The 268,060-nt window shown below is 42.5% G+C and overlaps 9 protein-coding genes and 2 long non-coding RNA genes across 20 annotated transcripts; 6 read left to right on the top strand and 5 right to left on the bottom strand.

Annotated features, from left to right (window-relative positions):
* Positions 1-1,405: 1,405 nt before the first annotated feature.
* LOC134207621 (zinc carboxypeptidase) lies at positions 1,406-3,315 on the bottom strand. Of its 2 annotated transcripts, XM_062683351.1 has the most exons (4): positions 3,004-3,315; positions 2,824-2,894; positions 2,507-2,727; positions 1,406-2,447 (listed from the first exon to the last, which is right to left on the bottom strand). In XM_062683351.1, the coding sequence occupies exons 2-4, from the start codon at positions 2,831-2,833 to the stop codon at positions 1,458-1,460; spliced, it is 1,221 nt and encodes a 406-aa protein (XP_062539335.1). In that variant the 5' UTR covers positions 2,834-2,894; positions 3,004-3,315; the 3' UTR covers positions 1,406-1,457. The 2 variants fall into 2 exon arrangements, with proteins under 2 accessions (XP_062539335.1, XP_062539334.1); XM_062683350.1 differs by having other exon boundaries at positions 2,824-3,315.
* A 142-nt stretch (positions 3,316-3,457) lies between these two features.
* Positions 3,458-15,148, top strand: LOC134207620 (zinc carboxypeptidase-like). 2 transcript variants are annotated; one of them, XM_062683348.1, is made up of 3 exons: positions 3,458-3,544; positions 3,602-3,994; positions 14,005-15,148. In XM_062683348.1, exons 2-3 carry the CDS (start codon positions 3,665-3,667, stop codon positions 15,022-15,024), a joined length of 1,350 nt encoding a protein of 449 aa, XP_062539332.1. In that variant the 5' UTR covers positions 3,458-3,544; positions 3,602-3,664; the 3' UTR covers positions 15,025-15,148. The 2 variants fall into 2 exon arrangements, with proteins under 2 accessions (XP_062539332.1, XP_062539331.1); XM_062683347.1 differs by having other exon boundaries at positions 3,518-3,994.
* Positions 15,149-26,469: 11,321 nt separating this feature from the next.
* LOC134214409 (uncharacterized) lies at positions 26,470-28,241 on the top strand. Of its 3 annotated transcripts, none has more exons than XR_009979781.1 (5): positions 26,479-26,713; positions 26,787-27,142; positions 27,261-27,504; positions 27,605-27,631; positions 27,842-28,241. It is a non-coding gene; the product is annotated as an uncharacterized LOC134214409 (long non-coding RNA). The 3 variants fall into 3 exon arrangements; XR_009979779.1 differs by having other exon boundaries at positions 27,596-27,631; XR_009979775.1 differs by having other exon boundaries at positions 26,470-26,713; positions 27,261-27,631.
* A 7,959-nt stretch (positions 28,242-36,200) lies between these two features.
* On the bottom strand, positions 36,201-37,912 carry LOC134207343 (facilitated trehalose transporter Tret1-2 homolog). The gene is made up of 2 exons (XM_062683065.1): positions 37,331-37,912; positions 36,201-37,272 (listed from the first exon to the last, which is right to left on the bottom strand). The coding sequence occupies exons 1-2, from the start codon at positions 37,910-37,912 to the stop codon at positions 36,421-36,423; spliced, it is 1,434 nt and encodes a 477-aa protein (XP_062539049.1). The 3' UTR covers positions 36,201-36,420.
* A 3,281-nt stretch (positions 37,913-41,193) lies between these two features.
* Positions 41,194-47,257, bottom strand: LOC134214402 (uncharacterized). The gene is made up of 2 exons (XR_009979773.1): positions 47,057-47,257; positions 41,194-41,717 (listed from the first exon to the last, which is right to left on the bottom strand). It is a non-coding gene; the product is annotated as an uncharacterized LOC134214402 (long non-coding RNA).
* A 4,288-nt stretch (positions 47,258-51,545) lies between these two features.
* Positions 51,546-158,233, bottom strand: LOC134207619 (facilitated trehalose transporter Tret1). Of its 4 annotated transcripts, XM_062683345.1 has the most exons (4): positions 157,641-158,232; positions 123,827-123,856; positions 52,861-53,478; positions 51,546-52,794 (listed from the first exon to the last, which is right to left on the bottom strand). In XM_062683345.1, exons 3-4 carry the CDS (start codon positions 53,464-53,466, stop codon positions 51,943-51,945), a joined length of 1,458 nt encoding a protein of 485 aa, XP_062539329.1. In that variant the 5' UTR covers positions 53,467-53,478; positions 123,827-123,856; positions 157,641-158,232; the 3' UTR covers positions 51,546-51,942. The 4 variants fall into 4 exon arrangements, with proteins under 4 accessions (XP_062539329.1, XP_062539330.1, XP_062539328.1 ...); XM_062683346.1 differs by lacking the exon at positions 123,827-123,856 and having other exon boundaries at positions 157,641-158,233; XM_062683344.1 differs by lacking the exons at positions 123,827-123,856; positions 157,641-158,232 and adding an exon at positions 78,384-78,543.
* LOC134207342 (uncharacterized) lies at positions 137,122-140,299 on the top strand. Its single transcript, XM_062683063.1, has 3 exons — positions 137,122-138,113; positions 138,251-139,140; positions 140,100-140,299. The coding sequence occupies exons 1-3, from the start codon at positions 137,122-137,124 to the stop codon at positions 140,297-140,299; spliced, it is 2,082 nt and encodes a 693-aa protein (XP_062539047.1).
* LOC134207341 (uncharacterized) lies at positions 158,181-166,887 on the top strand. Its single transcript, XM_062683062.1, has 4 exons — positions 158,181-158,313; positions 166,190-166,341; positions 166,407-166,572; positions 166,649-166,887. Exons 1-4 carry the CDS (start codon positions 158,181-158,183, stop codon positions 166,885-166,887), a joined length of 690 nt encoding a protein of 229 aa, XP_062539046.1.
* A 7,212-nt stretch (positions 166,888-174,099) lies between these two features.
* LOC134214373 (ER membrane protein complex subunit 8/9 homolog) lies at positions 174,100-175,059 on the top strand. 2 transcript variants are annotated; one of them, XM_062693768.1, is made up of 3 exons: positions 174,100-174,214; positions 174,272-174,630; positions 174,695-175,059. In XM_062693768.1, the coding sequence occupies exons 2-3, from the start codon at positions 174,292-174,294 to the stop codon at positions 174,950-174,952; spliced, it is 597 nt and encodes a 198-aa protein (XP_062549752.1). In that variant the 5' UTR covers positions 174,100-174,214; positions 174,272-174,291; the 3' UTR covers positions 174,953-175,059. The 2 variants fall into 2 exon arrangements, with proteins under 2 accessions (XP_062549752.1, XP_062549749.1); XM_062693765.1 differs by lacking the exon at positions 174,100-174,214 and having other exon boundaries at positions 174,221-174,630.
* Positions 175,060-184,398: 9,339 nt separating this feature from the next.
* On the bottom strand, positions 184,399-205,633 carry LOC134214355 (uncharacterized). 2 transcript variants are annotated; one of them, XM_062693756.1, is made up of 4 exons: positions 205,037-205,152; positions 195,598-196,361; positions 186,673-187,032; positions 184,399-186,610 (listed from the first exon to the last, which is right to left on the bottom strand). In XM_062693756.1, exons 2-4 carry the CDS (start codon positions 195,616-195,618, stop codon positions 184,880-184,882), a joined length of 2,112 nt encoding a protein of 703 aa, XP_062549740.1. In that variant the 5' UTR covers positions 195,619-196,361; positions 205,037-205,152; the 3' UTR covers positions 184,399-184,879. The 2 variants fall into 2 exon arrangements, with proteins under 2 accessions (XP_062549740.1, XP_062549735.1); XM_062693751.1 differs by lacking the exon at positions 195,598-196,361 and having other exon boundaries at positions 205,037-205,633.
* A 10,892-nt stretch (positions 205,634-216,525) lies between these two features.
* Positions 216,526-225,143, top strand: LOC134207617 (uncharacterized protein F54F2.9). The gene is made up of 4 exons (XM_062683341.1): positions 216,526-216,906; positions 216,968-217,288; positions 223,749-223,975; positions 224,037-225,143. The coding sequence occupies exons 1-4, from the start codon at positions 216,751-216,753 to the stop codon at positions 224,986-224,988; spliced, it is 1,656 nt and encodes a 551-aa protein (XP_062539325.1). The 5' UTR covers positions 216,526-216,750; the 3' UTR covers positions 224,989-225,143.
* Positions 225,144-268,060: the final 42,917 nt, after the last annotated feature.

Genomic DNA, 268,060 nt, shown 5'->3' with positions numbered 1-268,060 from the left:
ATCGATGTACTTCGACAGGCGTTTGCTTGAAATAGTTTACGTTCATTCAAAACAAGATCAATTTATGTCTTATGATCACATAGATTATTTTGGACATATATCTCACTTAGGACATTATGTTCGTAGACATATTTCCTGACATTCCAGGATATGTACTCCAGAACAGTTTGGACGTAGGACATCCGAAAAGTATTTCAACGATTTTTTCAGTTATATCAGAACGCCAGATAACAATGTAATCCAGCGTCCTGAAGTAATAAAGTGCAAACAAACCCGCACCTTGTCACTTTTATTCCGATAAGGTCGAAGTCGATGAAGAGAATCCTCTCTTGTTAGTTACGGCCCTATTACCGAGTGCTTGGAATATTACAAATCAATATTTGGCCAAAATAACTCAAGTTATTTTATTTTAAAGCTAAATCTCCAAAAAAATATTTAATTTTTTTGTTGATGAAAACGAAATAATTTTGTTGAAATCAGGACGATAAAATCGAGTTGACAAAATCGGAACGTGATGAAATCGGAACATAACTGTATCGATATTTGTATCGAGATTCTAACCAATCAGTAATTATAATGATATGGAATGCTAATATCATCTTCAAACTTAGACGTACATGTTCATGATAGAATTAGAGCGAAAGTAAAATTGATAGTTCCGTTAGGATGCGGCAGGCATGAAGAATGAAAGCTTCCTCACTGATATTCTTCCTCCCCTTCATGGGAGCTTGGCAGAAGGAAGGTCGTGTGATATGTGCCGTCACAAATATCGCCCTCCGCTCGCTTTCAAAATCGACTTCTATAAAACATTCTTCACCTGCCGTACCTGGAACTATCATTATACTTTCGCCTCTAATAATTATACATCTAAGTTTGGAAGATATATTACATTTCCATAACATTAAATCGTTTAACTACAAGATAACACACAAAATCATTAATTTAGTATCGAGTAATTATAGCAAAGTAGCTGCTCAATGCTCTATAGTCCCGATTATATGGAATGAATGCAAAACTGCCTAAACCATTTTTCTTGTCAGCTGCGAACGCATTAGATCAATCTAAATAGCATTCAATAAAAAGAGTGTCTCTGTAGATACAACTTGCGATAAAATCGGTTAAGCCTATGACATCAAAGTCATGTGAGTTTTAGAGATTTGAAAAATGTCCCTACAGACATACGAATACACACATACACACACACAAGCATCACCTCGACTCATCGAACTGTGTCGAATGGTATAAGAAACTTGAGTATTAGATGTTGCTGTAAAAAGTTCGTTTTCAGAGTGAAATCCTTTCGGAAAAATCATTTCGAAGTACCGATTTGTTTTTTTTTAAATTAATCGTAAACGCAAAAAAAATATATCAGAAAATTGATTAATTTTTGGCGAGACAAAGTATGTCGAGACAACTAGTAGATGTATATTTATATCAAATAATAAACAATTCACAAATCAATCATAATATCCCAATCGATCGGCTTCCTCCACAATGGCGACGAATGCAGCCAAGGTTTCCTCGCCCACCGGCGTTATCTGCTCCGCCGGCAGTATGAACATGTCCGTCGAGTCCGGAGGCCCTCGCAACTCGAACGTCAGAGAAATCGGAATCTTTGCCTCCTGATATGCCCAGTCAATGCTTCCTCCGCTCGAAGGATATATCGTCTCGTACTTGCTCCCACCCTGGAACTGGGTCCCATGAACGGCTGTTAGCGCGGCAATTGCTTTATCCGTAATAGACTGCAGGTGCTCATAGTTGCTAACCTTCTCGGGCGTATGCCCGAACGGGAACATCAGTAGCTGCGAGTACGAGTGCAGTGCGATGTAGGTCCGGATGCGTTCCTTCTGTGCGTTGTTCAGAATGAAATCAGCCAGCGCCTTAGCTTCCGGTTCGGAGAAGACATTCGCTCCGGAGAAGTCGTAGCTGCACGGGTCCTCACTGGAACCGATCCCACCCCAGTTGCTGGCAAAGTTCCGATTCAAATCTACGCCGCGGCAAATGCCGTACGGTTGGCGATTCTTGCGCCAAAGGCGATCACCCTCGAAGGAGAATTTGTAGCCATCCGGGTTGACAGTTGGGAAGAAGAACCAATCGTATTTAGTGGCGAGTTCGGCAATTTTAGGATCACTTGAGGTGATGAGCTGGTTGAGGATGAAGGTGGCAGTTGCTGGAGATATCCATTCGCGGGCGTGGATTCCACCTTCAACAAAGATGGATTTGTTATCCGGTTGCCGGGAAAGTTTCACTCCTTTAATTGGACGTCCCTCGTAGCTATTTCCTAAAGAGATGACGGTTATGAAGGAGTGCTTCTCAGCGAGGTCATCCATCCACGCATAAATTGTTTCCAGGTGGAAATAGTTATTCCAGTCGAACTCAGAGGGTGCTGCTGTAGTGGGTTTGACATTTTTCGCTTCGGCATCGATTCTGCTTTGAACGTTGTATTCCTACAAGAAAATTCAATTTAAATTGCTATTTTCATTGGGAACATTCCATAGACGCTTACCAACACTCGCCCCTTAACCAGAAACCGATCCAGGAAATCGTCAAAGTCGGCAATCTTGTTGGCAGCGACCATGATGGTCAGCTGTTGCCCCGGCTGTCGAGCATGGCCGTAGAATGTGCAACTATCGCTTTTGGCTTCCAGGTCTTGGAATAGTTGCACGTGCCGGTCAGTTTCCAGTTGGACGCGATACAACCGGTAGTGGTCGTAGCGGGCACGGTTCTCTATTTCGGCGACATCGGAAGAAGCGTTGATGTTCGAAGGAAGAATAAGTAAAATGATTCCAATTTGAATAAATTGAAGGTACGATGTTTGCCTACCGGTCGCCATGCTAAAACTGATTCGGGTCCGTTCCTCTCCTGAATAGTTGGATGATAGACGGTGAAGTTATCTATCGACGAGTTATCAATTTCAATGCAAATGGAAGTGGTCAGTTGGGATTTTCTTATCTTTTGAGCTTACTGCTTACTGTAGGTTGGTTGGCACTAATAATAACTTACTGAATGATATGCAGGTATTCAAATCTCTTGCGTTTTGAATGAGGTTATTATCTTCCGAACAAGATTGTCTGATTTTACATTTTTCACCACTACAGATTTAGGCATGTTCATCCAAATGTAAACAGTGCAGCTGAATTTATGATACAGTAACGGTAAAAAATATGGACCTTCTACCCATTTTTGAAGTTATTGTCATTATTTGTCATGGCACTTTATTTAACTTTATGAAAGGCGAAAACTGTTTGAAAATTTCATTTGAAGCATTCAACCATAATTCTTTTTTGCTAAAACTAATCGATGTGCTGCTCATACGAAATAAATCAACTTCGTGATCCCTTGCACTTAGTAATTTTATGAATTTTTACCACCGTCATTCGTTATTAAATCCTGCTGACAGCCAAATACAGCCGATTCCAATTTATCTCACGCACACTATCAAATTCTTGTATACACGACGCTCTTATCAAATAAACTTGACAGCTGATTCGTTCATTCCACTACAACTTCATCAAAACGTACTAAAATTATCTTCCCGCCGTCGGTAAACATAATTTCGTTTATCATCTCAGCTGTGTATTCTTCAATTCACTATCCTCAGTATCAATTTTGCTTCGTGAAGAACTGGTTGTGCTGCTGCCGGCTTCCGATTCCGCACCAAAATATGAGATTACTTAATCGACTGCTCCTGCTCGTCCCGGTAGCCATCACTACCCTGCTCTTTGCCGCAGATTGTGATGGCTGTGCTGCTGCTGCCTCTTCCTCCGCCCCATCCAACAAGGCCCGCTACGACTTCTTCCGCATCTACCGGGTGCTGCTGGAAACCGAAGAGCAGGTTCAGCTGATGCAACAGCTGGAGAACCGCAGCGATAGTTACACCTTCATGGGCCACGCACGGCACACCAACCAGAATCTGACGATTATGGTCGCGCCGCAGAAGATCGCCGAGATGACCGACCTGATGGAGCGGTTCGATATTCAGGGTTCGGTTTTGGTAAGTGGATTCTGTTGTGAAGAGATAAGATTTCGTTAAAGTGTGCAGTATCCCAATCAATCAATGATCAATATTATATTGAACATCCAATTGATTCCTCTTTTTGCTGATCTGGGTTGCTCGTTTGGAGTATTAATGCTGTACTTCTTCATTAAAGATATTTTTCATCAACCGTTTCGATCTCTCGAGCATAACATGTAATAATATTTAGCTTTTGCCAATTCTGTTTAAAATCAAGTTACTAGATGCATTAAGTGTCATCATGAGACAAAAAATGTAAAGAGAAAACTCAATTTCTATAAATCTGTTTTGAATTACTTAGCAAAAAGGTGGCAATTGCAAGCAGAACATATATTATATTGTTTCATCAAATGTAAAAGCTCGTGCTGGATGAAAAAGAGGTTCCATTTTAGAAGTGATACACTTCAAAAAATTCTAAATTAAGGAAAGGTTATTAAAATCTATATCTATATATATTATGTACATGCAAAAAATATTCCTGTCTGTCTGATCCTTATAGACACGGAAACTACTGAATTGATCGGCCGGAATTTGTATGCAGAAGGTTTTGGGGGCCGGAGAAGGTTCTTAAGATGATTTGAGACCCCTCCTCGCTTTGTAAAGGGGGGCTCCCATATAAATGAACCACATTTTTTTTTCAAAACTCGAGAATTAAATCAGAGGAAAAATCAGTTTTAAGCGAAATTAAGTTCGTCGGGTCTGCTAGTGGTGAATAAAATCAATACATCCTTAATCAAAATAGGAATGTGCCACCACCGTCTGCCTCATCACGCCATAATGCCTCACGTCGGTTCAATTTTGAAGGCCTCCACATTATTCAATTCCGAGACACCGTTGTGGATTGTGACTATCGAATACACAATCGGTTTAGATTCATGTTTATAACAATTGTGCTTGAAGCTGTGCATCTCAAAAGCTTATATTTGGGTCTGTTCACAAATTACGTAACGCAAAAATCCGAGTTTTTGACCCCTCCCTCCCCCTCGTAACAAAAAGTAACATTTTTGGTACCCCCTCTCCCCCCTCATATAACGCGTAACTGTGAAAATATTAAAGGAAAGTTTTTTTCCTTATGAAATACTACGCGAGTTTTGGTATTTTTTAACACTGCTAGAATAGGAACGGCACATGTTAAAAAAAACAAGGATATCAAGAATGCAGCTAGTAGAAACGAAAATAAAATTTGCGTCCATGACCATTCAAATAGTTTAGCGGGACTGTTATGTCGAGAAATACAATATTTGCTTGGTGTTTTTACGCACATCAGTCCTCGCATCAGTCCCGCTATATGCATGATTTCGTTAATGACTAATACGCTGTCTTTTAGAATTAAAAAAATGCACCAAGTAGCCTGCTCTGAGATAAAAAGTATAAAACTACAAAGACTAACATGGGACAATAATGGGTAGAATGGTAGCGAAGAGGATGGGTTGATGCGTATTTGTTGTCTTGATCAAGACATGTCAGCAATTACTTCAGTCAGTGATTAAAAAAACATTTAAAATAATTTTTTACTTGCGTTATGCGTAACGTTTGGTAGTATCCCTCCCCTCCCCAACCTTTTAGTGTAACAAAGAATAACGAAAGTTGGACCTTCCCCTCCCCCCAAAAGCGTTACGTAATTTGTGAACAGACCCTTTCAACATATGACGGAAACCGTCGAACGAAAGGATCATATTTTCTACAAATGAAGTTAAGGACATAGTTGGAAGAGTACCAAGATGGCAGTCAATATGGCACCGGACCTTCCACGGATCAACCCCACACCTCCCGCACTCCTCTCCCACCAACATTCGAATGCATCGAACAGCATCGAACAAAAGTTTAATGTTCAGATTACTAACCTGTTCACAGTATATTTATGTACTTCCCGTGATAACTAACATGTTTCTTCAAAGATTCCTATTCATTTCGGCTCGATATATGGCATAAGCCAGCAGTTTCGTGCCAATTTAACAGCCGTCCGCGGTTTGGTGGGTTTATCACTGCACTCCACTTCTTTTCAAAGGGCATTGAAAAAATCAATTTTTTACACACTTCTCCGCACACGAGCAGCTCGAAATGTTGATGGAAGGCAAATTAAACTTCACTTTTTGGATTAAGTCACTTGTTTGAAGCGAAAACTTAATATAAACTGCAATTTTTGCCCGAAGAAAACGATTGACAACTGATCGCGGAGCGAATGTAAACACCGGTACGGATAGCAGCAAACTAAAAAACAGAGTGGTTCAAAACTGCTTTTGCTCCGCCACGCTCAGTCGATTATGTTTCATATTTTGGGTGTCATTCGCTGGTTTCGGTCGGTTTGAATAGGGGCTTACCGTGCACAGGTCTTTTCAGGTTTGTATGGCAGTTGATATGGCGAGGTTGAATTTTACATTATTCTGATTGTGGCGCTCCGTCATTGGGCGCTGGCGAGGGGAAGACCATATGACTGGATGAAATTCAAGAGCTTTAACTCCTTAGACAATGCATATTGAATGGACGTTCCAATAGTTGGGAGTCGATTTAAATCGAGGTTGCAAATCTTTAGCATAATAATAAAGCCCCAAATACAATGTCGGCGGAACGGAAACGGCAAATTTGACAGTTAGCTCATATATTCTCTGTTAAGTTTGCCGTTTCCGTTCCGCTGACATTGTGTTTGTGTAATTCAACAAAATAGCCACATTTTTTCTGTGATATCTATCGCACCAGGAGCAGATACTTCATACAAAAAGTGTGACATGGGGGTGAGCGGAGTATAAAATGCTATTTCAACGGATCTTTCCTAAGGTGCGTTCAGTGAAGTCTCTGGAATGTTGCTTTCAGCTATGTGTTTTCTCTTTTCGCCAGCGTTTGGAGGGGAAGCGCTGTAGCCAGTGTAATGAAAGATTTAGTTTCCCGTCATAGTTTTCATACAAACTTGAACCGGCTTGTTCTCAATCAGATTTTGTTCAAATCGGCTCTTGGAGGACACTCGGAACATGGGACGGAATAAAGTGAGCGTGGTGGAGCTGGGTCGTTTTTTGAACCACCCTACTAACATTCTTTGTTTTTTCATAAATACGACACCAATACTACTACAGTAAATGACAGTTTGTATTGTACCAATACTTTCAAAGCTTTGTTTTGGTACTCAACCCACCTTCACCTTAAGGGTCTGTCTCAATTGGATAATTAAACTGAAATTAAACTTAAAAGTGACATTTCCATAATTATCAAATAACCCTGCTCGCAGAGCAAGATTACTTTTGACAGATATCGAATCATTTTCCATCGATGTCCTATTGGAATTGCTGGGTAGCACCAGCCATTCTTATAACGGGGTGATTTTTTAATTTTCGAACTGTCACTTTTAAGTTTAATTCTCCAAATGAGACAGACCCTAAATATTCAGTTTGCAATAATTTGGCAAAACGCTTTCGTGTATCAATTTCGAAAAGATAAAAAAGGGTAAGCAAGACCATACTGATGGTGTCTGGGTTCGATTCCCGGTCCGGTCTAGGAAACTTTCGAGTTGGAATTATTTCGACTTCCCTGGGCATAAAAGTAACACCGTGTTAGCCTCTTGATGTACGAATGCAATAACAGTAACTTGGCTTAGAAACCTCTCCGTTAATAGCTGCAGACGTGCTTAGAGAATACTAAGCAGCAAGGCGGCAATGACTCAGTGAGGGATGTAATGCCAATAAGAAAGAGAAAAAAGTTCCAAATGCTGTGCAGAGTTCGTTCCAAATCTAATGGAAGATTTGTCCCCAACCTTGTGAAGGATTTGTTAGGAATCCTGAGAAGCAGCGGTTCTCAACCTGGGGTACCCTGGGGGTACCTTGGCTGGTTTCGGGGGTATCTATGGCAATAATGCGTAATGGTGGATGTTGTATGATAATAGCAACAAAAAAAAAAATGATTTTAGGAGCTTTTTTTCCAATAAGACGTACAGTAGTTGAACTAAACTGGTGAGATAGGCAAAATTTTGACAAAATTCAAATTAGCATAATTTCGCTCATAATACTCCGATTTCGATAAAACTTAACCATCAGACGCAAAAATTCTGCCCTTATTCAATTTCTTAGTTTAATCTGCGGACATTGGAGATGTTCTTTTTCGACTATGATTCCAGTTTTATTAAAATCGGATAATTATTGGTAATATAATAAAACTCGTAGTAAAATTTCTGGACTCGAGAGGAACGTCCGGATGAATTTACGGAAGAACTTCCGGAGAAATTCATAAAGGGAATTCCGAAGGAACTTCCGATCAAAATCTTGGAGGATCATTTGGAGGAATTCTTGAGCTTCCGAAAGAATTCCTTGAGAAATTTTCGTAGGAATTCCTGGGGAAACTAATGGAAGAATACATGGAGGAACTTCCGGAAGATATCTCTGAGCAACTTCTAAGGAATTCCCGAAGAAACTTTCGGAAAAATTCTGGAGTTACTTCCCGAAGAATTGCTGGAAGAATCTCTAGAGGAATTGCTGAAGGAACTTCCCGGAGGAACTTCCCGGAGGAACTTCCCGGAGGAACTTCCCGGAGGAACTTCCGGAGGAACTTCCCGGAGGAACTTCCGGAGGAACTTCCCGGAGGAACTTCTGGAGGAACTTCTGGAGGAACTTCCCGGAGGAACTTCCGGAGGAACTTCCCGGAGGAACTTCCGGAGGAACTTCCGGAGGAACTTCCGGAGGAACTTCCGGGAGGAACTTCCGGAGGAACTTCCCGGAGGAACTTCCGGAGGAACTTCCGGAGAAACTTCCGGAGGAACTTCCCGGACGAACTTCCCGGAGGAACTTCCCGGAGGAACTTCCCGGAGGAACTTCCCGGAGGAACTTCCCGGAGGAACTTCCCGGAGGAACTTCCCGGAGGAACTTCCCGGAGGAACTTCCCGGAGGAACTTCCGGAGGAACTTCCCGGAGGAACTTCCGGAGGAACTTCCCGGAGGAACTTCCGGAGGAACTTCCGGAGGAACTTCCCGGAGGAACTTCCGGAGGAACTTCCCGGAGGAACTTCCGGAGGAACTTCCCGGAGGAACTTCCGGAGGAACTTTCCGGAGGAACTTCCGGAGGAACTTCCCGGAGGAACTTCCGGAGGAACTTCCCGGAGGAACTTCCGGAGGAACTTCCCGGAGGAACTTCCGGAGGAACTTCCCGGAGGAACTTCCGGAGGAACTTCCCGGAGGAACTTCCCGGAGGAACTTCCGGAGGAACTTCCCGGAGGAACTTCCCGGAGGAACTTCCGGAGGAACTTCCGGAGGAACTTCCCGGGAGGAACGAAGAGGAACCTCCCGGAGGAACTGCCGGAGGAACTTCCGGAGGAACTTCCGGAGGAACTTCCGGAGGAACTTCCGGAGGAACTTCCGGAGGAACTTCCGGAGGAACTTCCGGAGGAACTTCCGGAGGAACTTCCGCAGGAACTTCCGGAGGAACTTCCGGAGGAACTTCCTGGAGGAACTTCCGGAGGAACTTCCGGAGGAACTTCCGGAGGAACTTCCCGGAGGAACTTCCCGGAGGAACTTCCGGAGGAACTTCCGGCGGAACTTCCCGGAGGAACTTCCGGAGGAACTTCCGGAGGAACTTCCGGAGGAACCTCCCGGAGGAACTTCCGGAGGAACTTCCCGGAGGAACTTCCGGAGGAACTTCCCGGAGGAACTTCCGGAGGAACTTCCGGAGGAACTTCCGGAGGAACTTCCCGGAGGAACTTCCGGAGGAACTTCCGGAGGAACTTCCGGAGGAACTTCCGGAGGAACTTCCGGAGGAACTTCCGGAGGAACTTCCGGAGGAATTCCCGGAGGAACTTTGGAGGAAATTCCGGAGGAATTCCCGGAGGAACTCCCGGAGGAACTTCCGGAGGAATTCCCGGAGGAACTTCCGGAGGAACTTCCCGGAGGAACTTCCGGAGGAACTTCCCGGAGGAACTTCCGGAGGAACTTCCGGAGGAACTTCCCAGAGGAACTTCCGGAGGAACTTCCGGAGGAACTTCCGGAGGAACTTCCGGAGGAACTTCCGGAGGAACTTCCGGAGGAACTTCCGGAGGAACTTCCGGAGGAACTTCCGGAGGAACTTCCCGGAGGAACTTCCGGAGGAACTTCCGGAGGAACTTCCGGAGGAACTTCCCGGAGGAACTTCCGGAGGAACTTCCCGGAGGAACTTCCGGAGGAACTTCCCGGAGGAACTTCCGGAGGAACTTCCGGAGGAACTTCCGAGGGAACTTCCGGAGGAACTCCCGGAGGAACTTCCGGAGGAACTTCCGGAGGAACTTCCGGAGGAACTTCCGGAGGAACTTCCGGAGGAACTTCCGGAGGAACTTCCGGAGGAACTTCCGGAGGAACTTCCGGAGGAACTTCCGGAGGAACTTCCGGAGGAACTTCCCGGAGGAACTTCCGGAGGAACTTCCCGGAGGAACTTCCGGAGGAACTTCCCGGAGGAACTTCCGGAGGAACTTCCCGGAGGAACTTCCGGAGGAACTTCCCGGAGGAACTTCCGGAGGAACTTCCTGGAGGAACTTCCGGAGGAACTTCCTGGAGGAACTTCCGGAGGAACTTCCGGGGGAACCTCCGGAGCAACTTCCGGAGGAACTTCCGGAGGAACTTCGGAGGAACTTCCGGAGGAACTTCAGGAGGAACTTCGGAGGAACTTCGGAGGAACTTCGGAGGAACTTCCGGAGGAACTTCCGGAGGAACTTCGGAGGAACTTCGGAGGAACTTCCGGAGGAACTTCCGGAGGAACTTCCCGGAGGAACTTCCGGAGGAACTTCCCGGAGGAACTTCCGGAGGAACTTCCGGAGGAACTTCCGGAGGAACTTCCCGGAGGAACTTCCGGAGGAATTCCCGGAGGAACTTCCGGAGGAATTCCCGGAGGAACTTCCGGAGGAATTCCTGGAGGAACTTCCGGAGGAATTCCCGGAGGAACTTCCGGAGGAATTCCCGGAGGAACTTCCGGAGGAATTCCCGGAGGAACTTCCGGAGGAATTCCCGGAGGAACTTCCGGAGGAATTCCCGGAGGAACTTCCGGAGGAATTCCCGGAGGAACTTCCGGAGGAATTCCCGGAGGAACTTCCGGAGGAACTTCCGGAGGAACTTCCGGAGGAATTCCCGGAGGAACTTCCGGAGGAATTCCCGGAGGAACTTCCGGAGGAATTCTCGGAGGAACTTCCGGAGGAATTCCCGGAGGAACTTCCGGAGGAATTCCCGGAGGAACTTCCGGAGGAATTCCCGGAGGAACTTCCGGAGGAATTCCCGGAGGAACTTCCGGAGGAATCCCGGAGGAACTTCCGGAGGAATCCCGGAGGAACTTCCGGAGGAATTCCGGAGGAACTTCCGGAGGAATTCCGGAGGAACTTCCTGAGGAATTCCCGGAGGAACTTCCGGAGGAACTTCCGGAGGAACTTCGGAGGAATTCCCGGAGGAACTTCGGAGGAATTCGGAGGAACTTCCGGAGGAATTCCCGGAGGAACTTCCGGAGGAATTCCCGGAGGAACTTCCGGAGGAATTCCGGAGGAACTTCCGGAGGAATTCCGGAGGAACTTCGGAGGAATTCCCGGAGGAACTTCCGGAGGAATTCGGAGGAACTTCGGAGGAATTCCCGGAGGAACTTCGGAGGAATTCCCGGAGGAACTTCCGGAGGAATTCGGAGGAACTTCCGGAGGAATTCCGGAGGAACTTCGGAGGAATTCCCGGAGGAACTTCCGGAGGAATTCCGGAGGAACTTCCGGAGGAATTCCGGAGGAATTTCCGGAGGAATTCCTGGAGGAATTTTCGGAGGGATTCTTGGAGGATTTTTCGGAAGAATTTCGGAGGAATTTCGGAGGAATTCCCGGAGGAACTTCCGGAGGAATTCCCGGAGGAACTTCCGGAGGAATTCCCGGAGGAACTTCCGGAGGAATTCCCGGAGGAACTTCCGGAGGAATTCCCGGAGGAACTTCCGGAGGAATTCCCGGAGGAACTTCCGGAGGAATTCCTGGAGGAACTTCCGGAGGAATTCCTGGAGGAACTTCCGGAGGAATTGCCGGAGGAACTTCCGGAGGAATTCCCGGAGGAACTTCCGGAGGAATTCCCGGAGGAACTTCCTGAGGAATTCCCGGAGGAACTTCCGGAGGAACTTCCGGAGGAATTTCCGGAGGAACCCTGAGGAAGAATTGCTATAATCCTGTGAAGGAATCGTTCCATGTCCTTCAAAGTAATTAATCAATATTCTATAACAAAATTGTTCCAAATCCTTTGAACGATTTGTTCCCAATTCAGTGAAGGGCTTTGTTCCAAATCCTGTTAAGGATTTGTTTCAAATCCTGTGGAGGAATTGTTTCAAGTCCTGTAGAAGATTTGATTCGAACACTGTGAAGGATTTGTTCCAAGTCTAGTGGTGGATTTGTAGCAAATCCTGTGGAGGAAATTTTTCAAATCCTTTTGAGGATTTGTTTCAAATCCTGTGGAGGATTTGTTCGGAATATTTTCAAGGATTTGTGCCAAATCATGTGAAGAATTTCTTCCAAAGCGTGTGAATGATTTGTTCCAAATCTTGTGAAGAATTTGTTCAAAATCTTTTGAACAATTTGTTCCCAATCCTGTGAATTGTCTTGTTCCAAATCTTGTGGAGGATTCGTCTCAAATCTTCTGAAGGATTTTTTCTAATCCTGTGAAAGGTTTTATTTTTTTATGAGAAGGATTTATTTCAAATCCTAAGGAGGATTTGTTCCAAATCCTGGGAGGATTAAATTAATTAATTTGTAACAGATTTGTTCCAAATCCTGTGGAGGATTTGTTCTCAATCTTGTCAAGGATTTCTTCAGGATTTGGAAGATTGTGAATGATTTGTTGCAAGTCATGTGAAGGATTTACTTCACATCTTCTGAAGGATTAGTTCCAAATCCTGTGAAAGGTTTTGTTCCAAACCCTGTGAAAGATTTGTTTCAAATCCTGTGAAGAAATTGATTTATATTCAGTGAGCAATTAGCTCCAAATCCGGTGGAGCATTTGTTTCATATCCTAGGAAAAATTTGCTCCAAAGTCCTGTGTAGAATTTGTTCTGTTCTGTGAAGGATTTATTCCAAATCCTGTGAAGGATTGGTTCCAAGTCCTGTGCAGGATTGATTCAAAATTTTCTTTAAAATTGAAGGAATTGTTCCAAATACTGTTGAAGATTTGTTCCAAATCCTGTTAAGAATTGGTTCCCTATCCTGTTAAGGATTTGTTCCCAATCTTGTAAAGCATTTGTTCCAAATCCTGTTAAGGTTTTTTTTCCAAATTCTGTTAAGGGTTTGTTCCAAATCCTGTAAAAGATGTGTTCTAAATCCTTTGAAGGATTTGTTTCCAATCTTTATTTTTTTTAAATGGCATTCCATTTTAGCCTTCCATATAGGAAGGCTTATTTGCCGTAAAGCGTTACGGAGCCGGATATTCTCAATCCTGTGAAGGACTTGTTCCAAGTCCTGTGAAGGATTTGTTCCAAATCCTGTGGAGAATTTGTTCCAAATTTTGTGAAAGATTTGTTCCCAATCCTGTGAAGGATTTTTTTCCAAATACTGTGAAGGATTTGTTTCAAATAGTGTGAAGGATTTGTTCCAAATCCTGTGATGAATTTGGGTGATCATAACATGTGAAGGATTCGTTCCAAATCTTGTACAGGATTCGTTCCAGATCCTTTCAACGAAGGGTTCCTAATCCTGTGAAGGATTTGTACCAAATCCTGTGAAGAATTTGTTTCAAATGTAGTGAATGATTTGTTTCAAATCTTGTAAAGGATTTGTTCCGAGTCCTGTGAAGGTTTTGTTTCAAATCAAAAAATAAACACAATTGGGGAAAATTAAAGATGAGTTAATACTATTCCATTTTATTCTATTGATGCTTTACAGCTTTTTTATTTTGACCACAACAGTAAGACCGTCTTCAGTGTTTCGTACTGGACTCGACTTGACATATACAATTTATGCGAATACGATCACAAACCAGTTAATTTTTATACATAGCAAGATATGTATATGTATTTCTTTCACGAAAACCAATTATTTTTTTCTTGCAGTTGTACAACATCCAGGAACTGATCGACAAGGAAGACTTCACCATCAAACCGAGGGGAACAGACCCGAAACAGCTCGACTGGCAACACTACTTCCACCTGGAAACCATCCATAAATGGCTCGACTTGCAAGTGTCCAACTTTCCATCCATCCTCCAATCGGTTCCGCTTCAGGCAAGCTACGAGCGCAACCTAATCAAGGGAGTGAAATTGTCCAAAAAATCCGGCAACACTGCCGTTTTCGTGGAGTGCGGAATACACGCCCGCGAATGGATCTCCCCCGCCGTGTGCACCTACATTCTGAATCAACTGCTCACGTCCACCGTGCCGGACGTGCAGGACCTGGCGGAGAACTTCGATTGGTTCTTTTTCCCGGTTGTGAACCCCGACGGTTATAAGTACACCTTTGAAGCGGATCGCCTCTGGCGCAAAAATCGCAAACCGTACGGACTGTGCCGCGGGGTGGATCTCAATCGGAATTTCGAAAGCGACTGGAACGGCATCGGAGCCAGTTCGGATCCGTGTGCGTACGACTTTGCCGGAGCTTCCGCTGCCAGTGAGGCGGAAACGCAAGTTTTGCAGAAGTTTCTCAAGGAGAATGCGGAATCCAGCAGGATTAAGACGTACTTTTCGATGCACTCGTTTTCGCAGCTGATCATGTTCCCGTACGGCTATACGACCGATAAGGCGCAAAACTATGACGATCTACAGACGATCGGTGAACGGGGCTCGGAGGCGATTCGTCGCACACACGGAAAGGAGTACGTGTCGGGGGCGATGATCGAGACCATCTATCCATCGTCCGGGGACTCGGTGGATTGGGCTTTCAGCGAGTGCAACGTTCCGGTGGCGTTTACGTTCGAGTTGAGAGGACCTCCGGATAGTACGAATATGTTTATTCTGCCGGCGGAGGAGATCCTACCAACTGGGGAGGAAACGTTGGCCGCTTATGTGGCCATGCTCAAGACTGCTCGCCAATTGGGGTACTATGGAGCTGCAGAAGGGCAAAAAGGTGAATTGTAGATGGAAACCGATTACCCATTGGTATATTTTACCTTCTAGTTCCTATGAAATGAACTGCTAGTTATGTTAATTGAGTAATAAATAAATTACCATCAAATTCAATTGATTTGTCAATGTCAATAGTCTACTAAAAAGTAAAATACGGCAAATTTTTACCACCATTCTTTGCACACTAGCACCGCGCTGCGGGGGCATAACTACATACTTCAAAATGACCAGTACAAAGTTTTACACAACTTTGCGAACGTCTGCTCTCTGTGTTGATATATCAGTCTTTTCTTCATGAATTTTCGATTTACTTGCACCATTCGGTAAACGGAGAGTCAAAGCTTCAATTCAAATATATTGATTTTAAATTGTTAACCGATGATTATGGCTTACGATGATTATAGCTTACAGTTTAGCAATTGGTTTAGGGAAACGAACTAATCTCTTTCAAGCATCGCAAGTACATGCATCAAATTATTGCAACTTAAAAGCCTGGTTTCAATCCTCAGTTTAATCGAGGTTTCATGAAGAACGGAAAAGGCTGCTGTTAGTGTTTAAAAAGCCGTATCATTTAGAGTAAACTACTATTTTTTACAAATTAAAAAGAGTTGGGATGAGAGGAATTTCCTTTTCGTTTTTTCGGCATCAAATCAATTAGAAATTCCGTTGACTATTTCCTCATATTTTTTTCTGGGATCCCTCCATAAATTCTCAAGAAATTCTTCAAAATATTCCAGTAGATCGTTCTGGGAGTTTCTCCATGAAATTCCACTAATAGTTCTCTCGCGAATTCATTCGTGGATTATTTTCATGTATTTGTATGAATTTTGTTACATAATAAGCCAATTATGCCCATACAACGGGAACTGAAATTGATTCATTGCTCTGCTCTCCGGATATATTGGGGTGACTTGAGGCAAAAAGACGTACTCCTCAAAATCGCGATTAACGTTTACGTACCTGATCCCCAATTTCATGGAAATCTAAATTTTCAAAATGTTGGATCTCAGCTGCCTTTCATCGGAGTTTGGTTCTGTTTTCATCAATCAATCACAAAATTCATATAGTGTTTGTAGCATTGGTCATCATTTTGGAAATGGACATGGTTCCGGACTTCGGAGATATTGATGGGAGTACTGGAGTAACCAGTACTGGAGGAGCGGATCGATTCGTCCGATGACAAAAGACCGCCAGCTAAGGGTTGCGTACAGGGATGCCAGAGAATATTTTCAAATGTCTTCACAGTCGTTTAAATATGTCTTCAAATGCCTTCAATATAAAAATTATGATTATTAGCGAGAAATTTCAAAATCCAATAGGTTTGTAAATTCAATCATGTCCTTGTTGTATAGATGTGGAATAATGTTTATTTTTTTAAACATTCAAATTGATAGAATTCAAGATAATATTCTATAAAATTTTCACGATATAGTGTATAAGGTACACCGGGGCAAGTTGAAATGCGGGGTAAGTTGAAACAGAAGCTGTAATTTAGAAAGGAAATGACCGAATGTTCTGATAATTTTTTTCAACAAACTACTCGCCTAAACGCATCTTCTGACTGCCATTCCCGAAAGATTGCAGCTTTCAAAAGCAATCCCTGCCATTGTTTATTTTTCGCCCTTTGCAAAATCCAAACCAACTATTTGACGTGCCAATGAAACAGGTCTCAAAACGATGTTTGGAAGAGCTTTTCATCAAATTTTCACGGGAGGTAATCATTCAATGTTGAATAAGCATAATGATTATGAAAAATCAATGAAAGACCCGTTTTAATTTTTGTATTTTGGTTGTTTGATATTGCTCTGCATGTTCAACTCATCGGGGCAAATAGAAATGCATGGTGCGGGGCAAGTTGAAACAACGATTCAAAACGTCACCCTCGCAATTAAATGTATTTTTTTTCCCAAAATTCAACATGGTCCGTAAATACATTCGAAAAACATAAATTTGTAAAAACATGCATACTTCTGAACATAAATTTAATTAATTTCCACCCATTCTGTCATGAATGCAACCTTCCTACAATCTCCACTAGAATGAAAAGGGGTAAGTTTAAACTGCAGTTTTGAGATTCTTAATCTTCTGAGCACTGACTCTCAGAAAATAAAACATAGAGTATGTAAACATTTCGTTAACTCCACCTTTCACTTCCCCAGCTGCATATTTCTCCAATCGAAGAGTTTATGAGAGATATGATAGCTGGAATTAATGTGCATTTATGAAGAAGCCACAACAGAAATCATCAACTGCGCAATATACAAGTGAACCAAATAATGAAGCATCCTGAATAGTAATCCGAGTGGTCACCAGTAGGAGAAAATCAATTTGATAAATTTTCAGCGTAGTGCGTTCTCCAGAATTTGGTCTCTGAAAATACGCTTGTGACTTTGTTGTACCTTATTGTACCTTGTTGCCCTTATTTGCATAAGAGTCCCATGTCACTTTCGCCGACTTGAGTAATAATAGTTGAATTTATCAAACTTGTTTTACATGGAGAAATACAAAAAAAAATCTAATAAATTGACAAAAAATTGGTATCTTTCCAAAAAATTGACATAATATTCTTTATCCGTATTTATTGCTGTGGGACAATTAAATGGACCATATTTAAGTTTTTTTTGTAAAAGAGTACTTATCAAAATCTGGAAACTGATTTTTATGCGAGTAAATATCAAGATGAGACAACAAAAGTGGGATTTGTTTTCAAATTTCTAGAACAAAGCCTACTATTCTATCAGTTTTTCTTAAACACGAGACAATTTTAAGCTAATTTCTGAAAGAAAATCAATATCGTTAAAAACTTACATGGGACTCTTATGCGAATCCTGGCAGTATTATAGTCCCCTTTAGAACCTCGTGCTTATTGAGTCTCACTGACTACAAACATTTTGTTATTAATATGGAAAAATTAGCTTACGTCTGAATATAACGCAGTGTTTCAACTTGCCCCGATTCGTGGGGCAAGTTGAAACGATGCATATAAAAAAATAATCAAAATATAAAAAATATTCATTAAAAAGTTTGTTAAGGTTGTTTATTTTTTATGTATGATATTTGGACCGAACTGGCAAACACCGCAAACGGATTCAAAAAATATCAAAGGGTAGATTTTTAACAGCACTTCGAACTTTGAAAAAACCGTATCAACTTGCCCCGGTGTACCTTAACGAGTTTCCCCTGGATTTTATACTGAGTCTGGGTCAAATTCCACCGGATTTTTTAACTGAAGTTCCATGTGGAATTCTTCCAAATTTATTTTTAAAGAATACCCTGTAAGGTTTCAAAATTTACCGTGAAATACTTGAAAAACATCCAGATGAAATTTCCCGAAGAATTCCTGTTGGAACACCCAAAGGATTTACTGGAGAAACTTCTGGAGAAATTTCCGAAGGAACTTCCGGAGGAATTGCTGGAGGATTTTCAGAAGGAATTCTTGGAGAAATTTAAGAAGGAATTCCTATAGGAACTTCGTGATAAATTCCGGAGGGATTTTTTGGAGAAATTTCTGAACGATATTCCTAAGGAATTACTGAATGAATATCCGATGGAATTCCTGAAGAATTTCTAAAGAAACTTCTGGAGGAGTTCTTGGAAGTAGTTCTGGATAAATTCTTGGAGGAGCTTCTTGAGATATAGCTGCAGAAACTTCCGAAAGAAACCCTGGAGGCAATACCAGAGAAATTCCGTAGTATACATCTGGAGACATTCTTGGAGAATCTTTCGGCAACACTCTTGGAGAATCTTCCAGACGAATTCCTGGAGAAACTTCTATTTAACACAAAAACAGTTTCAATTTCTTGTCGACATTCGTAAGAATTTTCTATGAGAATTAATTGAGGCATATTTCTTGTGGAAATACAAAAGGGATTGTTCTGTGGGAGCTCAGTAAAACTTGTGGAAATTAAGAAGAATTTCCCGTTTAATATTTGGAGTATTTCCTTTATTTATTTTCAACGGAAATTATTATAAATTTCCACGATAATTTTAACTGAATTTTTAATTTCAATTCTCTTAAATTTAGAAAAAATATTCGTCATCGGAAATTCTCCTTATAAAATTCACGAAATCTTCTTTTAAATTTTCACTGAGAAGTCTTTCAAAAATCCACGGAAAATTCAAAGAGTTTCCCGGCGGATATTTAGAGGAATGTGGAATGATGGTATGCATATGCCATTCAGAATGAATTTAGAAAAAAAAACTGGTTCTAGTTCAAAGGTTGAATATATTAAATCTAGTCTAGAAAAATTTAGACTATGTTTGCCGCAAATTAGATAGGTCATTGCGATCCGAAATGTAAATAAAATACCCTTTAAAGACGCCGCCCAGAAAAATACAAACGAATGCTACCATCGGGATTTTTTTCACCAGCACACACCACCAGCATTCAAAGTTAAGTGTGTATGAGGTCTTAAGGTCACTCCTGACAGAATCCAAGTTTCAAAGTGCTCGCGTTTTCGGGGGCACACCACTCGATACGGAGGCGGTGGACAACTGTAATTTTTGTTGATTCAGCTTTGCTGCGTCGCAGCATGCGTGAAAAATAAAAATGACAGTTTTGCGTTGCTTCCGTATCGAGTGGTGTGCCCCCGAAAACGCGAGCCCTTTGAAATTTAGATTCTGTCAGGAGTGACCTTAAATGCGTTGCAGTTAACAACCAGCTAGTATGAATGTATTTTATGTTTGAGATTCTAAACTCGAGACAAAGACTATTATAACTTTTGTAATATTTATGTACCTAGTTTACATAGAGGTCGCAGAATTTATAAGCTAATAAGTAATGAAATTGTTTTTTTATTCGCCGGCTTATTAATCGTCTTCAAGTTTCTTCAAATAAGTAGATAAGTCTTCAAATATTTTGAAAAGTCTTCAAAATGTCTTCACGAAATAAATGTCTTCACAGAGATTCAAATGTCTTCAAATTGAAGACATGTCTTCAAATCTGGCATCTCTGGTTGCGTACTTAGCCGGTAGTGCAGCCAGGAACTAATAACCGGGATCCGACACTCGCGAAGAACCGATATAAAATTCATGCAACCCCAGATGAGCTCACGAGTAAGCATATGCGGTATTTCGAAAAATTTCGTTTCAGGTGGTTCGAAACGAAATTCCGCGGAATTTCGCGGCATTTAAGCATGGCGAAATCTGATCTCTTCATTTCGTTTCGTTTCGTAAAATTACAAAAATTTCGCTAGAAAAAACCAGTTTCTAACGAAATTTAACGGTATTTCGCGGAATTTCGAAACAAATTTAAACTTAAACTATACTTTTTATTATCAAAAATTTTGGCTGCGCCGCTGAACTAAACCATGAAACTATTTTCAAAACTTTGGTTATACAATTTTTTCTATTAACGCTCACTTCTTCTTCTTCAATGGTTCTACATCCCAACTGGAACATGATCTGCTTTTCAATTCAGTTATTAATTGAAAACTTTTCTATGTCCACCATTGCATGAGTAGGTATCTTGTTTTTTTTTTTTCTTCCTAAGCAATGAAGGGGGAATCTGCTCAACAAACATCCTGGATTGTCCAGGAAGTGCGGGGTTAGGGGCCACCTCCAACAGCAAACGAGGGAGGCAGGACTGCATCCCCGACCCGCTAAACCGTTTCCATTGCCGCCAAGCCCATCGTCCCTTCGGTACAACCAGAAAGTAATGCTTCAAAGGGGGGCCAGTGCACAACGCACCCTCTAGGTTGGCTGCATGTACTTGCAGCACCAAACAGCATGACTCGCTTTTTTAGAAGAAGACTATGTTATCATGCAAGCGCATTGCCGGCTTTCCAGGTGGCCTTCAGAAAGATGATGCCGCGTGCACCCCAAATTGACTTTTCTGCGATATGGTCACTTCGTCAACACACAGAGGGACTTGCCGACGTGGTGCCTACGCCTGCCTCAGCCTTGACGAGGACCCCTTTCCGTCCTCGGGCTCGGAACCCGCCCGGTTGACCGACACCGCGAAAGTGACGATACCATGTTGTTCTTCACGCGGCCACTTGTTCGATTAAAGGATCTAGTTCGACCACAGGGCCGGTATGACCCATGAAGCCGACTCTGAGCCCTTGGACCACCTCTTATTTGCGCCTAAACTAGCCATTCCTCGAGTCCACGCGCCACCTCCTGTATAGCTCCGAGACGATTTGGACAATAGCCGATAAAATGGCGTTCCAGCCAACTTCATCTTTACACAAATTCCGGACTAGGTTGTCCATCTACCCTTAGTGGAACTGTCCCACGCACGGTGCCATTCGACCATTGAGGCCAACCAGACAGTCCTACGGATGCCTCTCGTGCCGCGCATTTATAAACACTCTATGTCTTCATCGATAACGATGTCAATAGGCATCATACCGGTGATGACGCAAAGTGCATCGTGCGACACGGTACGGTACGCGCTCGCAAATCTTAGGCACATGAGCCTATACGTACTTTGTAACTTCGTTCTGTAACAGTTAATACGCAGGGCCGTGCCCCAAGCTGGCCCCGCATACCATACCATAGTATGGACAGAGCGACACTAGCCAGAAGCTTGCGCTTGCTGGCATAAACCGCAGAGCTATTGGACATCATCCGGGACAATGCCGCTATAGCTGTGGAGGCACGCTTGCAGGCGTAATTACCGTGGCTACCAAAGGTGAGCTTATCGTCGATCATTATCCCCAAGAGTTTGATGGAGCGTTCAGAGCTGACCACGCAGTTGCCTGCCCTGATCACCGCTCGTTGCTCCGACTTCCGGTTGTTAACAATAACCACCTCAGTCTTGTGGTGAGCCAGTTCTAACTTCCTGGAACTCATCCACTCCTCTTGGTCTATATGCCGATGGATCCCCCGGTGGTTTTTCCGCTTTTGGCAATAGGACCAAGCTCTGCCTTTTCCATGCTGCAGGGAAGACTCCCTCGTCCAGGAATCTCTGCATGACAAATCTGAACATCTCGGGAGCCTCAGCAATGGCCGCTTTGATGGCCGGGTTCGGAATACCATCGGGTCCTGGCGCCTTACCTACACTAAGGGACTGTTCAATCCCCGTAGGTTCCGCCACAGTTGCTCTTCCGTCGTCGGCCACCCTGACCCCTGGCAGCTCCACAAAGTTAGGCCAGGGACTTGGGTCATGACGTGAGAAAAGCATCTCTGGAGAAAAGCATCTCTGGAGACCGCTCTGTAGGGGCCATCGCCCCACGTTTGACACAGGCCCTCGAAGCAGGTTTTTTGCTTGATCTTATCTCAGTCTTCAGAGCGGCTCTAGCAGCCAAGAACACCACCCGTCGTTCAACACGCTCCTCTTCTGTGCGTGCTCGCTGCATCCGCCCCGTGCCCGTAGGTAGGCGCGGCGCAGGTCCGCAATTGCTTGAGTCCACCAGTAAGCCGGTGGCCTCCCATTCCTAGGTGGACTTTCCTAGGCATGGTGGCATCGCATGCACGCAAGAGTACTGTTACCAGCTGCTCGCCGCTCAGACCGAGAGTATTGTGCTCGCGGCGGAGCGCTTTTTGAACACCTCGTTGTCGAAGTACGATGTCTTCCACATACGAGGCCTAGGCCTCGCCCCTTCCCGTCCGCTGAATGCTGGTCGTATAGTAGATACTGTAGCGAACCGCCAGGTGGTCGCTGTGAGTGTAGCTATCATCGAATGTATCTTGTGTGGCAAGACATCTTCGACCAGACCGAGAATCAAGCTCGCCATCTCCGGATTGGCAATCCTACGGGAATGAGGCGATTTATCACAGACTACTTCTTCTCTTAGTATAACTCTATTTATCGCAAAACAGTTATTTGACTTTGAAAAGTGAAATCGGAATTCCGTACATAATATAAAACCAATTTGATAAAAATTCCGCGGAAAAATAATAAAATTTCGTTTCGTTTCGAAAAATTTCGAATTAAATGGATCATGATTTCGTATCGTTTCGAAGACTCGAAAGTAAATCTATATTTCGTTTCGTTTCGTTTCGAATCAACATAGATATTTTAAATTTCGTTTCGTTTCGTTTCGTTAGGAAAAAGTGTGTTATCGCATACCCTTACTCACGAGACCAGCACCGCCAGAGCCGCTAGTGTATTTTTTGTTTTTTTATATTTTTTTTCGGTAAATTTATTTGAAAGTGTTTTGGTAAGTGTAGACTTATTTGCTTTGAGTTTTGACAGAACTCTAAACTCAACCAGAAATACGTTTTATTTACGTTTTCCTCTGTTTTCCGTCCATTAAAAACATTCCGATAAAGACTTAGTAATTTTTTTTGCCTTCAAATTGTGTGGCAGTTTGTTTAGTGGATTTTAAATAGCAAGAATGTGCAGACAGTTGCTGCGCATTTCAACACGAGAAAGCGTGTTGCGGCGGATGAGTTCAGTGTGATTACTCGGAACAAGAATGCCATCGCTGATGAATTGGGTTCGTCAAAGTTGATGTAAAGACCATCCAAAATTAGTTTGTTTTCTTTTTTGAAGATGGGAACCAGCGAGCGATGCGTGCGAACCCCGATCATGCAAGTCTCCACACCAGCAATGAAGCAAGGCAAGCATCGTCGTCAGCAAACTAATTTTAGACGAAATCCAAAGAAAGCTGAGCAGGAGCGCACGACTAGCCAAGTACAAGACATCCCTTAATCCTTGGACCACCTTGAGAAGGTTCGCTAAGAGGACAATTTTAGGCCACCGGTAACCCCGAGTCCGATCACCACTGCCCGTAAATTGAGAGTGTTTGAACGATTCAAAGTGGATGTTCCAGTGAGCCCTCGAAAGCTACTCGCCTCACCAACCAAAAACTTACATCGCACTCCATTGCTGCCTACACTACCGTAATATGTAATAAATTAGCGTAATGATTACAAATACATATTTTAAGATCACATCAAAACGAACTTTTGTTGGGAGGCCCGAAGATCCATATTGTTACACATCAATCGACTCAGCTCGACAAATCAATTGATTGGTTTATTGCCTAATTGGTTGCTAAGTTGCTTGATTGATTGATTGGTATGGTAGCTCGCGTGAATGGTTGGTTACTTAATTGGTTGACTAGTTGCTTAATTTGTTAGTTGGTTAGTTGGTTAGATTAGTTGCTTAAATGATTGATTGGTTATTTGATTCGTTGTTTTGTTGGTTGCTTGAATGGTTGATTAGTTGGTTGGTTGATTAATAGCTTGCTTGATTGGTTGGTTGCTGGATTAGTTGATTGATTGATGGTTGGTTGATTGGTTGCTTTACTGGTTGATTGATTGGTTGTGGTTATTCAGTTGATAGGTTGGTCGGCTGGTTAATTGATAAGTTGTTTTGTTGATTGCTTGGTTGATTGGTTAAATAGTTGGTTGCTCGATTGCTTGGTTGATTATTTGGTTGGTTTCTACTTGATTTGTTAGTTGGTAGTATGGTTGATTGGTTGTTTGCTTGACAGGTTGATTGATTGGTTAGTCGGCTGGTTAGTTGATTAGTTGTTTTGTTGGTTGGTTGCTTGACTGGTTGAGTGATTGGTTGCTTGATTGGTTGGTCGGCTGATTATTTGATAAACTGTTTTGTTGGTTGCGTGATTAGTTGATTGGTTGAATAATTGCTTGGTTCATTGGTAGATTTCTTAATTGGTTGGTTGATTGATTGGTTAATTATTTGGTTGACTGTTTGATTGGTTGCTACTTGATTTATTAGTTGGTTGAATGGTTGATTGGTTATTTGCATGATTATTGGTTGGTTGTCAATGGAACCAACCAATCAGGTTGTTTGGCTGATTGTTTGCTTGACTGGTTGATTGATTGGTTGCTTGATTGGTTGGTCGGCTGGTTAGTTCATATGTTGTTTTGTTGGTTGCTTGATTGGTTGATTAGTTGGTTGGTTGCTTGATTATTTGTTGGTTGCTTGATTGGTTGGCCGCTTGGTTAGTTGATGTTGTTTTGATTGGTTGCTTCAATGGTTGCTTGGTTGGTTGCTTGATTGTTTGGTTGATTGGTAGCTTGCTTGAATGGATGATTGCTGGATTAGTTGGTTGGTAGCTTAATTGGTTGGTTATTCGGTTGAATGGTTGCCTTATGGAACGTACACACAGTCAAGCAGTTTGACCAACATTGACTCCACCTCTCGTTTATTCAAACATCCATCAAGTTTTACCAACAGCGGCACGAACAATCAATTTATTCGACCAACAATATCACACACGAACGACCGAAGCGCCAACTTGAGCACCAACCATCAAAAATATATGGGAGTTTGTGCAACTTCACTATAAATGCTCAAACATGTTCGGCGAACCTTGACTCTACCCCCGAGAACTCAAACCAAAATCAAACCGTTTTAATTTTTTCCAACCGAGCTGCCAACTGTCAAATGGTTGTTCGAACAACTTCACACACGTTCAAACAAATCAGCAACCGAAGCGTTTTCTTGAGGGCGGAGTCAATGTTCGTCAAACTGCTTGACTGGTGTGTACGTTGCATTACTGGTTGATTGAATGGTTGGTCGGCTGATTAGTTGATTAGTTCGGGACCGCTTTGCGATTTGGGCGTAACTTATTTTGTAAACAAACATTGTTTTGTGGATTCCGTAGAATGCAAGCGTGTTTCTCCAAAACTAATTCCCTTACCTGCTAGAAGAAAGCCTATTCTGTCGGATACATACCGTGGTTTTCTAAGAAAATGCTTGCTGTAGCTGTTTGTTTACAAAATATGTTACGCCCAAATCGCAAATCAGTCCCGAGTTGTTTTGTTGATTGCTGCTTTATTTGTTAGTTGGTAGAACTGTTGATTGGTTGATTAGTTGGATGCCCGGATAAAAATTTACAGTAACTTGTTTGGTATATCCCATTGAAATATGATGAATTATATGGTAAACAATACCATCTATTGTACATTTAATGTAAATTTTTGACGAACGAAAAATCCCTTTATTGCACATACACTATAATAACAATAAATTTTAATGTAACTAGTACAATCTATTATGTTTATATTGTTCTGTATTGTGCAACATTTGTCTCTGGTTATTTATCACTGGTTAATATTTTCTTCTATCATTATTGATGAAATAATGTTTAAAGATATTGCGCTTTTTGCACTTTATAAGAGTTTTGCGAGATTTTTTTTCTCAGTCATCTTTTTCGCACACTCAATACACTCGAAAAAGTTTGATTTTCCGTGTATAATATTTATGTGTGAGTGTTCAATCTGAAAACAAATAGACGTCAAATCATGGCGGGAATCGATTTAGTGTACACGCTTACATGTGACTAACGAGTAATGGGTTATAATTGGGTAAATTTCAGTAACAAAAATCGATCAACCCGAAATGAGAGTGAGTGTGAGAAAAAGAAGCGGGCAAATCACAATCTACACATAACTCTTCAAATTGGTGAAATCGGCAATAAAAAGAAGACGATTTTTAGAACATTGGTCTATGATAAAACAACAAATAAAAACAATATACTTTCAATTGAATTTATTGTTAATTTTTTTCCTACATTTTAAATATACCATGAATATTAATATGTTTATTGTTAATTTTCTATTTAATTAAAAATATTTGAAAATTGTTTATACAAACTTTTGAATTTTTTTAAATTTGAGTTTTGCGTGGTTTCTATTGAGAGTGTGTGCTGGCGCTTAACTGACAGTCCACTTTGTTTATGAATCACACAAACAAGTTTTGGAAGCTGAAAGTGGTTCGGAAGAACTCGGTTGTGGCCAAGCAGTGAAGCAGCGGTCATGTGAAACTATGGCCATGATGGTGAGTGTATTTATATTATTTTTAGTGTTGCTCAATAAACACTCGTAATGATTTTGGTGCATTGCATTTTTAGGCAAAAACGTTATCGTTCCTTTTGCTCCCCACCAAGAATGGACTTACTTACTTGATGGGCTACAGCTCTTCTATAAACCTACGCCGAATGGAGTATCCTTCTCTACTGGACTCGATCATGGGCCAATCGCTTCCAGTCGCCCTGAACATTGAGTGCCCTCAGGTCCTCTTGAACCACAAAAAGCCATAGTGTACACGGCCTTCCACGAAGCCTGCGGCCTCTTTCGGGTTCTCTAATAAATATTATCTTCGCTTGACGTTCTTCCGGCATATGAACAACGTGACCAAAAATGGACTACAGAAATTACGCCGAGCCATCGGATTACGGAAGCCGCGCCACAATACGGACTGTTCCAGGTATTAGGAGCCCCGCACAATGGACACGTTTGCGTATGTTTTGACAGTTTTTCCATGGAACATTGTCAAAACGTATCCATTGTGCTTGACTTTTTAGTTTTTTCTTGTTTCCTTTCAGTTAAGGCTCTCCCATATCTAATTGGTCATCACGATGGCGACAACTAGCCGCCGCGATTCTATCGCTGGGTCGCTGTTCCATTTACGCTACGATACCAACGGCGGCGGCATAATCGCGGTCGTCAACCAAACTTTTGCTATTGCGCTGTGCTATGAACTGTCGTTGGCCTGTTCCATCATGTACCTATATTCAACTGAAGACTCCAAGGGACATCCGCCCATTCGAACGGACTATATTTGCTACGGTGAGATAAGATTTTTGACTTTAAATATTTTGTTTCTCATACATCCATATTGCATGACCCTCTTGTCCCGAATAATCGGTATTTGCCCAAGTTCTTCCAGAGCATTCGGTGAGAAGCTGACAATGAAGTAAGTTGCTTGTCACGTTTGAAAGTGATAAATCTAGACCAACATTTGAAAAGGGCGTAAAAGCCAAATTTTATTCCTTCTGATTCGTTGTATACATATATAGCTTTATATGTGGACAAAGAATCAGAAGGAATCAATTTTGGCGGTTACGCCCTTTTCAAATGTTGGTCTAGAAATAGTATTTTCATTTCCACTTCAACTCTCAAACAGGAATTGACGATGGTAGATGTTCAACTTCGTTTTCGACAAAGATGATTCAAGCAATGGAAATATACCTGTGTGCGTAAATGGAATCCATCCCACAATCTACAAATTAGTACGCAGACTTCAAAACGACCATTTTTGTGCAGAAAATCGTTTAAGATTTTACAGTAAAATGTCTTCACTGTCATAAGACGATTTTGAACAATTCCTTTTAATTCCACCACTTTATAATTTTTATAGAAAAGTATTTTGACTTTAACTGTAAAGCCGTCTAGTGTCTCGTACTTGACTCGTTATTTGTGTGCTAATTTCAACTAAATATTAATCTGTTTTTTTTTTCAATTTTCAAATTTATTTTATTTCATTATAATTTATATTATATCAAAATAAAATTTTAAAAAATAAACTGAAACGGGGTATCTAAATACTCAAAATCATCATATTACATGAAACGGAAAAAAAAACCTAAGGTTTTCTCTGTTGTTAACATAAGCTTATACAAAATTTCACTTATTGTAGTAGGTATTGAAATTTAATAATTAATTTAGAATATAAAATTATCACTTGATAAATAAAATGTTGTCACTTGGAATAAGATGAGTTAGTACTATTCCATTCAATGCCACAACTTTGTTACTCTGCAGATAATTATTCCGACCTTAATGTTAATGTTGGAATAGATATCTGCAAAGGAATAAAGTAGTGAAATTGAATGGTATAGTATTAACTAGTCTTATAGAATGTTATTATAAATGCTAACGTATTTTTATTGTGATACAATAAATAAAAGAAACAAAAAACATAAGAAATACAATACTTTTATTGTTACGGCCGTAAAACTGATCCCATAGAAGAACATTAAAAACTATTGTTTTGGTCTGAATTTTGTATGGAAAATTTTCGAAAATTTTATTGTAATGATACATAACAACCCCTATTTTCAATTGTAAAAATCCCATTTACCATACATTAAATGGTGCTAAACCATAACTTCTAATGTGATTTCATTGTCAAAATTAAATTATAATTAATGGTCGCTCTTATGCAAACAATGGTGATGTAACAATAGATTTAATGAAATTTTTATGATATTTTTTATTCGGGTGGTTGCTTAATTTTTAGTTGGTTGCTTGTTTGGTTGATTAGTTGGTTGGTTGATAGGTAGCTTGCTTGATTGATTGGTTGGTTATTTAGTTGATTGGTTGCTTGACTGGTTTATTGATTGGTTTCTTGATTGGTTGATCGGCTGGATAGTTGTTATGTTGCTTTGTTGGTTGCTTGATTGATTGGTAGCTTGCTTGATTAGTTGATTGGTTGGTTATTAGGTTGATTGGTTGATTAGTTGCTTGGTTATTTGGTTGGTAGGTTTGCTTGACTGATTGATTAATTGGTTGCTTGATTAGTTGGTCGACTGGATAGTTGAGCAGTTGTTTTGTTGGTTGCTTTATTGGTTGATTGGTTTTTTGTTTGCATGATTATTGGTTGGTTGCTTGATTTGTTAGTTGATAGAATGGTTAATTGGTTGGTTGATTGATTGGTTGATTATTTGGATGATTGGTTGGTTGGTTGCTGCTTGATTTGTTAGTTGGTAGAACGTTTGATTGGTTAATTGCTTGATAATTGGTTTGTTGCTAAATTGGTTGGTTGGTTGCTTGATTGGTTGGTTATTTAGTTGAATGGTTGCTTGACTGGTTGATTGATTAGTTGGTCGGCGTGTTAGTTGATTGGTTGGTTGCTTGAATGGCTGATTGGTTGGTTGCTTGATTGGTAGCTTGCTGGAATGGTTGATTAGTTGGTTATTTAGTTGAATGGTTGCTTCATTAGTTGGTTGGTTGCTTGATTAGTTGATTAGTTGATTGGTTGCTTGATGGGTTGATTAGTTGGATGGTTGCTTGATTGCTTGGTTGATTGGTAGCTTGCTTGAATGGTAGGTTATTTGGTTGATTGGTTGCTTGACTGGTTGATTGATTGGTTACTTGATTTGTTGGTCGGCTGGTTAGTTGATTAGTTGTTTTGTTGGTTGCTTGAATGGCTGATTGCTTGATTAGTTGGTTGTTTGTGCTTGATTATTGGTTGGTTGTTTGATTGATTAATTAGTTGGTTGATTGATTGGTAGCTTGCTTGATTGGTTGGTTGCTGGACTGGTTGGTTATTTAGTTGATGAGTTGCTTGACTGGCTGGTTAGTTGTTTTGTTGATTGCTTGAATGGCTGATTGGTTGGTTGATTGTTAGCTTGCTTGAATGATTAGTCGTTTGATTGGTTAGTTAATTGGTTGATTGATTTGTTAGTTGGTAGCATGATTGGTTGCTTAATTGGTTAGGTATTTGATTGATTGGTAACTTGCTTGAATGATTGATTGCTGGGTTAGTTGGTTGGTTGGTTGCTTAACTGGTTGGTTATTTGGTTGATCTGTTGGTTGGTTGATAACAATACTTGAATGGTTGATTGATTGCTTGGTTGATTGGTAGCTTGCTTGAGTGGTTGGTTATTTGGTTGCTTGATTGATTGGTCGGCTGGTTAGTTGATTAGTTTTGTTGGTTGCATCAATAACAATTTGGCGTTAGCTGAGCGTCCGTTTCACTCACCAGGGATGTGCATGACCCTTGAAGTTACGCGTCAATATAATGTGATCATTAATGATATAAATTATCAATGAAGTCATCGTCTCGACCATACATATAGCTATTTCTCCTCCAGATCTTAGCTCTGGTGTTTCAGACCCTGCCATGGTACTGCATCGGTTTCGTGCCTCTTCTGGGTCCGGTAGTTGCGTAGTTCTACAGTAATATGTTGAGGGACCCGAATTTGTTTGAACATCGTCGTAGAGTAATTCCTGTTTCGATGAAGAAAGTTTTCATGATGCTACTTTCGTTTAAATGGCGTTGTTCCAGAAGGACAGCTCTAGTACGACCAGAAAATTCAAATGGTTGCTGACGTTTATGACGACACCAATATGATAGTACTATGATAGTACCTATAGGACGCAGAATAAGCACAAAAAGCGATTCGACGGGTACAAGAAAGCGCGGTGTGCAGCGAATAAGGTGGATCCATCATATTACGTAGGACTCCTCCGTGGACAGCTTGATTTGTTGGAAACATGCAGCTATACATCAAGCGGAATGGATACAGCTTTTGCCACAATCAAGCGGCAGTTTTTTCCCCAGCAAATGGCCTGCGTTAGAGGACAGATAAATTGACAAGCAGGCCAAGTCTTAGTTGGAATGTAGCCATAGAAGAAAATAAAGATGAAATCATAGCCGTTCTGTGCCTTTGTTCGCAGTCTTGAAGAACCCTGCGGATGCGCCTATGCACTGCTTGTTTGGACCCCCGTCATCGATCCTGTCGAATCATCCCTGGAAAGAGGATAATCATTATTTTTTCAACAATCTGGATAATTGTAAACAGAACAAACCCGCATAGGCATGATTGTGTTGAAAGCCCATATTCGAGTCATGATCAATCGGGTTCTCCGAGGAGTTATTTCCCCACTTGGCCATACATGGTACAATAACATTTCAATAATAACAATAATTATAATTATTAATAACTAATTGAATTAAAATTACTTTCACGGCATTCAAGCAAAAGAAAAAGTACTTTTTCTGAATAAGGCTATCTGACGTTTAATCATCTTTCTCTTGCACGCGCACGGAAAGGATAGGATTTGTTTTCATACGGAAACGCTTCGGAAGCGTTTCCGTATGAAAACAAACCCTATCCCGTCCGTGCGCGTGGAAGAGAAAGATGATAAACGTCAGATAGCCTTATTGTTGACATGATCTCATAAAAACAAAAATAGCGATGCTGTTAGTTGTACACGGAGAGATAAATATGCGAAAAACAGATGATAACTGACAGCGTTGTATAGTGTCTTTTCATTTGTATACCTAGAATTCTACACACCGATGGAGACTTCAAGCGCAACACGAAAAAAACCGAGTGTCGGGTCCCGGTTATTAGTTTCTGGTGCAGCCTGGGAACTGTTGCCCTTCTGACATCAACTAGAGTGAGAAGGTACAGCGTCTGCGTCTACCCAGCGGTTGACGCGTCAGTTACACCGCGTTATACCCAAGATGAATACACTACTAGGTGCTCCAATCTGCCAAGTTTATGGAAAAGAAGAAGGCGGACGTGAAAAATTCATTTTCAGTGCAAAATGAAAACAAACCGGCTGGATCTCCCATATCAAAGTCCAAGATAACTGAATCGTGAATTTGGCAGATTGGAACACCTAGTGGTGTATTCATCTTGGTTATACCTAAGGTGGCAGCACCACCAGCCAGCGTGATGTAGGTAACGCGACCCACTGAAGCCTCTCAATTACCACCAAAAATGGAGACAGAAGAAAAAAGAGAACGTTATTTTTGGCAACCGATCTGTTAACAAAATAACTACTATGATTGGAAACTCGGTACCTGGAATGTCAGGACCCTAAATGTACCTGGACGAGTGAGCCTTCTGGCCCGTGAACTGCAGAAGGTTGGAGTGAACGTGGCCGCTATTCAAGGAGTCCGATGGCCTAGATCCTAGTGCCCAAAGCATGACGTGAAAATTGTTATCGGAGACGCCAACGCTCAGGTCGGTAGAGAGGACTTTTCCGTCCCATAATCGGTAGGGAGAGCCTTCACTCCGCTACCAATGACAACGGCCTACGGCTAGTAAATTTTGCTGCTGCCAGAGGGATTGCCATCAGTAGCACCTACTTTGCACGAAAGAACATCCGAAAGCACACCTGGAGACACCCAAATGGTGAAACTTGCAACCAGATAGACCATGTTCTGGTGGATGGGCGCCATTTCTCGGATGTTATCGATGTGCGGACATTCAGAGGTCCGAACATTGACTCTGATCACTATCTCGTTGTCAGTAAAATTCGATCACGGTTGTCAACTGTATCGAACGAAAGATCACAGCGAACGATGCGTTACAATATCCAGCGATTGTCGGCGGAAGGAGTATCGGCTGAGTACCGCCAGAAGCTCGACGAACGGATAAGTGCAATCAACGTTAGCGACAACATCAACGATCTATGGGAGTCGATCCATGGAGCGGTGAGCACAACAGCACGAGAAGTGGTAGGCACTGCACACAGGCGACCCAGGACGGGTTGGTTCGATGTGGAGTGTCAGAGAGTGATAGACGAGAAGAACGTTGCCTGAAGCCGGATGTTGGTGTCGGGTACCCGATAGAATAGAGATCGCTACAAGGAAGCAAGAGCAGCCGAAAAACGAACCCACCACAGGAAGAAAAAAGAGTACGAAGCAGTGTTGGTAAAATCACTCATAAATCTCAAACAACGAGCGCTCCCGTGCGAATGAAATCATCTGCGATTTTAAAGGAATGCATCACGCTTGAATTTTTCATGCTAAAACGCATCATTTCACTCATTTGCCAAAAAATCATTTTGGCTTAAAAACGCATTTGAAATCAATTTGGGGGAAATTTATTGCCTATACATAAAAGAGTGTTTAATGTTTTATGCGACAAACGTCATTTCACTGTTTTTAACGAAGGAGAACAAAAGAAAACCTGCGATGATTCAAATGGATGATTCAACTCATCCATGAGTTTTTAGGTGCTGAGTTGGGTGCGTTTCAACTCACGCTTGATTTGAATCATCCATGAGTTTTGAGATTTTGAGTTTTTACCAACACTGGTACGAAGAACAAGTTATTAGTGAGGCGCAGGAAAAAATGGAGCAGAACGATATGCGGAGGTTTTATGAGTCTGTCAATGGCGTGCGGAGAAAGACAGCGCCATCTCCCGTCATGTGCAACGACCAACAAGGGAATTTGGTGACAGATAAAACTGAAGTGGCTGCCAGGTGGAAGCAACACTTCGAGACTTTGTTGAATGGAGGAAGTGACGGTGCATCGGTGAACAGAATAAATATTAGCGACGATGGACAAGCTGTGGAGTCACCTACACTAGATGAGGTGAAAAAGCTGTTAAAGAGCTGAAAAACAATAAGGCTGCGGGGAAGGACCAGCTCCCGGCTGAACTTCTCAAACATGGCAGTGAGCAGCTTTATGAAGTTCTGCACCATATTATGTCGAAAATATGGGAAGACGAGGAAATGCCTGCTATCTGGTTGGACGGCCTCATTTGCCCTCTCTTTTAGAAGGGCACAGACTGGAGTGCGCCAATTACCGAGGAATAACCCTCCTTAATTCGGCGTACAAAATTATGTCCGGTATTCTGTTCAACCGATTGAGACCGCTTGAAGAGTCCTTCGTCGGCGAATACCAAGCAGGTTTTCGTGAGGGCCGATCAACGACGAATCAAATGTTTTCCCTGAGACAAATCCTTGATAAATTCCGGGAGTACAACTTGCAGACACATCATCTGTTTATTGATTTCAAGGCGGCGTACGATTCAGTGAAACGGAATGAATTATGGCAAATTATGCTTGAACATGGTTTTCCGGCGAAACTGATACGGCTGATTCGTATAACGTTGGACGGATCGAAATCAAGTGTAAGGGTTGCGGATGAAATATCGACGTCATTTGTTACCTTAGATGGATTAAAGCAGGGTGATGCACTCTCGAACCTACTGTTCAATATAGCGCTCGAGGGAGCTATAAGGAGAGCTGGTGTGCAAAGAAGCGGTACCATTATCACAAAATCGCATATGCTTCTGGGATTTGCGGACGATATCGATATTATCGGAATTGATCGCCGTGCCGTGGAAGAGGCTTTTGCGCCTTTTAAGAGGGAGAAAGCGAGAATTGGACTCACGATCAATACCAGCAAAACGAAGTACATGGTCGCTGGCAATCAACGTGGGTTCATTAGTGGTGGTGGTAGCGGAATGGTGCTGGATGGTGACAAATTTGAAGTGATGGAAGAATTTGTGTACCTTGGAACATTAGTGACGTGTGATAATGATGTTACCCGCGAGGTGAAAAGGCGTATTGCAGCTGCAAATAGGGCTTATTACGGACTTCGTAACCAGCTTAAGTCCCGTAGTCTGCAAACGAAAACAAAACTCGCGCTGTATACTACTCTGATTCTTCCGGTGGCTTTATACGGCCATGAGACATGGACGTTAAAGGAGGCTGATCGGAGAGCTCTCGGAGTGTTTGAGCGTAAGGTGCTGCGGACAATACTCGGCGGTAAACAGGGGAACGGTATCTGGCGGCGTCGCATGTATCACGAATTGTACCAGGTGTATAAAGGGCTGGATATTATTAAGCTTATACAACACGGCAGACTACGGTGGGCTGGTCACGTTGTTCGTATGCCGGAAGAACGTCAAGCGAAGATAATATTTAGTAGAGAACCCGGAAGAGGCCACAGGCTTCGTGAAAGGCCGCGTACACGATGGCTTTTTGCAGTTGAAGAGGACCTGAGGGCGCTCAATGTTCAGGGCGACTGGAAGCGATTGGCCCAGGATCGAGTCCAGTGGAGTAGGATACTCCATTCGACGTAGGTTCATCGAAGAGCTGTAGCCTATCAAGGAAGAGTTTGAGACTTTGAGTAACGTAACTTGGGAGGTGGCAAAGCTGGGGAAAGCACTTGGTGCAAAGCATTATTTTAAGTTTCAGCCAGCAACCCTTCGAGTGATCCTTGAGGAGAAAAGTCGAGTATTAGTCGGGTAAAACAGCTCGACCGGTGGTCTTCCCTATCCCGGAAGTGGCGCTTAAGCCACCGGACACTCCTCACGGAATCCAAGTTTCAAAGTGCTCGCGTTTTCGGAGGCACACCACTCGATACAGAGGCGGCGCACAACTGTCATTTTTGTTGATTTAGCTTTGCTGCGTCGCATTGAACATCAGTAGGCCATGACTTACAACACGTTTGAATATCAATCGGTTTTTCCTGTGGTTAGTTACGGACGTATTATTTTGTACCCGACAATTATTTGACGTACTCAGCTGATCCCTTTCCGATGGCATGAGGCAACACAATTTCTGCGATGTGTTACACGAGAGGGAAGGACTACAGTTCGTCTGCTGATGACTAAATCTATACTAACGCCTTTGTTATAATAAAAGGCAGTCGATACCAAAACTAGAGTTGTAGTCAGCCCTGCCTTCGGAACATTTGGACGAATCAATCGCAAAGTGAATTCAAATTCCAGCAAAAACCCTTTCTTCATTTAGAGAAACATAAATATTCATATGTTCAAAATCCTGTTACCACCGTCTGTCAAAAACATGATCGTAGATAAGAAATAACTTCCATATGAAATAAAATCATTGTAGTCGCCTTTCACACGTTTTATGAAGAATAACATGACATTGGCTTTCTTACAATTGTAAATAAGACTCATATTTCCTATCCTAAAATGTATCTACCTTATAGAGCTGTTTCATAACATCGTGATGGTTAATAATTAGCAGTAGGGTGAAGGCGTTTTCATCTTCTCGGCATAGTCTCGAGAACCAGTAAAAGATACACTTTTTTCCAACCTCATCCGTACCAAATCGCAAGCTCAGGAGAAACGTTCTGCTATAGTGGAGTTCTAGCAAATGAACGTTGCTTTCGTTGGTTTTAGCTTCTACGACGATGAACGGAAATATCAGCCCTAGATTTTTTTTTGTTGTATTTAGTTTGCAATAATAACAATCGCCAATTCAACGGGATTCTGTTTTCCTGTTTTCCTCCGAACCTGCCTTGTTATAGTCGCGAATTGGTTGAACCTTTCCATCTGATAACATCCGCTGAACTTCGACCAGCGAAATGTTCTTCGTTTCAGGCACTATGAAGAATACAAAGACTGTTCCAACCAGCGAAATACCCGAGAACAGCCAAAAAGCTCCGGCGATCCCAAGAGCATCGCGAAGATTGGGGAAAACCTTTGTTACAAGGAAAGCAAACAGCCAGCTGAACGCGCCACCGAGCGGTCCAACGTAAGCCTTTACGTTGTTGGCAAACAGCTCTCCGATCATTAGCCACGGGATTGGACCAAAGCCGATGGAAAATGTGGCAATAAAAAGGCACAATGCGAACACTGGAAGCCAGCCCAGGCTCTCCACCTGACTGGGATCGGCTTCCTTCAGCTGGAAGTATACGGCAAGGAGTATCGTGGAGACGGCCATGAAGAAGTCGGAGATCAGCAGCAAAATACGACGGCCGACTTTATCGACGATGACCGTGGCCAGAAGAGTGGCAACCACTTGGATCACTCCAACAATAATGGTCGCTGCGGTGGATTCCAGACCAGTGTTGGCATCCTCAAAGATGGTTGTTGTGTAGAAAATGACAGCATTGACGCCGGACATCTGATGGAAAAACACCAAACCCAGGGAGACGACCAATGCGCGAATAGTGGCCCGCTGCTGGAAACACTGAAAAAATGTGATCTTTTCCGCTCGTAGTTTGGCGTCCTCTGCTTGTAGCTCTTCGATCTCGGCCCGTTCATCGTAGTGGTTCCCACGTAGCCACTTGAGGGACTTGGAAGCATCATCAATGCGATTTTTCTCAATCTGAAAGAAAGGTTTTGGAATGAGTTTTTGGTGGTACAAATAGTAATCTAGACATTACAAAGAATTGAGGACTCTCCGGCATGAAGAAGAAAACAAGTCCGAATAGAATCGGAATCACAGAGCAGATGATACTCAGCTGCTGAACGGTCACTGTGGCACCGACCACGTATCCGAATAGGATACCAACTGTGATGAACAACTGGAAGAACATTCCAAGTGCACCTCGAATCGACACTTCGGATATTTCAGCCGTATAAGTTGGACCCGAAATACAGAATGCGCCACCTCCGAGACCGAGCAAAAAACGTCCTATCATCAGCATCGCCACATTGCTTGCAAAGATGATCAACAGCCAGCCAAGCAGCAGCGGTAGCACCAACAGCAGCATGGCCCACCTACGACCGATCGATTTCATCAGAATTCCGATCGGGAAGCACATCAGCGATGCTCCCAGATTGGCCATTGACCCGATCCAGGAGAATTCCTCCACGCTTATGGGAAATCCATACTCCTGATTCTGCACCAAAGGAATTTCCGCCGGTGAACTCCAGCCAAGAAATGTTCCCGCCGCCAAGGCACCGCCGGACGCAGCCAGTGCAGCCACATACTGCGGTACCTTACGAGGCTTATTGTTCACCATCTGTTTGCTGGTTGATTTATCAAGATGAAATAGAAATGCACTAAATAAGCGATTTACGACCAGAAATTCAAACCAGACTGTTACCTAATTCAAACAGCGATTGCTTAATCGATGGCGAATGGTTATTGCCACAAGCCTGATGCCTCCAAGGGAGTGAAAATATGCGAAAAACTCAATATTATCGATAAGATAGTGGGGGCCATGTTGTTGAACAATTGAACTTGAGAGACGAACGTCCAGAATCCGATATGCATTATCACACCGGCTTCGATAACTGTGAAACGGACTGATGGATAATGATGTTCCTGAAATTGGGGCTATCAATAATGATGCCCTCCTTTTTTATTTTATCGTTCATCAAATGTTTGCTGAAAGGCCATCATCTCATTAGAAAAAAAAATTAAACTACCGAGTAGTGGTATTGCCTTTCTCGCATTTAGCAAAGACACATTTTTTTCCAGTTTGGTTCGCCATTTTCTTTATAACTTTTGAACGCAATAACCGATCGAATGCAACTTGTTGCGAGAAAATTATTATTACTTTATGAAATGTTGTTTTTCACACACGCACACACATACTCTCACACGCATGGACGGACAGACATTTGCTCAGTTCACCAAGCTGAGTCGATTTGTACATAACACTATGGGTCTACGAGCCTTCTATAAAAATTTCGCTTTCGAAGTGAAATGATAGCCTTTCGGTATAACTTTGTTGTAGGAGAAAGCCAAAAAGCTGGGGAGCTGGAAATCCATGGCAAAATGATTTCACTGTAATTCCGTTTTATTAATCAATTTGTTTACTTTTTGCCTTTTCGAATGTGCGAGAAAGACATCAACACCACCAGGTGGATTGGTCAGAGCTTCATTGCTCCAGAACAGTAAACCACTCGGCCATACTTCATACTCCATGCTCCATTTTCGGCTCAACGCTGTGGAACGTTACGTACAACGGAGTTCTAAAACTGAAGTTGCCCAAAGGCGTGAAGACCTTCGGATTCGCGAATGTCGAAAACTGGATGAATGGAGTCAAGCTGCAGCTTGCTCATCACTAAACAGAAGTGATGCTCGTTAGCAACTGCCGAAACGTCCAAAGGATGCATTTTACCATCGAAGGGCACGACGTACCGTCGGTATGGACTCTATGACGTCTGGGAGTGCTATAGAGTAGATGGTGCAGGGACCAGCAAATAAGCGTCAGTTCGGAGGAAAATCCAGCGCAGCGAGAAGTGTTTGGCCTCGGGTCGTAGGGGCTTATGATTCTAACTGAAGTCTTCTACCAACCGGAGTCGTCGGACCAACCTCGGCACTCATTGAAAAGCTTCTGGGCCTCTAAAAGGAGGCTTCCGGGCCTCTTGAAAGGAAGCTTCCGGGCTTCTTGAAAGGAGGCTTCCGGGCCTCTTGAATGAAGGCTTCCGGGCCTATTGAAAGGAGGCTTCCGGGCCTCTTGAAAGGAGGCTTCCGGGCCTCTTGAGAGGAGGATTTCGGGCCTCTTGAAAGGAGGCTTCCGGGCCTCTTGAAAGGAGGCTTCCGGGCCTCTTGAAAGGAGGCTTCCGGGCCTCTTGAAAGGAGGCTTCCGGGCCTCTTGAAAGGAGGCTTCCGGGCCTCTTGAAAGGAGGCTTCCGGGCCTCTTGAAAGGAGGCTTCCGGGCCTCTTGAAAGGAGGCTTCCGGGCCTCTTGAAAGGAGGCTTCCTGCCCTCTTGAAAGGAGGCTTCCGGGCCTCTTGAAAGGAGGCTTCCGGGCCTCTTGAAGGAGGCTTCCGGGCCTCTTGAAGGAGGCTTCCGGGCCTCTTGAAAGGAGGCTTCCGGGCCTCTTGAAAGGAGGCTTCCGGGCCTCTTGAAAGGAAGCTTCCGGGCCTCTTGAAAGGAAGCTTCCGGGCCTCTTGAAAGGAGGCTTCCGGGCCTCTTGAAAGGAGGCTTCCGGGCCTCTTGAAAGGAGGCTTCCGGGCCTCTTGAAAGGAGGCTTCCGGGCCTCTTGAAAGGAGGCTTCCGGGCCTCTTGAAAGGAGGCTTCCGGGCCTCTTGAAAGGAGGCTTCCGGGCCTCTTGAAAGGAGGCTTCCGGGCCTCTTGAAAGGAGGCTTCCGGGCCTCTTGAAAGGAGGCTTCCGGGCCTCTTGAAAGGAGGCTTCCGGGCCTCTTGAAAGGAGGCTTCCGGGCCTCTTGAAAGGAGGCTTCCGGGCCTCTTGAAAGGAGGCTTCCGGCCTCTTGAAAGGAGGCTTCCGGGCCTCTTGAAAGGAGGCTTCCGGGCCTCTTGAAAGGAGGCTTCCGGGCCTCTTGAAAGGAGGCTTCCGGGCCTCTTGAAAGGAGGCTTCCGGGCCTCTTGAAAGGAGGCTTCCGAGCCTCTTGAAAGGAGGCTTCCGAGCCTCTTGAAAGGAGGCTTCCAAGCCTCTTGAAAGGAGGCTTCCGAGCCTCTTGAAAGGAGGCTTCCGAGCCTCTTGAAAGGAGGCTTCCGAGCCTCTTGAAAGGAGGCTTCCAGGCCTCTTAAATGGAGGCTTCCGAGGCTCTTGAAAGGAGGCTCGCGAGCCTCTTGAAAGGAGGCTTCCGGGCCTCTTGAAAGGAGGCTTCCGAGCCTCTTGAAAGGAGGCTTCCGAGCCTCTTGAAAGGAGGCTTCCGAGCCTCTTGAAAGGAGGCTTCCGAGCCTCTTGAAAGGAGGCTTCCGAGCCTCTTGAAAGGAGGCTTCCGAGCCTCTTGAAAGGAGGCTTCCAAGGAGGAGGCTTATGAGACACTTAGAAGGAGTCATCCAAGCTTCGTGCAGCGAAGCTACTGAGCTTTTCAGAAAAAGGCCTTCATGCCAAACCATGATCATATGTATAAATGTTACTATTTTAACTATTTAAAACTGTTTCGCAATTGTACGGTGACATCAATCGATTACAGATAAAAATAGCTTTCTTTCGATATATTGATCTCACTCCTGTGTCATGAAATACAGCCTTTACGAGCTTTTTGAAATTGTGCCACTACTGGTGGGGGGAACTTAGCGCAAATTCAGGACATTTTTAAATCGCTCCATTTTACTACTTAAACAATATGCACGAAAGTTCAAATGAACTTTATCACTTTCAGTATACCTAAATATGCCATTCATACTGTTCAAGGTTCATTTCCAGCCAATGAGGTGGTAATTTCGACTGATTCCAAAATGATTCAAACCATGATACGCTTTTAACTAGTTCAAACCATGATTGGATACCCTATGAGGTTCAGCAAGGAGTTTGAGTTGTTTCCAATGCTTAGAAAAATGGGTTTTCGGATTAAACCTTGACTATTAATTAATACACAGCTTTCGATTTACATTTAAGAGCAATAGAACATTTGTATTCCAACTTGATTCGTAATAAAATGTACACTGATAGCAAGAGCAATTTATTTCATTTTGTATTCCCATTTGCATAAAATGCAGTGCAATTGTTTACACGAAATCCACCCATTTTCACCTCCACCCTTTTCAAAACAAGTTTCTTTACCCTTGAAGAATTCCAAATAGTCGCAATCCTCCTCGCCGTTTCTCTCGTGAATTTGATATTCATGGTTGGGATTGCCGATCGCGTTCACCACCAGTCCACAGCAGAAACACTTCGCCTCTTTGGAAGAACCGGTACTGAAGAAACCTTCCAACGCCAGCAGCCGTATTTCCCGTGGATCCCACTGGGTGTTCTCGAATGATTTTAGCCGCAACGGGAAGCTTTCGTACTCCGGAAAGCGTGAGGCACACCGTTTCGGGGTTTTAGTGTTTTCCTTGAAAGGCAGTGCGTACGATCTGGTACTCAATTCGGACCCCATCTTACCGTTAGATGATTGTGGCTTGCTGTCAGCAGTTGGAGTTATATTTCGATGGGTTGGTTCAAGTGATCGCGTTTTGTGAGTATAGGTGAGTTAAGCAACGGAAAAACGAACAGTGGGTAATGTCTGTGACATAACCGCTAAGTGGACGTAGGACTTGACTTGACCATGCCTTTAAGATACATAATATGTCCAAATTTCTCACATCAACTATTTTGGATAAATAATCGGCGTTGCATACCATTCCTTGGCAAAATCTTCTCATCAAACAGACACAGAAATCAAATCTACCTCAGCTTAGCTTAGCTTAGCTTTGACTGACTACACATATCTATGGTTTTTACTCCGTGATTGACCAGAATCAGTAAACTGCACAAAGAATCAACTGTATGATTGACTGGGATTGTTCAAGCATTCTCAGTGTGCAAGATTCAGTGACTCTAAAATTCAAATGATCAATAACGGCGCCGGCCACGTCCTTGTAGTCAGTTAGGAAGAAGGAAGGAATATTAGTAGGTAGTTTTGCTATTTGAAGACCGTGTTTACCTCTGCGTCTCCACAAAAATCACAGCAAGGATTATCAGTTAATTGGAAGGCATCGTTGGATCTGCATTCACACTGATAAGCGATACAACCGTGCCATTCTTTATACACAGTGATTTTACCTAGCCATGAATCGGGCGTGAAAAGTAGTACAAACTAACTACCGGCCTACCGGGCGCGCAATACAGAACACAATATTTCGGCCGATCGCGCGATCGTTCGATCTGTCCGAAACAAGAGAAATCTTGCACTGAACTGATTTTTATTACCGCCCGCGCAATGCAGAACACAATATTTCGGCCGATCGCGCCATCGTTCTGCTGTACGAAACAAGAGAAATCTCGCACTGAACTCACAGAAATCAAATCTACCTCGAACAAAAATCATCAAAAAAAATTCAGGAAGTATCTGTCCGGTCACGAAATATTAGCCTCGACAGTGGCAACCTTCCCACTGAAGGACTGCCTGAAATAAACCACAAGTTGGCTCAGCAGGGGATGTAGACTGTATCTCAGCCCTTCCACTGAAGAGCCTTCTAATCCGTGCGATAGCGACTGAAGGAGAACATTATTTTTAACTCTTAGAGCCTTGAAAAAGGCTGTTTGCTTCGGCTAAGTGCAAAACGAGCAATGGGTAATGTTTTCAACATAACCGCGAGTAGACGTAGGACTTGTATAAATGTAACGTATTAACATTTAACTTCTATCTTTTGGATCTATGGAGTTTTAAAATAGGTATTGACATTGGAAACGACAACTTCCATGCTAAGTAGAATTATTAGCAATTTGTTTAATCAAAACTTCTGGAAATAAAACTAATAATTAAACACATAATTAGAATTGCTTTGTTACTAACTATTAATCCCTTGTTTACTCAAGCAAATGTAGGACATTTATAGATTTTTTTTTGATGATACATCAAGTGATACATAGTATTTGAAGTTTAAAAATTACATTTATAAAATTTTCAGACTTGGGCGTAATGTGCTATTTTAGGTAAACTGTCCCGTTTTCCAAACAAAGAAATACAGCACCAATTTCGTGCTTCTTTTTGTTAACTTGCGTGCTTACTGCTGAAAAAATCACAACAATAAGAAACAAGTCAAGGAGCATTAACCCTACTAAAATAGAGGAGGTACTGTTAATATGTCAACGAAAAATTATTTAATGTTTTGATTCCAAACTCCGAGTCGACGACGTACGTCAAGTTTAATAATACAATTTCTCTAAAAATGAAAAACAAAGAATAAGATAAAGTTTATTTTAATATTCTTCTGGAAATTATTTTTTGCGGACTTTTTTAAAACATTTACATGTAATACAGCGAAATTTTCTAATCTAAAATGGATATTCCCGCTATTGCTGAATGGGCATTTTTAATTGTTATTGCCTTTTGCAAATAATTGAAAGTAATTATTTTAATCAAATTTTTATTTTCATCAGTGTAGTTGATTTGTTTTGCTGGGGAATTAGAACCATGTTTTAATGTACGTGTCGTTTAGTACCAAGCACAACTTAACATATTGTCAGTCATATGACATGACTCGTACCCATCCCGTGATCATGGGGATTATAAGAACAATCACCTGGATGAGCAGACCAAATTTCTCTAATTTTATTTTTCTTCATCCACCACCGCTGCCCTCGCTGCCTAAGCCATCATCGGCCTCTAGCCGTGAACTCCATCGCAACCGACACCACTGCATCCGACCATCATCAAGCACAGAATGACAAAAAAATGCGCCCACTTCTTTCATGCATATTCGCACACCCACCGGCAGTTCTACCGCTGGTAACTGCATGATGCCGCTATGTAGGTAAACACAGCGAACGAACGAACGAAACGAAAAATGCGCGAGCAAAAAGCACGTCAGTACGCGCTGCTGTCACAAATTGTAATGACTCGCACACGGCATGCACTGTTTCTTTTATACACAGAAAATCTTCCGGTACACTCGAAGGCCCGTGACATACCGCATTCTGATGTCCGTGTTAGGAATGCACGGGATTGGTAACATATGAAATTTTTACTAGCTTTGACAAGAATTGAAATTTTCAACAGCTTATCGTTAGTAATCTTAAGTTTCAATGAAATATGCAAAATGGTGGAAAGTGTCCGAGTCGATTGATATAAAAATCTTAAAAATCCATCGAAAGATAAAGGCGCTAGTAACATTCAAAATCTTCCCTTCCAGCGTAACGCTCTCGATTTCCAAAAATCTTAATGACACCCAGTATAGTAAAGAAAGACGTAAGTCCTACGTCAAAAAGTAAGAAAACGATCTTTTCAAATAACCGCGAATTTCTAGTGATGGTATAAAAAAGACTGAATGCTCTGCGAGCGAATGCACTTTTCTTTTATACTACTTAATTTTGAATCTTCTCTGCTTCCCAATTGGTGGGCCAATCAGCTTGTGTCTTGTATCCCGCTTCTTTGTCAGCCAAAGCGTCATCATCATCAACGCGTTTGAGGAGGGCTTCTTCTTTTTTACGCTTGTTGCTCGCTGCTGGCGTCTATTTCCTAACGGGACTTTTCGCTTGATACAGGCCAATAAGCCGGGCAAGCGAGCTTAGAATTGCAGTTTAGGTGGGAAGTACGTGTTCTTTTCTGAGACAACATTGTTAGTAGTAGAAGGAAGGAAACACCCGGACATGGGATTTCGGGTGATAAGATTTAGAATTGGTAACATGGGACGATCATTCAGTCACGTTCGCTTTGTGTGCGGTCAGTATCAAACAATGTTTTTCTACATATTTTTTTATTAATGCCAAAAAATCCAACATTTTAAGAAAAATCGATTGATAGTTTATTAATGTTTGAGCTGTTATCGGTGGTTTTTTATCCAAATAAGATTATGTGAAAGATTTGAACATCTTATGAATCTTTAAAGGCATGGTCAAGCGAAGTCTTTCGTCCACTTCGCGGTTAAATCAGAAAAATTATCTACTGTTAGTTTTAACGCTATTTATGAAAATCACGCATAAAATTTTATCTCTAGAATATTGGATTTGGCACCCAAGTACAATTTCAGGGTTGTTACGACTAAGCGGATTTCGCGATTTTCGCGGATTTTGCGGTTTTCGCGGATTTACATAACGATTTTAGGACTTTGTGCGGATTTAGTTTTAGGAGTATTTAAACAAATGAAATTCTATATCTCTCGGGTACTTATTCAAAAGGACGTATGTGATTTTGTAAACAAAGATTCAAACGTCGATTTGTCCAATCTGATGGCACTCCCAAGCAAACCAATTCCACCAACAGGTAGCCGAAGGCTTCCCCTACCTCTCTGTGGTGATGGTTTGCGTGGGAGTGCTATCAGATTGGACAAATCGACGTTTGAATCTTTGTTTACAAAATCACATACGTCCTTTTGAATAAGTACCCGAGATCTTTAACGTAGAACGTTTATTTGAAAATTAGTTTTATGTCTATCTAGATGGGCTTTATTCTCGTTAGCAAATGTTTTCGAGAACAAAATTAACGTTTGTAGTTACTTACTAACATCAATTTTCGGATATTAACAAACCCTGTTTGAATTCCATGGTTACACTCTTGAGCATTGATTAAACAAATGTTATGAGGAGATGGGCGCCACTTGTTGTCATTTTTAAACCATTCTGAAGCATGGCGCATTCAAAACATGTCTGTTGAAGGACATGAACACCCGTCTTTTAAGTGCTTCCGCAGAAATTGTTTTTGATGTTGACTTTGAAAAAAAAAATTGTCCCAGTGACAACGGCCGGAAGAGTTTTTGAAGAGATTCCCGAGAAATTCCCGCAAGAATTCACGTTGCGATTTCTTTCGAAGTTTATTTAGCTATGATCACAAGAATTTCTGTGAAAAATCCTGAAAATTTAACAACAGATTTTTCGGAAGTTTTTCAGCAGGAAGTCACCAACCAATTTCTGTTAGAATTTCCCAAGCGATTTCTGTTGGAATTAATTAGGGGTGTCCACATACAGTTTCCGAAAATTTCCTGCATGTTGTTTTTGAGGAATTCACAAAAAAATATGAAAAAATGAAATTCCGCAGAAACCTTCACCTACCTATTGATGGTGTTGGTTTGCGTGGGAGAGCTATAAGATTCGTCAAATCGTCGTTTGAATCTATGTTTACAAAAGCAGATAAGTCGTTTTGAAAATTTTGTCTTGACTTGATCAGTGTTGTCATTGAGAGTCTATGGTCACACCGCCGAGCCGCGCTCACTGTTGGCTTCTCCTTTGTGCGGCCTTGACAATGACGGACCGAAAATATCGATGATGCTGACGATTCTTCCTTGCTCTTGATAAAGCTGAAGTTTGCGATTGCGTAGCTGAGACGATGGAGCAACACTTCAAAGTTCTGACGATGCGGTTGCTTTGCCTGTTCTTGTCAGATCTCAGGGTCAGATTGAGAGGAAAAAATCATGCTGCGCTTTTTATGCCTTCCTGACCTAGCGAGAGCTCATTCGCTGACGTCTACACCAATCAGAGCGTGGCAATGGAATGATGCAAGAATGATGCGGTACTCATATTTATAGGTTCTCGTGAATTCAATATTTTGCTTTGAAAACAGTTTTTTGCCTATTGAAACAATTTTTCGGATATTATCAAGCATGAATATGAAAGGCATACTTGAAAGCTGTTGATTGAGTGGTTAACTGCAGAAAACTGTTCAATAGGGCAAAAGCTATTAACGTTTGAAATCTTTCAACACAGCGTAACGCGGTCGATTTAAAAAATTTGAAATGACACCCGGTATAGTAAAGAGAGACGTAAGTCCTACGTCAAAAATCACATACATATCTGTTGTAGCCAAATCCAATCAACTTTTACTTACCAAGTAAATTATGGCCAAGAAATCGGAAGATGAGCGGAAGTAATAATGTTTCATCAGCATCAAAAAGACAAAGTCTTAGTGCTGCATGAGTTATTATTCGGATTATTTAGTCAATTCCAAGGAATTGCCAGAACTTTGCCAAATTTTGAACACAACAAAGCTAAGAACTTCGAACTAAAAGCTTGAAGTTAACCATGCAGATTCACCCAATGCTCAAGTATGGATTATGTCCGTGTATTCATATGGGGGACTTTCTTAGCCGCGCGGCTACGAAGCAAGACCATGCTGAAGGTGGCTGGGTTCGATACCCGGTCTGGTACAAGGAATGGAAAATTGGTTGGGGTTGGAAAATTTCTCAACTTCCCTGGGCATAAAAGTATCATCGTGTTGGCCACATGATGTACCAATGGAAAAATGATAACTCGGCTTAGGAACCTCGCAGTTGATAGCTGTGGATGTGCTGAATGAACACTGCGAGGCGGCAATGTCCCAGTGGGGATGCGATGTCAATAAGAAGAAGATTTACATAAATGTGTTTATCGATTTTTTTTTTGGCGCGAGTTTAAACAGGCGATGGCAGAACTGAACGTTGACTAATAAATTCATTTGTGAAAGAAAGCAAATTTCAAATCTTGAGCTTCAAACTTCAGAAATTTAAAAACACAAAAATCAACAGAATTGAGATTACATTGAATGTACCCGTAATGCTGGGTAGATACCTCTTCGTGGTGTGTTACGGGGTAAGTTCTACCATGGTCACATTGCCAGCTACAGGCACATCCTGACCCAACGAATACCTTCCCAATATCCATCTCCGTGATACTTATTCCTTCTCTCCCTAGTAACGGTACAGACAAGCGTGGCCAGGAATAGTAATTCTAATGCTTTTGTCATTTTTGTCACAGATTGAAATTAAGGATTACACCCACCTTGATTTCTGATAGCAATCTGAACAGAGATTTCAAAGGAAACATGAGTATCACTAGTTTCCAGTCCACGAAATATACCGGAGCAATGCCATGCTTGCGTGTTTTTATATATTCGTAATATATTAATTTTCCATATTTTATTATACTTATTTTTCATATTTCATTATATTTATTTTTCATATTTTTACATTTTCTTTTTTTTAATTTCTATGTTTTTATAATTTCATATTTTACATTCTATTATTTTTGTGTCTTAAAATTTTCATATTATTATGTTATAGTATTATCATAGTTTCATATTTCTTTAAATTTAACATTTCACTTTCAAATTTGATATTTTATGTTTTATATTTTTGTATTTTCATATTTATATAATTTCATGTTATTACACCTTCATATTATAATATTTTTATATTATCATATTTTCCTTACTCTTATATTTTATTCTATTTTTATACTAATGTGTATATTATTATGCCTTTTTTTATGCTTTCACATTTTTTATACTTGTATATGTTCATATTTTTATACTTTTGTATTTTCATATATTTGTATTTTTTTTCATATCATATTTTCATATTGTAGTTTGAAATATTTAATTTTCATATTTTAATTTTTTTGCCTTTCTTATATTTTCATACGTTCATGTTGTTATAATTTAATTAGCATATTTACATATTTCTATATTTTTATTATATTATTTTTTATACTTTCATATTTCCATCTTCTATATTTTTGTGTTTTAATAATTTTATATTATCTTATTTTCAGATCTTTATTTTGTCATATTCTCAAAATTTAATACTTTAATATCACATTTTATATTTTAACATTTGCAATATTATCATATTCTCATGTTTTTATGTACTCATATTTTTGTATCTTCATTTTTTATTTTCATGTTATCATATTTTTTAAATTTTCATATAGCAATTTTTATTCTATTATTACACTATATTTTTATGTTTCTTATTTTCATATTAAAAAAATCATATTTTTATGCTTTTATATATTTATATTATTGTATTATGTACCTTCATACTGATTTAACATTTTCATAGCCCACTACAAAACATCCCAGGAAGGAAAGCTTCACAACCTGCCATGTAACCTTTACGTAGACGACTTCCTGGCACATAAACTGCTATCTGTTAAATAACATTCTAAATAATAAATAAATTCTTTACAATTTCCAGCTTCTACAAGAGATGTACATCCCGAATCAACTTCGGCTCCTAGTTGACGTTGTACTCTACAAATATATATAAAATTTGATATAATTTCTTATCATAATGTTATTCATTTCACTACATATTCATTTATATACAATTACCAAAATAAGAACTTAAAAGAACGCGGTGCGTATGGTACGGTATGTCCACGCATCCTTCAACCCCTGTAGATTCGTGATATGTATCATGTTGAAGTGACTACTTGAACACGATACATCTCGAAGAATCATCTCTGCGGCAAACACAACGCAGTGGGCCTGGCCGCTTTGAAGTTTATGTCATACCACTGGTATGCTGTGAGCCTCAATATTGACAAGAAAAATTATTGGGCGTCATCTAACTCAATAGTTTTCCAGGATGCTTTCTTTGTACTGGCTGCGTTTGTGTTCGATTAGATTAGATTAGATTAGATTAGAATTGAGATTACATTGAATGAATCACATCATGTTGAACAATCTATTGTATTGGTGCGTATTTTCAGTTTTGCCATCGCCTGTAAGTAAATTGCGCCACTGGAGCTACATACTTCTTGTAGCCGTATCCATTTCACGTGAATATGCTGCTGATAACATATTGCAATCCACGCTAATCTAACTTCAATGCCGGCACCCAAAGTATTTCCCAGGAAAGAGCCATATATTTACCTTCTAGTGCGTCCTAATTCGTCGTTTATGGCTTCGAAGGATTCGATTGTTTGTTCAGTATCAGTTCCTCGCGGAGTTGAAATTTTATGTTCTGTCGTTTGAATTCGTTTCTATCAGTGGCACAGTTTCTATCAGAGCAGCGTGACGATCCATACAAAAATTTTGGGGTTTGTTACAAAAAGCTTGACGAAGGAGGGTGTTGAAAAAAGCCCATTTTTGCGTGACGTACTTCATAGATCTCCCCCTAGATTGAATATCCGTTGACCGTTAATAATTTTCTTTCACAGTGAATGTAGGACCAACAACCAAGCTGTTTTAAATTTATTCTAAAACCATTCAAAGTTTCTATACGAATGTGATGAAGACATTCTACTAACAGTGTAACATTCGCAATCGAATCTGCTATGTGTTGCATCTTCTAAGCTAAAGCTAAGCTAAAGCTAAGCTAAAGCTAAGCTAAAGCTAAGCTAAAGCTAAGCTAAAGCTAAGCTAAAGCTAAGCTAAAGCTAAGCTAAAGCTAAGCTAAAGCTAAGCTAAAGCTAAGCTAAAGCTAAGCTAAAGCTAAGCTAAAGCTGTTAAAGCTGCTAAAGCTAAGCTAAAGGGGCTAAGCTAAAGCTGCTGGCTAAGCTAAAGCTGCTAAGCTGAGGTGGGGCTAAGCTAAAGCTAAGCTAAAGCTAAGCTAGCTGAGCTGGGCTAGTTGGGCAGAGCTGTGGGCTCAGCTGAGCCCTGGGGGAGCCCGAGGCTGAACAGCTGGGGGGCTGAACAGCCTGGCTGGGGTCAGGAACAGCCCAGGGGTGGGTGAACAGCCTGGGGTGGGGCTGGGGTCAGGTGGGGGCTGGAGCTGGGGCTGAGGCTGGGGCAGCCTGGGGCTGGGAACAGCCCGGGTGGGAGCCTGGGGCTGGAGCTGGGGCTGGGGTAGCTGGGTGGGAGGTGGAACAGGCTGCTGGAGTCAGCCTGGGGGCTGAGTGGGGTGGGCTGGAGCTGGGAACAGCCTGGAACAGGGGTGCCTGAGGTGGGGCAGGTGGGGCTGCCTGGGGTGGGCCTGGAGCTCAGCTGGGCTCAGCTGAGGTGGTGGGGTAAAGCTGCTGGTGGAACAGCTGGGCTAAGCTAAGAAGCTAAGCTCAGCTGCTAAAGCTAAGCTAAAGCTAAGCTAAAGCTAAGCTAAAGCTAAGTGGGTAAAGCTAAGCTAAAGCTAAGCTTAAGCTAAAGCTAAGCTAAAGCTAAGCTAAAGCTAAGCTAAAGCTAAGCTAAAGCTAAGCTAAAGCTAAGCTAAAGCTAAGCTAAAGCTAAGCTAAAGCTAAGCTAAAGCTAAGCTAAAGCTAAGCTAAAGCTAAGCTAAAGCTAAGCGAAAGCTAAGCTAAAGCTAGGCCAAATGCTTCGTTCGGTAAATTCGACATTTAAAAATCACAACAATGTTGCTGTTACTGCATATTTTCATCACTAGGGGCCATCCACAAAGTACGTCACGCCTCTAGGGAGGGAGGTGGGGGGTGGGGTTTGGTTGTGGTTCAGAGCAGCGTGACGATCCATACAAAAAATTTAGTGGTTTGTTACAAAAAGCTTGACGAAGGAGGGTGTTGAAAAAAGCCCATTTTTGCGTGACGTACTTCATAGATCTCCCCCTAGATTGAATATCCGTTGACCGTTAATAATTTTCTTTCACAGTGAATGTAGGACCAACAACCAAGCTGTTTTAAATTTATTCTAAAACCATTCAAAGTTTCTATACGAATGTGATGAAGACATTTTACTAACAGTGTAACATTCGCAATCGAATCTACTATGTGTTGCATTTTCTACGTACTCTAATCTGATATGTTGCCGGTACTCATGTCTCTCATGAGTACTTCCGAACTCTTTCACTTCACTTATATACCATTTTTCACTACAGATAAATTACTATCGTTACATTTAAAAAAAATCGATAAAGCATATCGGCAAGCAAGGCCTTTCGCCATCGACAGATGAGGCAATGCTCTTCATTACTTTTGGCTTAGCAATATCTAGTAGAGTTGGCCTCTCGAGGAAGATTATTTACAAAATAACAAACAGCAGTGGAACATCGTAGGAGACCTCACTTCTCAATGGGATGCAGTTTTCTCGTCTTCCTCCATGCCCTGATTGCTGTGCCCGCTGGACCGCCGAACCTTTTCGCCTGATAGCATCCGTTGGATCTCCGCCAGCGAGATACCCTTCGTTTCCGGCACCAGGAAGAACACAAACACTGTACCGAGGAGCGACAGGCCCGAGAAAAGCCAGAATACGCCGGCAATTCCAAGCGCATCCCGTAGATTGGTGAAAACTTTCGTCACAAGGAACGAAAGCAACCAGTTGAATGCTCCGGCCAGTGGGCTGACGTAAGCCTTCACATTATTGGCGAACAGTTCACCGATCATGAGCCACGCGATCGGACCAAAACCGATGGAGAACATGGCAATGAAAAGACATACCGCCAACACCGGGAGCCAGCCAATGTTTTCCACCTGCGATGCGTCATCTTCCTTGAGTTGGAAGTACACGGCGAGGAGAATAGTGGAAACGGCCATGAAAAAGTCGGAAATCAGTAGCAAAATCCGACGACCAGCTTTATCGACAATGAAAGTTGCCAGCAGGGTGGCTACCACTTGGATAACACCGACGATAATCGTAGCTGCAGTCGCTTCCAGTCCGGTGTTCGCATCATTGAAGATGGTTGTTGTGTAGAAGATGACAGCGTTGATTCCCGACACCTGCTGGAAGAACATCAGGCCGAGAGCGATGATCAACGCCCGCACTGTGGCCCGCTGCTGGAAACTCTGGACAAAGGTAATCTTTTCCTCCCGCATTTTGGCGTCGTCCGCCTTCAACTCTTCGATTTCGGCCCGTTCATCATAGCGACTTCCACGGAGCCACTTAAGCGACTTAGACGTGTCGTCATCACGATTCTTTTCGATCTGAGAAAAATTAAAAAAATCGTATGAAAGGGGAATCTAATCGGAAGAAATATTAATCCAACTTACAAAGTAGTGAGGACTTTCGGGCATGAAGAAGAAGATCAACCCAAAAGCAATCGGAATAACACCGCAGATGATGCTGAGCACCTGAACGCTAACACCGGCACCGACTGCATACACGAACAGAATACCAATCGTTACGAGTAGCTGGAAAAACGTTCCCAATGTGCCACGAATCGACGCCTGTGCTATCTCAGCGGTGTACGTCGGCCCCGCAATGCAGAAAGCGCCACCTCCAACACCGAGGAAGAACCGTCCCGCAATTAGCATCCCTACGTTGTTTGCGAAAATGATCAGCAACCATCCGAGCAGCAGCGGTAGAACCATCGTCAACATGGCCCACTTCCGGCCAATCATCTTCATCATTATTCCGATCGGGAAACACATCAGCGCAGCACCCAAATTGGCAGTCGATCCGATCCAGGAGAACTCCTCCGCACTGATCGGGAAGCCGTACTCCTGCTGCTGCACCAGCGGGTATTCAGCCGGCGATGTCCACCCGAGGAAGGTACCGGCCGCCAGAGCACCACCGGAGGCCGCCAGCCCGGCGACGTACTGTGGCAGCTTCCGGCCGGACTCCCCGGCCACGTTGTTCACCACGAAGCTGCTCATCGTTTCGCGGGTCTGGAATGGGAACAAAAGTTAAGCGGATTAGTAAAATGAGCAGTTCGAAATAAGAGTGCAGTGCGTTGGAATCGTACACCATACTGTCGCGATCCGGAGGCCTCCGACGGGGCCGGGATTGCTGGAATAAGCGGAGTGCGCTCACTTTCGGTATCCGCCATTTGCGATATGGTGGCTTACTATTCAACGATCGGATTTAAAATCCGAGTTTGAATCATGTGTAACAAGCACCGAGTGTGAAAAATCGAACGCGATGGTACTAATCACAGCGATTAGCGCCACGGCTCGTTGGACGGAGAAATTGGCTTTAAGTGCACTGTTAATGAATAATGATGTATGAAATTTGTATAAATTGTCTAAAATTTCATTCTTTGATAATAATATCAACGATCAAGTGCAAATGTGATAAATAAAATTCCACTGGTTTGATTCGACCGACTCCGATGAGTTGCGAATTCTTTGTGTTGTTTATTTTATTATGGTGAACCCAGTTGGGGTATGTTTTTGTTTTTATTTGAATTAGTCACCCCCTCTAGTGTTGGTGTTTGTACCCCTTAATTCATATAAATAGAACTTATACGCTTGCATTTGGATGTTATCATGTATCTATGTGTACATGACGAAAATGAACAAGCAAAATTGGAATATATTCATTCATTCATGCCGGCTGTCATAGCTTTAGTACATTTTAGTACACATAATGGCATCACTGGCAAAGTGCATTTGGCGCATTTTATCAGACAATGAGAAGCATGTGTCTGGAACGATACGTAGGGAAATGAGGGCGGGTTCCACGGCCAACAACCAAATGCAAGTATTTTTTCTTAGCTATCTGATAAAAGGTGAACCGGAAATGGCTTTTTATGAGATAGTGGATCGTAGTGTTCCATGAATTCTTAAAAAAAAAACGAAAGCCAACTTGTATACGCGTGATGTTTTACGAGAGTTCGTATTATAATAAATATTCCATTTCGTGAAATGACTTAAGAAAATAGAAAACAGGTCTAAAGAATGTACGTCAGTGATTGTGGTGTGCTCTGTGGAAAATGTCTGTGATGATTCTTGCTATGGAGACGCCTCACGTGAAATCAGGAGTCGCAGGCACAACAAGGATTGATCGTGAAGTACAGATCCATAGCTCCTCCCACCAGCTAAAAGTGTGCAGGGAAGCTCGGATGGACGAATTTGGTGAAATTATTTCGATATGGTTTTACCACTATTTCAGTGAGCTCGTGAGAAATTATCACGCCAGTTTCGATGACCCTCGTTTGGCAACGGAACACAACTTTACTGTACGGCAAATCCTTGAAAAATGCCGATAGATAGTGTGCAAAAATGTATAAAGATTTCTAGCGAACATCCCAGTTCACCAAGCACATTCATTCCTGTCATTATCATATCGTAAACCTGCCGCAATAATCTTGCTCCTGCCTTCATAGTCATTCCAGCACTGAGCCTAGAGCCCAAATTGTACTTACTGATAACAGCAATTCTTGTCCTGATGTTTTATTGTAAATATCACCATGAATGTACTATTTTATTGTTTTATTGTTGTGATGCACAGTTTACTTGTCGAGTATAAGTTGGCTCTCAACGATGGTTTTGCGACATTTTTGCTGAAACTTGGCTTAAAGCCCCCTACATGCGGAACTGTAAAACGAGACTAAATCATACTTCAATCGATGGATATTCAACATCGCCGAAAAGGTCCGTCTGATCTGGATTATGTGCCAGCCGAACTGCTATTGGAAAAAGCATCTCTTGATCCCGGTTTTCTGGGTGGACCATTCTCAATGCTAGAATTATCTATGTCTTATCTTTCATCGGAAAACTCTGCTCCGGGATGCGATATGATTATAATCAATCTTCTCAAAAAACTCCCAGATATCGTAAAAAGACGATTACTTGACTCCAGACCGTATATTGCACAGCACGAAGTGCGGTTCTGTTTTCTCGTTGCCGAAAAAAGATTTTAATACTACCCGAAGCTATTTCAATTTCAACAGTGCTTCTCAGCGCTATTTGTATCTAATGATCTCGTTACGATCTTTGCTTGGACCCGTGCCTTCGTTTTACGTTAGACCCGTTTGAGGAAGTAAATTTCCGACAAGCAGTGGCAAGAATCCCGTTCTGTGAGAAAATCTAGATATAGAGTTAAACACAGTGGTTTGAATTAGGGAACAAATATATTACGTGTGTAATGAACGGAGGTTAAAACAAGAATGAGAATAGTTAGTTTGTCTGGGTACACAATTTTTCTCTTTTGTTGATCCATCCAAAGGATCGGGTTACTAGGGTAGTTTCTTAGCATTGACAGGGTAGCATTTGATTACTACGATCTTCAACACCCCCTCTTAATCGGCTAATCCTATAGACCTGTGCAGGGGTTCATCGAATTCACTCACCCGATGGATTTTGACATTTGAGCGAACAAAAGTTCATTTTGCGTTCATTGCGACCCGCTCAAACGTCATAATTTCTTGGGGGAGTTCATTTTGCGTTAGTCTATAAGCGACCTTAGTTCACGCCGACAACTTCACGAAATCGACTTGCTTCCAAGGGTTTTGTAAAGATGTCAGCCAGCTGTTCTCTTGTTCCAATAGGTTCATCGTTGAATGTTCCGGCTAACACGTGGTCCCGCAGAAAACGGTGCCTTATAACAATATGTTTTGCACGTTTGCACTCTGTGTTTTTGGCCATAGCAATGCATCCGTGGTTATCTTTATAAATCAGGAACGGTTTATTAGTGTGCATGTCTCCTAAATCTTCCTGTGATCCTGTCAACCGAAATCCTTCAGATGCCGCGGTGCTAAGAGCTACGTATTCCGCTTCACTGAATGACATTGGCACAGTTTGCTGTTTTCGACTTGCCCAAGAGACTGTATTTCCGTATACCTTGAACAGATATCCACTAACAGATTTCCGATCAGTCGTATCAGAACCCCAATCAGCGTCTGCATAGCCAATCAGTACTGGAGAGTTGAGTTCTTGCGATCGGTTTATTTTCAGTTTCATTGTCTTGGTACCATTAAGATACCGAACTATTTTCTTCAAGCTTTGCCAGTGAGTGTCATACGGATGTTGTTTATATTTACCCATGTGTCCAACAGCATAACAAATGTCAGGCCTTACGCATAGTATGGGGTACATCATACTGCCTAACAGTTAGAGTGGTCTAACCGGTAGTACCGAAACCGGTAATACCGGTATTACCGGCCGATTTTGGGTACCGAAAATACCGGTATTAGAGACGGAAAATACCGGTATTTTCGGTACTTCAAATTTTGCTGACAGTATAAAAAATATCGAATAACGTTCACCTACTTATATCAGCTCAACTGCCTGTAATCGAAAATCTGTCCCATATAAACGGGAAATACAGCATATATTGGAAGAAATATTCGGTTACAAGCAGTAAAGACATCTCGAGCAAAAAATACAACAATTAAATGCGCGCATGAGTAACTTTGCCCAAGTAAGCATCATTGACGACGTTTACGCTACAACAAAAATCGATCAACATCGTCATTAATCATACTTGTTGTTGTTGCTTCATTCTCTTAGCCATCTGTCAAACTGTGAATTATTTTTTCTTCAATAAACATTGTTGATATCGTCGAGAATTTTCCCGCAATGTATGTGCTGTTCAAGCTGTTGTGGAACTACTGCTCTGTGAGTTCTGCACTCTATATGAAGTCGACGAAGTGTTCCAATTTACGTTGGAACAATTATCAAATTAAGCCACAGAAATTTCCGCCACTATTTCGATACTTTTAAGAAATGAATCCAAGAGAGACAATCCAAATGCGCCGATCTTTTTGGTTTTTTGAATAATTCTGCCGTGAAGCAATTTTCTTGAAGCGTCTAATTATTCCTGATGCGATCGTTGAAACTGAGACAACGACCATACCTAATGATTGGTACGGAGAAGATGCCTCTATGGATATTTTTCTGGTTTATCGGTTAAAGAACAACTTGTAAAGAGACTGTAGCAGAGCAAAACACTTGCATTGCAGGTGGAAAATACTTTGACGCCAGGATCCTTGCATACAATCAATAAGGAATTCTCCTACTATGAATCGGAAGGGATTAAGAGCAAGTCACTGATTCTCGACGGTCTTGGAACCATTCGTCCTACTTCGGTTGAACCAGAGAGGGCATTTTCAGTAGTTGGCAATATTGCTAACAAAATCCAACGCGGATTGGGAGATGAGTCGCTCAATATGTACTTAGGTTTCGCATTGGCCAGCTCAACATGCAATAATTTTAACATTAGAAGTTTGTCAACAAATATTGTTTTTCATCCAAAAGTTCAAATCAAAAGTTTTTCTTTTACTACCTGAAATTTTTCACAAAAACCGCTCTTCTACCGGTATTACCGGTATTGACTCCATCAAATACCGAACACCGGTATTTGACAAAAATGGCCAATACCGACCACCCTACTAACAGTTCACGATAGGGTTCTTGAGTTTCTTTTTTAATTTCTCCCATAACTAAGCCTTTTTCCATGGGTATCTTCATTGGATTACAAGTTTCCATTCCGTAGGTTTTCAAAAGTTTTTCAATTGCAGTTTCCATTGTGAGTATCATAGTTCCAACGGCTTGGTCGTAGCAAATTCGCATTCCAAGAAAATGTCGTATTTTGCCACAGTCGGACATCTCAAATTTCGTTGACAATAGTTGCTTCAATTGGTCTATCATTTCTATCCTGTCTCCCATTACGAGCAGATCGTCCACGTAGACTATCACGTACAGGATTCCATCACGAGTTACTCTGATGTACAAACAATAATCGTGCTTGGAGCGGACGAGTTTGTTATTTACCAGTAAATCATTCAACTTTTCATTCCAACATCTTGGGCTTTGTCTGAGTCCATATAACAATTTTTTCAGTTTGCATATTGTGGATCTTTTCAAAATTTTCCATTTTGCGGATTCCGCAAAGTACTTCCGCAACTGTCAAAGTTCTACCGCAAGCCTGCAAATCTTCAAAACACTGAAACAAAAAACTGGTATGGGGTCATTCAACAATGATGTCACAGGTTTTAGGGGGGGAGGGGGTCTAAGATTTTGTGACACTGCATATACTAGGTATACAAAAAAGCGTGACAGAGGGGGGAGGGGGGGTCTGGAAATCTCAAAAAGTAGTGGACGTCATATTTGAATCGTCCCTATTTGGCGTTGTCATCGTAGAGTGCCATGCCAAGCAGCAGAGAAAAAGTATGAAGTGACAGCTGCGGTAGTTTGAATATTCAACCGGAAAGAGGAAAGTTTTCTCTGGAACAGCAATACAACGTCCTTCAGTACTTGAACACCTTTTGGAACAGCCATATATGCTTCTTCCTTCAAATCGCCATACAGAAAAGCAGTCTTGACGTCGAGTTGGTGGATATGGAATTTCTTTTGAACTGCTACTGTCAGTAGTGTCCTTATCGTACTCAGCTTTGCTACTGGAGCGTATGTTTCCCCATAGTCGACGCCAGCTTTGTTGAAAACCTTTTAATACTAGACGAGCTTTGTGACGGATTGGGTTACCATTGTTGGGAATTGTGACTGGCTCGATTTACCACATATTGATAGCAGCGTATTAGTTACGACAGCTTCAATGCTGTAAATATATTTTCCATTAATTCATACAATATATGCATTATTTTACCTATATTTCTTACATGCTAGTTTGAAATCGACGTCAAAGACACATAACGAATCCTTTCCAACTGATTGTGAATCACTTCTACCTTTGTTGATTCTTCTTCATAACCAGAGCGTTAATGAATGAAGCTTCCAATGAATGATTAAATTTGTTATGATTAAATCATTCAACTCTATGATTAAAGATTATGATTAATGATTTATTCATTTTTGACAATGATTAATGATTATGATTAATGATTAAATTAATTTTCGACAATGATTAACGACTATGATTCATGAATAAAACGTTTGAAGTATGATTAACGATTACCGATTGTGATTAAATGTTGGCAGAATATGTGTATGATTAATGATTAACGATCCATATGATTAATGATTAACGATTATGAATAATCAAATTAAATGATTTGCATAGTGATCAATAATCAAGTAACCATTCTACCAAATTATGTTATTAGAGGTATCAAAATTGTATGATTATGATTAAAAATTAATGAATAAAAGCGTATAAATATAATAAAAGATTAAAATTGATGATTAATGAAGAAACTCAAAACAATCATGAATATGATTAGTGATTAATGATTAAATGCAAAAATCTATGATTAACGATTAGTGAATAATGATTGAATCGTATTTTCTGTATGATTATGATTAAAGAATAATGATTAAATAACCCATTATTCATTAATCATGATTAAAATAAATCTATGATTAATCACTAATGCTCTGTTCATAACAATGTCGCCAGTTTCACCATGATACTCGTTAAACCTTCGTAACATCCTCCCACCCGTGAAACTAGTGACATTAGAGATTGTAGCCCTTTCTACCAAAAATTTACTTTTCTACGTAGTGCTTCTGCTAGACTGACAAAGTCAATAATGTGCTGGTTTACACACGACCACCGGGATCGAAAGTAAAAACATTAGTTTTGCGACATATATGATCTACACTTCCTACTTTGTAAACTGCTACACATCTTTGAACATCAACCCAATCGTCTACTCTTACATTCAATAGGCAACATTTTGCATAATCATTATTTTTATTCCTGCCCTGGCATTCACTGCTCCACATCTCAGCGTTATTTTTGTTCCAAATCACATCTATCGAAATGCACTTTGTTTCTTCTACCTGTTTCTCTGCCACACCGTAATTGGGTCTTTTCACTCTTTGTATCAGCGTGAGGCTCGACTCTCTGCCATATTCCATAATTAATTGTTCTTCACCCAATACAATCCGTTCTTTCTCAATGTATTCACTCCGTTCAAGGAAAGGCAATATTTTGAGAGTATATAATTTACGACTATCTTCAACACTGGAAATATCATTCGAAAACTGTGGTGAAAGTGTTGTTCGAAGAGATGCGGAATGAATATTCGAGTCTACTGTAATTGAACGCACAGAGGGGCAGGCAAACTGTGATTGGGCATTTCCATGACACGAATCAGATTCTGCTGCTGATTTTTCACGATCATCTTTCCCACTGTATAGGTTTAGCACTGCTTTCTTTCTGGCACTGAATTCTAGTTCAAGTTTCTTTACAGCTTCCGTGTAGTCATTTTCAATTTTAGCCGCCTTTTGTTCGAACTCTTCGAGTCTCTGTTTGATGCTATCCAAGTAGTCGTCGACATAGTGGTTTTCAACGATGGCCACCGCCGCCGCCGGGAACTGTCCCGCGAACTCCTTCGCGTTCAGGTTTTTTACGAACTGCGCCGAACACGGTGAACTTGTTGACCCAAAGGTCGCCACGTCCATTACATACACAGTTGGCTTCTCTGACGTATCGTTCCGGAATAGGAATCTTTGTGCTCGCTTCACAGCTTCCTCGATCTCCCTATCTTCGACCCGAGTTCCCCGGATCGGGAAGACCCTTCTCCGTACGCAGCAACTTCGCTAGCATCTTTTACTATATTTGATAGGAAGTTTGATAGCGATCGCAATGTCACCGTTTTGCTTTTCCGGCGATACCGTACCCATTCCAGCTGGGTTCCTGCCGGGAGCTTCTCTGTCAGCTCTTGGATGAGCATTGGATTTACCAAATGGGTTGTTAGCCCGGTAGCTTCCAGGTGATCAGCAAGCTGTTGAACAACTATCCCAAAGCTAATGAAGCTTGCCAACCGATCCGCCTTCGGTGGCGCTGCGTTGCGGACTTTCGACAACAGCATAATGAGAAGTCGCTCTGGCCTGCCATACAACATGCGCAGTGTCTCGATGATCTTGGAGACCGATTTTGGTAGAAGCAACCTGCTCCTGACCGCTTCCAGCGCCTCTCCTTTCAGGCACCGTCCTGATCATCGAACACGCTCGGATGAATTCATCAGTTTGTGCACCGTCGAATTATTAGCAGTAATCGTTTCGTCCAGCAAATCCGAATAAGACACAACCAACGGGGCTTCATGTTCTTCTTTCGTTTCGACCATAAACGGAAAATTGTTTTCATCGAAATTGACATCTCGCGCTAGAAACAATTGTTGAGTTCTCATGTTCCATAGCCTGTATCCATTAGGAGCGTAGCCAACCATAACCGATAGTTGACTCTTCGGTTCAAGTTTTTTTTTGCTGTTGACTTGGAATGGGCTGCGAAATGGTGAGTTGACATCCGGGAAGGGGCGCCTAACATAGCTCTGGTCCTCACAAGTTCCAATACTCACGCTTCCACGGGTCTTCCGATGACAATTGACCGCCAGCTAAGGGTTGCGTACTTAGCTGGTAGTGCAGCCTGGGCACTGTTGTCCTTCTGACATCAGCTAGAGTGAGAGGGTGCGTACTGTGGGGTCTGCCTAGGATGTGGTGGGGTTCGACAGTGGGCTCTGTTGAACTTCTATAAAAGCTGCATGTGTCCCCAAGCAGGCCCTATCAAAGCGACCGTGTGCCGCTCAAAGCGCACTAGCCTAGTCCTGGTGTTGGGTGGGACTTTAAACAAATTTGACCCGACTGATCGAGCGTCTGTCCACCAAGGAGGTGCGGCTCCAACAGCGTCTGTTCTGGCATCCAGCGGCTGAGTATGAAATGCCCGGAAGCTATACCTAAGATGGCAGCCCCATCCCGGTGGATAGGGAACCTTGGGCCAACAACCTACTGTTCCCGAAACATCAATTTGTTCGAGAATCCGATAATGAAAGAATACGGACTGATTTTACGGCGACGACTCTTAGCGCGAAACAACGGACACGAATAGGAACATGGAACGTTTTAACCCTAGCCCAGCAGGGTAAATTGGCACAACTTGCCAATGAGGCACGCCGCATGAAGCTTGAGATCCTGGGACTGAGTGAAGTCCGTTGGCCAAACTTTGGAGAACACAGAACGCCGTCGGGACAAGTTCTGCTATACTCTGGTTTACGAGGTGAACACGCTCCCCGGCATCGCGGAGTTGGCTTCCTACTAAGCGCTCAGGCACACTCTGCGCTTATGAAGTAGGAACCTATAAGTGTAAGGATAATCGTTGCCAGATTTAGAACACGGGTCCGAAACCTTACTATAATCCAATGTTATGCGCCAACCGATGCTGCCGATCTGCAAGACAAAGAGAACTTCTACAGTCAACTCAATGCCGTCGTAGATAGAATTCCGAAGGGTGATATCAAGATCTGTTTGGGCGACTTCAATGCGAAGATCGGATCCGACAACTCGAACCATGAGCGCATTATGGGACGCCATGGTCTCGGAGAAATGAGCGAAAACGGAGAGCTGTTCGCAGAATTTTGTGGTAATAACGACATGGTGATCGGGGGATCGCTCTTCCCTCATCGACCGGTTCACAAGGTCACGTGGGTCTCCCGTGACGGCTTTACAGAAAATCAAATCGACCACATCTGCATCGGCCGAAAATGGAAACGGAGCCTTCTTGATGTACGGAATAAACGTAGTGCCGATATTGCGTCTGATCATCACCTCCTCATCGGCGAAATACGCCTGCGCATTGCGCGGATTCGTCGGCAGGAGGAAAGAGTTGGACGACGATTCAACACACGCCGACTGGAAGATGCCACGGTGAAACGGTCCTTCGTTGAAGAACTGGAGACGCGTGCTGCAGATATTCCGGAAGGTGGCAGCGTGGAAGACCAATGGACCGCCATCAAGAATGCCTTCATCGCCACCAGCGAGAACAATCTGGGCGAAATGCGCACCCAGAGAGAACAATGGATCACCGATGAGACCTGGAGGAAGATAGAGGATCGAAGGGAAGCCAAAGCCGCGATAGAGCGATCAAAACCAGAGGAGCCAAAGTCTTAGCCCGTCAACGATACTCGGCTCTTGAAAAGGAAGTAAAACGCTCATGTCGACGGGACAAGCGAGCGTGGGCAGACTCTCTGGCCGACGAAGGAGAGAGAGCCGCCGCAACCGGGGACATTCGCCTCCTCTACGATATCTCACGAAGCTTAAGCGGGGCGAAGATGAATGCAACGATGCCTGTGAAAGACGCGAATGATCAGTTATTGACCGACCCAACTGACCAGCTGAAACGCTGGTTCGAGCACTTCGAACAACTTTTTCAAGTGCCAGCCAGGCCATCACCACCTCGGCATGATCTGCCTAGGATCCGACGTATAACACGCGTCAATACCGAAGCTCCATCACTGCTAGAGATTCAAACAGCCATCCAAAGCATGAAATCGAATAAAGCCCCAGGGGTCGACCGCATATCAGCCGAGATGCTCAAAGCTGACCCCATGACATCTGCTCAACTACTGCATCGTTTATTTCATAATATCTGGGACACCGCAACTTTCCCGGTCGACTGGATGCAAGGTATCTTAGTAAAGGTGCCCAAAAAGGGTGACCTGACTGTATGCGATAACTGGCGAGGCATTATGTTGCTGTGTACCGTTCTCAAAGTTCTGTGCAAAATTATCCTAGCTCGGATTCAGGAGAAGATCGATGCGACTCTCCGGCGGCAGCAAACCGGATTCCGTGCCGGAAGATCCTGTGTGGACCATATTGTCACGCTCCGCATCATTTTGGAGCAGGTCAACGAATTCCAAGAGTCCCTTTACTTGGTATTCATTGACTACGAAAAAGCTTTCGACCGTCTCAATCACGAGAATATGTGGGGCGCCCTGAGACGCAAGGGGGTTCCTGAGAAAATCATCGGCCTCATCGAAGCACAGTACGAGGCCTTTTCGTGTAGAGTGCTGCACAATGGGGTCCTGTCCGACCCTATCCGGGTCGTAGCTGGTGTGAGGCAAGGATGTATTCTATCACCGTTACTGTTCCTCATCGTAATCGATGAGATTCTGGTAGATGACTCCTTCCAGTTTCACAGTAGCCGGGCAACCAGTGGAGAATGTTGAAAGCTTCCAATATCTTGGTAGCCAAATGGCGTCAGACGGCGGTACCAAGATCGACATAGGCGCACGGATCAAGAAAGCAAGGGCTGCCTTTGCGAGTTTAAGAAATATCTGGAAAAACAGGCAGATAAGTGAACGCACCAAAATACGAATTTTCAACTCTAACGTGAAATCTGTGCTGTTATACGCTAGCGAAACATGGTGTGTATCAGTGGAGAACACTCAACGGCTGCAGGTGTTCATTAACAGATGCCTGCGGTATATAATTCGGGCCTGGTGGCCTCACAACTGGATCTCAAACAACGAGCTCCATCGTCGTTGTCACCAGAGGCCGATAACAACAGAAATTCGGGATCGGAAGTGGGGCTGGGTCGGCCACACTCTACGTAGGCGGAAACGAAATCTGTAAGCAAGCATTATACTGGAACCCAGCGGGACATCGCAGCAGAGGCAGACCCAGAGGCTCATGGCGGAGAAGCCTCAATAAAGAAATAAAAGAAGTCGACCGAAATCTAACCTGGCAACAGGTTAAAGCGATAGCCGGGCATCGCTCAGGATGGAGATCTTTCAAGTCGGCTCTTTGCACCACCGGAGGTGTACAGGATCCATAAGTAAGTTGACTTGGAATCCACACGTACGCTTTACAGCCAAAAACTCGTAGCTTCATTAAGTCCGGCTTCACTTTCTTCCACATTTCTATCGGGGTTTTGCATTCAGGAACAGCATTAGTCGGACTACGGTTCATCAAATAGACTCCTGCTAAAGCTACTTCATTCCACATACGGCTTGGCGTTTTTGATTCTAACAGCATCACACGTATTTTTTTCAACTAACGTTCGGTTGAACCTCTCAAAAACCCCATTTTGTTGAGGTGTGTACGCTACTGTAGTTTCTATCTGGATACCTTTTTCTGCGTAGAATTGAGCTTGCACCTTGGAGTAGTATTCTCTACCTTGGTCAGTTGTTAACTTCGAAATTCTGCTCCCTGACTCAGCTGTTACCGTTGCTTCGTAAATTCGAAATTTATCGAACACTTCGGACTTCCGCTTCATCGTGAAGATCACAGCAAAGTGTGTATAATCGTCAACGAAAGACACAAAATATCTTGAACCGTCTCAAGCCATTGGCGAAATCGGCCCACATACAATGCACACGCTCAAGCGGTGTTGAAGATCTCACTCGTGTGCCGTTGATTAGGGATCCAGTGCCTTCCGAGAACACAGGTATCACAAAATTCTAGGTTTCCAGGCTTCACGATCATACCAGTCGCAATCCTTGATAGTTTAGCAAGGTTCTGCATTCAAAGGTGGCCTAACCGTCAATGCCACAAAGATGTGTTTTCTTCAGCTTTGCAATGATTTGCAACTGCATGCGGTAAGTAAACATCCAACTCATAAAATCTCCTCGCATTTGGGCATACTCCAATCATTTCAGCCGTCTTTGCTCCGAACGTTATTCTCACGCCCGCCTTGGCTTTTTTACAGATATTAGATTTGCTCGTAAATTCGGGACATATAGGACGATATCAATGTTATATGTGACACCTTGATGGTTGGTACCTACGATTTTGCCTTTATGCCAAGCAGTAAGCGATTGGTCGTCCTTTGCAACACTGTTGATTGTTGGTTGCTTCAACTTTTCCAGGGAGACAAAACAGCCTTTATGATTCACTAGATGATCGCTAGCACCAGAGTCAAGCTTAAACGTCACTTTCTTTCGATCGCTGCTATCAGTTTCCGTTCCACCCACAGATTTACCACCGCTGGCTACATTCTCCACCGCATTGAGTTTGGTTCTGCAATCCTTCGCCTTGTGTCCTTTCTTGTGGCACCGATTACACTTTCCTTTCGTACTGTTGCTTATCGTTCCATGACTTTGATTTACTTCCAACAAACGCTGTCTGCGATCCACGTCGCCTCGTAATCGCCGGATTGGAAGCGAACACCATCTTTGCAGGGTTGCTATCCGGCGTTCATGCAACATGCCCTGCCCATCGTACACTTTAGCTACTTTCTGGATACTGGGTTCGCCGTAGAGCTGGGCGAGCTCGTGGTTCATTCTTCGTCGCCACACACCGTCTTCTTGCACACCGCCAAAGATGGTCCTAAGCACCCGTCTCTCGAATACTACGAGTGTTTGCAAGTCCTCCTCGAGCATGTGTCCATGTGTCATGTCCGTAGAGGATTATCGGTCTTATCAGCGTCTTGTACATGCCACATTTGGTGCAGTGGTGAATCTTTTTTGACCGCAGTCCTGGAGCCCGTAGTAAGCTTCCACAGTTGATGGGTAGTAGACTTCCACAGTTGATGCGCCTTCGTATTTCACGACTAACATTGTTATCAACCGTTAGCAAGGATCTAAGGTAGACGATGCTCCACCACCTCGAAGGTATCCTCGTCTATCGTAACACTGCTTCCCAGGAGGGCCGTGTCGCGCTCGGTTCCGTCCACAAGCATGTATTTTGTTTTTAACGCATTCACCACCAGTCCAAATTTTGTTGCTTCACGTTTCAGGCGGGTGTACAGTTCTGCCACCTTTGCCTTTCTTGTAGATGGGGCATATAATCCCATCCTTCCACTCCTCCGGTAGCTGTTCAGTTTCCCAGATTCAGTTTGTGCAGGCAAGTGGCTAGCTTTTCCGGGCCCATCTTGATGAGCTCAGCTCCGATACCATCCTTACTAGCTGCTTTATTGGTCTTTAGCCGTTGGATGGCATCCTTTTAACTTCCCCCCTAGGTGAGGGCTGGTTGGCTTCTATCGTCCGCTAAACTGACGTGGTCATCTCCTCCGCTGTCTTGACTTTCACTGCCTGTACTCTCAGCGCCATTCAAATGTTCCTCGTAGTGCTAATTCCACCTTTCGATCATCACACGTCCCAGTAAAGATGCTCCCATCCTTATCCCGGCACATTTCGGCTCGCGGTACGAAGCCTTTGCGGGATACGTTGAGCTTCTGGTAGAACTTGCGTGTTTCTTGAGAACGGCACAGCTGTTCCATCTCCTCGCACTCCGCTTCTTCCAGGCGGCGTTTCTTCTCCTGAAAAAGGCCGGTCTGCTGTCTCCGCTTCCGTTTGTAACGTTCCACGTTCTGCCGGGTACCTTGCTGCAGCGCGACCACTCGCGTTGCGTCCCTCTCCTCTAGAATCTGTTTGCACTCCTCGTCGAACCAATCGTTCCGTCGACTTCGTCCCATGTACCCGACGTTGTTCTCCGCTGCGTCGTTAATGGCTGCTTTAACTGTATTCCAGCAGTCCTCAAGAGGGGCCCCATCGAGCTCACCCTCTTCCGGCAACGCTGCCTCAAGATGCTGCGCGTATGCAGTGGCGACATCAGGTTGCTTCAGTCGCTCTAGCTCGTACCGTGGCGATCGTCGGTACCGAACATTGTTGATGACGGATAGTTTTGGGCGCAGTTTAACCTTCACCAGATAGTAGTCAGAGTCGATGTTAGCGCCACGATATGTCCTAACGTCGATAATGTCGGAGAAGTGCCGCCCATCAATCAGAACGTGGTCGATTTGTGAACGTGATGAACTCCAGGTGTACCGATACGGGAGGCTGTGTTGGAAGTAGGTGCTGCGAATGGCCATATTCTTGGAGGCGGCGAAATCAATTAGTATGCCGTTTTCGTTCGTCAGCCAGTGAGCGCTGAACTTCCCAATACTCGGTATAAACTCCTCCTCCTAGCCAACCTGAGCGTTCAAATCTCCTATGATGATTTTGACGTCGTGGCTTGGGCAGCTGTCGTACTCACGTTCCAGCTGCGCGTAACCTGCCCTGCCGTAACCTAAACGACTTCGAATTGGCGGATGACGTTGCACTACTCGCGCAACGGCGCTCTGATATGCAGAGTAAGCTCAACGACCTTGCTGATCGCTCCTCCTCAGCAGGTTTAGTCATCAACGTCAACAAAACCAAATCGTTGGATGTAAACACGGTGACTCCTTCCAGTTTCACAGTAGCCGGGCAACCAGTGGAGAATGTTGAAAGCTTCCAATATCTTGGTAGCCAAATGGCGTCAGACGGCGGTACCAAGATCGACATAGGCGCACGGATCAAGAAAGCAAGGGCTGCCTTTGCGAGTTTAAGAAATATCTGGAAAAACAGGCAGATAAGTGAACGCACCAAAATACGAATTTTCAACTCTAACGTGAAATCTGTGCTGTTATACGCTAGCGAAACATGGTGTGTATCAGTGGAGAACACTCAACGGCTGCAGGTGTTCATTAACAGATGCCTGCGGTATATAATTCGGGCCTGGTGGCCTCACAACTGGATCTCAAACAACGAGCTCCATCGTCGTTGTCACCAGAGGCCGATAGCAACAGAAATTCGGGATCGGAAGTGGGGCTGGGTCGGCCACACTCTACGTAGGGGCGGAAACGAAATCTGTAAGCAAGCATTAGACTGGAACCCAGCGGGACATCGCAGCAGAGGCAGACCCAGAGGCTCATGGCGGAGAAGCCTCAATAAAGAAATAAAAGAAGTCGACCGAAATCTAACCTGGCAACAGGTCAAAGCGATAGCCGGGCATCGCTCAGGATGGAGATCTTTCAAGTCGGCCCTTTGCACCACCGGAGGTGTACAGGATCCATAAGTAAAGTAAAGTAAGTAACCTGCCCATCCTCTCGTTGATCGGCCACCACCCGATCACACGCCTTTGCATAATGCCCATCACTATGAAAGCTGTTTCCAGCTCGTGTGTGTTGCCGCATTTCTGGTAGATGGTATGATTGCCTCTAAACGTTCGCATCATTGATCCCTTCCAACAAACCTCCTGCAGCGCTATGATGCCGAATCCACGGTCCTTGAGCACATCGGCGAGTATGCCTGTGCTCCCGATGAAGTTGAGAGTTTTGCAGTTCCACGAACCGAGTTTCCAGTCGCTAGTCCCTTTTCGTCGCAGTGGTCTTCGCCAATGGTTCCGGTCCGTACTCTCTTGCTGATTGTTCGTTGCGTATGTTCTTTTAAAGGCTGGCTTGCAGGGCCTGACACCAAACCCCCCTAAATTTCCGGAGGACCATGATGCACAGTTTCACTTAGAGTCCCTCGCTGGCACTCGGACGATGATCAGCCGCCCCTAACATGGAGAACAGACGCTGTTGTGAGCCGTTCCTGACATGGAGAACAGACGCTCAGTAAGATTTGTACCTCCGGAGAGGAGCAAACCCCCCCTCCCTGAAAGCATACGACCATAGCTCCCACCGATCTTCCCTAAGGTTGCTCGTATCCCGGTCAGCACCGTGGGGAGGTAGGGATAGGGGTTGCTGGGTAAGAAGCTAAGGACCGCGAGATGGGGTCTATTTTATTCCTTCAGGTACGGGAAGTACCACTGGTACGCTTCACCAAGCATTTGCCGTGCCAAAATGAGAATCTATGACAAAAGGATGAAAAGACAAAACATCGGAAGGGACAGAAGGTCGAAAGGACAAAAGGTCGAAAGGCACAGTAGGTTGAAAGAGACAAAATATCGAAAGGGTCAAAAGATCGAAAGAGACAAAAGGTTGGAAAGGACAAAAGATCGATTAAGAACAAGTTTATAACAAGTTGGGTGTATTCCAAAGGAATTTGTGAAATGCATTTGACTTCAAGCAAAAATAAAACACTCATCTCATCAATCAAAGTTGAAGAATGAACCATTTTCAAAGAAGGAGTAATTACTAAGAAACAATAATATGAATATCTAGATAGTATTGTTAGAGATAAAAAAGATTGTTGATTTGGGAAATGAATAAAACTTGTATTGCACGAGACAGAGTTGTCCTATCATACAATTGGCAGAAAAAATGCTTTTTATTTTTTACTATTTTTAACAAATTAATAAAATTCATTCAATAAGTGTAAATAATAGATGAATATCTAGGCTTCCTAAATGTCACTTCGATCTGTCAAAATAGTACACGCTGCATCCACGCGGGCACGCGCATTGAAAATACCCCGGCGTGTAATACATGCCGGTGTATTTGATGTGCGGCGTGCGTAGTTTTGACAGATTGAAGTGACATTTAGAAAACACAAACATCCATCTATTAGTTGTACTCACTAAATGAATGTTATTCAATAGTTAAAAATAGTTTTTGCTAACTTGTAGGGCAACTCTGGTGCGAGATCGATTCTTTCCGTTTCAGTTTCTTGTCTATTTTGAACTTTCCTCCCTTTCGACCTTTTGTCCCGTTCGACGTTATGTCCCTAACCCCCAAAATGAGGAAATATTTATTTGGTAAATTGAAATTGACTATTTTAGAATTATCTTTTCAAGTTTTCTGGAGGTGGGAGGTTTATTTACGCTAATGGGCATAACATTATGTGAAAGTGTGGCATTTTATAATGTACACAGGATCGAGACAAGTTCTTTAGATATATAGAAACAGCACAAATATAAAGCAATTATTGGCTTAGCCATCCAAAATGTTTGGAATAATTTTCTTCTTCTTTTACCTTTACGTGCCTATAGTATCCAAGATTGTAATTTTTCCAAGAAACTCACGAAAAAATGATTTTGTTCATGGAAAATCTATGAATGGTGAATCTTAATGCAAGTATATGTTATATTTGAGATTTCTAGGACTCAGCAGTTGGTTCCAGGTACATGGCGGCTTGATATCGGTTCCGATAGGGACCTAAAGTGGACACTTCCTAAATGGATATATTGGAGCCGTTTGAATGCCCCAATGTCTGGATTTCACTCATGAAAGCAAAATGAGCTCATACTTTTAAGTGTGGGTGATCAACCCAATGAGGACATTTACAGCATTGAACATATTGGTGCCGTTCGAGGGCTTAACATTCAGGATTTTCCTCGAATAAGCGATTGGAAGTCATGCCGAGTACTTCCAAGTGAGTTTGGTCACCTTCGAGTGACCAACTATGAGCCGGTTCCGATGGTAGCCCAATGAGGACATTTACGGAAGGCCTTTTGTGGCTTTAGAGGAATTTCACATGAGTTTAAAAATAAATTTCCGGAGAGCTGGAGAGAGGTAACTTGTGTAAAGTTTTCGAAGTGCAGGAGTTCACGGAGAAATTTTAAGAGTAACTGCTAGTGAAATTTCAGAATTTGAGAGAAATTTCTGAAGGAATTTTGGAAGATTTCTTAGAAGATTTTTCGGAGGAATACCTGAAAAAAAAATTCTGAGCAAGTCTTGGAGGTACTTTCTGAGAAATTCCTGGAACAATTTACGGAGCAATTCCTGGAAAAATTCTGGGAGGTTTTGATGGAGCGTTTACTGCAAGAATTTCCGAAGGAAATCATTGGAGGCATTTCCAAAGGAATCGCTGAAAGAATTTCCGGAGGAACTTTTGGAAGAACATGCAGAGGAGCTGCCGGAGGAATTCCTGGAGGAAGTCGTCGGAACGGCATCAATATGTATAATTAATAATAAGCAACAGACGATACGAATTATAAGTTGTTTGCAATATTAATTCTGTACAAAAAATGTTGCAAAATTGGATCGTGAAGATCAAAATTGGATCATATCAAAACTGTCATAAAATCGGGTGAATATAAAATCAGGGGCAGACAAAATTTGAACATGTTAAAAATTTCTGTGGTTTTTTGACATCTCAGAAAGAAAAAACAAATGATTTGAAGTAAATTTGACCAAACAGGTGCAAAGAATGGCTATTTGATCACATGGAAAAACTCACTGTCCGGGCCCTGGGATACATTAGATACATTATATATCTAACAAATCATGATTGCTATTTGAAATATGACTAATGTTGACCATCTTGACATAATCAAAATGCATTCGATTGGTTTTAATATTGTTGATTTAAACCTTCTAAAATAAGGCGAAACATGATTTTTTTTACATTTTTGTTCAATTTCAAATTTTGTAAAAAGTTTACGACTTGAGGATCTGACATTGGATGCAGGTAAAGGACTTTTCAATATCTTTCTTTCGAACTATGTAAGATGATGGAGGGATCTCTGCAAGTGCCGTTTTTAAAAGTGTCCAGTATTGGGAGGTGTCCGGCGCTGGGGATCTCGCCCTACATATTCATTTATGGCATGATGCTATGGTAATTTCTTCGCAAAGAATTAAAAATAATCTTATCCGAAGCAAATAATTAATCACAAGCCTAAATACGTCCATTTTTTAAATAATAGAAACCAAAAATTGTGAAACATTTAAAATACAAATGTTTCAAAATATGAACACAAGGGGCCCCACACAAACTCCGACATGTTGTACAACTTCCAAGTTTGTGCGACCAATTAAGTTTGTATAACCGTCTGACGAACAGTTGGTACAACCAAAACTCCAACAAACGTAATATTTAGTCATTTTCTTTCTATATATGCTGATATGTTTGGTGCTTTTTCACGAATACTGAATTGGATGAGTTGAATTGGAATTGAACTGGGTTGGAGTGCAATTAGATTGGAGTTGAATTGGAATGGGGTTAGAATTAGATTGGTTGTGGATTGAATTGCATTTTATTGGAACGTGAATGGCATGTTATTGGAATTTTAGTGATGATGGATTGAAATGCGATTGATATTTGTTAAGAGTTGAAATTGTATTTGGAAGTGGATTTGAATTGTATTGGAATCGGATTAGCACAGTCCATACAGGAAGTCCTCCGGATGCTCATCCCGGAATTTCTCCGGAAGTTTTCCAGAAGTTTCTCCTTCGAAAGATTATTTTGGAATTCCTTCAGATGTTCCTTCTAGAATTTGTCCAGAAGTTCCTCCCAAAATTTATTCGGAAGTTTCTCCCTGAATTCCTCCAAAAAATCCTCACGTTATTGATCTGGAAGTTCTTCCAGAAAATAGAATAGGATTGTTCCAAGATCAAGTTCCTCCAAGAATTCCTCCAACAGTTTTTGCCGGAATTCCTCCAGGAAGCTCTTCCCGAAATTACACCGGAAGTTCCTCCAAGAATTGCTCCGGAAGCTCCACCCGGAATTCAACCGGAAGTTCCTCCTGGAATTCCTCCCGGAATTCCAACTGAAGTTTCTCCCGAAATTTCTCCGGAAGTTCCTCCCGAAATTTCTCCGGAAGTTCCTCCCAAAATTCCTACGGAAGTTCCTCCCGAAATTTCTCCGGAAGTTCCTTCCGCAATTCCACCGGTAGTTCCTCCCGAAATTCTTCCGGAAGTTCCTTCCGCAATTCCACTGGTAGTTCCTCCCGGAATTTCTCCAAAGTTCCAAGTTCAAGTTCCTCCCAGAATTCCTCCAAAAGTTCTTCCCGGAATTCCTCCGAAAGTTCTTCTAAAAGTTCCTCTAAAAGTTCCTCCCGGAATTCCTCTGGAATTTTCTCCCAGAATTCCTCTGGAAGTTTCTCCCGGAATTCCTCCAGATGTTCCTCCCGGAGTTCCTCCGGAAATTCATCCGGAAATTCCTCAAGGAAATCTTCTGGAAGTTCCTCCGGAAGATCCATTACGGCCCTCCTTAGCCGTGCGGTAAGACGCGCGGCTACAAAGCAAGACCATGCTGAGGGTGGCTTGGTTCGATTCCCGGTGCCGGTCTAGGCAATTTTCGGATTGGAAATTGACTCGACTTCCCTGGGCATAAAAGTATCATCGTGCTAGCCTCATGATATACGAATGCAAAAATGGTAACCTGGCTTAGAAACCTCGCAGTTAATAACTGTGGAAGTGCTTAATGATCACTAAGCTGCGAGGCGGCTCTGTCCCAGTGGGGGATGTAATGTCAATAAGAAGAAGAAGATCAATTACGAGTTTCTCCGGAAGTTCCTCCCCGAATTCCGAAGTTCCTCTTCGAAATTCGAAGTTCTTCAAGGAATTCCGAAGTTCCTCCCGGAATTCCTCCGGAAGTTCCTCCATGAATTCCTGAGAAAGTTCATCCCGGTATTCCTCAGGAAGTTCCTTCAGATGTTTCTCCCGAAATTCCTCCGGATGTTCCTCCCAGAGTTCCTCCGTAAATTCCTCACAGAGTTCCCCCAGGAAATCCCCTGGAAGTTCCTCCAGGAATTTCTCAGAAGATTCCTCCAGGAAATTCTCAGAGGATTCCTCCCGGAATTCTGAAATTCCTCCAGGAATTCCGAAGTTCCCCCGGAATTTATCAAGAAATTCCTCAAGGAATTCCTCAGGATGTTTTTTTCTGGATTTCCTCAGGGATTCTTCCGCAAGCATATCTAGCAATTCTTCCGTAAGTTCCTCCAGGAATACCTCCGGAAATTTCTCCCGGAGTTCCTCCAGAAATTCCTTCCAGCAGATTCTCCGGAAGTTCCTCCAGAAACTCCTTCAGAAGTTGCTCCAGGTATTCTTCCGCAATTTCCTTCAGGAATTTCTCCGGAAGTTCCTCCAGGAATTCCCTCGTAAATTATTCCGTTCTTCCTTCCGGAATTTCCCCAGAAGTTGCTCCAGAAATTCCACAGAAAATTCCTTCAGGAATTCCTCTGGAAGTTATCCAAGGATTTCCTCCGGAAAATCCCCAAAGAATTTCTACGGAAGTTCCTACAGGAATTCCTCCTGAAGCTCCTCCAGGAATTTCTCCGGAAATCGCCGAAAATTCCAAAAAAATCTCCAGATAGTTCCAGATAGTGGAGGTATTTTCAAATGAAGTTCATATGGAAATTTTCATAAAATCTCTGACTCTGAAATTCTCGAAGAAAATGTACATTCTATAAATAATTAAATTGTCAGGCGGTTTTAGAACTAAATATGTTTGACCGAGCATATGCTGTATAACAAGGGGCCTAGTGGCCAAGCGGCGTGGTCAATTTTCATACGGCGGCGGCGCAAGAAAATCATCGGCGGCGGCGCACATCTCTAATATTATCTTCTTGTTATTCTATTATTATTATTTTTATTATTATCGCATATTATCTTATTTTCTGTTTTATCGCAAAAATCACTTTCTGCTCCTGGATATTCCAGCAGAAGAATTGAAAGCAACAGTGTTGTACAACAACACCACAGACAATGCAACTTGCTTGTACAACATTCGACTCCGCCCTCCACAAGTCGGAGCAAAATCAAACAGTTTTGATTTCTTTACAACTTTACAACTTTACAACTTTGAAACCGTCCATCCGACAGTCGTACAACTTGCCCACAGACGATCCGACTTTACTCCGACTCAACCAAACTTCCTAGGGGCGGAGCCAAAGTTGTACAACACATCGGAGCGTGTGTGGGGCCCCTAACTCACAGCATCTTCAAAAATATTGACAACTAGCTAAAAATACCCAGCTTTGCCGAGGTTGCAAATGTCACATACTGGACTATTTGCAGCAACGCACTTTAGAATAATTTTCTTGCTGTTGTTTTGTTTTCACCACCCGCTGTCTAAAAATCGTATTCTATTAATTTTTTAACATTCCCCATTAAATGCACCAACTTTTTGTATATACAAACCTTGCGGATCCCAAAATGAATCGATTAGGCAGAAAATCTTGTGAATCGGTCAACCTGCTCGCGAGTTAAATCGTCAGGAAGGATATCTCAACTCAGTGACGTAGCCACAGGGGGGGGGGGTTGCTGGTTGGACATAAAACCCCCCCAGAGGCAAAATTATTAGAATTTTGAACCTTTCGAAACTAAAAAATGTTCAGAAACACCCCCCCCCCCCAAACAAATTTTTTGGCTACGCCACTGTCTCAACTCATTTTTAATTAAATAGATTTAGTTAACACTATTTAGGAAGCCTATTCTGACTACAAGCTTTATTAGGATAATGCTATGGTAAAGAGTATCTTGATGTTGATGTCGTTGTTTAACATTATAGCAAGTTAAAGTTCTCGTAAGCTATACAGACTATAAGCATCATAATGATCATCATTCGCTTTTTGGAAAATCAAGAATGTTTAAATGTATGTAGAAAGCATTTTTACAAACTACATCCTATTTTAATTATTTTTTCGGTCTTCTTTACTATCATTGGGTAATAGTAAAAGAGTATTATATTAATTGTAAAATGCAAATTTCATGAACAATCAAGTTGCTTCGCCTTTTCTTTAGAGAATACATATTCCTGTGCCAAAGAAGCGTGAAGAAAATCTTCAATCTATATTTGTCGATAAACTTGATATTCTATTGAGACTTCACTAGCTACGAATCTACATTTTTTTAATATTCATGGAAGAATACGTGACAGCAGAATGGAACTGCTATCGACTATAACTGCATGGTTATAACTTTATAGCTAATTTTTAATACAATACAATGGGATTCTTAGTTAATTGATAAAGACCTTTGAAATAGCTGACGTCATTAACCCTTTCGTTTCCATTTTTTTAAAGGTTCCAATAGAATACAAACTAGACTTTGGATTCACGGGTTTGAGCATTAATGGAGTGCAACTAGTTATAACTAGAAATACTAGAATAAGAGATCGGCGAAGACGCCATCTTGTTGCCAATCGTACCGTCAAAAGCGGTTCCATATCGACTTGTTCACTTTTTGCTACCATAAGAAGCAAGCAAAAAGTTCAAGTGCTGCCAGTATAATTTAAACGATTTCATGCATTTTCATACGTTGCCATTTCGTCAGTTTTTCACTCCGCTGGTCTCTGGTTATAGGGTTACTAGTTATAACTAAACAATTTGATGAGTCGAGTGAAGTACGAGACATTGAAGACGGCCTTACTGTTGCGGTTGAAATACATATCCGTAAAGTTCCTATCAAGTGGCGTAATTAAATAGTATAGTACTAACTTGACTTATGACAAGTGAATTTGACGTGAATTATTTTAATTTTAACATAAAAGTGGCTACATCCATCATCGATTAACACCGTTGACTGCTTCCCGTACAACCTCCTACCAAATAAAGACTTCTATGCCGTTATTCCAAAACCAATCTCGGTAGGCCGTTCGTTGCACTTATTTTTCACTTTCCCTTTTTCCAGCCGACTAGGCGACCGTTGCATTGCATTTTGCACTCATAGTGCAATGCAATTCATGTTCAATGTTCAAGCGTCATTGTCCACATTATGTTACTCAACCGACCGGTACTGGCAAATGTTAACATAGGCACAGGTAATCCAAACCATTTGTATCGACTCCGTGGTTGGCGCAGTTGAATGGCCGAACAATCGTCCAGCTGCGGCTGACTTACGTACGATTCGCGCGGGAGATTGATTATGTTCGGCTCGTCGCTGGGTTGGACGGGAGCTTGTTTTCCCGGAATGGGCAGTTGCATCGCTGCATGAGAGCACAACAAACAGATTGCACTTCGGTGTGATGCATTTGGTTGTTTGTTTTCACCAATCAATTAAAGAAAATTACTTCCCCTCAAAGTACACACTCATTACCAGCACAAATCAAGACAAAATTTTCAAAACGACTTATCTGCTTTTGTAAACAAAGATTCAAACGACGATTTGACGAATCTGATAGCTCTCCCACGCAAACCAACACCATCAATAGGTAGGTGAAGGATTCCGCTACCTGTTGATGGTGTTGGTTTGCGTGGGAGAGTTATCAGATTCGTCAAATCGTCGTTTAAATCTTTGTTTACAAAAGCAGATAAGTCGTTTTGAAAATTTTGTCTTGAAATCACACTGTGTCACATAATAAATGGAAAAACGATAAAGAACTTATTAAGTGCCGTATTACCATAGCCTGAAGCTATTCCGTTAAATGTAATTATTTTTAATATTGACAGATACACGAAATTCAACCTCGACTATTCGGTCGGTCAAATTAGAATTTCGTGCCATACTTTAAAATATTGAGAAATGTCTTTTCCAGATATAATCATCACTGCCATATTTCTGATTGTTGTTCTTCGCAGAGGCACAGAAATTATCACTCTTTTATGAACTTCTATCTTTATCGGTTGGTTCACCACTGTACCTCAGTCCACACGCACGTGCCTTTCCCCAATAAAATGATACATCAGTTTTGCATTCATTTGCGTGACAATCTGCTCTGTTTCAATTTACGCGAATTAACTCACGAACATCCAGCGCACTTCACATGAATCCGTCCGAACTAAAATAATTGGTGGAAAGTTTTCCAACCCATCCATCGCAGACCTACCCTTTTCCAGAAGGACTTCACCATATTGGACCAATTACACAAAAACAAATGCCGACCAACCGAATAAACAAATAGACGATACGACGGACAACGGACGGAACGATCTTCACCGCAGCGTGGTTACCCGAGGACTGAAGCCCGCCAGCGGTCGCGAAATCAGAGCTGGACGGACGGACGAGCGATCTATACCTTATACCTATCTATTGCCGAGCGGCTTGGGAGAAACCGGGCCGTCCGCAGAAAATTGTTTACATGCGGGCTTTGTCGGACGTGACGAAGCGGCGGCAGCAATGGGGGAGTACCTACTCCACTGGGAAATGTTTCTTTTTGGCAGTGTTTCCCAATGAACCTCAGGCGAGAATCTTTCTGAAATGATTTATTGTCTACCCTTACCCACATATATAGAGGTGGAGGACATTCCTCACGATTCACATCTTCTTAGCGAAGGATAAAGCAACAAATGAGAAACAGCGGCTGATTTCCAAGTCATTATGACCCTAAAAGAAAAAAAAGTGTACAAAAGGGCACGATGCACTGAAGTGAGCACTGTCTTCAGCAAAATTGCTTAAAATTAGCTCCCCTATCAGAGAAAAATATCAGACATTGGCCATTAAGGCTTTACTTATACGGTGGAGTTCGGATATAAAAAGGATTAGATCCACTATTCTTAACTTTGAGACTTGAGATCTACAGCGGCGAAAGAAGCTTTTTCCGGCGCTCGAAGGTTTTCAATGTGTTGAACCATGTGCATTACATCTCGTGGAAGGTTAACTGTCAGCTTTTTTTTGTTGAATATCTTGGCTGTGCATATGCACAGCACATGTTTCGAAATGGACAAATTGATATGAAATTTGCGAAAAAGAATCCACATGTCTTGGAGGGAGTCAAACCCTCAACCTCCTACTCTCTAGATAGGCGTGATAACCCCTACACAACAAGACCACTTAAAGGTCACGTTTGCGGAAAAGCCATCAGAATGCGAGTACCAACCTCCGACGCGGTTAGCTCTTTTTTGCAAATTGAATATCTTTCGGATGCTTGATTTGTCCAATTGACCTTCAAGTGGTCTTGTTGTGTAGGGGTTATCACGCCTATCTAGAGAGTAGGAGGTTGAGGGTTTGACTCCCTCCAAGACCGTGGATTCTTTTTCGCAAATTTCATATCAATTTGTCCATTCGAAACATGTGCTGTGCATATGCACAGCCAAGATATTTAACAAAACAATGGTTTTCGTACAGCCGAGTTGCCGAATAATATGCAATTAATTGTAATCATCAGCGTTAGATAGATTTGATATATTCTGGATTATCCAAACCGTTGCGTTCATGAGCTCAGGACTTGACATACCACACAAATAGAACGCATGCATAATAAAATTGATTTTCTGTTACGCGATGCTTATGTGCACAAATTTCATCGCAGTCGCGAAAATGCTTTTTATGTACAAAAGTGGAGGCCTTATGTGCATTTCTTATCCGACGCTGCATGGTAGTGCATGCGATGTGCACGATTTTCCAGCGAGTTATTTTGATCTTCATTGCGATGTAGTTTGTGATAACAAACTATGTTTGACAGATAGTCCAATTTCGTTTCAGTTTGTTTGTAGGAATATGCGAAGCAAACAGGTAAAGCTGAATCTCGTAAAATAGCCTACTATGCCGGGAAGCTTATGAACAAACTGATAAGCTTTGCACTACAATGCGATTTTAATGAGATTTGTATTGCCAAATGATTTCGTGCATTCTTAAGGTAGCCTCATCAAAATCCAGGTCCCATTTAAAATACACGGGGATCAAAATCCGGCGTAAAATTTTCCCGAGGTATAAGGCAGCCTTTATGATTGTCTGGGGTCAACAGCTACTTCAAGAGCTTTTTTTCGTTACTCAATATGTTGATACGAATGACTAAAGTATTCTACATATTATTTTTTGGTATTATTGATTGGTATAGTTTACATCTTAAGGTAGCCTCACACCTCGGGAATTTGGTCCGAGGATTTTCCCCATGTATTTCTACATATGCGATGTTTTCGGGATTTAGGCACGGAAAATCAATTTCCCGGCCCCATTTATAATGCTCGAGGACCAAAATCCGGCGGAAAATTTTCCCGAGGTGTAAGGTAGCCTTTACCGACAGTATGGAAGTCGGATAACAAAATCGTTCATAAAGATCTGTTGTAAATTAGTTTTCTTGCCCACAGATACATCTATTCTACAAACATTCTATCCCGGGCAACACAATCCGGACCGATTTGATTGCAGCCACTCAAATGTGATTAATTTCGGTTGTATATGGGTTACAGAAATCTTTGTGCAACATGTGTGCTGCTCTGGAATGTAATTGAAACAGTGACCCATTCTAACCCTCGATGACGGTACTCAAAGTTTCGATACGTGTACAACTGTATCCACAGATATTGAATGATAGTTTTTGGACATTCTGGCTCATTCAAACTGTCCTTTAATTTAGGGCTTGGGATCTATAGCTGCTTTCTTTCTTCTCCTTCTTCCTTTTTCCTTCCTCTTTTTTCCTTCTTACCTTTTCCTTGTTCCTTCTTTCTTCCTCCTTCATCCTTGTTCTTTCTTCCTTTGTCTTTATCCCACTTCCGTCTTCCTTTTTCCTTCTTCCTTATTCATTCTTCCTTCCTCCCCCATCCTCTTCCTTCTACATCCTTTATCTTCCTTCTTCCTTCTTCATTCTCCCTTCTCCTTCTTGCTTCTTCCTTTTTTCCTTCTTCTCTTCCCTTATCACTTTTCCTTTCTTCCTTCTTTTATCATTTTTTTCTTTCTTCTTTCTTTCTTCTCCCTTTTTTCCTCCTTCTTTGTTCGCCCTTCTTCCTTCTTCGTGTTTTCGTCCTTACTTTTTAATTTTGTCTTTCGCGTATACTAAGTATACGTAAAGTCTATAGGATCACGAACTTTTGATAGACGGCTTGGAGACCCATAGGGTTGTATACTATTTCGCCGAAAAACATAACGCGGATTTTTTTTTCGCGGTACAACATTCCGCGGAATGTACCAAATCTCCGAAACACATTTTGCGGAATGCACCTTTTTGACGTAGGACTTACGTTTCTCTTTACTATACCGGGTGTCATTTCAAAATATTTAAATCGACCGCGTTACGCTGTGTTGAAAGATTTTAAACGTTAATAGCGTTCGTCTCAGTGGACGAATTTCTGCGGTAAGCCCCTCAATCGACAGATTTCAAGTATGCCTTCCATGTCCATGCTTGATAAGACCCGAAAAACTTGTTTCAATAGGCATGAAACTGTTTTCAATGAAAAACATTGCGATCCAGGGAACCTATAAATATGGGTACCGCATAATTCTTGCATCATTCCATTACCACGTTCTGATTGGTGCAGACACCAGCGAATGAGCAGCCGCTGGGTCTGCCGAGAAGCCATAAAATAGCGCAACGCGATTTTTTCCTTTCATTCTGACCGGGACAAGCGAAGCAACCGCATCATCGATTGAACAGCACTCACACCTTATAGCAGGGAATGAAGTCTGCATCGAACGCTTTTTCGGCTCGACACTATCGAAGCGACCATCATCAGCCGAAACCTAGCCAGTACAGCAGCAGTCCACCCTACAGACCCGACAAAGCAGCAATGCTGAGCAGATACCGGCAGCAGCAGCAGAGTCGAGCCGAGACCGGCCGGCATCGGTACTGAGCCGAGACAGGCTGAAGAAAAGCCACATGATGCAGCATGTACATATGTCCAAAAAACAAACGGTTCTTCAGAGAGCCAATAATAGAGATCAATATCAATGCTTTCAATACCCTTCGGGATAGAAATTGTACTTGGGTGCCAAATCCAATATTCTAGAGATAAAATTTTATGCGTGATTTTCATAAATAGCGTCAAAACTAACAGTGGATAATTTTTCTGATTTAACCGCGAAGTGGACGAAGAACTTCGCTTGACCATGCCTTTAAAGATTCATAAGATGTTCAAATCTCTCACATAATCTTATTTGGATAAAAAAAACACCGATAACAGCTCAAACATTAATAAACTATCAATCGATTTTTTATCAAATGTTGGATTTTTTGGCATTGATAAAAAAATATGTGGATAAACATTGTTTGATACTGACCGCACACAAAGCGAACGTGACTGAATGATCGTCCCATGTTACCAATTCTAAATCTTATCACCCGAAATCCCATGTCCGGGTGTTTCCTTCCATCTACTACTAACAATGTTGTCTCAGAAAAGAACACGTACTTCCCAACTGAACTGCAATTCTAAGCTCGCTTGCCCGGCTTATTGGCCTGTATCTGGCGAAAAGTCCCGTTAGGAAATAGACGCCAGCAGCGAGCAACAAGCGTAAAAAAGAAGAAGCCCTTCTCGAACGCGTTGATGATGATGACGCTTTGGCTGACAAAGAAGCGGGATACAAGACACTAGCTGATTGGCTCACCAATTGGGAAGCAGAGAAGATTCAAAATAAGGTATAAAAGAAAAGTGCATTCGCTCGCAGAGCATTCAGTCTTTTTTATATCATCACTAGAAATTCGCGGTTATATGAAAAGATCGTTTTCTTACTTTTTGCACTTAGCCGAAGATAACAGCCTTTTTCAAGGCTCTAAGAGTTAAAAATAATGTTCTCCTTCAGTCGCTATCGCACGGATTAGAAGGCTCTTCAGTGGAAGGGCTGAGATACAGTCTACATCCCCTGCTGAGCCAACTTGTGGTTTATTTCAGGCAGTCCTTCAGTGGGAAGGTTGCCACTGTCGAGGCTAATATTTCGTGACCGGACAGATACTTCCTGAATTTTTTTGATGATTCTTGTTCGAGGTAGATTTGATTTCTGTGTCGGTTTGATGAAAAGATTTTGCCAAGGAATGATACGCAACGCCGATTATTTATCCAAAATAGTTTATGTGAGAAATTTGGACATATTACGTATCTTAAAGGCATGGTCAAGTCAAGTCCTACGTCCACTTAGCGGTTATGTCACAGACATTACCCACTGTTCGTTTTTTCCGAAAGACATTTCGCGGAATGTACCTTTTCACCGAAAGTCATATCGCTGAATGCCATTTAGCGGAATTCAGTTAGAATAATAATTATTGAAATATTTACCGATGTTTGCTTAATTACATGCAATCCGGGCTAAACTCTTTTGGATTGTGATTTATAGCAATGAAAGAAGGTAATAATTTCTTTGAATGGCCGCATGCGATCGTTATACCGCAAAGTCAGGGAACAATGCCTTTTTGAAATGGACACGTTTGCTCGGTATTAAGAAAAGAAAGAAGGTAGTCCGTGGTAGTCCCTTCTATGAATTAACGCGTCTGTCCGGTAAAAAGCAAAAGGAAAAGATAATGTCTACTTTGAATGAATGAGTCTGACCGGTATAAGACGAAAGGAGTTGATAATGTCTTCTTTAAAAGAACGCGTCTGCCCGGTATAAGGCGAAGGGAGGAGTAACGCCTTCTTTAAATGGATGCATCTGCCCGGTATAAGGCGAAAGGAGTTGATAATGCCTTCTTTAAAAGAACGCGTCTGCCCGGTATAAGGTGAAGGGAAGGTAATGCTGTCTTTAAATTGATGCGTCTGCCCGGCATAATATGAAAGAAGGGTAATGCGTCTGCCAAGTAGAAGGTGAAAGGGGAAGATAAAACGTTTTTTTAAAATAACTCGTCTGCTCTACATAAGGCAAAGGCGAGGTAACGCCTTCTTCACATGGATGCATCTGCCCGGTATAAGGCGAAAGGAGTTGATAATGCCTTCTTTAAAAGAACGCGTCTGCCCGGTTTAAGGCGACGGGAGGGGTAACGCCTTCTTTAAATGGATGTAGGCGAAGGGAGCCTTCTTTAAAAGAACGCGTCTGCCTGGTTTAAGGCAAAGGGAGAGGTAACGCCTTCTTTAAATGGATGGATCTGCCCGGTATAAGGCGAAAGGAGTTGATAATGCCTTCTTTACAAGAACGCGTCTGCCCGGTATAAGGTGAAGGAAAGGTAATGCTGTCTCTAAATTGATGCATCTGCCCGGCATAATGCGAAAGAAGGGGTAGTGCCTTCTTCAAATGGAAGCGTCTGCCCAGTAGAAGGTGAAAGGGGGAGATAAAACGTTCTTTAAAATAACGCGTCTGCTCTACATAAGGCGAAGGGAGGGGTAATATCTTATTTGAATGCGTCTGCCTGGTATAAAGCGAAGGAAGGGGTAGTGCATTCTTTAAATAATTGCTCTGTCCGGTACAAATCAAGGGGAGGATATAATTCCATGTTCAAATGAATACGTTTTCGGTATAAGGCGAAAGGAAGAAATAAAGGATTATTCATAAAAACGCCTATTCGTAACAAAGTAAAGAGAGGAGTCCGTCTGCCAGATATAATGAAGGATTTGTAATGGGAAATTGAAAATGTTCTGGGAGGCCTTCTTTAGCCGTGCGGGAAGATGCGCGGCTGCCATGCAAGACACAGCATAGACTAGGTGGCTGGGATCAACTTCTGGGTTCAACGGTCTAGGAAATATATCGGTAAAAAAAACTTGTCGACTTTTTTTAGGCATAAAAGTCTCAACGTCTTAATCTCGTGTTTTACGAATGCAAAAAAAAGGTAACTAGGCTTAGAATCCTCCTAGGTAATAATTGTTGAAGTGCTGAATGAACACTATGCTATTATTATTAATATTCCGCGAAATGGTACAATCCGCCGAATGTCGTACCGCGAAAAGTTACAAACCGCCAAATGTTATTCCGCGAAATGTTCAACCGCGAAAATGAATTCCGCGAAATAGTTTTCGGTGAAATGTTATACAATCGACCCATAGTGTTATACCAATATACCAATTGACTCAGCTCGACGAATAGAGGTGATATCTGCATGTGTGTATGTATGTATGTATGTATGTGTGTGTAAAACACACTTTTTTGTGCTTAGCCTTATCGGATTTGCTTGCAACAGGTTGCATTCGACGCGGAATCCTTTTTAATTTTTCGCTATTTCAGCCATTGTGTTCCTGAACTATTTAAAAAAAGAAAATTTCCCCCCTTTTTCCAAAGGGTCACCTTTTGGAAAAAAAATCCAAATGGAAATTTTGTATTTTTTTCGTGGAACATTTTCATTTCTTTATGGAAAATTCTTCTTTTATAATTGCTATTTTTGCTTTTAAAAGTGCTTATTTATTTTTGTTTTGTGGAAAATTCCTAATTGTTTATGGAAATTTTGTTTTATTTGTGGAAATTTTATATTTATTTATTGCTCATACCCTGATTTCTTTATTGGCAATTTCCTAATTGTTTATGGAAAATTTCTAATTTTTAATGGGAATTTTATTTTGCTGCCTCTCGTCTCTCTTCTCACTTCTTTCATTTCACTTTTCACGTCTCACTACTCACTTCTTACTTCTTACTTCTCACTCCTCGAACTCAAAAGCAGTTTTGAAGACCCAAAATACCAAAACCATCCTACGCTTTCTGTTGATCTTCCAGGAGATGTAATGAATAAGGTTCAATACATTTTGAAACTTTGAGTGGCGAAAAAAGGCAGCTCAAGTCTTAAACATAAAGGTTATTATGATGACCCAATATATCAAATACCATGGCTTGGATGAATGAAGATGGGAACAGATGCTTCAGTACCAAAAATTCTCACGAAGAAGGCAGCTTCATGGGAAAAAAAGCGCATTCCATGTGGCACTGTCGAATAAAGCGAAATTGAGAAGTATGACGCCTCACTTATCACTCCTCATTTATCACTTCTCGATAGCTAGATGTCTCACTACTCACTTTGCGCCTCTCACCTTTTACAGCGTGAAGTGATAATTAAGGATTACAGAAGAGACGTCTCACTTCTCACTCCTCATTTATCACTTCTCGCTGTTAAAAGTGAAAAGCGCAAAGTGAGTAGTGAGACGTTTCACTACTCACTTCGCGCTCCTTTTTTTACAGTGAGAAGTGAGAAATGAGGATTGAGAAGTAAGACGTTTCACTTCTCACTCCCCATTTATCACTTCTCGCTGTAAAAAGTTAGGAGCGCGAAGTGAGTAGTGAGATGTCTCACTAGTGTTGACCCGATTTTGTCACTCCCCGATTTTGTCTACCACCGATTATCAATCCCCGATTTTATCACTTTTTTGACCCGATTTTGCCACCACAAAAAAATTGTCATTCTTTTTATTTTCGTAAATAATACCACAAACACCATTGATTTTCTTGATTGAAATAACTTTTACCGCCTGTAGTATATTACGAACAACTTCTGAGTACCTGGGAAATATTCTGTAAGCAATTTCGACAAGAAATAAAGGGTACATTCCAAGCTTTTGGCCTTTCGAAGGCATTAAATGATTCATATTTGTGGACCCTTTCGGCCTAATGACCCTTTCGGCCAAATTACCCTTTCGGCCAAACGACCGTTTCGACCAAATAACCCTTTCGGCCAAACGACCCTTTCGGCCAAATGACCTATTCGGCCGAACGAGCCTTTCGGCCGAATAACCCATTCGGCCAAATGACTTTCGGCCTAATGGTCAATTCGGCCAAATGGTATATTCGGCCAATCAACTTTCGATCTAGTGGCATTCGGCCAAATGGCTTTCGGTCGAATGGGTTACGGCCAAATGACTCTTCCTCGAACAAAACAATTCGAAAGCAAAATTAAACACACGCTAAAGAAGAGAATATTTAACTCTTTTGCCCCAGACTTTGCCTTTTCTGATACCTATTGGAATGAATCTGTAAAAAGATATCTATAATGCAGGCGACCATTTGTCCCTTCGACCTTTTGTCCTTTTGACCTTTTGTCCCTAACTCTATGGCTGAGAATGACTTTTTGCTGAACAGGTAATTTGGCTGATAAAGTCGTTTGTTTCTCTAATGGTGGTTAGGTAGAAATGGTTTCCATGAAAAGTAAGAAAAGAGAAATGAGAAGTGAGAATTGGGGTGTGAGAAGTAAAAAGGGAGACGCCTCACTTCTCACTCCTAGCTCTTTGTTTCTCCCTTTTCACCGCGAAAAGTGAGAAGTGGTAAATGAGATGTGCGAAATGATAAATCAGAAGTGATGAGTGGTAAGTGAGTAGTCTTACTTCTCACTGTAAAAGGTGAATGATGCGAAACAGGAAGTGAAACGTCTTACTATTTCCTTGGCACTTATCACTTTTTACAGGGAGAAGTTAAGAAGTGAAGAGAGAGAAATAAGGCGCCTCACTTATCACATCTTACTCCTTATTTGTCACTTCTCAATGTTCACTGTGAAAATTGAGGAGAGCGGTAAGAGAAGTCAGACACCTTACGTTTCACTCATCGTTTCTCATTTCTTAATGCGAAAAGTGAGCAGTGCGATATGAGAAGTGAGAATTAAAAGGCAGGAAACAGCAAATTAAAAAAAATCCCCAAGAGATGAGCCAGCCTAGGGCTGCAAATCTCTCTAATAAAGATCATTTTTTATATCTTTTTTTTATATATCTCACTTCTCACCACTTATTTATCTCTTCTCATTCCTCACTTCTCACTTTTCACACTGGCCTTTTCTGCCAAACGATCATTTGGAACAAACTGCGATTTCGGAAAAATGATCTATTCGGCTGAACGATTTTTTTTTTCGATCAAATGACCTGTTCAGAAACACGACATGTTCGGTCAAATGGCTCAACGATCGTTTCTGTCGAACGGAATTTTCGGCCCAATAACCTTTTCGACCAAATAATCTTTCCGGCCAAATAACCTATTCGGCCAAATGATCTTTTTGGCAATTACTTATTAAGCCAAATACTTAAAAATAAATGATCTATTCATCCCAATGATCTACTCGGCCATAAGACACGTTCGGTCAAATGGCTTTCAGCCAGCTGGGTTTCGGCCAAACGACCCTTCCCTAAAAAAGTTCCCCTACTGGCTGTGGATCTCCGACGGCAATGAACCGTTAGAAAATGGGATTCGTGTCCGTGCGGTTAGCTGCGTCAGCCGTCGACATGCATGAGCTTTGGAGTGTGGGTTCGATCCCCACCCTGGTAATGAGAAAACTATTCGTAAAGCAGAAAATTTGGGTGTGTGTTGTATAAATGTACTGTTTGTTGTCTAACGCTTGATATTAAATGTTCAGTCTGTGCGACCTGTGGATGAAGACAGTGATTCTTCTAGATTCTTCAATTCAACGCGTATTTAGTTATTACATATAAACATTCACATTCAGTCATTAAAAAAAGCAAAAACATTTTGAAACAATCTCACTAAATTAGTTCATATCCGAAGACCAGACAATTCACGCTTGAGAAGAATATCTGTCGTGCAATTCCAGGAACATCAAACGCAAAGTGCTGATGCCTCAGCACCCCCGCTGCCGGAATTACGAGCGCTTGAAAGGATCTCGTACCCGGAGGACCGGAAACGGATCTCGATGTACAACATCTGTTCCTCAGATACTCATGATTTCTTTAATACTGTACATGTACAATTGTGATGTTTGTTTGACTTTTCAAGATTTCAGACACTTATGAACAGTTTTTTTGTTTTTCCGGTTCACTTCTACACTCCACAAATAAAAATTCATTCTACGTGGTCACGATAGACGGTAGGGAAAAATAAAATAAAATAAAATTTTATGAAAAGATTTAGTTTTTTGTTTTTGTTTTTATATTTGTTTTCAATTCTCAAAAATCCGAGTTGAAAAAATAAATGTTTCGTAGGATTGCCAGTCCGGAGATAGCGAGTACGATTCTCAGTCCGGTCTAGGATGTTTTCGGGTGGGAAACATTCTCGACTTCCTGGACATAGTGTATCCATTGTACTTGCCACACAAGATACATACCTATGCAATGGTGGGCATAGAAAAGTTTTGAAACAATAACTGACGAAATGCTAATAGAATACTAAGTTGAAAGGCAGGTCAAGTTTTAATTGTAATGTAGAGGCATTGAAGAAGAAGAAAAAGAAGACATACAAAAAATGCGATTCTGGATTTTTGGGAAAATAATGTTAATGTTAAAACTTCCATCGACTAGATCTTCGACCAATTTCTCAAATGTTTGATATGGTCATCCCATTTTTGCTTTTAAAAATCATTATAAAACCCGAATGATACTTGGGATATTTTGTATTATTGAAACATTTGAAAATGTCGCTTCCAATGGAACCATATTGTCGAGGTACAGGAATTTTGAATTCCTCGCTGCACTGCATGCAGAACCACTGGTAAATGTACAGATGGATCCGCAAGCTGAGGTTTTCCATTTGCTCGTGGGGGCTTGGCTCGCCCTGAACGTCGGCGTCGGAAAAGACGGCGCGAATAGATGCTTAACGGATCGTTGGATCGATCAACATTGGAAGGCCATTTAAAGCCATGCGCGCTGTAGTCATCATCCTAGTCGATGGAATGCGATTTTTTTTTTTGCACTACGGATGGTTTCCATCACCCATCAACCGATTACTTGAATTTTCATTTAGCGTTAAACTATGTACTTCGCATGGTTAGTTACTAACTCCTTAGTGCACTTGTGTTGGTCGCTGCTACCAGTCAGAGGTGATTCTCATGTTTGGGTTTGCGAAATGCAAAGTTGTGTCAATTGGCGGTTTTGATGCCGTGTCGGTGCTTCCAGCCAGCGGTAATTCCAAATACGTGCCATGATGCTATCAGCAGAACAATGCGATCGGTTTCCGACTTAGCAACTGCGTAACTGCGAAATTGGTTAGAATGATGTTGTTTATGAGTTTGTTCGAATGTTTGAACGATCATAATGACGGGGTATTGAATTAGGAGGTATGGGGAGTCTATTTCCAACCTTCATTATTGGAAAACAAATTACATTTATGATCGAAGTTATAAAAATTCGTTTATTTACGTGGTTTTCCAATTAGGGTCTATTTATTCAGCTGTGAGAATTTATAACTTCGTTTAGAATTAACTCTAAATTTTGTCTTCGATAGAATCTCGTACTTCTGAAGATAATTCACTTGGTAAGCATTTTTAAACTGAAGAGGTGAAAAGTGTAATTTTTACAAACGAATTATCGATCATTTTGGTAGCGCATCCAGAAAAGCTCCGGCTGTGTACAATCCCGCGCATAACTAGTTCTGTCATTGATAGGTTGTAGTCATCAAATACAGCCACAAATAATGGTCGTTGAAAAAGGGACCATATGGAACATTGAAACTAAACTGCAAAATCAAATTCATTGATGTTAAAATAACAATTTAATTGTATGTTCTGCAAATTAGTGAGTACCCAATAATGAAGCTTGACAGTCGGGAATTGATGTCTGGATTATTTGGAGATATATTCGTGATCTATACAATTAACATCAATAAACACCGCAGCATTTCAACAGGTGTACATTTCCATGATCATCGCTATCATACAGTGAAGAACGAAAACTGATTATCAGTTTGCTGTAACTGTCATAAGTGCCGATATCAGGGTTTGCAGAAATCGCTCTCAATAGATAACGAACAACGATAAAAGAGAGGCAAAAACTGTTCCGAATCATAACAAGCCATGATAACAAATTTATCAAACTTGTATACAAGTGCGAAAAAGCAGAATCGGATAAGCAGCCCCCACAAAAAAAGGGGATTCTCGCTTTGTTTTCGCTCCTTTCGTGTTGGTTACTGCACAGCTGTGTAGAACAAGTTGAAATGCATCATCAGAGCCAGTGCTCCCCGCATTTGGAGCTTTCTAAAAGAAATTTATCATGGGGTTTAGCCTCCCGGATCAGTTCTCTATCATGACAGATTGCGAAAAAAGTTTCTCGCGGTATGCTACATATCGTATATGTATACAGAGATGATAAGTGAAAGACTTGCTCTTTCTCTTTAGGATTCAATCCCTGGCCGACATGGATTAGATGCTGTTGTTGTTTTACTCCTAGCTCAGGTTCGGAATCTATATTTTAGGCATTTGAAACTGATAAATCATTTTAATTTATGTATTAGCTGGCGATGAAAATGGATTCATACGAGTATGTCAACGATGTTTACTGTATGCACATTGAATTCCTTGGGGAGGATAAACCAGTTATGAATCAGAGCAGGAAGCAACAGAAAATAGAGGATGTAGATATCTCCTTTGATCCACTAGAAAATGGAAATACCGACGTAGTGACCGACGAACAACCTCGGCGCATATTGGAAATGACCAGAATGTATTTTGTTTTTTTCCGTAACCATTTTCACCAGGAGCTTCAGAGAGCAAAAATCTGGCCCATCAATTGGAAATATTCAGGTAAACTATGAACACGCCAAAGATGTGATGCATACGGTTTGGAATAACTGTGATAGTTACGTTCGAAGGGAAGCCGTATTCGAGCCGTATTCGAGTATTCCAAATCAATAAATATACCGTTCTTTGGCATGAAAAGCTGCTCCAGATCAAGCGGACTTGAACAAATTCGTCATGTTTCAATGCAAAGCTGCCAAACGAACATACAAATGAACCCAACTATTGTGCATTTTATGAATTTTAATTGTGCAAAAGATTTCGTTTTTTTTAGCTAAGCAAAATCTGCTCTTCTGGAACATCGCTTCCCAATGTCCCGTTTTGAATCATTTTAACCTATTGATTTAAGTCGACATTTGAATGCATAAATAGAAGACGCATTGCGCAATCGGTAGTGATGGTTAGAGTTTTGTGAATAATAGCTATCTAGTAATCCAACTTATTTTCTTTGCTTTCAAAATAATATAAGGACATAAACGGCGGTACCTTGAAACAGTCAGTGCTTAGTTTTATTGCTTGACAATAACATAGTTATTGTCTAATGTGGCATGTCGTTAAAACATCTTTGAGTTAAGCTTATAACTAACAAAATATAACCCACAAATTACTTCGTGGTAATTGCACCAAAGGGTAAGCATCGTAGATTGTCTTCAGAGTGATATCTAATGGAATTCCTTCACTGTGGTTTAAAACTGATGATGGTTATCTGTTCACTGAATGATACCCGAGTTGTTGAATATGATAAAGCTTGGAGATTGCACCATGCTGTGATGATTTGGCAGATTTGATTTTTCTTCTGCTTATATTTTTCTCATATTTTTCCCTCATGAGTGACAGTAAATGAAGCCAGGAAGACGATTTCCACACCTGGTTTGAGCGAGTAGAAGCCTGTAACTTGCAAAATATTTTTTAAAGATGAGCTGCGGACTATTAAAAGTGAACACCTTGAAGATAAGTACACATGGCTGTAGCCACCTTCTTTTAGGTTTTTTCAATGGCATTTTTTTATCTTTGTAAGTTAGTGGTGTTGATCAGTTCTTCACTAGTCAAGTGGGCTAAGAGCCAGAGGAGCTACGGTGACAGGGAGGGGCATTTGTTCCATAAGGGCTAAACTTTTTGCAATTGATATGATGGCACGAAAAGAATGGTTGATGTGAGAAAAAGAGCAAATCAACTTTTCGCGACACTAGTAGTGAGGGGAAAATGGCTATCCCTCATCAGACCTTTTTTTCCCGCAAAACGATCATAAACACTTGGTACTGATAAAAATAAAATAAGACTAAAATAATAGCACTGTAATTTGTTGGGGTTTTGGTTGCCATGAATTTTTATATGCTTGGTTTGTTGATTTTTATCGGCGATATGAAGCATTCCTCATAAAGATGAAGAAAAAGGACGCAACGGTCAACCTTCAACGAGAGTGCGATGGAATCGACACGGCGTACAACGCACTAGTGTGCAAAACCCGAGCGTTAACCCTTATGCGGCCGACAGGGTACCCGTGTTCCTTTTTCAACTTCAAGTGGTGATATTTCAGTGTATTTTTATAGCTGAAAGCCGAAACTCGGTAACATCTAAGATCTCCATAAAATGTAGCATTTGTGAGAAAATCCCGTTGATACAGTGAGGAGGGACGTGGGAAGGGGCATCTGATTTTTTTTACCACGTGCATGGCCGACAGGGTACCCGTGTTCCCATAAATTGATATTTTCATAACTTTTTGCTCATTGTCAAGGTTTACAGCTTTTGTCCATGGTTATACAAGAAATCTTTGATGTAAGGCTTAAGAATCTACACGCGTAACCAAAGGACTATCAACCAGTTTCAATTTTTTTTACATGCTCATTGCGCTTCTTAGAATAGTCGGTGTTCACAGTATATGTTCAGGGTCTCCAAAAACCCCTGGATTAAGTCGTCATCCAAAGTCATCCAAAAAATCCCAGGAATAAGATCTTAAGGTCTGCTAGCGTAACCAAAGGTCTATCGTGCAATTTCAAAAACGGTACATGCTATTTATGGTGCTTAGCATGTAATGCCTTCACAGTTGAGTATATATTCCAGGTCATCCAATAAATCTCATCCAAGTAGTTCTTGTGGTTGTCATTGATTCCAGGTAGTCTACGAACTCCATATAGTCGAGGTCTGTGGATCAACCTCAGTAATGGAGGCAGTTATTGAAGAATAAACTAGTTGCGTGACCCCTTCTTGGTATATGTTTGTATTCCAAGTAGTTCTTGTTGTTGTCATGGGCTCCATGTAGTCTACGAACTCCATAGAGTCAAGGTCTGTGGATCAACCTCCGTAATAGATGTAAATATTGAAGAATAAATAAGTTGTGTGACGCCTTCTTGATATATGTTTGCATTCCAAGTATTTCTTGTTGTTGTTCCAGGTTGTCTACAAACTCCATAGAGTCCAGCTCTGTGAATCAATCTCCGTTATGAAGGTAGTTGTCGAAGAATAAACAAGTTGTGTGACCCCTTCGTAATATGTGTTTATATTCCAAGAAGTTCTTGTTGTTGTCATGGGCTCCAGGTAGTCTTCAAAATCCATAGGTTCAAGATCTGTGGATCAACCTCCGTAATGAAGGCAGTTATTGAAGAATAAACAAGTTGTGTGACGCCTTCTTGGTATATCACTAGTTATGCATGTAGATCTTAAGGCCTTTTCCAGGATTTTCTTGGATGGCCATGAACATATGCAATAAATGGTGTTCTATTCTATGTACCACAAAGGGCATGTACCATTTTTGAAACAATCCAAAAGATCTTTTGTTACGCGTGTAGACCCTATAGACTTTCTCCAGGGATTTCTTGTATTACTGAGGACTTATCCGAGAGATTTCTTCGATAGTGTAGAACATATGTAGTGATAACATTTGATTTCAAGGAGCACAAAAAGCATGTACCACTTTTGAGACAAGTCTATAGACCCATGGTTACGAGTGTAGACCTTAAGGCCTTTCTCCAGAGATTTCTTGGGTGACTCGGAATATATACTGTGAACGCATGCTATGCTAAGTACCACAAAGAGCATGTACCGTATTTGAATTTAGACAATACTCCATTGGTTACGCGAGTAGATCCTTAGGCTCTACTCCAGAGATGTCTCGGATGACTAAGACCTCACTACAGGGATTTTTTGCATTACCCGAAGCATATACTGTGAACACCTTGAATTCTAAGAAGTGCAAAGAGCTTGTAGCATATTTGAAACTGGTTAAATGGCCTTTGGTTACGTGTGTAGACTCTTAAGCCTTACTTCAAAGATTTCTTGTATAACCATGGACATAAGCTGTATACCTTGACAATTGGCAAAAAGCATATGAGTATATCACCTAGAAAAATCAACTAACCAAAAATATATAACACTGTAATTGTTTCTTGAATGTGGAAGTGATAAATGGTGGACATGCGCAAGATACTTGTGAAACCGTGAATAGGACGAGGAACATATTTGAGTTGTCTATGGTATGCTGCAACAGTGATTCTGGATCTGATGATGAAGTTGGCGAAGATGACGTTTTTCTCCGGAGGTTGAATTTAGGTAAATATGATGGGACCCAACCTTTTAACTGTATTGATTGGTTTGATTTTTTTCCCAGAATTTCTGCAGTAGTTACTCAGCGAATTTCTAACGCAAAATCCAAAGAATTGCCTTTAACAAAATTGCCAAATGAAATTTTAAATGATTCACAACAGAATTTCTGAATGAACTGATGAAAAGATGCCCGAAAGAATCATTGAAGAAACTTTTGAAAGAATTTCTGAAAGAGATACTAAGAAACTTACAGAGGAATGTTCGAAGAATTCCTAAAGGAATTTCCGAACGAAATCATGTAGGTATTCCTCCGTGGGGCTTTCTTAAAGAATTTCGAGGATTCCTTAAAGAATTTCTGAAGAAATTCCCGAGAGAAATTTCGAATGAACTGTAGGAACTTTTTTTTAAGCTTTTTTTAGGTGCTTTGCTTTTCTCGTATATTTTTAATTTTAAAATTAAGTTCAACACCGTAAGGAAGGGAATCAGAGGGATTCCCTATGCGGGCGGTCCCATCAGGCTAGTGGCGGGACCGCCTTGCGAGCCAACCAAGGGCTTCGCCGATTGACTTAAAACTTAAAATTTACACTTAAAAAGTACTTCATGTTATAAAATAAAATTGGAAGAATAAAAGTGCTACGCAAAACACAAAAGACGTTGGACATGAACGTTAGACTGAGATTGGTACGTTGTAGCTCCGTAAGCTCTTCTGGTGGTCCAGAAGGCGTGGCTCCATAAACTTTTCTTCAACTGCTCCGCTGAAGGTTATGTTTTCCGCGCATTCCTGGTGCCTAGGTGCTCTGTTCTCCGGTGACCAGTCATCCGCGTCTAAATGACTGGGTTAAGTTCTGGTATGCCGTCAGTTGTACAATTTACCACCCATGAATTAGCTACCCAAAGAAAATCCTTTAAGATCAATCGACCTTTCATTTGTGAAAGGTTCAGATCAGCGAATTCAAAAATCAGAAAGTCTGAAGGAGCCTGGTTTGCTCGAATAGAATTTAGCTGTGATCCTTACTCTAAAGATTCAAAAAATATATCGATAATGTGGCAGATCGTTTTTTGCATGTATGGCTAGTTTAAGACGCGGAAGTACTACCCCCCTGCCTTCCCAGCCGAACGGAGGTAAACGATCTCTATGGCAATGGGTCTTATCCCCGAAGCAGAGTGTTTGTTGGGGAGCCCAAGATTTCAAAATATAAACCTGCGTCCTTCAGGAAGCGTTGCAGCTTGCCCGGTCCGGAGTCTGGAGATCACAACTTGCTCTTTTTGGGAAGTCGGGTCACTCCAAGGACCTGTGGAGCCTTTGATTTTCCTGAGAAAAACTGAGTTTCTTGTGTTCCAAAGCGAAGCCCAGTCCTGACCGACGACATTCTTTGTCCAGTTTTTCACGTCGGCCAGCGGGACAGAGTTGGTGTAACGTGGACCAAGGTGTCCAGTACTAGCCGGGGATCCAGGCGAAAGTGGTATTGGATCTCATGCCGGCAAGTATTTCCTGGATCCACGGGTACTTGGGGTGCTCACTCTAGAAGGCGGTAACAACACTTACAGAATCGATAAAAACGACAATCGGCTTGTTAGCCATACGCAATCGAGTCTACTTATATTGGATCCCAGGACATACGGGTCTAGAGGGAAACGAGATTGCTGATGAGCTAGCCAGGAATGGATCTAATGAAAGGTTCATTGGCCCTGAGCCCTTCTGCGGGATCTCAGACTGCTCTGTAAAAATGGAACTGAACAAATATATGGTCAGTCAAATCACATCAAACTGGAATGCACTTCCCCATACGAGCCAATCCAAAAGGCTCGTAACGATTAACCCCAAGAAAACCCAACAACTATTAGGTCTCAACAAAGGGATCTCAACATCTACACCGGTCTAATAACTGGACACTGCCCCTGCAGATACCATCTACAAAGATCGGAGCAATCCAAACCTCAAATTGCCGCTTCTGTGACGAGGAGAGAGAAACATCAGAACACATCCTCTGCTATTGCAGTGCACTCACCCAACGTAGGTTCAAAGTTCTCAGCAAGCCCTTTTAGGGCCTGCTGACATATGGATCTTATCCCCCAAGGACGTGGTTGGCTTCATAAAGCTAGTCTCGCCAGAATGGGGGAGTCACATACTGTAACTCAGGATCTCTATTCATCAATAATAGATGGTCTTGAGTTCAGTCGATACCAAGGTATCTCAGTGACAAACATGTTACTGAGATAACTTGCGTATTTCATGATAAAGGGTATATCACAATAGTCCTAAAATCTGGACGCAGTGATCTTCACCCGACAAACGAGGAAAAAAAAAAAAAAAGAAACCGATTGGCGAGGGTGGAGTCGATACTGGCGGGAGGCATTAGCCAGCTTCTCGCTTCGTGCCAGTGGACCCGTGTCCCTGGGGGCGTCGAGGAGAGGGATCCTATGCTCTCCTGAGGTCACAGCGGCGAAGGAGGCGGCCTTGCAGACGATGGCCGTGAGGACCCTATGCCGGAATGGGGTGATTCCGGCATCGACGCAAGCTGCTTCTGCTGGTGTGGAGGGGAGGAGACCGGACGTAGCTATTGAAGACTGGGGAAAGCACGCTGACGAGGTCCCTTCGAGTAGAAGCAGTTACCTCCAAACCATATAGCAGGCGACTGTCTATGGTTGCTTGGTCTATACTTAGCTTGGTGTGCCGGTTGTTGGTACGGTGTTCCGCGGCTAAGCTTTTCATCAGATTGATCCTGGGCTTGCAGGCTAAACAGTAAGAACTTCTTCCTAGATTTTTCGAAAGAGTTGCTTGAGGAAATTTTTTAAAAATGTCTGAAATTATTGCTAAATGAATTGCTAAAACAAAAATCTGAATAAGTTCATGAATCAATATATGATAGAAATCATAGGAATTCAAAGAATACGTAAAGGAACATCCAAAGCAGTTTCCGAAGAAGTTTTGGAAGAAGTTTATGAATAAATGCAGAAAGAATTTTTCGGAATACAGTATTTACCCGATTTTATTGCTCCCGATTTTGTCTATCCCCGATTTTATCACTTGAAAATTCGTCCTAGATTCTGGAAGAAATGCATAGAGCCAATTCCGAAGAAATTACTAAGGAAATTTCAGATGGGAAAGAAAACTTGAAGGAATTCTTAAAAAAATTTCCTAAGGAATTCCAATAGGAGATTTTGGAAGAATGCAAAGATAAATTTCTTGAAGGAAATTTTTTTTGAAGGAATTGGAAGCAAATCATGCCAAATTAAAACATTTTTTTTCTGGGATACTGTGATGGTCCCTTCAAACAGCTTTCCAAAGGATTGCTATTCCTCATCTCGATAATTGCATAAGTCGATGGTCCCTTCAATATCGGCCCAGGAAGGTTTGACTCTGGCTCTGGCTCTGACTCTGGCGAAATGTCCTATTCGGTCAAATGTCCGATTCTGCCAAATGTCCTATTCGACCAAATGGCATATTCGGTAAAATTTCCGATTCGGCAAAATGTCCTATTTGGCCAAATGTCCTGTTCAACCAAATGATCTTTTCTGCCATATGACCTATTCGGCCAAATGTCCTATTCGGCCAAATGACCTGTTCGGCCGGTGATCCATTCGGTCAAATTACTTTCGGCCAGATGGATTTCGGCCTAATGGGTTGTTCGACGTAGTGGCAATCGGCCAAATGAGTTTCGGACAAACGACCCTTCCCTCTTTGGTTCTACACGCGTATTCAAAGTACTGCAAATTTGTAATACCAAGATTATAATGCCTTCTAAGAATATGTTCTTCGTCATCTTAGAAATCCTTGGAGTTAAGGCCTTTGAATCTACACGTGTAACCAGAAACAAGACAGAAAGAAGAAAACTTAAGTCTACTATCACAACATTCATGTTTGCCAATATTTCAAACATGCGAGAATATTGCAAGTACACTAGCGCCGCCTATTTGTAGATTTCTTAATAATTTTTTCGTCACAAGACAGTTCATTCCCAATCAGATGAACGTTGCTAAAGACATATTTTTTACAAATTTCAAATTTGTGCGATAGGAATATTTAGAACATAGCTTCCCAAAGTTGGGGGTCGCGACCCCCTTCCATAAGGTGTACACAGGCTAGTGGGTCGCGACTCACCACTTTGGGAAACTATGATTTAGAATAAAGAAAATTCCATATATCGGAATATCTTGAGCTAGTCTGAGCTTGAAATTTCATATGTACCACACCACCACCACCTAGCAGCCAAGTTCTAACCAATTCTTCATGTCAAAGCACACGCCTTCTTGTATAATCTTTTTGAAAATGTGCAGTTCAAAATGGGTAGGTTTCTCAGATATAGCCAAAATAAGGGAGCGGGCCATTTGGCATAAGGTCATTTGGCATAAAGGCCATTTGCCATAACGGTCATTTGGCATAATTGTAACCAACGTCAAAAGTGAGGGTCTTTTGGCTAAACGGACATTTGATATAATTTTCTTTGCGTTCGCTAAATGGAGACTAAGTGGTGCGGGAAACAACCCGGAATAGTAAATATAACACCCGTCGATAACAATATTAAAAAGACATTATCCTCTCGTGGAAAGAATGCATTTGCAATCCAATGCAAAAGTAGGCGCATGCCCGGATTAGAGCAGTGGTGGATGTAATCCCCTCTTTAAATTATGGCAATTAAGGATATGATACCTTCTTAAAAAGTAGGCGTGTGGCCGTATTAGGGCAATGAAGGATGTGATCCCTTCTTTAAAAGTAGGTGCTTGCCCGGATTATTATAATGGTGGATGAGATTCCTTCTTTAAAGTAGGTGCTTGCCCGGATTATGGCAATGGAGGATGTGATCTCTTCTTTAAAAGTAGGCGATTGCCCGGATTATGACAATGGTGGATGTGATTCCTTCTTTAAAAGAAGGTGCTGCCCGGATTGAGGCAATGGTGGATGTGATCCCTTCTTTAAAAATAGGCGCTTGCACGGATTATGGCAATGGAGGATTTGATTTGTTCTTTAAAAGTAGGCGCATGCCTGGATTAAGGCCATGGTGGATGCGATCCCTTCTTTAAAAGTAGGCGCTTGCATGGATTATGGCAATGGAAGACGTGATCCCTTCTTTAAAAGTAGACGCTTGCCCGGATTATCACAATGGTGGATGTGATTCCTTCTTTGAAAGAAGGCGCTTGCCGGATTGAGGCAATGGTGGATGTGATCCTTTCTTTAAAAGGAGGCGCTTGCCCAGATTATGACAATGGTGGATGTGATTCCTTCTTAAAAAGAATGTGCTGCCCGGATTAAGGCAATGGTGGATGTGATCCCTTCTTTAAAAATTGGCGCTCGCACGGATTATGGCAATGAAGGATTTGATTTGTTCTTTAAAAGTAGACGCTTGTCCGGATTGAAGCAATGGTGGATGTAATCCCTTCTTTAAAAGTAGGTGTGTGGCCTGAATTGTGGCAATGCAATGGTGAATGTGATCCCTTCTTTAAAAGTAGGCCCTGCCCGGATTATGGCAATGGTGGATATGACTCTTTCGTTATAAGTAAGCGCTTGTCGGGAAAAAATAAAAGCACAATTCAAAGCACAATTTGATTGCAATAACTCATATGTGACTTGATTGCCCAAGTAACATTTTAAGTTTTATAACGCTCTTGAAAACCATAATTTGCTCTTCAAGAGTGTTATAAAACCAGCATAAAACTAAAATGTTAATAGGGTGGTTTTAGTAACTCGTCTACGACAAGTGTGTTGCTTGAGTTTTTAAAGTTATGCGCTTGCCCGGGTTGAGGCAATGGTGGATTTGATCCGGTCTTAAGGCGCATGCCCGGATTGAAGCAATGGTGGATGTAATCCCTACTTTAAAAATAGGCATGTGGCCGGATTTGATGGATGTGATCCGCCGTTCTGTTATCTGGTTCTTCCGGAAAATGTCTACCATCAGTCTAAATTCATCAGAAAACAGCCTCGATCTACTTCATCTACGCTAAATATTACATAAAATATCTTTCGCTTTCACAGTTCGAAATTATACCAAATGTCCATTATGCCAAATGACCATTATGCCAAATGGCCTTTAGGCCAAATGACCTTATGCCAAATGACTTTTTGCCAAATGACCCAGACCCCCAAAAAAGGCATAACAAATCACTGGTTTTGTTCCATTATTTACGAAAACTCCTCTCCGCGAGGTACCCGTCCACCTATGATCAATTTTAGGTAACGTCCTGGAAGATGATTAAATTATCTTTCGAAACTGCCCAAAAAATCCAAAATTGGCCAAACAATAAAAAAAAGCTATAGCAATTTCAATTTGGGGTCAATATGACCCCAGAGCATAGACAACGTAAGTTTTTTTGAGCACAGACAGAAGGTTAAAAATCGTGCATGCCCTATTAAACCGAATTGTATAGTATCCAATGGATGCAAATTAATTCATAATATATTGAGCACTCGTCTGGGTCCATGAGGGCGGAAACAGCATATCATAAGATACTTTTTTTCTGAAAAGGTTTTGTAAGAATGTAGAGTCTTGAAAATAAAAACCTTCTCTTGTCAACTTATTAGTCGTCGACTAACCGCGGCTCCCACAACCACAGTTTTTCCCCGGCAGTCTTAATCTATCGAGCATAAAACCAAAAACGCTACTCCAATATTCTCATCCCTGGCAAGATCGAATTTGCGGTTTATTGCTTTCCGTAAATGCATTGTCCAATTGGAAGCCTGTTCAAAATTCGGGCATTCTATTACCTCGATTTTATCGTAAGGATCGCCACGGAAAGTCCGCTCCGTTCCCTTTCTTCATTCATCGTTCTGCTACTTCCTGATTGGAGAAAATTACTGCGAAACCATCTGCTTGTAAGCCACGCATTAGCGGAAAGCTTATAACAAGCGACCTTGACATTGCCGGATTGAGCGTCTTTCAAATCCATTCGTATTCGCGGTATGTAAACAAGTGGCGATGCTTCGCTCGCATGCATAATTCACTGTGCGGAAAAAGGTGCGAAACCAACAACCGTCTAATAACGGTTGATGCGCGAATGCGGTACCGAACTACACTGCACGTGTATCGACGTGCCGCCGCGCCGGTCCGGACGTTGTCGTCGCGCCGCGTCGTAATTGTCCGTGTTGAATGTGTGCGATTGAATCTAATCGGGGGGTAATAAAGTGCTGTGGATTCCGTTGCTCGGGATAGCCGTTGGATAATGAAAACAAGTACACGACAGTTACATATGTCAGTAGAATATTGCCGACACGCATAATGGATGTTTGTCATAATAACAGTCAGGACTTGGATTGTGCCTGCCCAGCGTATGCCCAACGACTTTATGCCTAATGAGAGCCACCCAACACGAGCAACAAACGGCTGTGTTAGTTTGTGATTCACTTCGACGTCCGTGTTTGGTGCAAAACGATAAATCGTGCACGCGTCCATTGTGTTCCGTTGCATATATCGCAGGTGGAATTGGACGTTTGCGATGCCGGTTATCTGCGACGTCTATTACGAAGTGCTGTAAATGGTGTAGAGAATAACAAACAAAGCGATCTGTGATTATCCACTTATCGATGAACCATGCGGTCTGGTTGTGGCTGGCAGAACGGTGATAATAGGCCATTAGGGGGGAGTATTAATCACTTAGAAAGTCAATCTACAAGCATGTTGCTTATATATAATAATATAAGCATCACGACACTCAACAAACAAACGTATTACATAGTAATATTTTGCATGCTTGTTATCGAATTCTCATGGATAGGCGAAGCTGTAGAATTAAAAATATTTGTTTGCCTAAGCGACGTAAAGGAATTTATTTTGTCTGATGCAGTCTGATAGTCTTCCATTTGGTCAGCTACAGGTTAATTGACGACGATTGATGTTCAAACTTGCGTTCATTATTGCTGTTCGAGAGAAAACTTTCCTCTTTCCAGGTTGAATTTCTAAACTACCGCAGCTGGCACTTTATACTTTTTCTCTGCTGTTTGGTATGGCATTCTACGATGACAAGGCCAAATATCAGATTTTCGATTCAGTGTATTAAAGTGTATTGCGGGAGAACTTTGTGGAATCCGCAAAATGGATCATTTTGGAAAGATTTGCAATATTTAATGGACGATTGTAGTCTGCCACATTTTACCCTCGGATCGGGATCGAGAAATGGCTGGTACAACCACATTACTGGTTACAACCAGTTAACTTCCAACCTCCATTTTCAATATTTATGTCAATATCATGAACCATTCTCAAAAAATTGAAAGGAATAGTTATCCATCTGTATGCTACAATAGCCCCACCTCTTCGAAAAACGCAGAGTTCGTATCGCGGATAACCGATGAAACCATCAACAAACCATTGTTTTACCTATCGGCGGTGTTCCTGTTGAATGTGCAATGATCAAAAACACAACCACAGAATCAACCATTCATATGACACATTCCACGCACTTCTACGCCAAGGGACCAACATTTTAAACTGAGAATTTGGGTCCAATATCTTTAGGACACGAAAATGTATATATTGAATTATAAGAAAAACATTTGTTTCACCGAAAATTAGTTTGGGAACATAGTTTAATAGCGAATCAAAATAGAAGACTTTTAGTATGAGAAAAATGCTTCCTAATCTATTTTTTACAAATGTGCTTCATCGCACCTATTTAGGTTCAAACGTATTGGTTAATACATGATAAACTAGAGTTTATGATGGCCTTTTTGTGAGCCAATTGTTATTTATTTATTATCAGACTAAGGCCGGAGTGGCCTGGGCTGCACATAAAAATCTTCTCCATTCAGCTCAGCCCATGGCTGCACTTCGCCAACCACGCAGTCAGCGGAGGGTCTGCAAATCGTCCTCAACCTGATCGATCCATCTTGCCCGCTGTGCACCTCGCCTTCTTGCTCCCGTCGGATCGTTGTCGAGAACCATTTTCACCGGATTACTGTCCGACATTCTGGCTACGTGCCCGGCCCACCGCAGTCTTCTGATTTTCGCGGTGTGAACGAAGGATGGTTCTCCCAACAGCTGATGCAACTCGTGGTTCATTCGCCTCCTCCACGTACCGTCCGCCATCTGCACTCCACCATAGATGGTACGCAACACTTTCCTTTCAAAAACTCCCAGTACGCGTTGGTCCTCCACGAGCATCGTCCAGGTCTCGTGTCCGTAGAGAACTACCGGTCTAATAAGCGTTTTGTAGATAGTCAGTTTGGTACGGCGGCGAACTCTATTCGATCGGAGCGTCTTACGGAGTCCAAAGTACGTACGATTTCCAGCCACTATGCGTCTCCGAATTTCTCTGCTCGTATCGTTATCGGCCCAAGCCCAAGTACACGAATTCTTCTACCACCTCGATTTTGTCACCACCGATAGAAACTCGTGATGGTGGTTTACATTGACCTCTCTTGAGCCTCTTCCTATCATGTACTTCGTCTTCGACGTGTTGATGACTAGTCCAATCCGTTTAACTTCGCTTTTCAGTCTAATGTAGGCTTCCTCCACCCTCTCAAAGTTACGTGCCATGATATCAATGTCGTCGGCGAAACCAAATAACTGGACGGACTTCGTGAAAATCGTACCACTCGTATCAATCCCTACCCTTCGTATTACTCCCTCCAAAGCGATGTTGAATAGCAGATACGAAAGACCATCACCTTGCCATAACCCTCTGCGCGCTTCGAAGGGACTCGAGAATGCCCCTGAAACTCGAACTACGCACATCACCCGATCCATCGTCGTCGCCTTGATCAACCGTACCAGTTTATACGGAAATCCGTTTTCGTGCATCAGCTGCTATAGCTGGTCCCGATCGATTGGATCATATGCGGCTTTGAAGTCGATAAATAGATGATGTGTGGGCACGTTGTATTCGCGGCATTTCTGCAATACCTGACGTATGGCGAACACCTGATCCATGGTGGAGCGCTCGCCCATAAAACCCGCCTGGTAATGCCTCACGAACTCCCTTGCAATTGGTGCTAGTCAACGGCATTAAGTTTGGGAGAGTACCTTGTAGGCGGCGTTCAGCAATGTGATTGCGCGGTAGTTGCTACAATCCAGCTTATCGCCCTTTTTGTAGATGGGACACACGACACCTTCCATCCACTCCTGCGGCAAAACTTCCTCCTCCAAAATATTGGTAATGGCCCAGTGCAGCGCTCTAGCCAGTACCTCACCACCGTGTTTAAATAGCTCTCCTGGTAGTTGGTCAACCCCAGAGCTTTGTTGTTCTTCAGCCGGTTAATCTCCTCCTGGATTTCCTGGAGATCAGGAGCCGGTAAAATTATGTCCTGCGCGCGTTCTCCCAGGTCCATCACCATACCGCCATCTTCGTCTGCCACATCGCCATTCAGGTGTTCTTCGTAGTGCTGCCACCACCTTTGGATCACCTCGCTCGTCCGTAACAAGGTTACCGTTTATGTCCTTACACATATCAGGCAGTGGCACGTGGCCCTTACGTGAACGGTTTAACTTCTCATAGAACTTTCGTGTGTTATTAGCGCGTTACAGTTGCTCCGTCTCTTCACGGTCTCGATCTTTCTGCTGGCACTTTTCCTCCGAAAAATCGAGTTTTGTCTGTTCCGCGCCCGTTTATACCGTGCCTCGTTCGCCCTCGTGCGGTGTTGCAGCAATCTCGCCCATGCTGCATTCTTCTCTTCCATTAACTGCTCACATTCGCCGTCATACCAGTCGTTTCTCTGATCCGGGGGCACCGTGCCAAGTGCAGCGGTTGCGGTGCTACCAATGGCGGATCGAATATCTCTCCAGCCATCTTCAAGAGACGCTGCGCCTAGCTGCTCTTCCATTAGGAGTGCCACTTCCAGTTGCTGCGCGTAGTCTTGGGCTAGTCTACCGTCTTGTAGCCGCCCAATGTTTGGCCGCGGTGGACGACTCCGACGCGTGGTGTACACCGTCGAGAGTTTTGAGCGTAGACATACTGCAACGAGGTAGTGGTCGGATTCAATACTCGCCCTGCGGTATGTGCGGACGTTCGTGATGTCGAAGAAGAATTTACCGTCGATTAGAACGTGGTCGATTTTCTTTTCCGTTTCTTGATTAGGTGACTTCCATGTGGCATTGTGGATATTCTTGCGGGGGAAGAAAGTGCTTCGGACTACTATTCCGCGGGAGGCTGCGAAGTTTATGCATCGTTGGCCGTTGTCGTTCAATGCGGTATGCAGACTATCCGGTCCGATGACCAGTTTATACATTTCCTCCCTTCCTACCTGAGCGTTCATGTCACCGATGACGATTTTGACGTCCCGCAGGGGGCATCCAGCGTATGTCTGCTCCAGCTGTGCATAGAACACTTCTTTCTTGTCGTCAGGTCTCCCTTCGTGTGGGCAGTGCACGTTGATGATGCTATAGTTGAAGAAACGGCCTTTTATCCTCAGCTTGCACATCCCTGCGTTGATCGGATGCCACCCAATCACGCGTTGGCGCATCTTACCCAGCACTATGAAGCCGGTTCCCAGCTCGTTGGTGGTGCCACAGCTTTAGTAGAAAGTTGTTTATCTTCACGTTGAAAGAAAAGAAGGCCGGTTTGATTAATTTGTTCGGAAAATACTGCTATATCGATAGAAATAAAATCTGAATACAAGCATGAAATATCATATTTGGAAGGGTCCAGGTAGGAAACAGAAGTTGATAGAATTTCAAAGGTTTTATTTTAAATTCCATTCATTGATTCAAATTATTGGAACAAGGGATTATAGACGCTACAAACTCTTTTCACTCAAACCAATATGAAGTCAGGAAATGCAGTACGGGCCAGTTATGCTGTTAGTAAGATTTTGGCAAAACACAGATGATAGCAGGACGGAGAAATTGTTCAGAAATGCATTTCAGCTGTTGTTGACATCGTGTTCTAAGGAAACAGCCTCCTTCAGAAGCATTAGATTGCACGGAACACGGTGAGGAGGAGTAAAAGTTCTCGCAGAAGAGTTGAAAGCACTTGTCATAAGACGAGTTTGTACAATCCCATTTAATTCCACCACTTAATTGTACCTTGACAGATACGTATTTCGACCTTACTGTTGAGGTCGAAATACGTATCTGTCAAGGTACAATTAAGTGGTGGAATTAAATGGAATTGTACAAACTCGTCTTATGACAAGTGAAGACATTCCACTAAAAAGCTCAAAATAATTTTCTTAACAGAGTTGAAAGCTACCCTTACGTGAAAAAGCTGCCAGCTTCATATTCTCGCAAACGATGAAAATACTGACGTGAAAAACGTGGCTACGGTGGCTTTTTTCATGGTCATTTTCGAACGACAGAGAAATTTGCAACTTTATTCCCAATGCAGGGAACAAGTAACGGGAAAAACTCGAGGGTTGTTAAAACCTTTGCAAAAGAACTTTTTTTCTCCATCAAAAACTTAAATGACCTTACGATTGATGGAGCACCAGCAATGACAGGAAAGAACAATGGCGTTGTGACAATTCTAGGCAAGGAAAAGCAATCACATAGGTATGGCGGTACTTAACTGCCATTGCCATCAAAAGAATCGATATGTGAAAACGATCGATATTCCTCAAATATTGACGCTCGTTATTAAGACAATCGACTTTATCAACGTTAGGGAACTCATCCCCCATCAACTATAAATGATGTTAACGGAAATGAATTTAATGCTTGGGAGATTTTATTCTTTTCTACAAAAAATGGCACTATTTCTACAAGATAAAGGAAAACCACTGCGCGAGGTGAATGATCCTGAATAGATGAGTGAATTGGATTTTCTAGCAGATATCACCAAACATCCCAGTGACTTGAACATACAGCACTTTGACACAGTGGGTTAGGCTGCGAAATGGTGAGTTGACATCCGGGAAGGGGCGCCTAACATAGCTCTGGTCCTCACAAGTTCCAATACTCACGCTTTCCACGGGTCTTCCGATGACAATTGACCGCCAGCTAAGGGTTGCGTACTTAGCTGGTAGTGCAGCCTGGGCACTGTTGTCCTTCTGACATCAGCTAGAGTGAGAGGGTGCGTCCTGTGGGGTCTGCCTAGGATGTGGTAGGGTTCGACAGTGGGCTCTGTTGAACTGCATGTGTCCCCAAGCAGGCCCTATCAAAGCGATCGTGTGCCGCTCAAAGCGCACTAGCCTAGTCCTGGTGTTGGGTGGGACTTTAAACAAATTTGACCCGACTGATCGAGCGTCTGTCCACCAAGGAGGTGCGGCTCCAACAGCGTCTGTTCTGGCATCCAGCGGCTGAGTATGAAATGCTATTCCCCGGAAGCTATACCTAAGATGGCAGCCCCATCCCGGTGGATAGGGAACCTTGGGCCAACAACCTACTCTTAGCGCGAAACAATGGACACGAATAGGAACATGGAACGTTTTAATCCTAGCCCAGCAGGGTAAATTGGCACAACTTGCCAATGAGGCACGCCGCATGAAGCTTGAGATCCTGGGACTGAGTGAAGTCCATTGGCCAAACTTTGGAGAACACAGAACACCGTCTGGACAAGTTATGCTATACTCTGGTTTACGAGGTGAACACGCTCCCCGGCATCGCGAAGTTGACTTCCTACTAAGCGCTCAGGCACACTCTGCGCTTATGAAGTGGTAACCTATAAGTGAAAAGATAATCGTTGCCAGATTTAGAACACGGGTCCGAAACCTTATTATTAGGGGTGGTGGAAATTCGCGGCAAAATTTTCAAAATTTCGCGGACAGCCAATACAGAAAATCTGAAAATTCGCGGCAATTTCGCGGTAAATTATAATTCAGTACAAAAAATATAAAAGACAATGTAGATTCCATATTTATTAAAATTTTTACGTTTATTAATTTATTTTTTTTTAATTATTTCTTTGCGTTACTGGTCAAAAGCACTTGGTCGGCCAAATTTTTTTCCGTCAACTTTTGGCACTGGGAAGTTGATTAAATTGTACTGGCTGACACTAAGTTCAGCATTTACCGAGTTTCCAGGAATAGACAGATATTTCACCGCTATAAGAGCTGAGGAAAGCGGTTTCGGTTCGCAAACCAAAACGTGAGAGGATCGGCATTTTCCTGTATTTCCGTAACGGCATGTTCGTAGGCCGATAGTTCATCCTGTATCATAGACTTGTTGTTTGCACATTCTGAAATTCCATCGAACAGGTCATCAACAGACAAAAACTTCGCTAGCAGCGAATCCGGTAATCTAACTGATCGTAAATACTTTAAACCCGGTTGGCAGAATCGCGAGGTAGGTGTCGAGAAGTAATGCTTCATCTTATTCGACGATTCGGCCAAATTGACTTTTCCCGTCAAACTATTTTATTGGTGCAATCGATTAATTCTCTTATTTAGGGTAAACTTTCTCAAAGAATCCATATTTCTTACGTCTCTAACTACTTTTAAAATTTGAAAGAAAAACGAAATTGTTTTTCAATTTAATTTTGGCTCAACATTCGACCAATTTCGGACTTTGCACTTAAAAAAATTTAGACGTCAAAAAAATCGTTGTTTGTCGAGTTGGTATTTACTAGGTCAAGAAATCGACTGAGGAATAGATTGGAATAAAATTACTGACGGGAAAGATTGATTTCGCGGTTTTTCGCGAAAATGTTTAAATTTCGCGGCTAACGTCAAATTTCGCGGATTTCGCGGCTTCCGCGAAATCGCAAATTTTCACCACCCCTACTTATTATGCGCCAACCGTTGCTGCCTATCTGCAAGACAAAGAGAACTTCTACAGTCAACTCAATGCCGTCGTAGATAGAATTCCGAAGGGTGATATCAAGATCTGTTTGGGCGACTTCAATGCGAAGCTCGGATCCGACAACTCGAACCATGAGCGCATTATGGGACGCCATGGTCTCGGAGAAATGAGCGAAAACGGAGAGCTGTTGGCAGAATTTTGTCGTAATAACGACATGGTGATCGGGGGATCGCTCTTCCCTTATCGACCGGTTCGCAAGGTCACGTGGGTCTCCCGTGACGGCTTTACAGAAAATCAAATCGACCACATCTGCATCAGCCGAAAATGGAAACGGAGCCTTCTTGATGTACGGAATAAACGTAGTGCCGATATCGCGTCTGATCATCACCTCCTCATCGGCGAAATACGCCTGCGCATTGCGCGGATTCGTCGGCAGGAGGAAAGAGTTGGACGACGATTCAACACACGCCGACTGGAAGATGCCACGGTGAAACGGTCCTTCGTTGAAGAACTGGAGACGCGTGCTGCAGATATTTCGGAAGGTGGCAGCGTGGAAGACCAATGGACCGCCATCAAGAATGCCTTCATCGCCACCAGCGAGAACAATCTGGGCGAACTACGTACCCAGAGAAAACAATGGATCATCGATGAGACCTGGAGAAAGATAGAGTAGCGAAGAGAAGCCAAAGCCGTGATAGAGCGATCGAAAACCAGAGGAGCCAAATTCTTAGCCCGTCAACAATACGCGGCTCTTGAGAAGGAAGTAAAACGCTCATGTCGACGGGATAAGCGAGCATGGGCAGACTCTCTGGCCGTCGAAGGAGAGAGAGCCGCCGCAACCGGGGACATTCGCCTCCTCTACGATATCTCACGACGCTTAAGCGAGGCGAAGATGAATGCAACGATGCCTGTGAAAGACGCGAATGATCAGTTATTGACCGACCCAACTGACCAGCTGAAACGCTGGTTCGAGCACTTCGAACAACTTCGTCAAGTGCCAGCCAGGCCATCACCACCTCGGCATGATTTGCCTAGGATCCGACGTATAACACGCGTTAATACCGAAGCTCCATCACTGCTAGAGATTCAAACAGCCATCCAAAGCATGAAATCGAATAAAGCCCCAGGGGTCGACCGCATATCAGCCGAGATGCTCAAAGCTGACCCCATGACATCCGCTCAACTACTGCATCGTTTATTTCGTAATATCTGGGACACCGCAACTTTCCCGGTCGACTGGATGCAAGGTATCTTAGTGAAAGTGCCCAAAAAGGGTGACCTGACTGTATGCGATAACTGGCGAGACATTATATTGCTGTGCACCGTTCTCAAAGTTCTGTGCAAAATTATCCAAGCCGGGATTCAGGAGAAGATCGATGCGACTCTCCGGCGGCAACAAGCCGGATTCCGTGCCGGAAGATCCTGTGTGGACCATATTGTCACGCTCCGCATCATTTTGGAGCAGGTCAACGAATTCCAAGAATCCCTTTACTTGGTATTCATTGACTACGAAAATGCTTTCGACCGTCTCAATCACGAAAATATGTGGGGCGCCCTGAGACACAAGGGGGTTCCTGAGAAAATCATCGGCCTCATCGAAGCACAGTACGAGGCCTTTTCGGGGTCCTGTCAGACCCTATCCGGGTCGTAGCTGGTGTGAGGCAAGGATGTATTCTATCACCGTTACTGTTCCTCATCGTAATCGATGAGATTCTGGTAGATACGATTGACCGTGAACCAAACGGTGGGCTGTTATGGCAGCCTATAACCATGGAGCACCAAAACGGCTTCGATTTGGCGGATGACGTTGCACTCCTCGCGCAACGGCGCTCTGATATGCAGATTAAGCTCAACGACCTTGCCGAGCGCTCCTCCTCGGCAGGTTTAGTCATCAACGTCAACAAAACCAAATCGTTGGATGTAAACACGGTGACTCCTTCCAGTTTTACAGTAGCCGGGCAACCAGTGGAGAATGTTGAAAGCTTCCAATATCTTGGTAACAAAATGCCGTCAGATGGCGGTACCAAGATCGACATAGGCGCACGGATCAAGAAAGCAAGGACTGCCTTTGCGAGTTTAAGAAATATCTGGAAAAACAGGCAGATAAGTGAACGCACCAAAATACAAATTTTCAACTCTAACGTGAAATCTGTGCTGTTACACGTTAGCGAAACATGGTATGTATCAGTGGAGAACACTCAACGGCTGCAGGTGTTCATTAACAGATGCCTGCGGCATATAATTCGGGCCTGGTGGCCTTACAACTGGATCTCAAACAACGAGCTCCATCGTCGTTGTCACCAGAGGCCGATAGCAACAGAAATTCGGGATCGGAAGTGGGGCTGGGTCGGCCACACTCTACGTAGGGGCGGAAACGAAATCTGTAAACAAGCATTGGACTGGAACCCAGCGGGACATCGCAGCAGAGGCAGACCCAGAGGCTCATGGCGGCGAAGCCTCAATAAAGAAATAAAAGAAGTCGACCGAAATCTAACCTGGCAACAGGTTAAAGTGATAGCCGGGCAACGCTCAGGATGGAGATCTTTCAAGTCGGCCCTTTGCACCACCGGAGGTGTACAGGATCCATAAGTAAGTAAGAAGTACACAGTGGGTTGCTGAAATCTGTTACATTACTCTCATCCTGTTGAAAACAGTTAATGCAAATCTGTTCAATATGCTGTAACGAATTCTCGCTTAACTTTTCAAAAGGACCTAAGTAACATTTTTGCCTTTCTCGTATACAAAGTATACGTAAAGGCTATATGTTCGCTCCAAAAACGAACTTTTGATTGGAGTCCCGGAGACCCATAGTGTTATATACCGATCGACTCAGCTCGACGAATTGAGGTGATGTCTGTGTGTATGTGTGTGTGTATGTGTGTGCGTATGTGTGTGTGTGTGTGTGTGTGTGTGTGTGTGTGTGTGTGTGTGTGTGTGTGTGTGTGTGTGTGTGTGTGTGTGTGCGCAAAATAATCTCACTCATTTTTCAGGCATTTATCCTTAACCGATTTGCTCGCAACAAGTTGCATTCGACGTAGAATCTTGTCCCATTGTTTCGTATTGAAAATTGGCCCAATCGGACTATGGGCTTCGGAATTATGGCCAAAATATATTTATGTATAAGAAAAATTCTCACTCACTTTTTAGGCACTTACTCTAAGCTGATTTTCTCGCAACAAGTTTCATTCGACGTAGAATATTGTCCAATTGTTTCGTATTGAAAATTGGCCCAATCGGACTATGGGTTTCGAAGCTATGGCCAAAATTATTTTTTGACGTAGGACTTACGTCTCTCTTTACTATACCGGGTGTCATTTCAAAATTTCTAAATCGGCCGCGTTACGCTGTGTTGAAAGATTTCAAACGTTAATAGCTTTTACCCTAGTGAACAGATTTCTGCAGTTAACCCCTCAATCGACAGCTTTCAAGTATGCCTTTCATATTAATGCTTGATAATATCCGAAAGCTTGTTTCAATAGGCCTAAAACTGTTTTCAAAGCAAAACATTGAATTCACGAAATCCTATAAATATGGGTACCGCATCATTCTTGCATCATTCCATTGCCACGCTCTGATTGGTGCAGACGTCAACGAATGAGCTCACGCTAGGTCTGCTGAGAAGGCATAAAACAGCGCAGCGCGAATTTTTCCTCTCAATCTGACCGAAACAGGCAAAGCAATAACAGCATCGCATCGTCCGAATTTTTGAACGGTTGCATCATCGTCTCAGCCACGCATTCGCAAACCTAAGCCTTTTCATGAGCAAGGCAGAATCGTCAGCATTCTCAGGTCAGCATCATCGGCATTTTCAGCCCGGCATTGTCGAGAAGCCAACAGTAAGCGCGGCACGGCGGTGTGTGACGATAGAGTGTCGACGACAACACTACTGATCAAGTTTTCTCGGCCGATGGCAGCAGCGGTTAAGCGTTTGGTATTCCTGCAGACATCGATTCATAATGTTTTAAACAATCATAAACTCCCAGTTGAACCGCTCAAGAGGAAATTTACATCTAACATTGTGAATGGATCTTTTCAGAACCACTAATATACTTACTAAAGAGTTTTTCGCAATAGAATCATTTTGAAAATGTAGTACAATCAACTAATTAGAGAGCGTTTGCGTGACAATTTTATTAATTCGCGTTCATGGCGATGAATTGTTACAAAATTCTGTCTTCCTCGCTCACGACAAAAGAAAATGCGTTTCTTATTCTAAGATCCCAACGAAATTTTTTGAAATTTCTCCATTAGAATTTCAAAAATTGTCACTGTTTTGAGTCTAAATATTTCAATTTAAAATTTGATTTATTTGTTGATGTAAATAGGTTAATAGCTACTGAATTTTGTGTAACTTTCAAACGTTGGTATAAAGCTTTTGAATATTCTTGGTTCACGTGATTTTTTGTTTCAGCAAATATACTCTATTACCACTATTACCACTCTAGCTAATTTGAAGAGGTAACGCAGTAGCGTCGCGGTATCACAAAAGACAAGCAATGTAGTGAAGAGACATTACGAGGGTGCTTAAACGTATAATTCAATGTGCAGCATAACATGTCGAAATAATGTGCTAGAAATCATCACATGATCAATGAAATGTTGAAAAATGTAATTAAAATTTTCAAAAATTGTAAAATTAGTGTAATATTTGCAATTATCGCACCCCTGGCAATCATTTTTAGGCGTTAGTCATCTTTGGTAACCCAAGATGGTGTGAATGTGCTGTCTGTTGCCCAATATATGGGGATTCTCGAAGTGGACCATGTTGTTAATATACTATATATGTGACAAATCATTTTTGCTTGGTTGGTCAACGTAAAGGTAGAACCAACAAATGTTTTGCGATGTATTCATCAAAGAGGTGGAACATCGGCTTAAGTTGCAATGCTATAATGAAGAAATCATTCGCTTTATTGATCAATGTAAAGGTGTAGCCATCAGCTGATTTACAATGGTATTATTCATCGAAAAGGCGGAGCTTCGGCGGATTTCATATGCTATAGTTCATCTTTTTTTGGCAATAATGGCATTGAAAATACTTGGAATGTCCCATATATAATTATTTTGATAGTGAACTCTTTTATTCATTAGTTATTATTTAGAAAATAATAATTTTGAAATGTTTTGTCACTTTAATTACCCACGACTAGCAGTGAGCAAACGATGTTCAATGGTCTTATTCATCAAAACAAAATCAACATTAGATGAAAAATCGATTGATAGCTTTCCATTTTGATATTTTTTCTCTAGATTGGTAACGAAACGTGTAATAATGCTGAGCAAAATATGTATTTTTACATGCATGGTCAAGTCAAGTCCTACGTCCACTTAGCGGTTATGTCACAGACATTACCCACTGTTCGTTTTTTACATAAGAAACACGTACAAAATTCTCACTCATTTTTCAGGCACTTATCTTTAACTGATTTTCTCGCAACAAGTTGCATTCGACGCGAAATCTTGTCCCATTATTTCGTATTGAAAATTGGCGGAATCGAACTATGGGATTCGGAATTATGGCCAAAATATATTTTTTATAAGAAAAATTCTCACTCACTTTTTAGGCACTTACTCTTAGCTGATTTACTCGCAACAAGTTTCATTCGACGTAGAATATTGTCCAATTGTTTCGTATTGAAAATTGGCTCAATCGGACTATGGGTTTCGAAGTTATGGCCAAAATTTTTTTTTTCTTAAGAAACACGTACAAAATTCTCACTCATTTATCAGGCACTTATCTTTAACGGATTTTCTCGCAACAAGTTGCATTCGACGCGGAATCTTGTCCCATTGTTTCGTATTGAAAATTGGCGGAATCGGACTATGGAGTTATGGCCAAAATACATTTTTCAAAATCTCACTCATTTTAGTCACATATGTACCCTCAGCCAGGCTTGTAAAATGTCATCTGCATGTCATTTGACTAATTTGTTCATAACTTTCTTCAGAAGCCAAATTTACTTCCTTATTTTAGATATACTCATAACGCTTGAGTAAGGCTATATTTTTGTCCAAGGGTACATTACTCTAAATATAACATCTGTGGCTGGAAAGTGAAAACTCTCCAAAATGTCACGTGTCATTTGACATAATGTCATTTGAATGACATTTTGCCTCCCACGCCTCAGATTACATATTTACAGTAATGTCTTGTTAGACAAAGTTGTAGGCACATTTAAGCGCTACAAGTTCGCCATACCTCAGGAGTTGATAGCTAACTCCTGAAAGAAGTTCTGGGAAAAATATACAAACGAATGCAAATGACATTTTACAACACTGCCCTCAGCCGATTTGCTCGCAAGAAGTTGCATTCGATGCAGAATCCGGTCCCATTGTTTCCTGTTGAAAATTGGTCGGATCGGACTATAGGCTCAGAAGTTATGGTCAAAATACTTTTTTTTCACCAAAAGTGCGTAGAAATTACTCACTCGAAAGAAACGAGAAAGGCACCATCACCGCTAGGTGGATTAATCTGGGTTTTTTTATGAAAAAATCGATACAAAAAATTTTCCCTCATTTTTCAGGCACTTTTCCTCAACCGATTTGCTCGCATTAAATTGCATTCGACGCAGAAAGTCTCATATTTTCTTATTGAAAATTAGCCAGATCGGACTATGGGCTTAGATGTTATGGTCAAATTACTATTTATTGTGAAAAAGAGTTCAAAAAAGTCTAGCTCACTTTCTTAGCATTTAGACTTCATCTATTCCCCAAGCAACACAATTTCAACAAATCTGGTTGCATTAACCATATTGTGACTGAATCCGGTCATATATAAGTTGCTGTGATTGATGTGCAATATGTGTGCTTCTCAGGTCTTTTTGCAACAGATTGCATTCGACGCAGAATCTTGTCCCATTGTTTCCTATAGAAACTTGGCCGGATCGTACAATTGAGTCAAAAGTTATGGCGAAAATACTAATTTTAAAACTACTAAATAAAATGCCATTTTTTGCTCTTATGCTCATCCGATTTGTTTGCAACAAATTGCGTTTGGCGAGAATTTTTTTTATGCATATAAACAAATATGAATAATTAGACCAATCCACATATTGGTGTTATTTGAAATTTTTCCAAACCTTTTGAACGAACGAGAAAGGCACCATCACCGCTAGGTGGATTAATCTGGTTTTTTCATGAATTAATTTGAATATTGCAATCAACATAAAAATGTGAAAGCTTTTGATTGCAGTACTCAAATTAATTCATGAAAAAAATGTTACTTAGGTCCTTTTGAAAAGTTAAGCGAGAATTTTCCATTTTTTTTAATCATTCGGTGAATGGTGCGAATAGATCGACAAAATCAAAGTAAACGAAAAAGTTTGTTTAAAAGCAATTAAATCGTGTTTAGTTTTTCTACAAAATGCAAAAAAACAATAAATATTTTGAAAATACTTCAAAAGTTATGCACAAAATATTTTCCGGCCTGCTAGCAAGTGTGAATTCTAAAAATTGGCCCGTGGCTTGAAAAGGTTGGGCAGGCCTGGTTTAGGGTAAATTGGTTTTTGCATCGTTTAATTGGAACAACCCATGAATGAAATCAGTTCCCGGGCGGCACTCGTGGCTTAAGAGCGCGTGCGTCCTGTAACGTTGAATCTTGTTTCTAATATAAAATATTACTTTAGCCGTTCATTATTCTTAAAATTATTCTGATTTTTAAAATACAGATGTTATTTCGTTTTTTTATGTATTTTACTAAATTTAAACTGAGGATAGGAGGTTAGATCATTTGGTTAGAATATTATAATTTTCCACTCGTAATGAGTCGTGGACGCTGAAGTGTGATAATGTGTTGTTTAGTTCATAGCCGAAATTTTGTTTTGTATTTTTAAAACTATTCCTTGTGACCCGGAGATGAGCCAGCCTCGGGCTGAAAGTCTCCTAAATAAAGACAAAAAAAAAATTCCTTGTGACCATTGTCGCATAACTAAAATAAACGAATCGATTTTCTATCTTGCCTCTATCTTTGAAGCTATTTTTATTACTTGTCACTTCATAATTTATTCGGGATCGTTCCCAAATCATTGTTCTATCGTCCAAAAGAACGTAATGGAACATGAAACCGTCTTGACTTCTAATACGCCAGTATGTCTTATAAACTGAAACGTGGTACAAAACGGAACGGACCTGGATTAACAATTAAATAGACAAAGTTTTAACTACCTTTTGAATCCCGGGTAACAAATATAGATATTAAAAACTTGCTTCAAGGCAGGAATGTTATCTTAATGGTTAATATTTACCCATATTCGAATGGTCGCTTAAAAAACTGTATTTATGTTTAGGTCTGGAATAAAGGAATAGCACCTGCATTCGATGCTATTCTATATATGACTGTTAGCAATTTTGCTGGGATTTTCGACCCAACCTCCCCCTATGTAAGATTATTTTCATAAATGATTTTTAAATCATATGGAAGACGAGCTCGGTGGTTACCGTTTCTGCCTTATAAGCAGGAGGTCGTGGGTTCAATTCCAGGCTCGTCCCTTTTCTACTTTGTATTTCTATCTGAATTCTTTCTGTGATTCCAGGCTTGGCTTTGGTTACCGTCTATGGTCGTCGTCGAATAGCATAGGCATTTAGTTCCTATTCAGTCTCATACAATCACAACAGGCTGTTTGAATCACCTAAAGGCGTTGTCAAGAAAACAAAACAAGCTGTTTATCGCTCACCTCGTCACTTCGAAAGCAATGCTATTTATGAAATCGAATTTTTCGACGACCGTTGGTTACATTGATATTTATATGAAAATTTGAACCTCATCAATGCTCAAGTGGTTGTCGTGAGGGTCATTGGCGCTACCAACATTTTGTTTCATATTAGTTTTATGATTACAAATGGGATCGTTTTCCCCATAGTACGTTGTTATGTGAACAAAAAGATGAACAATTTAGTAGAGAATTGTAATCATTCAAGTTCATTTTTAAGATTCCAATATTGATTCCGAAATTCCCGGGTTTTTTGCGGTTAGTGAAAATAATAACAAATTTAGCGTGCGCGGCTCTCTTAAAGCATTTAGTTTTCATGAAGAGTTTTAAAATTTATTACAAAAATCCCAAACTGATCAAAAATACACATGTAAATGAAGAGAGCGAAGTTTTCAGATAAAAAATTAATGGCAAATTATTTATTTGACACATACATCCTTAGCTGATTCACAATTTTGTGGGAAATGTACATAGGTTTTCTTAGTTCAAGTGTTGCAAGCAATAAAATTAAATTTTTAATTAAACTGCTCATTGTTTTATTATTATAATTCATAACTTAATAATCTGAAGAACAGAAATAAACTTAACTTAGTGGTTCAAAATCATAGCGTATTACTTCTCAAATTTCCCCGATCGTACAACGAAGGAAAGATTTTTTTTTAAAAAGATCCGCATTGAGCTTTAGTAATAGAATATCTTCCAAAGTGTCATCAGCAAGTCCTGTTCTCAAATCAGATAGCACCAAGCCTAATGCACTAAATGCCCGTTCAACCAAAACCTGGTTAGAAGGTGTAGCTAAAATAGATTCTGGATGCGTTGATTTCTGCAGCAATCAATGACTCCAGGTATCATAATCGTGCAATTTTCGCGAACAAACATTTCAAACTGCATCACCTGAACTTCTTCCTTCTCATCTGGAGTAAAAAACGTAGAGTTCATGTATGTAAACCTTGGATCTAAGTACAGAGAAGATTTAAAAATCATATTGTCTTTGAGACTCACAAGTCGTTGGTTGAGGACATCAATCAGTGGTCTTGCGAATCTATTATCTTGCATAATTCGCAGATCTCGGATTGCAAGAACCCATTGCATATAAAACTTCGGAAAAGCCTGATTATTCCGTTGCAATCGTTTTGTCATAATATGCAAAGGACGGAATGCAGCTGTAAATTCATGACAAAACTGCCAATCTTCTTCGTTAAGAGCTATAAGAAATGAGTTAATATTGATAAGTTGTTGATGTCATCATATTACAGACCAGAAAATACCTAATTCAGGAAATTGTTCACCTACCGTTCTAAAAATGGCCTCCTGCTTCGTAAAACTGTCAATTAGCTTAAATTTTCCACTCCATCTTGTCGGACTCCAGAGAGGTGGGTAAGTGGCTCCATTGAGATCAACAAAATATTTGTATTTGATTTTTTTCATCTGTTTTGGGATTTCGGTTATTTTCTTTATATTGATATCCGTGTTTGAAACAACGTCATTTATAGCTAATTGGAGTGTATGGACCGAGCACCGTATTATGTTGAAGTGCTCACTCAACTCATGCGTTATATTTTCGAGAAGTTCCTCCTCGTTTTCATTAAATTCTTCTGATTGCTCTCCATGATCAAACATATCTTTCATCGCCGTTTGGGCATATAAAAGTTGGAGCTGTTTTCCGGCGGCAATCATGTTCTTACCGTTATCCGACGTTATTGACAATACTTGGTCCAAGGATAGATCGTATCGCTTCAACATTTCGAGCACCTTAGTTTTCAAAAAAATTGCGGTTTGACCGGATTTCACTTCAATCATTCCTTTTGAAGAATTTGTTATAAATTTACACAAAAATACAAAACAGATATGAAAAATTTGAGTTTACCTAACGTACGGGTCACTATTTTATTTCCCATCGAGAACTGAGCGTCGATTCCTAGAATGTGGCGACCATGGAAAGAGGCAGAGTCGATTCGTAAGCAGAACAAAATCCCCGACATCTTTGCTTTAATGGTATTTATCAATCCAGCTGATCCTGTGGCCAATAATGTTTTTATATTTCTTCGAATCACACATACGCCCAGGGCCTCTGAAATTGGATCAAGCAACATCTTCAGACCTTCCCATTCAAAGCATCGCAAAGGTAGGTGGTGATCAGTGGTCAACTTCAGGCAACCTCTGATGTAGGTACTATTGAGCGTCGATTGCAACCAGCCGTTTTGATATTATCCGCTTCTTCTATACTGGTTCCAATTATTTGGTAAGACCATTCTTAAACGCAGCTTCTGGATGCACGGTCCGGAAATGTCGTATAAAATTTCCAACGTCGTATGTTTCCTGAGAGTAGTGGCAAGTCCCGTAAATGTCTATCCTGCACTTGAACCTATTCTCCTCCTTCTGGATAAAACCCCAAGCTATTGCAGCATAAATGGGCTTGCCTTTCCGTTTATTTTCTTCACATTTGTCCATAGTATCTAATCAAATTAAAATCAAATTACTATATAAATGTAGCTAATAGACATTCTGGTTTGAAATACTCACCAGCAATATATAATGATAAACCAGTAGAGAACACCAGTGAATGACAGTCAAGCACACGAAAGTCTGATCGAATGATGGTCAAACAAATAAAATTTTCCTTCTTCGCGATGGTGTGCTGTACGTTATTGATTCATGGCTACTAACATCGCGTTCAATAACGACGCTTGGTTAAAGCCAAAACTAAGTATACAAGTGAATGTCATGACCAATGCCAAGCCTGTGTGATTCACGTTCTACCAAAACGATTCCTACTGTTATAACTTTCCACAGAATCCCAAAACCTCCCGTGGCACTTTTGAGAGGTCGTGAAGTTCTCTGCATCTTTCTTAAGTAGGTGTCCATCTTACCATCATTCCCCTGCCTCAGCATTCGCAAGGACGTGGCCAGGACAGATCTCGACTATTGAAGAGTGCATTACTTCCATCTAAGTGGTAGTGATTAGTCCTAAGTCATTATCTGTGGTAACGGATGAAAGTGATGCTACTATCATACAATAGTTTTGACTTGTACCATCTACGGATTTGTGCGAATTGCTCAATGCTAATATTATTTTTTATTTATATGGTGCGTAAGAAAACGACAGACTCCCCTCCCCCCATAAATGCTTACGTAATATGTGTAGTAATTCCGTTACAAGCTCAGCCCTGTGGGAATGTATTTTTTCGGATTAATTAAATCCTACTAAATCCTATCTCCAAACAGTTTGAAGCGTTGAACTGCCGGAATCGTTATCCAAAGTACTAAACGTTTTATCCAACGTTAACATCGATCTGACCCAGTGGGCATCAGTAGAAAGGTGTACTTGGAAAGTCCATTTAACAGAGTAAATACATTTAGCGCAGCCTTTTATATTCCGGGGATTACCGTTTGCAATAATTTATTTCAATGGGGAACACCAGACGCTTGCGAAATGTCCGACTCGTGCATGCTGCAGATCAAACCAGTTCCCTTTTTCGCTCGATACCCATCCACGCGTTGCCTATCGAACAAAATATTTCCATAGGGAAACTGAACTTCAGCTAGTTAATAGTTCTAAACGATTGCCGCCGGATTGCGTTAGATCGGGCAAAACACGCAGGGTGACAATATTTTTTCGATTCTCATTATCCTCACAAGCCGGAATGTCGTGTCGATCGTCACGTTCTTGTTTAACCCATTAATGCCTGGAGTGGAGAGAAAATCTACTCTACTTTCGCTTCCGGATTTTTTTTTAAATTACATATGATACTGAATATGTACAATTGTGCATGTTATGAAATTAATGAGGTTGAAATGTGACCGAAGTAATAATTAAAAGAAATAGAAATGCATAGGCGCACTGAATAGAAAATCTGTCCTCTTTGTTATTTAGAACCCGGGGATACTATGGGTTAAGAATGATCGTCACTCGATAATGATAGGGACGACCATAATTTTGCGCTGGAATGATAATGGACACACATTCTGATCGAGAAACCGATAATCAGTGTCAATTAATGGCATTGTTGTTAGTGAAATTGAAGTCGCGTTTCACTGTTAAAGATCACGTCATCTCCCGAGAACACAACAGGTCAATGACCGAAGTTTAATTACCCACCATTAGCAAGAACGCTTTCTTTCGCGGAATTCTTGTTACAAATTAGAAAGGTAAATTAGATTACGACAATCTGCTTCTAATAGCCGTGGGAGAGTCCACCCAACAATGGTCCATGCATAAGACAATCTGTTCCGCAATTATCCTCATATGATAGTGATGTGCATGCGGAGAGCTGATAGAATCCCCCTTTCTCTTTGCGTAAAACCGGCCGCAACTTGCTTCGTCCAACCGATCTACGGGGGGTAGACGGATAAACTGCCTACACGGGTTTTCGCCACGGTTCGTCGCGTCCCGTCGATTGCAATGAATGCATTTTCTGGCTGAACTGCACTGCATAAGTACCCAATGAATGGTAGCAGTTATAAGTACATACACACATAGTTAGTTCTGTAAATGGAAGCCACTCGTCGATGACCGCCCCGAAGGTCATGAAGGTGTTCGCATTTACAATCGTCCACAGCGTTCCGTCGTCGCTGCCACCACCACCAGTCGCATCACCATCGCCGATGGGTTGAGGGTGCGTCCACCGTCGTCGTCGTCGTCGACGTCGGTCGGGGGCAATGATCCGGCACTTTGATGTGTTCCTGTTTGTGTTTGGATACGATGTTATTTGCTGCCACCAATTGCGGCTTGGAGGCGGTAATCATGTTACCGAGGTGGTTTATTAATAAAACTGCATGCAATGTTTGTAAATGATTAGCGAAGTGACGTCGTATTATATTTGATTCATCTAATTGATGATTTTTGAATGCATGATAGTAATCAAAGGTAAGCTTGGGCTTCGTGATGCAGTTTGCTGCCTAAGTAACAAAGATGGGTCTTCAGTGTTATCCATCAATGCAATATGATAATTTTTAGTACATGTTTGAAGAACAGTACGGTATAATGCAGATCAAAGCGTTGTAGCTCTCGATTATGAACACGCGTTGCAAATCAGCACGTAGATAATATTTAATAAATTTGTGGCCACAAAGGCCACGCCTTTGTGATTGTTGTTTCATTGTTGCGAAAAAAGACCTTGCTGTTCAGGAAATTAGAGTGCAACACTGCAACACTATTGATAACCGATTCATAGCTGGAATACAGTTGTATTGCACTTGATAGCCACAATGCAACAGTGCATTTTTTTCCATACCGGAAACCATTACGTCCGTCGTGCCAACGATTTTGAGCTTTTCAGATAAAATTCAATCTCAGTTCGTTAGTGGGCGCTGATGTAATCGATTTTTTTCGTGAGTGATGTTGTCCAGTGTTCCAAAGATATTTTGTGTGAACCTTTAAAAACGAAGATCATACCAGCGATGGCGCCAGCGTTTAACTCACTTCTGTTTCGACGGCAGCGTACTCCGGTGTCTACAAAAATAAAGAGAAATAAAAAACATATTCATTAATATTGAAACTTTTCAAGAACCGTCATTTGAACTATCAAAATCCAATAAGATGTGGTACCTTAAAACGGGGAAGGGTCGTTTGGCCGAAACCCATTTGGCCGAATGCCACTAGTCCGAACAAACCATTAGGCCGAAATCCATCTGACCGAAAGTCATTTGGCCGAGAGGGTTATTTTGCCGAAAAGGTAGTTTGGCCGAAAGGGTCATTTGGCCGAAAGGGTCGATTGGCCGAAAGGGCCATTAGGCCGAAAGGGTCATTAGGCCGAAAGAGTCATTTGGCCGAAAGGGTAATTCACCCGAAAAGGTCATTTGGCCGGAAAGTTTCATTTACCCGAAAGGGTCATTTAGCCGAAAGGGTCATTTTGCCGAAAAGGTCGTTTGGACGAAAGGATCATTTGGCCGAAAGGGTCGTTTGGCTGAAAGGGTCATTTGGCCGAAAAGGTGAGACGTCTCACTACTCACTTCACGCTTCTCACTTTTTACAGTGAGAAGAGAAAAAAGAAGTGAGACGTATCACTTTTCATTCCTTATTTCTCATTTCTCGCTGTAAAAAAAATTGAAGAATGCGGAGTGAGTTATGAAATGTCTCACTACTCACTTCGCGCTTCTCACTTTTTCCAGCGAGAAGTGAGAAATGAGGTGTGAGAAGTGAGAATCCTGCCAAGTATTTAAACCAAATCCTGTTAAGGATTTGAACCCAATGCTGGCAAGGATTTGAACCCAATGCTGGCAAGGTTTTTATCCAAATTCTGTCAAAATTTTTCACCAAATCCTGTCAAAGATTTGAGCCAAATCCTGTCAAGGATTTGAGCCAAATCCTGTCAAGGATTTGAGCCAAATCCTGTCAAGGATTTGAGCCAAATCCTGTCAAGGATTTGAGCCAAATCCTGTCAAGGATTTGAACCAAATCCTGTCAAGGATTTGAACCAAATCCTGTCAAGGATTTGAACCAAATCCTGTCAAGGATTTGAACCAAATCCTGTCAAGGATTTGAACCAAATCCTGTCAAGGATTTGAACCAAATCCTGTCAAGGATTTGAACCAAATCCTGTCAAGGATTTGAACCAAATCCTGTCAAGGATTTGAGCCAAATCCTGTCAAGGATTTGAGCCAAATCCTGTCAAGGATTTGAACCAAATCCTGTCAAGGATTTGAACCAAATCCTGTCAAGGATTTGAACCAAATCCTGTCAAGGATTTGAACCAAATCCTGTCAAGGATTTGAACCAAATCCTGTCAAGGATTTGAACCAAATCCTGTCAATGATTTGAACCAAATCCTGTCAAGGATTTGAACCAAATCCTGTCAAGGATTTGAACCAAATCCTGTCAAGGATTTGAACCAAATCCTGTCAAGGATTTAAATAAAATCCTGTCAACGATTTGAACCAAATCCTGTCAAGGATTTGAACCAAATCCTGTCAAGGATTTGAACCAAATCCTGCCAATGATTTGAACCGAATCCTGTCAAGGATTTGAACCAAATCCTGCCAAGGATTTGAACCAAATCCTGCCAAGGATTTGAACCAAAACCTGCCAAGGATTGGAAAAAAAATCCTGTCAAGGATTTGAACCAAACCTGCCAAGGATTTAATAAAATCCTGTCAAGGATTTGAACCAAATCCTGCCAAGGATTTGAACCAAATCCTGTCAAGGAGTTGAACCAAATCCTGCCAAGGATTTGAACCCAATCCTGTCAAGGATTCGAACAAAATCCGGTCAAGGAATTGAACCAAATCCTGTCAAGGATTTGAACCAAATCCTGTCAAGGATTTGAACCAAATCCTGTCAAGGATTTGAACCAAATCCTGTCAAGGATTTGAACCAAATCCTGTCAACGATTTGAACCAAATCCTGTCAAGGATTTGAACCAAATCCTGTCAAGGATTTGAACCAAATCCTGTCAAGAATTTGAACCAAATCCTGTCAAGGATTTGAACCAAATCCTGTCAAGGATTTGAACCAAATTCTGCCAATGATTTGAACCAAATCCTGCCAAGGATTTGAACCAAATCCTGCCAAGGATTTAAACCGAATCCTGTCAAGGATTTGAACCAAATCCTGTCAAGGATGTGAACCAAATCCTGTCAAGGATTTGAACCAAATCCTGTCAAGGATTTGAACCAAATCCTGTCAAGGATTTGAACCAAATCCTGTCAAGGATTTGAACCAAATCCTGTCAAGGATTTGAACCAAATCCTGTCAAGGATTTGAACCAAATCCTGTCAAGGATTTGAACCAAATCCTGTCAAGGATTTGAACCAAATCCTGTCAAGGATTTGAACCAAATCCTGTCAAGGATTTGAACCAAATCCTGTCAAGGATTTGAACCAAATCCTGTCAAGCAGTTGAACCAAATCCTGTCCATGGTTTGAACCAAATCCTGTCCATGGTTTGAACCAAATCCTGTCCATGGTTTGAACCAAATCCTGTCCATGGTTTGAACCAAATCCTGTCCATGGTTTGAACCAAATCCTGTCCATGGTTTGAACCAAATCCTGTCAAGGATTTGAACCAAATCCTGTCAAGGATTTGAACCAAATCCTGTCAAGGATTTGAACCAAATCCTGTCAAGGATTTGAACCAAATCCTGTCAAGGATTTGAACCAAATCCTGTCAAGGATTTGAACCAAATCCTGTCAAGGATTTGAACCAAATCCTGTCAAGGACTTGAACCAAATCCTGTCAAGGATTTGAACCAAATCCTGTCAAGGATTTGAACCAAATCCTGTCAAGGATTTGAACCAAATCCTGTCAAGGATTTGAACCAAATCCTGTCAAGGATTTGAACCAAATCCTGTCAAGGATTTGAACCAAATCCTGTCAAGGATTTGAACCAAATCCTGTCAAGGATTTGAACCAAATCCTGTCAAGGATTTGAACCAAATCCTGTCAAGGATTTGAACCAAATCCTGTCAAGGATTTGAACCAAATCCTGTCAAGGATTTGAACCAAATCCTGTTAAGGATTTAAATAAAATCCTGTCAACGATTTGAACCAAATCCTGTCAAGGATTTGAACCAAATCCTGTCAAGAATTTGAACCAAATCCTGTCCTTGTCCTTGACAGGATTTGGTTCAAATCCTTGACAGGATTTGGTTCAAATCCTTGACAGGATTTGGTTCAAATCTTTGACAGGATATGGTTCAAATCCGAGACAGGATTTGGTTCAAATCCTTGGTAGGATTTAGTTCAAATCCTTGGCAGGATTTAGTTCAAATCCTTGGCAGGATTTAGTTCAAATCCTTGGCAGATTTTGGTTCAAGTCCTTGGCAGAATTTGGTTCAAATCCTTGACAGGATTTGGTTCAAATCCTTGACAGGATTTGGTTCAAATTCTTGGCAGGATTTGGTTCAAATCCTTGGCAGGATTTGGTTCAAATCCTTGGCAGGATTTGGTTCAAATCCTTGGCAGGATTTGGTTCAAATCCTTGGCAGGATTTGGTTCAAATCCTTGGCAGGATTTGGTTCAAATCCTTGGCAGGATTTGGCTCAAATCCTTGACAGGATTTGGCTCAAATCCTTGACAGGATTTGGCTCAAATCCTTGACAGGATTTGGCTCAAATCCTTGGCAGGATTTGGCTCAAATTCTTGACAGAATTTGGTTCAAATCCTTGACAGGATTTAGTTCAAATTCTTGACAGGATTTGGTTCAAATCCTTGCCAGGATTTGGTTCAACTACTTGCCAGGATTTGGTTCAACTACTTGCCAGGATTTGGTTCAACTCCTTGACAGGATTTGGTTCAAATCCTTGACAGGATTCTGTTCAAATCCTTGACAGGATTTGGTTCAAATCCTTGCCAGGATTTGGTTCAAATCCTTGCCAGGATTTGGTTCAAATCCTTGCCAGGATTTGGTTCAAATCCTTGCCAGGATTTGGTTCAAATCCTTGCCAGGATTTGGTTCAAATCCTTGCCAGGATTTGGTTCAAATCCTTGCCAGGATTTGGTTCAAATCCTTGCCAGGATTTGGTTCAAATCCTTGCCAGGATTTGGTTCAAATCCTTGCCAGGATTTGGTTCAAATCCTTGCCAGGATTTGGTTCAAATCCTTGCCAGGATTTGGTTCAAATCCTTGCCAGGATTTGGTTCAAATCCTTGCCAGGATTTGGTTCAAATCCTTGCCAGGATTTGGTTCAAATCCTTGCCAGGATTTGGTTCAAATCCTTGCCAGGATTTTGTTCAAATCCTTTGCCAGGATTTGGTTCAAATCCTTGCCAGGATTTGGTTCAAATCCTTGCCAGGATTTGGTTCAAATCCTTGCCAGGATTTGGTTCAAATCCTTGCCAGGATTTGGTTCAAATCCTTGCCAGGATTTGATTCAAATCCTTGACAGGATTTGATTCAAATCCACGACAGGATTTGGTTCAAATACTTGATAGGATTTGGTTCAAATCCTTGACAGGATTGGATTCAAATCCTTAACAGTATACTGATCAAATCCTTGAAGGGATTTGGATCAAATCCTTAACAGGATTTGGGTCAAATCCTTGACAGGATTTGGTTCAAATCCTTGACAGGATTTGGTTCAAATCCTTGACAGGATTTGGTTCAAATCCTTGACAGGATTTGGTTTAAATCCATACCAGGATTTGGTTCAAATCCTTGACAGGATTTGGTTCAAATCCTTGCCAGGATTTGGTTCAAATCCTTGCCAGGATTTGGTTCAAATCCTTCCCAGAATTTGGTTCAAATCCTCACCAGGATTTGGTTCAAATCCTTGCCAGGATTTGGTTCAAATATTTGACAGGATTTGGTTCAAATCCTTGCAAGGATTTGGTTCAAATCCTTGCCAGAATTTGGTTCAAATCCTCACCAGGATTTGGTTCAAATCCTTGCCAGGATTCGGTTCAAATATTTGACAGGATTTGGATCAAATCCTAGCTAGGATTTGGTTCAAATCCTTGACAAGAGTTGGTTCAAATCCTTGACTAGATTTAGTTCAAATCCTTGACAGGATTTGATTCAAATCCTTGCCAGGATTTGGTTCAAATCCTTGCCAGGTTTTGGTTCAAATCCTTGCCAGGATTTGGTTCAAATCCTTGACAGGATTTGGTCACAATCCTTGACAGGATTTGGTTCAAATCCTTGACAAGATTTTGTTCTTATTTTCAACAGGGTTTTAATCAAACCTTTCCCATTTTTGCCATTTTTCCTTCCTTCTTAAATCCATGACATGATTTTGCTCAAGTAGTCGGCTATATTCGGCTGAAATCCTTGAAATCCTGCCAAGGCTCTTCGGGGAGCAGCCGGATTGACTTTCTCCAACAGAATATCAGAACTCTTATGCATAGGTATGACTCTCGACATCAAAACAGGATAGTTGTTAGCATTTGATAAGCCTTTTCATTTTTCTTTGACTTTCCAGTTATACTTTTTGTTGCACCATTCAGAAGATCTCAAAACAATTCCAGTTGCTTGTAGTAAATCTTCGATTCATTTTTTTATACAGATTACTTTTTCTGAAATAACAAAAAAATATAGAAATTCTTGTAATCCACGACAGGCAATGGTGGGTTGGTAACCTATTTTAAAGTGAAATAGAGCGATAAGTAAAGATAACATATAGAGAGTAAAGAACTTGGAAGAGGCTTTTGCAGCTGGCGAATGATACTTATCTATCAAGTATTGAGTACATAAGCACATATGATAAAAAAAATGTAGTTCGATCTGATTTGATATTCAAGAAATATCACTGAAGATAACGATAAGACACTGAGCGTCATATTTGAGTTCATTTTTTAATATGCAGAATAATCATCCAATTAGCGGATAGCAATCAAAGGCTTCCTACAGCCCTGCGCAACCATCGTTATCTTTTAAGGTCCTCCAAGAATCTGCGTGAGTCTTCACAAGGCCTAATTTTAAAAGCACGAGCCGCTCCTTGAACCGAATAGCTGATGCATCATGCGCCAAAAGATTGAATGGTGATTCTGCAATGGCCCTGATTGGGGGACAGTGAAAAACATATACGTAATAAATTATTCTGATAAGGTCCGCCTTTACATTCATTATCTATCGAACGATTCCAGCGAACACTACACAATAGCGAGACAGATTCAAAAATGAACCTATATTTAGATTACGGGGTTTTATAACCAAATATTTTCTAATGTAAAGTCAAACAAATCAATTGATAAGTAATCACACATAATTCATTGCGCAATTATCGATTGATTGGATTGTTCGGCAGACCTTTAAGTGCGTGATGATAAGTGGGCCATGTCAATCTTTATTACATAAACTAGCACCTTGATGGTTTAGAAAAAAAAAGCATCGAGTATTCAAACTCTAAATTCAGTACAATCGTCATTTCAGAATTTCATTGGAACCTAAGTTTTCATAAACCTTGAGATGAAAATATTTCTGAAGTATAGAACGTACAATTACGTTTATTGTAATTGCCGGCCTTAAAATAGACCAGACAGGGCTTCATTCTTCTAGAATCGGCCAACGCTCCCACCTTCGTTTGCCCAGAGATAACTACAATTCACTGTACAATGGTAAGTATCGCACACGCCGGTGATGACGCTCGCTGCTGTATCTTTTCCTCACTCGTTGCAGCGAGAACGAAGCCGGCCGCTTCATCGCCATCATTAGATCATCCAATTGAAGATGCCTTTATCTAATTTCCGGATTGAGTTATCTTACGAGTGGAGACGACGGGCAAACCCCCGGACCGATTTGCATTTCAATTGCTTTGTTGAGCAGGCGGTGTTGGAGTTGCGTTCTATCTGCGCAGTCATTCTTTGTGGGCCTATCAATGTTGCGATACAGTTAGCATTTTTTTTTTTCAGATTGTAAGAGTTCGCTTATTAAGTTGTTCATGCTTGAATTGAAACAGGTTGGTGCGTGGGAGCGTCACGTCACATATTTGTCAACAAGTGCGGGAATTTCTACCACTCTCGTGCACTGTGTTGCAAATAGATGACTTTTACGAACGGAAATAAAAAAAAAATCTTGTATTTTTCAATGATTCAGAAACTGCATACACAAGCATTAAAGTTTGAATATTGTGGAACATCTAACAGAAATCAGTCAAATTCAATTAAGATTCCTATAAGTATCTCCTCAAATGGATGATCACAAGAAAAACGAGTACTAAATTAAGAGTACGAGACGTTGCTAAAATCCTTACATTTTAGATTGATATATACCCAGGATGTTAAGACTCATGATTTTCACGGTTGACCTGAACTTTCACAGCTTTTTAAATACCATCTGGATTTTCATAGATTTTTTGGTGAATTTTCTCACGGGGTTAGCTCATTGTTACATTGACGTTACAGGTCTTAATCGTTTCAAACCAAACAGTGTAAAAAAACACATGGGTACTAATTGAGATAAATGTAAATTACATGTTTTGTTACTGTGACGTGACGTAATAAAATACGTTCGAGCTATCGATTTTGATTGCAAAATAGACCCTTTCAATACACAGTGCAGCACTTGAGTTAGATTGTTTGTCACAGCTGTTTTGTCTCCGCAGTGCAAATTACTTCTATTCACTTGTTCCGTGATATCGCAAAAGCTATGACCACTTTAGACGCCTTTCCATGCACTTGAACGCTAATCATTCTTGTCTTGTTCGACAGCGCGATTTCAGGGGCGATTTATGGTATCAACTATCAACTTCGCTATCAACCGTTCCATAACTCTTGAAATTTTCTCATTTAAACGTGAAAGCGCGACATTCCGTTTTACAGATTTACAATTCGAGCTTTGGTGACTTTATCTTGCTTGTTGACTATCATAATATGAACTCGCTGGTGTTTACCGATGGTAAAGATGTCCACTTTTCTGATTGTGGACACGTTTTAGCCTACTGCTTTTCAGATTTTTTGATGTGATGTGATCTGATGATAGTCTAAAAGCAGTAGGCCGGAATGTCATGCGCAATTAGAAGCATGAGTTTCGGTTTTCTGAAAATATCAAAGATTTGAAACTCATCATTCGAATTGGGACCCAATGAAGTTACCGATCATGGTTCCAGCCTTAATCACGTTACAAGTTCTATTGGGCACAACGTGCATCAGATTCTGTGGGGAAGTACCGTGTAGGGGGTATTTCAGATTTAATAACATATGGGTCCAATTATTATTTTCTGAATCTCAGATAAAGCTTACTAAATGTCGTGTCTAAAAGTGTGCGACACCGCCACCATCGCCCATATTTTTGCGTTCGTGCATCGTTGTTCAGAATGTGTCAAGTAGCGTTTTCTTGCGCGGCGTTTCAAATTTGAGGAATCTACATTTTTAAATACCGTATTAAAGGATCCGCGTTTGGTTGACATATTTTCTTATTGTTCTTCTGAAAAACAGCACGCTTCATTATAATGATGTGGGTGTATGGCATCATGACCTGAGACAAGACTTGTAATTGAATCATTTGTTTGAGAAACTGCATAAGTCCATTTTACACAATTTCGAGAAAACAACAAAAAACTGTTTTTGGACAAATTGGCACCGAACCTTCTGATTTCTTCGATACAGATCAATAGTTTTTGGCAAAACTCAACACCCTGAGGCACTTCCAGTGCAAAAACTGTAAGCAGTACTCCATAATTGCTCTTCAAAGTGCGTGGACTTATGTAGTTTCTCAAACAAACGAAAAAAATTTCATACATTTTTTGCCAGAATACGTATTTTTGGAAGAGGATTCAGAATATATAAAAATCTCATTTTGGCCAAAAATGTTACATATGCAGTTTTTCAAACAAACGGTTCAATTGTAAAGACGTTGCTTGCTTTCCCTTGTTTTACCTCTTTTTTTTCAATTTTAACCAGATGGCTGATTTTTTTTAATCTTTGTTTAAGTGATTTTTCTTAATATCTAAAGAGTTCATCACTGTGATTAAGATAGGGCGGGGCTTTGAAGAAACCGTACCCTTCGCGCCCAACCGTGGGGTCGCGCCTAATTATTTACTCTTATAAAATTGGTTAATTAGTTGGTATTTGGGTTCACAGGCTTTCGTTAAACCAAGGAGATTAACTACTTATTTATAACTTATGGTCAGTTGATGTGAGAGACTTCCTATATGGCTATGGAAATCGGTCTGCTGTTTGCCTAATTTGATTCATAGGAGAACCCTTTATGATCATCTGGTTGCACTTAATTGATAATTTTAAAACAATTTAATTTTCTATGAGGTGTCAAAAAACCCGCCTCTCTATTCTGTGTCATTACTATCTTGATAAGACCGAAGCACGAAAAATTTTCTGCCTGACAAGTGGCTTTCCGGTTTTACTTGTTTGCTTTTGCCTGTCAATCCGCGAGATTTACGACCGAGTGTGTTGCGAGCTCAGAAAATGCCAGAAAGGAGGAAAAAAAGCTATTTTACAGCTAAAATGGTTTCGGTTGGGCTGTCTAGTGTCCGTGGCGTTTCGCAGAAAACGGATTCAATCGCATAAGGAAAGGAAACAAGAGCCATAGTGTTTCTGGTAAGTGTTTACAATGTGTAGGGTGTTTGTACCGGCGGAAGGCGGTCGGTGACGTGGGTTGGCTATAATTTTCTTTATTGATAGTATAGTTTGGTTTGCGATCCCGTGCGGGACATGGTGGTTACGTTTTGATTCGTTGGGTAAGGCAAAGGATACGGGTGGTTTTTCAGTTTTGTTCTTACGTTAGCTGATCTATAGATGTCCCAAGGTGGTTCGGCGAACAGATGTTTTTTAGGGCTCCACCCCACTACCCGAATGCCATTACCCCGAAGGCCACTACCCCGAATGGGATAGTACCCCGAAAACCATCACCCCGAATGGGACACTGCACCGAAATCCATTACTCCGAAAGACAATTACCCCGTCATATCATTTCACTCCGAAAACGAGCTTTTTATAGAAGCCTCGGAGACCAATAGTGTTATATACCAATCGACTCAGCTTGAAGAGCTGAGCAAATGTCTGTCTGTCCGTGTGTATGTATGTGTGTATGTGTGTGCACTAGCTAAGAAAAACATTAGAAAACTTTTCATATAGTAATTCTTAACCGATTTTCCCGCAACAAATTTCATTCGACAGAGGGCAAAGTCTAGTTGATCATTGCGTTTGAAAGTTATGAAGAAAATGGTACATCGAACCACATCAACGCCATATAAGGTTGGTGTCTTGGCTAAATGCGAGAAAGTCAGTATCACCACTCGGTGAATTAAGTTGGGTTTTTTTAATAAACGCGTTTGCCCGGTAGAAGGCAGACAGGGGAGATGATGCCTACTTTAAATTGACGTGTTTGCCCGGTATAAGACAGACAGAGAAGAGGATGCCTTCCTTAAATGGACGCGTTTGCCCGGTATAAGGCAGGCAGAGAAGATGATGACTTTTTTGAATGGACGCGTTTGCCGGGTATAAGACAGACAGAGGAGAGGATGACTTTTTAAAATGGACGCGTTTGCCCGGTATAAGACAGACAGAGGAGAGGATGCCTTCCTTAAATGGACGTGTTTGCCTGGTATAAGGCACACAGAGGAAATTAAGCCTTGTTTAAATGAACGCGTTTGCCCGGTATAATGCAGACTGAGGAGATGATACCTCCTTTTAATGAACGTGCTTATACCACAGAGAACAGACATGGAGGCTCGAACAAAATTTCTTGCAAAACATGTGTAAAGAAACACACCGAACCTCAACGCCATCGACGTCGACATTGCAACTCATAATCTCATTTTGACAACACGATGGCGCTAGTATGCTCTTGCATGCATAACAACACTAGCGCACAGTGGCATTTTTTGATGACGCTAGCGCTGATTATGCACGGGATAACGGCGACATTCCAAAGTTATTTCAAAATGAACAGTAAAAAGTTATCACAACATGGCGAGTGTAGCTTCAACGTCTGTTCTCTGTGCTTATACCTCGATAAGGCACACAGAGGATATACTACCTTTTTGAAAGTAACGTCTGCTCGTTAGAAGGCGAAACGAGATGATGCCTTCTTTAAGTCAACGCAACTTCCCGAAGACAAACAAGATCTCCATTTCTCTCACTCTCATACACAAATCCTCTCACTCAATTACTTCCTCTGTCTCACTAATTATTACTCATTCAGCCACTCTCATTCTCTCACCCACTCTTACTCACTTAACCACTCTTACTCACTCATCCAATTTTACTCACTCATTTACTCTCAATCATTCGCTCTCTCTTTATCGGTCACTCTTACTCACTCACTCTTACTCACTCATTCTTACTCGCTCGCTCACTAACTTTTACTCGCTCACTCACACACTCACTCTTACTCACTCACTTAATCACTCACTCACTCTTACTCACCCATTCACCCTTTCGTCGATCCGAGATTTAGATCACGCTTCATCCAGAATCCGTTGCTTTTACTACAGCGACCAAGGAACAACTTCTACCTTGTTGCCCTAGTAGCCATGCTGACGTGTTGTGCGTGAAAACGTGTTGCATAATCTCCCCTGCCCTTCAGGACTCTTGAAGAGTGCCATACGAAGTGGAACGGGATCTTACGGAGTAAGAATACTTAGTTCCATACTGCATTGAAACAGTTTCAGTTCCAATTATTGTTCATTCATATGAATTATGAAAAAACTTTTATTGAGTAACATCAAGTAGGGTTTCTTACCCCATTCCCGGCCTAACTTGCATATGACTGCATTATTTAATTGATTTTTATGACAGGAAGCAACTTTTCCTGAATTTTGTGGGCTGTATAATACTGCATTGAGGTTCACTTCTGATTAAAAAAATAGCTATCCGTGCTAAATATCGTTCAAAAAAGCTTTTATTTGATTTTAATTAACGAGGTGCAGCACTCATTTCAGTCATAGCGATTTAATTTCCGGCCCACTTCCAAACCAGTTCCCGGCCTAAGCAAAATTTCGCTCAATCTCTCAACTTATTACTCTCTTTCTCTCTCGGGACGGTAGAAAATGCGACATAAACAAAAATATGCACGTTCCACGACAACAAGATGCCAGATGGTATAATCATTTTTATTTGGTTGAGAAGATATATTTACTCATCCAAATTTCTTTCAAATACTTAAAAACAATATTTTTTTCACCTTTTGAAATCGAGAGAATTATAAATAACATGATAGCGTCAACGTATTAGACATTTTTCCTATTAACAATGAATGATCATTTTCATACTCCTGGCCTTTTGGCAGCACGGTGCGGCAAGAAGTTCTTGGGCCGAGGTGATTTTTTGTTCGATTCGAGGATACATTTTAAAATGTATTCTCATGTGTTTAAATAAGTTCTAGTGAAACGAAAAATTAGGAAGAAATGAAGCGCGTGTGTTTAGAATTATGGTGTGGTGATTAACAGCTTCAAGCAATAGTTGTATCGAGCACTGTGACGATTTTCAGGTAGGTGTTTATTTGATGATACCGTTTTGTAAAAGTGGAAAGAATCACTCCGGCTCAGTGGTGTGGCATCGGAGAGCGAAATTTTGAAATCTACATTTCTATTTTCTACAATTGGATCAATTAGGAGTAAAACAGGTGGTTGAAAAATATTGAGTATTGTGAAAAATAAATGGGAGACTATTTAAAAATCATCAATCATGAACCTATGGCTTTCAAACAGTATAAATCATTAGTTTTCTGTGCAGTGAGCCGGGAACCGGGTCCATAGGCCCAAGTAGTGATTTACCCTATAATCTTGAAATAATGACTAATTAGGGGTACTAGCTCATTCGGGGTAGTGTCCCATTACGGATAATGGCATTCGGGGTAGTGACTCATTCGGGGTTGTGGCGCTCGGGGTAGTGGCCTTCGGGGTAATGGCATTATGCTGCCGTAATCTGAAAAAGTGACGTATACGCCATTTTCCAAAAATGGTGTTAACGAGTACTACTCATCGAGTTCTTTAACAGAAAAATGGAAAACATGCATGTTGTAAAATGGCTGTTACATCACTTTTCCAGATTACGGCAGTATGGGTAATGGAATTATGGGTAGTGTCGTAGAGTCGTTTTTTGGTTTGTGTGGGGTGATTTTGATGATGCTGAGTAATCCTGGGCTATATATTTGTTGTAGGCAGTCCTTCGATTACCGGAAAGTTCGCGCTCGGACATTTTTCGGTCCTTCGAGCCGGATCGTGCGATCTACCTGGTCTTCTTTTTTGTTCCCGGTCAACTGCGAGGATCTACGGCGGAGCGATCACTGAACTGATGTCTTCAACAACCACAACCATCCAAAACTACACATGAATTCATCCAACGCTGTATTGTTGGAACCCCTACATGTTCCAAGGTGGCCGGAATGTTGGAGCCGGACCCGACAATAACCAAACTCCACTTCTTCGCCGACGCCTCTCAAGGAGCTTACGGATCCTGTTGCTACGTACGAGCAGAAACCAGTGGCGGAGTATCTGTTCAGCTACTGACGGCAAAATCAAAGGTCGCGCCGTTATCCAGTCGACATTCCATCGCCCGGCTGGAACTCTGTGCTGCACGACTATCAACGCAGCTATTCGAGAAGGTGGTTTTTGCCTTGAAGATGTCACCACCCGCTTATTTTTGGACGGACTCCACTACCGTTCTCCATTGGCTACGATCTCCTCCAAGCCGTTGGAAGGCTTTCGTAGCGAACCGAGTGTCACAAATCCAACACTCGACCGATGTCAGTCACTGGAAGCACGTATCCGGTCTCGACAACCCCGCTGACGATATTTCACGTGGACTCAGCCCTGTCGACATGCTACAATGCAAGCGCTGGTGGAACGGCCCAATCTGGTTATCACTCGATTCAGATCACTGGCCGAATCTCATTCCCACCGACGAAGAAGCAGAGACTATCACCGAAGAACGCAATGTGTCATACGTTACGATGAGCGTCTTACAGAACGAGTTCCATGACAATCTGTTTGCACGTTACTCCAGTTTCTCCAAGCTTCGTCGCGTTACTGCTTTCTGTTTACGATACCTGCAATCCTTGCGAGCACGCGCAGTACTGCGTCGAACGGAAGCAGACAGCTACCACCAACTCAGTATTCGCAACGATACCGTTTCTCCAGTCTCCACCGACGAATTGCAACGTGCTGAACTTCATCTGTGTCGGCTAGCTCAACAACAATCGTTTCCTGCAGAGATCTCTCACCTATCGAGCGGTGAACCAGTCATCAAATCATCCGCCATGAAGTGGCTGAAGCCATACATCGACGAAGATCACATTATTCGCGTCGGTGGCCGGTCTCCGATTACGTCAAGCATCCTATCGTACTCTCTGCCAAACACCCGCTGTCGACTCTGCTGGCTAGTTTCTTTCACTTGAAGCTACTGCACGCAGGGCCGCAACTCCTGCTAGCCACACTGCGCCAGAAGTTTTGGATTCTTGGCGGCAGAAATTTGTCCAAATCCGTTTTCCACCATTGCCACACTTGCTTTCGTAGCAAGCCCACACTAGTCCAGCAGAGCACAGCAGATCTTCCGGCATCGCGAGTCTCTCCAACTCGTCCGTTCTCCGTCTGTGGAGTCGACTACTGTGGACCATTCCTGTTGAAGGCAACCGTCCGCAATCATGCTCCAACCAAGGCTTACGTGGCAATCTTCGTTTGCTTCGCCACGAGAGCCGTCCACATCAAGCTTGTTAGCGACCTCACTACAGCTGCTTTCCTGGCAGCCCTCCGTCGTGTGGTTGCTCGAAGAGGAAGAATCGCTGAGCTGCACTCGGACAATGCGACAACTTTCAAGGGTGCGTCACACGCACTCAACCGTATCTACCAGATGCTGAAGGTGGACAACAACGATCGGGATCGGATCTTCAATTGGTGTGCGGAGAACGAGATTCGGTGGAAGTTGATTCCGCCACGTGCACCGCACTTTGGCGGGCTTTGGGAGGCTGCCGTCAAGTCAGCAAAGAAGCACCTCCTGAAAATAGTAGGCAACACTAACATTGCCTATGAACAGATGTTGACTCTACTGGCACAGGTCGAAATGTGCCTCAATTCCCGTCCGCTGACTCCGATGCCAAGTGAACCGTCCGATCTGGAGGTCCTAACTCCAGGACATTTTCTCGTCGGGGCCAACCTTCAAGCGGTACCCGATGCTGATTTTCGAGGGATTCCTGACAACCGTCTGGAAGTTTACGATGTGGTTCAGAAGCATCTTCAGAACATCTGGGCCCGCTGGTACCCGGAGTACCTTCAACAGCTACAGTCACGGGCAACAAAAGGCTGCAATCCCCCGGTCACCGTTGAGGTGGGCCGCATCGTCGTCGTGAAGGAAGACAACATCCCTCCTGCTAGCTGGCCACTCGGGCGTATTATGAAGCTGCACCCGGGTAAGGACGGGGTCGTCCGCGTCGTAACTCTACGCACTGCCCCAGGAAAGGACATCGTTCGTGCCGTAGCCAAGATCGTTCTATTGCCGTCACCGGATCCAAGCATCTGAAACCGTCGTTCCAGGTAGAGCAACCCGCAAGGGAGAACTTGCTCGAAGCGCACCTGCGCTTAGCACAGGTAATTGCAGTTCCATTCCTTTCAAGCCAAGTCGTTCGATCTACCTGGTCTTCTTTTTTGTTCCCGGTCAACTGCGAGGATCTACGGCGGAGCGATCACTGAACTGATCTCTTCAACAACCACAACCATCCAAAACTACACATGAATTCATCCAACGCTGTATTGTTGGAACCCCTACATGTTCCAAGGTGGCCGGAATGTTGGAGCCGGACCCGACAATAACCAAACAAAATTGTTATAAGATATTTTCCATTAATTAATATGCCCATACACTACCCCATTTGTTGAACTACATTTCAATTAGTATTGCTTTCATGCGAGAGCGCTGAGAAGAGCGCATATTGAGCAGCGTCCACCGCCTGTGGACTGCTGAGTAGGTAGGAGATACAATATTACAAACTTCTAAATCAGTTCCAAATAATATACCAAGTCAAACGGACGTACGGTCGATCTCGGTGTTGTTGTTCGCTTTTTATCACGGTGGGAAATAAATTTATTGCGGTGGCAATTACCCTTTCGCGGTGGAAATTTTGGTGGTGTTATAGTCGAGTGCTTCGGTCGGACCTTAGTGAAAAGGTGGACGAGCTTCTTGGGGCCTACTTTTGAAGAATAAGTGCGTTTTCCTGGACACAAAGGACTTGTGGCGACCCAAGCCCCTGGTCAGTACTCCCGCGCGTGTTTTGTTACTGAACTTAGTGCTTTTCGGTGGCTGCTAAGGCATTACGTTTCCATGAAAGATTTGATTTGTTTCGATTTTAATGGTTTTTCTCTTTGTTTACAGGGCGGTCTTTCCTGGATGTCGATCTATTTGGTCCCTGGTTGCTGGAGCCGATTGTATTCTCCTGGTGCTATGATAAGCTGTGTCAGCTTCGGCGGGGATGCATGGCAAGATGCCACAAACAACAGGATGATGTACGGGTGCTGATCGAACGTGTCGATCCTGTCCGGACCTCTCGAGGGGCTGGACCATCGTTGGCGTAGGCCAACAATGTCAAGCTCCCCCCGGCGATGCGGCGCTGACGATGAAAAATCTCGCAGATCGCCAAGTGGTGTGGCCGCATCGACCAACAGTAACCCGCAGTAAAGGAACTAACATCGTTGGTGGGAACTGCTAGGGTAACCACCCGATCGCAGAGAATAGAAGGTGCAAAATATCATTACAAATGCAACAACGAGCACGAGTAGCACGGCATCTCTAGCTGAGGCTGTCCCAGATACCGAACTGAGAACAAACTGCAAAGGATGAATGTCGATTACATTTGCACCTACCTAGAGGTGAAAAGAATCCTCCTGTAGGAGAAAAGGGTTTAATGGTTCTACGCCGAAGTCATGCTGTTTGATTATTTTTATTCATGTTGGGAAACCCTCTTATAACGCCCTATTTGCACCACTACAAACAACCAAAACTGCGTCAAAACTTTTCCGGTAGAATTGCCAGTAGTTTAGTGACATTCTATATGAACTATTATATCTAAAAATATTGAAGTAGTATTAGTTTTAAGTTGCCAGGTCAAGACGAATTTAGACCGAAAAAAACGACACCTGGATTTTGAACACAGAAGAAACCACAGCTCATCGTCATCTACTCCTCCAAAATATAAAGTGGTGCCGAAACCCGGGTTTCCTGGCCTCGCCGGATAATCTATCGAATCGTCGCATACATTCAGTGAGCCATAAGGACATCGTTTCATCGTGTCGGGGATTCTCATCGGAGAACGCCATTCGCAAGTTATGTATCGATCAGACAAAAGGTTAGTGCAAAGGGTATCTCAAATCGGTAATAGTGCAATGGCTCCAAAGGCAAGGGTAGTTCAAAGTGTGACTTCAAAGCTGACAGGTTTGAAACGGCGTATAAACACCATTCTAGGCTCCGCATCCGTGATTAGAAATTTTGATATGAATTTCACACAACAACAAACTAACCAACTGCTTATACGGATTGAGATGTTAGATGAGTTATGGAAACAATTTTTGAAAGTACAGGACGATATAGAAATCCTGGAGGACCCCTCCGGAGAAGATATTTCGGAGGAGCGAGTGTCCTTTCAAAATATGTACGAAGAGTTGAAATCAGCATTGGTTGGAAAGTTACCACAACGTGGGAATCCTATTCAGTCTGTTCGTGCGACAGTACCCAACCCAATAAGCAGTGGTGCTCAAGCGATCCGCCATCCAGAAATGATGATTCCCGAGTTTGATGGGAATCTTGAGGAATGGATTTAATTTAGAGACAATCGCTTATGCATGTAAATCCAAGTATTACAGCGAGAATACCCAGCGTCCCAGTCTCCCCGCTCACTTCAATTCATGTATCAATTCATATATCCAAATCTCTCATAATGTAGTCCAGCCCCACGTGTCGACCCAGTCTATGGATTCAAAGATCACCTAGACTTGACCACCCAAGATACTCCCGCCAGCAGTAGCACCCTAAACCTAGGAAAGTAACCACTTCGTGTCCTGAAACGCTTTCTTCCCTTCTGACCAGCTGGTGCAACTGATACGCAATCAACAACATCACTGTATCGGAAACGGACCAAAGCAACTTTGTAGCCTCCTTCCCGACCCCTAGGCTTCCACTGAAGGTCAAACTATGACTTCAGTGGATTTGGAACAATAACGGCCTTTGGAATGACCTGCCCAACCTGGAGCTATTCACCAACGAATGTTCACCCAGGACAGAAGCCCCCCCGGTGTATCTTACCAGCCTCCATAGATCGTTTTCTTGAAGGTCAAGTACAATTGGGTTAGCACGGTAGGGACCGACATCCGTGCTAACCGCATTTCGTGGCGATCGGGATCGTTATAGAGATCCCGTATGACGTACTTCAGTTAAGCGAGAACTCCCAGACGTTCGTCTCCAAAGTAGCATTCTCATTAACGTCGTGAATATCTACCTCCCATGTGGAACGTTTCCCGATATCAAACAAAAGGTGAGTGACATCATAAGAGAGACCACTCCTTCCTTTCTTCTCTTGGTAGATATGAACGGTCACCACCATATAACAGTCAAAAAATCAAGCCAATGCTGTTAAATGAATTTACCCCCAAGCTTTTATAGCAGCATATTCACTTTCACTCCGGCAACCGAGTGAATTTGAATTTGAATTTGTAGTAAACTATAGTCATACAGGCGTTGTAAAATTATTACAAAATACTACCTCAGATCACAAAACTCGAGCTTGGGACCAATATATTGAGGACCGCGACGAATATGTGGACAAAGAATTAAAAATTAAAAACGAGACAGACAATCAGACGAGGGTTTGAGAGCTTGTTGGAGGAACAAGGTCAGCCTATCTATGGTAGAAGTAAGAAAGTGATTAACTTCCACCAACGATCTCACGAATGTTATTAAATTATCTTGGTCAAATGGTTTGGGTGTACGTTAATCTTGGTGTGCAACCACGTGGCTTTCTTTGCTTGGATCTCTATCCCCATGGATCACGATTTCCCTTGCCGTACACGTGCGTCCCAATCAACCGAATCGACATCTGAAAATTGGACTTCTCGTTTCTTGCCGCGGGGCGAAGAATTTCGTTTCGACCAGAACCGCAGAACCCACCAGCGAGCGAAACCCTGTGACCGTTACGAAAAACCTCACTAGGTCGTGAGAATCCGATATCTTCGGACACGGTGGTGCTATTCGACCCCTATGGTAACCCCCACTACACGAAAGCGACGCGTCGTGGTAGCAACGAACGGTCATCGTCTTCCGTATCAGGGCTCAAGCGAAGCGAGAAGATCTTCCACTACGATCACATCAGTTTGTCGGATTGAGACACGATCGACACGAGGTGCAGGTGCACCGATATCGAACGCGCTCAGCGGAGCTATCTTATATGAATCTGCAGATCGAGTGATGCTAAATCCGCTCGCACTAGGAGACCAGCATCGTCAAAGGATCAACGGGTTGATGGTGGGTTGAATTTGGGAATCTGATAGGCTTGAGAACCTGCCCTCTGTGTCTCTCTCGGATTAACCGGGCTCGTAAATACAGTGCTGACATCCTTGTTAATCGCAAGGTTGGCGCATAAGTCAAATCCGGAAAACAGCTCTGTTTTGAAACCCCCTCGCGCTTTGAAACCCCTCGGTCCGACCAAGCCTTTTCCCACGAATTTCTGCTCAGCCACGTTATTCCTATCCCGAAGAACAGCGTCTTCTCCCGGGATGCTTCCAAATATCGGCCTATCTCGCATCGAAGATCGTCGTATCGGCCACCTCTCGCGCATCGAAGGTCGTCGACAGTCAACCCCGGCTGCATGAGAACATTGAAGCAGACGAAAAATTCGGCTTCCAACTACATGTCTTTCGCCAGCGGGATACGGAACCGGTTCCTTCGCCGGATTGGGGGATGGCTATATACTGTAATAAAGGCCGATTACAGATTTATTTCGCCGAAAACCGTTTCGCGGAATTCATTTTCGCTGTTGAAGATTTCGCGGAATGACATTTGGCGATACGTACCTTTTCGCGGTACGATATTTGGCGAATTGTACCTTTTCGCCGAATGACTTTGGGCGGAATGTACCATTTCGCGGAATATTGATAACAATAACTTTCATTCAGCGCTTCCACTTTTATTACTTAGTTCTCCAAAAAAAGTAAAGAAAATTTCTAATCGATAAATTTCCTAGACCGGGCCAGAAGTTGTACCACGCTTGGCAGCCACGTATTGTCCCGCACGGCTAATCAAGGCCTCCCGGAATACATGGAAATAGTTTTCGAAAATTCAATTGTTACTTCAAATCTTTTATTATATCTGGCAGATGGGCTAGATAAAATGAAGGGATTTTCTTCTGTCTTTACGTTGTTACGGATGGACGTTTTTATGAATAATCCTTTTCCTTCCTTTCGCCTTACAGCGCAGCAACTTAATTCTGACTGAAACTGGTCATATATCAGCTACTGAGATCGATATGTAACATGTGTGCCACTCGGGTATCCTCCCTTCGCTTTGTACCGGGCAGACGCATCCATTTATAGAAAGCATTACCCCATACTTCGCGTCATGCCAGGTAGACCCCTTTTTTTAAGGAAAACATTATCAACTCCTTTCGCCTTATCCCGGGCATCCATTCAAAGAAGGTATTATCTTTCATAGAAGGAACTACCTCCTTTCTTTTCTTCATACAGAGCAAACGTGTCCATTTCTCAAGTAGCCTTGCGCGCAAAGGCGTAGGATTGCCAATCCGGAGATGACGAGTTCGATTCTCGGTCCGGTCTAGGATGTGTCCGGGTTGGAATCTTTCTCGACACCCTGAGCATAGTGTACCCATTGTACATGCCACACAAGATACATACTCGTGCATTGGCGGGCATAGAAAAGCTTCCAATTAATAACTGAGTTGAACAGCAGGCCAAGCTCCAGTTGGAATATAAAGCCATTGAAGAAGAAGAAGTGTCCATTTCTAGAAAACATTTTTCCTCACTTTGCCTTATACCGATCGGATGCGGTCAGGTCATTCAATGAAAGCATTACCTTCTTTCATTGCTTTAAACCACAATCCAAAAGAATTTCGACCGGATTGTATGTAATTAAGCAAAACTCAGTAAATAGGGTATCTGTTCCATTATTAATAACATGCTCATATATCAATAACATTCACAAAACATGCAAATTAGGCTCAATTTGTGTTGTGTTTTGTTGTTATACGGCTCACTGCTGAAAAAAATCACAAAAATGAGAAATAAAACAATTTGCACCAATTCTTCGTTTTCGAATGGTATTGATTTGGGTACATAGTATGAATTCAAGGAGCACTTCCCCTATTTGGTAGAAATTTGGTGGAAGCTTAAAAGTATGTTCTGTGGAATAGTAAGAAAGTATTTCGCATCAACGGATTTTTAAGGGAGCAAGGAAGGAAGGAAGAAGAAAGAAGAGAGAAAGAAGAAGGAAGAAATACGAAGGAATGAGAAAAACGGAAGCAGGAAGAAGATAGAAGAAAAACGAAAGAACGAGAAAATAAGAAGAAATAATGAAGAAGGAAAAAGGAGAAAGGATAAAGGAAGAAGGAATAGGCAAACAAATAAAGGAGGAAGAAGAACGAAGAAAGAAGGTAGGAAAAAGTAAGAAGAATTGAGAATGAAAAATGAAGCATGAAGAATGAAGAAGGTAGAAGGAAAAGAAAGAAAGTAGAAAGAGAAAGGAAGAAGAAAGAATAAAGCAAGGAGAAGAAAGAAATCGAAAGATGGAAGAAAAAAGGAAGAAGGAACAACAAAGAAAGAATAAGAAGAAGGAAGAAGAGATAAGAGGAAAGGAAAATAGAAAATGGAACAAGGAAAAAGGAAGAAGGAAAAAAGAAGAAGAAGGAAAAAGGAAGAAAAAAAAGGAATAAGGAAAAAAGAAGATGAAAAAGAAATAAGATGAATGAAGAAGGAGGTGGAAGAATAAGACGAATAGGAAAAATGAACGATGGGATGAAGAAGATGGAATGTGAAGAAGGATGGGAAAGGAAAGGACGAAGATGGAAGAGGGTAGAAGAAAGTGGCCGTCAATAAACCACGTAGACTCTTGAGGGGGGAGGGGTTTCGAAAAAGTCTACGTTATTCTACGAAGGGGACGGCGGGTATAATAAAAACAACAATTCATACAGCAGCTTTGTGCGAAGTTCTTTTGTTTGATTTTTTTAGATTTTTCCGTTTTTTTGCAAGACTTTACCGAAATAATCTTTCGAATTTCTCCAGAAAAATCTTTTGGATTTCACTGAAGTAATAGTCTGAAACAGGAAAATTCTCCAAAGAGTTCTTTCGAAAAAATTTCAAAATTTCCACTTGGATTACATTGATTACATTCCAGATTCTACTATTTTTTTTTTTTATTTTCAGCAGGAACTTCTTTAGAAACTTCAAGTGATTTTTTAGAATTTAAGCGGAAAATTATGTCGCACTTTAACGGAAAATTCTTCAGAATTTACAAAGGAAGCATTTTGGAATATCCAAAAGACATTCTTTGGAACTTGTCAGGGGAATCTTCCGAAAATTCCTCGAGAAACCTTTCAAAATTCTGGAAATCCCCAGGAAATTTTTCTTATTTTGGAAATTCTTGGAATTTTCACGGGGAATTCTTTGGACATACATATAAGCGAAATTCTTGGAAATTAACCGGCGATTTCTTCGGCAGTTCTAATGCAAATTCTTTGGAATTATCGATAGAAAAAAGGAAATATTTAAGAAATTTCACGAGAAATTGTTTGAATTTCCCACCAAAAACTCTTTGAGTTTCCACAAAAAAGTTATTGCAATTTTCATGAAAATTTATTCGAATTTTTTACGATAAATTCATCACAAATTCAACTGAAATTCTCCATAATTTCCACCGAAAATTATTTGGAAAACTCTTTGAAATGTCCATAGGATTTTTTTTAAATTTCCTCAGGAAATCGCTCCTACTTTGCAAGAGAAATTTCAAAATATCGTAGGAAACCATTCTAAAATTCAACGGGAAATAGTTCTCCGAAAATCACTGGACAAAACTTTTGGAATCTAGAAAAAAAATTGATTTCCATATTTTTTCTAATCCCATATGGTAACCGTACCTTTAGTGGAGGTAGCGCCAATAGTGGAGGTATTGGGGTTTAATGAGATTTTATACACTTTACGATGGTTTCAGTTGATGTGTCGTGCTTTAACCTTCGGGGACTCGCGCCGTTGTAAAAAGTACAACAGGTTAGAAAAAAGCACGCTTCTCGTTAACAACGCAGGCGGGACTGCGTGGGCGGTCCTGTATCAAGCGAGTCCCGGAAGGTTGAATATCCTGTCGAATACAACTTATCCTAAGCTTTCGCCCGAAAAACTAACAAAAACAATGATTTTCCTTAATAAAATTGACTGCCTTGGACCTATAGTGGTGCAACTGTACCAATAGTGGCGAGTATCATAAGAAATCAATGAATAGCATCACTATGGGAACCAAAATTAATGTTTACTGCCACTAAAGGAACAGTGTACCCATTAGTGGTGCAAGCTACATTTGGTAGTTGTTGATGTTAAATGACATCAATTTCATTTTTGTTAGCTAATGTATAGGTTTATCTATTGGCTAAGGCATTAAACCTTTAAAAGTCTCATAATTATCAATTTAAAAAAATATTTTCTTTTGTTGATCTACTAATAAATACTTCCACAATTGGTACCGCTACTCTATATTTTGTAAAATTTGAAAAAGTCTACGTAGACTTCAAGGGGGTGGGGGAGGGTTTCGGAAAATTCTATGATAGTCTACTAGGGGGGAAGGGGGTTTGAAAATGTGAAATTTCGGTCTACGTGGTTTGTGGGCAGCCCCAAAGAAAAAAGAAGGAAGAAGAACTAAAATGAAGATAGAAAAAAAAATTATTTCTTTCTCACATTTCAATATTTATTTCTCATTTCTCTCTTCTTTTATTTAAAAATGCATTTCTCAATCCTTACTTCGCATTTTTTATTTCTCGATTCTTTGTTCTTAGTTTTTAGTTTCACAGTTCTTAGTTCTCAGATTTTAGTACCCAGTCTCCAGTTCTCAGTTCCCATTTCTCTGTTCTCAGTGCTGTTTTCATTTTTCACTTTTCTATTTTCACTTTCCAATTTCTACTTTTTCCTTTTAACTTTATACTTTTTTTTTTTTTTTTTACCTTTATACCATTTTCATTTTTTCCTTTTCTCTTTTTACTTCTCACATTCCTTTTTCACTTCTCACTTTTCATATTCATTTTTAAATTTTCACTTTTAGCTTTTCACTTCTCACATCTCATATCTTACTTTCGACCAGGCTTGCCATATACTCTTTGCCGAATAGAAAAGAACAAGAGTCAGAGTTTTCTGAGGAGCAGATTAATTTCATTTATTTAGTTAACATCTAAACACTGAATCAACAATTTGACGCCACAATACACGGTTCGAGGCCGCATCTCTCCATCCTCGGATACGCCTCACGCTCGCCAAGTCGTTTTGCACCTGGTCTGCCCATCTCGCTCGCTGCGCTCCACGTCGTCTCGTACCTGCCGGATCGGAAGCGAACACCATCTTTGCAGGGTTGCTGTCCGGCATTCTTGCAACATGTCCTGCCCATCGTAACCTTTCGGCTTTAGCTACCTTCTGGATACTGGGTTCGCCGTAGAGTTGGGCGAGCTCATGGTTCATTCTTCGCCACACACCGTCTTCTTGCACACCGCCAAAGATGGTCCTAAGCACCCGTCTCTCGAATACCCCGAGTGCTTGCAAGTCCTCCTCGAGCATTGTCCATGTTTCATGTCCGTAGAGGACAACCGGTCTTATAAGCGTCTTGTACATGACACATTTGGTGCGGTGGCGAATCTTTTTCGACCGCAGTTTCTTCTGGAGCCCGTAGTAGGCCCGACTTCCGCAGATGATTCGCCTTCGTATTTCACGACTAACGTGATTGTCAGCCGTTAGCAAGGATACGAGGTAGACGAATTCCTCGACTACCTCGAAGGTACCCCCGTCTATCGTAACACTGCTTCCCAGGCAGGCCCTGTCGGCCTCGGTTCCGCCCACAAGCATGTACTTTGTCTTTGACGCATTCACCACCAGTCCAACTTTTGTTGCTTCACGTTTCAGGCGAGTATACAGTTCTGCCACCTTTTCAAATGTTCGGCCGACAATGTCCATGTCATCCGCGAAGCAAATAAATTGACTGGATCTGTTGAAAATCGTACCCCGGCTGTTACACCCGGCTCTCCGCATGACACCTTCTAGCGCAATGTTGAACAACAGGCACGAAAGTCCATCACCTTGTCTTAGTCCCCGGCGCGATTCGAACGAACTGGAGTGTTCGCCCGAGATCTTCACACAGTTTTGCACACCATCCACCGTTGCTTTGATCAGTCTGGTAAGCTTCCCAGGGAAGCTGTTCTCGTCCATAATTTTCCATAGCTCGACGCGGTCTATACTGTCGTATGCCGCCTTGAAATCAACGAACAGATGGTGCGTTGGGACCTGGTATTCACGGTATTTTTGAAGGATTTGCCGTACAGTAAAGATCTGGTCCGTTGTCGAGCGGCCGTCAACGAAGCCGGCTTGATAACTTCCCACGAACTCGTTCACTAATGGTGACAGACGACGGAAGATGATCTGGGATATCACTTTGTAGGCGGCATTAGGGATGGTGATCGCTCGAAAGTTCTTACACTCCAGTTTGTCGCCTTTCTTGTGGATGGGGCATATAACCCCTTCCTTCCACTCCTCCGGTAGCTGTTCGGTTTCCCAGATTCTGACTATCAGTTTGTGCAGGCAAGTGGCCAGCTTTTCCGGGGCCATCTTGATGAGCTCAGCTCCGATACCATCCTTACCAGCTGCTTTATTTGTCTTTAGCTGTTGAATGGCATCCTTAACTTCCCTCAAGGTGGGGGCTGGTTGGCTTCCATCGTCCGCTGAACTGACGTAGTCATCTCCTCCGCTGCCTTGACTTTCACTGCCTGTACTCTCAGCGCCATTCAGATGTTCCTCGTAGTGCTGCTTCCACCTTTCGATCACCACACGTTCGTCCGTCAAGATGCTCCCATCCTTATCCCGGCACATTTCGGCTCGCGGCACGAAGCCTTTGCGGGATGCGTTGAGCTTCTGATAGAACTTACGTGTATCTTGAGAAGGGCACAGCTGTTCCATCTCCTCGCACTCCGCTTCTTCCAGGCGGCGTTTCTTCTCCTGAAAAAGGCGGATCAGCTGTCTCCGCTTCCGTCTATAACGTTCCATGTTCTGCCGGGTACCTTGCTGCAGCGCGACCGCCCGCGCTGCGTCCTTCTCCTCCAGAATCTGTCTGCACTCTTCGTCGAACCAATCGTTCCGTCGACTTCGACCCATATACCCGACGTTGTTCTCCGCTGCGTCGTTAATGGCTGCTTTGACTGTATTCCAGCAGTCCTCAAGAGGGGCCCCATCGAGCTCACCCTCTTCCGGCAACGCTGCCTCGAGATGCTGCGCGTATGCAGTGGCGACAGCAGGTTGCTTCAGTCGCTCTAGGTCGTACCGCGGCGGTCGTCGGTACCGAACATTGTTGATGACGGATAGTTTTGGGCGCAGTTTAACCATCACCAGATAGTGGTCAGAGTCGATGTTAGCGCGACGATATGTCCTGACATCGATAATGTCGGAGAAGTGCCGTCCATCAATCAGAACGTGGTCGATTTGTGATTCTGTCTGCAGTGGTGATCTCCAGGTGTACCGATACGGGAGGCTGTGTTGGAAGTAGGTGCTGCGAATGGCCATATTCTTGGAGGCGGCGAAATCAATTAGTCGTAGGCCGTTTTCGTTCGTCAGCCGGTGAGCGCTGAACTTCCCAATAGTCTGTCTAAACTCCTCCTCTTGGCCAACCTGAGCGTTCAAATCTCTTATGATGATTTTGACGTCGTGGCTTGGGCAGCTGTCGTACTCACGTTCCAGCTGCGCGTAGAATGCGTCCTTATCATCATCAGTGCTTCCGGAGTGTGGGCTGAAGTTGAAGAACCGGCCTTTGATCCTTAATCTGCACATTCTTTCATTGATCGGCCACCACCCGATCACGCGCCTTTGCATGTCGCCCATCACTATGAAAGCTGTTCCCAGCTCATGTGTGTTGCCGCAGCTCTGGTAGATGGTATGATTACCTCTAAACGTTCGCACCATTGATCCCTTCCAACAAACCTCCTGCAGCGCTACGATGCCGAATCCACGGTCCTTGAGCACATCGGCGAGTATGCGTGTGCTCCCGATGAAGTTGAGAGATTTGCAATTCCACGAACCGAGTTTCCAATCGCTAGTCCCTTTTCGTCGCAGTGGTCTTCCCGATGGTTCCGGTCCGTACTCTCTTGTTGATTGTTCGTTGCGTGAGTTTTTTTTTGGCTGGCTTGCAGGGCCTGACATCAAACCCCCTAAATTTCCGGAGGACCATGGTGCACAGTTTCACTTAGAGTCCCTCGCTGGCACTCGGACGATGATCAGCCGCCCCTAACATGGAGAACAGACGCTGTTGTGAGCCGATCCTGACATGGAGAACAGACGCTCAATAAGATTTGCACCTCTGGAGAGGTGCACCCCTTCCCTGTCAGCATACGACCATAGTTCCCACCGGGGTTAGTTACCCGATCTTCCCTAAGGTTGCTCGTATCCCGGCCAGCACCGCGGGGAGGTAGGGATAGGAGTTGCTGGGTAAGAGGCTAAGGACCGCGAGATGGGGTCTATTTTATTGCTTCAGGTACGCGAAGTACCAATGGTACGCTTTACCCAGCATTTGCCATGCCAACGGCAACTGAGGAGCAGATATTAGCATCAAAACTCACAACGATGAGCATCGTCAAACTCGAGCTCTGAAGTATTTCCCTCCAGACCATTTACATGGAAAATTCTCCAAAATATCCACAATTTTTTTTGGAATTTTGACAGGAAGTAATTTGGAATTCAAACGGGAATTCAATTGCATTACCGAAGATGTCGTTTGACCGAACAGGAAATTTGGCCGAAAAAGTCGTTTGACTAAATTGGTCATTTAGCCGAAAATACCAGGTCAGAATGGTCGTTTGACAGAAATAGGCATTTAGCCGAACGGGTGATACGGCCGACAAGGGTCGTTTGACCTGATATTTTGACGTAGGACTACGTCTGTGTTTTCTATATTGGGGTACACTTTACGATTGCGAAAATCGGGGACCGTCACGAAAATATGATAGACTTTAAACTTTAATATCTAAGCCGTTTCTCGATGGATTTTCAATTTTTTTGGACCATTCGATCAAGGATGAGTCAACGCTTCTTTGCATTTATTTGAAAATACTGATTTTTAGCTATTTATTATTGATAAATGATAAAATGTTTAAAAATAGGTAAACTAACCAATCACGTACATGCATCACTAGCACAGACATCAAAAATCAATCACTTGCGGGTTTGGATCTAATCCTCAGTTTGAACAAGAATAGAATTTACGCATAGCAGACGCATCAAAACGATCGTAGCGGAGCGGACACAGCATCACTGAGGCGCTAATAACATTTTTGAAGAAAATCCATCGCATTGGTGGTCGTGCTCGATGTGTTGCTGCAGATCATTCAACCTCAACGAACCAGAATTTCATATGAAGAAAAGGTTGACCATAAAAATAGCACTATGGCGATCCCGCACCGCCAGTGCCGATGCAGAAAATTTATTACAAATTGTGGTGTCAGTAAGTTGGAAAGGAACATTGGGAAAAGAAAATTAGTTCTTCTCAGGACCAACATTTTATGAAAAGAAAGAGTTAATTGAGAAAATGGACTGTTTCGGTGGCATCGGGTTTGGCGTGGTAGCGTGGTTGCTGTTAGTGATTCCATCCATTAAAATTCACTACATCATCTCCCTCCAACGCGCTATCAAATTCGCTATTTACGATTGAGTTTTGCACTTTGAAGAAAGTTTATTTCGCATAGTCGGATCAACCTTCTTTTGTATAAAATCAATGAAGACGCCACCACAGTGGAAACCTTCTACAGCAACCACCCATCAGTGAACGTCGCTCGGACAGACAGATGCTAAGAGATAATGTTTGGTAATATGGAGAGACTTCGTCTTGAATGAAATTTCTGCTGTTATTCCTCATAACAATACGCATCTAAGATAAACAACATCTCATAACCAAATTCAGAAGCGAGAAAATTTCATAGGATTCTTAGAATTTGTCATTCTGCGTTGTCGGGTCCGTTTAGAGATGTCGTAAATTAATCGATTACTTCGATTAATCGATTCATCGTTGTAATAATCGATTAATTTTGAATCGATCATTACCTAACGATTAATCGATTCAATAATCGAGAGCAATCGAGAGTAATCGATTTGTTACTAATCGATTAATCAGGATTTTACGACATCATAAGGATGTCGCTAATTAATTGATTACTTCCATTAATCGATTCATCGTTGCAATAATCGATTAATTTTGAATCGATTTTTATCCAACGATCAATCGATTCAATAATCGACAGGAATCGAGAGTAATCGATTAGTTACTAATCGATTAATCGGGATTTTTCGACATCTCTAGGTCCGTTGTCTGCGGAATCCCGATCGAAATGGCTCGCGCGCGCCGAAAAGCAGCTTTCTTATATCTAATGAAATAATTCCATTAGCCCCGCCCCTTCATTAATCGTTATGAGTGCACATTATATTTACACCCATATCAGCTCACAAAGGGGCGGGGCTAACATGCTTAATTCATTAAATACAAGAAAGCTGCTGTGTGGCGCGCGCGAGCCATTTTGATCTGGATTCCACAGAGAGCGGTTCGACATTCGATGCAGCGGAGCGGACACAGCAGCACGAAGGAATGGGTGGCAGTGTGGCAACGCTGAAAAATTATTTCACCCTTTGGGGGCTTAGCGAAAAATCATCAAGTGGCGGTCGGACAGTTGCAACGCAAGGTGTCGACAAGCGATTGGATGCAGTTAGTTATTTAAATGGGAATTGGGAAAAAAAATTGGTTCTTCTTTTATGAAAAGAAAGAGGTAATTGCGAAAATGGACTGTTTCGGTGGCATCGGCGTTTGGCGTGGAAGCTTGGTTTCTGTTAGTGATTGCATCCATTCAAATTTACTGGTTTAATTTATTGAATACAAGAAAGCTGCTTTCCAGCGCTCGACCCATTTTGATCTGGATTCCGCAAAAAGTGGTTTAACCATTTATAAGGCTATAAATGATATTGCCACCAACAAATTATAAGTTTTTTCGTTTATTAACAAGAGCTCTACTTATTATTTTCCATGTAGTGACTATATTTACTTCCTAGTAATCCCCCAGATGAATTTGAGCCATAAAAATTGAAAAGTCAATTTGAGAACGGCTTTTTACGAACAGATCGTAAGTTTCGAGTGGAAGATGGATTTTCAGTTATAATTCGTTGAAAAATGACGGCAAAGATATACTTTTTCCCATTGGTATTAATTATTTTAAATCTCATGTGTTAGATTATGGCGTGATTAGCGTGAAAAATACTTCGCCTTTCTTATATATTTGGTTTTTGGATTTTTGACAAAATTGCTTAGGGAAAAAAGTGCAAAACATTTTTTTTTTCATTTGTGATACATGTTTTGATTTGTTTTACGTAAAACCTATTTTTTTAAATCTCTTATTATTTTTTGCATTTTTTTCCCGCTTGCAAGGCAGTGGAAAATAACATTCTCCGACATTATCTGCGGAATTTCCATCAAAATGGTTCGCGCGCGCCGAAAACCAGCTTTCTTATATCTAATGAAGTCATTCCACTAGCCCCGCCCCTTAATTCATCGTTATGAGTGCACATTTTATTTGCACCCATAATAGCTCACAAAGGGGCGGGGCTAACGGGCTTAATTTATTAAATACAAGAAAGCTGCTGTTCTGCGCGCGCGAGCCGTTTTGATCGGGATTCCACAAAGAGCGGTTCGACATTCGATGCAGCGGAGCAGACACAGCAGCATGCAGGCGTGGGTAGCAGTGGCAATGCTGAAAATTTATTCCAAATGGTGAAGGCTTGGCGAAAAATCATAAAGTGGCGGTTGGACAATTTCAACGCAGGGTGCTGTCAAACGTTTGGATGCATTTAGTTTTTGGAAAGACGCATTGGGAGAAGAAAATTGGTTCTTCTCAGGACCAGCATTTTATGGAAAGAAAGAATTAATTGCGAAAATGGATTGTTTCGGCGGCATCGGGTTAAACGTGGTAGCTTGGTTGCTGTTAGTGATTCCATACGTACAAATTAATTGCATCATCTCCCTCCGCCGCGCTATTAAATTTGCTAGTTACGATTGAGTTTTGCTCTTTGAAGAAAGTTCATATCGGATTGTCGGATCAACCTTCTTTTGTATAAAGACCTTTTTGGAGCACACCATCCTAAAAAATGGCTGAAATAAAGGAGAAATAAGCAGAAGCAGAAGTGGCGTGAAACCAAACGCAAATATATTTATTTGCAACGTTTGGTTTTCGCCCGCGATGTAAGCGTACGTGGCAAAGTAAGGATTGTGAGTCGAGTGGCTTCAGCGACCGATGAGACATCACTTGTCATAAGACGAGTTGGTACAATCCCATTGAATTCCATTACTTAATTGTATCTTGACAGATACGTATTTCGACCTCAACAGTAAGGCCGTCTTCAGTGTCTCGTACTTGACTCGAGTCGAATCAAGTACAAGACACTGAAGACGGCCTTACTGTTGAGGTCGAAATACGTATCTGTCAAGATACAATTAAGTGGTGGAATTCAATGGGATTGTACAAACTCGTCTTATGACAAGTGAAGACATTCCACTAAAAAGCTCAAAATAATTTTCTTAACGATAAGTCACGTTAATTCCACGGTTAGAGACTCAAAGTCCATCCAACTGGGAACAACTATTCAACTTCTTGATTCAGTTGGCCTCCGAGCAGTTTGCTCAATGTTAATAAAGCGACACAAATTATTATGGCAAATACCATCAATTTCGAATAGCTACGTAGTCCTACGTCACGTTTGCGTACAACCCGATTGGGCTGCACCTTTGAGTTTTTTACAACCCTAAATTTCGTTTGCTGAAAAGGTATTATAATCAAAAATGTCGTTAATGATAATGATAATTAAAAAGTGAAAAGTGAGACTGGAGGGATGAGAAGTGAAAAGTGAGATATGTAATGCGCGAAATGATGAGCAAGAAATTATGAACAAGAACCAGGAAGTCAGAGAAGCGAGGCGTCTTATTTTTTTTTTTCCATATGACCGTTTAGCAAACGTCATATGATCCATTCGGCCAAAAAACATTTTCGGCTAAATGACCCATTCAGTCAAAAGGCTTTCTCGGTCAAAAAGCCTATACGACCAAACGGCCATTTCGGACAAATTACCTTTTGACCAAGAAAGCCATTTGACTGAATAGGTCATTTAACCGAAAATGCCGTTTGTCCAAAATGGTAGTTTGATTATATAGGCCATTTGGCCAAAAATGTTGTTTGGCCGAATGGGTCATATTACGTTCGCTGATACGGCCAAAAAGAAGACGCCTCGCTTCTCTGACTTCCCAGTTCTTATTCATAATTTCTCGCTCATCATTTCGCGCCATACACATCTCACTTTTAACTTCTCATTCCTCAAGTGTCACTACTATCCAAATATTATTCATCACACTTTCACACTATTGCTCGGCCACACGACATTTTTGTTCATATTACTTGTTCAGCAAACGACATTTTGGATTTTTGGCCATTCCAACCAATTGAAAGTTTCGGTAAAATGACCAGTTCGTTTATATGTCGCTTTCGATCAAATGACATTTTCGGTTTAACCTCGCAATTACCAAATTAATCAGGTTTCTGCCTAATAACGGTAACAAAATGTTATCTAGGAACTCTCTTTAAATCTGTTACAGAAAATGTATCTAAAACGGCCTGGAAGGAACCAATACAAAGTATCTCGATTCATCAGTATGTCTCAGATGTGCAACGAATTCATTTAGGAATTCTTCTCGATATTTACAAGCAATATCGACATAATATTTTGTTAAAACGTCTACTCATCAAATAATTTTAGTTTTAACTCCACATTTTTAGAGATTTTCAATGTTCCACAAATCTGCTGATATTTGAACTTTTTCTAATAAATTTTCCACACTTTAGGTTGTAAGGTTGTTTTGCTATTCATCTATCTGATACAAAGGAAAGATGGACTCAGAAGCAAGATAAAAACAGCCTAACATTAGGAGCTTTTCTAACAGTATGATGAGTAAATTAGATGGTGAGCATTGTGAGTTTCTCGCATTTTGCTGAAGCAAACTTGTTGGCATATTAGGTATCAACAGATTGACTCAATTATATTTTTTTGCATTCTATTGAATCGAACCATAAGATATTTTTTCTTTTTCTTTTTATTGGCATTACATCCCCACACTGGGACAGAGCCGCCTCGCAGCTTAGTGTTCATTAAGCACTTCCACAGTTATTAACTGCGAGGTTTCTAAGCCAGGTTACCATTTTTGCATTCGTATATCATGAGGCTAGCACGATGATACTTTTATGCCCAGGGAAGTCGAGACAATTTCCAATCCGAAAATTGCCTAGACCGGCCCCGGGAATCGAACCCAGCCACCCTCAGCATGGTCTTGCTTTGTAGCCGCGCGTCTTACCGCACGGCTAAGGAGGGCCCCCATAAGATATTACAGAATACATATTTCATTCAAGTCATATTATCTCCTGATTGATGCGAAGTGTCTTATTATATCTCGTTCATATTTAGCTGGAAAAAGGCTTACAGTCCCATAACAAAACACGTAAAGCGTAATTTATCAAACAATCGCCGATGACCACACGGCACCTGTTCGTCTGATTAGATAGCGTTTTTCTGGAGTTACCAAATGTTTTGCAATGGTCAATGGATTACTTACATTGCTCCGAAACGGGTACGATAATGTTGACCAAGGCACTCAAAGAACACAGCCCCTCACTTTCACTTTCGATTCAGGTTCTAATCTATACCCCAACACTTTCACTCCACCAACAACTGCCCCCTTCTTCGTGATTGAGCAAACAAACGAAACTACTTCTCCCGAACGAACGATCCAGCTAGAACCATATCCCGACGCACACTGGCCCTGGCTACCGGCGGCGAAAACAGTTTTGTCGTCCAGCCGAGCGAGCACCGCCTTCACAATCCATTATTATTGGTTGATTGGGCTATCATCAACGCTGGGCACCATTCGCACTTCACGGCGGCAGCAGCCGCGACGCGACCCCCACCAAGCGGATCCTTGTTGATTATGATTTCGGTGTAGCACTTTCGGAGTGGATGAATGAGCCGGCGGTGAAGAGGAGAACACACCCGCGACGACCAACAAAACGGGACGGGACGCTTGAAAAGTATTTTGACCGAACCAAGTACTCAAGAACGGTCTACATGGCCTACTGACTGAGAACAAACGCTAGCGATGGAAGTGCGGAGTCGGGTGGTGGGATGGTGGGATGACAGCAGCGGGTGGTGGCTTATCACTGGCGGAGACGGTGACCGTGCGCTGATGATTCAGATAACGGATTGCGATAGTCGTCTCTGCGTACCTACAAGTAGGTGGGCTCCGTGTAGTGGCAGGTGTTTGTGATAGTCATAGTGATGAGCGAGTAAATAATATCGCACTCTCAGTTGTCTTATCATAATAGCAGTAACGGGTGCACTCAAGTGAGGAATGCTCTTGGGGATGCTCAAATCGTCGTAATCGAATCTTATAATTAAATGGCTTTTGGATGAAATGATCATCAATGACATCTAGCTTCCACGAGCATTTGTGAAAATTTATCAAATTAGGAAATTTCGTTCGATTTAAATTTGAGGAAATCGAGCTAGCTGTGCTCGGGATGTTGTCCACAAATTAGATTTTTTTTTTCAAAACGGCTTGCGATTTTTTTTTTCTTTTTGTTGGGCGATTATTTTTCCATACTCAACAGCACTCAAACGCACATAGCCAACAAACACGGTTGAACGCTCGACTACGAAATTCACGAAGCCTGACATTCTACATGAAATTTATCTGGATATCCTAAGAAAACTCTTCTGAGTCAACATTAGAAATTATTTTTGATTTTCAAATTCTTCCTAGCATATTTTTTCTTAATTTCCACGAAAAATTATCTTGATAATATCGGGAAATTCTTCTTAATTTTTGCTTTACTTCTGATTTAATTTGAGAAACTCTTGGATTATACATGGGAAATGCTTTGAGCTTTTTGGATTCTGTAAACGGTAAGATGTAAACGGTTTAAGATGAACTATGACTCATACTGTGGGTCAACGGAGCATTAAACTTAGAGCAAATCTAGGAATTTTCAATTGGCCGTAATTGATTATAACCTTGGTTTTTAGAACGGCGATTGTGCTCTTTATTCAAACTATTGTGGTCGACTATTGCCCCAATAGAAATAAAAGATTCCGAGCTACCCTAATAGTAACATCAATTAATGGAAAATGCTCAATAGAGAGAGTATAAACCGTTTCAAGGTCAAATACAATTTACGCTTATTTGCAAAAAAGTCCCTAGAAATTTAATGTTATGCACTAAAGTCAAAAAAGCCACTTTCCGGACCTCTGTTGTGGTATATTTAAAAATCTATGTCATACAATCTTAAGTTCCTCAATTGCAGGTGCAAAATTAGGACAAAGCAAAAATGAACTCGTTACTATACAAAAAATGCAATCGTGTGAACTATCGAGGAGCTATTGAGGAGCATCACTTACGTACACACAATCGTTTCCAACCCGCTTGATTGAACTGGTTGCTCAGAAGAAGCCTTGGTTTTTGTAAATCCGAACCGATCAAAATATCCATCAAGAAGCACACGCACCGCCGGTCCAGCTGAAATCGAAAGTCATTCTGTAAACAGCTAACTGCTTGATTAGTGGCGATACTGCATCAAGCAAGCGACCTTAGAATGGGAAGTAATTCAAATTGTGATCTTCACTCTTCTTCTCCCAGTCAATAGGGGCTGCAATTGCTTCCTTCTTCTTGGTGCATAGAAACTAGCAGGTGAGGAAAATCGAATGCGTAGCATTCAAATCGAATGATTAACCTGTGCAAATTTGAGACATGCGAATGAACGGTTTATTGGTTTATGGGATAACTTTTCATCGAACTAACAGGGCAGTAGAGACTATGTCCAAGGGCTTTACGACCCCTCCCCACGGCCTCCGCGAGTTAGGGGACCTGCCTAGGACGTGGTGGGGTTTGGCAGTGGGCTCTGTTAAACCTCAACAAAAAGCTACATGTGTGGTTTCCGCAAGCATAGGACCAAAGCGACCGTGCGCCGCTCAAAGCGCACAGGAGCCCAAAGAGTGTCAATTGGCATAGGGAGTGTCTCTACGGTAGGATAGTGCATGGTGCATGTGCTGCTTCAGCAGATAGCGAGTGATTTGCTTGTTTTTTTTCTTTCTAAGCAATGGAGGGGGAATCTGCTCAACAGACATCCTGGGTTGTCCATGAAGTGCGGGGTTAGGGACCACCTCCAACAGCAAACGAGGGAGGCAGGACTACATCCCCGACCCGTTAAACCGTTTCCATTGCCGCTAAGCCCATAGTCGCTTCGGTATAACCAGAGTGATTTGCTTGTGTTGAGACAGGAGTGTCATAGTGCGTCACCACTATTGTCACCTCGGGGCTGCGAAATGGTGAGTTGAAGGGTTTCAACTTTTCGTTTCGATGAAAACAAAGCAATCGTTTTTCGGGCCTTGCGAGAATTTATATTCTTTGTTTATTGCGAGGAATGTCATTCACCTACCAATCTTTTCTCTGGAGTTATGGGCCAAACACAATAGATACGTTTGCGTGCGTTTTGACAGTTTCCCCATGGAAAAACGAACAGTGGGTAATGTCTGTGACATAACCGCGAAGTGGACGTAGGACTTGGCTTGACCATGCCTTTGAAGATGTATAATATATCCAAATCTCTCACGTCACCTAATTTGTATAAAAAATCGGCGATAACAGCCCAAACATTATTATAACAATTTTCATGAGCAATATAGGAAAAAATATCTCGAAAAGAAAAGCTCTCAATCGATTTTTCATCTAATAGTGGAATTTTTTGTGATTTATTTCATTATATGACACAGTTCTTGTTATGTAACGGTTATGAAAAAATCTTGAAAATCTCCTATTCGCTTATAACATTTTATCTCTAGAGTATTTTAGAATTTTAAGAACTCTTTAGTAAGTCTATCAATGGCTCTCAGAAGAACCGTATGCTTTGAAAATAAACATTTTCTATGTCCATCTGTTGCGTCATGTTGCAGTGGATTGTAAAACTAATGTTGGGTGCTCCGGGTGGAGCGCGAAACCAAAGCTGTCTTCATGCAGCGTATCCGCTTGACGTGTGCTGTTTCTTCAATGGAACCAGCGGGATGCGAATTGCCTTAATGCAGCATGCGACGAACCAGTGACGAATGCCACCCAATTGCGAAAATTATTATTAACTCTCTTGGCCCTGATAAGGGCCGAAAATTAACTCCTTTCGGGGAACTGGTTGACCGAGGGGGTTTCTTTACTAGAAAACCAAAACACACACACGCGATTTATTCAAGAACATTGCAGTTCTTTCTCTTGATTTTCTTCAACTTGTTTCGGCCCGATACCAATGCCGGCCGGTCTCGGCTCTTCATTGATGCCGGCTAGTTCCGGCTCGACTCTGCTGCTGCTGCTGCCGGTATCTCCTCGGCATTGCTGCGGTGTCGGGTCTGTAGAATGGGCTGCTTCTGGAACATTTTCTGCGGCTCTACTGGCATGCTTTAGCTGATGGTGGCCTCGGCGCTGCTGGGCCGAAAAGCGGATGATGCTTGATGAACAGAATGATGTTCTGAACAGAATGAGAAGGAAAAATTCGTCACCCTCTTTTATGGCTTAATTTGGTGCGCAGTTGCAGCTTACCGCTAGCGTCTGCACCCATCAGAATCAAGCGAACAAATGACGCGAGGAACAAGCGGCACCCATATTTATAGGTTTCAGTGCAGTCAATGTTTAGCTTCGAAAACAGTTTTAGGCCTATTGAAACAAGTTTTTCGGGTCATATCAAGTATGAATATGAAAGGCATACTTAAGATCTGTCGATTGAAGGGTTTTCCGAAGAGATCCGTTCACTGGGACAAACGCTATTATCATTCAAAATCTTTCAACACAGCGTAACGCGGTCGATTTAGAAATATTGAAATGACACCCGGTATAGTGAAGAGAGACGTAAGTCCTACGTCAAAACTCCAAGGTCCAGCCCAATCGGGTTATACGCAAAGGTGACGTTGAACTACGTAGCTATGTGTAATGTACAGGTTTTCGACTCTTCCGTTCGATGAGACCAAAGCAAGCATTTTTCAAGCCCTGGGTGAATTTTTTTTTCCTTGTTTATCCTGTGCTCCTGAGATTGAGTGAGCATTACGAACCTTGATGATGTATATAATTTTTAAAACAACATTTGAAAAGGATGATAAAAATAAAATTTTCAAATAATCGAGGATGAGAAACACTTTCAAGCGATCACATATCCAAATTATCGATTGATAAAAACTTCGATTCGAAACATTGGTATATGCTACTTTTGCACTTATTTTCCTACATAACACAAAAACACAATGCCAATCATCCCATTCCGATTGAACTTCATTGTTCACATTTAATTGTTGTTAGTTAAGTTTACATTAAAATGAATCGATTCCAAAATTTGAAAAGTTATCGCCGATAACAACTCGCCTACGTTTTACACCTGAGAAGTTATCAAATGATAATTCCAATAACTATCGTATGAGAATGATTCTGCACAACCCTGGTTTATAGTGTACCGCTGCAATAATAACCGACGCAAGCTGGAGCAGATACTTAGATTAAGCACCCGCCACTAAGTCTGTCTGAACACCCCGCGACTCATTTCATTACAGAAAAGCCCATCGTGAAAGGCGTTTGATGGTCACCATTTGGAGGAAGACAGAGTAGACGCGTCAAAGAAATTTGACAATTTATTCATAAGAATTATTATTCATTCACGTGAGTTGCGTCGGGCTTTGCATTTACTCCAGCAGGAACCTAGGAATTAGCATAAACGAGCTGAAGAAAGCTTCCCAGAACGCATCCACCGCAGCAGCGAAGAAGATTACGAGCCCTAATGGCATCAATAGACGTAAGCCAGAAGCTGCCGTCAAACGCCCCCAAGCTTTCGAGAGAAAATACTCGTGTAAGTTAGCAGAAACGAACTGCACCAGCTAAAAACCCTGTAAGCTGCATTATTTGACATCTATGCTGGCTTGAGGTCTCCAGTTAGCCTTGCGAGCAAAGGCACAAAATCTGGAGATGGCGAGATCGATTCTCAATCCGATCTAGGATGTTTTCGGGTGAGGAAGATTCAAGATTCTCGACACCCTTGGCAAAGTGTATTCATTGTATTTGCCAAACAAGATGCATACTAATGCAATGGTGGGCATAGAAAGATTTCAATTAATAACTAAAGATATTCTAATAGATTACTAAGTTAAAATGCAGGCCAAGTTCCAGTTGGAATGTAGTGCTATGGAAGAAGAAGCTTGCGCTGCACTTACAATATTAACTAATTCACCGAAACCGATTGCTAAACTGTTAGCAAGTTTTCAATAGTAAATATTATCTTACATAAATATTGTAACACACTGGAATCGGTTTTTACGAGGAGGATATGGGCCGCGTGAATTAAAACAACGTAAAAAACTGGTTAAATCACATAATAAACTGAATAAACCGCGGAACTTCCGAAATTCGTGAGAAAAAATCGCATAAAAAGCGATTTGTTTAAAAAGAATTGCGTAAAAAACGACTTCAGTGTACATCGGGTATGAAGCGTTGACTCTTCTTTGATTGAATGGTCCAAGAAAATTAAAAATCCATCGAGAAACGGCTGAGTTATTAACGATCAAAGTCTATCATATTTTCGTGACGTTTTTCGATTTTGTGCAATCGTAAAGTGTACCCCAATATTGAAAAGACAGACGTAGTTCTACGTCAAAAAAAACTGATCAGAGTACACCGGCTGATGTGCCTACTAGGGATCCTATATTAAGAGATGTACGAATACTTTTCCAGACAATTTAGCAACGCTGTTACTTTCGTAAACAAACGCTGCCAGCACTTGCCGTGGCGCAAAATGTTGGAGCTCGAACATGACTTTGCGCATAATGGCATTTTCAGATTTCGTTATCTAACGTCCAACAGTGCATTATCACTAGAATAAAAGTACAATACAAATGAACAAAGTACCATGCATAAACTAGACGACTTCATCTTGCCAATGTAAAACAAATTGTTTATTCGACACAACTTTTCGTAATTTTTTTTTCATTATAATCGCAATACCTTTCAATCCGCAGCAATAACAATGTTCATTTGGCTCAGCTTCTGACAGCTCTCAATGTTCGATTGGCTCAAGATGGCCGCTTTCGCATATCTCTGAATGTAGGATCCCTAGTGCCTACGTGTCGCGAGCGCATAACGCACCATATCATATGAGGCAGTGTGCGTTATAGCTGGGATGATGCCGATAGACATAGCACTCCTAGAGGAAGATGTGGAGTGCTACAACGAAAGGGACTCGGTGCAAGTGCGACGTGTCAAGAGAGCAGCCTCGCTGCTCAAATGGCAAAGAGCATGGGACACCGCAGTCAAAGGTCGTTGGACCCACAGACTGATTTCGGATCTGTCCAACTGGGTCGATAGAAAACATGGTCAGGTCAACTTCCACCTAACACAGGTGTTGTCTGAACATGGTTGCTAAAAAATTCCTACACAGGTTTGGCTTTGCAGATTCTGCGGAGTGTGAGGTGAGGTAGAGTCGGCAGTGCATGTGATGTTCGCATGCCCGCGATTCGAGGTAGAACGCAATGTTAGCGGCATACCCATCCCCACACTACCTGAGTTAACCTCCTCAGGTGTCTGTGGATGTAGATTTCCGTTTACCCTTGCTCAAAAAAAAGAAGATATTGCCACCAGTGGTGCGAATTCTCAATCTCAGTGACTGAAATTTGTTGGATATTGATACCATTTCCTCTTCACACTCACTTCCTAGCAGTGAAAACTGAAAATGATTAGCAGCAACAATCAAAGATAAAGTAAACAAAAGACCTCTCTTCTCATTGCACACGCAGCCCGCACTGACAGTCTATTCAGTTCACTCGCTGCTGTGTGAATGCGACGGCCCTATATAAATGCATGGGTGAATACTATCACTTGAAAGACAGTGACAGGAAATTTGTGCCGACTGATCATCAGCTTCAGCCCGATGTTGGCAAACCGAGTTTGCTACGCTACTCCTGCTTTGTCGTTCTGACTGAAAGGCACCGTCATAGGCAAAGAGGAGCAAAGAAAAATACAAAACAAAAGAATCACACTCAGTAGGCATTGTTGATAAATTGCACCACTGATTGCCACCCAACAAGCGTAAACGGAGAGCGCACAGAACGATGGCGTTGGTAGCGGTCCTAGCATAGATGGCGGTGGTTTCTGCATCTGTAGTGGTTTCCCGAGCAAAGTCGGTTAACAAAATGAGAGCAAATTAATATTTAGCTCTGCTGTTGAGATTATATTGAAAACAAAAATTGATGTCAATTATTATTTGTAAAAATTAATATCGAAACATGTTTTCAGTGTGTATTCCTCAGTTATCATAATGATAGCAGCTTAACATCAAATGATGCTGTCGATTGCCTAATGTGAGTTATTTACAAAGATTAAAAGCAACTTGCAAAAAAAATATGCTGTTGTTGTTATGCTTGCTTATGAGAATAATCTAATCGAATCCCGACCAACCACTCTTAAAACTTCTTTATAGCTCTTTATATAAACATTAAGCTTTATGACGTTAATTCTTTATTTCCATAACCCGTACAATTTCAGCATGTAAATTTGAATGTCTTTATCGATAATATGTATAATTTCTTCATTATGCTTGCGATAAAAATCTTTAAAGCTATCATCTTAAACTTTGATATCATCTAGGGATTAAAAATATCTTCAATTATCTTTAAATATATTTATCAAAAAATAATGGTTGTTTTTGTACCAGTGTATCATAAAAAATCGACAAAGAAAAATGGAGATTGACAACTGTGAATTTTTATTTCGGTTTGTTGTTGATTCGCTCCGCGGCACAAAAAAATAATCCTACATAAATAAAAAGTGTTTTGTGCATTTATTTAGTGCTAATTTTAGGGAAGTTTGTGATTTAGTAACCTCACTTTGGTTTGTGCTTTGGTGGCAGGAATAATATCCATAAAATGACATACCACTCCTTCATTCCGGAGATCGACGAGGAAGTGCTGGAGGAAACTACTGACAACCAGTCAGTGGTGGTGAGTCTGCCGCTTGAAGTTTACAACGAGCAAGCGGATGCTGTGAGAGCACTGCAGATGGACGTCACATTCATAAAGCAGCAGCTTTCCATGATACAGGAGGCATTACAATCAAGCCCATCAACATCATCTTCGTCCTCCGTCGACTTCGAAACAATCCGGAACCTTATGCCTCTAGGCTCGACCGATGCCCCGATGCTCTGGTCGAATTCGAAGAATTTTTGTTGCAAAATGACATCAAAAAGAAATTCGTAAGTTGTGAAATGTTCATATCAATATTGTGTTTCCAATACAACTTTTAATCTTTTTCTTTCAGGAAAAATTCCTGGCATCCTTCGTGCTTTTCAAAAAGCCATTAAAAGAGATCACTACATCATTCATTGAAAAAGTGTATGATCTCGAACTGCAGTCTCAGATAAACTATTCGGAGGCTGGCGGAAAACAGGCTCTTAAAAGCTTATGCTCAACGCAAATATTGATAAGTGAGTATAATTTTATTGGTTCTAAATTTGTTCCCCAGACTTATTACATCGTTCGTATATCAACATGTTTTTGCAGAAACCCTTGTTGATCAATCTCTTTTCGAGAGCAGCGACGATCCAGCAGCCCTTGCGTGCGCCGAGTTCCGGTACCAGATGCAGCATGTCTGTGATCGCATCAAAAGCAGCAAACGCCGACAAACTGGGTCGGTTAGCCGAAAAAGGTTGAGCCGGCAAAAGTTATCTGTTCCATTGAAAATGGAAACCCTTGATATAGTCGACGATGGTGGAGCTTCGGATGCAGCAGAAAGCGTGTGAAGTTCATGACTTTGAATGTGAAAGAAAAACTCATGGAATTTTATCTGTTTTTTTTATTATATACGTTACAAATAAGTTCTTTTAAACGTTTAATGTTAATGTATGAGTGGAGCGACGAAATATCCACAATCCTTCGAATAAAATGGGAAGCACACCATTTTGCTTTCAACCAAACCAAGTTTGAATGTTTGAATAGTATTTTTGAAGTTCCCCACAAGCATATTCAGCTGCAACGTTAGAATAGAATTACCTAGCGATTCTTTCATAACGAATTGGTTTCCTGTTGCAAAAATACCCTCATTTCTTTTTTCGAAATAACACACTCGTATAACAACAAGTTGGTTCAAAGCATGCCACATAATGCAATTGTCACTTTTCTTATCAGCACGAATAGTGAAATTAGGATAAGATAATCGGTAAAATTTGTGCTCATCGTATTCGAAATCACTCATAGTAATTGAGTGGGTAGAAGTCATATCAGTATTTGCAGTTTTCAGTTCTTCTTTAATTCTATTGTACACCTGTTGCAAAGGTTTGCTTTGAGCATGCAAATAACGTTTAATTTTTTTAATGTGAGCTTCAAATGGATAACAGCTGAACGAATCTAAAGGACCGTGTTTGTAAGCATCGTCGGCTAAATGTATGAGAATATGAACATTGAATGAAATTGTCGCTTCTCCATATAACTTAGAATAGTTCTCAACGAAGGAAATCAATAGTTCCTTAGCCACACTGTTGTATTTTTGATGCAGTGACGGCGAACAAAGTATTCTTATTGCAAGGGAAAAATCCAAAAAATGGAAAAATGTGTCTGTAGGAATTAACTGATGGAATATTACTGGCCCTGCATACAAAACAAAATTTCGAAACTCAGTTGCTTTCATTTTTGAAACATAATTGAGGGTCCTCATCTTTCTCTGAAATTCCATTGGAACAAATTCAGCACATTGTTCGATACGTCTGTTAATATCCTTTAACTTCTGTTTAGAGAGTTTCTGTGGATTAGCCTTTCCTGTGAATGCAAGAAGCATTTTCTTACAAACTCCTTCATCAACTGCGTGCATTTTGTCGATGACGAAATCTTTGATCATGTCAATTGGTAGTTTTTCCAATACGGTGTGTTCCGAAGACATATGATGGTCATCTTTATCGTTGAGCGACGTTCTCTGTCTAAATTTTATGTCCGATCGTAACGGAGCACCAACGTCGTGGTATACTACTTTTCTGGAACCTGCAATATTTGTTCCACGGATTTCGCATTTTGGACAAGCTGAATAGCCACCATGTGATTTTATTGCCTTAATGTACGCCACTGCTGGTGCATCCGCAACAATACATTTCAGTTGCACAGTGTATACCTTATTATCTTTATGGAAACCACTGATAAGCAACTCCTGAATTTCTTCAACAAATTCCTCGAGGAATATATTGAAAGATGATGGTTTGGTTGGTCCGTTGAACATTCCAACTGTGAAGACACGCCGTGAAAACTTTTCAATGTGGATGGCACCCGATATTATCCACAAATCATTCGCTCCACTTTTAGAAACAGGAGTGCCGTCCACCGAGAAAGATAAAACAATTGGCTGGTCGTCTTTGATGTAATCGATCAAATTAAACTGTTTCAGGAACTCCGATATACCGAGATGTATATATTCGCCATTACACATTTCTTCTACAATACTTTTTCGTGGCGTTTTAAGAAGGCTACGAGCATCATTTGGCAAATCCAAACCAGTGAGTTTCCTCAAAACCTTCAATAAATCGGAGACTCCAGCCAATGGAACGCTATATTTCGACACCCATGCTGCCAAATCATGTTTGAACTGGGAGTTGGGATCGACGTTGGACGCAACACCAGCTGATCCATCAAGATTATCAGCAAACTGCAAAGATAGCACATGAAATACGCTTGAGCATGTATATAATTAAGTTCGAGTAACTTACGTTTTCATTTTCATGCCACGGACCATGATCATTCCGTATTACTTCTTCACATGCTTCATCTAGATACTCAACATCCAAAAACTCGTCATCCAAACAGGAATCCTGTTTCGGTATATCATGATCTATCGGCAAATGAATGGGATAACGATTTAGCAGCTGCGATGAAACTGACTCTTCGAATTCCTTAAGCCTGCGTCCACGCCGATATGTCCTGAACCGTTTTTTAAGAACCCGGGGAAGAATTCTTGGCATTTTGAATGTTTAAACGTTTAAAGATACTTAGAAATCTCGTGAAACAAATCTTCTCAAACTGAAGACTAATGTAAACAATCGTGAATTCAAAGATACGGTTATAAACGTACAGAAATGTTGATACACAGAAAGTTAGAATACACCCAGGTTTTTTTTTACACGGTTGGAATTCATTAATTTCTCGGCTAACCCGAACTTTCACATCTTTTTAAATACCATCTGAATTTTCTTTGATTTTTTGTGAATTTTTTCGTGGGGTTAACTTATTGTTTCATTGACGCTGAAGGTCTTAAACGACTAAAACCAAACCGTGTAAAAAAAAACCTGGGTGTATGATTTACAATTGTTAATCAACCTCTCCAAAGCAGCAGTGGACCCAAGGATCAGCACCCAACCATATCATGGTACAATTCAACAAGCTTAGGTTCGAATCTCAAGAAAAACCAAAGTATAAAAAGCAGTCTCATATACAAAGCGAGGTTCAAGTATAATAATAATAATAATGACCAATAAATAAAGATTTTTTTTCATTTTTATTTCAATTTTGTTTCTTTGTTTTTTCAATTTCAATTTGATACCTATGCATTGTTAACAATTGGTGAAGGTTTTTTTAATGAAAATCGATATCTCCAGTTTGGCAACAAGTGATATCGGTAGCACGACAACAAACTTTATAAATACTTCAAAATTCAACTTGAATATATTTAGGATCCTTTAATGAATGGCATCGATCGCTATCGATGTCTATTTCGTGTTTCTTTAAAGAATGATATACCTACTTTTAAAGAAATTTGAAGAAATGGTTGGCCGGGATAGGGTTTTTTACCCCCTTCCCGGCTTAACATGCGTACGATTGCATTATTGAATTGATATTTATGACAAGGAGCAACTTTTCCATAATTTTTTGGGCCGTGTAATACTGCAATGGGGTTTACCTCTGCTTAAAAAATAGCTATTCTTGCTAAACGCCGTTTGAAAAAGCTTTTATTTGATTTAAATTAACATGGTGCAGCACTCATTTCAGTCACAGCGATGGATTTTCCGGCATACCCCAAGTCTCTTCGACATACGCAATATTTCACTCAATCTCTCAACATCTTACTCTCATTCTCTCTCTCTGGACGGTAGAAAATGAGACGTAAACAAAAATATGCACGTTCCACGACAAAGTGATGCCAGATGGTATTATTCATAATCAGAGCTTAAAATATTCATCTTCATGAAGCAACTTCGGTCTGAATTTTGACAAACATCGCATGAATATTCAAAACATAAAATGACATAGTCAGACGACTACTCCACGAACTCATTCATTCGACTGTCACTAAATGTGTTTACTATGTGCAGAAAAAACATAATTATCATTGTTTATGTTGATGTTTACCGCTGAATGTGCCTCGCGGATGAAAATCGGATTCAGTCCTGTGTGATAAGTCACTTTACTTATTTGAAACGTGTTCAGATTTCAGATAATTTATCAATTTGTAAAATGTGCATAAATATTCAATGACTAATATTCAACTGAATATTGACTGTCCAGAGCCGACTATGAATGTGTCGGAAGTGAACTGACAAATGAAGAAAAATTGACTTCACTAAAAATTTTCGATTATTTTACACTCTGTTCATAATAATTTGTATTTCCTTGAGAAGATAAATTCATTCATCCAAATTCCTTCATAAAACTTGAAAAAATATTTGTTTACTTTTTGAAATCGAGATAATTATGAATAACTTGAAAGCGTCAACGTATTAGACTGTTTTCCTATTAACGATGAAGGATTATCTTCATACTGAAATAATACTTCTGGCCTTTTGGCAGCACTGTACGGCTAGAAGTTCTTGGGCCGAGGTAATTTTTTGTTCAGTTTGAGAATATATTTTTAAGCGTATTCTAATTCGTTTATATAGGTTCTAGTGATACAAACAAATAGAAAAGATTGAAGTGCGTGAGTTTAGCATTATTGTGTGGTGATCAACAGCTTAAAGTAATAGTTGTATCGAGCACTGTGACGATTTTTAGGTAGGTGTTTATTTGATGATACCGTTTTGTGAAAGTAGAAAGATTCACTCCGGCTCAGTGGTGTTGCAACGAAGAGCGAAAGTTTGAGATCTACATTTTTATTTTCTATAATTGGATAAAATCTGGGCATATACAATTCTGTAAGCTTTTTATACAAATATTGTATTAAAATAATACAAACCTGTATTATTTCAATACAATCATTGTATTGAAATAATACAGATTTTGTATATGCCCAATTATTATACAGTTTCTGCAAGGTTCTTATGCAGAACTGTATTAAAATCTGCCATCCGCTGGTTGGGTATCAAATATTTATTCGAATGGATGGCATCAGTGGCAGCCAAGTGAAATTTTCTCAAGATTCTTATTTGGTTTTGTTACTGTTTATGACTGAAGATCAATCGTTTTTTTTTTGAATATCACAATCAGTGCTGCAAAAGGTCATGATCGTCATAAAACAGAGAGCAAAGCGCCTTTTTCTATCTCGTGCGACCAAATGAAAGTATCATGGGTTCTTTGTTCAATGTTGTGCTTTGTTATAAAACTGAAATTACTTAATTATTTTAATAGATATATGCATAGAATAATGACAAGTCGATACATGAATCATATGGAGCTGATCAAACCTGAAATTCGGACACATATTTATTATGATCGTAAAAAATGTAAAAATCAGCAGAATTTAATGTAATAGAGGCAAAAGGTATTGGTTCACCGAGCCACCTAGAATAGGAATCAGGTGTTGCCAAAGGACAAAAAAGGTACACACTTAATTTTTTTACCGGGATCTCAGCAAAATGTTGAACTTTTACCGAGTTTCGCACAGCCGTGCCCCAGCAAACATGTTTTCTGACGAGATTTCTGTCAAAGTTGCTGAAAATCTGCAAATAAATTGCCGGACATCAGCTAACAAACGTCATTTTTGCCAGGATACCAGTTTTTTTTTGCTGGACAGACGGCTACATTGTGTTGGTGGAAAAAGTCAAAGCTTTGTAAAAGGGCAAGCTAAAATAATAATTACGATTCTCCTGATTGTTGTTTGATGAGAAAATCAAACTATGAGAATGTTGCCATGACATCAGTGCTAAAGTAAGTTCTAAAGGGGGCCGTCAATAGGTCACGTGAAATATATGTTGGCAGTTGAAATACCGGGACGCGTGATATTGAAATCAAACTCGAAACTTGTTAGCTCTGCGGTCAATCACTAACTGTATCTCAAAAACTTTCTTTACCACCCAGATATTAAAACTCTACACTACAATATTAAATCTACACAAATGGGAGGAACTTGGATAATCTTGAAAAAGAACAAACAGCCAATCGGCTTCAAATAGACAATTCGTCAGACAGATGTTTACGTTTAACCAAAATATCAATACATTCTACATATAGACCATTTTCTGCTCGGTTCGCCTATTGCTGACATTCCATGACACAACATGTGGGTTAGGTCAGTAACAAACTGCCTCAAGTGTATCGGGTACTAATTTGAGCTTTTGTTTTAAAGTAACAAAACCTTGTTTTGTGCTGTTTTTCAAATAATGTGAGTGTGTCATAAATTTGGAAAGGAGGTTGTCAATAAAATTTAACGAAGCAAGCATTTGGATGCCTGGCACAGATTATTTATGTTCTATTGAGATTTATTATATGAGTTTTTGTGAGGTCTGTTGCAAATTGATTCCAGATGAATTCTTGACTATGGGAACATACAATGATTGAGAGTAATTTGATTTAAGATGTATACAACTCACGGGCTACTGATGAAATTTCTGGGTACCAAAGATCGTTCATAGCATACGAAACTGGAACCAAAAAAAAATACCAGTTTCATATTGAGTGTTTCTATAACCGCAGATAACAGATATTGAGGCTGGCATCCCATACGTGTGGAAACCTCCGCAACCGTTGATTCAAATGTATTTTAAATAAGGTACCAGTCAAAACGATTAATGCAAGAGATGGCGTTTTTTCAATGGTAGTAAAATAGTAATTTCATTACTATTGGACTACTAATAAGTACAATCTAAGTGCAGGAGATAATCTTTCCACCTCATATTTCATTACTTATCACTACTTTCTTCTAAAACACCCACATTTTCCATAAATTTACAAAATACCTGATTTTCTCATACATTTTATCGATTTCCAACTACCATTCTTTCATGAGCTCATGGTGAAAATTTTGAAAATCTCAGAACATAGAGTAGCAGGTTTATCAACACAAATAGAAACGCCAGTAAAGCCAATCAGTGACGAGTACCGTAAACATAGTGCACCCTGGAAGTAAATGTCATCGTCAAGTAAACAGTCGTCCCTCATAGGGACTGCGTTTGGCAATCGATTGGAGATGGCGCAAGGATCATTGTTATTGAAAACGCAACTGTCAAATAGATTTGGCTGCGTTCTACGGTTGCTAATCCACTTGCGTTTGTATGTACTGCCGCAATCAGTTGAGTAGATGGCAGTCGTGGGCCAACGTATATCAATTCAAAAGTTTACACAGGATTTTTAAATAAAATTTGTTCTAGCCTAAACATCTGTTATCTGTGCTGTAACCCCGTTACCTGTGGATTTGTGGCATCAGAGTTCTAGAAAAACCTTCGCACATCGTTGTCCACCATACAACATATTCTCAATCCAGTTGAAACCCGGAATTGGGGGATAGCGAAGTTGGATTTTTCTCACAATCCGTACGTTAAACCTAACTTCGGAAGTGGTGCGCTGTTTTCATATCGCGAAGCGCTATTCAGCGCACCACTTCCGAAGTTAGGTTTAACGTACGGATTGTGAGAAAAATCCAACTTCGCTAGCACCCAATTTCGGGTTTCTACTGGATTGAGTATATTTAAACTACTAAATGATCGAACGCAAATTACTAAATGATCGATAACATTCTTGGTTGAGAGAAATTCAATTTTTTGGAAAGAATGTATTCACCTCACTGGCCCACTGTCACCTTGTACTAAAATATCGATAAAGTAGATCCACACAGAATCCGATTACCCGCGGTCAGTTTACCTGATGAACTGTCAAAACTTTAAACGTCATTAATTAATCTGCAAAGTGTGAATAAAGACCAAAACATTCCTCGTTCGATCAGAAGTGAAAATTAATTGGCACTAGTTCATTCGGAGTAATCTCTTAAAATCTTGATTTCAGATCCACACGAGCCACCCGCAATGTCCGAGGTAAATTTTTCCGCCCGTGCCTACTGCAAAATGATGCTGCACGCGGCCAAGTACCCGCATTTGGCAGTAAATGGGTTGCTGCTCGGTGCCAAGGGCGATCAGCAGAAGGTTCTGGATGCGGTGCCACTGTTCCACCAGTGTCTGCATGTTAGTCCGATGGCGGAGATTGCGCTGATCCAGGTCGAGGCAAAGGCCGCAAAGCAGGGCCTGCAAGTGCTGGGGTACTATGCCGCAGCGGAAAATTTCTACGACAATAGCGTGGAGAAGGCCCCCGGTGGGCGTATCGCCGAAAAGGTGGCGGAGAATGTGACCGGGGCGGTGTTTGCCGTGGTGAGTGCGATTCGATCCGGATGGTAAAGGGATGAAATGGCTAATATAGGGGTTTTGGTTTCAGATCGATAATCGGGCGGTATCGATAAACATGCGCTACCCGGCGTTGAAGGTTTGGCAGAGCAAGGAAGGACGCTGGGCCAAAGCGGGCAAGTGCTCGGTGGAGGATTCGAAGAATACCTTCGATGCAGTGTCGAGTTTACTGCAGCGCGGTGCCATGAAGGAGCTCAACGATTTCGATAACTATCTGGACAATACGGATAACGATTGGAACAATGAGCATCTGAATAGGGATTTGAGGCAGATTTTGTCTATGTACTAAGGGATAAAGGGTGTGTTTGTGCAATTTCACATTATGTCATTTTCAATTAAACTAATTTATTCTTTAAATTGGATGTAATAAATGGATTTTTCCTGTGTTAGACAAAATTCTTATTGGAATTTCATTTTCGGATGAACAGTCAAAAATAGAAAGGTTTTTTTTCAAAGAATTTTATTTACTCCACGTTTTCCACTGATTTTATTTCAATATAAACATCAAACTTTGATTATTTTCTTGCGTACGAAACTGCAGACTTTGTGCAAACAATATTCTAGCTTAGCCGTCAATAAAAAAAAAATGCAATAAAACCGAGCTCTTTCTGCCGCAGTTCGGCATGGGCTGCGTTCTTTTGTTATCACTTGCCTTTATTTTTGGTCATTCTGTACGCAGCCATTGAGCACGTGAACTGAAAACGACAAAAATCAAACGAGCCACGATTACAACACACGTGACTCGGAGTATTAAAGCAGATTGCTCTATTACTGAAACAAGTAACGCAAAAACTACTTTTTTATGTGTTCACTATTTCAGCTGATTGCTAATCTTTGGTCTAGTCGAAGGTTGAATTATCATTTTTTCGATTTCTTAGTACTTCAAGTATTGCACTTGGTTGCATTGGTAAAATTGTGTACTTTTTTACGGTAATCAATAACTACATGTAAGTTTGCAAGATCGACTAAAACTAGTTGCCTATTTACTCCTCCGCTGAAAACTTCGGTAAATACAGTTTTTCTTCTCTGATTAGGATCTAGCGAGCGCCCGTCGATCAATAAAGAGTAAAGCGATTGTAGTTTCTAATTAGAGCATTCAATAGTTGCGTGCAGCTCTCTGGTAAACAAACGGCGGAATGAAGAAACTGTCGCGTGTGGTAACTATGACAACAAACTTGCGGCTTACTTGGGTGAATTTTATTTTTATTGGTTTTCCTCTGCGAGTGCACGGTAGAACAACGCCTCTATGAAAGGTCCTTAAACATTACACTAACTATAGAGTCAAGATTTTCAGTTAAGTTCTGTACACACTACGCTGCGATCAAATTGTCAATAAAAGTTGATCCAGAACGGTCCTTGGTGAGTGTCCGTTCGATTCTTGTCGCGCAATCTACATTAAACTTTTATCATAATACGTGAAAGGCATTTTTATCCAATGTTTATTTTTTTATCATCAATAAATGGACAAATTGAAGACTAAGAAAGACAAACTGTTAAAAATAAAACAGAGCAAAACAAAATAGAATTTTTCAAGATGAAAGTTTAATTAATGAAAAGCTAGTAACTGGTGTGTTTTGCCATTGATTTCGCTGTTTCTCGAGTATGTTCCTAGTAACGTTTTTCAATTGCGTTTAAGGTTGGTTTAGGCATTTCTGCTATTGTTAGTCATTGGTGTGCCTTGTGCTTATCGATCTGCTGTTGTTTTGGGTGAATTCATTGTTAATATTTTATTCGATTCGACTATGCTCGTGGTATCCCTATCAAGTTTAGAATTATGTGTTATCAAAAATCGTTGAGTTAATACTTGCTGATGCGTTGTTCTGTCACTGTTTGATTTCAACTATTGCCGTTCTATTGCGCCGTCAAGCTCTGGTGTTGCACTGCTTTTGATGAATCAATACTAGCTTGGATTGGAAACAAAAATGTATTGGGATATGGGAGACCATAAAATGCAAAAATAGTATTATCACAACTGCAGAACAAATATGTGTTAATCAGTTACAGTTTAGTGGACACCATATTACAAGAAGAAACAATGATTTGAGTCCTGTCAAATATATCGATTATGATGTGGATTTGTCTCAAATTCCGCCAAAGACTGAAATTTTGGCAAGGTAAATTCCATCTATGTGAAGATTCGCCTCGAATCCTGACAAGAACTCGCATAGCGTTCTGACAAGGATTCGCCTCGGACATGACATCGTTTCGTCTTGATTGATGACAAAAAAGCATCGAAGCCTGAATAGAATACGGCTAGAATCAATGAAGATAATTCGCCTCAAATCCTGATGAGAATTCGCCCCGAATCCTGGCAAGGATTCGCCTCGAATCCTAATGAGGATTCGCTTCGAATCCTGACAAGAATTCACTTCGAATCATGACTAGGATTCGCCTCGAATCCTGACAAGGATTCGCGTCGAATCCTGACAAGGATTCGCGTCGAATCCTGACAAGGATTCGCCTCGAATCCTGACAAGGATTCGCCTCGAATCCTGACAAGGATTCGTCACGAATCCTGACAAGGATTCGCCTAGAACCCTGACAAGGATTCGCTTCGAATCCTGACAAGGATTCGCTTCGAATCCTGACAAGGTTTCGCTACGAATCCTGACAAGGATTCGCCTCGAATCCTGACAAGGATTCCCCTCGAATCCTGACAAGGATTCGCATCGAATCCTGACAAGGATTCGCCTCGAATCCTGACAAGGATTCGCCTCGAATCCTGACAAGGATTCGCCTCGAATCCTGACAAGGATTCGCCTCGAATCCTGACAAGGATTCGCCTCGAATCCTGACAAGGATTCGCCTCGAATCCTGACAAGGATTCGCCTCGAATCCTGACAAGGATTCGCCTCGAATCCTGACAAGGATTCGCCTCGAATCCTGACAAGGATTTGCCTCGAATCCTGACAAGGATTCGTCTCGAATCCTGACAAGGATTCGTCTCGAATCCTGACAAGGATTCGTCTCGAATCCTGACAAGGATTCGTCTCGAATCCTGACAAGGATTCGTCTCGAATCCTGACAAGGATTCGTCTCGAATCCTGACAAGGATTCGTCTCGAATCCTGACAAGGATTCGTCTCGAATCCTGACAAGGATTCGTCTCGAATCCTGACAAGGATTCGTCTCGAATCCTGAAAAGGATTCAGCCGAATCATGAAAAGGATTCGCCCGAATCTTGAAAAGGATTCAGCCGAATCATGAAAAAGATTCAGCCGAATCATGAAAAGGATTCGCCTCGAATCCTGAAAAGGATTCGCCTCGAATCCTGACAAGGATTCGCCTCGAATCCTGAAAAAGATTCGCCTCGAATCCTGAAAAAGATTCGCCTCGAATCCTGAAAAAGATTCGCCTTGAATCCTGAAAAGGATTCGCCTCGAATCCTGAAAAGGATTCGCCTCGAATCCTGAAAAGGATTCGCCTCGAATCCTGAAACGTATTTGCCTCGAATCCAGACAAGGATTCGCCTCGAATCTTGACAAGGATTCGCTTCGAATCCTGACAAGGATTCGCCTCGAATCCTGACAAGGATTCGCCTCGAATACTGGCAAGGATTCGCCTCGAATCCTGACAAGGATTCGCCTCGAGTCCTGACAAGGATTCGCCTCGAGTCCTGACAAGGATTCGCCTCGAATCCTGACAAGGATTCGCCTCGAATCCTGACAAGGATTCGCCTCGAATCCTGACAAGGATTCGCCTCGAATCCTGACTAGGATTCGCCTCGAATCCTGACAAGGATTCGCCTCGAATCCTGACAAGGATTCGCCTCGAATCCTGACAAGGATTCGCCTCGAATCCTGACAAGGATTCGCCTCGAATCCTGACAAGGATTCGCCTCGAATCCTGACAAGGATTCGCCTCGAATCCTGACAAGGATTCACCTCGAATCCTGACAAGGATTCACCTCGAATCCTGACAAGGATTCACCTCGAATCCTGACAAGGATTCGCCTCGAATCCTGACTAGGATTCGCCTCAAATCCTGATAAGGATTCGCCTCGAATCTTGACAAGGATTCGCCTCGAATCCTGACAAGGATTCGCCTCGAATCCTGACAAGGATTCGCCTCGAATCCTGACAAGGATTCGCCTCGAATCCTGACAAGGATTCGCCTCGAATCCTGACAAGGATTCGCCTCGAATCCTGACAAGGATTCGCCTCGACTCCTGACAAGGATTCGCCTCGAATCCTGACAAGGATTCGCCTCGACTCCTGACAAGGATTCGCCTCGAATTCTGACAAGGATTCGCCTCGAATTCTGACAAGGATTCGCCTTGAATCCTGACAAGGATTCGCCTCGAACCCTGACAAGGATTCGCCTTAAATCCTGACAAGGATTCGCCTCGAATCCTGACAAGGATTTACCTCGAATCCTGACGAGGATTCGCCTCGAATGCTGACAAAGATTCGCCTCGAATGCTGACAAGGTTTCGCCTCGAATCCTGACGAAGATTCACCTCGAATCCTGACAAGGATTCACCTCGAATCCTGACAAGGATTCGCCTCGAATCCTGGAAATGATTCGCCTCGAATCCTGGAAATGATTCGCCTCGAATCCTGGAAAGGATTCGCCTCGAATCCAGAAAAGGAATCGCCTCGAATCCTGATAAGGATTCGCATCGAATCCTGACAAGGATTCGCATCGAATCCTGATAAGGATTCGCCTCGAACCCTGGCAAGGATTCGCCTCGAGTCCTGACAAGGATTCGCCTCGAGTCCTGACAAGGATTCGCCTCGAATCTTGGAAAAGGATTCGCCTCGAATCTTGGAAAAGGATTCGCCTCGAATCCTAAAAGGATTCGCCTCGAATCCTGACAAGGATTCGCTTCGAATCCTTAAAAGAATTCGCCTCTAATCCTGACAAGGTTTCGCCTCGAATCCTGACAAGGATTCGCCTCGAATCCTGACAAGGATTCGCCTCGAATCCTGACAAGGATTCCCCTCGAATCCTGACAAGGATTCCCCTCGAATCCTGACAAGGATTCGCATCGAATCCTGACAAGGATTCGCCTCGAATCCTGACAAGGATTCGCCTCGAATCCTGACAAGGATTCGCATCGAATCCTGACAAGGATTCGCCTCGAATCCTGACAAGGATTCGCCTCGAATCCTGACAAGTATTCGCCTCGAATCCTGATAAGGATTCGCCTCGAATCCTGACAAGGATTCGCCTCGAATCCTGACAAGGATTCGCCTCGAATCCTGACAAGGATTCGCCTCGAATCCTGACAAGGATTCGCCTCGAATGCTGACAAGGATTCGCCTCGAATCCTGACAAGGATTCGCCTCGAATCCTGACAAGGATTCGCCTCGAATCCTGACAAGGATTCGCCTCGAATCCTGACAAGGATTCGCCTCGAATCCTGACAAGGATTCGCCTCGAATCCTGACAAGGATTCACCTCGAATCCTGAAAAGGATTCGCCTCGAATCCTGAAAAGGATTCGCCTCGAATCCTGAAAAAGATTCGCCTCGAATCCTGAAAAAGATTCGCCTCGAATCCTGAAAAAGATTCGCCTCGAATCCTGAAAAAGATTCGCCTCGAATCCTGAAAAAGATTCGCCTCGAATCCTGAAAAGGATTCGCCTCGAATCCTGAAAAGGATTCGCCTCGAATCCTGAAAAGGATTCGCCTCGAATCCTGAAAAGGATTCGCCTCGAATCCTGAAAAGGATTCGCCTCGAATCCTGAAAAGGATTCGCCTCGAATCCTGAAAAGGATTCGCCTCGAATCCTGAAAAGTATTCGCCTCGAATCTTGACAAGGATTCGCCTCGAATCTTGACAAGGATTCGCTTCGAATCCTGACAAGGATTCGCCTCGAATCCTGACAAGGATTCGCCTCGAATCCTGACAAGGATTCGCCTCGAATCCTGACAAGGATTCGCCTCGAATCCTGACAAGGATTCGCCTCGAGTCCTGACAAGGATTCGTCTCGAGTCCTGACAAGGATTCGCCTCGAATCCTGACAAGGATTCGCCTCGAATCCTGACTAGGATTCGCCTCGAATCCTGACAAGGATTCGCCTCGAATCCTGACAAGGATTCGCCTCGAATCCTGACAAGGATTCGCCTCGAATCCTGACAAGGATTCGCCTCGAATCCTGACAAGGATTCGCCTCGAATCCTGACAAGGATTCACCTCGAATCCTGACAAGGATTCGCCTCGAATTCTGACAAGGATTCGCCTTGAATCCTGACAAGGATTCGCCTCGAACCCTGACAAGGATTCGCCTTAAATCCTGACAAGGATTCGCCTCGAATCCTGACAAGGATTTACCTCGAATCCTGACGAGGATTCGCCTCGAATGCTGACAAAGATTCGCCTCGAATGCTGACAAGGTTTCGCCTCGAATCCTGACGAAGATTCACCTCGAATCCTGACAAGGATTCACCTCGAATCCTGACAAGGATTCGCCTCGAATCCACGAAAGGATTCGCCTCGAATCCTGAAAAGGATTCGCCTCGAATCCTGACAAGGATTCACCTCGAACCCTGACAAGGATTCGCCTCAAATCCTGACAAGGATTCGCCTCGAATACTGACAAGGATTCGCCTCGATTTCTGACAAGGATTCGCCTCGAGTTCTGAAAAAGGATTCGCCTCGAGTTCTGAAAAAGGATTCGCCTCGAATCCTAAAAAAGATTCGCCTCGAATCCTGACAAGGATTCCCCTCGAATCCTGACAAGGATTCGCCTCGAATCCTGACAAGGATTCGCCTCGAATACTGACAAGGATTCGCCTCGATTTCTGACAAGGATTCGCCTCGAATCCTGACAAGGATTCGCCTCGAATACTGACAAGGATTCGCCTCGAATTCTGACAAGGATTCGCCTCGAATCCTGACAAGGATTCGTCTTCGAATCCTTCGAATCCTTGAAAGGATTCGCCTCGAATCCTGACAAGGATTCGCTTCGAATCCTGACAAGGATTCGCTTCGAAACCTGACAAGGATTCGCCTCGAATCCTGAAAAGGATTCGCTTCGAACCCTGACAAGGATTCGCTTCGAATCCTGACAAGGATTCGCTTCGAATTCTGACAAGGATTCGCTTCGAATCCTGACAAGGATTCGCCTTGAATCCTGACAAGGATTCGCCTCGAATCTTGAAAAGGATTCGCCTTGAATCCTGACAAGGGTTCGCCTCGCATCCTGACAAGGATTCGCCTCGAATCCTGACAAGGATTCGCCCCGAATCCTGGCAAGGATTCGCCTCGAATCCTGACAAGGATTCACCTCGAACCCTGTCAAGGATTCGCCTCGAGTTCTGAAAAAGGATTCGCCTCGAGTTCTGAAAAAGGATTCGCCTCGATTCCTAAAAAAGATTCGCCTCGAATCCTGACAAGGATTCCCCTCGAATCCTGACAAGGATTCGCCTCGAATACTGACAAGGATTCGCCTCGATTTCTGACAAGGATTCGCCTCGAATCCTGACAAGGATTCGCCTCGAATACTGACAAGGATTCGCCTCGAATTCTGACAAGGATTCGCCTCGAATCCTGACAAGGATTCGTCTTCGAATCCTTCGAATCCTTAAAAGGATTCGCCTCTAATCCTGACAAGGATTCGCTTCGAATCCTGACAAGGATTCGCTTCGAATCCTGACAAGGATTCGCCTCGAATCCTGAAAAGGATTCGCTTCGAACCCTGACAAGGATTCGCTTCGAATCCTGACAAGGATTCGCTTCGAATTCTGACAAGGATTCGCTTCGAATCCTGACAAGGATTCGCTTCGAATCCTGACAAGGATTCGCTTCGAATCCTGACAAGGATTCGCTTCGAATCCTGACAAGGATTCGCTTCGAATCCTGACAAGGATTCGCTTCGAATCCTGACAAGGATTCGCTTCGAATCCTGGCAAGGATTCGCTTCGAATCCTGGCAAGGATTCGCTTCGAATCCTGGCAAGGATTCGCCTCGATGCTGACAAGGATTCGCTTCGAATCCTGACAAGGATTTGCCTCGAACCCTGACAAGGATTCGCCTCGAGTCCTGACAAGGATTCGCCTCGAATCTTGGAAAAGGATTCGCCTCGAATCTTGGAAAAGGATTCGCCTCGAATCTTGAAAAGGATTCGCCTTGAATCCTGACAAGGGTTCGCCTCGCATCCTGACAAGGATTCGCCTCGAATCCTGACAAGGATTCGCCCCGAATCCTGGCAAGGATTCGCCTCGAATCCTGACAAGGATTCACCTCGAACCCTGTCAAGGATTCGCCTCGAGTTCCGAAAAAGGATTCGCCTCGAGTTCTGAAAAAGGATTCGCCTCGAATCCTAAAAAAGATTCGCCTCGAATCCTGACAAGGATTCGCCTCGAATCCTGACAAGGATTCGCCTTGAATACTGACAAGGATTCGCCTCGAATTCTGACAAGGATTCGCCTCGAATCCTGACAAGGATTCGCCTCGAATACTGACAACGATTAGCCTCGAATTCTGACAAGGATTCGCCTCGAATCCTGACAAGGATTCGCCTCGAATCCTGACAAGGATTCGTCTCGAATCCTAACAAGGATTCGTTTCGAATTCTAACAAGGATTCGTCTCGAATCCTAACAAGGATTCGTCTCGAATCCTAACAGGGATTTAAAAATCCTAACAGGAATTGAAAATCATAACAGGGATTTGTTTCGAATCCTAACAAGGATTCGTCTCGAATCCTAACAAGGGTTCGTCTCGAATCCTAACAAGGATTCGTCTCGAATCCTAACAAGAATTCTTCTCGAATCCTAACAAGGGTTCGTCTCGAATCCTAACAAGGATTCGTCTCGAATCCTAGCAAGGATTCGTCTCGAATCCTAGCAAGGATTCGTCACGAATCCTAACAAGGGTTCGTCTCGAATCCTTACAAGGATTCGTCTCGAATCCTAACAAGGATTCGTTTCGAATCCTAACAAGGATTCGTTTCGAATCCTAACAAGGATTCGTTTCGAATCCTAACAAGGATTCGTCTCGAATCCTAACAAGGATTCGTCTCGAATCCTAACAAGGATTCGTCTCGAATCCTAACAAGGATTCGTCTCGAATCCTAACAAGGATTCGTCTCGAATCCTAACAAGGATTCGTCTCGAATCCTAACAAGGATTCGTCTCGAATCCTAACAAGGATTCGTCTCGAATCCTAACAAGGATTCGTCTCGAATCCTAACAAGGATTCGTCTCGAATCCTAACAAGGATTCGTCTTGAATCCTATCAAGGATTCGTCTCGAATCCTAACAAGGATTCGTCTCGAATCCTAACAAGGATTCGTCTCGAATCCTAACAAGGATTCGTCTCGAATCCTAACAAGGATTCGTCTCGAATCCTAACAAGGATTCGTCTCGAATCCTAACAAGGATTCGTCTCGAATCCTAACAAGGATTCGTCTCGAATCCTAACAAGGATTCGTCTCGAATCCTAACAAGGATTAGTCTCGAATCCTAACAAGGATTCGTCTCGAATCCTAACAAGGATTCGTCTCGAATCCTAACAAGGATTCGTCTCGAATCCTAACAAGGATTCGTCTCGAATCCTAACAAGGATTCGTCTCGAATCCTAACAAGGATTCGTCTCGAATCCTAACAAGGATTCGTCTCGAATCCTAACAAGGATTCGTCTCGAATTCTAACAAGGATTCGTCTCGAATCCTAACAAGGATTCGTCTCGAATCCTAACAAGGATTCGTCTCGAATCCTAACAAGTATTCGTCTCGAATCCTAACAAGGATTCGTCTCGAATCCTAACAAGAGTTCGCCCGGATGCTTAAAAGGGTTCGCCTCGAATCCTGGTAACCATTCGCTTGAAATATTGACAAGCAATCCAGACAAGGATTCGCATCAAATCCTGACAAGAATTCGTCCGGATTGTTGACAAGGGAATGCTTTGGAACCTGACGAGTACTTACAAAGTAAGATTTTAGAACAAGTAAGTTAAATACGCCTCGAATGCTCACATCCTGGAACCCATCAAATTTGCACTCAGAATCGAGTAGTTGTACCTGTTGTACCCGTACCTAAAAAGATTTAGATTTAACGATTTTATAAACAAATTATTTAATTTACTAGCAGTCAAATAGCCTCCGATATCCCAGTACTATCCAACATAATGATTGTCCAAACAATTAATCTACATTCTAAAACATAAAGCCCTCCAACTCAAGTTCCTCCTTATGCTAATCATTATCTAACGATACTCATTTGTAACACACACCAAAAAGATCTCCGAAAAAACATCCACTACCGCCACTTCTACACATTCTGTTCACCTTCTTCGTCCTGCTCGTTCAACAGCAGAGGGCTGTGGTCCCCAATCATGGTTCCGATTCCCGAGCTGGCACCACCGCTGCCACCCGGGGGCAAACCGGTTCCCGGAGTCGTCGGTGCCGATTTGGACATCCAGCTGCTGCATCGGTTTCGCCCTCGGCCCAACAGCCCAGCTGCCGCAGCACTGGCCATTGCCGAAGGGCTCCTCAGCGAGCGATGATGACCGGCGGCGGATGATGGCGCCGCAGCACCGCAGTTCTGATTCGTCACAATAGGGATGTACATTGCTTTGCGACCGCCGGAGCCAAGGGCCGATCCTTGCGAGGGCACTTTCGAGAAGAACTTTTTCTTACTGATGAGGGAGGAAGGGCGTCTCAAGTGTGAAGTTGTTGGCGGAGCCGTGGCTACGCTGCTGGGATTGCTGCTGTTGTTGTTGATGGAGTTGCTCGAGGCACCGACGCCGGTTCCCGTTGACGAAACCTGCGGGTTTATAATGATGATACCTTCGCTGGTGCTGTTGGTGGCGCTGATGTTCTGCAGCTGTCGGATCTGCTCCAGCAGCTCTCGGACCTCGAGCGTGGGGCTGGTTGCCCGGGGCGGTGAGTCGGGGGTTCCCAGATTCGCCAAACTTGACACGTTCGAGCCGGTATTCGACCCAATGTAGGAACTGCGAAGGCCTTCGAATTTTTTCGCTAGTTCGATGTTGATCGGAGAGTCTTCGCTGTTTGCTGTGAAACCGGAAGAAGGCTGCTGGTGTGCGTGAAACTGCGCTTGCTTCTGCTGCTGTTGGAGGATTTGACAGCAGGTTTCCAGACTGCGCCGCAGCGCGTTCAGGTCCTGGAATTCGCTTTCGGAGTTTGCCGGGATTGTGATGGAGATACCCCCGATCGAACCGCACGAGCTGTAGATATTGGCGTTGGTCAAACTGTTTCTATGCGAGGTTGTGCTAATGTTGACAGCGTTGCCAGCTGCGTTGTTGTTGCTATTGATACTGTGGGAGTGCTCGCTGGGAGCTTGCTGCCCCACGGCATCGATGCTGCCTTCCAAGGAACCGTTCCGACTGGATTGCACTGTGGAAGGCGCGTGATGCTGCGAGTAGATCAGTCCTATAGGGTTGGAGGCTTCGCTAGCAATGCTGTTATTGTTGTTGGTGCTGTTATGTACACTGAACCGGTAGTGGTCACTTTGAGATCCGGAGATGGGCGCTGAACTGCCGGACTGATCACTCACATCACCTCCACTTCGACCTTCTACGCTAACAGTACCGCGATTGCCATTATGGTTGTTGAATTGGGCACTTTCCGACGACCGGAGCATCAATCCCTGGGCGCCGATGAATCCACCAACCACCCCGTAGTAGTTGGAATTCGGAACCGAATTCGGTCGGTGGCTGGAACCCATGCCCTCCAAGGTGCAGGCTTGCTGCGAGGCAGACCTGGGCATTCCCAGGTAGTTTCGCGTCGTCGTCGACAAGTCAGGGCTTGCCGCCCTGGAGTAGGGTGGCGGAATCAGCGTATTGGCCTCGTTCGCCGTGCATATGAAGCTGGAACTGAGGGAGTCAACCGTGCTGGTCCCCGACAGTGATCCTACCGGGCGGACGATGTAATTCCGGAAGTATTGCACCATCAAATAGTTGGCTCCTCCACCGTTCCCGCTCTTGCCGGTGTCTCCGGTGTAGCTGAATACCAGCGGATACAAGTCCGGCTTGGAGGTTACCTAAAAGAACAAATCACCATTGGATTATAACATTTATCACATTTCATGGCCAAGAGACTGACCTCCGTATAAGGCGGTGGTGCATGGATGTGGAATGAGTTGCACCGGCTGTACTGGGGCGGGGCGTAGCACGATCCCGCCGAATCACCCTCCGACTGGGAGTGATGCCCCGGAGAACCCCAACCGCACAGCTGGCGGCGTTTCTTCCACAGGGAACAGGCGCACAGCAGGGCCAGCACGATGGCCAACACAAAGCACCAAAAGTACCAATGGTTGAACAGGAACAGATTCAGCACGTGGTCCGTCGCGGGCGTTGGCGTCCGGGGGGCACTTGGTGGTGCGTACAAATAGCAACACCCCTGGGCACAGCATTCTTTAGGGGGCAGGCAGCGATGGCCGCCTTCGCAGAACCGGGCAGCCACCTAGTGGAAAGTGAGATGGGAAATAGTTAGGAAACGCCCATCACGATGAGTGACGAGGGAAACGAAATGGGAAGAAACGAAAACGGCGGTAAAATATGGCTAATAATTATCGTTGCATCCGTCATTCGTGCAGAGGGGGGTTTTTGGATCAGTCAAGGTCGGTGCGGTGGTGCAAGCGTCAGGATGAGCAAAGTGCAGTAAAACATTTTGGTGCAGTCGATGCTTGGGTGTTTATGCAAAGTGAGAAGAACGGCAACAAACGAACAAGTGGATGGATGGAAAAACGGAAAGTCAAATCCAAGCAACCGACTGCCAGAGCAATCAAAGATCCCTTTGCCATTCCAAGAGTTGAGCGCAGAAGTGGGGGGTACTGCAGCTATGAGTAAGGGTGGTTTACCATCAAGTCGGGTGCTTACGCGAACTGGCAAAGGCCTTGCAGCCTCATCCGACGTGTTTATGGATCGACACATACAAAGTGCATGATAATAATAACAAAGGTGCATAATTGTCTTCCTTGATGTTGGTAGTTGAGAAGCGTGTGGTTGAGGATTTTTTATTACGATAATGATGATATTCGGCGAGGTGGATAAGCCGCATGAGTCCAAGGTCGAGAAGTTTTTTTTTTGCTGGCGATATTATTATCAAGGTCCATTCACTATTTTGCGCTTGGAAATGGCGCAATTTGATATTCAAGAGGTAGAAAACATTATAATAATTCTTGGAATAACAAATATTAATAATGATCAATATATTCAGTGCGATTTAGTGACGGAAGGATTAATTCTAGTAACTAAAATGTTTCATCCATTGCAAAGTGGCTAAAATCGTGTTTTAGCGCCTTTATTCAAAAGTACCTTTATTATGCAACTTAGCGTAACGGTGTCTTTTAGACATTTTATCAAAAGAGCTAATGCGCTTCTCTAGAGGTATTCAGCTCGCTGATCAATCCCCCTAAAAGTGAGATGAAAAATTTATTTTTTCCACTTCAAAACATATAAAGTTTGATTCTTCAGAAAAGTTGTGGCAAAAATTCTCCTTTTTCAATTTTATTTCTACATTTTAACAAAACAGTTATAATATTTAATTTGACTACAACTTGACAACAGGCAATTTGTGACAGTCAATCTCATATGCAAAGTTTTTAAATTAATACAAGAACTGTAGAGTTGTAACCGAATGCAAATAATGTTCCATCAAAAACTATTTACTACTATGCAAAGCAGAAATCAATTTCCCATCGAAAGGAGCTGAAGAACCAATGCATCATGCGTCTCCACTCCATATGCGAATCTGTGTCAAAAGGTCGAAGGTCGAAATATCGAAGGTCAAAAGGTCGAAGGACAAAAGGTCGAAGGCCAAAAAGTCGAAAGGACAAAAGGTCGAAAGGACAAAAGGTCGAAAGGACAAAAGGTCGAAAGGACAAAAGGTCGAGAGGACAAAAGGTCGAAAGGACAAAAGGTCGAAAGGACAAAAGGTCGAAAGGACAAAACGTCGAGAGGACAAAAGGTCGAAAGGACAAAAGGTCGAAAGGACAAAACGTCGAAAGGACAAAAGGTCGAAAGGACAAAAGGACGAAACGACAAAAGACCGAAAGGATAGAAGTTCGAAAGGACAAAAGATCGAAAGGACTTAAGGTAGAAAGGATAAAATGTCGAAAGGATAAAAGGTCGAAGGTCAAAAGGTCGGAAGTCAAAAAATTGAAAGGACAAAAGGTCGAAAGTCAAAAAATTAAAAGGAAAAAAGATCGAAATGACAAAATGTTGAAGGAAAAGAGGGTTGAAAAAATAACAGAAGGCCGAATAAAAACCGGTTGAAAAAATCAATTTTAAAATCTGAACAATGAAAAATTACAAAAAAATATATTAAAGTATCCCGTCTAAAGGCGGTCTTGGGCGTTAAAGGGTTACTAGTTGGCTTCAAAATGAAACACAAACGTTCACAAATCACGTAAGGGATCGTCCATAAATTACGTAACGCTTAGAGGGGAGAGAGGAGGGTTGAGCGAAGTGTGGCGATCCATACAAAATTTTTAGATGTTTCGTACAAAAAGTGTGACATAGGGGGAGGGGGGTTGAAAATGCCCAATTTTTCCGTTACGTAATTAATGGATCTTCCCTAACGCACATTTTGGCAATTCCATACCTTTCCCTACTTAACGGCGTAACGTAACGGTGTCTGATAATAAAAATAAATGTATTATATTCGTTTATAGTTACTTAAAAACATATTTTGTGAACAAAAATGTATCATCTTTTGAGCACATAAAAACAGAATTACACAGAAAAAAATATTTTAAGCTCTTTTTAATGGAATGTAATCAACCGTCTAAGACGAGTTAAGTAACCTCCATTTAACCTCCAAGTCGAGTCAAGTACGAGACACTGAAGACGACCACACAGTTGTGGTCGAAACACGTATCTGCAAAGATATCGAAATATTTGGTGGAATTAAATGGAGGTTACTTAACTCGTTTTAGACGGTTGACAAAATTACTCTCATTAGAAGATGGTATGTTAAGCTAAAATGATATATTTTGAATGATCATTTTGATGAAAATGAGTGAAGAATTATTTTCAGCAATAACAGAATTATTTTCAGCAATACTTTGATAAAAATATTGAATTGACAATATACCTCTGAAGAATACCCTATATTTTAAGAAACGTAAAATTCTAGAATGAAATGTTATCAGGTGTTATTGGTATTTCATCTATCTGGATTGGTATTTCATATGCGGTATAAAAATGCGAAACTCGAAAGAAAAGGTTATGAATAAAAGAAAGAAAAAAATCAACAATGGAAATAAGGTTAAACGCAAATAAATGTAAATGTGCGAAATTCGAAAAACTATCCTTTGATTAAAAGAAGGAAAAATTCAGCAATAAAATATAATCATGTGAAACAAAAATAAATATGAATATCCGAATCTAGAAAGAACGGCCTATGACTAAAAGAAGGAAAAATTCAACAATGAAATATTATCAGGTAAAATATTAATAAACATAAATGTGCAAAGGAATGGTTGATTAACACTCGACATTTTGCCAAATTTTTTCGACCTTCGACCTTTGTACCTTCGAGTTTTTAATCTGCGACTTTTTGACCTTCGACCTTTTGTCCAATAACCGCAATTTTTATCTTTTGTTCTTTCTACCTTCTGTCTTCCGACCTTTTTACTTTCAACCTCTTGTCCTATGACCATTTTACTTTCGACTTCTTGTTCTTCAACGTTTTTATTTTCGACCTTTTGTCCTTCGACCTTTTGACTCAGATTTTTTGTTTCGACCTTTTGACTCTTCGACCTTTTGACCTTCAACCTTTTGACTCAGATTTTTTGTTTCGACCTTTTGTCCTTTCAACCTTTTGACCCTTCGACCTTTTGTCCCTTCGACCTTTTGACTCAGTTTTTTTCATTTCGACCTTTTGTCCCTTTGACCTTTTGACCCTTCGACCTTTTGTCCTTTCGATCTTTTGACCTTCGACCTTTTGTCCTACAACCAACCAGATTACTCAAAAAATTGTGATAATTTTTTTTTTATTCCTTTATTTATTTGATAGGCACTCTGTGTTACTTGACCGCTACTGTGCCGAGATCTACTGTGGTATTCTGCAGCCAGAATCCACACAGAATCTATTATTAGATTTTTTCCATTATTCATTGTTGTTGTCGTTGCCGGTGAGGCGTGCACCCCAATACGCCACCGCATAGGCTGCGCATCCGGCGACTAACGAGGGTTTTGGTGGAGTGGCTGGGAATCGAACCCATGACCATTCGCTTGAAAGGCGAACGTGTAGCCAACTACGCTACGGGACCCCCCTACATTGTGATAATTTAGTTTATTTTATTAAATGCGAAGGGGAGCTCCCATACGAATGAAACAGAAATTTCTGCTTAACTTGAGAACTAAGCAGAGAATAAATCCTTTTTTCGGCGAAACGAAGTTCGGGACTGCTAGTTGTAAAATAAATTAGAGATCAAATTTTGATACTGAATTGGAAAATATATTCTAGCAACATTATATTTAAAGATGGATTTTCAATTTGTATCTCGTTATTGGAATTGACACTGGATTTAGAGATGTTTATTGGACTTTAACTGGATTGGGATTGGATTTTTATTGAATTGGGATGAGATTTCCATTGGATCTGAATTTGAATTGAAATTTGGATTGTATTTGGACTGGATTTTCATTACACTTGAATTGGATTTGCAATAGATTCAGATTAAATTTGGATTGGATGAAGATTAGATTTGAAAGAGTATTTTAATTGGCAAGATTTGTGTTGGATTGGATTTGTATTGAATTGGATTGGATTTGCAATAGATTCAGATTAAATATAGATTGGATATAAATTAAATTTGAATGAGTATTTCAGTGCATTTGGCTAGATTTGGATTAAATTTGAATTCTACTTGAAATTGGATTGGATTTGATTTGGACTAAATTTGGAATTGAATTTGGATTTGGATTGGACTCGGATTAAATTGGATTTAAAATGGAATTGATTTAGATTAAATTTGGACTGGATTATGATTAGATCTGGATGAGTATTAATTTGGATTTGGCTAGGTTTTGACGTAGGACTTACGTCTCTCTTTACTAAACCGGGTGTTAATTCCTCAATCGACAGCTTTCAAGTATGCCTTTCATATTAATGCTTGATAATATCCAAAACTTGTTTCAATAGGCCTAAAACTGTTTTCAAAGCAAAACAATGAATTCACGAAAACCTATAAATATGGGTACCGCAACATTCTTGCATCATTCCATTACCACGTTCTGATTGGTGCAGACGTCAACGAATGAGCTCACGCTAGGTCTGCTAAGAAGGCATAAAATAGCGCAGCGCGAATTTTTCCTCTCAATCTGAACGAAACAGGCAAAGCAATAACAGCAGCGCATCGTCGGAATTTTTGAACGGTTGCATCATCGTCTCAGCCACGCATTCGTAAACCTAAAGCCTTTTTAAGAGCAAGGCAGAATCGTCAGCATTCTCAGGTCAGCATCATCGGCATTTTCAGCCCGGCATTGTCGAGAAGCCAACAGTAAGCGCGGCACGGCGGTGTGTGACGATAGAGTGTCGACGACAACACTACTGATCAAGTTTTCTCGGCCGATGGCAGCAGCGGTTAAGCGTTTGGTATTCCTGCAGACATCGATTCATAATGTTTTGACGTAGGACTTACGTCTCTCTTTACTATACCGGGTGTCATTTCAAAATATTCAAATCGACCGCGTTACGCTGTGTTGAAAGATTTTAAACGTTAATAGCGTTCGTCTCAGTGGACGAATTTCTGCGGTAAGCCCCTCAATCGACAGATTTCAATTATGCCTTTCATGTCCATGCTTGATAAGACCCGAAAAACTTGTTTCAATAGGCATGAAACTGTTTTCAATGAAAAACATTGAGATCAAGGGAACCTATAAATATGGGTACCGCATAATTCTTGCATCATTCCATTACCACGTTCTGATTGGTGCAGACACCAGCAAATGAGCAGCCGCTGGGTCTGCCGAGAAGCCATAAAATAGCGCAACGCGATTTTTTCCTTTCATTCTGACCGAGACAAGCGAAGCAATTGCATCATCGATTGAACAGCACTCACACCTTTTAGCAGGGAATGTAGTCTGCACCGACCGCTTTTTCAGCTCGACACCATCGAAGCCACCATCATCAGCCGAAACCTAGCCAGCACATCAGCAGTCCACCCTACAGACCCGACAAAGCAGCAATGCTGAGCAGATACCGGCAGCAGCAGCAGAGTCGAGCCGAGACCGGCCGGCATCGGTGCTGAGCCGAGACAGGCTGAAGAAAAGCCACATGATGCAGCATGTATGTCCAAAAAACAAACGGTTCTTCAGAGAGCCAATAATAGAGATCAATATCAAAGCTTTCAATACCCTTCGGGATAGAAATTGTACTTGGGTGCCAAATCCAATATTCTAGAGATAAAATTTTATGCGTGATTTTCATAAATAGCGTCAAAACTAACAGTGGATAATTTTTCTGATTTAACCGCGGAGTGGACGAAGGACTTCGCTTGACCATGCCTACAAAAAAAACATAAGATGTCCAGATCTCTCACATAATCTTATTTGGATTTAAAAAAACACCGATAACAGCTCAAACATTAATAAACTATCAATCGATTTTTCATCAAATGTTGGATTTTTTGGCATTGATAAAAAAATATCTACATAAACATTGTTTGATACTGACCGCACACAAAGCGAACGTGACTGAATGATCATCCCATGTTACCAATTCTAAATCTTATCACCCGAAATCCCATGCCCGGGTGTTTCCTTCCATCTACTACTAAGGGGCCCCATACACGCTCCGACATGTTGTACAACTTTGACTCCACCCCCAGTATCCTAAAGGCATGGTCAAGTCAAGTCCTACGTCCACTTAGCGGCTATGTCACAGACATTACCCACTGTTCGTTTTTTGGCCAAATTACCAATTCGGTAGTATGTCGCTTTTGGCCAATGGAATTTCCCAAGAATTTCTTATGGACAATACACAAGTCGTTCGATAACTGGAACATGTTTTCGCTTCAGTTAGCACAGGCTGTTCGATAACTGCGACGCATTCTAGACGTCAAATGATTGTCAGACGACATCAGATGCAACAGAAGTCTTCATTTTGAACCATCCTTCGCACAAAATTCTCAAGAAGTTTCCCTTTAACGTTCTGGAGAACTTCTCGTGAATATTCCAAAGAAATTTACTTGAAAACTTATTACTAATTTACTAAATCTCTTAAGAATTTACTGTTTTATCGTTGGCCATGTCAAACTAGTTGTCTTAATTATTCTAGACTGAGAAAACCAACGTTTAAACATCCATTCTACCAGCCTCTCCTACAATTATGAAGAATTGTCTGTGTAAATTTCGAAGAATGCTCAACAGAAACTCAACAGGAACTTTTCGTGAATTTCCGAAGATTTTCCTGTAGAGCATGAGCATGAGCATGAGCATGGGATGACCGTACAATTCGTAGTTGCTACTCCGTGATTGACAAGAACTAGCGGAATTGCACAGGGAACCAACAGATGGGACTTGGGATTAGCACTCCATCCTCAATGTGCACGTTCCGAAAGCTCAACTATTAATGGGTCAATAACGGCGCCGGCCACGTCCTTACGATCATCGAGGGAAGGGAAGGAATGTTAGTGTAACAACCGTTGTTTTAGAAACCGACGAATCGTCTGCATCTCTACGGTTGTTACGGGAAGGAGTATTGTAAGTAAGGAGAGGAAGTGTCATTACTTAGATAAGGATTCACCTTGGTAAGTGATGTAATCCAAGTAACTAGCATGTTAATGTTGACGCGTGAACAAAGTATAGATCAGTTATGACGTGTTTTGTTGTGTCATTGTTCACCCAACGTACGGGTAGACAATCAATCGCTCCGGTAGAGCTATTGTTAATTTATCTTTTAACTGTCCGCGATAATAAGCTAGCGTGATTGTTTTATATTCATCTAAAGCGAGAAAAAATAATCGGTGTTGAACTTAATCTGGAATTAAAAAAACACCTAAATAAAGAATTAAAAAAAGGGAAAAAATAATCAATAGGGTAAATCACTACTTGGGCCTATGGACCCCATTCCCGGCTCACTGCATATTTCCGAAGATTTTCCTGTAGAAGTCAAAAACAATTTCTCGTGTAAATTATGAAGTTTCTATTGTAAATTGCGACGAATTTTATGTTGAAATTTCAAACAATTTTATTTAGGAATTCTAAAGAGCTTCTCTTGGTAATTCCAAAGATTTCTCAAAAATTCAAAGTAGTGGAAAATTCGAAAATAATTTCCAGATTTAGGAAAGAATTTTATGGAGAAGTTCATTAAATTTTTCATGCGAAATTCAAAAGATTCTTTCTTTGAAAATAAAAATCTTGAAAGCTTTCCGAAAAAAATCGCTACGCCGATTCACGCGGCCGCCGCCGACGAATATCGAACCGGCGCACGCCTCTATTTTCAGGATCAAAATATTTTCTGTCACTTTATTGCAGGTTAGGAAAACACACTACGGCACGCGCCCCCTTTTTCTTTCGTTTTCGGTACCTACACTTGATCCTGGTGCAGAGTGGAGGCGCGTGATGTATCGTAGTTTTGCTCATTGAATAAATGTCAAATTCAGTTGTGGAAAACAAAAATTTCATGCCAGCTGGAATACTTTTCTCAACAAACATGCTTTGTTTGCGACATAGTTATGTTGCGATCATCTCAAGAATGCAGAATTTATTCCACTATTGCTTTCTGGGCAAAAATGATATAGCTTGAAACGAAGTCCGTATCAGTTTACGTGCGGCATGCGGAGATGAATAACTGTGGAATGCAACGATTGATTCAATATCGAGGGTCAAGTACCAATACCCTCCCCTTCGGAAATGATGGCTTCTGATGGTTGACGGAATGGAAATTATAGCATTGTGCATCATAAATCATTAGGTGTTGGTATCGATTCGGAAGCCGAATCAGGTGACATTCGAAAAGGAAACTCAAAAGGGTGAAAACATGAGAATGAATAGTAAAGCAATTTGCGCTATTTACGACTGAATCTTTTCTGTGCATTTGCTGATTAATTTTGACCGCTTTTCGACGTCGTCCCGCGGCCCGGAATAGAACAAAGCGAAACTTTTCCGAGCCTTTTCCGCTTCGTGGCGTGTGACTCCGATTTGTTTTAATCTACAATCTTGAATCGCGAACTTTTTCACTTCTTTGTTCTCTTCGCCGTGATTTCTTTGTTTATGTACACATCGCTAGTCCAAATGTCCTTGAATAGTTTTTCTTTTTGGTATCTCTATTAACTGTTACTTCCGTTGAGTTGTTTTGTGTTTCTCGTTGTACCAGTTATAAATGGCTTTAGGAAACGACGCACATTCTCCTTCCCTTGGTTGGACAGCCACACCACAGTCAGTCACACTTTCACACAGGATTTGACCACACCACTGACTGGTCTCTCGACCAACGTCAGCGAAGGAAAACGATTATGCCACGGTCAATTGAGGCGTTTATGCTGGCACTGATTTTCATCCGTCTCCGAGTCGCAGGCGGAGGCTATTAGTTTTCCTCCTCTCTGCGGCACCACCGTCGTCACTGTCCTTTCCTCCGGCTTTTGTCGTCATGTTCTGAGTCGGATCTTTGTTGTGATAACTTTTCCCACCCTCGTTCACTCTCTGCACTGCATCGTCCTTTGTGTTTTCACTCAAGGCGAGAATGGGAGAGACTCGCGATGTGGGGCCGTTCCATCATTCAGGACTGCTATCGTCTCTAGTACGAGTGTTTTTTGTTGATATTCGTAGAATGTTTTAGAGCTGGTACGAGTTGAATGGAAAGCGCTTCAAGTTACAGTTCAATTATGTACTGCAAGGATAGTGTTTCATTTCAGAGGGCACATGTAGGCATGAATAACAAATGAAATAACTAAAATTGATTGCCCAGTGCTTCCAGATATTTTATCAACACGGACTTCTACCCTTTTGAGACAAAAAAACAATCTCAAGGCCTGAATAAAAATAGAGTGTTAAATAACATAATCAAAAAATGTCTGAAATTATGTTATTATCCCTGGAAAAAAGCTTCAATTTCAAACTAAAATTTGAGTTGATTTGTGTTCGTATCTGTATCAGTTTTTCATACTACCCGACGGGCTCAAAGAATATTTTCTCAAGTAAAATCGTGAAAATCTTTGGCTGTTCACAACGGGCATTATAGGCTACTATGCAAGACATCGTCTGCATGATTAGCAAGGACTAATCGCAAACAACAATAACAAATTAATTCTAAGTCGGACACATTTGGCTAGAATCAGAATAGAACCGTAACAGTATTTCAACTAGATTTTGAACACACAGATTTTGGACATAATTTGAAGCAAAACGTCGAAAAAAGTTAGAAAAACAATTCCAAGGATATGTCAAGCAAGTCGCTGAAATAATTCCATAAAAAAATAACTGGCACATTAGAGACATAGTACTATTTGGATCTAATACTTTAAAGGATTTAAAATAAAGACATAACTTGATTTAGGACAAATCCTTTATTGGTATCAATCCTTGACAAAATGTTTAATTACTACATCACAAAACATGAAACAATTTGCATAAACATTCAATCTATGGGCAGATTTGAGTTAAATCTTCAGCAGGCTTTAAACACAAGTTCTTTGCAGGAATTGAACACAAGTCAAACCTTTTAGCAGGTTTTGGCTCAAACTCTGACAAATGTGAGCAAAAATCCAAACATGCTTTGTTAGATTTCCAAACGAATGGATTTTGCACAAATATCTGACAGAATTTGGCACAAGTCTTTAACAGGAATTTGCACAGTTCCATGACAGAATTTGACAAAAAATCTTGAGAAGTTTTGGCACGCATTCTTGACAGAATGTTGCACAAATCCTTGAAATGATTTAGAACGATTACATGACATTATTTGAAACAAATTATTGAAAGAAATTGGCTTGTAACCATGCACAAATCTTTTGCAGAAATTAATGACTGGGTGAGACACAAAAGCTTAACAAATTTTCGAAAAAATCCGTGACAAAATGTCATACTAAACCTCGCTCGGATGTGGCACAAATCTTTGGCAGAATTTGATACAAATCCTGGATCGGATTTCGAGAATCACAAGATATGGCACAAATCGTTTACACGCTGAGGCACGCATCGCAGGATGTGGCGCAAATCATCAATCGGTAGTGACACTAATCCTTGACAAGTTGTTTCACAAATCTGTAACAGATAGCGATACAAGTGTGTGGTGGGTTCGATTCCCACCTCAGTTGCAAAACTTTTCGTTGGAAAGTAAAGGAAAGTGTTAGGCATGGCCAATTCACATTGCATGCTGGTCCAGTATCTAGTGTGGGGGAAGGGTCATTTAGCTGAAACCCATTCGGCTGAAAGCCATTTGGCCGAACGCCAATAGGCCGAAAGTTGTTTGGTCGAACAGACCATTAGGCCGAATGGGTTATTTGGCCGAATGGGTTATTTGGCCGAAAGGGTCATTAGGCCGGAAGGGTCGTTTTGCCGATAGGGTTGTTTGGCCGAAAAGGTCATTTGGCCGAAAGGGACATTTGGCCGAAAGGGTCGTTTGACCGAAAAGGTAATTTTGCCGAAAGGATTATTAGGCCGAACAGTTCATTTGAAAAGTGAGAAATTAGGAATGAGACGAGAGAAGTCTCACTTCTTACTCTTCATTTTAAATTTTTTTGCACTCACTCATTTCATTTTTCACTGTTAAAAGTGGGAAGAGTGAAATGAGTAGTGAGACGTCTTACTACGCACTTCGCACTACTCACTTTTCACAATGAGGAGTGAAAAGTGAGACGTTTCACTTCTCACTCCTCATTTCTCACTTCTCACTGTAAAAAAATAAGAACGCGCTTCTTACTTTTGACTTCGAGAAGTGAGAAATGAGGAAAGTGAAGTGAGACGTCTCACATTCCAATTTTCATTTTTCTTTTCTCACTGTTGACAGAGAGAAGTGAGAAATGAGGAGTGGAAAAAGAGACATCGCTCTTCTCAGTCCCCATTTCCCACTTCTCACTATGACAAGTGGGGGTAGTGGGTAGGGGGTAGTGAGACATCTCACTACTCATTTCACGCTTCTCATTTTTTACAGTGAGAAGAGAAAAATGAAGAGTGAAAAGTGAGACGTCTCTCTTCTCTTCTCACTTTTCAAATGAACTATTCGGCTAAATGACCTATTCGGTCAAATGTCATAGGGTCATTTGGCATAATGCCGTTTGGTAGAATAGTTGAAATACGATTCTTTATGAAGTGAGAAGAGAGAAGCAAGAAGGAAGAAGGAAGAAGGAATAAGGAAAAAAGGAGAAGGAAGAAGAAAGAAGGAAGAAGAAAGAAGGAAGAAGAAAGAAGGAAGAAGAAAGAAGGAAGAAGGAAGAAGGAAGAAGGAAGAAAGCAAATGTAGGAAGGAGGAAGGAACAAGGGTGAAGCATGATGGGTAAAGGAAGAGGGAAGAAGAAAGGAGGAAAAATGGAGAATGAAGAAGGAAGAAAGAAGAAAGAAGAAGGAAGAAGGAACAAGGCAGAAAGAAAAAGGAAGAAGGAAAAAGGAAGAAGGAAAAAGGAAGAAGGAAAAAGGAAGAAGGAAGAAGAAGAAAGAAGAAGGCAGAAAGAAGAAGGAAGAAAGAAGATGTAAGAAAAAGAGATATGGAAGAAGTTAGAAAAAGGGATAGGAAAAAAGGAAGAAGAAAGAAAACAGAAAGCAGAAGGAAGATGTAAGAAGGGAGAAGGAAGAAGGAAAAGGAAAAAGGAAGAAAGAAGGAAGAAGAAAGACGGGAAAAGGAACAAGAAAGAGGGAAGAGAGAATAAATAAGAAGGAAGAAGAAAGATGAAAGAAGGAAGAAGGAATAGGAAGAAAGAATAAGGAAGAAGAAAAATAAAGAAGGGAAAGAGAAGAAGGAAGAAGAAAAAGGAAAAAGGAAGAAGGAAGGAGGAAGAAGGAAGGAGGAAGAAGGAAGAAGGAAGAAGGAAAAAAGAAGAGGAAAAAAGGAAGAAGGAAGAAGAAATGATGAGGAAAAAGGAAGACGAAAGAAGTAAGAAGGAAGAGAGAGAAAGGAAGAAGGAAGAATGAAGAAGGAAGAAGGAAAAAGAAGAAGGAAGAAGGAAGAAAGAAAAAGGAAGAAGGGGGAAGGAAGAAAGAAGAAAGAAGAAGGAAGAAAGAAGAAGTAAGAAGGAGGAAGGAAAAAAGAAGAAAGAAGAAGAAATAAGGAAGGAAAAAAGAAGAAAGAAGAAGAAATAAGGAAGAAAAAAGAATAAAGAAGGAAGAAAGAAGAATTAAGATAGGAGAAGGGAGAAAGAAGAAGGAAGAAGAAGGATGAAGGAAGATGAAAAAAGGAAGAAGGAAGAACAAAGAAAGAAGAAAGAAGAAGGGAGATGGAAGAAGAAAGAAGGACAAAGGAAGAAGGAAGAAGGAAGAAGAAAGAAGGAAGAAGGAAGAAAGAAGAAGGAAGAAGGAAAAAGGAAGAAGGAAGGAAGAGGAAAGAAGAAAGAAGAACGAAGAAGGTAGAAGGGAAATCGAAAAATGAGGAATGAATAATAAAGAAGGAGGAAGGAAAAAAGAAAATGAAAGAAAGAAGAAGGTACAAAAACGAAGAAAGAAGGAATGAGAAAGAAAGAAGAAGGAAGAAAGAAGAAGGAAGAAAGAAGAAGGAAGCAGGAAGAAAGAAGAAGAAGGGATAAAGAAGAAGAAATCACGAAGAAGGAGAATGCAGGGCGAAACAGGAAGAAGGGAGAAGGAAAAAAATGAAGAAGAAAGAAGGGAAAAAAAGAAGGAAGAAAAACGAAGGAGGAAGGAAGAGGTAAGAAGGAAGAAGAAAAAAGGAAGAAGGAGCAGAAGAAGGAAGAAAGAAGATGGACGAAGAGAGAAGGAAGATGTTAGAAGGAAGAAGGAAGAAGAAAGGAGGAAGAAGGAATAAAGAAGAAGGAAGATAGAGGATGGGAAAAAAAGAAAAAAAGAAGAAGGAAGAAAAAAGAAGGAAGAAAGAATAAGAAGAAGGAAGAAGGAAGAAAGAAGCAGGAAATAGAAAGAAGGACCACAAGTAAATTGAGGTTAAATATTTTTTAACTATTCGGCCAAACGGCATTCGGCCAAATGGCCTGACACCGGCTAAATGATCCTTTGGGCCAAATGGCTCTTGCCAGGATTTGGATCGAATCCTTGTCAGGATTTGGTTCAAATCCTTGACAGGATTTGGTTCAAATCCCTGACAGGATTTGGTTCAAATCCTTGTCAGGATTTGGTTCAAATCCTTGTCAGGATTTGGTTCAAATCCTTGTCAGGATTTGGTTCAAATCCTTGTCAGAATTTGGTTCCAATCCTTGTCAGGATTTGGTTCAAATCCTTGTCAGGATTTGGTTCAAATCCTTGTCAGGATTTGGTTCAAATCCTTGTCAGGATTTGGTTCAAATCCGTGTCAGGATTTGGTTCAAATCCTTGTCAGGATTTGGTTCAAATCCTTGTCAGGATTTGGTTTAAATCCTTGTCAGGATTTAGTTCAAATCCTTGTCAGGATTTGGTTCAAATCCTTGTCAGGATTTGGTTCAAATCCTTGTCAGGATTTGGTTCAAATCCTTGTCAGGATTTGGTTCAAATCCTTGTCAGGATTTGGTTCAAATCCTTGTCAGGATTTGGTTCAAATCCTTGTCAGGATTTGGTTCAAATCCTTGTCAGGATTTGGTTCAAATCCATGTCAGGATTTGGTTCAAATCCTTGTCAGGATTTGATTATAATCCTTGACAGGATTTGGTTCTAATCCTTGACAGGATTTAGTTCAAATCCTTGACAGGATTTGGTTCTGATCCTTGACAGGATTTGGTTCAAATCCTTGTCAGGATTTGGTTCAAATCCTTGTCAGAATTTGGTTCCAATCCTTGTCAGGATTTGGTTCCAATCCTTGTCAGGATTTGGTTCAAATCCTTGTCAGGATTTGGTTCAAATCCTTGTCAGGATTTGGTTCAAATCCTTGTCAGGATTTGGTTCAAATCCTTGTCAGGATTTGGTTCAAATCCTTGTCAGGATTTGGTTCAAATCCTTGTCAGGATTTGGTTCAAATCCTTGTCAGGATTTGGTTCAAATCCTTGTCAGGATTTGGTTCAAATCCTTGTCAGGATTTGGTTCAAATCCTTGACAGGATTTGGTTCAAATCCCTGACAGGATTTGGTTCAAATCCCTGACAGGATTTGGTTCAAATCCCTGACAGGATTTGGTTCAAATCCTTGTCAGGATTTGGTTCAAATCCTTGTCAGGATTTGGTTCAAATCCTTGTCAGGATTTGGTTCAAATCCTTGTCAGGATTTGGTTCAAATCCTTGTCAGGATTTGGTTCAAATCCTTGTCAGGATTTGGTTCAAATCCTTGTCAGGATTTGGTTCAAATCCTTGTCAGGATTTGGTTCAAATCCTTGTCAGGATTTGGTTCAAATCCTTGTCAGGATTTGGTTCAAATCCTTGTCAGGATTTGGTTCAAATCCTTGTCAGGATTTGGTTCAAATCCTTGTCAGGATTTGGTTCAAATCCTTGTCAGGATTTGGTTCAAATCCTTGTCAGGATTTGGTTCAAATCCTTGTCAGGATTTGGTTCAAATCCTTGTCAGGATTTGGTTCAAATCCTTGTCAGGATTTAGTTCAAATCCTTGTCAGGATTTGGTTCAAATCCTTGTCAGGATTTGGTTCAAATCCTTGTCAGGATTTGGTTCAAATCCTTGTCAGGATTTAGTTCAAATCCTTGTCAGGATTTGGTTCAAATCCTTGTCAGGATTTGGTTCAAATCCTTGTCAGGATTTGGTTCAAATCCTTGTCAGGATTTGGTTCAAATCCTTGTCAGGATTTGGTTCAAATCCTTGTCAGGATTTGGTTCAAATCCTTGTCAGGATTTGGTTCAAATCCTTGTCAGGATTTGGTTCAAATCCTTGTCAGGATTTGGTTCAAATCCTTGTCAGGATTTGGTTCAAATCCTTGTCAGGATTTGGTTCAAATCCTTGTCAGGATTTGGTTCAAATCCTTGTCAGGATTTGGTTCAAATCCTTGTCAGGATTTGGTTCAAATCCTTGTCAGGATTTGGTTCAAATCCTTGTCAGGATTTGGTTCAAATCCTTGACAGTTTTGGTTCAAATCCTTGTCATGATTTGGTTCAAATCCTTGTCAGGATTTGGTTCAAATCCTTGTCAGGATTTGGTTCAAATCCTTGTCAGGATTTGGTTCAAATCCTTGTCAGGATTTGGTTCAAATCCTTGTCAGGATTTGGTTCAAATCCTTGTCAGGATTTGGTTCAAATCCTTGTCAGGATTTGGTTCAAATCCTTGTCAGGATTTGGTTCAAATCCTTGTCAGGATTTGGTTCAAATCCTTGTCAGGATTTGGTTCAAATCCTTGTCAGGATTTGGTTCAAATCCTTGTCAGGATTTGGTTCAAATCCTTGTCAGGATTTGGTTCAAATCCTTGTCAGGATTTGGTTCAAATCCTTGTCAGGATTTGGTTCAAATCCTTGTCAGGATTTGGTTCAAATCCTTGTCAGGATTTGGTTCAAATCCTTGTCAGGATTTGGTTCAAATTCTTGTCAGGATTTGGTTCAAATCCTTGTCAGGATTTGGTTCAAATCCTTGTCAGGATTTGGTTCAAATCCTTGTCAGGATTTGGTTCAAATCCTTGTCAGGATTTGGTTCAAATCCTTGTCAGGATTTGGTTCAAATCCTTGTCAGGATTTGGTTCAAATCCTTGTCAGGATTTGGTTCAAATCCTTGTCAGGATTTGGTTCAAATCCTTGTCAGGATTTGGTTCAAATCCTTGTCAGGATTTGGTTCAAATCCTTGTCAGGATTTGGTTCAAATCCTTGTCAGGATTTGGTTCAAATCTTTGTCAGGATCTGGTTCAAATCCTTGTCAGGATTTGGTTCAAATCCTTGTCAGGATTTGGTTCAAATCCTTGTCAGAATTTGGTTCAAATCCTAGACAGAATTTGGTTCAAATCCTAGACAGAATTTGGTTCAAATCCTTGACAGGATTTGGTTCAAATCCTTGACAGGATTTGGTTCAAATCCTTGACAGGATTTGGATCAAATCCTTGACAGCCCTAGCAGCACACAAGTTCCACATAGGTTACTGCAACTCATATAGGGCCAGATTTGGTAACAATCAAGTTGCTGCAACCAATTTTGTCTGAATTGTGTTACTCGTGAGGATTTGGTTCAAATCCTTGACAGGATTTGGTTCAAATCCTTGACAGGACGTCAAGGATTTGAGTTTTAAAGTTTAATTTAAATCAATTCCTGCCAAGGGTTTGCGCCAAATTCTGGTTATTTTTAGAGGAGGAATGTCCAATACAATATCGATTAAATCATTTAGGAACATGAAATTAATCTTTGGTTTGGGTTGAACAGGATTTTAGAAAAACCCTTGATATTGTTTGGTAGTTATATTACGAATTTTTGACTGCTTTCCTTGGATCAATTTCGAATCATTTTATTTGTAGAATTTTGGTCAAATCTTTACTCGATGTGGACAAATTCACAATTGTGAAAAAGATAGAATTTCAGAAATTACTTTATAGTAATACGAATCTAAGCTTTTCGCGAGTTTCAGATACATTATTCCCATGATTTGCAATGTACGAATATCAAGGTATTATATAAACCCCTGTAATATTTTATTTATGCTTAGAGAATGAGAGGAATCATTCAAAAACTTGAAACGATTTCTGACCTTCATATAGTATCTGGTTAAATAAAAAATGAATCTACAGGAAAAACAAACTCTAACCATAAACTAATTTAAATTTCTTATCAAGCTCTGCTTTTAAATCTGGGATGTATTACATCCTATGGCTAATGTTGACAAGAAACCCGTAAATTAAAATGTCGGATTCTCATTATTAAGATTTTCTTAAACTTTTGGCACCAATGTCTATCGTCTATTCTCCAGGGAAATCAATCAACAAAACTTCCTAATTATTTATGGCATAATTTATGTACCATTCAAACTCGTGTTTCCCGTTTAAGTAAGGAAGTTTTTTTCCGCCCCTGAGACACATTAAATCACTACACCAACTAAATTTGGTAATGATGGATGGTAATGTAAACGATGATGATGAATAGCCTCCTCATAATAATGCGCTAAATTTAACCCAGAAAAACAACACAACTCAATGTTGAAACCGCTGCTCGACTTTATACCCAAGCACGTCCTCTGTGACGTCTTCCAACTTCCATTACGTCAATACATAGTAAGAGGCACAACACAACACTACACCGCACCGCCCTGACTGACCACAATCGACGTCCCACCGCTTCAACTTCCGATCACCCAACAGCAGAGCCGAAAGGATTCAGAGCGGAACAACGTTGTAAAAAAAAATGTAACGACGAAAGCAGCAACAACAACCGAAAAAAATACATCCTTGTACATATGTAGCCACAAGGCCAATAGCCTAAAAACGCTTTAAATCATAAACCCAAAATCCCATGCTTCATACTAAATCCGACAGGGCCGCAATCCCGTAGAACATCAGCAGCAGCAGGCCTCCGCCGGCGGTCGTCGAGGGGTGGCCTCTGATCGTAATCATCGTTCTCTTCCGCTATCACTTTTCTTCTTTTTAATATGCTTCCGAAATCCAAGGATGGGTAATTTCTTCTACTTGGTTAAACACTTCCTCCTCTTGCACATGCGGTAACTTCCTCTTCACGGATGCATTGTATGTTGGTTTGCACCTTGCACTGCCTGCCCCGTCACACTCCCCAGGCACTGTTTCCCTTTCGTGCACCAGCCCCTCTCCAGTAAATCCTTCCTACAAGGATGAGTGAGACATTTTTCTTTCTTCCTAATCCCCTGACTCTGCTGCACAGGGCCACTCCATTATTGATGGAGACACTTTGCCTCTCCCCGATTGCGAAAAAAAAACGGAAGAAAACTCCTAAAAATAGGCTGCACGATCGCGAAACTCGGCACGGAGACCAGTCGAATGGCGTCGCGAACGTGGAAGCGATGGAAAACTCTTAATTTTCCGGATCCATTTTCGGATTGGCGACGCGAAAATTTTCCTGGAACTGCACGGAGCACGGGAGTTGTTTTTCGTTTGAAACTCGAGATGGAAGTGTGCGATGACGAGCTGTTTCCCATTCGCTTCTGTACAGTAAGGGATGGGATGGCAGAATGGACAGTATACCAGCAGGCGAAATTGCGAGCGAATGAATGCGGGGTGGTATAAATGGGGGCGCGCATGCGCGGGTTTTTGAATTGACCGATGAGGGTGTTTTTGGACTATGCTTTTCAGATCAAGCAGGGCCTGATGGTCTACGCATCTGTGCTCCAGATTGCGTCGCCGACCAAGCAAATATTTCAGTTCAAATCAAACTATTAGTTTACTTAGTTGCTGACTATTTTTGCATCATGTCTTGCCGATTTGTGGTGGAATTTTGATTCAATGTAAAATTGCGTTTCCTCCATAGTTCTCACCTATAACTTTGGATTTTTAGAAATGCGCTTTACATAAAATCTAATGTTTAAGGAAAGCCATGAAAGTTTTATAGACGGTTACTTATCTTTGTCTCTGTCCTTGAGGAAAACATAGGTAGAGATATGGGGAACAAATGCAGTGAAATCTCCCTTAATCGATATTTTCCCTTTCTCGATGAAATTCAAAGTCCCTTGAATAGATTCTATGCTAGAGCATACTGCGTTACTTCCGTAAGTCGACATATGAGTATCTCCTCTACTCCATATTCTTTAGGTCGAAGTAATGTTCCAATGCATTTTTACCTCGCTAGCTCGATGTTATCAGGAACAGTTCATATGGACGATTTACGCGGTGTTGGACCATTCGGCCGAGCGCCATTTGGTCAAATGACGTACAATAGATGAATAGTTGAAAAACTTACGAGTAGGGGAAAGTGAGTAATGAGAACTACATGAAGTGTACAGCAAGAGAGGGGAATGATACAGTGACTATAATAACAGTGGCGTCAAGTGTCAGAATTGGAACAGAATCGTCTGTCAGTTCCATACAAATGCGCGTTCCAAACGAGCAGGAGACCTGTCAAACGTGGCACATGGCGTTACTCTTCTTATAGGACTCTAGGGAATGAGACATTTCTCTCATCTCATAAGAAATAACACGTGGAAAGTAGGAAGTGAATCATGAAATGAGAAGTGAAAAGTGAAAAAGTGAAAAGTGAAAAATGAGAAGTAGAAGTGAGAGATTCGAAGTGAGAAGTACGAAGCGAAAAGTGAAAAGTGGGAAAAACGAGGTGAAAAGAGAGATGTGAGTAGTAAAAAGAGAGAAGTAAGAAGTAGGAAGTGACAAGCAAGAAATGAAAAGTGAGACATGAGAAGGGAGAAGTAAGAAACGAAAAGTAGGAAGTGGGAAGTGAGAAGAGAAAAGTAAGAAGTGAAAAGTGAAAAGTGAGATGTGCGAATTGAGAAATGAGAAGTTGGATATAAGAAGTGAGAAGTGTGAAAAGAGTGATCAGTAGTAAGTAGTGAGGAGTGAGATGTGAGAAGTAAGAAGATACAAGTGAGAAATGAGCAGAATTTTAACGAAATCTTTGCCAGCATTTGGCACCATTATTTGACCAGAGTAAGATTTGGCATAAATCAACGACACGGTGTGGCAAAAATCCTTGGCAAGATTTGGCAACAGAGCTGCTCTATATCATCTCACATCGACTTTACAACAATTGGGCGAGGTTCTGCCAAATCGCACCAAGCGTTATCAAAAAATTACCCATTTTTCTGCCAAAGCTTTCGTTTAGTAGATTTAATTGACCGCAAATCGTATCGATATCCCTCAACCCCATAGCTGAGGATATCCTACAACAAATGTACGTATGAATTGCTATCAAATGATTTCAGTTGAAAAATAACACGTGAGAAAAAAGAGGTGATAAGTGAGAAAGAAGAAAGTAGTGAAAAGAGAAAAGTAAGAAATGTGAAGGGAGAAGTGAGAAGTAAAAAGTGAGATGTGCGAAATGAGAAATGAGAAGTTGGTTGTGAGAAGAGAGATGTGCGAAAAAAAGAGAAGTGAGTAATGAGGAGTGAGATGTGAGAAGTGAAATGTGTGAAGTGAGAAGTGAGAAATAAGAAATTAGTAATGATTAGTGAGGAGTGAGAAGTGAAAAATGATAAGTAAGAAGTTAGAAGAGAAGTGAGAAATGAGAACAGAATGAGGAAAATATTTTTTTTTTCTGGAGAATATCTTGAGGAATTTCCAAACAAATCTGTATAGTACTTTTTAATAAACTTATGTACTGTGATGCGGCAATGTCCTAGTTGAGGATGTAATGTAGCAAAATATTAGGATGTTCACACTATCATTCTGATTAAAAAAACCTTAAAATTCCTAAAAATCATGATATTAGTGAAAAAAATTTCTCAGCTCAAAATTCTTCACGCCGATTCACGCCGCCGCCGCCGAACATTGCTTACGGCGTGACGCCATCGAACACTGCTTACGGCGTGACGCATCCGACGCCGCCGGTTTAAAAATGGCCTTACGCCGCCGCCGTTCACAAATACTTCGACGCACAGGTCTAGTTAGTAGTGAGAAGAAAGAAGTGAGAAATGACAAAATAGAAATGAGAAGTGAGAATTGAGATCTCGATAAGTGCGGTCCCAAGAGTGAGCAGTGCTATTTGAAGAGTGAGCAAGAAAGAAAAAAGAAGGAAGAAAAAAGCAAGAGGAAAGGAATAAAGAAAAAAAAAGAAATAGCAAGAAGGCTGAAGAAAGAAGGAAGAAGGAAAACAGAAGAAAGAAGAAAGAAGGAGAAAAAAGGAGAAGAAATGAAGAATAAGGAATAAGGAAAAAGGAAGAAGGTAAAACGAAGAAAAAAGCGAAGAAAGAAAAATAAAGGAAAAAAGAAGAATGAAAAAAGAAGGAATAATTGAGAAGGAAGAAGAAAAAAGAAGAGACAAGAGGAAAGAAAGAAGCAACAGAGAAAAAGCAACAAGACAGAATGAAATAGAAAGAAGGATAAAAGAAAAAAAAAGAAAGAAAAAGGAAAAAAAGTGGAAAGAAGTAGAAGAAAAGAAGAAGAAAGTAGAAAGAAGAAGAGTGGAAAAAAGAAGAAAGAAGGAAGAAGAAGAAGGAAGAACAAAGAGAGAAGAGGAATGAAGGACGAAAGAATGCAGAAAGTAACAAAGTAGAAGGAATAACGAAAAAGGAAAAAGAAAGAAGAAGGAAAAAGAAGACAGATGGAAGAAGAAAGATGCAAGAAGGGAAAAGGAAGAAGGGGTAAGGTGAAGAAAGAACTTCGCATTTTCACTTTTTGCTTCTTTATACTAATGCGACCTAATGGCCATTCGGCCCAATGACCGTTCGGCCTGATGGCCATTCGGTCTAATGACTATTCGGCCTAATGACCTTCGGCCTAACGGCCTTCGGCCTAATGGCCTGACACCCTTTGTTCCTTCTTTTCTTTATCCAGTTTTTCTTTTATATCACAGTTAACTTCTGTGCATCTTGGTTCTCATTTCTCTCGTCCCACTACTCACTTCTTGCTTGTTATTGCACTCATACTACCAAGTACTCACTTCCATTTTTTAATACTCACTTAACAATACTCTGTATTCACCAGGAACATCTCATTTCTCACTTCTCACCTATTACTATTCACTTAGAACATTTAGCCAAATGAAGCTAAACCATATTTTTACATGCCATGAAAAGTGTTTGATATTTTGACGAAAAAAAATAAAGCCTGTCCACGTTAAATTTCGAACACAATGATGGGTTGCGAAAGACGAATCTTGATTCATTCTTTTGTCCCTATTTTGTCCCACAAATCTATCACAGCCATTAGATTTGGATCTATGTAGTGAATGACAATGAAATCCAAATTCAATCCAATTCCAATAAAAATCCAAGCCACATTCAATCTAATTCCAACCAACATCCAATCCTAATCCAATCTAAGTCCAACCCAAATCCATTCCACATTTAATCCAAATCCGTTCCACATCCATTCCAAATCCACTCCAATCAAAATCTAATCCAAATCCGATCCAAATCCAATTGAATTTCGTTCCAAATTCAAATCCAATCAAATGCAATTCTAATCCAAATCTAAATCAAATCCAATCCAAATCCTATCTAAATTCGTTCAATTTCCAAATCATTTCCAATCCATTCAAAGTAATATAATGATGGGATATGAAGCAATTCATAATGGTTTGTTCAATCTAACGCGAACTTATTTTTATCGAAATTCTAAAAGCCAATGTGGGAGGGCCGCAAGCAATATGCGATTTGCTAGGTGGATCGCATGTACAAGTAGTTTGAGAACATCCGGCCTAGAATATGATATTTATCTAAAATTTCGCAGAGATAGCATACTTAAATGAGATAGCGTAAGTATATACATAAATTTTAGACTTATATGAACCATTGATATTAGCCAATAACTCCAAACTTATGACTTTGTGAACGCTGGCAATGTTTTGTTGAATTCGCGAATGTTGGATATCTCATCCAACGGGTAATTCCGCTACGACTATTAAGTCAGTAAATTCCAAAATAAATTTCATGATAATAGATTAAGCCTTCCAAACAACTTTGTAGCATACGATAGATCTTCATATCTCTCAGATTTCGATAGAACTAGCTTAACTGATAGTCTCATGTACACTAAAATCGATAAGTTATACATTTCAAACTAAATTCATTTTAACCTTGGGATTTTCTAGATTGTGATTTCGCGCTTTTTTCCAGACACGCTTTGTGGTTCTTCAAACCACAATCCATTTTGCAGCGTTCTTCCAGAGCGTCAGGATCCAACAAATAACCTGGCAGGATTGCCAAAATGGCCGGAGCGAAATGTTATGACAGCAGCTCTCCGTAGGTGCGTGTGCACGCCACGAAGGTCTGACCAGAAGAGACCGAGTCATGGCTTGCTGCGCACTGATTGACACGCTGAGGTGTTGATGTATAATCACACGCTGATGGTAATGTGTGTGGTGTGTGGATCATCCTCTATCCCTAACCCAGCTGGGGTTGTAGTACTACGAATAATTTGATCAGATCCAATGCTCTGTAATGGTGCCCTTTTTGTTATGAAAAGTACAGCTAACTAGTACATACTACAAAAATGGATAGCTTCTGTGTGTGTGTGTGTGTGTGTGTGTGTGTGTGTGTGTGTGTGTGTGTGTGTGTGTGTGTGTGTGTGTGTGTGTGTGTGTGTGTGTGTGTGTGTGTGTGTGTGTGTGTGTGTGTGTGTGTGTGTGTGTGTGTGTGTGTGCGTCATCCTCTATCCCTCACCCAGCTGGGGGTGTTGGTCAAGTAGTACTACGAATAATTTGATCAGATCTCATGCTTTGTAATGGTGCCCCTTTTGTTATGAAGACTAGTACCACAAAAAGGAATCACTACTGAAGCAAGAAAGGGTTCTTCAGGAAGTGTAGGGAATGGGATGTACTAGTTGTTCATAACAGGTACAGCAAAACATCACAAGGACGCCCTTATTCATATTAACTACTCAGGGAGTAGAAGGTCGAGAAGAGCCACCGGAGCTAACTAAAGCTTGAACCGGATACCTGGGACTCCCACAATATCCGCGGCAATAGTAGCAAACGATGCCCTGTGCGTATTTAGTGGTAATGCATTTATATATTGGTGAAGCAATGAATGAAAGTAAAGTGAAGAATTGGAACGTTCTCACCAAATTGTCCATGTCATGGCTGCTTAAGTCAAACTGGTTCAGCTCAGCAGAAATTCCAGTGCGTTCTCGTTCTCAGCAGTCAATATTTTGATTGCCCATAAATTAGGTAGAGTCCAAAAATTGAAAAATAGAATTCTTGATCCCTGAAAAGATGAGATTAAAGAAGGAAGGCAGTATCAAACATAACATTGGGAAGGAGTTTTTTTAACACAAGATATACTCTGATTTCTCCTATCACCAATATTGTTATTTCTTAGAAGTCAAATGATGTATAAACATACGTTTTATATTTGAACCATTTGTTTGAGAACTTTTGTGTTTGTTTTCGGTTTTTCTGCAAGACGTGTTGATTGAATTGCTATGGCTTTTGTTCGAATATCGCACCAGTATAAAGGATATTGCTTTATTAACTACATCGATACGTGCTTCAATTGTCCGGATAATCACGAATCGTTTATGGTAAAGTTAATATAATTATAAACTTGAATTTAAGAATTATTGGAATGATGAAAAGTAATTTGATAAATAAATAAAAACTTTAATAAGTAAACGAATCTATTCAACTTTTAAAGCTAGAAAAGTAAACATTTGTTATTTAGATTTCACCGAAAATCACAGTTTTTGGATTCTATGATTTTAAAAATATACCATGATATTTTTTATTTTTGGATTCATCGTCACTTTATCACGTTTATTATTGATAGCCTTGAAGAATGTCATGAATAATTAAGTGAACAATATTTTTTATAATGAACTAAAACTTTTTCACGAAAAAAAAATCCCCTGTCTCCATTTTCTTACCCGAAAAGCCTAAATTAGTATATTGTATGAAAATCAAAACACACAATTGTAAAACATACATAAAACATGTTATACTACAAAAATGGATAACTTCTGAAGCAAAAAAGATTTCTTCAGGAAGTGTAGGGAATGGGATGTACTAGTTGTTCATAACAGGTACAGCACAACTTAACATGGACGCCCTTATTCGCACTAACTACTCAGGGAATAGAAGGTCGAGAAGAGCCACCGTTGCGAACTAAAGCGTGAACCGGATACCTGGGACTCCCACAATATCCGCGGCAATAGCCACAATCACAAACGATGCCCTGTGCGTATTTAGTTTTGTAGCTTATATGATGGATTGAAAATACAGTAAAGAAAATAAATGGAACATGCTCACCAAATTGTCCATTTGGTACTTCACCGTGAACTAGTTGCAGAACTCAGCAGGATATGATGAGTAACACTCACTGACGACCTTCAATACGTTGCAGTAGCAGGATAGAAATTCACTGAACTGGGTTGCTCTGTTCGATGGAATGGAGCTCGTACATTGAATGCTAAAGATTCCATATTTCCTTCTGTACGACAAGAAACAGCTTGTGATGTCCGGACCCAATTCTTGCTCTTCATTTTGGCCATAGCATCAAGACATAGAAACACAGTATCAGCACACCTTTTATTTTATCTTTTAATTGCTATTCGTTTGCCTGCAACTGATCTATGCTCCAACCCGAAAAGGACAATTCGCAGAGAGATTGAGTTTTTCACACATGGTCACAAAGTCTTCTTGAGGCGTTGCAGTTATGTTTTCCACGGTAGTGTTGATCTCAACCGTGAGGCATTTGTTGTCATCGTTATCGTGCTCATAACTATGGATCCCTTACGCATGTCGACACAGAGTTGTAAAAAAAAAAGCATTCATGAATTCGTGAACTAACAAGTTCACGGTGTATTTTTTTCGGGAACAATGTGACGGATTCGTGAACAACAGTCACGTTTTCTGGAACGTTCTGAAAAACGTGACTGGTGTTCCCGAATCCATGAATTAAATCACGGTGTATTTTTGCTGGTTCACTTGCAAGTGATCTGCTCCATTTCATCAATTTGGACGAGAGTCAAAACATGCTAAAAGCATGACATGGAGTGTAGAGATTCATTTGTTATAAACATGGATCGTGTCCGTGGTTTGAGAATTTTTTTTAAATTCGCATTGGAAGATGAGTCCGAGATTTAACGTGGACAGGCTTTATGTTTTCCTATCTCGACAACTTCCTAACTGTGTAAGGGATTTTTTTCATTGTTCGGGATGAACCACTGCGTCCATTTCTTTGAACTTTTGTAGTATACCCGTGTCATTTGTTTAGTGCATGTCTTTCTGCTCCATTTTTATTGAGAAGAAATGAAGTAGTCATTTTTTATTCATATATTTAACAAGCTTAATGTAAGGCCTCTTCAGATTAAGGTACCGCTAATTATATCCTTCGAAAAATGGCTTATACCAACTCTCAAAGGCGCGCCCCTCAATCAGTATCGGCTCAACAATAAGTGGGAACTGATTGGTCATGGTCAAATGCATCGGTACTGAAGTTCAAACATATTTTTGCTTCTTCTTATGAGTTCCGAATTCGTTTTTGTAAAGAGATCTGATTTCATTGCGTTTGGCATTTCTGAATCTCACCTTTACACAGAGCTCTAATCAGTCAGAGGGTTCAGCAGATCCACCAAATTCGTATCCGCTTCTTTTCTAATTAATCAGCGTTCTGGAGCTAAAAGATTCATGTCGTCGGCTTCGAAACCAGCCTAAGATTGAGTTACGATTTTATTATTTACTCCATTGACTCCATCCAAAAGGAGCCAAAAATGGATAATCTAAAAGCAAATTATAGTCGTTCCATACTCTTCCGACCATCACTCATAAGTATTAACAAGAATAGTAAGAACTAGAGCACAGTGTGGTAGATCTTACTCCGTAATGCACTGCGAAAATGTGTCTACCCAGCATTACAGGCTCCGTTGACTGCCTGGCTGATTGTTCCACCCCCCAGGCCATTCATCCCCTCGACACGGGTCGCCTGACACATTGGGATTCGGGGTTAGGGACGCCATATTGTCAGCTTCAGTGTTGTACCGAGCCTGACGATATGAACGGATTTACACCGTTACGCAATACTTCAGAGTATCCATATCCCAGCGTAACGGGATAGAACAAGGTGTGTACTGCCCATGATCGCATAAATGTAACATTTGCATTTTGGTTGATTTTCTAAATCGTTTGTCAATCCTCCCCACAAACTCAATCATTTTCAATTTACCACAGATAAGCAAGATAGTAAAGCCTATTTTATTATTGTGGGATTAGATGCAGTAAATTGAGCTTTCTGAATGATTCACGGGCTTTTTACTAAATGAACAAAAATGCGAGTGTTACAAATATGCGATCATGGGCAGTGTAGGGGATAGTGCAGTGTACATGAAAGGATTGTTAACGAATCATTAGCACATATCCTTGACAAAATAAGGTAAAAATCCATATTTGCAGGACAACTACAGTCGTTGTTCCAAACTATTCTAAAGTTTAGATCTTTGAGGTCTGTATGGCCAATAAAGTTAAGGGATCTTGACATTGCTTTTGAGTTGGAATTGCAGAATGGACCATAATTTAGCCAATATAAATATATCACAGCAGTACTCCTACAACACCAACGGAAGACAAAAGTTTTCTTGAGAACATATATAAAAGATCTGTAAGGTAAACAAAGCATTCTTCAGGGTATTGACATACATTTGTACCGAAATAGCTCCATGGGCTGTAATTTGTCAAATATTTATAACAATTTAACATTGTTCTCAAATACAGTCAATTTTCATTTCAGATTCAAAGATTTAACCAGAGCATGATGAAATGTGATGAAATATTGTGATTATTCCTTAGAACATGCTTGAGCACAACTCAAGGAAATATTGGATGCTCCAAAACATCGTTTTGCACATTATCATGCCTGTTCAATATAGGGGAACGGTTCGGCACTTCATCCCATAGCTCCCTTTTGCCATCTCATCAAAAACAAAGCAATTAAAAGGAATTTGGCTAGTTTCTTATTTTTGTGATTTTTTTCAGCAGTGAGCACGCGTGTTAACAGAAAGAAGCGACGATATTGGTGCTGTATTTCTTTGTTTTGCGATGAGATGAATATACGTTCAGTGAGATGGAAAACGGAACAGTTCCCCTATTTCCAGGATAGAAAAGTAAATTTTGAACAACATAGCTAGTCCGCTAGATCTCCTGAAACCAATTTTTAGCAGCTTACTCTATTGTTGAGTCATATACGACCCATCCGTATTGACCCAGTTAAGTAAATTCTTGGCAGATTTTGGATCAAATCGTGAACAGGACTCCGCTCAACACAAAATTTGACTCAAGTTCTTAACAAGAACACTGAACAGATTTTGGTAAAAATCCTTGACAAGACTAGACATAAATAAATAAATAAAAAATAATGTTCTTGACATAATTTGGTACAAAATGTTTGACTAGACATCCTGCATACGATCAATCACATACATTTTACAGAATTTGGTAAATTCTTCACAGGATCTGGCACATATCCTCCTCATGCATAAATCCTTGACAGGACTTATTATTTATCGATTATCGTGTTAGACATAATTCCATTGGCACAAATCAGTGGAACGATATCGCAAAAATACTCGGAATGATTTGGATTTTTTTGAGGATTCCTCGGCTAGATTTGAAATAAATCCGTGGCAAGATATGGAGCTAATCTTTGGTTGTGTTTGGAGAAAAAAAACCTTGGCCGGATTCGAACGAATTCTTTGCCAAAATCTTTGTCAGGGTTCGTCAACAATCCTAGGAAGGATACTGAATAAACCCATCGCATGATTTTTCATAAAACCTGCGCTGGACCTTTGCATAAATCATCAACGAGATTTGGCAATCCTTGGTATGATTTGGCATACATTTTTATCTAGGTCAGGCACACAATCTTGACAGAAGTGGTCCTGAAAAAACCTTAACAGGGCTTAGAAAAATCTTTCTCAAATTCGCAAAAAAAAAAATATTGGATTTGACACTTTTACCCAAATTGACACAAATTTTCAGCATGATTTGGCAATTCTTTGGAATCGCTTAATTGAGTCTTTTATGGATTTTGAGATTTTGATTATTTGCCTCCCATATTTCCACATATTTCAAATCTAATTTCCTCAATTTGTATTCATTCTTCATTTTTCAGATATTCCAAATGAATAATATTTTCATATTATTTTTAGCACAGGCAACCGACCATTCAATCGGAAGGAATCTGCCTGTACCGACGTGATTGTTCCGTTTCGACCGAAGGTAGAAAATAATGCGATGACCGATAGTACACATACATAGACAGCTTTCATGGACGTACAAGCGTGAAAATATGTAAACAGAGAATGCCAACCGCACTCCGTTCCATGCTCTCTCGAAATGATCGGGCCTAGCCTGCTGAGAATGACACATAAACAACCAAACGTCAAAGAGGGGGCTCGTTGCTTTAGCTTTTGACCAACATTCCACGTCTTCTTCCAGACGGCAACGAAGGAAGTTTTCGTAGTAAATTCATTGAAATTTTACTTAAACTTAATCTAATTATATTAAAACATGACGCAGGAAGCTGAGAACAATGCACAAATAGCTGGTAATTGATCGGTGACTTTATTATTCAGTAATATTTGATTAAGCTAAAATAAGGGATAGATAAAAAATGATGACTAAGAAGACACTGCTGGCGGTGGTGATGATGCTGGCAGGAATGCTCTCCTGTGCGGCGGCTCACGGTTGGGGATCGGACGATATGGAAGTTTTCGATTTGGTCGAGGAGGTCAACGAGAACTTTTACTCGCTGATGCAGATCAATCCGGTTTGAATTACTATTTGTTGTTCGATTATATTGGAAGGGTTAATTTGTTTTTGGATTCTAGAACGCAACCAACCAGGAAATTAAGCGAGCGTTCCGAACCCTATCGGTGGTATTGCATCCGGACAAAAACGATGCCGAGGATGCGAATATCAAGTTCCGGAACCTGGTTTCGGTGTACGAGGTGCTGAAGGACTCCGGCAAGAGGGAGAAATACGATCGGGTGCTGAAGGAGGGACTGCCGAACTGGAAGTCGGCGCTGTATTACTACCGGCGAATGCGGAAGGTTGGGCTGGCGGAAGGATTGGCCCTTCTGGTGGTCATCATCTCGGTAATTCAGTATGCTACGGCGTGGGCAGCGTACGCCGAGAAGAAATATACCGCGGTAAGTCGAACAAAGGCTGTAAAGATTATATGTTTGATCTTTGCCTTTCTCTTACACTAAGTATACGTAAAGGCTATATGTTCGTTCCAAAATCAATTTTTTTATAGGAGGCCCGGAGACTCATAGTGTTATATACTAATCGACTCAGTTCAATGAATTAAGATGATGTCTGTGTGTATGTATGTACGTGTGTGTGCAAAAAGTTTCGCCCATTTTTAGGCGCTTACCCTTAACCGATTTACTCGCAACAAGTTGCATTCGACGCAGAATCCTGTCCCATTGTTTCCAATTGAAAATAAGCTGGTTCGTATGGGATCAGAAGTTATGATTAAAATACATTTGTGCCATTTCCATATACAAAGCAAACGTAAAGGGTCCATATCCAAACTTTTAAAAAGAGGCCCGAAGACCCATAGTGTGCTCGAAAAATTGACGTGATGTTTGTGTATGTGTGTGTTGAATGAAAAACGCAAACTTGATCCAATCAAGTGAGATCAAAGATTGTCTGACTCATTTTGGAACCTCAACGAACTATGCAAGAGATGGGCTCGATTGATTGCGTCCTCGCTTTCCGCATCGCGTTTGACATTTATATGAAGATTAGTATGGAAAGGTGTCCTTTTTTGCATTTTTGCTTCTATCGGCTTCAATTTAACGCCAATCACATCACACCATACGTTTGAATATAGGGTAGATGTACCAGTCGAGGTCAGAGCTGGAGAGGTACCCCTTCGAGCATTGACCTTCATTTTTTTTTGCTGTGAATGAAAATAAGTGTCAAAGACATATGACCAGAAAACTAACTGGGTATATGGCGGCTTACGAACATCTTGGAAGTAGGCTTCCACGCCTCTTAAAAGAAGACTTCCGATACTTTTAAAGGAAGGCTTCCGAGCCTCTTGGAAGAAGGCCTCCGAGCCTCTTGAAAGGAGGTTTCCGAGCCTCTTGAAAGGAGGTTTCCGAGCCTCTTGAAAGGAGGCTTCCGAGCCTCTTGAAAGGAGGTTTTCGAGCCTCTTGAAAGGAGGCTTCCGAGCCTCTTTAAAGGAGGCTTCCGAGCCTCTTGAAAGGAGGCTTCCGAGCCTCTTGAAAGGAGGCTTCCGAGCCTCTTGAAAGGAGGCTTCCGAGCCTCTTGAAAGGAGGCTTCCGAGCCTCTTGAAAGGAGGCTGGCGAGCCTCTTGAAAGGAGGCTTCCGAGCCTCTTGAAAGGAGGCTTCCGAGCCTCTTGAAAGGAGGCTTCCGAAGCCTCTTGAAAGGAGGCTTCCAGGCCTCTTGAAAGGAGGCTTCCTGAGCCTCTTGAAAGGAGGCTTCCAGCCTCTTGAAAGGAGGCTTCTGAGGCCTCTTGAAAGGAGGCTTCCTGAGCTCTTGAAAGGAGGCTTCCTGAGCCTCTTGAAAGGAGGCTCTGAGCCTCTTGAAAGGAGGCTTGAGCCTCTTGAAAGGAGGCTTCCTGAGGCTTCCAGGCCTCTTGAAGGAGGCTTCCAGGCCTCTTGAAAGGAGGCTTCCAGGCCTCTTGAAAGGAGGCTTCCGAGCCTCTTGAAAGGAGGCTTCCTGAGCCTCTTGAAAGGAGGCTTCCAGGCCTCTTGAAAGGAGGCCTGAGCCTCTTGAAAGGAGGCTTCCTGAGCCTCTTGAAAGGAGGCTTCCTGAGCCTCTTGAAAGGAGGCTTCTGAGCCTCTTGAAAGGAGGCTTGGGCCTCTTGAAAGGAGGCTTCTGAGCCTCTTGAAAGGAGGCTTCCAGGCCTCTTGAAAGGAGGCTTCCGAGCCTCTTGAAAGGAGGCTTCTGAGCCCCTTGAAAGGAGGCTTCTGAGCCTCTTGAAAGGAGGCTTCTGAGCCTCTTGAAAGGAGGCTTCTGAGCCTCTTGAAAGGAGGCTTCTGAGCCTCTTGAAAGGAGGCTTCTGAGCCTCTTGAAAGGAGGCTTCCGAGCTTTTTGAAAGGACGCTTTCGAGCCTCTTGAAAGGAGGCTTCCAAGCCTCTTGAAAGGAGGCTACCGAGCCTCTTGATAGGAGGCTTCCGAGCCTCTTGAAAGGAGGCTTTCGAGCCTCTTGAAAGGAGGCTTCCGAGCCTCTTGAAACGAGGCTCTGAGCCTCTTGAAAGGAGGCCTGAGCCTCTTGAAAGGAGGCTTCCTGAGCCTCTTGAAAGGAGGCTCGAGCCTCTTGAAAGGGAGGCTTGAGCCTCTTGAAGGAGGCTTCCAGGCCTCTTGAAAGGAGGCTGAGCCTCTTGAAAGGAGGCTTCCAGCCTCTTGAAGGAGGCTTCCAGGCCTCTTGAAAGGAGGCTTCCAGGCCTCTTGAAAGGAGGCTTCCGAGCCTCTTGAAAGGAGGCTTCCAGCCTCTTGAAAGGAGGCTTGAGCCTCTTGAAAGGAGGCCTGAGCCTCTTGAAAGGAGGCTTCCGAGCCTCTTGAAAGGAGGCTTCTGAGGCCTCTTGAAAGGAGGCTTCTGAGGCCTCTTGAAAGGAGGCTTCTGAGCCTCTTGAAAGGAGGCTTCCGAGCCTCTTGAAAGGAGGAGGCTCTGAGCCTCTTGAAAGGAGGCTTCTGAGCCTCTTGAAAGGAGGCTTCTGAGCCTCTTGAAAGGAGGCTTCCAGGCCTCTTGAAAGGAGGCTGCTGAGCCTCTTGAAAGGAGGCTTCTGAGCCTCTTGAAAGGAGGCTTCCTGAGCCTCTTGAAAGGAGGCTTCTGAGCCTCTTGAAGGAGGCTTGAGCCTCTTGAAAGGAGGCTTGAGCCTCTTGAAAGGAGGCTCTGAGCCTCTTGAAAGGAGGCTTCCTGAGCCTCTTGAAAGGAGGCTCTGAGCCTCTTGAAAGGAGGCTTCCGAGCCTCTTGAAAGGAGGCTTGAGCCTCTTGAAAGGAGGCTTCCTGAGCCTCTTGAAGGAGGCTTCCAGGCCTCTTGAAAGGAGGCTTCTGAGCCTCTTGAAAGGAGGCTTGAGCCTCTTGAAAGGAGGCTTCCTGAGCCTCTTGAAAGGAGGCTTCCTGAGCCTCTTGAAGGAGGCTGAGCCTCTTGAAAGGAGGCTTCTGAGCCTCTTGAAAGGAGGCTTCCTGAGCCTCTTGAAAGGAGGCTTCCTGAGCCTCTTGAAAGGAGGCTTCCTGAGCCTCTTGAAAGGAGGCTTCCTGAGCCTCTTGAAAGGAGGCTTGAGCCTCTTGAAAGGAGGCTTCTGGAGCCTCTTGAAAGGAGGCCTGAGCCTCTTGAAAGGAGGCTTCCGGGCCTCTTGAAAGGAGGCTTGAGTCTTGAAAGGAGGCTTCCGAGCCTCTTGAAAGGAGGCTTGAGCCTCTTGAAAGGAGGCTTCCTGAGCCTCTTGAAAGGAGGCTTGAGCCTCTTGAAAGGAGGCTTCTGAGCCTCTTGAAGGAGGCTTCCGAGCCTCTTGAAAGGAGGCTTCCAGGCCTCTTGAAAGGAGGCTTCTGAGCCTCTTGAAAGGAGGCTCTGAGCCTCTTGAAAGGAGGCTTCTGAGCCTCTTGAAGGAGGCTTCCTGAGCCTCTTGAAAGGAGGCTTCCGAGCCTCTTGAAAGGAGGCTTCCTGAGCCTCTTGAAAGGAGGCCTGAGCCTCTTGAAAGGAGGCTTCTGAGCCTCTTGAAAGGAGGCCTGAGCCTCTTGAAAGGAGGCTTCGAGCCTCTTGAAAGGAGGCTTCCAGGCCTCTTGAAAGGAGGCTTCCAGGCCTCTTGAAAGGAGGCTTCTGAGCCTCTTGAAAGGAGGCTCTGGAGCCTCTTGAAAGGAGGGCCTGAGCCTCTTGAAAGGAGGCTTCCTGAGCCTCTTGAAAGGAGGCCTGAGCCTCTTGAAAGGAGGCCTGAGCCTCTTGAAAGGAGGCTCTGAGCCTCTTGAAAGGAGGCTTCTGAGCCTCTTGAAAGGAGGCTTCTGAGCCTCTTGAAAGGAGGCCTGAGCCTCTTGAAAGGAGGCTTCCTGAGCCTCTTGAAAGGAGGCTCTGAGCCTCTTGAAAGGAGGCTTCTGAGCCTCTTGAAAGGAGGCTTCTGAGCCTCTTGAAAGGAGGCTTCTGAGCCTCTTGAAAGGAGGCCTGAGCCTCTTGAAAGGAGGCTGAGGCCTCTTGAAAGGAGGCTTCCAGGCCTCTTGAAAGGAGGCTTCCTGAGCCTCTTGAAAGGAGGCTTCTGAGCCTCTTGAAAGGAGGCTTCCGAGCCTCTTGAAAGGAGGCTTCTGAGCCTCTTGAAAGGAGGCTTCTGAGCCTCTTGAAAGGAGGCTTCTGAGCCTCTTGAAAGGAGGCTTCCTGAGCCTCTTGAAAGGAGGCTTCTGAGCCTCTTGAAAGGAGGCTTCTGAGCCTCTTGAAAGGAGGCCTGAGCCTCTTGAAAGGAGGCTTGAGCCTCTTGAAAGGAGGCTTCCTGAGCCTCTTGAAAGGAGGCTTCCGAGCCTCTTGAAAGGAGGCTTGAGCCTCTTGAAAGGAGGCTTCCAGCCTCTTGAAAGGAGGCTTCTGAGCCTCTTGAAAGGAGGCTTCCTGAGCCTCTTGAAAGGAGGCTTCTGAGCTTGAAAGGAGGCTTCCAGCCTCTTGAAAGGAGGCTTCGAGCCTCTTGAAAGGAGGCTTCTGAGCCTCTTGAAAGGAGGCTTCCGAGCCTCTTGAAAGGAGGCTTCTGAGCCTCTTGAAAGGAGGCTTCTGAGCCTCTTGAAAGGAGGCTTCCTGAGCCTCTTGAAAGGAGGCTTCCAGGCCTCTTGAAAGGAGGCTTCCAGGCCTCTTGAAAGGAGGCCTGGGCCTCTTGAAAGGAGGCTTCCTGGCCTCTTGAAAGGAGGCTTCTGAGCCTCTTGAAAGGAGGCTTCTGAGCCTCTTGAAAGGAGGCCTGAGCCTCTTGAAAGGAGGCTTCTGAGCCTCTTGAAAGGAGGCTTCCGGGCCTCTTGAAAGGAGGCTTCCTGGAGCCTCTTGAAAGGAGGCTTCTGAGGCCTCTTGAAAGGAGGCTTCCGAGCCTCTTGAAAGGAGGCTCTGAGCCTCTTGAAAGGAGGCTTCTGAGCCTCTTGAAAGGAGGCTTGAGCCTCTTGAAAGGAGGCTTCCTGAGCCTCTTGAAAGGAGGCTTCTGAGCCTCTTGAAAGGAGGCTTCCTGAGCCTCTTGAAAGGAGGCTTCTGAGCCTCTTGAAAGGAGGCTTCCGAGCCTCTTGAAAGGAGGCTTCTGAGCCTCTTGAAAGGAGGCTTGAGCCTCTTGAAAGGAGGCTTCTGAGCCTCTTGAAAGGAGGCTCTGAGCCTCTTGAAAGGAGGCTTCCGAGCCTCTTGAAAGGAGGCTCTGAGCCTCTTGAAAGGAGGCTTGAGCCTCTTGAAAGGAGGCTTCCTGAGCCTCTTGAAGGAGGCTTCTGAGCCTCTTGAAAGGAGGCTTCTGAGCCTCTTGAAAGGAGGCTTCTGAGCCTCTTGAAAGGAGGCTCTGAGCCTCTTGAAAGGAGGCTTCCTGAGCCTCTTGAAAGGAGGCTTCTGAGCCTCTTGAAAGGAGGCTCTGAGCCTCTTGAAAGGAGGCTTCCTGAGCCTCTTGAAAGGAGGCTTCTGAGCCTCTTGAAAGGAGGCTTCTGAGCCTCTTGAAAGGAGGCTTCCGAGCCTCTTGAAAGGAGGCTCTGAGCCTCTTGAAAGGAGGCCTGAGCCTCTTGAAAGGAGGCTTCCTGAGCCTCTTGAAAGGAGGCCTGAGCCTCTTGAAAGGAGGCTTCTGAGCCTCTTGAAAGGAGGCTTCTGAGCCTCTTGAAAGGAGGCCTGAGCCTCTTGAAAGGAGGCCTGAGCCTCTTGAAAGGAGGCTTCCTGAGCCTCTTGAAAGGAGGCTCTGAGCCTCTTGAAAGGAGGCCTGAGCCTCTTGAAAGGAGGCTTCCGAGCCTCTTGAAAGGAGGCTTCCGAGCCTCTTGAAAGGAGGCTTCCGAGCCTCTTGAAAGGAGGCTTCCGAGACTCTTGAAAGGAGGCTTCCGAGGCTCTTGAAAGGAGGCTTCCGAGCCTAATAATAATAAAAATTACACAATTATAAAAACTTTATCGAAAAGTTTTAATTGGAATTGTTATACATCCTTCATTACGTATTTTTGTCTGAGGTACCCCCAGGGCCAGCAAATTCCAGGTTGAGAACCGCTGCACTAGTGCATTATACACCAAGTGGCACATAATATCACCACAAAACATTTTTTGATCAGTGAACCATAGTCATTTGGCACGATAAAACCTTCAATCTCCTCCAAACCTAACAAAACATAATTGTTAAAAATGATTCTGCTTCTTGGTTCGACATTCTTAATTTAATAGATCAGCAGATTATCTCTCGACTACGAGTCAAGCATATCCGACTCTTAAATTACTACGGTGGGCTTCTTTCCCGGATTTCTTGTGAAGTCACACCACGATAAATCACTTTCTGTGTCGAGGTATTGTTGCTGATTATTACCATGCAAAAAAATCTTCAATAAATCAAGCAACTCAGTTTCATTGTTTTCAATATCTCACATCTATTACAAATATTGTAACTATAAGAGATATCAAATCTCCAAAAGCAAAAGAATTTCTTTTTAAACTCAAACATTACGATCTTTGCAGGAACAAATCTTCGGTAGCAAACTTAAGAAGCTGCAGAAAAAGAATAAAACTAATGTAGACATCGACACAATACTGAGCGAGATACCCACACCCAGCATCTGGAACATACTTCCGTTCCAGATTCCGGTGTGGACCTACAAGACGGTGACTGGAACTCCAGGTGCAATCAAGTCGGCGATAAATTTCTATGCGGAGCAAAAGAAGGCCGAGGAGGAACGCAAGCAATTGTACGTTTACTTCGAATTTCATACCTCAAGGACAACTCAAAATTTCCGATATTTATTTTAGGGAAAAGGAAGAGGAAGAGTTGCTACGCAAACAAGAGGAAGACAGAGCCAAACTGAAGGAGGATCGCAACCTGCGCAAACGCAACAAGAAGTTCGTGGCACCGGAAAAGACCGACGAAGAGCTCGCTGCCTACACGCAAAGCATCATCAAGCCGTCCGCCAACAACACCAAAAATGCCAAAGCCAAACCGGTGGTCAGCGGCGGTCTCTGGACCGAGGACGACCTCATGGAGCTGGTTCGTTTGGTCAAAAAATACCCCGGCGGTACGACCGATCGGTGGGAAATCATTGCCGAACTGATGGGACGGGCCGTCTCCGAGGTGACCTACATGGCGGCCAAGATGAAGGAGACCGCCTTCAAGGTGCCCGGCCAGGCGGAAAGCGTTGCGGAAACTATCATGCAGGAGGCCACCAAACAGAAGATAAAAACCAAAAAGACTGAACCCGGCGGTGGACCCGCCGAAACATCCGCCAACTGGTCGCAAGCGCAACAAGCTGCTCTGGAATCAGCCATTCAGCAATATCCCAAGAGTGGCTCTTCGGACCGGTGGCAGAAGATTGCCAACAGTGTCCCGGGAAAAACCAAGGAAGAGTGCATGACGCGGTACAAATATCTGGTGGAGCTCGTCAAGAAGCAAAAGGAGGAAAAAGTACGGGAGGCAGCTCCCGCCTTATCCGAGGAACCGCAAGAATGCCCAGCAACGGAGGAACCAACCGGCGAGGAGCGAATAGAACAGCCCAAGCCAAAGGCAAAGGGCAAGAAGGCGAAAAAACAGGCTGATGATAACGACGCAGAGGTGGTCGACGACGATGCAGTTGAATCATCGGCAGGGGCTGATAAGCAGAAGGGAGGCAAGGCGAAAAACAAACGACGCGAGCGGAAGAAGGCTGTCGAGTACTACAGTTACGAAGATTCGGGCGAGGACGCCGGTACCGATCCGGGTGAGATTTAGTTTGAGCGCGACCTACGTTTAGATTAAACGAGTGTACGGAAAGTGAAAGCGATGTCGGTCAGGAAAGGTGCGATCTTGAAGTTCAATATTGGGACCTATGGCGAGCGAAGAACAAGTGTGAGTTGAAATAAATTGACGTTTGATTGCTCTCGGAACTGGTGGATTTGTTTCTGTGCTTCGAAAAGGGGAGAACGCGATGGAACAGACATGCACGTGACGGGTTCATTGTTTTTGCCATTATCGTATGTCGCTATCGGCCCGTGTGGTTGGATGATTGCAATAGGTTGCAATATTAGAAACAATCAATTGAGTAATCGAGTCGGTTTTATACTATCAAACCAACTGTGGGGACTCATCTTGCTGTTATCTTTGCTATTAATGTCACACGATAGATATGTTAAAGACTGGGAGAAACTCAATCACTGCTGTTTGAACTTATTATGGTAGAAGACGAAGAGTGCAAGTGGGTAATAAGTACGTTGATTCGAATAAAGTGCAAATTTTTTGTACGGCAAACAAAATTTAGGAAAAGGCTTCATGGACTTGCGGTTAGCGGCATCAGTCGTCTCGGCAAATTTGCATGCCGTGGAGTGTGGGTTCGATTTTCGTCAGGGAAGAAGAAAACTTTTCGTAGAGCGGAAAATTCTCCACTGGTCGCTGAGTGATGTGTGGAGAATAGTCCTCTTCATTATCTAATGCTGGGGGATGGGAAAGGCGCCATCACCGCTAAGTGGATTATTCTGGGTTTTTACTGATATATAGAGAATAGGCGTGATGAAGCTTTACTTTGCCACCGAAAAAATGAATCCTATTTATACTGCCCATGATCGCATAAATGTAACATTTGCATTTTGGTAGATTTTCTAAATCGTTTGTCAATCCTCCCCACAAACTCAATCATTTTCAATTTATCACAGATAAGCAAGATAGTAAAGCCTATTTTACTGCTGTGAGGTTAGATGCAGTAAATTGAGTTTTCTGAACGATTCACAGGCTTTTTACTAAATGAACAAAAATGCGAGTGTTACAAATATGCGATCATGGGCAGTATAGCTTATTAGAAATTTAGTTAGAACCGTAGTTTAGAAACGATAAAGCTACTTGTTAGAGCAAAAAGATTTGCATGACATAATATTATCTTACATTGAGTTTAATGGTATTTGTAGTATGTGGTGGAAGCCGTACGACAAGACACGTGCGCCCTGGTCTTTGGTTGGAATACGAATGCCCTGTCTAATACCAATGTTATTTGAATGCGCCCGGAAAACACTGATCTGACCCAAAGTATTTCTAAGAGAGGTAGTACAACTTATAAGAATACGATACTACATTTACTTTCCTTTTTTGAAATTTTATTTTGATGATCCTTGTAAGCTAGAACTCACTCGGAACCATATTCACATAGTCTCGCTCATAAGCAGGTTTTCGAACAACTCGTTTGATGCGCGATAGTTTCTTAACTGACTCATCATACAGTTGAAGACTCTCGCTGCTTCCTGACTTCTCAATACATGTGTCACCCACCTTCCTGGGATCCGAAGCCGAACTTACGTCTACATCATCCGGGATTCGCTGTATATGAGAGACGTGCCTGAGATATTTGACTCCCGATTCCTCCGACGACACAATGACATCTCCGGAAAGGCGGAGACGTTTATACCTTAGGACCTTGTATACCTTAGGTCCATAATTTTTGGTCAGCTTACTTGCTTTCGTCATATTTTCAATCTGCACATTGTCACCTTCTGTACGCATAAAACTTTCCTTTTTCCTTCGTGTCCCTATCTCGGTCAGCTGTTTCCTCATCTTCATCCGTCGGTTGAAAAATTGATGGAAGTCTGTCGCGAATGGTGTAGCCGAAAAGCATTTCCGAAGGAGTTTTCTTCGTGGTGGAGTGTGGCGAGGAGCGGTAAGTTCTTCGATCCAGTTAGCATGTGTAGCTTGGCTTATCATTAATCTTTTCAAAAGTGATCGGTTCTGCCGTTCAACCTCACCGTTCTGCTGCGACCAATAGGGAGTTGTGCTGATTAATCGGATATTGTTAGTTTCACAGGGGGACGGGCAGCAGGGACTATGTCCAAGGGCTTGACGATCCCTCCCCAGGCAATCTGCGAGTTGTGGGGCTTGCCTAGGATGTGGTGGGATTTGACAGTGGGCCCTGTTAAATTCCTATAAAAAGCTGCATGTATCCGCAAGTAGGCCCCACCAAAGCGACAGTGTGCCGCTCAAAGCGCACAAGCCCAAGTCCTGGAGTTAGGTGGGACGCCAAACAGCCCTGACACGATGGCCATCCGACGAGACAGGAGGTTTGCGCAGGCCCAATAAGCCGCCTGAAAAACCAATAATTACGAACAATATAAGAGATAATGCGACTCGATATAATCGGCAAAGACCTAGGCGACGAATAAAGGATCATGATTGGAAGCTTGGAACATGGAACTGCAAGTCGCTAGGTTTCGCAGGTTGCGACAGGATGATCTACAATGAATTGCACCCCCGCAACGACGTCGTGGCGCTGCAGGAGATTTGCTGGACAGGACAGAAAGTGTGGAAAAGCGGGCATCGAGCGGCTACCTTTTATCAAAGCTGTAGCACCACTAACGAGCTGGGAACCGGCTTCATAGTGCTGGGTAAGATGCGCCAACGTGTGATTGGGTGGCTGAGCTGAGGATTAAAGGCCGTTTCTTCAACGATAGCATCATCAACGTGCACTGCCCGCACGAAGGGAGACCCGACGACGAGAAAGAAGCGTTCTACGCACAGCTGGAGCAGACGTACGATGAAAATCGTCATCGGCGACATGAACGCACAGGTAGGAAGGGAAGAAATGTATAGACCAGTCATCGGACCGGATAATCTGTACACCGTATCGAATGACAACGACAAACGATACATAAACTTCGCAGCCTCCCGCGGAATGGTAGTCCGAAGTACCTTCTTTCCCCGCAAAAATATCCACAAGGCCACATGGAGATCATCTAACCAAGAAACGGAAAACCAAATCGACCACGTTCTACACGACGGTAAATTCTTCTCCGACATCACGAACGTCCGCACTTACCGCAGAGCGAATATTGAATCCGACCACTACCTTGTTGCAGTATGCCTGCGCTCAAAACTCTCGACGGTGTATGACACGCGTCGAAGCCGGACGCCGCGGCTTAACATTGGGCGGCTACAAGACGCTAGACTAGTCCAAGAATACGCGCAACAGCTGGGAGTGGCACTCTCAACGGAAGAGCAGCTAGGCGCAGCGTCTTTCGGAGATGGCTGGAGAGATATTAGATCCGCCATTGGTAGCACCGCATCGCTGCACTTGGCACGGTGCCCTCGGATCAGAGAAACGACTGGTATGACGGCGAATGTGAGCACTTAGTGGAAGAGAAGAATGCAGCATGGGCGAGATTGCTGCAACACTGCACGAGGGCGAACGAGGCACGATATAAACGGGAGCAGAACAGACAAAACTCGATTTTCCGGAGGAAATAGCGCCCGCAGGAAGATCGAGACCGTGAAGAGACGGAGAAACTGTACCGCGCCAATAACACACGAAAGTTCTATGAGAAGTTGAACCGTTCACGTAAGGGCCAAGTACCGCAGCCTGATATGTGTAAGGACATAAACGGAAATTTTCTTACGAACGAGCGTGAGGTGATCCAAAGGTGGCGGCAGCACTACGAAGAACACCTGAATGGCGATGTGGCAGACGAACATGGCGGTATGATGATGGACCTGGGAGAACGCGCGCAGGACATAATTTTACCGGCTCCGGATCTCCAGGAAATCCAGGAGGAGATTGGCCGGCTGAAGAACAGCAAAGCCCCTGGAGTTGACCAACTACCAGGAGAGCTATTTAAACACGGTGATGAGGCACTGGCTAGAGCGCTGCACTGGGTCATTACCAAGATTTGGGAGGAGGAAGTTTTGCCGCAGGAGTGGATGGAAGGTGTCGTGTGGATTGTAGCAACTACCGCGCAATCACATTGCTGAACGCCGCCTACAAGGTACTCTCCCAAATTTTATGCCGTCGACTAGCATCAATTGCAAGAGAGTTCGTGGAGCAGTACCGGGCGGGATTTATGGGTGAACGCTCTACCACAGACCAGGTGTTCGCCATACGTCAGGTATTGCAGAAATGCCGCGAATACAACGTGCCCACACATCATCTATTTATCGACTTCAAAGCCGCATATGATACAATCGATAGGGACCAGCTATGGCAGCTAATGCACGAACACGGTTTTCCGGATAAACTGACACGGTTGATCAAAGCGACGATGGATCGGGTGATGTGCGTAGTTCGAGTTTCAGGGACATTCCCGAGTCCCGTCGAAACCCACAGAGGGTTACGGCAAGGTGATGGTATTTCGTGTCTGCTATTCAACATCGTGTTGGAAGGGGTGATACGAAGAGCAGGGATTAACACGAGTGGTACAATTTTCAATAAGACCGTCCAGCTATTTGGCTTCGCCGACGACATAGATATTATGGGACGTAACTTTGAGAAGATGGAGGAAGCCTACATAAGACTGAAGAGGGAAGCTAAGCGGATCGGACTAGTCATCAACACGTCGAAGACGAAGTACATGATATGAAGAGGTTCAAGAGAAGACAATGTGAGCCACCCACCGCTAGTTTGCATCGGTGGTGACGAAATCGAGGTGGTTTCGAATTTTTTGTGTACTTGGGCTCACTGGTGACGGCCGAAAATGACACCAGGAGAGAAATTCGGAGACGCATAGTGGCGGGAAATCGTACGTACTTTGGACTCCGCAAGACGCTCCGATCGAATAGAGTTCGCCGCCGTACCAAACTGACAATCTACAAAACGCTCATTAGACCGGTAGTCCTCTACGGACACGAGACCTGGACGATGCTCGTGGAGGACCAACGGGCACTTGGAGTTTTTGAAAGGAAAGTGCTGCGTACCATCTATGGTGAGATGCAGATGGCGGACGGTACGTGGAGGAGGCGGTTGATCCACGAGTTGCATCAGCTGTTGGGAGAACCATCCATCGTTCACACCGCGAAAATCGGAAGACTGCGGTGGGTCGGGCACGTAGCCAGAATGTCGGACAGTAATCCGGTGAACACGGTTGGCGGTTGGCGGTGAACACGGTTGGCGACGTGTAGCCATCGACCGAGCCAGATGGAGAAGATTCTTATATACCGCACAGGCCACTTCGGACTTAGTCTGAATGAATAATTATAATAAACCTCTTCGATTCATAACAAGTCATAAAAACAAAACTATCGCACTTGTATACAAGTTGGAAAAAAAATGATTCGAATAGGCGGCCCCCACCAAGGGCGTAGCCAGAGGAAAGATTTAACGGGTACTGAAATGAATTCCCTCAAACATGTGCACTTTATGATCCAATCATATACAGAAATTGGTGGTTGAAATTCAAGATTCCCAAAACTTATTAGGGAATCCAGGATCCATAATATATAAAAGTTCAAAACAACTCGAAACATTTCGGGCTCAAAAATTCTCCTTGAAATCCTTCTAGAAGCTCCCCTGGGAACTTCTGAATTCCTTCTGAATATCCACAAATTCCTCTGAAAATCGTTCGAAAATCCTTCTCATGTAATTGTAATTCCTCACTATCTAGAAACCCCTCACTAATTTTTTTTAGGAAATTCACGAGGAAATTCCTTTTCTTTTCTCCAAGATTTACTTCTAGATATTTCTTCGGCTATTTTCTCCTCAGTAACAATCCGGCATTTCCTTCAATCATGCATTCGAGAGTTCCGTCAAGAATACATACGGAATTTCTTCCCAAAATTCTACCAGAAGTTTCTTCAAAAATTTATGGCGGAAAATATTTATATCTGCCAAGAGTTCTTCCAGAAATTTCTTCTCAACAATCCACAGGGATTTTCTTCAGCAATTCATCTGGGAATACTTTCAGGATTTCATCTGGGAATTCCTTCAGATATTTTTTCGGAAATTCCTTTAGGAACTTCTCGAAGAATTATTTAAGGACTTCCATGTGGGAATTCCTCCGGAAGTGCTTGTGGGAGTTCCTCCGGGAGTTCTTCCAGGAGTTTTTCCAAGAAATTCTCCGGTAATACCTCCAGGAACTTCTCAGGGAATTCCTGGACGATATTTGGCAGGAATTTCACGGGAAATGGGATTTCGGAAGTTAGTTCAGAAATATTTTTTCTCTTCCTCTAGGGTATTCCACCGGATGTTCCTCTAAAGTTTCACCAGTAGTTCCTTCGGGAATTCAATCAGGCTTTCTTCCAGGAATTCGTTTAGTATTTCTTTAGGCATTTATCTACAAATTCCTCCAGAAGTTCCTCGGAGAATTTCTCTGGGAGTTCTTACGGGAATTCCTCCGGGAGGTTCTTTTAAGAATTCTTCCAGGAGTTCCTCCTGGAATTCTTACGGAAGTTTCTTTGGGAGTTCATCCTAGAGTTCTTACGAGAGTTCCTCCAGGATTTCCTCCGGAAATTCTTCCTGTAGTTCTTTAATAAATTCCTCCAGAAGTTCCACGGGCAGTTCCTCAGAGAATTCCTTTGATAATTTCTCAGAAAATTCCTATAAAAAATCCTCCGGGAGTTTCTCCGGAAATTACTCTGGGAGTTCCTTTTCAGAGAAACACCCGGAGAAACTGCCGGTGAAACTCCCGGAGGGATTCTCGTAGAAACTGCTGGTGGATCTCCCGGAGGAATTCCCGAAGGAACTACCGGAGGAGCTCCCGTAAGATCTCCCGTAACAACTCCCGGAGGAATTTCAGGAGGAACTCCTAGAAGAATTCCTAAAGGACCTCCCGGATGAGCTCCCAGAGAAACTATTGGAAGAACTTCGGGAGGAATTTCCAGCTTAATTTCTGAAGAAAGCCTAAATGATTTCCTGAAAAAAACCTGAATAATTTCCTGGAATAGCTTCTGGTGGAATTCCCGGAGGAACTCTCGAAGGAATTTTCTGGAAGAATTTCTGAAGAAACTCCCGGGAGAATTTTCAAAGGAATCCCGGGGAAACTACCAGAAGCATTCTCGGAAACAAGAGAATTCATCTTATAGACAAATCTCGTCTAGCTGAAACCTTTGTTGGGGTTTGTAGCTGGACCATCATCATCATCAGTGGACCTCCTGGAGAATTCCCTAAGGATCTCGCAGAGAAATTCTCGGAGTAGCTTCTGGTGGAAAATCTATATAAATTCCTGAAGAAGCCTAAATAAATTCCAATTCTGCCGAAATTCCCGGAAGAATTTTCAGAGGAACTGCCGATAGAACTACCGGAATAATTCTCGAAGGAAATCCTAGAGAAATTCTTGGTGGAAATGCCGGTGGAACTCCTGGAAGAATTCCAGGGGGAATTTTCGGAGAAACTCCTGGAGGATCTCACAGTGGAAATCTTGAAGTTTCCACCGGAATTCTTTCAGGATTTCATTGCGAATTAATCTAGGAATTCCTCCGAAAGTTTCATTGTTGATTTCATTTCCGGTATAATTTTTGTATAAATTTCCGGTGGAATTCCTGGAGAAATTCTTTGAAATTTTCACAAGAAATTATTCGAAACAATTCTCGGAAAATTTTATGGAATTTACACAAGAAATTCGAAGATTTTTCGTGAAATTCTCAGGAATGTTTACTGGCAACTCTGCGGAATTTCCACGGAATATTTTTATTCTTGAAAATCATGGGAAACAGCACGAAATCATTTGAATTATTGCAGGGAATTCTGGAGAACTTATAAAGAAGTTCGTGAAGATTTTCTTGGAGTAAATAATGGTGGAATTTTCGGATCAATTCCCGGCAAAATTTATGGTGGAATTCCTGAAGACACTGCCGAAGAAGTTGCTGGAGGCATTCCTAAAGAATCCCTGATAGAATTTCGGATAAAATGCCAGGAGCAATGCCAATAGAATGCCAAAGCTTGCATATTGATTTTTCTGCCTATTTTATAATAAATATTATTTCAGAGAGGATTTGTTTAGAAAATCAGATGTATGGTTCTAGTTTTCTTAATCTTATGGAAGAATGCAGGATTTCTATAATAATTGTTATAGTCGATTTTATATTCTTTCTGAATACTAAGTTCGTTAATATTTTTCTCACTTTATTTAAAAATATCTGATGAGCAATAAATCACGCATTTTTACCATTATTGTTTTAATCATTATTGTTTCGATTTGGTTTGGATTTGGTTTCATGTGTTAATATTCAAGTGTTTTTATAAAACTACTATAAAACTACGATTTAGAAGACCAAAAAAGTTGCCCCCCCCCCCCCCTTCTCGAAATTCTGGCTACGACCATGGCCCCCACCGATGGGGTTTGATAAAACGCTTCTTGCTCATTTTACGTTCTTGCTCATTTTATGTTGGGGACTATAGTTCTTTCGCACAGCTGTGTAAAACCGAACCATCCATGTCTTGTGGAATGTGCCTGCTATAAGTGGACTGCAGAGCTGAATTGTTTGTTGTAAGCGAGGGGGAATGTTCATTTCATTTATTTAGTCTACATCTAAACAGATAACACTGAATCAACCATTTGACGCCACAATACTACGCCAATCTCTACATCCTAGAATGCGCCCCACGCCCACGCCAAGTTGTTTTGCGCCTGGTCTGCCCACCCCGCTCACTGCGCTCCACGTCGTCTCGTACCTGCCAGATCGAAAGTGAACACTATCTTTGGCGACATCAGGTTGCTTCAGTCGCTCTAGGTCGTACCGCGGCGGTCGTTGGTATAGAACATTGTTAATGACGGTTAGTTTTGGGCGCAGATTACCATAACCAGATAGTAGTCAGAGTCTATGTTAGCGCCACGATATGTCGATAATGTCGGAGAAGTGCCGTCCATCAATCAGATCAGGTCGATTTATGATTTTGTCTGCAGTGATGATCTCCAGGTGTACCGATACGGGAGGCTGTGTTGGAAGTAGGTGATGCGAATGGCCATATTCTTGGAGGCGTCGAAATCAATTAGTCGTAGGCCGCTTTCGTTCGTCAGCCGGTGCGCACTGAACTTTCCAATAGTCGGTCTAAACTCCTACTCTTGGCCAACTTGAGCGTTCAAATCTTCTATGATGATTTTGACGTCGTGGCTTTGGCAGCTGTCGTACTCACGTTTGGAGTTGAAGAACCGGCCTTTGATCCTCAACCTGCACATTCTTTCATTGATCGGCCACCACCACCTTGAGCACATCGGCGAGTATGTGATTATTTCTAAATTGAGGCGGGACGCTCATTGTGAAGAGCAAAAAGAAACCAAACGGAATGTTTGGTTGGAACATTTACGACACAGCACAATGGTCGGATTCGTCAAATTTCACGACATAAATCGATAACTCGAAAACTATCAGAGCTAGAGTTTTGATGTCTTCAGAAGAAATGATCTACAAAAAAAGATCTATTTTTGGTGATAGTTGCCATTAGGGTGGCAATTGTGAAAAATTTTTGAACATCAATTTTTTTAACCTTTTGAATTAGGCGATCATATTATTCTACAAAGTTATAGATAACTAGTTGACCCGGCAGACGTTGTCCTGCATAGTAGGCGTAAATGCGCGTTGTGGACTGCCCATGCGAAATTTCCATACGAATCTTAATTTTAGCATTTCACGATTTACTCAACCTTATTCGTAATTTTCCCATTAGGAAATATCATATAAACCCGTCGGAAACTATAACGAATGTTTCTGCTGAAGAAATGAAAAAAATCCATCCAGCCGTTTTCGAGTTATGCGGATACGAACACAGACCATTTCATTTTTATATATAAGATTTAATTCTAAGCATTTTTGCTCAATAAACATTTATTTTATCTCATATAGGTAATGTTTTATGACAAAATTACTAAATTTAGATAGGGTGGCCCCGAAAAAAAATAGTTTTTAACTTCCACTTTCACCAATTCAAAATATTTGCAAAAACTGTCCAAGCATCGCTTCACGGTCTTTGGAAGGCGCATCTTTTGGTTACAAAAGATGGTTGATAGCTTCATATTCGAGCATATTATAGGCGTTTTTTTCATGAAAAAGTTATATTTTTCGGAGCATTCTTCTGAAGCTAGTAGCAAATATTAACAAAAATTTCAATCGTATTCTGAAAGAATAAATTTGGGCCCATCGAATCCATGATATTCCGTTTGTCCATCTTTGTCCACTTTTGTTTGATGATATTATTAGTTTTGTACGAAAAGTAAGGAATTTTATGTGAACACTTATAGGGTATCTGTTCCTATATCAATAACAATAAGGCAATGTACATATGAAATGCATTGATTTCTCACCCAATAATCAAGAAACATGAGAATAATTATGCTCGGCTCATGTAATTTTTAATGGAAAACAATTTGGTAACTTCAAATATGAAACTTTCGTCACATTATAGAAGTATTTAGCAAAAAAACATCATCACCACCATGCACCTATTTCAATAACATTCAAAAACAGTTAATCCTATGCTTGTACCTATATCAATAATACTGTTTCCAACATAAAATACGCACACTATTACTTGTGTGTATACGTAACGATATGATTGCAGTGATGCCGAATTCTTTAATGTTTTGTATTTAGGTTTAAATATAATTACAAAATTGCTGTTTTTGTTGCAGTTTATCAGCTCAATCTTATCATCTTACCATCTTATCAGCTCAATTTTGTGTTTGTCATAATTTCTCTTTTCGATATAATTTATTTTACAAACATAAGAGTTGAATTTCACAGTGAAAGTTCATTCAAGCGCTTTGAAATAAAAATCGATGGCGGCAACCCTTGAGAGTACTGCAAGCCATGTAAACAGTTTGGAATACGGACAAGGATAATTTAGACGTTGTTCGAAATAAACCTATATCGAACTATAGGAAATCGCGTTGGTTTTTAAAATATAATTATATTCATAGTGAAAATGTGATGTGCTTTATGTGCTGTGAAGTGAATTTTGAAGGGATAGAATTGTTTTAGCTTTAAATTGAGTGGAAAACAACGGCGTGAAAACAGATGAATCTGCAATCGAGCAATCGAGCAGTGCATCAAACCATCAGTTCAGAAGTAGGAAAATGAAAATAAAAGTGCTTTATAATTTTATCTTTTAATAACTTGATTCTTGTGAATTGAAACATTACTTGAACAAAATCTTAAATAATATTCAAACATTCAAGAATGCGTTCCATCTATTATTGTGTACATACGATGTGAGAAATTGTAAATAAATTGATTTTTTATTTGGTTTATCGACGGTTGAGATTAATATACGGGCTGTTATTAATATGGGAACAGATACCCTACCATCTTTAGGATTTTTCCAATATTCGGTAGAATAAAAGACAGAAACACAGTCTTCGACCAGAGGACGTATAGACTGAACAAATAGACAACGGACAGGACACATAATGCTCAGTGGACCGGTGAAGAATTTTTCGATCACGAATAGAATAGTTCCCTTCTTAAAGGACGGAAATCGAACGGGAATCACATACGTTTAGACGATTGACGTCTCTAACCGCACGGCCACAAAACCCACAAAGAATCGTTCCTTATCCAAAAAAAATTTAAATCAACTCGTGTGGAAAAGTAGTCGAAAAAATCATTTTGATATTTCAACCACTGGACCGATTTTCAAGGTATATAAGGTTTTTATGTACCTTATATACCTTGAAAATCGGTCCAGTGGTTAAAATATCAAAATGATTTTTTCGACTACTTTTCCACACGAGTTGATTTGCTTAAGAGTGCTTCTTTTGTGGCGAAAAACGAAACCATAAAATTCAAGTTGATTCGCAGAACAATTTCATTTTCGCAGTTTCTAAGTGAAGGTCTCCAATGACTATAGGTGATTCCATGAACATTGATAAACGGTTCAGTAGTTCAAAAATTATGTTAATTTTTTTTTCTTCAAAAATTTTGATTTTTTCGACCACCCTGGATCGAGATTAGTGTATCGGACAAAACAAAAAAGTGAGTTTATTTATTTTCGAAAAAGAATGTTTCTACTAAATATTGCGAAAAACAGAGATATGGTATATGTGCTTTCCATGGAATAGCTGATTTTTCATACAAAAATTAATATGATTTTCAAACAAAAGTGGACAAAGATGGACAAACGAAATACCATGGATTTGATGGGCATGCATGTATACTTTCAGAAGACGATTGAAGTTTTTGCTAATATTTGCTACTAGCTGCAGTAGAATGCTCAGAAAAATATCACTTTTTCATGAGAAAATGCTTGAAAATGAAGCTATCAACCATCCTATGTAACCAAAAGATGCGCTTTCCAAAGACCGTGAGGCGATGCTTGGACAGTTTTTGACAATATTTTGAATTGGTGAAAGTGGAAGCTAAAAACTATTTTTTTTTCGGTGCCACCCTGTCTAAAATTAGTAATTTTGTCATAAAACATTACCTATATGAGATAAAATAATTGTTCATTAGGCAAAAATGCTTAGAATTAAATTCTCTATAACTTTGTAGAATAATATGATCTCCTATTTCAAAAGGTTAAAAAAAAATTGATTTTAAAAAAAATCACAAAAGGGCCACCCTAATGGCAACTTACACCGAAAATAGATCTTTTCTTGTAGATCATTTCTTCTGAAGACGTCAAAACTCTAGCACCGATAGTTTTTGAGTTATCGATTTATGTCGTGAAATTTGACGAATCCGACCATTGCACATTGGGCCACGTGGTAAAATTAGAAGGAAAAAATTATTTTCACCATAATGATGATATTTTAGGATCAAAGTGTCTTCAGCAAAGTCAAAGCTTATTATTTAAGCTTTATTTTGAAGTTTGTTGCAATAGGGTGGCCCCACTACATTTTGAGATAAAATTTTTATCTTCTATATTTCTAATTTTAGCATTGTACGATGTTCTAGAAAGTTGTTCCTTATTTAATTTTGAGGCACTTTGCTGAAGAAACCATTTTTGTACGTCGTTGGTATCATTTGTTATGATAATTTTAAATAATTATGTTAGGGTGACCCTAAAAAATCAATATTTTGATTGTAACTTTTTAGTTTTAATTTTTATCGAATTGACGTCTTCTACAAAGTTTTAGAGCATAAAAAATGCACGTTTTGGTTACACAACCAAGTAAATTCATTGGTGGATTGCAGAGATATCACTGTTTTTCTTGAAAAAATCCGTTGTTTTCAAATGCTTGTATTTTTAAATGGGGGAAAAAGGGGGATCCATTCTTCCCTGGGTTAGACAGAGGAAGGGCTAAGGATTGCTCTGCATATTTTGGAATTGGGGATTTTGAGGGAATTTGAGGGTTTTCCATCATTTGAAAAAATGGCTTTATGTACGAGGAAATCAAAATCATCAGTTCTAGAAGTGTTATAAAACCGAAAATTCCGCCCAATTCGTCAAAAACAAAATGTTTATAGTAATCATAGCTTCCTTATATATTTCCAGCGCATCTTCACTCAATATACCGATTGGTAGAATAACATGTTCAATAATATCAACGCTTATAAACGTGACAACTTCACTGTACAGACCGTAATCGTAGGTTGCTTACATCACTTGTTCAATCGATTTTACTTTAAAATCGTTAGGGTGGTATGGAAAATTAGGTTTTTCGAGCGTAGTTTTTTTATTTTACTTTTATCTATTATTAGGGTGGTTCAAAAATTCTATTTTTCTCCACACCGATCACTCAATTCTGTCCCATGTGCTTAGTGTCCTCCGCGAATTTGAGCGAAATTGGATAGCAACTGATTTAGCACGAGCCGTTTCAAGTTTGCATGGGAATTAGTATGGGGAAGTGGATTTTTCATCCTACTGATTATGGCGCTTCCCCATACAGCGAAAAAGGAACCCACATGGCCAAAATCACATGTTGATTAATCGTTCCAATAATTAGTTATCGGTTTTAATCCAGCTTGCGAATCTTTGGTTATGATTATTGAACTTCATCTTTTGTCACTGCTATCTTTCGCGCCAAGAGCAGCAATGTTGCCTGTGAAGTAGTTTCGCGATAAGCTCCAAAGAACTACAACATAAATTAAAATCGATTACTAAATATTCGAACGATTATCCAAGTAATAATTCTTTAGGGCTCCTTTTGGCTATGTTGGTTCTGTTTTCGCCAGCGCCTAATTGGAAAGTGCCATAATCAGTATGATGAAAAGTTCACTTTGCCCATACTAATTCCCAAGCAAGTTTAAACGGCTCGTGCTAAATCAATTCGCGGAGGACACTCAGAACATGGGACAGAATTGAGTGATCGGTGTGGAGAAAAATAGAATTTTTGAACCACCCTAATATATATCTAGATAAAAATTGAATAAAAAATACACTAAAAAAACCTGATTTTCCGTACCACCCTAGCGATTTAAAAGTAAAATCGATTGAACGAGTGATGTAAACAACCTACGATTACGGTCTGTTCACAGTGAAGTTGTCACGTTGATAAGTGTTGATATTATTGAACATGTTATCCTACCAATCGGTATATTGAGTGAAGATGCGCTGGAAATATATAAGGAAGTTATGGTTACTATAAACATTTTGTTTTTGACGAATTGGGCGGAATTTTCGGTTTTATAACACTTCTAGAACTGATGATTTTGATTTCCTCGTGCAAAAAGCCATTTTTCAAAATGATGGTAAAACCTCATATTTTCTCGAATTCCCCAATTCCAAAATATGAAGAGCAATTCTTAGCCCTTCCTCTGTTCTAACCCAGGGAAAAATGGATCCCCTTTTTCCCCATTCAAAAATACAAGCATTTGAAAACAACGGATTTTTTCAAGAAAAACAGTGATATCTCTGCAATCCACCAATGAATTTACTTGGTTATGTAACCAAACTTGCATTTTTTATGCTCTAAAACTTTGTAGAAGACGTCAATTCGATAAAAATTAAAACTAAAAAGTTACAATCAAAATATTGATTTTTTAGGGTCACCCTAACATAATTATTTAAAATTATCATAACAAATGATACCAACGACGTACAAAAATGGTTTCTTCAGCAAAGTGCCTCAAAATTAAATAAGGAACAACTTTCTAGAACATCGTACAATGCTAAAATTAGAAATATAGAAGTTAAAAATCTTATCTCAAAATGTAGTGGGGCCACCCTATTGCAACAAACTTCAAAATAAAGCTTAAATAATAAGCTTTGACTTTGCTGAAGACACTTTGATCCTAAAAAATTATCATTATGGTGAAAATATTTTTTTCTTCCTAATTCCACGACGTGGCCCACTGTGCATTGCATTGTGTACAGTGTGGAATTCCTGTGAGTATTCTTGCAATGAGACGGGTTCATTGTGAAACGTCATGGCCCCGATAGGTCTTACTGTCCAGGAAGGGGGCTAGCCTAGACCCCAAGCTGCTGGTCTGACGAACGGCAGCTTCCGGGGTGGGCGCAGAAGGCCCAGGGTCCCAGGGCGCGTGAGCGTGGGGAATTTCCGAATGGTGGGGATCCTACCTAAAACACGGTACTTTACTTTATAAATTTATCGCGCTATCAAGGAGGGCGAGGGTGTTCACTGTTGATCGGTGGAGACGTCGTTTAACACACTGAAAGCATCGGCTGCGCTGGCTATCGACAGGAAGATGGACTTGACGGTTACGGACACTGCCAGTTCGAAGACGTTCTTGGTTTTTCTTGACGAGTGCGGCAGGACCGTAGGTTCGGAACGGCCCACGGTTTGGATGATGGAGCTAGTAGCTCACACGAGGTAGCAGGATGACGATGATAAGATGGCGGTCGGGTCACCTCAGTTGGCGGGAATCACCAATTGGAAGTTTGATAAGGCGGGAAACGGGAATCGGGAACGACGTCGCTCGATTGAGCGTGGGGCAGGAGCGAGTAGATTCCGGTGCACTCTAGGTAGTAGGTTGGACACAGAGATGCTTGAACAAAATTTCACCTGCGGTTGCTAAATTTACAATGGTTTCCCTACATTCACACACTAGTCGTGCATTGAGTAATAGTTACCATTCAGAAAGTTTCTGAGAGAGAAAAAGAAAAAGCCAAATTCGACATTCATTAGGAACTTGTATACCACTCTGTAGGATGTCTGTGAAGAATTTCCAAAATAAAAAGGGATCCTAATTAAGTGGTTTGAGAAGGAGAGATCTGACGTGACGTTTTTTTTTTTTTTTTTTTTTTTTTTTTTTGTGGTTTAAAATTCAGTTTTTATTTTGTCAAGTATTGATAATTTCATGTTTACAAATATGTACAGTTTCAAAAATCTAGGTCTAGGTGGAATTCTAATTCATTCACATCGATCCTATCGTTACACTTGTTAACATAGTGGATGTAATTTATAAATATTCTAAGGATTTCCACTCGCATATTTTTACCTATTCCTGTCAGTACAGGTTTCATTAGATCTTCGAAGGAAAATTGCCTCCACCCATGTGTTGCTCTTACTAGCCTTCGTTGCAGAACCGTCCATGCCTGGACGACGCGAGCGCAGGAGCAAAATTTATGCTGGAGCGTTTCGACCATTTGGTTTCCACAGTGTGTGCAATTCTCGTCTGCCACCCGTTGCATCACGAACAGCAGTTTTCGATGCTCAATTTTGCCGTTCACTAGTAGGTACAATTTGGATCGTTGCGCGGATGTAAGCTGCTTTGCTGAAATATTTCGCCACACGCGTGGCCAGTCGATCGCTGGACTGTTTATTTCCACCTTTGGAAGCTCGGTTTGTTGAATGAAGAACCGGTGGATAAGATCGGCGGAGGGGTTTTGTTGGATCAGGTGGGGAACTTGGGAAAAGCGCTTCTTGAAATTGCAGGGCGAGGATTTGCGTGGAAAAGAAGGGATCTGTAGAAAGGATGGGAATCGATCTCATTTAGCGCTCTATTGGTGGCTAAGCTTTTGCTTTTTAAAGCCGGGATTTGCAGGCGCAGGCCTCCTTGCTGCTTGTCCCGTGCCAGCTGAGTTATTGGTACACGGGCAGTCACTCCTCTCCACAAGAACGTACCCATTGTTGACGTGATCTTCGCCGTGTGAATACCGAGGGGTGGCAACACAGACGATAAATACCATAGCTTGGATGTGCCAAACGTATTCAGCATAATTACTTTCTGGTGTATGGTCAACGTACGCAATGATTGGAGCCACATTTGTTGCGCGAACTTCCCCACCAGTGCATTCCAATTTAGGGTTGTCATCAGACGAATGGAATTTGCAAAGGAAATACCCAGAATTTTGACTACATGAGTAGTTTGTAGCCACTGGGTGTCAAAATATTTCCTTCGCAATACCCACATTCACCGCAATGGTTTTGCGCAAATTCAATTGCGCGCCGGCGGCAAGACCAAAGCGACGAAAAACTTCCCTCATCGCCTCGATCTGCCACGGTGACGTCACTATCACGCTGATGTCGTCGGCGTAGGCAACCAGTAAATCCTCTCCACACACTTGCTCGAGCCGGCATACCAACGGATGGAGATATAAGACGAAGAGGTGCATGGACAGTGGGTCCCCTTGTCGCACCGAACGAGTAATCTCGAACGAACGAGAGAGGCGCCCATTGACGAGTAGCCGGGATGTGGACCGACTGGCGATGCGCGCGAGAAGAGCGATGAGTTCCTCGTTGAACCCGAGCGACCGCATGGTGTCGAAAAGAAATGAATGGCGCACCCGATCGAAGGCGTTCTCGAGATCGAAGCTGATGAGCTTACCGGCGCGACGGTGGTGACGGAGACTGGCGATCCGATCTTTCAGAGCGAGAGTGGCTTGGAAGATGTTGCGCTCCGAGTTCGAACATTTCTGTCCGTCGCTCAAAACACGGTGGGCTTGCATGACGCGCTCCAGTCGATTTTCAGAATGCAGAAGAGAAGTTTAAAGTCACTGTTGAGCAGCGATATGGGCCGGTACGCTCGGGCCGTGTGTTCTCCACCTCTATTCTTTATCAACCTCCAACCTTTATGCCCTCCACGAAGGTGTGGGGAAGATTGCCGGCGAGTGCTTCATTGAGAAGCAGGTTCAACTCACGGTGGATGACGTTGAACACGCGTAGGTAAAACTCTCGTGGAATCCCGTCGGCACCGGGGGATCGCTTTGCTGCGCTGGATTTGATAGCAGATAGTATTTCTGCCGTCGTGATCTCTTCGGTGCATCGCTCGTTTAGTGGGTCGTCCGGTGGGATAACTCGTTCGCAAACAAACCCGTCCTCGTTGTTATCTGCTGCTTCTTCCGAATAGAGGTTGGAGAAAAAAGCAAACAGATTTGCTTCGATTGCTTGTGGCTCATTTAGAATTGCGTTTTCAGCCGTTTGCAACTGCATGATGGTTGTTTTTTTGCGTCGTCTTTCCCCCAGCTGGAAGATCGACATAGGCTCTCCCGCCAGGCGCGTTTCGTTGATGCGCATAAACGCGTGGGTAAAGTTCCTTTGAAGCGCCAACATTTCACCTTTAAGACGGTTTATGGTAGTCAGCATTTCGGGATGTTGGTAATATCCGTCGTACGCTAGCCGTAGTTGCGCATAGAGATGCTGGTGCGCATCGTGAAATTCCTCGAAAACGGCTCGAGATTTCCACTTGAAAAACGTTTTGATTTTGGGCTTAGCGTACGACAGCCACCATTCCATCCACGATCCGTAGTTCCTACGTTGCCGAGTCCAATATTGCCACTTATAATGGAACTCGGCTACGTTTTCTTCGGTTAGAAGATGCGGACGAAGAGCCCAGAAACCGCGCCCGGGTTCGTGTCCCAGCGCGGGTAGACAGAGTCGTACCGTCAGCGCTTTGTGGTCTGTGAAGCAACAGACGTGCGTGTAGGCAGACTGCAGCTTGTTCCGTAAGCCGGCGCTTACGTACATGCGATCGAGTCGAGATTGCGCATTTCGATTGACATACGTGAACCCGGAATCACGCGGACATAGCTTTTCCCACGCGTCATGCAGCTGCAGTTGTTGGACGGCTGTTTTAAGGGACGGGCTTGTGTTTGGGCTGGACGAGTCGCAAGCTCGCAGCACACAGTTGAAATCACCAGCGAGGATGACGTTGGCGGTGGGGTGACGGAGGTAGTATGCCAGGGTGCCGTTGAAAAACTCTTCTCTAGCAGCGCGCTGTGCAGTGCCGGAGGGAGCGTAAATATTGCAAATTGTCGTGTCGTGCACTCTCAGCGCGATCAGCCGGCTATCCAGGCTTTTCTCGACATGAGTGACCTGGATATGCTCCTTCACTGCAACAGCGGTGCCTCTCCTCGTGTGGTCCACATTTGCGAAAACGACATAGCCTGGCAAGGAAAGCTGTTCGTTCTCGACTTCCTGCAGGCACACGATATCGAGGCTTTGACTGCTGATGAAGGTTCGGAGCGCGTTGATTTTCGTGGGGTTCGTGATCGTGGCGATGTTTATCGAAGCGAGGTTGTACGACGTGAGAGCCATTTATGGGAGAGAATCCACGTCCTGCTCGTCGTCACCATCATCGCATCGCTGCTTTTTGCCGGGCGGGCGCCCTCGGCTTCGTCCGCTTCTTGTAGACGTTGTTGAGTCGTCTGTCTCGAAGCCGGCGGTTCGGCTCTGGGAACGAGTCGCATTTGCAGGCTTTTATAAAAGGTCAACCAAAGCCACCTCGGCGTGTTGTGGTTGTGTGCGTAACGATGCCTACGATGAGCTGCGCGTGTTTTGCCTTTTCAGCGGGATGGGAGACATCGTTCGTACGATAGCAGGCTGACTTGCTGATTGGGTTTTCGACCCAGAAGGTTCGTTCAGACTCACCGGTTTCGGTAATTCGTGAAAGGCCTCCAACGATGCTGGTGCTGGAGCGATAGAGCCCTGATCAACTATCGGGGGTTTCGCTCCGCTCGTCTTCTTCGGCGCCTGTCGCGGCTAACCTTGCTTCGTCACGTTGGCGTAGCTTTTTTGGACCAGCAGTTTCTTGTTTTGTACACAAGAAATGCCAGTGTGGGTCTGCTCTTTGCAGTGTTTGCAAGAGGCAATCTGACCTTTGTAGTGGATATACGCTTGCTGGCCATCAATCGTAACCCACGAATCGATATTTCGTTTGATCAGCATACGAGCCGACCAGATACCGAGCGGAATCCCACCGAACTCGAACCCATCACCCCACGTCAATTCTCGCAGCGAGATCACCTCCCCGAACGCACTGAGGAACTCGACGATCTTCTCTTCGGAAACGTTTTCCGGCAAATCGTGCACCTTCACTTCAACACTTCCATCTTCCATCGTTATTCGCAACTTGTGCTTTTTCCCCGCAATATCCACTTCATGTTTTTCATCGTGAGCGTCCACGATTTTTTGTGCGAGCGTCAGATCATTGACCTTGACGAACGCACATTGTTCACCGCGGTGGCACTGGAGTCTCACAACATCTTCTTTCTTCAGCCCCAGAACTGTGCGGCAAAAGCCATGCACTTTTTCGAAAGACGGCTTCACCGGGAAGCGCGAGTAATCTATACGAAAAGTGTTTTCTCGCCTCATCGCGGTACACTAAAAACGCGCGACGCGGCACGGACGGAAGAAATAATAAACCACCGGATTTAATTCGCTTAACTTTCAGAGCGCAATCGAAACACGTCTGCTCGTCTCAGAAGCTGAGCGGTATATGAGTAGAACAGAACTATCTAGATATTCATAATATTGTTTCATAGTAATTTCTCCTTCTTTGAAAATTGCTCATTCTTCAACTTCGATTGATGTGATGAGTGTGTTATTTCTGCTTGAAGTTAAATGAATTTCATAAATTCTTTCGGAATACACTTGTTATAAACTTGTTCTTGATCGACCTTTTGCCCTTTTCGACCTTTTATCCTTTTCGACTTTTTGTCCTTTTCGATCTTTTGTCCTTTTCAACCTTCTGTGCATTTCGACCTTTAGTCATTTCGAACTTCTCTCCCTTTCGACCTTCTGTCTTTCGACCTTTTGTCCTCTCGACCTTTTGTTTTTCGACCTTTTGTCATAGGTTCTTTTGAAAGGTAACGGCTGGAGTCTTCTGACCCTCGGGTGAAATTCTGCAGTTTTATTTCTGATTTTTAGAAGACAGTTTTGGGACGCTATTTTTCGTTTGGGACTGGCAAGAAAATATTTAATATTGTTTAAATCAAAACGAATTTTCTGTCTGCTAACAAACAAATTACAGAAGGCTACCGACAGCATGTTGTTAATTAAAGTAAAATATCATCGTTTCGCACGGTATTTAAATTTGTGTCGATATCATGGTTAATTTAATTTGCACCAATCTCCGATGAAGGCAACATTCAGTAGCTGCATCCGTATGCAAATTATCTACGGTTTCGTTTTCCTGGCGCGCGCGCGTGTCTCCTGTGAGGGTGAGATATATTAAGAGTTGGGCAATCCACGTTTAGAGTGCATTGATGACAGATATGCAAATATCGTATAACGGTTCGGTTGCCAACACTAACTAGCAAATAGCAAGCCATGACTTTGCCTCTTCCCTCGCGGAACAACCAACGGAGTCGCACGCGCGATTAGACAGCACACCCCGTGATAGCTCGTTCGGCAGAAATAGGCCGCACATCTCCGACCAACCGCCTCTTCAGCATACATTCGCAGTCGGTAGCCGATGCTGAAAATGATGCGAAAATGAGCGCACTTATCTTAAGCGTTGATTATTTTGTTTGCGAGGAAAGCCCGCTGATCAAGTTGAATAAGCTGACTTGATCATCCAACCGGGATCCACGCCGCGTCACTTCCAATATATCTCACAACAGTATGCTGGCGCTGCGCCGCGCCATGCCGCATCGGAACAATATAAGACTCGACTCGATTGGATTAACACAAACTTCGGAAGCAGCGGAGCAGCGCGCGCAAAGGTATGGTCTGCAATTTTGTTTAACTCCACCCAAATCGCGTCAGATCGCCGTCGTCCAGGCGCGGCAGATGCGATTTAGCTAGGTTGGTCAGAGCAGCTGCCGTCAATCAGTGAAAGTGATCGTCCACTTTTAGGGACGGGTTGTTTTCGCTCGGTGCCGATTTTGCCAATTTATCCGCTGGTTGATGTAATTTTAAATCGATGGATCGCTGAGTGTCGATGACCGGAGTTTGGAGGATGGATTAATTCATTCATGTGGTGAGTAGTTGAAGATATTTGATCGAATGTGTTTAAAATGGTACAACATTTGCCTTTATTAATCACACGATCGGTAATAATGTTCATCTCATTCACTATTATAAACTGTCCCAAAATTAACTCAATTTTCGACGTGTTCAATTAATCGAAATTACCTTTTATTTTTCTCATATGCACATTTCCATTTTGGGCAAAATAAATAAATTTTCTAACTGGTTAGCTCTAATTCACTAAGTGTTCCATACCAAAACGACCTTGCGGTGTTCAAAATAAAGAGATTTCCTTGGAAAATTCTCTCAATTTTTCCTAAAAAAATGTTCCAGTTCCATAGAACAATGGTTCTAAACCTTGTAACCTGCTCATTTGCTAGATTTATGTGACAAATAACTATTGCTTCGTGCATTGAGTATCTTGTTGAGTTCTCAGCCTTGTAAATCAACAAAGTGGTTGTAGTTAAATGTTACCATGTTAAAAAACGATACAACAGTGCACTATAAACATCGAATGTAATCAAGCGTCGTTCAATTGCGCCACTTGCCCCATGAGTGCTCCGCTAGGCGCAAGCTGCCAAGATATGGATATGCGAACTCAATATCACCCAACCATTACCGCACACTTCCAACAGGGAGGACTTGTCTGATCATTTCACATAAGATACGCACACGCATACAAGAACCCGATTATGTAACTCACTCTCTGATAAGAGATATCATCTCCCGTAATCACGAGGTACGATCCTGTCGGAGTAAATCCGATCGCACAACACATACGGTTCAGGTACATATGGTCCATCCACAGATAGGGAAGAACGATAGGAACGAAAAAAATACGAGAAAGGCAAAAAATAAAATAGTAGAAGTGTTGTGGTGATCTAGTTTTGACCTCTGAGCCACTGAAATAAAGTGTCTTTTCCATTAATCAGCACACAACAGATATCTTCTAAGAATGGGAAATACGGCCATAACAATGTGACTGGAGTAAATCGTAGTTCTTGAGATCGGTAAGAGACTGATTACACGCGTTTCATCATAACCCGTGCAGTAGCGACGACCTCGATAACAGAAATTGGCAAACTAGCCTTGCATAAGAGGTAAAATACCAAAAAAATAATACCAGAAATTAATATGCAAAATACTTTAGCTTTAGGCAAGCTCAAAATAGAGTATGGTATCAATAACAGAATGAGGTAGTATTGAGTTAATTTTTCCTGCTCGGGAACACGAAAGATGTAGTCAATGACATGTCAAGCAGTAGCGCCTTTAGTTTTCCTCTCCCTTATGTGTTCGGACACGGCGTTGGGGTGCCTAGTTGTCGCGTGGGATTAACGAAAGCACATGCACACTACAACAGAGCTATTCTCGAACCTAATTGGTATTGCGAATCAGGTATTTGGATCGTGAGATCCATTCTAAATTACATAATTCTTTGTCTCTAAGTCTCATGTGCCCTCTTGGACTAGGAGTCTGACAGTGGTGGAAATCTGTGAGCCTATCCCTCAAAACGAGAAAAAGGACATGCAAAATATTCGCGAACTTTTTTTTTGTCATAGAAAGCTCGTAGACCCATAGTGTTATGTTTCAGTCGACTAAATTCGACGAACTGAGCAAATGTCCGTCTGTCTGTCACACTTGTTTATTATTTTTGTGGTCATTTAGAATTAAATTTCTTGAAAGGAGGCTTCCGAGCCTCTTGAAAGGAGGCTTCCGAGCCTCTTGAAAGGAGGCTTCCGAGCCTCTTGAAAGGAGGCTTCCGGGCCTCTTGAAAGGAGGCTTCCGAGCCTCTTGAAAGGAGGCTTCCGAGCCTCTTGAAAGGAGGCTTCCGGGCCCCATGAAAGGAGGCTTCCGGGCCTCTTGAAAAAAGGCTTCCGAGCCTCTTGAAAGGAGGCTTCCGGGCCTCTTGAAAGGAGGCTTCCGGGCCTCTTGAAAGGAGGCTTCCGGGCCTCTTGAAAGGAGGCTTCCGGGCCTCTTGAAAGGAGGCTTCCGGGCCTCTTGAAAGGAGGCTTCCGGGCCTCTTGAAAGGAGGCTTCCGGGCCTTTTGAAAGGAGGCTTCCGGGTCTCTTGAAAGGGGGCTTCCGGGCCTCTTGAAAGGAGGCTTCCAGGCCTCTTGAAATGAGGCTTCCGGGCCTCTTGAAAGGAGGCTTCCGGGCCTCTTGAAAGGAGGCTTTCGGGCCTCTTGGAAGGAGGCTTTCGGGCCTCTTGAAAGGAGGCTTCCAAACCTCTTGAAAGGAGGCTTCCAGGCCTTTTGAAAGGAGGCTTCCGGGCCTCTTGAAAGGAGGCTTCCGGGCCTCTTGAAAGGAGACTTCCGGGGCTCTTGAAAGGAGGCTTCGGGGTCTTGAAAGGAGGCTTCCGGGCCTCTTGAAAGGAGGCTTCCGGGCCTCTTGAAAAGAGGCTTCTGGCTTCTTTAAAGGCTTCTGGGCCTCTTGAAAGGAGGCTTCCGGGCCTCTTGAAAGGAGGCTTCCGGGCCTCTTGAAAGGAGGCTTCCGGGCCTCTTGAAAGGAGGCTTCCAGGCCTCTTGAAAGGAGGCTTCCGGGCCTCTTGAAAGGAGGCTTCCGGGCCTCTTGAAAGGAGGCTTCCGGGCCTCTTGAAAGGAGGCTTCCAGGCCTCTTGAAAGGAGGCTTCCGGGCCTCTTGAAAGGAGGCTTCCGGGCCTCTTGAAAGGAGGCTTCCGGGCCTCTTGAAAGGAGGCTTCCGGGCCTCTTGAAAGGAGGCTTCCGGGCCTCTTGAAAGGAGGCTTCCGGGCCTCTTGAAAGGAGGCTTCCCGGGCTTCTTGAAGGGAGGCTCCCGGGCCTCTTGAAAGGAGGCCTCCGGGCTCTTGAAAGGAGGCTTCCGGGCCTCTTGAAAGGAGGCTTCCGGGCCTCTTGAAAGGAGGCTTCCGGGCCTCTTGAAAGGAGGCTTCCGGGCCTCTTGAAAGGAGGCTTCCGAGCCTCTTGGAAGGAGGCTTCCGAGCCTCTTGGAAGGAGGCTTCCGAGCCTCTTGGAAGGAGGCTTCCAGGCCTCTTGGAAGGAGGCTTCCAGGCCTCTTGGAAGGAGGCTTCCAGGCCTCTTGGAAGGAGGCTTCCAGGCCTCTTGAAAGGAGGCTTCCAGGCCTCTTGAAAGGAGGCTTCCAGGCCTCTTGAAAGGAGGCTTCCAGGCCTCTTGAAAGGAGGCTTCCGAGCCTCTTGAAAGGAGGCTTCCGAGCCTCTTGAAAGGAGGCTTCCGAGCCTCTTGAAAGGAGGCTTCCAGGCCTCTTGAAGGCGGCTTCCAGGCCTCTTGAAAGGAGGCTTCCGAGCCTCTTGAAAGGAGGGCTCCGAGCCTCTTGAAAAGAGGCTTCCTGCGCCTCCTGACAGGAGGCTTCTGAGCCTCTTGAAAGGAGGCTACCGTGCCTCTTGAACGGAGGCTTCCGAGCCTCTTGAAAGGAGGCTTCCGGGCCTCTTGAAAGGAGGCTTCCGAGCCTCTTGAAAGGAGGCTTCCGAGCCTCTTGAAAGGAGGCTTCCGAGCCTCTTGAAAGGAGGCTTCCGAGCCTCGTGAAAGGAGGCTTCCAGGCCTCTTGAAAGGTGGCTTGCGAGCCTCTTGAAAGGAGGCGAGCAGGCGTCTTGAAAGGAGGCTCCCGTGCCTCTTGAAAGGAGGCTTCCGAGCCTCTTGAAAGGAGGCTTGCGGGCCTCTTGAAAGGAGGCTTCCGAGCCTCTTGAAAGGAGGCTTCTGAGCCTCTTGAAAGGAGGCTTCTGAGCCTCTTGAAAGGAGGCTTCCAGGCCTCTTGAAAGGAGGCTTCCAGGCCTCTTGAAAGGAGGCTTCCAGGCCTCTTGAAAGGAGGCTTCCAGGCCTCTTGAAAGGAGGCTTCCGAGCCTCTTGGAAGGAGGCTTCCGAGCCTCTTGGAAGGAGGCTTCCGAGCCTCTTGGAAGGAGGCTTCCGAGCCTCTTGGAAGGAGGCTTCTCAATCTCTTGAAAGGAGGCTTCCCAGCCTCTTGAAAGCCCCGCATACACTGTACTGCTTCTGGAGGGCAGGATTCAGTTGTATTTGATTTTCTTATCGCTTGCATATTATCTACGAGACAAAGATTTCAAATGAGAATTACACAATTATGAAAACTTTACCAATAACTATTGATTGGAATTGTAATACATCCGCCATTACGCATTTTTGTCCGAGGTACGCCCTGGGCCAGCGAAGGTACCATCAGGGAACATATTCTTCAGGTTGATAACCACTGTCCTAGTGGATTTTTTTTAGTTTCCTCAAGATTTTTTTTCGAATTTTAAATTGCTCCGAGATTGCAGGAAAAAATGTTCTGAATTTTCTGTGGAAACTCCTATAAATGTGGAGAAAGCAAAAAATGCGGAATTGATTGGGGTGCGTAGATCAAAAATCCATTAATTAGCATGTTCTTTGTTTTTTGAAATCTAATGAAAGGAGGCTTCCGAGCCTCTTGAAAGAAGGCTTCCGAGCCTCTTGAAAGGAGGCTTCCGGGCCTCTTGAAAGGAGGCTTCCGGGCCTCTTGAAAGGAGGCTTCCGGGCCTCTTGAAAGGAGGCTTCCGGGCCTCTTGAAAGGAGGCTTCCGGGCCTCTTGAAAGGAGGCTTCCGGGCCTCTTGAAAGGAGGCTTCCTGGCCTCTTGAAAGGAGGCTTCAGGCCTCTTGAAAGGAGGCTTCCGGGCCTCTTGAAAGGAGGCTTCCGGGCCTCGTGAAAGGAGGCTTCCTGGCCTCTTGAAAGGAGGCTTCCGTGCCTCTCGAAAGGAGGCTTTCAGGCCTCTTGAGAGAAGTCTTCTGGGCCTCTTGACAGGAGGCTTCCGGGTCTCTTGAAAAGATGGTGCGGCGGCTCTTGGGAGGTGGCTTCCGGGGCTCTTGAAAGGAGTCTTCCGGGCCTCTTGAAAGGAGGCTTCGGGCCTCTTGAAAGGAGGCTTCAGGCCTCTTGAAAGGAGGCTTCAGGCCTCTTGAAAGGAGGCTTCCTGGCCTCTTGAAAGGAGGCTTCAGGGCCTCTTGAAAGGAGGCTTCCGGGCCTCTTGAAAGGAGGCTTCCGGGCCTCTTGAAAGGAGGCTTCCTGAGCCTCTTGAAAGGAGGCTTCAGGCCTCTTGAAAGGAGGCTTCCAGGCCTCTTGAAAGGAGGCTTGAGCCTCTTGAAGGAGGCTCGGAGGCCTCTTGAAAGGAGGCTTCCAGGCCTCTTGAAAGGAGGCTTCCAGGCCTCTTGAAAGGAGGCTTCCTGCCTCTTGAAAGGAGGCTTCCAGGCCTCTTGAAAGGAGGCTTCTGAGCCTCTTGAAAGGAGGCTTCTGAGCCTCATGAAAGGAGGCGTCCTGGCCTTTTGAAAGGAGGCTTCCAGACCTCTTGAAAGGAGGCTTCCAGGCCTCTTGAAAGGAGGCTTCCGAGCCTCTGGACCGGAGGCTTCCACGCCTCTCGAAAGGAGGCTTCAGGCCTCTTGAAAGGAGGCTTCTGAGCCTCTTGAAAGGAGGCTTCCGAGCCTCTTGAAAGGAGGCTTCCGAGCCTCTTGAAAGGAGGCTTCCGAGCCTCTTGAAAGGAGGCTTCCGAGCCTCTTGAAAGGAGGGCCTCTTGAAAGGAGGCTTCCGGGCCTTTTGAAAGGAGACTTCCGGGCCTCTTGAAAGGAGGCTTCCGAGCCTCTTGAAAGGAGGCTTCCGGGCCTCTTGAAAGGAGGCTTCCGGGCCTCTTGAAAGGAAGCTTCAGGGCCTATTGAAAGGAGGCTTCCGAGCCTCTTGAAGGAGGCTTCCAGCCTCTTGAAAGGAGGCTTCCGGGCCTCTTGAAAGGAGGCTTCAGGCCTCTTGAAAGGAGGCTTCCAGGCCTCTTGAAAGGAGGCTTCCTGAGCCTCTTGAAAGGAGGCTGGAGGCCTCTTGAAAGGAGGCTTCTGAGCCTCTTGAAAGGAGGCTTCCAGGCCTCTTGAAAGGAGGCTTCCAGAGCCTCTTGAAAGGAGGCTTCCTGAGCCTCTTGAAAGGAGGCTCTGAGCCTCTTGAAAGGAGGCTTCCAGCCTCTTGAAAGGAGGCTTCCTGAGCCTCTTGAAAGGAGGCTTGAGCCTCTTGAAAGGAGGCTTCCAGGCCTCTTGAAAGGAGGCTTCAGGCCTCTTGAAAGGAGGCTTCCAGGCCTCTTGAAAGGAGGCTTCCGGGCCTCTTGAAAGGAGGCTTCCTGGCCTCTTGAAAGGAGGCTTCTGGGCCTATTGAAAGGAGGCTTCCGGGCCTCTTGAAAGGAGGCTTCCGGGTCTCTTGAAAGGAGGCTTCCTGGGCCTCTTGAAAGGAGGCTTCCGGGCCTCTTGAAAGGAGGCTTCAGGGCCTCTTGAAAGGAGGCTTGGGCCTCTTGAAAGGAGGCTTCCGGGCCTCTTGAAAGGAGGCTTCCAGGCCTCTTGAAAGGAGGCTCTGAGCCTCTTGAAAGGAGGCTTCGAGCCTCTTGAAAGGAGGCTTCCAGGCCTCTTGAAAGGAGGCTTCCGAGCCTCTTGAAAGGAGGCTTCTGAGCCTCTTGAAAGGAGGCTTGAGGCCTCTTGAAAGGAGGCTTCCAGGCCTCTTGAAAGGAGGCCTGAGCCTCTTGAAGGGCTTCCAGGCCTCTTGAAAGGAGGCTTCCAGGCCTCTTGAAAGGAGGCTTCCTGAGCCTCTTGAAAGGAGGCTTCCAGCCTCTTGAAAGGAGGCTTCTGAGCCTCTTGAAAGGAGGCTTCCGGGCCTCTTGAAAGGAGGCTTCCTGAGCCTCTTGAAAGGAGGCTGAGCCTCTTGGAAAGGAGGCTGCTGAGCCTCTTGAAAGGAGGCTTCCAGGCCTCTTGAAAGGAGGCTTCTGAGCCTCTTGAAAGGAGGCCTGAGCTCTCTTGAAAGGAGGCTTCCAGGCCTCTTGAAAGGAGGCTTCTGAGCCTCTTGAAAGGAGGCTTCCGAGCCTCTTGAAAGGAGGCTTCTGAGCCTCTTGAAAGGAGGCTTCTGAGCTCTTGAAAGGAGGCTTCCTGAGCTCTTGAAAGGAGGCCTGAGCCTCTTGAAAGGAGGCTTCTGAGCCTCTTGAAGGAGGCTTCCTGAGCCTCTTGAAAGGAGGCCTGAGCCTCTTGAAAGGAGGCTTCCAGGCCTCTTGAAAGGAGGCTTCCGAGCCTCTTGAAAGGAGGCTTCCGAGGCCTCTTGAAAGGAGGCTTCCGAGCCTCTTGAAAGGAGGCTTGAGGCCTCTTGAAAGGAGGCTCTGAGCCTCTTGAAAGGAGGCTTCCGAGCCTCTTGAAAGGAGGCTTCCAGGCCTCTTGAAAGGAGGCTTCTGAGCCTCTTGAAGGGCTTCCAGGCCTCTTGAAAGGAGGCTTCCAGGCCTCTTGAAAGGAGGCTTCTGAGCCTCTTGAAAGGAGGCTGAGCCTCTTGAAAGGAGGCTTCCGGGCCTCTTGAAAGGAGGCTCTGAGCCTCTTGAAAGGAGGCTTCCTGAGCCTCTTGAAAGGAGGCTTCCGGGCCTCTTGAAAGGAGGCTTCGAGCCTCTTGAAAGGAGGCTTCTGAGCCTCTTGAAAGGAGGCTTCCGAGCCTCTTGAAAGGAGGCTTCGAGCCTCTTGAAAGGAGGCTTCCGAGCCTCTTGAAAGGAGGCTTCAGGCCTCTTGAAAGGAGGCTTCCTGAGCCTCTTGAAAGGAGGCTTCCGAGCCTCTTGAAAGGAGGCTTCCAGGCCTCTTGAAAGGAGGCTTCCGAGCCTCTTGAAGGAGGCTTGAGGCCTCTTGAAAGGAGGCTTCCAGGCCTCTTGAAAGGAGGCTTCCTGAGCCTCTTGAAAGGAGGCTTCCGAGGCCTCTTGAAAGGAGGCTTCTGAGCCTCTTGAAAGGAGGCTTCCAGGCCTCTTGAAAGGAGGCTTCTGAGCCTCTTGAAAGGAGGCTTCCTGAGCCTCTTGAAAGGAGGCTGAGCCTCTTGAAAGGAGGCTTCTGAGCCTCTTGAAAGGAGGCTTCCTGAGCCTCTTGAAAGGAGGCTTCTGAGCCTCTTGAAAGGAGGCTTCGAGCCTCTTGAAAGGAGGCTTCCTGAGCCTCTTGAAAGGAGGCTTCCGGGCCTCTTGAAAGGAGGCTGAGCCTCTTGAAAGGAGGCTTCCTGAGCCTCTTGAAAGGAGGCTTCCAGGCCTCTTGAAAGGAGGCTTCCAGGCCTCTTGAAAGGAGGCCTGAGCCTCTTGAAAGGAGGCGTCCGGGCCTCTTGAAAGGAGGCTTCCAGGCCTCTTGAAAGGAGGCTTCCGGGCCTCTTGAAAGGAGGCTTCCGGGCCTCTTGAAAGGAGGCTTCCGGGCCTCTTGAAAGGAGGCTTCCGGGCCTCTTGAAAGGAGGCTTCCTGGCCTCTTGAAAGGAGGCTTCCGGGCCTCTTGAAAGGAGGCTTCCTGGCCTCTTGAAAGGAGGCTTCCGGGCCTCTTGAAAGGAGGCTTCCGGGCCTCTTGAAAGGAGGCTTCCGGGCCTCTTGAAAGGAGGCTTCCGGGCCTCTTGAAAGGAGGCTTCCTGGCCTCTTGAAAGGAGGCTTCCGGGCCCCTTGAAGGAGGCTTCTGGCCTCTTGAAAGGAGGCTTCGGGCCTCTTGAAAGGAGGCTTCCGGGCCTCTTGAAAGGAGGCTTCCAGGCCTCTTGAAAGGAGGCTTCTGAGCCTCTTGAAAGGAGGCTTCCAGGCCTCTTGAAGGAGGCTTCTGAGCCTCTTGAAAGGAGGCTTCCTGAGCCTCTTGAAAGGAGGCTTCCGAGCCTCTTGAAAGGAGGCTTCCTGAGCCTCTTGAAAGGAGGCTTCCGAGCCTCTTGAAAGGAGGCTTCTGAGCCTCTTGAAAGGAGGCTTCCTGAGCCTCTTGAAAGGAGGCTTCCTGAGCCTCTTGAAAGGAGGCTTCCAGGCCTCTTGAAAGGAGGCTTCCGAGCCTCTTGAAAGGAGGCTTCCTGAGCCTCTTGAAGGGCTTCCAGGCCCTCTTGAAAGGAGGCTTCCAGGCCTCTTGAAAGGAGGCTTCCGAGCCTCTTGAAAGGAGGCTTCCTGAGCCTCTTGAAAGGAGGCTTCCAGGCCTCTTGAAAGGAGGCTTCCGGGCCTCTTGAAAGGAGGCTTCCGAGGCCTCTTGAAAGGAGGCTTCCGAGCCTCTTGAAAGGAGGCTGAGAGCTCTTGAAAGGAGGCTTCCGAGCCTCTTGAAAGGAGGCTTCCTGAGCCTCTTGAAAGGAGGCTTCTGAGCCTCTTGAAAGGAGGCTTCCTGAGCCTCTTGAAAGGAGGCTTCCTGAGCCTCTTGAAAGGAGGCTTCCTGAGCCTCTTGAAAGGAGGCTTCCTGAGCCTCTTGAAAGGAGGCTTCCGGGCCTCTTGAAAGGAGGCTTCCGAGCCCCTTGAAAGGAGGCTTCCGGGCCTCTTGAAAGGCGGCTTCCGAGCCTCTTGAAAGAAGGCTTCCGGGCCTCTTGAAAGGAGGCGTCCGGGCCTCTTGAAAGGAGGCTTCTGCGCCTCTTGAAAGGAGGCTTCCGGGCCTCTTGAAAGGAGGCTTCCGGGCCTCTTGAAAGGAGGCTTTTGGTCCTCTTGAAAGGAGGCTTCCGGCCCTCTTGAAAGGAGGCTTCCGGGCCTCTTGAAAGGAGGCTTCCGGGCCTCTTGAAAGGAGGCTTCCTGGCCTCTTGAAAGGAGGCTTCCGGGCCTCTTGAAAGGAGGCTTCCGGGCCTCTTGAAAGGAGGCTTCCGGGCCTCTTGAAAGGAGGCTTCCGGGCCTCTTGAAAGGAGGCTTCCGGGCCTCTTGAAAGGAGGCTTCCGGGCCTCTTGAAAGGAGGCTTCCGGGCCTCTTGAAAGGAGGCTTCCGGGCCTCTTGAAAGGAGGCTTCCGGGCCTCTTGAAAGGAGGCTTCCAGGCCTCTTGAAAGGAGGCTTCCGGGCCTCTTGAAAGGAGGCTTCCGGGCCTCTTGAAAGGAGGCTTCCTGGCCTCTTGAAAGGAGGCTTCCGGGCCTCTTGAAAGGAGGCTTCCGGGCCTCTTGAAAGGAGGCTTCCGGGCCTCTTGAAAGGAGGGGTCTGGGCCACTTGTAAAGAGGCTTCCGGGCCTCTTGAAAGGAGTCTTCCGGGCCTCTTGAAAGGAGGCTTCCGGGCCTCTTGAAAGGAGGCTTCCTGGGCCTCTTGAAAGGAGGCCTCCGGGCCTGTTGATAGGAGGCTACTGGCCTCTTGAAAGGAGGCTTCCGGGCCTCTTGAAAGGAGGCTTCCGGGCCTCTTGAAAGGAGGCTTCCGGGCCTCTTGAAAGGAGGCTTCAGGCCTCTTGAAAGGAGGCTTCGGGCCTCTTGAAAGGAGGCTTCCGGGCCTCTTGAAAGGAGGCTTCCGGGCCTCTTGAAAGGAGGCTTCCGGGCCTCTTGAAAGGAGGCTTCCGGGCCTCTTGAAAGGAGGCTCCCGAGCCTCGTGAAAGGAGGCTTCCGAGCCTCTTGGAAGGAGGCCTGAGCCTCTTGAAGGAGGCTTCCGAGCCTCTTGGAAGGAGGCTTCCAGAGCCTCTTGAAAGGAGGCTTCCGAGCCTCTTGAAAGGAGGCTTCCAGGCCTCTTGAAAGGAGGCTCTGAGCCTCTTGAAAGGAGGCTTCCAGGCCTCTTGAAAGGAGGCTTCCGAGCCTCTTGAAAGGAGGCTTCCGAGGCCTCTTGAAAGGAGGCTTCCGAGGCCTCTTGAAAGGAGGCCTCTTGAAAGGAGGCTTCCGAGCCTCTTGAAAGGAGGCTTCCGAGCCTCTTGAAAGGAGGCTTCCGAGCCTCTTGAAAGGAGGCTTCCGAGCCTCTTGAAAGGAGGCTTCCGAGGCCTCTTGAAAGGAGGCTTCCGAGGCCTCTTGAAAGGAGGCTTCCGAGGCCTCTTGAAAGGAGGCTTCCGAGCCTCTTCAAAGGAGGCTTCCGAGCCTCTTGAAAGGAGGCTCCCCAGTCTCTTGGAAGGAGGCTTCCCAATCTCTTGAAAGGAGGCTTCCCAGCCTCTTGAAAGCCCCGCATACACTATACTGCTTTTGGAGGGCAGGATTCAATTGTGTTTTTCTTATTCGCATGCATATTATCTACGAGACAAAGATTTCAAATGAGAAATACACAATTATGACAACTTTATCAATAAGTATTGATTGGAATTGTAATACATCCACCAGTACGCATTTTTGTCCGAGGTACGCCCTGGGGCCAGCGAAGGTACCACCAGGGTACATGTTCTCCAGGTTGATAACCACTGTCCTAATGGATTTTTTCTGTGTTTCCTCAAGATTTTTTTCGAATTTTATATTGCTCCGAAGTTGCAGGAAAAAATGTTCTGAATGTTCTGTGGAAACTCCTACAAATGTGAGGAAACCAAAAAAATGCGGAATTGATTGGGGTGCGTAGATCAAAAATCCATTAATTAGAAGGTTCTTTGTTTTTTTGAAATCTAATGCTTTTTTGAGACGCCATCACTCGCGTTTGAAGTATTTTTTCTTAGAAAACCTCTAATAGTTTTCAAAGAATTGTTCGTTTTTTTTTCCTAAAAATTTCCACATGATGTAACACCAGTTTTAAACACTCCGGGGTCCATCCCCACGGAAATAATTAAAACGTTTTCAAGCCGAACTAATCACTCGTTGGTTCACAATACCGCCGCTTACCTAATCTACGCATCCATCTGAAATGGCTTCTCTCACCTCATAAAAGCGATTAGCCGTAGGGCTCCGAGGATCCGTCGGTATGTGAAACCCAAATTGGCACGTTAGTATCTCTGTTAGATTCACACATTAAGATGCAAACAGCTTGGCATATCATTTCCTATCTCGGTGCAGTGCATCACGCCAATACTTATGTCGATGATGCTGCTCGTTGTTGTTGCCGTGCCGTCGTCATAACTGATTCGTTTTTAAAACGATAACTATGACTACTCTCTACGGCGCACAGTGACTGATTGTCGGAAAATTTTCGAATTGGTAAATATTCAAATGAATTCCGGGGCTGAACAAATGTTACGATTTTGAATTTAATTTTGACAAATTTGCAAAAAAATATTTAAGCACCAAAGCTGATATTTTACCCAATTCTCGCAGCAAATTGGAATAAATTTTTCACATTGTGTCCGTCGGCAAATCGACAGTGCTCCTCTATGTACCACTTTAAATGCTCACACTTCTAATGCATGTGGAATACGACCTGCCGCATCAAAAAGCGCCAGCCGTCATCACTTGTGATCTTCTGTAACACAGCGGAATACATCATTCGAACATTTTATAACTGACTACAATCCATAATTATATGCGTGCCGCCCATCGGCGATATGTTTTCATTACTCAGTGGCTTGATTTTCTTTTTACGAGCTGATGTAGTTTTCGTGTTTTTCGGAAACTTCACGCACGCTTTTCATCTGACGGCCTGGTAACACGAAAAGACCGTGATGTAGGTCGGTGGCGCGGCAGCCGGCCGTCCGTAGCAATTGTAACCCACGATACGGGTGCAACAATAACAATCGTGAGGCTCTTTCGTCGATGGGTGCAAATCGACGATAACAACTGGAACATCATCGGGGCGCGGCGTCTGTTGTAGCGGCCCTTGCTCTCGGCATTGATGGAGTAAGGAATGACGAGATATCGATACGGTTGCAACATCTCTCGTCTTGCAAGATACCTTTAACCGGTAATTTACGAATATGCGTGAAACCTTTTCATTGTAACCCAACTATCAGACATATGTGGTAATGTGTAATAGGGCTAAGTGGATTGGTTGATCATGCCTATGCGTCAACGTAATTTAGGTGGTTCTGATGTAAGTAGTTCGTGTAACAGTTCCAAATAACCCTCGAATTGATTTTTTGATCAGGGAAGATCCATAAAGTACGTCACGCAAAATTTGGCGATTTTAAACCCCCCTCCCCCCTTCGTCACACTTTTTGTATTAAACCTTTAAAATTTTTGTATGAGTCGTCACGCTGCTCGGACTCGCGTTCCAAATGTAGGCATATGAGTTGTTCTAAGATCTCCAAATCGTCCTGGTGTTTGAATCCTTAGCCGTGCCCTAAGACGCGGAGCCCTCCTTAGCCGTGCGGTAAGACGCGGGGCTACAAAGCAAGACCATGCTGAGGGTGGCTGGGTTCGATTCCCGGTGCCGGTCTAGGCAATTTTCGGAATGGAAATTGTCTCGACTTCCCCGGGCATAAAAGTATCATCGTGTTAGCCTCATGATATACGAATGCATAAATGGTAACCTGGCTTAGAAACCTCGCAGTCAATAACTGTGGAAGTGCTTAATGAACACTAAGCTGCGAGGCGGCTCTGTTCCAGTGTGGGGATGTAATGCCAATAAGAAGAAGAAGAAGAAGAAGAAGTTTGAATCAAATGGTCTGCCGAATCAACCAAGGCTTCCATGATGTTTCATGCCGTGGTATCAGCTCAATCATGTTTCCAAGGTATTTGTCTTTCACTTGTGTTTCAATTCCAGGCATATGAGTTATTTTAAGATCTCCAAATTGTCCTGGAGCTTGAATCAAATGGTCTGCCGAGCAGCACAAGTCAAGTCAGACAAACATCCCAAGGAACATTTTTAGTTCTATAACGGTCATGAAAACCATTATTTGCTTTAAATGACTTCGGTTAAATCAGCATAAAACTAAAATGTGTGTAGGGATGGTTGTAGCAATTTGATTGTGACTAAATTCTGTCAGTTCATATGGGCCATGCCCTTTTTGATCCATAGAACCAAAGTGAATACGGCTTCAACTATTGTTCCATTGCAGATCATCATCATCATCAGATCATCCATGAATATCATTCATCCCTGAAATATAAGCTTTACGGTCAACACGCGTAACCAAAAGTCTGTTATCTCTTTAGAAAAAAAAACTTGCTCATACCCGTTTTGATCCATAGGACTAATTTGGATACCTCTTCAACCATTGTTACAGGTTGTTATTGAGTATAGGTCTTTAGGTCTACAGGATTATTATTTTTAAATGGTTCATCCCATTTTGATCCATAGATCCATATTAGATACGCATTCAACAATTATTCCATTCCAGGTCATCGAAGAAATATCTGAAGTCTAGACTTCGTGGCTAGGGACATACTGGAAGCCTTGATTGATTCGGTAGACCAGCGGTTCTCAACCTTTTTCTTCAGAGGTACCCCTTCGAACTTGTGCTTTTATTGGGGTACCCCCTATTTTTTTTCTACCGATCCTTTTAAAAGGAAGCTTCCAAGCCTCTTGAGCATCTTTAGAGAAGGCTTCTGAGTATCTTCACAGGATCTTGAAAGAAAGCCTCATGAAAAAATTCCAAGGATCTTGAAGCCACGCTTCCGAGCCTCTTGAAAGGAGGCTTCCGAGCCTCTTTAAAGGAGGCTTCCGAGCCTCTTGAAAGGAGGCTTCCGAGCCTCTTGAAAGGAGGCTTCCAGGCCTCTTGAAAGGAGGCTTCCAGGCCTCTTGAAAGGAGGCTTCCGAGCCTCTTGAAAGGAGGCTTCCGAGCCTCTTGAAAGGAGGCTTCCGAGCCTCTTGAAAGGAGGCTTCCAGGCCTCTTGAAAGGAGGCTTCCGAGCCTCTTGAAAGGAGGCTTCCGAGCCTCTTGAAAGGAGGCTTGAGCCTCTTGAAGGAGGCTTCCAGGCCTCTTGAAAGGAGGCTTCTGAGCCTCTTGAAAGGAGGCTTCCTGAGCCTCTTGAAAGGAGGCTTCCAGGCCTCTTGAAAGGAGGCTTCCTGAGCCTCTTGAAAGGAGGCTTCTGAGCCTCTTGAAAGGAGGCTCTGAGCCTCTTGAAAGGAGGCTTCTGAGCCTCTTGAAAGGAGGCTTCCTGAGCCTCTTGAAAGGAGGCTTCCAGCCTCTTGAAAGGAGGATTCCAGGCCTCTTGAAAAGAGGCTTCCTGAGCCTCTTGAAAGGAGGCTTGAGCCTCTTGAAAGGAGGCTTCCTGAGCCTCTTGAAAGGAGGCTTCCGAGCCTCTTGAAAGGAGGCTTCCTGAGCCTCTTGAAAGGAGGCTTCTGGAGCCTCTTGAAAGGAGGCTCCTGAGCCTCTTGAAAGGAGGCTTCTGAGCCTCTTGAAAGGAGGCTTCCAGGCCTCTTGAAAGGAGGCTCTGAGCCTCTTGAAAGGAGGCTTCCAGGCCTCTTGAAAGGAGGCTTCCGAGCCTCTTGAAAGGAGGCTTCTGAGCCTCTTGAAAGGAGGCTTCCAGGCCTCTTGAAAGGAGGCTCTGAGCCTCTTGAAAGGAGGCTTCCTGAGCCTCTTGAAAGGAGGCTCTGAGCCTCTTGAAGGGAGGCTTCCAAGCATCTTGAAGGGAGGATTCAGAGCTTCTTGAAAGGATGCTTCCGAGCCTCTTGAAAGGAGGCTTCCAGGCCTCTTGAAAGGAGGCTTCGAGCCTCTCAGATGGAGGCTTCTGAGCCTCTTGAAAGGAGGCTTCCAGCCTCTTGAAAGGAGGCTTCCGAGCCTCTTGAAAGGAGGCTTCCGGGCCTCTTGAAAGGAGGCTTCCAGCCTCTTGAAAGGAGGCTTGAGGCCTCTTGAAAGGAGGCTTCTGAGCCTCTTGAAAGGAGGCTTCCGAGCCTCTTGAAAGGAGGCTTCCAGGCCTCTTGAAAGGAGGCTTCTGAGCCTCTTGAAAGGAGGCTTCCAGAGCCTCTTGAAAGGAGGCTTCTGAGCCTCTTGAAAGGAGGCTTCCGAGCCTTTGAAAGGAGGCTTCCAGGCCTCTTGAAGGAGGCTTCCAGGCCTCTTGAAAGGAGGCTTCTGAGCCTCTTGAAAGGAGGCTTCCGGGCCTCTTGAAAGGAGGCTTCTGAGCCTCTTGAAAGGAGGCTGGAGCCTCTTGAAAGGAGGCTTCCGAGCCTCTTGAAAGGAGGCTTCCGAGCCTCTTGAAAGGAGGCTTCCGAGCCTCTTGAAAGGAGGAGCCTCTTGAAAGGAGGCTTCCGAGCCTCTTGAAAGGAGGCTTCCGAGCCTCTTGAAAGGAGGCTTCCGAGCCTCTTGAAAGGAGGCTTCCGAGCCTCTTGAAAGGAGGCTTCCGAGCCTCTTGAAAGGTGGCTTCCGAGCCTCTTGAAAGGAGACTTCCGAGCCTCTTGAAAGGAGACTTCCGAGCCTCTTGAAAGGAGGCTTCCAACTCCAACTTCTTGCAACGAAGCTCAAGTTTTTCGGAAGAAGGCCCTCATGTCGCTCAACTGGAGGCTTCCGAAGATTCTAGATTTCAGTTCGGAAGCATATTATTCAATATTTTGCCTAGATCCGATAGACTACATTAAAGATTTTTAAAATGTGTTCAGTGGACGTTTTGTCTTTTTTATCTTTTCTTCCACAGCCCTTCATACACTGTACTGTACTGTACGATAGCCATGCATATTATGTACAAAACAAAGTTTTAAACTAAAAAATATTTAAACTTTATCAGTAAGTTGTTATTGGAATTATAATACATCCGCCATAACGCATTTTTGTTCGAGGTACCCCCTGAGACCAACGAAGGTACCCCCAGGGGTACATGTACCCCAGGTTGAGAACCGCTGCGGTAGACCATTTGATTTAATCTCTAAAACAATTGGAAGATCTTACAGCATGTTACGTGTCAAAATTTGAGACGCAATTCGCAAACTATCCAAATTCCAGGACAACTTCGAGATCTTACAACATCTCATATGCTTTGATCTGAGACGAGTGAAAGACAAACACTCGGAGAATATAATTGAGTTGATACCGCGAGTGAAAAAATCATGGATTTGATAGACCATTTGATTCAAACTCCAGGACAATTTGGAGATCTTACAACACCTCATGTGTCTTGTTTTGAGACGCAGGTGAAAGGAAAATATTTAGAGAACATATTTGAGTTGATGCCACGGCTTAGGGCATCATGAAATATTTGGTTGATTCGAACGATCATTTGATTTAAGCTCCAGGACAATTCGGAGATCTTAGAACATCTCATATACCTGTATTTGAGACGTTAGTAAAAGACCAATGCTCATAAGACAAAATTGGGTTGACACCGCGGCTGGGGACATCGTAAAAGCTTCGTTTGATTCGGCAGAACATTTGATTCAAACTCCAGAACAGTTTGGAGACGTAAGTAAAAGACAAATAATCGGAGGACATAATTGGGTTGATATTGCGGCTGGGGGCACCATGGAAGCCTTGGATGATTCATTACACCATTTGATTCAAACTCCAGGACAATTTGGAGATCTTACAACACCTCATATGCCTTGTTTTGAGACGCAAGTGAAAGACAAATACTCAGAGAACATAACTGAGTTGGAAGCACGGCTTAGGTCATCATGAACGCTTTTTTCTTATTCGATAGACCATTTGATTCAAAATCCAGGACAATTTGGAGATCTTAAAACATCTAATATACCTGGACTTGAGACGCGAATGAGAGACAAATAATCGGAAGGCATGCTTGGGATGATACCGCGGCTTAGGACATCATGCAAACCTCAGTAGATTAGGTAGACCATTTGATTTAAACTCCAGGACAATTTGGAGATCTTACAACTTCATACATGCAAGAATTGAAGACGGAAGTGAAAGACAAATTATCGGAGGACAAAATTGGATTGATACCGAGACAGGGGACATTATGGAAGCCTTGATTGATTCGGTAGACCATTTGAATCAAACTCCAGGACAATTTGGAGATCTTATAACATATCCTGGATTTGGAGAGATCTTACAATACCTCATGTAAGATGCAAGTGAATGTGTTTGAAAGTATCCTCACGATCAATAAACTAAGTGAAATACTAGAAATTTTAGCAAAAACTCTTTTTGCGTCACATTCGGTTTACGTCCCCCCAATAAGTGACGTAAAAAGAGGGTTAAGTGTATCTTGTAGTTGCAAAAATTCTGGCGCGACTTTTCAGCGTCACGAATTCACGAAACAACAGAACGATGCGTTTCAATATCCAACACTTGTCACTTGAAGGAGTTGCTGAACAGTACCATCAGAAACTGGACGAGCGGATAGGAGATGTCACAGAATCTGGCGACGTCAATAGATTGTGGGAAAATATCCACGAAGCTGTGACTACAACAGCGCAAGAAGTATTAGGCACTGCACAGCGACGCCAACGAAATGGCTGGTTTGGTGAGGAGTACCAGCAAGTTACGGACGAGAAAAATGTTGCTAGGAATCGAATGCTGGTGGCTCGTAACCGTTTCAACAGAGAGCGGTACAGTGTAGCAAGGGCAGAAGAGAATCGAATTCACCGCAGAAAAAAAAGGCAACACGAAGAGAGTGTGATAGCTGAAGCGCAGGAGAACATGGAAAGAAACGATATGCGGAGGTTTTTCGAAACTGTCAACGGCGCACGGCGTAAGACTGCGCCAGTGCCCGTCATGTGTAACGACAGAGAGGGAAATTTTCTGACAGACAAGACTATGGTGGCAGCCAGGTGGAAGGAACACTTCGAAGATTTGTGAAAATGAAGGTGCATTAAGAAGCAGGATGTACATAGTCGGCGACGATCAAGCTGTGCAACCACCAACGCTGAACGGAGTAAAGAAGGCTCTAAACGATCCGAACCAGTAAACAGTAAACGATCTGAAAAACAGTAAAGCTGCTGGGAAAGACGAAATCCCGGTCGAGCTTCTCAAACACGGAAGTAAGCAGATCAATCCACCACATTATCCAGAAAATATGGGAGGATAAAGAACTTCCTGCCGGCTGGTTGAATGGCCTCATATGCCCAATCTATAAGAAAGGGCACAGGCTAGAGTGTGCCTATCACAGAGGGATCAGCTTTCTGAACTCGGTGTACAAAACCCTGTCGCGTATCCTATTTAACAGACTGAGACCGCTTGAGGAGTCCTTCATCGGCGAATACCAGGCAGGTTTTCGTGAGGACCGATCAACGACGGCAGATGTTTAGCCTGCGGATGATCCTTGATCATCTGTTCATTGATTTCAAAGCAGCGTACGATTCAGTGAAAAGAAATGAGCTGTGGTAGATAATGTCCGAACATGATTTTCCGGCGAAACTGATTAGACTGATACGTGCAACGCTGGACGGCTCGAAATAAAGTATTCGGATTGCAGACGAAGTGTCAACCTCGTTTGTGACCTTGGACGGATTGAAGCAGGGTGATGCACTTTGGAATTTATTGTTCAACATTGTACTCGAAGGTGCTATTAGGAAATCTGGCGTGCAGAGGAACGGCACTATCATCACACGGTCGCATATGCTACTGGGCTTTGCGGACGACATCGACCTTATTGGAATCGATCGCAGAACAATAGTGGAGGCTTTTGTCACACTGAAGAGGGAGACGGCGAGGATAGGCTTAACCATTAACTCTGCCAAGACAAAGTACATGGTGACAGGTAGAGATATGGGAAGATTTAGTGGTGTTGGTGCTGAGGTAGTGATTAATGGGGATGTGTTTGAAGTTGTTGAAGAATTTGTTTACCACCGAACGCTTGTGACATGTGACAATAACGTTTCCCGTGAAATGAAAAGACGTATTGCTGCTGCGAATAGGGTCTTTTACGAATTACGTAACCAGCTTAGGTCCCTGCAGACGGAAACGAAATTTGCTCTATACAAAACTCTGATTCTACCAGTGGCCCTTTATGGCCCTCTATGGACGTTAAAAGAGTCCGACCGGAATGCTTTCGGGGGTTTCGAGCGAAAAGTGCTGCGTACAATACTCGGAGGGAAACTAGAAAATGGTGGGTGGTGCAGACAAGTATACAAAGAAGAAAATATTGTGAATCGTATAAAATACGGCAGACTTCAGTAGGCTGGTCACTTAGTGCGAGTGTCGGAAGAAAGAATAGCGAAAACAATATTCAACAGAGAACCAGATAGGGGCCTGCGACTTCGTGGAAGGCTACGAACACGCTGGCTGCACGCGGTGGAATCGGACCTGGGCACCCTGAACGTTCGGGGAAACTGGAGGAACATCGCCCAAGACCGACGATTATGGAGCTCTACAATATGCCAGACATAGGTGTATCGACTCTGTAGCCAACCAGGTATCCAGGTAGGTATTCTTCACATAGTCACGAAAGTACGGATTTTCAAGACATCTGATTCATGCAGGAATTTCTTCTATTTGGTGAGTCACGTGCCTTGGTTCTACTTCGTCAGCGTAGTAAATCAATTCGTGAGGAACTTAGTCCAGGTGGTCCTAGAGGAAAACCTTCTGCAGCTGAGTGGTACTAACTAGAAACCCTATAACCCAGAGACCGGCGAAGTGAAAAGCTGTCGAAACAGCAACATATGAAAATGCATGAAATCGTGAAAATAAGTCTGACAGCACTTGAACTTTTTGCTTGCTTCTTATGAATGCTAAATCTAAACAAGTCGAATTGGAACCGCTTTTGATTGTTCGATTAGAAACAAGATGGCGCCTTCGCCGATCTCTTATTGTAGTACTTCTAGTACTAACCGGTTGATCAATTTTATTTGTCCATTTGTAGTCCTTTCTAAGCTGTTGATGTCAGCAAGATACACAAAAAAATCAACTTTCCGGCTATCATCAACAGGAGAGTGGCAGCGGGACAATCACGACATTTGAATCATGTTGAATATCATGTTCTCGGCATAAATTTCTAAACTTTCACAAGTAATGCAACAATTAGGTACTATTAAAAAAAATCGGCTGCAAAACACTGATGTTAAAAACACGTCAGTTCGCGAGACATGACTACTACGATCTTTTCAGTACTAGGGATTTATTCATTTGAACACATTCCTAAACAAACTAGAATACTGTTTTATTTTTGGATCAGACCTAAACAATAGCTTGCGTTGTTTTCATCTTCAAGAGATGATGATTTAAACTTTTTTCAATTAAAGGCTTCTCAAATATTGTGTCTATTTGCAATATCAGTTCACACTTGTCGACCAGTATAATTGCTCCAATGATAGTATAGGGAATGAAATAACTTGCGTTCAAAAGGGTAAGTGGGTCGGTTACCAACATCCCAACATCCTCTAATTTGCAAAATCCGCTCTATGGACAAGGTTGTTGACCAACCCCCAAACTGAGCAACATTCCCAGGTGGCAGTTTGCAGTAAAATGGCTCAAAAACAATTTTTAAATTTTTAAGGCCTCTTATTCGGTTCTATTTGATGCCCTGATACTCTGGACAAAATGTCGGCCAAATCGGTTAACGTTTGGACGGTGCTAAACTCGTTGGAAGTTTATATGGAAAATGTATGCAGAAACATCGAAAAACAGTGACGACATAATTTACGATGAAGAACTATGATACTCATTCAGTTTTTGTAGAATTAAATACAGAATGTTATGCTGAAAATCGCTAGAAGATTAGTTAGAAGATTGAAGCCATGCCGGGATTCGAAGCAAATCCTTTGCAGGAA

The sequence above is a fragment of the Armigeres subalbatus genome, chromosome 1, assembly GCF_024139115.2.
Source record: "Armigeres subalbatus isolate Guangzhou_Male chromosome 1, GZ_Asu_2, whole genome shotgun sequence".
NCBI lineage: Eukaryota > Metazoa > Arthropoda > Insecta > Diptera > Culicidae > Armigeres > Armigeres subalbatus.
This window is presented reverse-complemented; position numbering and strand designations above follow the sequence as displayed.

Coding starts and splice junctions, on each gene's coding strand:
- LOC134207343 (XM_062683065.1), bottom strand. CDS start 37,912: ATGGTGAACAATAAGCCTCGTAAGGTACCGCAGTATGTGGCTGCACTG. Junction 37,273..37,330: donor CGGAGAGTCCTCAATTCTTT/GTAATGTCTAGA, acceptor CCTTTCTTTCAG/ATTGAGAAAAATCGCATTGA.
- LOC134207341 (XM_062683062.1), top strand. CDS start 158,181: ATGGAAGTGCGGAGTCGGGTGGTGGGATGGTGGGATGACAGCAGCGGG. Junction 158,314..166,189: donor TCGTCTCTGCGTACCTACAA/GTAGGTGGGCTC, acceptor TCCATGATACAG/GAGGCATTACAATCAAGCCC. Junction 166,573..166,648: donor CTCAACGCAAATATTGATAA/GTGAGTATAATT, acceptor ATGTTTTTGCAG/AAACCCTTGTTGATCAATCT.
- LOC134214373 (XM_062693768.1), top strand. CDS start 174,292: ATGTCCGAGGTAAATTTTTCCGCCCGTGCCTACTGCAAAATGATGCTG. Junction 174,631..174,694: donor CCGGGGCGGTGTTTGCCGTG/GTGAGTGCGATT, acceptor TTTTGGTTTCAG/ATCGATAATCGGGCGGTATC.
- LOC134207619 (XM_062683342.1), bottom strand. CDS start 53,639: ATGGCGGATACCGAAAGTGAGCGCACTCCGCTTATTCCAGCAATCCCG. Junction 53,479..53,555: donor CCGGATCGCGACAGTATGGT/GTACGATTCCAA, acceptor TTCCCATTCCAG/ACCCGCGAAACGATGAGCAG. Junction 52,795..52,860: donor CCGAAAGTCCTCACTACTTT/GTAAGTTGGATT, acceptor AATTTTTCTCAG/ATCGAAAAGAATCGTGATGA.
- LOC134207617 (XM_062683341.1), top strand. CDS start 216,751: ATGATGACTAAGAAGACACTGCTGGCGGTGGTGATGATGCTGGCAGGA. Junction 217,289..223,748: donor CCGAGAAGAAATATACCGCG/GTAAGTCGAACA, acceptor CGATCTTTGCAG/GAACAAATCTTCGGTAGCAA. Junction 223,976..224,036: donor GAGGAGGAACGCAAGCAATT/GTACGTTTACTT, acceptor TATTTATTTTAG/GGAAAAGGAAGAGGAAGAGT.
- LOC134207620 (XM_062683348.1), top strand. CDS start 3,665: ATGAGATTACTTAATCGACTGCTCCTGCTCGTCCCGGTAGCCATCACT. Junction 3,995..14,004: donor ATATTCAGGGTTCGGTTTTG/GTAAGTGGATTC, acceptor TTTTTCTTGCAG/TTGTACAACATCCAGGAACT.
- LOC134207621 (XM_062683350.1), bottom strand. Junction 2,448..2,506: donor TGGTTAAGGGGCGAGTGTTG/GTAAGCGTCTAT, acceptor ATTTTCTTGTAG/GAATACAACGTTCAAAGCAG.
- LOC134207342 (XM_062683063.1), top strand. CDS start 137,122: ATGTTGGAGCCGGACCCGACAATAACCAAACTCCACTTCTTCGCCGAC. Junction 138,114..138,250: donor ACCCGCTGTCGACTCTGCTG/GCTAGTTTCTTT, acceptor TTGCTTTCGTAG/CAAGCCCACACTAGTCCAGC. Junction 139,141..140,099: donor TATTATGAAGCTGCACCCGG/GTAAGGACGGGG, acceptor CTTTGTTTACAG/GGCGGTCTTTCCTGGATGTC.
- LOC134214355 (XM_062693751.1), bottom strand. CDS start 205,126: ATGATTACGATCAGAGGCCACCCCTCGACGACCGCCGGCGGAGGCCTG. Junction 187,033..205,036: donor TTGCGGCCCTGTCGGATTTA/GTATGAAGCATG, acceptor ACTTTCCACTAG/GTGGCTGCCCGGTTCTGCGA. Junction 186,611..186,672: donor CACCACCGCCTTATACGGAG/GTCAGTCTCTTG, acceptor TTGTTCTTTTAG/GTAACCTCCAAGCCGGACTT.